Source organism: Chiloscyllium punctatum, chromosome 32 (assembly GCF_047496795.1).
Source record: "Chiloscyllium punctatum isolate Juve2018m chromosome 32, sChiPun1.3, whole genome shotgun sequence".
Lineage (NCBI taxonomy): Eukaryota > Metazoa > Chordata > Chondrichthyes > Orectolobiformes > Hemiscylliidae > Chiloscyllium > Chiloscyllium punctatum.
In genome coordinates, this window is record NC_092770.1 from 31,503,897 (window position 1) to 31,792,254 (window position 288,358).

Consider the following 288,358-nt stretch of genomic DNA (forward strand, 5'->3'; position numbering starts at 1 on the left):
AGGAACCTAAGGGCAACATTTTCACATTAGAGAGTGATGTGTGGATGGAATGAGCTGCCAGAGGAAGTGATAGAGACTGGTACAATTACAACATCTGGATGGGCATATGAATAGGAAGGATTTAGAGGGATGTGGGCCAAATGCTGACACATGGAACTAGATTAATTTAAAATATCTGGTCAGCATTGATGATTTGGACTGAAGGGTCTGTTCCTGTGCTGTTCATCTCTATGACTCTATCTCCCTCCTTTAAAATCTCCCAATACAACTGCTGCCTTCACCTCCAGTCTTAGTTATCATAAAACAGGAGGAAAGAGGTCCCATCCCCAACTCCCTGAGTTTTGGACTCCCCTTCCATTCTACACATTGATCCATTTTTATCTGGGGATTGTACATTTTCTCCTCCTGCCTTCCCTAGAAGTTGGAACAGTTCTATATTTCCAGCCCTCATTCTCCCCCTTCATCACCCAGTCATCATCTCCTATCACAAGGTGCCCTCAGTCCATTTAATTAAATCCACTGTCTGGGAATTTGATGACTCATTGGAGTCTTTTTCTTTCTAATTGTGAACTCCTCAAAGTGCCTTGAATTTCCTTCACTTCTCTTTCAGCATACACATTGTATTGTGCCCTGCAAACCTGCACTTCAAACATTACAGCTCTTTTTTATATTTTATATTCTTTTTTATATTCGTTCATGGGATATAGGCATCGCTGGCTGGAATAGCATTTATTGCCCAGAGGGCAGTTATGAGTCACACATGTTAGGATAGGTTACTTCTAGTGTGGAAACAGGCCCTTCGGCCAAACAAGTCCACACCGACCTGCCACCCAGACCCATTCCCCTACTCCTAACACTATGGGCAATTTAGCGTGGCCAATCCACCTAACCTGCACATTTTTGGATTGTGGGAGGAAGCTAGAGCACCCGGAGGAAACCCACGCAGACACGGGAGAATGTGCAAACTCCACACAGAGAGTCGCCTGAGGCAGGAATTGAACCCGGGTCTCTGGTGCTGTGAGGCAGCAGTGCTAACCACTGTGCCACCGTGCATCCAGGGTTGCGTGTAGGCCAGACTTGGTAAAGATGGCAGATTTCCTTCCCAAAAAGGGATAATGAGCCAATTGGGTTTTACAACAATTGATACAATTAGGCCAGCATTTTCATTCCAAAATATTTTGCTCAAATTCAAATTTCACTAGTTGTCATGGAGAGACAGTGAGTCTCTCAGTCAGTGAGTCCCACCCCAACCACATAACCTGCATCCATCAGATACCATTCAATATTCTTCTGGAGGAGGACACAACTGAGTTCAGGAACGGATTGTTCCTGTGTCTCAGGGATTCTAACCTTTTCCCTGAGTGTAAGGAGAAAGTAAGTACTGCAGATGCTGGAGATCAGAGTCTTGCTGGAAAAGCACAGCTGGTCATTCCTAGTGAAGGGCTTGTGCCCAAAACGTTGATTCTTCTGCTCCTCAAATGCTGCCTGACCTGCTGTGCTTTTCCAGCACCACACTCTCGACTCTTTTCCTTGAGTGTCATAGCCCCATGGTTGGGGAGGACTATGGCAACTTTGCCTTTTACTGAGACAAAGGGTGATTCTCATTGTTAATGACACTCCAGTTTCATCAACATGCTTTGAGAAAAGATCTCCTAAGTACCCTTTCCTACTGGTCTATAGATCCCAACACTCTTATAGAGTTTACTTTCCTATAACAACCACATCAGGTGAAACATCCAAAAAGATAGCAATCTCAACGAGAACCACATAGCAGAGTTTCATGACCGTAGGATCTACTCAAATTAAATTTAATTTCTGAGGTTGTATAATTATGTAACTTTTTCCGCCATTGTGTCTACAATGTTCCTTCCAATTCAACGCATCGTCTACTTTGACACCTGGACACTAGTAACCTCTTCAATGTCCCACATCATGAATTTTCAGTGCAACAATGTCATTTAACTGGCTTTTTTCTTAAAGGAGAAAGTGAGGACTGCAGATGCTGGAGATCAGAGATGATAATGTGTTGCTGGAAAAGTGCAGCAGGTCAGGCAGCATCCAAGGAGCAGGACTTTTCTTAAAGTCTATCATGCCTTCTTTCATCTGGTTTTCATTCAGTTTACAGAATTATGGGAAGGGGATGGCCTTGTGGTATTGTTACTAGAGTAGTAATCCAGAGACTTAAATAGTGTTCTGAGGAACTGGATTCAAATTCTCCACGGCAGATGGTGAAATTTGAAATCAAGAATAATCTGGAATTAAGTCTAATGATGACAATGTTGGAAAAATCCATCTTTTTCAGTAATATCCTTAAGGGAAGGAAACTGCAGTCCTTAACCCACTTAAGGCCTACATGGGATTCCAGACCCTCAACAATTACAGCAGGAGGTTGACTCTTAACTGCCCTCTGGGTAATTAGGGATGGACAATAAATGCTGCTGAGATAGTGGCGATCATTCCCATAGAGGATGAAAAGCTGGAGGTTAAGCGGTGACCTTATAAAGGTTTATATAGTTATGAGGGGTATAGATAAGGTGAATAGCAGGTGTTTTCTCATCAAGGGTGGGCATTTCATGGCTAGGGGGCCTATTTGTAAGGTGTGAGGAGAAAGATTTTAAAAAGACTGAGGGGCAATTATATTACACAGAGAGTGGTTTGTGTGTGTAATGAACTTCCAGAGGAAGTGGTGGATGGGAGTACAGTTACAATGTTATAAGACAATTAGATAAGGACATGAATAAGAAATGTTTGGAGGGATATGGGCCAAACACAGGCAGGTGGGACTAGTTTCATTAGGGATTATGGTCGGCATGAACTGGTGGGACCGAAGGGTCTGTTTCTGTGCTGTATGACTCTATGACACTACAGTTGACAGTGCCAAGTCCTGAGGAGATCCAGCATTTGTTAATATGTACCCTGAGTCAATTTCAGAAACGTAGAACATTAAACTAATACCAGTTGGGTCTTGTTGTGAAGGACATCACTGACTAGGGTGGCATTGTGGCTCAGTGGTTAGCAGTGCTGCTTCACAGCGCCAGGGACCCGGGTTCAATTATGGCTTTGGCAACTGTATGTGTTGAGTTTGCACATTCTCCCTGTGTCTGTGTGGGTTTCCTCTGGGTGCTGCAGTTCCCTCTAATAGTCTGAAGATGTATAGGATAGGTGGATTGGCCATGCTAAATTGCCCATTGTATCCAGGGGTGTGCAGGCTAGGTAGGTTAGCCATGGACAATGCAGGGTTACAGGGAAAGGGAGGGTCACTGTGGACTTGATGGGCCAAATGGCCTACTTCCACACTGTAGGGATTCTATTCTATGGGAAAGACCCAAAGTAAGGGAGTAGGTTGTTCAATTTTTCAAAGACTTCAAATATTTGCATGGTACCTCAAGCCGCAGACTTGTGCTAACGTAATTCCCATGTGCTGCTGCATCAGCTGGACAAGATGGAACAGCATCATTCGCTGTCTCAAGAGGTAATTTAACAACCTTTAACCTATTGATATGTGGAACGAGGGGATCAAGGAGGCTCTGTGACACAATCTAATTAAAACAATATCAATGTTAGGGCAGCTGTTCGGTAATCATTCAGCTCAGCAGGCCATGACTGCTTAGCAACAAGCAAAATGATAGATGATTACGAACAGTGAGGATCAGTTTGGCTACTAAACAAGCACTGAACAACCAAAGACAAGTTCGGAAACGGAAAACAAAGTTTGGAATAACTCAAGTTTATGAAGGGTGTAATGTGTGACATTAATGTTCAGTAAAATGGGGTCGAGTTCATGAATCCTGCACAACATTACCATAAATGGGAATAAAGCAAATTAAAATTGACCATGGCCCTGTCTTTATTCTTTATCCCCTCAAATTTCTCAGGTCTGCTCAATCAGGCAGAAACAGACATGAAAATTGATCTATGGCTGCCACCTTGTGGTCAAATCAGGAACAATTAAGCATGCCAGCATCGAAATCTATCAATGGAGAAATCAATATATATTTTAAAAAGTAATAAAAACAAGTATAACATCTCGACAGCACCTCAAGACATCACAACAGGCTTCATAGCAACTGAAGCACTTTAGAAGTGTTATTATAGAGTGTAGTATAGCAGCAATGTAAAACACAGTCAGTTCCCACAATCAGAAAAGCGTTAGCACCTGATACATCTAATGATTTTAATGATGTTGAATAAATATTTGGCAAGACTATAGAGAGAACACCAGTTCTCTTTTGGAAATACTGCCATGGAATCTTTTACCTGATAGGTCACAGGGTGCAGAGGAATCTAGGTGTTCAAGTCTGTGAGTCACAAGAAGTTAATTTGCAGATACAGCATGGAACTAAGAAAGCAATTAATATTCCATATTTTCAGAAGACTGTAAGACGTAGGCACAGAAGTATGGCATTCAGCCTGTTAGGTCCTCTGTGCACTCAATGAGATCATGATCTGATAATCCTCAACTCCACTTTCCTGTCATTTCCCATGACCCTTGGTTCCTTAGAGATTAATAATCTGTCTATCTAATCCATTACAAGAGGAATTGACACAAAAGTAAGGAGGTTATGCTTTGGGCGTTGGTGTGACCACATCTTTAATACCATGTACAGTTCTAGTTTCCTTATATAAGGCAAGATGTAAATGCATTGGAGGCAATTTAAAGTAAGTTTACTTGAATTATACTTGGAATGAGTGGGTTGTGTGATGAGGAAAGGTTGGACAGACTGGGTTTGTTTCCCCTGGAGTTTAGAGAGTGAGGGAGTGAGTTGATTGAAGTGTATCAGATCCTGAATGGGCTTAACAAGGTGGATGGGGAAAGGATGTTTCCTCTTGTGGGGCAGTCACACAGGAAATGAAAGGAATTTATTTCTTTCAGAAGATTGTGCAGCTTTGAAACTTTCTGTCTCAGAAGGTAGTGGAGACGGGTCATTGAGTATTTTTAAGGAATAGATTCTTGTTTGGCAGGGAAAGGCGAGGTGATTGGGGGAAGGTGGGAATATAGAATTTAGAAAAAAAAGATCATTCATATTGAATGTAGCAGGGGCTTAAGGGGCCGAATGGCTTACTTCTGCTCCTATTTTATATGTTTACATGAATCGTAGAAATTTATGGCATTGACAATGATCATTGGTTCTGACAGTCAAAAAACTGCATCAAATCCTAACTTTTGATCCACAGGCCTGTAGGTTATAGCTTTTCAAATCTGCAACCACATAGCTCCTAAACGGAATAAAGGTTCTGCCTCTAACATTGTGAGTGATGAGTACTCCCTCTACCTACACCTGCAGTGTGAAAATAACCTGTCTCCTCATTCCTCCTGATCCTTTAACCAATTGTTTTAAGTTTATATTCTGAATTGATTTGACTTATTATTGTCAACATACTGAAGTACAGTGAAAAGCTTTGTTTTGCGTGCAGTACAGGCAGATCATAGCAAACAAGGATATACAGATCATAGGGTGCTTAGACAGAATGAGGCACCCAAGCTTACAGCTGCACAGGAGATTCACAAAACAAGATCAACATGTGCAAGATCAACATTATTTTAAGTTAGAGACGTTTATTCAGCAGTCTAATTACGGCACGGAAGAAGCTGTTTTTGAACCTGTTGCTACATGTGTTCACACTTTTGTATCCTCTGGAAGAAGTTGGAAGAGATTATAACCACGGTGGGAGGGGTCTTTGATGATGTTTTCTGCCTTTCTGCAGCAACAAGAAGTGTATATGGAGTCAACGGATGGGTGGTTGATTTCTGTGAGGGACTGGGCTCTGTAGTTTCTTACAGTCCTGGGCAGAGAAGTTGCTGTTCCGAATAGAATGTTTTCTATGATGCATCGGCAAATGTTGTGAAGGTCCTTATGGACATGCTGAGTTTCCTTAGCTCCTGAGGAAGAAGAGGCGTTGTTGTACTTTCTTGACCATCAAATCAATGTGAGTGGACCGGGATTGATTGTTGGTTATTGTCATGCCCAGGAACTTGACGCTTTTTTTTAATTGACCTCTTTATTAAGTGAATGGGTCTTTCCTCTCCACTCCATCAGGACCCCTCATCATTTGTTGCAGCTCAGCTAAAACACCCCTCAGCCTCTTGTGCGCCAAAGGAACAACGATAGAGTATCGAATCTTACCTCATTGTTAATATTTCCCATTCCAGGTAACATTTTTCCTGTAAAACGGTGACCAAAACTGAATGCACTTGCCTAAGCCACAGTCTAATGAGTGTTTTATACAGTTCCAGCATTATCTCCTCACTTTTATAATCTAAACCTCACTCAATAATTTAAAGAATCTTGTAATAAAAGTAAAAGTTGCTGGAGAAACTCAGCAGCATTGTGGAGAGAGAAGCAGCGTCAACATTTCAAGTCCGGAATAATTCTTTTATCTCTGAAGGTTGCATTGTTAACTCTCTTCCTCCCTTCACAAATGGTACCAGACCTGCTGAGCTTCCCCAGCACATTCTGTTTTATTTCTGATGTCTAGCGGCTGCAGTACCTTCTATTAAAGTATCCTGGAGGGATTCTTAACTTACCTACCTTATCTGCCAACTTCTACGATCGGTGGACATTCACTCCAATGTTCCTCATTTCCTCTCCACCTCGGTATCTCCCCCTTTACCATGTATGCATTTGATGTGTTTGCCCTACTCTCATGCATCACCTCACATCTCTCCATTTGCCACAGTGATATCCTCCTGCAGCCGACAGCCTCCTTCTTCACTGTCATGGACCAGGCCAGACCCCCTACAAAATATTTCCAGAAGGTGGTCTAGACACTAGCTTTTTCTTATTTTAAAGGCAGATGAGATGTGGATATTCCAGGTGTGACGCAGCTGGTCAAACCACTCGGCTTTAAGCAAAACAGAATTTATTTACACACTACAGCTGAAACACAAATAAAAAAAACAGAATTTAGAATAACTTAACTATTGGAAATCAACCCAACACAGTAACAACTTAGCAGGAGGCACTGGCCTAATGGCTTTATCACTGGGCTGTTAATCCAGTGACCCAGGTAATGTTCTGGGAACCTGGATTCAAATCCTGCCATGGGAGATGGTGGAATTTGAATTCAATAAAAAAAATCTGGAATTAGGGGTCTAATGATTATCATGAATCCATTGCTGATTGTACAGGAAAACCTGTCTGGTTCACTAATATTCTTTAGATAAGGAAACTGCTATCCCTACCTGAACTGACCTACATGTGACTCCAGACCCACAGCAATGTGGTGGACTCTTAATTTAGGGCTGAGCAATGAATGCTCCCTAGCCAGTGATGCCCTCATCCTGTGAATGAATAAAGAAAAACACGAATTAACCACTCCAATACAGTAACATCCCATAAACATACCCCTTGGCAAAAAGCCAAATTCAAAGACAGATTCTTACAGGCGGGAGGGAACAACATCCAGAGAGAGATTTCAGAGAGTGAGAGCAATCCTTTAGTGAAGCTTGCAACTCCCTTGGACTCTCACATGTTATGACTGCTACAGCTAAAAAAACAACTAGAAAAAACCTGAACTGGGAGAACTGGCCACTCCCCTTCCATTGTATAACTGGCCACTCCCCTTCCATAGTTAAACTAGACTCCATGGTACCTCGGCCTTTACCCCCTCTTAAAAAAAACAAGGATAGAATAACCTTTTAAAAACGACAGAATTGTTGCATTGCTGCCAATCACACAGTCAATTCTTAAATGTGGCCCGTATTTTTGAATCTGAAACATTGATATTTACCATGACCAGTAAGGGACCCAGCACTGAGCTCTGAGGAACCCTACTGGAGATTGTCTTCCAATGACAAAAACATCCATCGATTATCAATCTTTGATCCCAGCCTTGAACCCATTTTGGATTTAACATGTTACTTGTGAGACCATCAGACCATAAAACATAGGAGCAGAAATTAGGCCATGAAGCCCATTCAGTCTGCTCCACCATTCAATCCTGGCTGATAAGTTTCTCAATCCCATTTTCCCGCTTTCTCCCTGTAACACTTGATCCCCTTGATACTCAGGAGCCAATCTATCTTAGTTTACATATACCCAATGACCTGGTCTCCACAGCCTTCTGTGACAATGAATTCCACAGATTCCCCACTCTCTGGCTGAAGAAGTTTCTCCTTATCTCCATTCTAAAAGACCTTCCCTTTACTCTAAGGCTATGCCCTTGGGTCCTAGTCTTTCCTACCAATTGAAACATCTTCCCAATATCTACTCTGGATTTCAAGAGCTTTAACTTTTTTAGCCACCCTTGAAGATATCCACGTGTGACCATAAGATGCAAGAGCATAAATAGGCCATTCAGCCCATCAATTCTGCTCTGCAATTTGTCACAAAGCTAGTTCCTTTTTTTTCTAAAAGCTGTTCCTTGGCTCAAGGAGACTCTGTCCTTGATTTTTTTCAGAGGGACAATAAACCAGACTGGTTTGGTACAGACATAAAAGGATTTGGAGAGGCCTTTTGTTTATATGTAAACAGATGAGACTTTAGGCTAAAGTGGTCATGTTTTAGATGTGACCTGTATAATGAAAGGGGAGTGGTCAGCTCTCTAGCTGAGCTGAGCAGTTTTAGTTCACCTTGAGCTGGTCAGAAGTTCAACAGGGAGCTGTGTGGAAACTCTTTCTCTCTCTCTCTTTCTGCCCTTAAACTTCAACCTGTAAGCATGTATTCCATTTATACTGGTTTTTAAAGGGAGATTGCTTATTGGGATTGTTGTGTATATTGGGAAAAGCATAACTAAGTCTAATTGGACAGGCTGAGTTCTGTAGGGGTTCTTTATTCTATTCTTTGTGTTTCATAGTGTAATTTTGTGAATAAATTTTTGTTTGTTTTAAAATTTAGTAGTCAACCTAGCTAACTTATTCCGGGTAATTTTCACTGTACATTGACTGAAACAAATTGCAAAGTTATGGACTGTGGCTTCCTACTTAAGGATATTTTAAGTGGCCTGGCCTAGTCCATAACACATTCAATGAGATCATAGCTGATCTTATAATCCTCAACTCCACTTTCCTGCCTTTTCCCCATGATCTTTCACAGAGTAAAAATCTCTTTATCTCAGCAGTGAATATACAAATGACCCTGCCTCCACAACCATCTGGGTTAAAGCCACAGTTTAACCACATTGTCATCTCCACAAAGTTCTCACTGAGTCAGGCATGACCTTGCCTTACAACTCCGTGTGTGATTGATCTTTGCCTTTCTAGATAATGATTTATTTGGTTCCTCTGAATTTTTATCAATGATATATCCAAAGCTGGGATAAGTCTCTCTGGGGACCTTCCTCCCCTCTGAAACAATGGTGTAATGTTAAATGTCTCCTCCAGTTCTCTATCACCATCTCAAGGGGTAGTGTATCTGTCAAATTCTTTACAATAGAGAGCTGTTGAGGCTGGTTTGTTAAGTATATTCAAGGCTGAGATAGATTTTTAATTAGTAAGGGTATCAACAGTGATGGGGAAAAGGCAGGAAAGTAGAGTTGAGGATGCACAGATCAGTCATGATTTCACAATAGACCAGTTTACAGACAACTCCCATTGATGTTTTCCAGCCCTTGTTCTTTCTCAGCTCTATCTAGGCTGATTTCATATCTCACTTTCTGACAACAATAGCTTTATTCTACTACTCTCATTTAATCTTTCACTAACAAAGCTCCCCTACCTCCTGTTCCTTTCTACTTCCTGAATGTTGAATTCCTACTGTTATTCAATTCCCAGTTCTGGTCACCCTGCAACCATGTCTCCATAATGGCAAACGGTGATTAAAGGCCATCCATGATCTTCTTGAATGGCAGAGCAGACTTAAAGGATCAAATGGCCTGCTCCTCATCCTATATCACATTTTCATGTGTTAATTCACTCTAGAAAGTCTGGAATCTAATTTTTCGGGCAATATTTGCTCAGCCGAGAGACCCCAGGGCTAGATTTTTTTCTCATTGCTCACTCTACAATTTGTCCAACAGTTAATGTCTGGTTATTTCCTCTGTATTTGAACTCCAAGTCCCTCTCCAAGACACATACCATCCCAGCTGAGACATATAAATTTATTGTCACTAGCTCAAAGTTCAAGGACTCATACCCCAACAGCATTGTGGGTCTGGCTACACAATATGGACTACAGAGGTTCAAGAAGGAAGCTCACCAACACCCTCTTCAGGGCAACTAGGGATCAGCAATAAATTTATTACAATATATCAATCACATTCATGTGGTGAAATAAATTGAAGCAACAGATTGTTATTGTTGATGATATTTATTATAATTGCAATAGCCAATGAAGATTTTCCAATGGTGAAATAATTACTGAAGCAAACTTGAAATAGGAAAGGACTCATTCGCAGGTCAGTAAGCAACAGCAGAGAAAGAAAAAACAATGATCCTTTTTCAGAATACATTCACCCTCCAGTTCTTATCAAGCTGAAATGTTAACTCTGTTTCTCTCTCCACAGCCAGTGGAGTAGCACAGAGATAATCAGGCTCCAACATTTTCAAATTCATCACAAAAAGTTAAAGATTTTAAAATAAGGACACAAAATTCTCCAAATTCAGACCAGGTTGAAAGAATGCACGGACCAGATCTTATGGTTAATTAGACTCTAGCTACAAGTAAACAGTTACAAAACCATCAGAATTTCACTGCAATTTCCTTCCAGACACACACACACACACACGCTATGGACAAGAACAGACCCCCTCAAAACATTTTAAGTAAGTAACCTAAATCCTAATGTTTTCTTATTTTAAAGGCTAATGTAAAGTGCTGTGTTCCAGATGTAATTCAATTGGCAAACTACTAAACTTTAAGCAAAACATAATTCATTTCAACACTACGGTTAGAGCATATTAAAAGAAAGAAGAGCTTAGAATAACGTAGCTCTACAGAATAACAGGTACAGTAACTATTACTAATTAACTGTTCCAATATAGTAACATCCTATAAACAAAACAGACAAATTCAGAAAAAACAGATTTTGTCTCTAGCAGCCTAGAAAGTGAACCTCCAGCTTTTGGCTATGATTGAGAAAGGGAAAAATAGTTTCCACTTCTTCAAGCTGACAAAAGCAGCAGCTGAATCTCAAAGTTAAAAGAACTAAAGCTAGAATTCCTGGTCTATGGGAGTTGGCCAAACCCATTCAGGCTGCTTCTATTGTTCCAACTTGAACAAAAGCCCAAGGCCTCACAAGCTTGTTTACCTCTGAGGTCTGGAAGGCAGGGCATCTCTGCCTTAAAACCTGTCCTTCAATAAAAGGACAAAATACACCTTTTAAAGCCACAGCATTGTCACAATAGACACATACAGACAGGGAAACAACAAATGGATGGAGAGGAAAAACTGATTAGACAGTTACATAGTCTTTTAGGAGAAAGTGAGGACTGCAGATGCTGGAGATCAGAGTCGAAAAGTGTGGTGCTGGAAAAACACAGCCAGTCAGGCAGCATCCGAGGAGCAGGAGAGTCAACATTTCAAGCATAAGCTCTTCATTCAGGAATGTGGAGTGGGCCCAAGGGGGCTGAGAGATAAATGGGAGGGGGTTGGGGTTCTGGGGAAGGGAGCTGGGAGCTAGTCCTCAGTAAAACCCTCGCCTTCATCCCACTACACTCCCACATCAATGAATTCAACATGCGTTGTAACATCAAATTTTTCTTGCTCTGCCTCTGTTCTTACTTTTTCCATCAGGACTCCCACCAACCCTCCAAGGACCCCTTCTCCCACCACCAACACACCCCATCCACTTGGATACATGGTGCTGGTCTATTACTTGCCTTCAATCACTTCATCTCCAACTGCCACCATGATATTGACCGCCTCATGAAGAGATTGAACAGGTCATTAACTTCATGAACACCTTCCACCCTGATCACAAGGGTTGGGTGGGGGAGTGGGAGTGGAGGGTATAGTGCTGTTGTAGTTTGGCACACCGACCTGTACACCGCTGAAACCAGGTGGCAACTTGCCGACCCCATCTCCTATTACCCCTTGACCAGACCTCACTTCTCATCACCAAATCATTATCTCATGGACCATCCACAACCTCATCACCTCAGGAGACCTCCTGTTCACAGCCTCCAACCTCATCATCCAAGAACCCCGCACCGCCTGGTTCTATATCGTACCCAAAATTCACAAAAGCTGACTGTCCCAGTTGACCCAGCATCCCAGCCTGCTCCTGCCCCAACAGACCTATCTCTGCATACCTTGACACCGCCCTATCCCCCTTGGTTCAGGATCTCCCCACATACGTTCAGGACACCACCCACGGCCTCTACTTCCTCCAAGAGTTTTGCTTCCCCGGCACCCAACTCCTCATCTTCACCATGGTCATCCAATCCGTGTACACATCCATCCACCATAATGAAAGCCTCCAAGTTCTCCATTTCTTCCTCTCCAGCTGACCCAAATGGTACCCTTCCACCAACACACTTATTTGATTTGCTAAACTGGTCCTCACCCTCAACAATGTCTCCTTCAAATCCTCCCACTTTCTTCAGACTAAAGGGGTAGCCATGGGCACCTGCATGGGTCCCAGCTATGCCTTTTGGGTACAGTCTGCACCTTTTCTTCTGCTATTTTGATGACTGCATTGGCGCCACCTCATTCTCCCATGAGGAGGTTGAACTGGTCATTAACTTCATGAACACCTTCCACCCTGACCTCAAGTTCACCTCGACCATCTCGGACACCTCCCTCCCCTTCCTGGATCTTCCACCAAACCTTGGGCACCACTACCCCCTCCCCCTCATCACCCACCCCACCCCAACTCCCCCCACATTCCTAATAAAGAGTTTATGCTCAAAACATTGATTGTTCTGCTCCTCGGATGCTGCCTGACCAGCTGTGCTCTTCCAGCACCACACTTTTTGAGTTTGGTAGTCTTGTTCACAAATACTGTTGAGTCGGTTCTTGATGATCTGAAAGTTTCTTCCTGGCTTCCCTTTCCAAATTCTTCTGCTTATTTATAAAAGGTACAGGGTGGCTTGTTCACTTGCAAGTTCACTCTGATTTATCATTTAAATGTCACAGCTCACAACAACTGCTGAAGCAATGATGAACTAGTCTTCTTCAAGGTTACAGTGGGTTTGATTGCAGAGAACAGAGAGTCTCTCAGTCTCTCTCTCTCTCTCTCTCTCTCTCTCACACACACTCTCACTCTCTCTCTCATTCTCAGTCTCTCACACATTGTCTCTCCTGAGCTGGTGGAGATCAAAACACTTCTCCATGTCTTATTCCTAGTTCCAAGCTGTTGAGTTACTGGACAACAAATCACACAGAAACTAGCAAGCAAAAGACCCTTGTCATCAGTAACTGGTCACTAGTCCATAAACCAATCAGAGCTATATCTGTATACAGAACTCTTTGGCTCCAACTCATCTGCGGCCACTTCAATAATTGTCAAATGGCTGTACAAACAGCTTTTCCAAGACTGTCAGGTTATTTGTTTTCTAACCCTGCAACTGTCTATTTAAACGCTGGTATTTTTAAACAGTTCCTTCTCATTCCAGTGTATGGTTTGAAAAACACAGTGCTTACACTGTCAATGCTGCCAGACCAGATGAGTTTCTCCAATCTTTGCTATTTGTCTTTTAGATTTTCAGCATCCGCAGTATTTTACTCTCATTTTCTCCTAATTATTTGCTCATCTATTCTAATTCTTAACTAATGATTCAGAATGTGTCATCACACACCTGCACAGACTCAGAAACTACTGGAAGTCACTAGAGTTCCAGAGGGTGACAGGCTGTTCTCTCATTAGAGAGGGGTGACTGGTGGTGAGTTTCATTGAGGGTTACTACATCTCAGGTGAGAGGCCGGCCTTCATGTTGACTTCAGTTGGTACAGATATTGAACTAATGCTGTTTAGTATCACTTTGCATCGTGAACCAGCCATCCAGCCAATCGAGCCAACCACCACCCTATAAACACCAGCATGCACACACAGACACAGCAATTTAACAATCATGTTGTACAATTGTAGCTCAACTATTTAGGGTCTAGTTTCAGGATTCTTATTGAGATTGATTGGGATTGAGTTATTCCCAGGTTTCTCCAGATCAACTGCCAACTCTCCAGGTTTTCTGTGGAACTTTCTTCAAGGTCACAGGCCTGTGGGAAACCTTCTGTTTTAAGTTAGCGTGGGGAAGCCTTGTCTAAGAAAGTTTATCCAGAGCAAAACAGAGATTTTTCAGCTCATCGGCGATCTGGGTAAGAGCTTTCTTGATCTTGTGTGGTTTGTCCAACAAATCGACACTGCAGGTCAGTGGGTCATAACGGAGTGAAAAAGGCCTCCTGATTTTACACGCATACATCCTGTTCAGAAAGAAAGAAGAAAACAATCATTACAACCCAAAACGATGTGGTGCATTGAGTAGTGTTCCTGCCTCTGAGCTAGAAGCCCCAGGGTCAGGTCCCACACCAGGACTGGATGGCCAAGGAAAATTGGAAATCAGATAGAGTATCACTTGTAATTTCTTCCAACACACCCCAATGAGAGGTGGTAAGGGAGTGATTAAGATCAAAAGACATAGGAACAGAAGTAGACCATTCAGCCCATTGAGTCAGCACTGCCATTTCATGAGAACATGGCTGATCTGATCATCCTCAACTTCACTTTCTTTTCTTTTTCCCATAACGTTTTGTTCCCTTACTGATTAAAATCTGTCTGTCTCAGCCATGAATATACTTAATGACCCAGCCTCAACAGTCCTCTGTGGTAAAGAATTCCACAGATTCACTCCCCTCCAATAGAAGACATTCCTCCTCGTCTCTGTCTTAAATATGCAACCCTTTATTCTGAGATGATGCTGTCTCTTACAAAGGGAAACAACCTCTCCACATCTCCCCTGTCAAGACCCCGGAGAATCTTGTATGCCTCAACAAGATCACCTCTCATTCTACTAAACTCTAATAACTATAAGCCCAAGATACTTAACTTCTCCACATTGGGCATTCCCTCCCTACCTGAGTGAACCTTCTTTGGACTGTCTCCAAGGCCAGTCTATCTTTCCTTAGACAAAGGTCCCAAAACTGTTCACAGTATTCTGGCTGTGGTCTGATTAGTGCCATGTACAGTTTTTTTTAATATAGTCCCTATTTTATCTCTTTCTGAAATAAAGGCCAACATTCAATTTTCTTTCCCTATTACGCACTGAACTTGGATGTCAGCTTTTTTGTGACTGATGTACAAGGAATCCAAAATCTCTCTGTTCAGTACCTTTCTATAGTTTTTCTCCCATTAAATAATATCCAGTTCCTCCATTCTTCCTGCCAGTAAGGCCCTTGAACTCACAATTACATAAGTTATATTTCATCTGCCAGTTGTCTGTCCATTCACTTAACCTGTCCATATCCCTCTGCAGAGTCTTAGTGCCATCCTCATTACTTGCCTTCCCACCTATTTGTGTATCATCCACAAGCACACGTCTGTCATACATTCAATTTCCCCATTTAAGTTAATAAATGATTATGGCCCCAGCACTGATTCCTGTGGCACTCCACAGGATGCAAATCTGAAAATGCCCCGCTTAGCCCCATTCTGTGTCTTCCATTAGCTATGTGGCACAGTGGTTAGCACTGCTGCCTCACAGCACCAGACACCCAGGTTCAATTCCTGCCTCAGGCGACTGACTGTGTGGAGTTTGTACATTCTCCCCGTGTCTGTGTGGATTTCCCCTGGGTGCTCTGGTTTCCTCCCACAGTCCAAAAATGTGCAGGTTAGGTGAATTGGCCATGCTAGAATTGCCTGTAGTGTTAGGTGAAGGGGTAAATTTAGGGGAATGGGTCTGGGTGAATTGCACTTGTGAGGGTCGATATGGACTTGTTGGGCTGAAGGGCCTGTTTCCACACTGTAAGTAATCTAATCCTCAATCCATGCTCATATACTATCCGCCATTATGGGCTCTGATCTTATTCAGTGACCTAATGTGTGAGACCTTATCGAACACCAACTAAAAATCCAAGGATATTACATTGACTACTTCCCCTACATCTACCCTGTTTGATACCTCCTCAAAGAATCTGTCAGGCATGATTTCCTCTTCATGGAGCCATGTTGGCTGCTTGAACATATTTTACATTTCTAAAAGCTCTGCTATTATAGCCTTTATCATAAACTTTAACATTTTCTCGATAGTAGACTCGCCAACTTTAAGGGCACTTAAATGGTCATTGGATAAACATATGGTTGAAAATGGAATAGTGTAGGATAGATGAGCTTCAGAATAGTTTCAGGTCAGCACAGCATCGAGGGCCAAAGGGCCTGTACTGCGCTGTAATGTTCGATAATCTATCACAGACATTAAGCTGATTGGCCTGTTTTTCTGTCTCCCTCTCGTTTTAGATAGAGGTATTACACTGGCAGTTTTCCAGTTAATTGGGAAATTAATTTTTCAGAATCCAGAGATTCCAGGAAGATTACTACCAGTGCATCCATCATTCCTGTAGCTACCTCCTTTAATATCCTCAGATGCATCTCATCAGGGCCAGCTAGTGACTTTGTGGAATTCTTCAACACAAAGAGCTGGAGATGCTGGGTCATTATTTATATTCAAGGCTGAGATAGATAGATGTTTAATCAGTAAAGGAATCAAGGTTTATGGAGTAAAGGCAGAAGAGTGGAGTTAAAAATGATCAGATCAACCATGATCAAATTGAATGGCAGAGCAGATTTGATGGGCTGAATGGCCTACTTTTCCACCCATGTCTTATGGTCTAATGTCTTCACTGTTCTGGATGGAATGATTGAATAAGACTTAATTAAAGTTAAACTGCCATTGCTTGAAATAAGATAAAAACAGGTAAAAGCAATGACTGCAGATGCTGGAAACCAGAGTCTAGATTAGAGTGCTGCTGGAAAAGCACAGCAGTTCAGGCAGCATCCGAGGTCCATTGCTTGAAATAAAACCAGTCTGACTCCAGGTTAAGACACAGTCAGATTTGAAACAAGGCCTCACACCTAAAATGTATTGTCTAAACTGAGACAAGATAATTACGGTTATCTTAGGGCAGTGATTTGAAAGAAATTCTGGTTTTCCATAGTAATCAAATGAAACCTACATCTCCATTCTAACTGATTAAAGAATTAACAGCTATGGGTGGCACGGTGGCTCAATGGTTAGCACTGCCAGGGACCTCGGGTGACAGTCTGTGTACAGTTTGCACAATCTCCCCATATCTGTTTGGGTTTCCTCAGGTGCTCTGGCTTCCACCCACAGTCCAAAGACGTGCAGGTTAGAGTGAATTGGCCTTGCTAAATTGCCCATAGTGTTCAGGGATGTGTAGGTTAGGTGCATTAGTCTGGGATAAATATAAGGTAGGGGGAATGGGTCTGGGTGGGTTACTCTTTGGAGGGTTGGTGTGGACTTGTTGGGCTGGTGGGCCTGTTTCCACACTGTAGGGATTCTATAAAATCTATCTAGGTTTGATCAATACATTCACATCAGTTCTCTGACCCTTTGATCTTTTACATATAAATTCTATGTATGATGTATTCTGTCTCACTAGCCACCTGAAAAAGGAGCAGGGCTCCGGAAGCTTGTGGTTTCAAATAAACTTGTTGGACTATAACCCTGTGTCGTGTGATTTTTGACTTTTTCCACCCCAGTGCAACATTAGATCATACACATCATGGCTACCATTGTTTGAACATTTAAATGTACTGAGCTAAATGATTTCAAAGGAAATGAATTATCTTTTTTGCTGACATAGAGTCATAGAGTCATAGCGATTTACAGACCATTTAATCCAATCTGTCCATGCCGACCAGATATCCCAACCCAATCTAGTCCCACCTGCCAGCACCCGGCCCATATCCCTCCAAACACTTCCTATTCATATACCCATCCAAATGCCTCTTAAATGTTGTAATTGTACCAGCCTCCACCACTTCCTCTGGCAGCTCATTCCATCCACGTCCCACCCTCTGCGTGAAAAAGTTGCCCCTTAGGTTTCCTTTACATCTTTCCCCTCTCACCCTAAACCTATGCCCTCTAGTTCTGGACTCCCCGACCCCAGGGAAAAGACTTTGCCTATTTACCCTATCCATGCCCCTCATAATTTTGTAAACCTCTATGAGGTCACCCCTTAGCCTCCGACACTCCAGGGAAAACAGCCCCAGCCTGTTCAGCCTCTCCCTATAGCTCAAATCCTCCAACCCTGGCGACATCCTTCAATCTTTTCTGAACTCTTTCAAGTTTCACAATATCCTTCCAATAGGAAGGAGACCAGAATTGCATGCAATATTCCAACAGTGGCCTAACCAATGTCCTGTACAGCCACAACATGACCTCCCAACTCCTGTACTCAATACTCTGACCAATAAAGGAAAGCATACTAAACACCTTCTTCACTATCCTATCTAACTGTGACTCCACTTTCAAGGAGCTATGAACCTGCACTCCAAGGTCTCTTTGTTCAGCAACACTCCCTAGGACCTTACCAATAAGTGTATAAGTCCTGCTACGATTTGCTTTCCCAAAATGGAGCACCTCGCATTTATCTGAATTCTCAGCCCACTTCTCAGCCCATTGGCCCATCTGGTCAAGATCCTGTATCACTTCCCTTATGTTCATGATCATTAGTTCATATGTTTGATTGAGAGATGCAGTACCCTGTATTTGATCTGTGCTCTTACCAGAGTTTGGATTTCGCATCTTCAAAACTCTCAGACACAAAGTAAACTGGTTGGAAGGTCTGGTCTTGATAGGTTTGCATTGCCGTGACCTCAGGATCGAAAGCTTTGTATTGTGGTTCTCCCGATAAGGAATACTATGAATGACAGAAAGTTTCTTTTAGTCACTCTTTCACTGCAAGTTAACTTACATATGGCCTTTTGTAATTAAACTCCAAAGTGTGAAGCCTACTCTTCATCTAATGCTGGCAGACAATGTGTGAAATTCTGTTCGCCTGTTCACATGAGTATGCAAGACTTATTATAGGCCCAGATAGTATTGCAGTGAAGGACTTGCCTTTAATTAGCTGGAAAGCCTGAACAAAGCTTATCTTTATCGAGAATCAATTTCAGACAGGCAAAGCTGACCAAATATAATTAAGTGTTCAACTCTCCCTGGCAGACTATGTTCATTTTCATCCGAATCACCTTCTTCCCATTCTTCTGGGAACTCTTTGTTCCTCAATGTGTGAGACCTTAATCCAGAACAACACGGTTGAGTGCAGTGCTGAAGGATTGCTACATTTGTGGGCAGCAAGGTGGCACAGTGGTTAGCACTGCTGCCTCACAGCGCCAGAGACCTGGGTTCAATTCCTGCCTCAGGCGACTGACTGTGTGGAGTTTGCACATCCTCCCCATGTCTGCGTGGGTTTCCTCCGGGTGCTCCGGTTTCCTCCCACAGTCCAAAGATGTGCAGGTCAGGTGAATTGGCCATGCTAAATTGCCCGTAATGTTAGGTAAGGGGTAGATGTAGGGGTATGGGTGGGTTGCGCTTCGGCGGGGCGGTGTTGGGCCGAAGGGCCTGTTTCCACACTGTAAGTAAACTAATCTAATCTAATCATCAGAGGTGCTGCTTTTCAGATGAGGCGTGAAATTGAGGCCATGCCTCCCTGTTAAGAGGGACATAAAAACTCTCTTGGCACAACCACAAGTGAAATCAAAAACCCAGCAGGTCTGGCAGCATCTGTGGAGAGAAACCAGAGTTAACATTTCAGGTCCAGGGACCCTTCCTCAGAACTGACCCCAAAATGAAGGTTTTGAGGAAGGGTCACTGGACCTGAAATGTTAAACTTGGTTTCTCTCCACAGATACTGCCAGGCCTTCTGAGCTTTTCCAACAATTTCTGTTTTTGTTTCTGATTTACAGCATTCACAGTTCTTTCGGTATCATGAGTGAAATTAGGACAGGTGCCCTCACCAGTATTTAATTTTCAGTAAATATTATTATTGCTGATTAAAGGCATATCTTATAGACCAGAGAACATTACAGCGCAGAACTGGCCCTTCGGCCCTCAATGTTGTGCCGACCTGTGAACTAATCTAAGCCCATCCCACCACTATCCCATCATCATCCATGTGCTTATCTAAGGACAGTATAAATGCCCCTAATGTGGCTGCATTGACTACATTGGCAGGTAGGGCATTCCCTGCCCTTACCACTCTGTGTAAAGAACCTGCCTCCGATATCTGTCTTAAATCTTTGTAAATCATCCTTGTAAATTTTTTCTGAACCCTTTCAAGTTTCACAACATCTTTCCGATAGGAAGGAGACCACTCATATTTATGAAAAGAACGTGTGTAAGTTTAAAGCCCAAATCTGTAGGAAAATCACAACAACTTGAATCTGTATGGCACTTTTCATATTGCAAGATGCCCAAAGTCTCTTAACAGAAACGTTATCAAACAAAACTTAACTCTGTGACACACAAGATAGGGGCTTGGTCAAAGGACAGTGGTCAGATTGAAGATGCTTTCTTTGGGGGTGGAATGAGAGTGAGAGAGAGATGGAGAGTTTTAGGAAAGGAATTCTAGAACTTAGAATCCGTGGAAAGCGGCTGAGAGTGAATTTATAGCTCATTCGATCTCTTCCAATTTTTATTATTATTGAATTCACTGCAGTATGAAACTGTCTGCCAACCCATGGTCATCCCTTTTGCATGAGCAACCAATGACTGTAATTATTTAGAGGCCTCAGCTAATAATCTGCTCATGTTAGTTTGAAAGTCAAGGTTAGAGTGGTGCTGGAAAAGCACAGCAGGTCAGGCAGCATCCGAGGAGCAGGAAAATCGATGTTTCGGGCAAAAGCCCTTCATCAGGAATTGGGCTACCCTAATCTTGGCTCTTCCAGCACTACTCAAATCTTGGCTCTAATCTCCAGCATCTGCAGTATTCACTTTTGCCTATATATTAGTTTGAACCCCATCACAGCATCTGGGGAATTTAAATTGAGTTAATTCAATCCATCTGAAATAAAAAGTTAGTCTCAGTAATGTAAACCACTAGATTGTCATAAAAATCCATCTGTTCTGTATACAACCTCATCAACCCACAGCCTCCAACCTCATAGTCCATGAACCCTGCACTGTCCGGTTCTACCTTCTACCCAAGATCCACAAGCCTGTCTGCCCCGGCCGACCTATCTTCTCAGCCTGCTCCTGACCCACCAAACTCATCTCCACATATCTTGATACTGTCCTATCCCCCCTGTCCAGGAACTCCCCACATACATTCGGGACACTACCCACGCCCTCCACCTCCTCTGAGACTTTCATTTCTCTGGCCCCCAATGCCTCATCTTCACCATGGACATCCAGTCCCTATACATAACTATCCGCCATGACCAGGGCCTCCAAGCCCCTCTGTTTCTTGCTCTCCCGACGTCCCCACCAGTATTCTTTCACTGACACTCTCATTCGATTGGCTGAATTGGTCTTCACCCTCAATAATTTCTCCTTTGAATCCTCACACTTCCTCCAGATGAAGGAGGTAGCCATGGGCACACGCATGGGCCCCAGCTACGCCTGTCTTTTCACCGGGTATGTGGAACAGTCCATCTTCTGCAATTACACCGGTGCCACTCCATACCTTTTCCTTCGCTACATTGATGACTGCATCGGCGCTACCTTGTGCTCCCACGATGAGGTCGAGCAGTTCATCAACTTCACCAACACATTCCACCCCGGCCTCAAGTTCACCTGCACCATCTTGGACACCTCCTTCCCCTTCCTGGGCCTCTCCACTTCCATCTCCATCAATGGTGACCGACTCAACACGGACATTTTGTACAAACACACCGATTGCCACAGCTATCTGGATTATGTCTCCAAATGCCCTGCCTTCTGTAAATATTCTATCCTTTATTCCGAATTCCTTTGCCTCCACCGCATCTGCTCCCAGGAGGACCAGTTCCACCACAAAACACACCAGATGGCCACCTTCTTCAAAGACCGCAATTTTTTCCCTTCCATGTAGTCGATGATGCCCTCCAGCGTATCTCCTCCACTTCCCGCACCTCCACCCTCAAACCCCACCCCTCCAACTGCAACAAGGACAGAACCCCCCGGTCCTCACCTTCCACTTCACCAACCTCCGGATATATCATTTCTGCCAAATACAGTCAGACCCACCACCAGAGATATATTTCCCTCCCCTTATCCGCTTTCCGTAAAAACCATTCCCTCCATGACTCCCTTGTCAGGTCCATTCCCCCCACCAACCCACCCTCTTCTCCTGGCACCTTCCCCTGCCACCGCAGGAATTGCAAAATCTGCACCCACACCTCCCCCCTCACCTCTGTGCAAGGCCCTGAAGGACCTTCCACATCCATCAGAGTTTTACCTACACATCTAACACGTCATTTACTGTATCCGTTGCTCCTGATGCGGTCTCCTCTACATTGGGGAGACAGGACACCTACTTGCAAAATGCTTCTGAGAACATCACTGGGACACCTGCACCAACCAACCCCACCGCCCCGTGGCCAAACACTTCAACTCCCCCTCCCACTCCACCAAGGACATGCAGGTCTAAGGGATTCCTCCATCGCCAATCCCTAGCAACCCGACGCCTGGAGGAAGAATGCCTCATCTTCCGCCTCGGAAAACTTCAAACACACAGCATCAATGTTAATTTCACCAGTTCATGATCTCCCCTTCACCCCCCTTATCCCAGATCCAACCCTCCAACTTGGTACCGCCCGTATGACCTGTCCTACCTGTCCATTTTCCTTCCCATCTATCTTCTCCATCCTCCTCTCTGACCTGTCACCATTACCCCACCTTCATCTACCTATCGCACTCTCAGCTACTCAGCTACATTGCCTCCAGCCCGACACCCCTAACATTTATCTCTCCACCTCCTTAGCCCACAATATTCCTGATGAAGGGCTTTTGCCCAAAATATCAATTCTCCTGCTCCTTTGATGTTGCCTGACTTGCTGTGCTTTTCCAGCACCACACTCTCAACTCTGACCTCCAGTATCTGTAGTCCTCACTTTCTCACTGGTTCACTCATATAATCTCAGTACGGAAATCTGCTGTCCTTATCCAGTCAGGACTGTTTGTAATTCCAGACCCAGAGCAATGGGGTAAACTCTTAACTGCCCTTTGAAAAGCCAAGTTTCTGGTATTGAGACTGGTCTAATGCAACGAGGGGTTCGTCAGGTTCCAAGAGTCCGAGGTACAGATAGACGTTTCTGTGGCAGCAGAGAAAAATCAGAATGGTGTGTTGCCTCCCTGGTGACAGGATCAAGGGTGTCTCAGAGAGGGTGCAGAATATTCTCAAGGGCGAGAGGGACTAGCAGGAGGTCATTGTCCGCATTGGAACCAATGACACAGGAAGGGAAAAGGTTGAGATTCTGAAGGGAGATTACAGAGAGTTAGGCAGGAATTTAGAAAGGAGGTCTTCGAGAGTAATAATTCTGAATTACTCCCGGTGCTACGAGCTAGTGAGGGCAGGAATAGGAGGATAGAGCAGATGAATGCATGGCTGAGGAGCTGGTAAATGGGAGAAGGATTCACATTTTTGGATCATTGGAATCTCTTTTGGGGTTGGAATGACCTGTACAAGGAAGACAGATTGCACCTACATTGGAAGGGGATTACTATACTGGCAGGGAGGTTTGCTAGAGCTGCTCGGGAGAATTTAAACTAGTAAAGTGGGGGGCAGAGGGGGTGGGGATGGGGGGGTGGGGGAGTGGGGGTGGTGGGACTCAGGGAGATAGTGAGGAAAGAGATCAATCTGACACTGATACAGTTGACAACAGAAGCGACTCAAACAGTCAGGGCAGGAAGGGACAAGGTAGGACTAATAAATTAAACTGCATTTATTTCAATGGAAGGGGCCTAACAGGGAAGGCAGATGAACTCAGGGCATGGTTAGGAACATGTGACTGGGATATCATAGCAATTACATAAACATGACTCAGTGGTGGGCAGGACTGGCAGCTTAATATTGCAGGATACAAATGCTACAGGAAGGATAGAAAGGGAGGCAAGAGAGGAGGGGGACTGGCATTTTTGATAAGGGATAGCATTACAGCTGTGCTGAGGGAGGATATTCCCAGAAATACTCCCAGGGAAGTTATTTGGGTGGAACTGAGAAATAAGAAAGGGATGATCACCTTATTGGGATTATATTATAGACCCCCTAATTGTAAGAGGGAAAATGCGAAACAAACTTGTAAGGAGATCTCAGCTATCTGTAAGAATAATAGGGTAGTTATTGTAGGGGATTTTAACTTTCCAAACATAGACTTGGACTGCCATAGTGTTACGGGTATAGGTGGGGAGGAATTTGTTAAGTGTGTACAAGACAATTTTCTGATTCAATATGTAGATGTACCTACTTGAGAAGGTGTAAAACTTGACCTACTCTTGGGAAATAAGGCACGGCAGGTGACTGAGGTGTCAGTGGGGGAGCACTTTGGGGCCAGCGACCATAATTCTATTAGATTTAAAATAGTGATGAAAAAGAATTGACCAGATCTAAAAGTTGAAGTTCTAAATTGGAGAAAGGCCAATTTTAACAGTATGAGGCAAGAACTTTCAAAAACTGACTGGGGGCAGATGTTCGCAGGTAAAGGGACGGCTGGAAAATGGGAAGCCTTCAGAAATGAGATAACGAGAATCCAGAGAAAGTATATTCCTGTCTGGGTTAAAAGAAAGGCTGGTAGGTATAGGGAATATTGGATGACTAAAGAAATTGAGGGTTTGGTTAAGAAAAAGAAGGAAGCATATGTCAGGTATACACAGGATAGATCGAGTGAATCCTTAGAAGAGTATAAAGGCAGTAGGTGTTTACTTAAGAGGGAAATCAGGAGGGCAAAATGGGGACATGAAATAGCTTTGGCAAATAGTGTTAAGGAGAATCCAAAAGGTTTTTACAAATACATTAAGGACAAAAGGGTAACTAGGGAGAGAATAGGGCTCCTCAAATCTCAGCAAGGCGGCATTTGTGCGGAGCCGCAGAAAATGGGGGATATACTAAACGAGTATTTTGCATCAGTATATACTATGGAAGCTATAGAATGTAGGGAAATAGATGGTGACATCTTGAAAAATGTCCATATTACAGAGGAGGAAGTGCTGGATTTCTTGAAATGCATAAAGGTAGATAAATCCCCAGGACCTGATCAGGTGTACCCGCGAACTCTGTGGGAAGCTAGAGAAGTGATTGCTGGACATCTTGCTGAGATATTTGTATCATCAATAGTCACAGGTGAGGTGGCAGAAGACTGGAGGTTGGCTAACGTGGTGCCACTGTTTAAGAAGGGCAGTAAGGACAAGCCAGGGAACTATAGACCAGTGAGCCTGATGTCGGTGGTGGGCAAGTTGTTGGAGGGAATCCTGAGGGACAGGATGTACATGTATTTGGAAAGGCAAGGACTGATTAGGGATAGTCAACATGGTTTTGTGCGTGGGAAATCATGTCTCACAAAACTTGATGGAGATTTTTGAAGCTGTAACAAAGAGGATTGATGAGGGCAGAGCAGTGGACATGATCTACATGGACTTCAGTAAGACTTTCGACAAGGGTCCCCATGGGAGACTGATTAGCAAGGTTAGATCTCACGGAATACAGAGAGAACTAGCCATTTGGATACAGAACTGGCTCAAAGGTAGAAGACAGAGGGTAGTGGTGGTGGGTTGTTTTTCAGACTAGAGGCCTGTGACCAGTGGAGTGTCATAAGGATCAATGTTTGATCCTCTACTTTTTGTCATTTATATGAATGATTTGGATGCGAGCATAAGGGGAACAGTTAGTAAGTTTGCAGGTGACACCAAAATTGGAGGTGTAGTGGACAGCGAAGAGGGTTACCTCAGATTACAACTGGACCTTAACCAGATGGATCAATGGGCTGAGACATGGCAGATGGAGTTTAATTCAGATAAATGCAAAGTGCTCCATTTTGGGAAAGCAAATCTTAGCATAACTTATACACTTAATGTTAAGGTCTGAGGGAGTGTTGCTGAACAAAGAGACCTTGGAAAGCAAGTTCATAGATCCTTGAAAGTGGAGTCGCAGGTAGAAAGGATAATGAAGAAGGCATTTGGTATGCTTTCCTTTATTGGTCAGAGTATTGAGTTGGGAGGTCATGTTGCGGCTGTATAGGTCATTGGTTAGGAGAAAGTGAAGACTGCAGATGCTGGAGATCAGAGTTGAAAAATGTGTTGCTGGAAAAGTGCAGCAGGTCAGGCAGCATCCAAGGAGCAGGAGAATCAACGTTTCGGGCATATGCCTGAAATGTCGATTCTCCTGCTCCTTGGATGCTGCCTGACCTGCTGCGCTTTTCCAGCAACACATTTTTCAGGTCATTGGTTAGGCCACTGTTGGAATATTGCATGCAGTTCTGGTCTCCTTCCTATTGGAAAGATGTTGTGAAACTTGAAAGGGTTCAGAAAAGATTTACAAGGATGTTGCCAGGGTTGGAGGATTTGAGCTATAAGGAGACGCTGAACAGGCTGGGGCTGTTTTCCCTAGAGTGTCGGAGGCTGAGGGGTGACCTCATAGAGGTTTACAAAATTATGAGGGACATGGATAGGCTAAATAGACAAAGTCTTTTCCCTGGGGTGGGGGAATCCAGAACTAGAGGGCATAGGTTTAAGGTGAGGGGGAAAGATATAAAACAGACCTAAGGGGCAATTTTTTCACGCAGAGGATGGTACGTGTATAGAATGAGCTGCCAGAGAAAGTAGTGGAAGCTGGTACAATTGCAATGTTTACAATACATTTGGATGGGTATACGAATAGGAAGGGTTTGGAGGGATATGGGCCATGTGCTGGCAGGTGGGACTAGATTGGGTTGGGATATCTGGTCGGCATGGATGGTTTGAACCGAAGGGTCTGTTTCCATGCTGTACATCTCTTTGACTCTATGACTCTATGACTCCACAAATCAGTCAGATATTAAGAAGAGGGTTCATTGACATCCTCTTGTGGACAATTCAGGATTGGCAGTAAATGGTCTTGCTAGCAACCTCCACACCTTGTAACCAAATTTAAGAAATCAACACACAAGTTGCTTCTGTGAAGTTATTTTACTAGCTTAATGTTTTCTGTTATATACTGTTAATAGCTAGATTAATGTGCCACACCTGTTAGATATTGTAATTTATCAGCTTAATATGTTAACAATGATTTTTTTTCTTTATTCAGTCATGTGATGTGGGTGTCGCTGGCTAGGGCAGCCTTTATTGCCCATCCCTAATTACCCAGAGGGCAGTTAAGAGTCAACCCCATTGCTGTAGGTCTGGAGTCACATGTAGTCCAGACCAGGTCAGGATGGCAGTTTCCTTCCCTAAAGGACATTAGTGAAGCAGGTGGTTTTTCAAACAATCGACAATGAATTCACTCTAAATTCCAGATTTTTAAAAGTTGAATTCAAATTCCACCATGCTGAGCCTCAAACCCAAGTCACCAGAACATTATCCATGTCTCTGGCTTAACTGTCTAGTGATAATACCATCAGGCCATCACCTTGCATACTGTAATTTGCCAGTTTAATATATCAACTCACTGTAATTGTCTCATTAATACTCATTTCAAAGGCAATATAAAATACAAATAGAATATCTGATCTTATTTCCAAACTGTTCATGTCACACACATGGTTAAAAATGTGTTGCTGGAAAAGCGCAGCAGGTCAGGCAGCATCAAAGGAGAAGGAGAATCGACGTTTCGGGCATAAGCCCTTCTTCCTGGAGAAGGGCTTATGCCCGAAACGTCGATTGTCCTTCTCCTTGGATGCTGCCTGACCTGCTGCGTTTTTCCAGCAACACATTTTTAAGCTCTGATCCCCAGCATCTGCAGTCCTCACTTTCTCCTACACACATAGTTAACCCTATATTTACTGATACAGAGACTTTCAGCAAAGTTCATTTCTGTATTGACATGAAAAACTGTCATGTAATCACTCAGCATCATGCCTTAGATAAACAATAAACCCAAGTAAGGCATACTGAAGCAGCCCATATTCAAATGCAACAAGATCTGGACAATATCCAGGCTGACAACTGGCAAGCCACCTTCGTGCCACACAAATTCCAGGCTATGGTCATCTCCAATCAGAGACAATCTAACCCCTGCCCTTTGGCATTCAAAGGTGTTACATCACTGAATCCCCCACTATCAACATCCTGGGGGTTATCAGAATTTCAACTGGATCCACCACATAAACACTGTGGCTGCAAGAACAGGTCAGAGGCTTGGAATATTGTAGTGAGAAACTCACCTCCCGACTCCTCAAAGCATGCCCACCATCTACAAGGCACAAGGCAGCAGTGTGATGGAATACTTCCCACTTGCCTGGATGGGTGCAACTCTAACAACACTCAAAAAACTTGACACCATCCAGGACAAAGCAGCCCACTTGATTGGCACTACATCCACAAGCATCCACTCCCTCCACCACCGACGCTCAGTAGCAGCAGTGTTTACTATCTACAAGATGCACTGCAGACGTTCACCAAAGATCCTGAGGCAGCACCTTCCAAACCCACAGCCGCTTCCATTTGGAACAACAAGGGCAGTAGATACATGGGAACACCACCATCTTCAAGTTCTCCTCCAAGCCACGCACATCCTGACTTGGAAATATACCGCTGTTCCTTCAGTGTTGCTGAATCTAAATCCTGGAATTCCCTCCATAAGGGCATTGTGGGTCGACCCACAGCACATGGACTGCAGCAATTTAAGAAGGTGGCTCACCACCACCTTCTCAAGGGCAACTAGCGACAAGGCAATAAAATGCTCCCCCAGTCAGTGACACCATACCACAAATGAATTTTTAAAAATTGAATGTGTAAAGGGATGGTATGCAGCCACAGGTTACCTGGATTACTGATCCAGTGGTATGATCAGAATGTCATTGTCTCTTCGTGGTTGCCAAGGGGGTCAAAGGTTATGGGGAGAAAGTGGGAAAATGGGGTTGAAAAACCTATCAGCCATGATTGAATGGTAGAGCAGACTTGATGGGTAATTTCGGTTCTTATGTTTTATCGTCTTATGCTCTAGTGATATAGGATAAGACATCATAAAAATGCAACTTTTTACATTTGTTATAGAGAAATTGTGGGGCCAGTTAGCTCAGTTGGTCAGACAGCTAACGTGTAGTTCAGTATAAGGCAATTAGTTTGCTTTTCCAGCTGAGATAGACTTGATAGCTACATCCTCACCCGCCTTTCAAATGGAAGGCAACAGCAAACTGGGCCCAACAAAACCTGTCAAGGAAAGGGTTGAGAATGAAGCATCAGCAGCCAATGGGTGAAGGAGCTATCTTCAGACAGAGCACGTATGAATGAATGGATGAATGAATAGTGAAACTACAGACACGTTTGTGAAGCACTTACTGTAATGCTGCTTCCAACAGCAGAAAGGAATTGCCACTGTTTGTGCATTTGTGCACTATTGGGTTCTTACCATAAGTTCCCCGTATGAGGAAAGTAGACCAGCTCCATAAGCTTTCAAAACTCCATTCTGTTTGCACAACCCGAATTCTATCGTAAACCAGTAAAGCTATAGAAACAAACAGCAAATTATTCAAGGCACATAGATCTGTCTTCTCAGACTGGTTCCATTATTCAATTACACTCTTGAGCTGTTTCTTAACTCACTGTTGCCTCACAGTGCCAGAGACCTGGGTTCACTTCCTGCCTCAGGCGACTGGCTGTGTGGAGTTTGCACATTCTCCCCGTGTCTGTGTGGGTTTCCTCCAGGTGCTCTGGTTTCCTCCCACAGTCCAAAGATGTGCAGGCTAGGTGAATTGGCCATGCTAAATTGCCCGTAGTGTAGGGGAATGGGTTTGGGTGGGTGTGCTTTGGCGGGTTGGCGTGGACTTGTCGGGCCGAAGGACCTGTTTCCACACTGTAAGTAATCTAATCTAATGTAATCTAAAACTCTGATCTACTGAGGGATATAGATAGGGTTAGTGAGAGTTGTCATTTCCCTAGGGTGGGGGATTTCAAGACTAGGGACACATTTTTAAGGTAAAAGGAGAGAGATTTTTAAAAAATATGAGAGGCAAAGATTTTACAGAGTGTGGTTCGCATGTGGAATGAACCTCCTGAGAAAATGGTGGGTGTGGGTACAGTTACACCTTTTAAAAGACATTTGGATAAGTTCATGAATAGGAAAGGTTTGGAGGGATATGGGCTAGAAGCAGGGTAGGTGGGACTAGTTTAGTTTGGGATTATGTTTGGCATGAATTAGTTGGATTGTTTACATGCTGTATGACTCTATAGTCCTTTAGAAATTACACCAAATTATAGATGGTTATAAGTTATATTTCAAAAGGCAAGTGAAAATGTCTGGCTCCCTGTTTGTAACAGGTAGAATTGTATCCAGGAAAGAGATTAAATTAATCCTGTTTGACCAGACAGTCAGCTATATCATGCAGCAGCAGCAGTTTCAATAGTACACAACAATAATGCTGACAACAACAATCTTCATATCTTTCCTGAAATATGGAACTCCCCCAAAATATTCTATCAGAAGCTTTAATGGTATCATACTAAGTTCAAAGCAACCAGAACAATCTAGAATTTTAGAGATTTGGGAATATGTAATAAATGTTCACTGTCCCAGAAACACCCACTGTCAATGAATGAACTTTTAATAAGAAAGTCACTGGTTAGGAGTGAGGTGAACATTTTTACGCCATCCAGTGCATCACATGACAAGAGGAGTGTAAAGGCATTAGAAAAGCTCAGAGGTTTCTGATCCCAGAAACAAATTGGTTTTTTTTTTGCTTTTTTTTTTCTTTATGTTTTCTACTGCTCAATAAAAGTTGATCTTTGCAGCTGTACTTGACCTTGAGCACAGCTAGGTTTGAAATATGGTGGAGATGTCAGAAGTCCCAGAAGGTCTTTGTACTGGGGAGGAATCCCCGAAGGTCCTTGTACTGGGGAACATTTCAGCTGCTGGTGAGTGCTAAATAACATGGGTGTAGTACCAGAGAGGGAAGGTATGTACATAATGAGGTGATCAATGTAAAACTTTGTAAGAAAGGTCACTAAGGGTCATAGAGAGAAATATTCACAAAACCTCCTGAATTGCCACTTAGCCAATTTTTGGTCAAACATAGTCTGTAAGTTTTAACAAGCTCCTTATTATAAAAGTCACCTCAATGGTTATTGCAACAACACTATTATTGTAACAAAAACAATGCCCAACAATACTGATAGTATTAATTGTAGAATAGATCATAGTCTAAATTGTGCCTAAAAATGTGATTAAGGTGTTTAAATGTGATTAAGGTGTTTAAATGTGATTAAGGTGTTTTGGATACACATTTCCAACTATTTAGCATAAGGTCAACAGCAATGTTGAAATAAATTTGGAAACTAGATATTAAAAAATATATATTATACAATACAAACTATATTTTAGTACTATTCATTCAGTATTAGATGGAAATTGAGATTTGTTCTGCTTAGTTAGTCATCTTGATTTTGTCAGAAGATTTAGAGTGTAAACAGGATTGGTGAGCCCAGTTGGCTGGATGGCTGGTTTGTGATGCAGAGTGGGTTCAATTCATGCACTGGCTGTGGTAACCGTGACAGACTCTCCTTCTCACCCTTGTCCCTCTCTTGAGGCGTGGTGGCTCTCAGATTAAACCACCACCAGTCATCTCTCTCTCTCTCTCTCTAATGAAACAGCAGCCCTCTGGTCTGGAAGGACTATGGCAACATTACCTTTACTTTCATTCTTTATGATCAATTCTGTTTCTTAATTACTCACTGTTGATAGTTTTTCAATATCCTCATCTGAAGCTCCTAATGAAGCAAGGCCAAGTTCCTGAAGATATACGAAAAATAAATGATAATCAACATTAATTGCTATAGTCACCATTACTAAGAAAGACTTTTAATTCCAGACTTATTTGTTGGTTTCCTATTTTAGCCGGTATCATGTTGGGATTTGAACCCAGTGTATTAACAGGCCTGAGGCTTGCTAGGCAAAAGTGAGGACTGCAGATGCTGGGGATCAGAGTCAAGATTAGAATGGTGCTGGAAAAGCACTGCAGGTCAGGCAGCATCCGCGGAGCAGGAAAATCTTGTGTTTTGGGCACAAGCCATTCATCAGGAATGAAGGCAGGGAGGCCCCAGGGTGGAGAGATTTATCTCCCCACCCCGAAGGCTCCCTGACTTCATTCCCAATTCTCCTGCTCCTCGGATGGTGCCTGAGGCTTGCTAGTGTAGTGACATTACCATCACACTACCATCACCTGCAGTGGCTTTATAAGTCACTCATTCTAACAAAGCTCTAGAAGGCCAATCGTCACCATCTCCAGTCAACTCGGATAGATAATAAATGATGTTGATTCTCATATCCTGTAAACCTTTATTGCAAACAATGGGACCATTTCTATCAAATACACATTCTACAAACATTGTCAAAAACGAAAAAAAAAACACACGTATCTTGCGTATTCAAACTGTAATGACTGGAACAGAGTTGACCTTCAGGTCAAATGAAAAACAAAATACTCATGTTCAGTTTCCCTCAGGACATTTCATATCATGGTTGGGTTCAGGCAGCCAACTGCTGTGATTGATCCCTGACTGCTGATTCCGACTCCTCAGCAGAGGCAGGAATACTGTGGGAATTCATCCATGTGTATTTAGTTAAAAATCACACAACACCAGGTTATAGTCCAACAGGTTCAATTGGAAGCACACTAGCTTTCGGAGCGACGCTCCTTCATCAGGTGATAGTGATAGAATTGTGTCCTCCACTATCACCTGATGAAGGAGCGTCGCTCCGAAAGCTAGTGTGCTTCCAATTGAACCTGTTGGACTATAACCTGGTGTTGTGTGATTTTTAACTTTGTACACCCCAGTCCAATACTGGCATCTCCGAATCAGGTGTATTTATATTGCTTTGGCAGTGGGACCTTGGCTGGGATCAGCAGGGATCAGCAGGGATCAGCAGGGATCAGCAGGGATCAGCTGGGATCACAGAGACAAGTAGAAGCCCTGTTCTAAAGTAATCCTACTCTCTGTTAGTGAGATCACTTGCTAAAGGGAATGCACTTTGCATCAATCCTAAGGTGGTGAAGCCAGAACTGCCTTACTGCTCATCTCTGCTGATTGAAGAACTATTAATCTTATCGTTCTGATCCTAATTCAAGGGCGGCACGGCACCACAGTGGTTAGCACTGCTGCCTCACAGCGCCAGAGACCCGGGTTCAATTCCCACCTCGGCCGACTGTCTGTGTGGAGTTTGCACGTTCTCCCCGTGTCTGCGTGAGTTTCCTCCGGGTGCTCCGGTTTCCTCCCACAGTCCAAAGATGTGCAGGTCAGGTGAATTGGCCATGCTAAATTGCCCGTAATGTTAGGTAAGGGGTAAATGTATGGGTGGGTTGCGCTTCGGCAGGTCGGTGTGGACTTGTTGGGCCGAAGGGCCTGTTTCCACACTGTTAGTAATCTAATCATCTATAATGAAGTGCAAGGCAGTTAACACATACAGTGTCACATTACTGAACAGGTTCTGAAGAAGGGTCATTGGACTCGAAACATTAACTCTTTTTTTTCTCTGCACAGATGCTGCCAGACCTGCTCACTTTCTCTAATATTTCCTGTTTTTATTTCAGATTTCATCTGCTGTTCTTGTTTTTTATATTAACTCAGAGACCTAGGCTAGGGTGCCATGGTGGAATTTGAATCCAATAAAAATACAGAGTTAAGAGTTTAACAATGACGAAGAAACCGCTGTTGGTTTTGTTGGGGAGGGGGGGGGGGCATCTGCCATCTTTACCCGGTCTGACTTACACGTGACTCCAGACTCACAGCAAAGTCGTTGACGTTGAACTGCCATCTGATCAATTAGTGATGGGCAATAAAGTGCTGATCTGGCCAGTGGCACACACATGACATGAATTAACTTTTTAGAAATGGAGTTATTATACTGTCCATGAAGGTGCATGAAAGCATCTAAACTTGCATTTATATAGCAACATTTACATCTTCGGATAGGTCAAAATCTTCACAACACTTCCTAAGTGAGGTCACTGTTGTACTAAAGGCACCAGTTGACTTCTACACTCTTGCAATTAGCTAAAGGATTATGTGGTTTGCTTCGGTGACTTGGTTGAGATTTAAGTGTTGACATGGAGACGGAGAATGCTTCCTCGCCTTTCCTTGACTAGTGTTTTGGCATCTTTGAGATCTGTCTGAGAGAGCAGACAGGACCTCAGTTCAAGATTTCAGTCCAAACACAGCTCCTGGCAGGCAACTTCACCTGCAATTTTCTTCTCTGCTATGCGACCTACCAAACTCTGTGCCTTTGATTTTGGAGGTAAATGTGTCATTAATGCTGATTGGCATGTCCAGAACCTCTCAGCAGCAATGTTGCTGACAGACCAGCACTCTTGACTTTCTAAAACAGCAGCCTGCATAATACAATTAAATTGTTGGAGCAGGGTTTGAACCAAATATTTCTGGTTCTGAGGCTTGAATGCTAACATTAAGCTACATTAAAGTGGTGCTAGAAAAGCACAGCAGGTCAGCAGCATCCAAGGCTCTCCACCCTGGAGGATCCCTGTCTCCATTCCTGATGAAGGGCTTTTGCCTGAAACGTCGATTTTCCTACTCTTCAGATGCTGCCTGACCTGCTGTGCTTTTCCAGCACCACTCTAATCTAGACTCTAGTTTCCAGAGTCCTCACTTTTGCCTTGCTAATATTAAGCCACAAGCATCATCTAACAGAGATGGAATCACACATTCTTGCAATATCAAAGATTACTTTGTCCAACAGCTCAAAATATTTTCACTCCTTTCTGCTTAAACCTCTTTCTCTCTCTACCTCACTGTCTTTCTTTAAAGCTCCTCTTTGACCAAGCTTTGATCTCCTCCCCCAATGCACTTTTCTTTGATGTGAATTTTAGTTGCTAATCGCTCTATTATACATCATGCAATGTTTTACTGACATAAAGGTGCTATGTAAATGCAAATTGTTGTTTGCAGCACCAAACAGGTTCCTGTCTCCTTCTTACCCACACAAGAAAAAATAAAATAGGTTAATGAATCTGCTCCTAATTATTTAATGTAAAGATCATACAGAAACCACAATCCCAAGGAGAGGAATGGCAGGGTGTGAACATTAAGTAAAATTAAAGATCATTAAAAGCTTAAACAAAATAAAGATACCAGTGAACAGTGAGTCCTTGCCTGTGAAAATTGTGCAAACTGTTTGTCGGCCAACATAGGAATGTGTCCCAATAGCTCATGACAGCAATCCCTGTGAAAAAGGATGACAACACCACTAATCATTTTATGTTCTTTCGTAGGCAGCACCTCGCGTCTAATCACTCACCCCGACTGACCACACACTCCCGATTAATCACACCCTCCCGACTGACCACACGCTCCCGATTAATCACTCACTCCAGACTGACCACACCCTCCCGACTGACCACACACTCCCGATTAATCACTCACTCCAGACTGACCACACCCTCCCGACTGACCACACACTCCCGACTGACCACACACTCCTGATTAACCACTCACTCCAGACTTGCCCACACACTCCCGACTGACCACACACTCCCGATTAACCACACACTCCCGACTGACCACACACTCCCGACTGACCACACACTCCCGATTAATCACTCACTCCCGACTGCCCACACACTCCCGACTGACCACACACTCCTGATTAACCACTCACTCCTGATTAACCACTCACTCCAGACTGCCCACACACTCCCGACTGACCACACACTCCCGACTGACCACACACTCCTGATTAACCACACACTCCCAACTGACCACACACTCCCGACTGACCACACACTCCCAACTGACCACACACTCCCGACTGACCACACACTCCCGACTGACCACACACTCCTGATTAACCACTCACTCCAGACTGACCACACACTTCCGACTGACCACACACTCCCGATTAACCACTCACTCCTGACTGACCACACACTCCAGACTGACTACACACTCCTCTCTGACCACTCACTCCCAACTGACCATACACTCCTAGCTGACCACTGACTCTTGTCTGACCACTCATTCCCAACTGACCACACACTCCTGTCTGACCACTCAAACCTGTCTGGCCACACTCTCCTGACAGACCACACACTCCTGTCTGACCACTCACCCCTGTTCTGACCACTTACTCTTGACTGACCACTCCTATCTGACCATTCACTCTTGACTGACCACTTGCTACTGTTTGACCACTCACTCTTGACTGACCCCTCACTCTCAACTGACCACTCACTCCTATCTGACCACTCACTCTCAACTGACCACACACTACTCTCTGACCATACACTCCTGTCTGACCACTCACTCCTGTCCGACCATTCACTCCTGACTGACCACTCATTCTCGACTGGCCACACACACACACACACACACACACACCTGTCTGACCACTCACTCCTGTCTGACCACTCACTCCCGACTGACCACTCACTCTCGACTGACCACTTACTCCTCTCTGACCACTCACTACTCTCTGACCACTCACTCCTGACTGACCACTCACTCCCGTCTGACCACTCACTCCCGACTGACCACTCACTCCTCTCTGACCACTCACTCCTGACTGACCACTCACTCCTCTCTGACTACTCACTCCTGACTGACCACGCTCTCCTGTCTGACCACACACTCTTTCTGAACACTCACTCCTCACTGACCACTTACTCTCGACTGACCACTCACTCCTGTCTGACCATTCTCTCCTGTCTGACCACTCACTCCTGACTGACCACACACTCTTTCTGAACACTCACTCCTCACTGACCACTCACTCTTTACTGACCATTCACTCCTGTCTGACCACTCACTCCTGTCTGACCATTCTCTCCTGACTGACCACTCACTCCTGTCTGACCACACACTCTTGACTGACCACTCACTCCTGACTGTCCATTCACTCCTGACTGACCATTCACTCTTGACTGTCCACTTGCTCCTGTCTGACCGCTCACTCCTGTCTGACCATACACTCCTGTCTGACCACTCACTCCTGACTGATCAGGTTTTATGAACTTTATGTATAGTAGAAGCAGCACAGGCCATTCAGTCCATTAAGGTTGCTGTTCATTAGGGCACAGTCTTGTGTTGCTGAACCTGAGACAATAGTGTGTATTATTTAAATGGAGCAAACCTGCAGAAAGCTGCAACACAAAGGGACTTAGGGACATTGTCTTATGAGCAAAGGTTAAATAGGCTGAGATTCTCCTCACTGGAGTTTAGAAGAATGAGAGGTGATCTCATTGAAATATATTGAAATCTTAAGGGCTTTAACAGGGTCAACGCTAAGAGGGTGTTTCCCCTCATGGGAGGGTCTAGGATCAGGGGCACAGTCTCAAAACAAAGGGGAACCAATTTAAGGCTGAGATGAAGAGGAATCTCTCCTCTCAGAGAGTTGTGATTCTTTGGAATTCCTTGCCACAAGAGCTGTGGGGGGAAGAGTCCTTGTGTATACATTCAGGCTGAGATCGATAGATTCTTGATCAGTTGGAGAATCAAGAGTTATGGGGAAAGGGCAGGAAGGTGAATGTGAGGAATCCTATTGAATGTTGGAGCAGGCTCGAGGGGCCGAATGGTCTACCCACATGTTCGTATTATGGTCAAAATTTTAAAAAGGCACTTTCAAAAATGATCATTCAATATTCCTCAATTTTGCATTGGGCAATGTATTGTACATTGGACTTGGGGCAAGGCTAGTTTGATTCACCTAAAATTTCTTTATTTGCAGATGTAGAAATGTCAAATCATAAATACGTTAATTTAAAAATCATGGAACATAGAACATAGAACATTACAGCACAGTACAAGCCCTTCAGCTCTAGATGATGCACTGACCTGCAGAACCAATCTGAAGCCCATTTAACCTGCACTATTCCACTTTCATCCATATCGTTATCTAATGCTTATTTAAATGCCCCTAAAGTTGGCAAGTCTGCTACTGTTGAGACAGTGTGATCCACGCCCCCACTTCTCTCTGAGTAAAGAATCTTCCTCTGACACCTGTCCTATATCTATCACCCCTCAATTTAAAGCTATGTCCCCTCGTTCTAGCCATCACCATCTGAGGAAAAAGGCTCTCACTGTCCAACCTTTTTAAACTTCTGATCATCTGTATGTCTCTATTAAGTCACCTCTTAACCTTCTTCTCTCTGATGTCTCAAATCCCTCAGCCTTTCCTCATAAAACCTTCCATCCATACCAGGCAACATCCTAGTTAACCTCCTCTGCACCCTTTCCAATGTTTCCACATCCTTCCTATAATGCGGCAACTTGAACTATATGCAATACTCCAAGTGCTGCCACACCAGAGTTTTGTACAGTTGCAACATGACCTCATGTCTCCGAAACTCAATCCCTCTACCAATAAAAGCTAGCACACTATATGTCTTCTTAACGGACCTATCAACCTGAGTGGCAACTTTCAGGGATCTATGCACATGGACAGTGAGATCTCTCTGCTCATCTACACAACCAAGAATCTTACTATTAGCCCAGTATTCATCAACCACTTAACCCTCATCCACCTATTTGGTCACCTTCTCAAAGAACTCAATAAGATTTGTGAGGCATGACCACTCCTTCGCAAAACTGTGCTGACTATCCCTAATCAATTTCTTCCTTTCTAGATGATTATAGACCCTATCTCTTATAATCCTTTCCAACACTTTACCCACAAACGAAGTAAAGCTCAGTGGTCTATAATTACCAGGGTTGCCTCTACTCCCCCTTTTGAAAAAGGGAACAACATTTGATATTCTCCAGTCTTCTGGCACTATTCCTGTAGAGAGTGATGACATAAAGATCAAAGCCAAAGGCTCTGCAATCTCCTCCCAAAATCCCATCCCAGCCCAGGAGACTTATCAATTTTCATACTTTCCAAAATTGCTATCACCTCCTCCTTATGAATTTCAATCCCATCCAGTCTAATACCCTGCATCTCAATATTCTCCTTGACAACATTGTCTTTTTCCAGTGTGAATACTAATGAAAAATATTCATTTAGCGCCTCTCCTGTCTGTTTGGACTCCATGCACACCTTCCCAATACTGTCCTTGACTGGCCCTAACCTTACTCTAGTCTTTCTTTTATCCCTGACATACCTGACATAGGGTTTTCTTTGACCCTACCTGACAAAGACTTCTCATGTCTCCTCCTGGTTCTTCATAGCTCTCTCTTTAGATCCTTTCTGGCTAACTTGTAACTTTCAAGCACCCTAGCTGAGCCTTCATGTCTCATCTCTACATAAACCTCCTTCTTCCTCTTGACAAGAGATTCAATTTCTTTAGTAAACCACAGTTCCCTCGCTTGACCGCTTCCTCCCTCTCTGACAGGTACATACTTAACAAGGACCCGCAGTAGCTGTTCCTTGAATAAGCTCCACATTTCAGTTGTGCTCATCCCCTACAGTTTCCTTCCCTATCCTATACATCCTAAATCTTGTCTAATCGCCTCATAATTACTTTTCCCCCAGCTATAACTCTTGCCCCTGCAGTATATACTTATCCCTTTCCATCGCTAAATTAACCATAACTGAATTGTGGTGGATATCACCAAAGTGTTCACCTACCTCCAAATCTAACACCTGGCTGGGTTCATTCCCCAGTACCAAATCCAATGTGGCCTCGCCCCTTGTTGGCCTGTCTATATACTGTGTCAGGAAACCCTCCCACACACATTGGACAAAAATGGACCCATCTAAAGTATTCGGACTATGGTATTTCCAATTAATATTTGGAAAGTTAAAGTCCCCCATAACAACTACCCTGCTACTTTCGCTCCTATTGAGAATTATCTTTGCAATCCCTTCCTCCATATCTCTGGAACTTTTCAGAGGCCTAGGGAAAACTCCTAACAGGGTGACCTCTCCTTTCCTGTTTCTAACCTCAACTCATACTACCTCAGTAGGCAAGTCCTCATCAAACATTGTTTCTGCAACCATAATACTGTCCTTGACTAACAGTGCCACACCTCCCTCTCTTTTACCACCTTCCCTGTTCTTACTGAAACATCTAAATCCTGGAACCTGCAACAACTATCCCTGTCCCTGCTCTATCCATGTCTCCAAAATGGCCACAATATCAAAGTCCCAGATACCAACCCATGCTCCAAGTTCACCCACCATAGTCTGGATGCTCCTGGCGTTGAAGTAGACACACTTCAAACCACCTTCCTGCCTGCTGCTACACTCCTGTGGCCTTACAACCTTATTCATAACCTTATCACTCTCAAACCTCCTGGACACTGGAACTACAATTCAGATTCCCATCACCCTGCTGAACTTGTTTAAACCCTCCTGAAGAACGCTAGCAATATTCTCCCCCAGGATATTGGTACCCCTCTGGTTCAGGTGTAGACCATTCTGTTTATTGTGGTCCCACCTACCCAGAATGAGCCCCCATTATCCAGGTATCTGAATTCCTCCCTCCTACACCATCCCTGTAGTCACATGTTCAATTGCTCTCTCTCTCTATGCCTCATCTCGTTAGCACATGGCACAGGTAGCAAACCACTATTTGCTTTAATTTCTGCATTAAAATATCTGGAAATAGCAAAGAACGACCTGTTTTAATTTGAAAAGCCATTTGATAAACGGTAGTACTGGAGTCAACATTTATTCAGTCTTATATTTATTCGCATAGTGAAACTTTGCAAGTGTCCACCTCCTAACAACCACATCACAATGTCGGTAAGTGTAACGCAAGAGAATCCCAATTAATATGCAGCATATACATGCAATTAATGAAAATAAAAGAAAATTAACAAGAATTTGTATTTGTCTTGCTTTTTTTTACCATACTCAATCTCCCATTTGTCATTAATGTCATTCCTTAATTTTCTTAAAACAAATGTTTGAAAGAAATAATTGCGAGGAGTGTGACAATTGCACTCTCTTTCTCTCTCTCTCACACACGGCAAATATGCATGCTCAAATGAAGGCACACACAGACACCCACTAGCACTCACTCACATGAGAACACACACTTTTCTGTTAGGCTTACGGTTCAGGAGAATGCATTGGTGATGAGGAATGACGGATATACTGAGTGCATTGAAAAACTCGGAATGCCAAGCTGGCTAAAAAATCCCTGGGCGACAGGAGACCTGCAGTTGGGTGCAGGCGGAAACCTGTCCTCTCTAGAAAACAGAAAGAATCAAGTCAGGTTGGGACTGGTAATTGGATTAATTTTATTCCTCTGCAGGTGCTGAAAGAACAAGCCTGAAACTCCAATGGGATGGAATACTCACCTTTCAAGAAATTGGAGACATCCTGGAGCTGAGGGATGTTGTCAGCCTGGTAACCACAGTGTTTCTCCAGAATATGAAAGGCATCCAGAAATTGCTTGCAGGCATGGCTTGGGTATAATGTGGACAACTTTGTGTAGACCTCCTTCCTAGCATAACAAGCATACACATTTATACCAATATTTCGATTCATTCCCAGGCTGTGAGCACGGTGGGCAAGGCCAATATTTAATGCTCAGCCCCAATCTCTTTGAGTAGCTTATCAGGATCCGACAGAGGATATTAAGTAGTTAACCAAATCGATGTGCCACTGAAGTCACATATAAATGCAAATCAAGTAAAGAAAGTATGTTTCCTTCCTTCAAAGATATTAATGAAAAGTTTCTGGTGGCACTACCTCACTTTGCATTTCAAGCTTTTAAACTGAATCCAAGTTCTTGAGCTGTCACATGGAGTTTAAACTTATGTTTTCAGAATTTCTCATCTGGCAACGTAACATCTATAATAGCATTGTCCCATTCATTAGTCAAGACAAGAGAAATTCATCACCATATCTCTGTGGAGACTAAAACGAAAAATAGGGTGAACTTGTGGCAATTACATTAGCTGATAAAAAGGTGCATTGAAAAATAAATAAATTGCAATCAAATGGGTAGATTCACATCACTGAAGCTTGATTAAAAGAAGTAAGAAAGTAAGGATTAGGAGATGTAGTTGGTCACTCGATCCCTCCAGCCTACTTTTCAATAGGACCTTAGTTGATCAATGACCTCAACTCCACTTTTCTGTCTGACCCCCTTGATTCCTGTAGACTCCAAAAATCTAGTGCTCTCCAGCCTTTATTATATTCAGTAACTGAACATCTTTACCTATGTAGAGAATTCTACCGACCCATCACTCTCTGACTGAAGACATTTAGTACAAACGGCAAAGAACAATGCAGCACAAGAATAGGCCTTTCAGCCCTCCGAGCCTGTACCAATACATTTTGCCCTTTCATGCTAAAATTGTCTTCACTTACAGGATCCATATACCTCTATCCCCTTCCAATTCAAGTATTCATCCAGGTGCTTCTTGAATGCTGCTACTGTGTCTGCTTCCACCACCTCCATTGGCAGCGCATTCCAGGCACTCACCACCTTCTGTGTGAAAAACTTGCCTCACACAGCATTTCTCCTCAGTTCATTCATAAGTGACAGACCACTTATCCTGAGACTATGATTCCAGTTATAGAGTGCCTCTAGAGGAAGACAGTGAGTACTGCAGATGCTGTAAGCTCAGGGCTAATGAAGGGTCCTGCCTGAAACATCAACTGTCCTGCTCCTCAGATGCTGTCTGACCTGCTGTGCTTTTTCCAGTTCCACACTCTATCTAATCTGACTCTGGAGGGAACCAATGTCTCGACATCTATATTGTCGTCCCCTCTCCGAATCAAATGTTGCAATGAGATCATGTTTCATTCTTCTGTACTGTTTCTGAAGAGTTTTAGCCCATTCTACTCAATCTTTCTTTATGGGACAATCTTCACACCCTAGAAGTCAGTGACATATTGTGACACCTAATCTAAGGCAAGAGTATACTTGCTCAGGTACGGAGACCAAAAACTGCACACAGTGCTCCAGGCTTGGTCTCACCAAAAAACATTGCAGTTGCTGCTCATCACTCTTGTTCTCCAACCCTCTCAAAGTAAAGACCAAAATAATGAAGCCACTTTAATCCAAAATTATATTACAAAAATGAGGTTTATGTTTATATCGCATCTTTCACAACCACTGGATGTCTCAAACATTTTACAAAGAATGAAAACATCTTGAAATTTATTAAGGAAACACAAGGAAATAATACAAAAAGATGAGAAAACTAGAGGGCATAGGTTAAAGGTTGAGAGGGGCAAGAATTAAAAGGGACCTAAGGGGCAACATTTTCACGCAGAGAGTGGTGCATGTATGGAATGAGCTGACAGAGGAAGTGGTGGAGGCTGGTACAATTACAGTTGTAACATTTAAAAGGTATCTGGATGGGTATATGAACAGGAAGGATTTAGAGGGATATGGGCCAAATGCTGGCAAATAGGACTCGATTTATTTCGGTTATCTGGTTAGCATGGACGAGTTGGACCGAAGGGTCTGTTTCCATGCTGTGCATCTGTATGACCCTCAGACTCTAAATGCACAGGGTGTCATCAGTATCTGATTGGAGTGCAGGTTATGATAAGGTCAAAGCCAAAATCCTAGGCATTTCCTCCTAAGATCTATAACCTTTTCAACATTGATGGGGTTGACAAAAAAAACTGCAAGTTATTTTTGTCTCACATTCATCAGGACCAATGCAAGAATGACAGATTTCAAACAATCATAGCAATTTATAAAGTTAAAAAAATCACAACACCAGGTTATAGTCCAACAGGTTTAATTGGAAGCACACTAGCTTTCGGAGCGTCGCTCCTTCATCAGGTGATAGTGGAGGGTTCAATCCTAACACACAGAATTTATAGCAAAAATTTACAGTGTGATGTACCTGTGTGAGCTAACCCGAGAATGCAACTTTTAAAAAAAGGTTTTGTGATTTACACATGAAAGAAGTGAAACTATCATAGTATTCAAACAGTTGAAAGACTTAACAATCAATTTTTCAATGTATAATTTCAGTTACATCACACTGCAAATTTTTGCTATAAATTCTATGTGTTAGGATTGAGCCCTCCACTACCACCCGATGAAGGAACGATGCTCCAAAAGCTAGTGTGCTTCCAATTAAACCTGTTGGACTATAACCTGGTGTTGTGTGATTTTTAACTTTGTACTCCCCAGTCCAACACCGGCATCTCCAAATCAGAGCAATTTATATTCCAGGAGAAAAATCTGCAGATTGGTTGTGACTTCAACTTTGATTGGTCAAAGCATTGACATGAAGAAAATAATGGAAACAATAGGTTTAGCATTATTGTTTCAAACAGTAATAAATCCCATCATTTGCAGAGTTTATTTGAGTGAAATTGAGAGCAGATCATCTGAGTTCGATTTGAGAACCTGTCTGAGCAGCTTTTGTGCAAATTCTGGATTCATGTTTCTACATCACCATAGGATCTAAACAAAATTATTTTGCCCTTGGGGAATAGATAATATTGGAAAGGTTGACATGTATTACCCATCTCCTTCCATTCTGGTAGGTTTCTGAGTTCTTTTATTAAACCGGCTACATTACTTTTACCGTGTCTGCGTGGGTTTCCTCCGGGTGCCACGGTTTCCTCCCACAGTCCAAAAATGTGCAGGTCAGGTGAATTGGCCATGCTAAATTGCCTGTAGTGTTAGGTAAGGGGTAGATATAGATGTAGATGTAGGGGTATGGGTGGGTTACGCTTCGGCGGGGCGGTGTGGACTTGTTGGGCCGAAGGGCCTGTTTCTACACTGTAAGTAGTCTAATCTAATCTAATATTACTGGAAGCCAGACATTGTGTGTAACTGTACAGAAAAGTGCCTCAGAAACTCTCTCCCACAAAATGTTAGATTATCATTTGAAGGCTGAGAACAGCAGATTTTTGTCTGTTAAGAGTGTATTTTATTTATTTATTTAGCCACTGCAAATGTCGAGAACTTTGGGTAAGTACAAAGTGGATCAATGGAGTTGAGGCTCAGATCAAAGGTGATTTCGTTGAGTGGAGGGAATAGACTCCAATTCCTTTTTAATTTCCTTTGATAAGCAGGTCCAAACACAGTAAGGACTGCAGATTCTTGGACAATATGACTGAGATTATTGGAAGTGATAGGATCTCAGACTTGTTGGTCATTTGGCCCATCATACATGCACTACTCTAATGAGCATTCAGCAGCTTTTTACAAGTATCTTTCTGGCATCAATCAAACTATTGCCCAGATCTATTGACTTTCTCGTGGTTTATTTGAATAGACAACTGTCTATTTGCTATCTCTGTAACACTGTTGTCATAATCTCATATCCAGCTGTAACCCTCTCGTACAAAAGCCCCGATGGGAATGATAGCACACCACAAATTTAAAGGTTCTTACCAGGTGGCTCTCTCTTCGGTTGTGTAATCCACCCTTGGTAACGACTCCCCCCTACCACAAAAGACAGGACAAATTTTACCTTAAAATATCACCTTACAATCCGTAATTAAAGATTCATTCATTGTGTCCACTTTACTGTAACACATTTAGAGCTCATAAAGCTTCATCAAGTAAAACTAAAATGCACTGTGTATTTTTTATTTTGGACAACTTTCTATTTCTATCTGTTTCAAATCACCAACCACTCCAAGTCAGAAGGAGACTTACTGTTTATAATGAAATGCGAGCCTGGCAACATTTGACCTGCGTTCCCTGTACTCCAGATCCTGGTAACCCTTAAAGTGGAAGAGGAAAAGACACAATCAGTACCATGACCCCAGCAGTAGAGGTTTATATTCATGCTGGAATCTGATTCTTCAGTACACATGGCTCCATATCACTAACCCACTCACAGGATGAGCTTGGTCCAGATCTGGTTCAAATTTGGTAATCAGGTGGTGACATCTGTCAAGGTCCTGTATCTTTCTGGGAAACCAAGGGACTGGAAGAGAGAGATATGACATTTATAAACATATTTAGAATTAGGCTGATTTAATTGTGATGAAGTTCTTTGTAGTTTTTTTTCCTGACCTGGACATTCTTCCTGGATAGTCTGAATGAAATCCAAAGGTAAAACAAAGTACTATGGATGTGGAGATCTAAAATAAACACAGAAAGTGCTGGAGAAACTCAGCAGGTCTGGCAGCATCTTTAACGTTTCTAGTCTAGTGACCTTTCTTCAGTCACTAAAGTTCTCCAGTTTGGAAGAAGGATCTCTAGACCTGAAATACCTCTCTCTCTCTCTCTCTTTCTCTCCCTCTCTCTCTCTCCCTCTCTCTCTTTCTCTCTCTCCCTCTCATTCTCTCTCTACCTCTCTCTTTCCCCCTCTCCCTCCCTCTCTCTCTCTCTCCCTCTCTCTCTCTCTCCCTCTCCCTCTCCCTCTCCCTCTCCCTCTCCCTCTCTCTCTCTCCCTCTCTCTCCCTCTCTCTCCCTCTCTCTCTTTCTCTCCCTCTCCCTCTCTCTCTGCCTTTCTGTCTCTCTCTGTCTCCCTGCCTCTCTCTCTCCCGCTCTCTCTCTCCCTCTCCCTCTCTCTCCCACTCCCTTTCTCTCTCTCCCTCTCCCTCTCCCTCTCTCTCTCTCCCACTCTCTCTCCCTCACTCCCTCTCTCTCTCCCTCTCTCTCCCTCTCTCTCAATCTCCCTCTCTCTCCCTCTCCCTATCTTTCTCTCTTTGTCTCTCTCTCCCCGTCTCTCTGCCCCCCCCACCCTCTCTCTCCCTCTCTCTCTGTCTCCCTCCCTCTCTCTCTCCCTCTCCCTCTCTCTCCCTCTCTCTCTCCCTATCCCTCTCTCTCCCTCTCCCCCTCTCCCCCTCTCTCTCTCCCTCCCTCTTTCTCTCTCTCTCTCCATCTCTCCCTCTCCCTCTCTCTCCCTCTCTCTCTTTCTCTCTCGATCTCTCTCTCTCTTGCGCCCGCACAGCTGCTGCCAGACTTGCCGGGTTGCTCCACCAATGTCTGAATAAAACATCTTGACTCAGCAAAACGTGAGGTGGAGGTCATTCTGTCCTGTCTACAAACCTCGTCTAGATCTGATTCCCTAGTTTGGAGTGGTCCATTTTAAATCTATTGCCCACTATATCTAGAATCAGGGTCTTGCCCACCCCTGGTGTCAACTACAGCTTTGTCAAGTTTTCCAGGAGTGGAGTAGACTGCCGACGAGCAGGTTACTGGCTGGAGGATGAATCCAGAGGCTGCCTACAACTATCCCTCATGTGCTCACCCAGTCCCATATCATTTCTCTGGGTAACAACTCCACTCTATCTCAGAAATGTTAAGGTAGGGAAGGAGGCCATTCAGTCCATCCCATTGACACTGGCTCTCCTAATGACGATCATGACTTACTGCCATTCTTCTGCCTTCTCCAAGTACTTCAACACATAGCTTCCACTCAAAGAATCATCCAATGGCCTCTTCATTGAACCTGCCTCTCCCTGAGTCAGATTAGGCTATTATTCCAGAATGAATGAATGGATGTATCAGGAGCAGAAGCAGGCCCTTCAGACCCTTGGACTTCTTCGGCTGTTTCGTAAGATCATAGCTGATCTATTTACTCCATCTACCCCCGAGTGTTTCACCATCTTGTTGATCAAAACTCTCCCTCTCTCAGCCTTGAAGATATTCAAAGACTTTGCTTCCCCTGCATTTTGATAGAGAATTCTAATGACACAGGATATGTGATTAATGAAAACCTGATGTCTGTCTGAAATAGGGCACCCCTTATTTTGACCACTGTCCTAGAATGAAGCTAAACAGCTCTCAGCAATGCTGATGTTGCAATATAAATCCAGCTTTATCACACACCATAATAATAATAAAAAACACAATTGTCAGATAGCTTCATTCTTAGTTTAGAAATTTAGAAGGACTTGGGGTGGTCTCATTGAAACTCACAGAATACTAAGGGCCTGAATAGAGTGGACATAGAGAAGATGTTTTCACTAATAGGAGAGACTAGGACCTGAGGGCAGAACCTCAGAGTGAAGCGATGACCCTTTAGAATTGATATAAGAAGGAATTTCTACAGCCAGAGGATGGTGAATCTGTGGAACTCATTGTCACAGAAGGCTCTGGAGGCCAAATTATTAAGTTTTTTTGGATAGAGATAGATAGGTTATTGATTAGAATGGGGATTGAAGATTATCAATAGGAATCAGGAGAACGGTGTTGAGAAGCAGATAGCCATAATCGAAAGGCAGTTTAGACATGATGGGCCAAATGGCCCAATTATGCTCCTGTATCCTATGGTCTTGTTATGATAGATTGTGGAGCAGTGAGTGACCCATGATAGAGGAAGCTTACCTTTCTCTTCCTTATTGGCACAAACATCTTCAGCCACTCTTCTTAAAGAGTTTAGCAGTGAATTCACAGCGGAATTGTTGATCTCACACCTGATGAAGAAATCCAGGTCATCTATCCCAACCTTGCCCTTTCGGCTTGGCCTGCTTTCCACATGATGGATTTGAGCTTCGAATGCCTACAAAACCAAATCAGCAAGTTGGCCATTTCAGGCTGGATAGAGGCCATTTGAAATCCGAAGCAGTCACCACAGAAACGTTCCCAGTTCTGTTCAAACATAATTCTGGAGGGTTTTTTTTAATCATCTGGAGCATTTATAGAAGCATAAAAAGATCAAAAACAGGAGCAGGAGTAGGTCATTCAGCCCTTCGAGCCTGCTCCACCATCCACTATGATAATGGCTAATCACCCAACTCAGTCCCCTGTTTCCACTTTCCCCCTAATACCCTTTGATCCTGTTAGCCCTAAGAACTATACCTAATCCCTTCTTGAAAACATCTTGGGTCTTCGCCACTGTTTGTAGCAGAGAATTCCATAGTGTCATCACTCTCTGCGAGAAGAAATCTCCCCTCATCTCAGTCCTAAATGGCCCACACCATATCCTCTGACTGTGATCCTTGGTTCTAGGAATATTGTATAGGTTTCTATGAGATGCCTCTCATTCTTCTAAATTTCAGTGAATTGGTCCTAACTGATCCAGTCTCTCTTCATGCATCCGTTGTACTATTCCAGGGATCAGTTTGGTGAACCTCTGTTGCACTCCCTTCATAGAGGAGCAGCGCTCTGAAAGCCAGTGTTTCCAATTAAACCTGGTGTCGTGTGATTTTTAACTTTGACCAGCCCAGTCCAACACCGGCATCTCCAATTCACAGTCAGAACATCCATCCTCAGATAAGGAGACCAAACCTGCACACAATACTCCGGATGTGGTCTCACCAAGGCCTTGTATCATTGCAGCAAGACATCCCTGCTGTTGTGCTCAAATCCTCTCGTAGGAAGCCAACATACCATTTACCTCCTTCACCGCCTACTATTCCACATGCTTACTTTCAGAGACTGGTGTACAAGGGCCCCGAGCTGTCAACGCACCTCTTCCTTTCCCGATCTATTGCTATTTAGATAATAATCTACACCCTGCTGTGCTCCATGTCGACTTTTTGAATGCAAAGAATAAGATAAATAATTAAAAGCAAATCGAAATAACGTATTTTTAAAAATGTTGTTTATTTATTCCAGTGATTCGGTTAGTTTATGTTTTGGGAGAGTCCAGGATGGCCGGGAGAGTTACAGCTCAGGGGAAACACGGACAGATTGGGAGGCGCGGTGGATGAGAAGACAAACAGGAAATTGGAGTTAATCCTGTCCCTGTGGGACACAGTCAACATTATCCTGATTTGACCTCGACATCCTGATGGGACGGTTGCATTTTTTGGAAATCCCTGATTTCGTTTCTTCTTTTTACTGATTTATTGACGTGACGAATTTCAAAACGTCGGCAATAGAACCCACTGGGAGGGAGATTGAAAACAATGAGTGAATATTCAGCAATGTGTTCACTACCACAGCAGTGGGTTGAGTGTGTGTGTATGTGTGTGTGGGGGGGGGGGGGGGGGGGGGGGGAGGATTGCGGTGATACATGTTGAGATCGAACTGCCATTACATTTTTACATGTTGCCTGACCCGCTGTGATTTCCAGCGTTAGTTTTACCATTCAACATTTACATCCAACCCCTTCAGTCACATGTTTTAAAAAAATCCCCCGCTCAGACCAGTATAAGTTGCCCATCCCTAATTGTCTTAGCACCACTATTATCCCGGGGTGTCGTGCTGTTAGGAAGAGGTTGCACAATTTTGATCCAGCCACATTTCCAATGACCACCCCCCCCCCCCCCCCAAAAAAAAATGAGTGTCAGTTCCTCAGAGCGCAGAGAGAACCTCCAGGCTGGGACCATCTCGTTTCAGAGTGGGACTGAACCCCAGTGTTCACCTGGGGACTTTCTGGAGAAAGTGAGGACTGCAGATGCTGGAGATCAGAGCTGAAAATGTGTTGCCGGAAAAGCGCAGCAGGTCAGGAAGCATCAAAAGAGCAGGAGAATCGACGTTTCGGGCAGAAGCCCTGAATAAGGGTTTTCCCAATATGCACAAGAACGATATGGTCTTATGGTCTAACTAAACTCAAAACCTGGGGATTGCTCAACGGCTTGGACAGCATCTGCCGAGAGAGAGAGAGAGAGAGAGAGACGCTTCAGTGGAGAGAAGATAGGAACAAGTTTCTGTAAGATGCTGGAATCTGTTCTGAAGACAACAAATGCTGGAAATCACAGCGGGTCGGGCAGCATCTATAGAGACAGAGTAAGCTAATGTTCCGGATCTGGATGACCCTTCCTCAGAGCTGGTGGAGAGAACTTTATCCAGTTCAGATTCGGGATTTGAATGTGACACATTAAACTTTTTCTCTCTCTCTGTGGATGTAGGATCTGTCTTTTGTGTTGGTGCCTTTTTTTTCGGTCGGAGCTGCCCGACACCTTTCCGAATCTTTCTGTGTCTATTTAATTTTCCATTTTCTCAAGAGTACTAAATTGCAATAAAACAGAACCTCAGATTTCCCATTGAGGGGCGAGGAATTCTGCTCCTCTATACGGCTCAGTGGATCTCAGAGACCGGTGAACTCGTTAGAAATACATTTCCCGGAAATCCCTTCTTAAAAATCAAAGTAAACCAGCCTACCTCGAAGATCTTGAGTGCGCGTGAGAGTCCGGAATTCTTGGTGTTTCGAAGGGAGAAAGTGACGGTCACCAGGTCTCTGTCTCCGTCCCGGTCCGGAATGAAATGCTCAGACAACTCCGGCACCGAGCTGTCCCGCTCCCCATCCGCCTGAGCACCGTCCACCAGGCTGTCTCTCTTCCCCGGCCCAGCCTGGGAACACACCTCGGTCTTCATTCAGGCCGCTTTCCAAACCGAACGATCCGGGAGAACTTAGTGAGAGCCCATGGATTAGCCCGATAGCCCGAGCTGGATTTGTCTAGGGTGCGGGGGACGCGCTATTTAATGGCCTTGGGTGAATTAATTCGGGAAATTTGCTAATTTACGCAAGTGTGTGGGTGGATTCAGATATCCGGAACAGGATAAGCCCCAATGCGTCAACTGCGGTAAGATAATAAGCTGGTGAATATTCAAGAGGTGCCTGATTCATTAGGACTTTTCGATCAGAAAGTAAAATACCAGAATAAACAATGCAATTTCAAAGTTAGCACCCACCTGTTTCTATGCTGTTGCTTTGAGCCAGTGTCACAGTGACAGTGGCTGCATTTCCAAAGGAACGTACAGGTTCAGAATCATTATGGGAAGGTGCTTTGTAACGACAGTCTCTTTTAGAAAAGTGTTGGGTTTCACGAGGGTGCTCGCTGCCTTGTGTCTGACTGATTCCCTCTCCCCTCCTCATTCTCCTCAGTCCTAGTTCCGGTTTGAAGGAATCGCCTTCAGCTCGGTTTCAGCACCAAGGCCAGAGCCGGTGTCTGGGAGCGGCCGTGGGTCCGCCCCAGCTCCCGCTGAAGGAAGGCGCCAGGGATTCATTGAGAGGGACGGCGAGCGGTTAAACGGTAACCACAACAGATTAATTAATAAATTACAACCAAAACGAAATATAAATTGGACATGTCACTAATATGCAATTTGTGTAAAAAAATCGAGTTCAGGATGTTTGTGCTATTCGGCCGCAAACGTTTAAAACAAACAATAAAAGCAAAACACTGCGAATGCTGGCAATCTGAAACAAAAACAGACAATGCTGGAGAAACTCAGCGGGTTTGACAGCATCTGTGGAGAGAGGAACAGGGTTACTGTTTCGAGAGGAATTTGACTTCTGAACGGTTCCAAGGTAACGTCAGCCTGGAATTGAAACAGTCACGCTGGCGCTGGCCCTGGTGCTGAAACCGAGATGAAGGGCTTTTGCCCGAAACGTCGATTTCGCTGCTCCTTGGATGCTGCCTGAACTGCTGTGCTCTTCCAGCACCACTCTAATCCAGAATCTGGTTTCCAGCATCTGCAGTCATTGTTTTTACCACGAAGGTGATCCGGTCAAATCGGAACTGGGACTGAGGAGGGGGAGGTGAGCGTGAGGAGGGGGAGAGGGAGAGCTCCATCACTTAAACACACACACTCCGGCAGGTTTAAGAACAGCTTCTTCTGCTTATTTAGGTTGCTGAATGGACCTCTCTAATTTCAAATCTAATGCTGCTCTTGTTTTGCACCCCTCCTGTTTAGTGTTACCTATGCCTCGCTCTGTCTAAACACCCTATGATTTCTATGTCTTTGCTCTGATCTGCCTTTAATGCTCGCAAAACGAAGCTTTTCACTGTACTTGGCTACATGTGACAACAATAATTCAAATCAGACACACGGAGGCTGAGACCTTAGTTGAAAACTGGTATCCTGTCCTTTGGACATTTAGCCTGGGTGGGAGTGAGAGGCATTGTGTGGAATCAGGAATCTGATACCTTCCATTTATTTTGGACATCGAGTTTTAATTTTGTTTCCATATTTGGAGCATTTGCAATTCAGATTTTCATTTCACTTGCTGTTGAAAGCTGTTGATAGAGCCGGAGGATTTTAATCAGTGAATTTTTTTACTAGAAATAAATGAGAAATAGCAAACAGAACCCAGAACAATTGAAATTCTCGATTGAGGTAGAGCCAGAGACATTTTTTGATCTGTATCTGGATTTAAAAATCAGATCAAGTCCGGTTGATAGGATTATGTTTACATCCGTTTCAAAATTTCAGAAGAAAGTATTACTGTTTAGAAATCATAACTCAAACACTTTAATCTAACGAAATGGTTAAGATCGACCAATAACAGAGATGCAATATATATTTCTACACCTTTCGTCTGAAGGTGTTTACTATATTCGGATGCAGCTTTAAACTTGAACACCAGTGGGGATACGGATATTTTCTGACCCCCTCCCCTGTTCAGAGATGTTATTACGTACCTCTAGAGCAGATAGGACTTGAATGCTCGTCTCCTGGCTCTGAGTGAGGGGCACTACTTGTTCAGTACAACCGACCCTCACGCTCACAGACACACCATGAAAGAAAACTCTAAACATACTCTTGGCGTGTTCCACTGTCATTTCAGCACCTGCAACTGATTGAAAACGGAGACAGAGGGAGGTGAACTGCCGCGAGAATCAGACTGAGCTGTGTCCTACACAGGTCTACATAGCCCACACAAGAGAAAACACCCTCTCCACATTTTCCCTGACAATGTCGCCCAGGATCTTCTATGTTTCAACCTTTTATGTTGACCCCTCACTTTCTAAACTCCAGTGGATACAAGCCCAGTCTGTCCAACCTTTCCCGCGTAAAACAATCCACTCATTCCAGGGATTGGTCTGGTAAATCTTGATTGAGCCGATTTCAATGCATTTATATCGAATAAAGTGAATAATACTGTACAGTTTTCTTTTCTAACGTATGAACAGCTAAAAGTATTCAAGCTGAAAATGGTCACCCTGATTTTCTAAGCACTGTGCGTCTATATATAATAAAGGATGATTATAAATGGCCTCTTACTCGCTATATTGTTCTACAATTTTATACAGTTCTGCATTCAACACTGTATGTATTCTTTTTTCATTTGCAAATTATTTAAATTAGAAATTAATTTTACATCGAACCAATCGATATAAATGCATCTAATATCTAATCTAATATTTTAATGCGGTTAAGGGGGTCAGTATGCAATAACAGGCTATGTCTCATGAAGTTTTTATTATTAATTAAAGGGAAAAGATTGTCGCTGGTTGGACCAGCATTTCCTGCCCTTCCCTAAATTGCCCTGGAAAAGGTGATTCCTGACGAAGGGCTTTTGCACGAAACGTCGATTCTCCTGCTCCTCGGATGCTGCCTGACCTGCTGTGCTTTTCCAGCACCACTCTAATCTAGACTCTGATCTCCAGCATCTGCAGTCCTCACTTTCTTCTGTTCGCAGCAGGAGAACAGACAGATCGTAAATCCAACAACAAAAATCACACAAGCTGTTTGCAACTCCCCGCTAAGCGTCAGGTAAAAGGTTTCCCTTGTAACATATGTAAACAAAATAAAACCAGTTTGATCTTGCGAGAGTAAATTCTTTACACGGGAGCGGAAGCTTTTGCTTGCTGATGTTTGGTCATGTGTTTACATTCGGGCGGGAGCGCCAGGCTCTTACAGAACCGTTTGTACATTTTAGTTACGATTTGTTCAAAAAGATATACCTTTCGGCGGAACCGAAACCAGAAATTGCTGGAGAAACTCAGCAGGTCTGGCAGCATCAGTGGAGAGAGAGAGAGAGAAACAGAGTTAACGTTTCGAGTTCAATGACTCTTATTTGTTTTTGTTTTTGTTCAGAGTGGCAGCTCCTTGTTTTAGTTTAATACGTTTCACGACATGTTCAGACACCAATGTATCTCACCCGCCTGAATCCCCGTTTACCGGGGCCGGCGACAGAATCTATCCGATCAAAATGAAAGAAGACCGTTCGAACACGCTAGTGTCTCAAATCCTCTCCAAAATTCGTTAAACTCAAACGTATATCCAATACTCATTGATTCAAACTCCAAGAATATTCGGATGTAATACGTGTCAGAGGCTTCAGCACAATTACTTTTTAAATTATTTTACAAAATCCAGGATCCCTGCGTGTGAGGAAAAAATACCCAGGAAATCCTGAACGCGTGTCTTTGAAGATGCTGTCGGAAGCTTAATCGCAACCTTCATCGCTTTCCGAGCAAGTTGCGCCTAGAATCAACTAGAATCGCTTCGGACACCCGTCCACCCGCCGCCCACCCAAACAAAAAGCTGTCCATTCGGACCTTCAAGTAATAAACTATAAAGCTAAGAGTAATGCAGTTTATTGTCACTGCGCATTTAAATAGTCAACCGAAATATTAACCCGCAGTTTAATAAATTCAGGGGTGTTCGTGCGGAGGAACAGAGCGAGAGTAAAGATTTTAAAAAATATAAATCGAAAGGGAAATATTTGATTTGGGTCGCAGCGAGTGGGGATATCAGGGCGGGACACAGAACAAAGCGCTAAGACCCAGGGACAACATGGTCCGCGAAATACAGCCCGGTTAATTTTTTTTCTTCCTAAGTGCGGTAGTGCTTAAGCCCGGTTACTTTACATTTCCGTTGGTCATCTCCTGATTGGGTGGATGTTGAGTAACCACAGTAACAAACAAGAGATGGTTTCATGTTTTTTTAAAAGTTTAAATCTTTATTTATATACCACCACCAGGAAGAAAAGGAAACACCCGAGTGGCCATTGACAAGCAGCGCCCTTCACATCAAAGGGTAATGTTGCTGATCAACAAAAGTGAGGGGGAGGGCAGGGATTAAATCACAATAGAGTTGGAGGGGGAAATAACACAACCCCATGCAGTGCCCACCTCTCCCTGAAAATCTCGAGGGTGTTGGTGGACACCAAGTGCTCCTACTCCAGGGACACAGGAGATAGTTTTAACTTACATAGTGAGTAAATAAACTCACGTGGTCTATGTGCTGTGTTAAGGGAGGAATTGAGGGTCTGTGTAATTTTGCAGCAACCTCAGTCAGACATCACACAAGGGTGGGTCAGAAATAAATCCAGGAGGGAATTCAGGAGATAATTCTTCCCCCGATTCAGGTCAGAATGTGGAATAAAAGCAATATGGTGTGTCTGAAACAAATGCATACATAGCTGGAGAAACTCAACAGACCTGGCAGCATCTGTGGCCAGAGAAATAGAGTTCTCCAGACTGGTATGACTCTGCTTCAGAATGAGAATATGGGATTGATAGAACATACAGTTTGAGGGGAGGCTGGATGAACATTTGGGGAGAAAAGGGGCCTATGAGAAGCAGAGGATGGATGGGGGATCATGGGACCTGCATGAAGCTGCAGGGCTGAGTGGCCTGTTTCTGTGATGGAGATTCTGTTGTTACGTGTAACGTGTTGAACATTTTAGAGAGTGAGTTTTGTTGTATTAGGTCTTGCTCCAGCCACTGGACATTATGTTAGATCCAAAGCTGGATACATTCATTGAGCAAAGGCTGACCCAGCTGGGGGCTGTTCATCCTGGTGCATTGGAGGCTGAGGAGTGACCTAATTGAGGTCTATAAAATCATGAGGAGCAGAGATAGGATAAATAGGTAAGATCTTTTTCCTGGGGTGGGGGAGTCCAGAACTAGAGGGCATAGGTTTAGAATAAGATGGGAAAAATATGAAAAAGACCTAAGGGGCAACATTTTCACACAGAGGGTGGTGCGTGTATGGAATGAGCTGCCAGAGGAAGTGGTGGAGGCTGGTACAATTGCAACATTTAAGAGGCATTTGGATGGGTATATGAATAGGAGGGTTTGGACGGATATGGGCCCAAGAGCTGGCAAATGGGTCTAAATTATTTGAGGACATCTGGTTGGCATGGGTGATTTGGACCAAAGGGTCTTTTCTGTGCTGCACATCTCTATGACTCTTGGACTCTAAACAAACTGTGTAGCAACTGAGTTAGTTCAGGGATTGGGGTGAGGTTGGGAGGTATATATGAAGGAAACTGTAGGATACATTGCCAAAAGACAGGAGACCAGGTGAGAGACTGGGATTTAATCTGACCTTGTGGGCAAGTGATTCTCATTATAACCCATGATGCTTGCACATTACCTTTGAGTAGAAAGATCAGAATGATAAAAATCAGCAAAAGACCTTACTGCCTTTTGTACTATAGCAATCCAGCCAATCTCAAAGCTGGTCAATTGAATCACAATAATTTGATTAGGTAGTGAAGCACATTAATATGAACCAAGGGTCATTTAGGCAGAGATTTCTCCTAGAGAGTGGTGAGCCTGTGGAACTCTCCGCCACAGAAAGTAGTTGAGGCCAAAACATTAAATATTCTCAAGAAATTGTTAAATATAGTTCTTAGGGCAAAATGGATTGAAGAGTATAGGGAGAAAACAAGAACAGGGGATTGAGCTTGATGATCAGCCATGATCCTATTGAATGGTGTAGCAGACTTGATGGGCTGAATGGTCTAAATCTGCCCCTATTTTCTCTATTTCTATGTACTCTAAAATAAATTTCAAAATACTCATAATCCAGACAATCATTGCTGCAAGTTATGGAATTTCTTTGCTCCAAACTCAGGATGCTTTCTTGTCTCTTGCATTTTTTTTAAGCTTCACAATTCATTCAAGCCTCGTGTTATAAATCTGAGATCCTGTGCATTGCCCCCCTCAAAGGGATCCCACTCCAATGTGCTTAAATTTGATTTGTATTTGGTAATTGTAGGGTTCAGTGCGGATTGGCCACATGTTTACAGCTCTATATGTCAGCACAGACACATGGAGTTGGTGCCAACATATAGATTTCAACACAAACTTCTGCTAATGATGGTTCTGTTTTTCCAGGCATATTTTTTTTTCTGATCATTACAAGGGATGCCCAACTGGGGAGAAACAGTCTGATGTCTTCAGCACCTGATTGAACAGCTCATTCCTTCATGTGTAAAAGGTCATAGGTTATTTAATGAAAATCTTTGTGGAAGGCCTTTCCCACACTGGACTACAATGTTTCATGAAGAACACTCATGATCACATTGTTAAAGGTTACTAGGTTGATTAATATTGTTCACTCAACCAACACAACACTCTAGAATCCTTTATTGCAGAGGCTGGTTAAGGTTGAGTCATTAAGTATATTCAAGGCTGAGATAGACAGGTTTTTAATAAATAAGGAGAACAAGGGCTATGAGGAAAAGACAGCAAAGTGGAGTTGAAGATCAGCTATGACCTCATTGAATGGTGGAGCAGATTTAATGGGCGGAATAGCCTATTTCTCCTTCTGTGTCTTACCATCAAACTGATCATTCAGCTCACCTGCTGTTTGTGACGTCTTAGAACATTACAGCGCAGTCCAGGCTCTTTGGCCCTCGACGTTCTGTTGGTCTGTGGAACCAAAGTCTTGTGTGAACTAATTGTTTAGTTCCATGTCCTCAGTTGTCAATGGATTCCAAAATGCCATTCCGATATTGGAACACAAATACTGCGTACCATCATTGAACTAACTAACCCATTGAACATGAGTTTACAAAAATTTATCAGCGTCCATGTTTTCTCTTTTAAAAAACATATTATTATCTGACAGGTAAATTAGTACCTTTAGTTTAGAGATCAAAAGACTATTGTTGACCAAAACTGTAAAATGATGCCAAGGTCGGTGGTTGGAATTAGGATACAAATCAGCTGTGAATGAATTGAGTGCTTGACAAGAATCAAGTGGCTGAATGGCCTCCTCTACACACATTGTTCTTTAGAACCTTGAAATAGTGTTAGAATTGCCCTTGTTGCATTATGTGGCATATGCACGTGTATATTTTGCAGAATAGATTTCTTGATAGTGATTCAGTTACTTGTGAACCTGAGATGTTCTTACACTTTCATTTTGACACAACACTGCTTTGCTAAGTTTGTGTCCTCCTCAGATGGGGTGCAATTCTTTTGAGATGAAAGGATGGGAATTTACAAATGTTATTAATTGAATTAACCATTTTGAAGCCCTGGCAGCTCTTTGTGGTATAGTTTATTAGGGTATATCACAGTACAGGCAGTGCAAATGAGACATACTTTAAAAATGAGAGTCATTGTTTAACATGACTTGATTTAGTATAACATTATTTTTAAGATACTGACAGATTTAGCATGCACTTCACTTTGACATTACATCTTAGTGGTCAGTTTATGATATGATATTTTCTGATAGCTTTACAGTGAGGCCATTGGTATGTTGAATTGTATCTTTAAAGAGAAAATATTGATGCAAGTCTCTTCAATTCTTTGCCATTTTGTGTAGTATGGATGTGTAACGTTGGTCACCACTTCTGGTGGACAGCATCAGAAGTCACATGACACCTGGTTATAGTCAACATCACCTGATGAAGGAGCAGCGCTCCAAAAACTTGTGGTTTCATATCAACCTGTTGGACAAAACTGGTATCATGTGACTTCTGACTTTTTCCATCCCAATCCAACACTGGCACCTCCACATCACACCTTCTGGTGGTGCACACAATTACATGGGCCAGTGAAATTAATTTTGCAAAATGACCTCTTATAAATTCTGATAATTTGAATAGTTAAATTACACAGTCAAATTTTATAAATATGCCAATAACCAGGAAACAGGGTGCATTATATCATCAAGAAATTATATTCTGCTGTAAATTTCAAAAAAAGCAAAATAATGCTTGATAACATTCTTTTAAAATATTATTCTCCGATAAATAAAATAAATTGAAAAGCAACTTCCTTCTGTTTCAGAACTCCTGCAGTTGCTGGGCAGAAAGATCCTTAAGTAGTTTATATTAAGTTCTCAGCTCTTATATATATTAGCTCGAAGAGTTCAATCTGGAAAGAAATTTATTAAATCAAAATTAATTCTGCATGATATAGTTATAATACCTATTAGCAAAGGAGATGGTATATAACCTCAGCCCACAGGTCATGTCCAAACCTTACATTCTGAAATTCCACTCCTTGAATCCGAAGTAACACAGTCCTAATTGAAATTGTACCATTTCTGTCTAGAAAATGCTGGGAATACTCAGCAGGTCAGGCAACATCAATACTGGGAGAAAGAAAGTTAACATTTCAACTTGATAACCTTTCATCAGACCTGAGAGGTAGAATGAACAAGTTTTGATAAAATTAACAATAAAGACCTACTTACAAAATAAGAATTAGGAGCCAGTGTAGCCCATACACATCCTCGATAGTTCTGCCATTCAAATGATCATGACTAAATTTCTCATTATCTCAGTTCTATATGATTGATCTTATCCTGAAGTTAATTATCATTAGTCAGAGGGAAACAATCTCATAGTGTCTACCCTCTTGAGAGTCTGTAGAATCATATATGTTTCAATGAGACCATTTCCAGAGAGCATTGACCCAATCTGCTCAGCCTGTCATCATAGGACAATCTTCTCATCCCAGGAATCATTCGAATGAACATTTGCTCTGTAGCCTGTATTGCAAATGTATCCTTCTTTAAATATTGTGATAAAAACTGTGCTTGAAAGCTGCTAAATCTCTATATCTTCCACTTCTAATGAAAGATTTTGGATCTGAAATGTTAACATGTCTTCCACAGATGCTACCAGACCATTTGAGTTTCCAATACCCTTTTGGTTTTATTTCAGATTTCCAGCATCCACAGTATTCTGCTTATATTTCCTGTCAGCTGGTTTGTTCTGTTTGAACTTTTCTTAGATCTGCAGATTTGAGAAAGGTTATTAGTGACATTTCCTCAATGCTAATTGGAATAACTTTATTGGATTATATTATGGATATTAGTTGAAATAATAAATACCTCATTTTAACATCTATAGATGCATTCTCATTATGAATCTAAGATGTGTTAGTATCAGATAGAAGCAATTGAAGTTAATTTTAACATTACATATGGTCCTTGATGATCTATACTAACTTCTACATGGTTGATAACAAACAAAGTTTGCATAAACCTAATCTTTTGCATCAATCTTAACTTTGTATTTCAATGGGAATAATAAAAGAGACAAACTATATACAAAAAGGTGCCTGTTTAACAAGAAGCTGATAGATGAACAAAACAAAAGGGGAAAAAATAAAGAGCAAAAATGATTTGTTCAAAGCATTCAAACATAACCATTTTGCATAAATAGGCTTCTACTCAGAAGGGTCTCAGGTGTTGCCTTCAAATTAGTTGCATTGCCTGTATTATAACTGACAGCACCTCTCCTGACTGTAACCCAGATGCTGAGCATCATAAAGAGCCAGAAACACTGTAGATGAAGGCTCAGTCTGGACAGCTCACTCTTTTAAGAGAATCAGAATCACATTTGGCCTGAAGAAAAAGAAAGCCACCCCAGCAAAACAATTCATTATATCTGCATTTTCCAAATTACTTTTGCAGAATGAACCTGTGGTGCATTGAATGATTGAACAGATTTTAAGTATAGCAGTGTTCATTAAAGCTTTGCAGGGTCTGACCTGGGACATACACTGTTTATATAAACAACGTGGCAGAATGAACGCTAGCATTTACTAATGGTAACAAATAAGATGGCTGTTGACTAGTGTATGGATCGCTATTGGCACTGTCAGAGATACAGATCCATGATCACATGGTTGTCAGACATCTTGTGACCAAGCGTTTTCAGTGTTTCAAATTGCTTGGTTCAACACTGAAAATTCCCCAGCCACCCCCACCCACCTCCCATCACCAATTTCAAAGTGAACAAGTTTAACACAAAGGCAAAGAGTAGTGTGCTTCCCCCACCCAGCAAACCCCTCTGATCCAGATTTGATTAAGATCAAGAGTAGTACCAACTGATTGGAGGGAGGTGAATGTTGTTCCTCTGTTCAAGAAAGGGAATAGGGAAATACCTGGGAATTACAGACCAGTCAGTCTTACGTCTGTGGTAAGCAAAGTACTGGAAAGGATTCTGAGAGATAGGATTTGGAAAAACATAGTTTGATTAAGGATAGTCAGCATGTCTTTGTCAGGGGCAGATCATGCCTCACAAGCCTTATTGAATTCTTTAATGAGGTGATAAGACAAGTTGATGAAGGTTGAGCAGTGGAGGTGGTGTATATGGATTTCAGTAAGGCATTTGATAAGGTTCCCCATGATAGGCTCATTGAGAAGGTTAGAAGGTATGGGATACAGGGACATTTGGCTGTCTGGATACAGAATTGGCTGTCCAAAAGAAGACAGCAAGTGATAGTGGATGGAAAGTATTCTGCCTGGAGGTCGGTGACTAGTGGTGTCCTGCAGGGATCTGTTCTTGGACCTCTGCTCTTTGTAGTTTTTATAAATGAGCTGGACAAAGAAGTGGAAGGGTGAATCAGTAAGTTTACCAATGACACAAAGGTTGGTGGTGTTGTAGATAGTGTCAAGGGCTGTTGCAGGTTACAATAAGACATTGACAGGATGCAGAGCTGGGCTGAGAAGTGGCAGATGGAGTTCAACCTTTGTGGGCGGCATGGTGGCAAAGTGGTTAGCACAGCGCCAGAGACCCAGGTTCACTTCCCACCTCAGGCGACTGACTGTGTGGAGTTTGCACATTCTCCCCGTGTTTGCGTGGGTTTCCTCTGGGTGCTCTGGTTTCCTCCCACAGTCCAAAAATATGCAGGTTAGGTGAATTGGCCGTGCTAAATTGCCCGTAGTGTTAGGTGTAGGGGTAAATGTAGGGGAATGGGTCTGGGTGGGTTGCGCTTCGGTGGGTCGGTGTGGACTTGATGGGCCGAAGGGCCTGTTTCCACACTGTAAGTAATCTAATCTAAAAAAAAGTGAAGTGATTCATTTTGGAAGGTCAAATGTGAATGCTGAACACAGGGTTAAAGGCAGGATTCTTGGCAGTGTGGAGGAACAGTAGGATTTTTGTGTCCATGTACATAGATCCCTCAAATTTGCCACCCAAGTTGATAGGGTTGTTAAGAAAGCATATGGTGTTTTGGCTTTCATTAACAGGGGGATTGAGTTTAAGAGCTGTGAGTTTTGCTGCAGCTCTATAAAACCCTGGTTAGACCACACTTGGAATATTGTGTCCAGTTCTGGTTGCCTCATTATAGGAAGGGTGCAGATGCTTTAAAGAGGGTGCAAAGGAAATTTACCAGGATGCTGCCTGGATGAGAGGGCTTGTCTTATGCAGAGAGGTTGAGTGAGGTAGGGCTTTTCACACTGGAGAGAAGAAGGAAGAGAGGTCACAACATCGTGGGCCAAAGGGCCTATACTACTCTATGTTCTATTTTTGACATTCTATGTACTATGATTAACACATTTAGTGCTGCTCTGCTCTGTCCTAAGGGGCCTTAAATGCCACAATGTTATAGCGCAGCTAATGATGAGCTCAACTAAACTGGCTGGACTTAAAGTCATAGAGTTATAGAGATGTACAGCATGGAAACAGGCCCTTCGGTCCAACTTATCCATGCCAACCAGATATCCCAACTCAATCTAGTCCCACCTGCCAACAACTGGCCCATATCCCTCCAAACCCTTCCTGTTCATATACTCATCCAGATGCCTTTTAAATGTTGCAATTGTGCTAGCCTCCATTACTTCCTCTGGCAGCCCATTCCACACACGCACCACCCTCTGTGTGAGAAAGTTGCCCCTTAGGTCTCTTTTGTATATTTCCCCTCTCACCCTAAACCTATGCCCTCTAGTTCTGGACTCCCCCATCCCAGGAAAAGACCTTGTCTATTTACCCTATCCATGTCCTTCATGACTGTATGAACCTCTATAAGGTCTCCCCTCAGCCTTCGAAGCTCCAGGGAAAACAGTCCCAGCTTTTTCAACCTCTGCCTATAGCTTAAATCCTCCAACCCAGACCATATTCCTGTAAATCTTTTTCTGAACCCTTTCAAGTTTCACAGCATCCTTCCAATAGGATGGAGACCAGAATTGCATGCAATATTCCAAAAGTGGCTTAAACAAAGTCCTGTACAAACTCAACATGACCTCCCAACTCCTGTACTCATTATTCTGACCAATAAAAGAAAGCATACCAAATGCCTTCTTCACTATCCTATCTACCTGCGACTCTATTTTCAAGGAGCTATGAACCTGCACTCCAAGGTCTCTTTGTTCAGCAACACACCCGAAGACATAGAACATAGATAGAACATAGAAAAGTACAGTACAGAACAGGCCCTTTGACCCACGATGTTGTGCCGAGGTTTAATCCTAATGTAAAATATAAGAACTTAACCTACACACCCCTCAACTCATTGCTATCCTTGTGCATGTCCAGCAGTCACTTAAATGTCCCTAATGACTCTGCTTCCACCACCACCACTGGCAACGCATTCCATGCATTCACAACTCTCTGCATAAAGAACCTACCTCTGATGTCTCCTCTATACCTTTCTCCTAATATCTTAAAACTATGACCCCTCGTACCAGTCAATCCTGCCCTGGGGAAAAGTCTCTGGCTATTGACTCTGTCTATTCCTCTCATTACCTTGTATACCTTGACTAGGTCTCCTCTCTTCTTCCTTCTCTCCAGAGAGAAAAGTTCGAGCTTATTCAACCTTTCTTCATAAGGCAAGCCCTCCAGTCCAGGCAGCATCCTGGTAAACCTTCTTTGCACCCTCTCCAAAGCCTCTATATCTTTCCTATAGTAGGGCGATCAGAACTGGATGCAATATTCCATTAAGTGTATAAGTCCTGATAAGATTTGAAATCCCACAATGCAACACCGCACATTTATCTGAATTAAACTCCATCTGCCTCTCCTCAGCCCATTGGCCCATCTGATCAAGATCCCGCTGTAATCTGAGGTCACCTTCTTCGCTGTCCACTATACCTCCAATTTTGGTGTCATCTGCCAACTTACTATCTATACCTCTTATGTTCACATCCAAATCATTCATATACATGATGAAATATCCAACTTTTACTGCATCTTCCTGATGATTAGAAACAGTGAATTTGGCACAATTACATTAGAATTAGTACTCACTGTTCAAGATCTGTATCATTTCCAACACCACGACTATATTAAATAGGACGGATACACATTTTCTGAAGATTGATTATAGTTTCTGATGCAGTAAATGTAGAAAAATGCTTGCTTTGGCAGGAGGGTTTGTACCAGAGGGTGCAGATTGGGAAAATAACTAATGGAGAAGATGAAGATACGTTTTATTTGACACATTGAGTTGCTGTGATCTAGGCCGAAGGGCCTGTGTCCACACTGTAGGGAATCTAATTGAACCTAATATAATCTAGAATGTATTGCCTGAACAAATAGTGGAAATTGATTTCAATTTTGAATTCGATAAACCTTTGAAAAATTTTTAAAAAAGCATCATGTCTATGAGGGCTCCTACTACTGGGGTAAAAATAATTAAGCATCTCTTTCAACAAAGCAGCAATGATATGACACCTGAATAATCGCCTTCAATGCTATATAAGCAAATGAATAAAATGCAAGTTACAAAGAATTAGAATGGTTGTCAATAAAGATGTAATACCTCCAACATGCCTTTTTATACCTCAGGACTGTGGATGTATCACCCCTGGAATATTATTAGTCAACTTGAAAGAATTGGGGATGCAAGGTTGGATTGATATCCCTACAATCACCTTTTGAATTGGAAATAAATGTCACAGGACTCTAACTTCTTAAAAGTTTTCCCTAAAATGGGCTACCTCACTTGGAAAATTGAGTGGGTTGAATGTGGCAAATTGCACACAATGTATATGAGATGGGTAGGCATAAGTGATCAGGTTGGTGGCTGAATACACTGTTCTCATTCTGTACAATTTTAAAGAATTCCCGCACACTTATTGATAACTTGGCTTTTACAGGAAGTCATTATGATTTGCCGTTTTCACTGAAGTTTCCTGAGGGCATGGTAGAGAGTTCCCATTTCACCTGCAAATTTCAAACAGCAACAGTCAAAGATTATTCACTTTCTGTTCAAACAGTTGTAATATCTTAAGATTCCAGTTACTAACATTTAACTTATTGTGTGTTTTTTCTATGACTCATCTGCCCTATCTCTGCAAACTCTTTCAGACTCTCTGAGACCTCTACACGCCTCCAATTATTGTCACCTACTCACCGTCGATTTTAATTGCTCTTCCATTTGTAGCTCTGTAATCCCTCCTTAAACCTCCTCACCTCTCTATCTTTCTTTCCTCCTTTAAGATGTTCTTTGAAACTCACTGCTATCGTCAAGCTTTTTCTCACTTATTCCATCATCTCCTTGTGTGGCTCAGTATCAGGTTTGTTTGATACCTATGCTCTGAAGCATCTTGGAGGATTTTACTATATTAATGGCATCATATAAATAAAGGTTGCTTTTGCTGTGTTTGCTCATTATTGGATTCATACAGCTTCCAACCCAATGATAAACATTCCATTATTCCATAGCATTTATAGCACAGAAATAAACTAGTTCTTCCAAGTCTCCTCTCACCTCTCTTCATTTAATTGGAGTCTAAAGCCTTCATTCTTTTCTTCCTCACGTGTTTACACATGTTATCCTTAAATGTATCTGTGTTATTTGCCTCATCTCCTCCCTGTGTTCCACATTCACAACACTATTTGGGTAAAGACATTTCTCCTGAATTTCTGATTGGATTTATTAGTACCTCTTACATTTATGATACTTAACTTTGGACTCTGTGTAAATGGAATCATCTCCTTTATACCATTGAACTGCATCTTCCACCTGTCTGTCCATCCTTTAATCTTTCCCAATCCCAAACACAATTTGTCACACCAATTAAAAAATTACAATACTAATTCCTTGAAATCCTATACTACGATTATTAGTGGTTATTGAGGGTCTTCTTGAGAAAGGTGTCTCTTCCCTTGCCAAAGCCAGTTGATGGACTGACCAGGCACAGGTCAGGAATATGATGGGATACCCTCTATATGCTTGGATAAGTACCAATCCAATATCACTCAAGTAACTTGACACCATTCAGAACAGAGCAATCCGCTTGACTTGCATCTCTTCTGACACCTTAAACATCGATTCCGTCCACCACCAGTGTGCAGTGGACTCAATTTGTACCACTTATGAGTTACACAGCAGCAACTCAACAATAGGCATTCAGTAGCACCTTCCAAACCCACATCCACTTCCACCTGGAAGGATATAGGAGCAGATACACAGAAACACCATCATCCACAAGTTCCTCCTCCAAGCCATTCACCATCCGGACTTGAGAAGATCTGTTTTTTTTAGTCAATATCCTGGAATTCCCTTGCTAGTGGCATTGTTTGTGTCCCTACAGTATATAAACTACAGTGGTTCAAAAAGGCAGCTCACGATTACCCTCTCAGAGGCAAATAGGGACAGGCAATAAATACTGGCCTAGCCAGTGACACAGAGATCCCACAGAATGAATAAAAAAAAGTCCCTACAATTTCCTAATCCAAAGTAATTTAATGCAGGTTGAATAATGCCTACATAAAAATGGGTCAGAGGCACAAATGTGGTTAGTTATCATTGGATATTCAAAACTGGTAAGAGCGCCTGAGCACTCAGAGAAAAACACTTACTGCTGATGTTGTCAACCAGGTTCTTTAGCTGTTCAATGTTGTCCAGAACTTCAATACTTTGGGTGTAAGAGTTATAACGGACAGAGAAGGGTCGAGGGATTGTTTCAGCAAATTTCCTTTGAAGGAGAAAGAAAGATGATTAGATTAGATTACTTACAGTGTGGAAACAGGCCCTTCAGCCCAACAAGTCCACACCGCCCCACCGAAGCGCAACCCACCCATACCCTTACATCTACCCCTTACCTAACACTATGGGCAATTCACCTGACCTGCACATCTTTGGACTGTGGGAGGAAACCGGAGCACCCGGAGGAAACCCACGCAGACACGGGGAGAATGTGCAAACTCCACACAGTCAGTTGCCTGAGGCGGGAATTGAACCCCAGTCTCTGGCGCTGTGAGGCAGCAGTGCTAACCACTGTGCCACCGTGCCACCCTGAGTATCAATTGGATTGGTTTGGTTCCCAGGTAAAATCAGGAGGGTGCTTTTGCTGCTTAAATATTGTCGTCACTTGTCAGGAAGTATTCTGACGTGGGCTCTCATCAAGCTCTGACAATGCAAAATCAGCAATGCCATGGAAACAAGCAAAATAAAACTTCCTGAGAGATTTGATTGTTCAGTTTTCAATTACTTATTGGGTGATGATTGAAAGAAAGAACTTGAATTTGTTTAGCACCTTTTACAATTTCAGGTCATTCCACAGTGGTTTACAAATAATGATGCACTTTTAGAAGTGCAGTTACTATTCCAGGAAACAGGAGTGAGAGTCTGCATGCGAAAAGTTCCAGGAACGAGCAACAAGATAATCTGCAGAAATTGCTGGAAATGCTCAGCAGATTGGGCAACATCTGTAAAGAGAGAAACCAAGTTCACAGGTGGAATTCTCCCATTTTCCATTAAAGTAGCTGGAGGGACTTTTCTCACCAATCACCTACTCTTCATCTTAATTAGTCATGTAACTGGGCTCTCGGGCACCTTCCCTGTGAGATCATATGGCTGGAGACGTGTCTAGTTTAGACATATTTAACGCCCAGGTGCACACCATTTCAGATATTTCAGTCCAGTCCCACCTCCCCTGTGGTGCTGGAGTCTCTACATGGCCCAGAGCAAAGGAAAGCTCACTCCCTGCTTCATGGACAGTGACCTGGAGGCAAAGGTGGAGAGGAGGGTAGTCCTGGTTTCAGCTGACCACCACAAATTTCAGCCCAGATCAGTGCTGTGTCCTGGGGTTAAGGAACGGTCAGCAGTGCAAGAAGAAGGTCAATAATCATCTGCATTCCAAAAGGGTAAGTGCTATAATCATCTCTCTGTTGCCTCACATTCATAGGGCCACCACTTACTCTAAATCTGCCGCTGTACACTCCTCTCCAGGGCTACGACTCTCACTATTATATGTATCATGTCCACTTCAGCATGGTCTCCCACACTATCCTCCTGAACTATTAACATTTTCTGTGCTCTTTGCTTTCTATTCCCTCATTGGGACACTTCAGCATCTTTCATATCCTGCATCCCCCACTAACTGCTCTTCCATTCACTCTCATCAAACTCAATCTTTCCCTTTATGCCTTTGCAGGAAGGAAAACTGGCCCACCCCTCTGATTGATGTCTTCACAGCAGCCCCGATCTACAAGGCCATACCAAAGTCAAAGGTCATATCGAAGGCAAAGGTCATATCAAAGTCAAAAAACATGGGCAGAACTATGGGGGTCATAAATAGAGTAGATAGGAAGAAACCTTTTCCCCTTGCAGAGAATTCAATAACCAGATTTAACGTTTGGGGCAGAAGGTTTAGAAGAAATTTGAGGAAAATGTTTTTCACCCAGAGGTGGGTGCATCTTGAACTCACTGCCAGAAAGGCTGATAGAGATGAGATCCCTCACAACATTGAAGAATTATTAATCAGAATAACTGAAACATCACAGCATATATGCCAATTGCTGGAAAATGAGATTAGAATAGACAAGTTCTTGATGGCTGGCCCTGGACATGATGGGCTGAAAAACGTCTTGATGTGCAGTAAAAACCGTATAACTACTACTATGACTTTGACATGGATCCCCTGACTCTGTGGCCTTTTTGACCATGGCCAACTGCCTTAACTGGAATTGTGACTGACTGTGGCAATGGGCACTGACTGACTGGCTGATTGTAATTGCCCTTCAACACACTAAGGACCGCTCCCCTTTTACTTTCACAAATGACCATTTGCTTGTAGCACTTGCAGTATATTTGCAGTGTAAATTGCTGATACATGCTACAAATGTGACATTGATACTGTACCATACCACATATCCACCCCCCTTGTCTGTTTAGTGCTCCACACTGTCACAAACTGCCATCTCTCCTCTGACATTAGGTAGCAATGAAAGTCGTACAGACTGTCAACCTGTAACTGAACACCGAACACAGGCTGCCAGCCTGTAACTGAGTAGTGAAGACACAGAATGTCAGCCTGTAATTAAGCACCGAACACACAGCCTGTCAGCCTGTAACTGAGCATTGAACACACAGAATGTCAACCTGTAACTGAGCACTGAACACACAGACTGTCAACCTATAACTGAGCACTGAACACAGACTGTCAGCCTGTAACTGAACACCGAAAATAGACTGTCAGCCTGTAACTGAGCACTGAACACACAGAATATCAGCCTGTAACTGAGCACTGAACACATAGCCTGTCAGCCTGTAACTGAGCTCTCACCACACAGAATGTCAGCCTGTAACTGAGCATTGAACACACAGACTGTCAACCTGTAACTAAGCACTGAACAGACTGTCAACCTGTAACTGAGCATTGAACACACTGACTGGTTTCCAGCATCTGTTTTTACCTAGATGATTTTAACCCTACTGTGAATCCTCTTGCAAGGATGCCTGCCTTGAAGAAGTTTTCCTCCTCTCTCTACAAGAATCTCTGGGAGTCTCCCTCTCTCACTGCAACCCCCAGGTCATACTTCACCAGTTTCCTCATTTCCCCTCCCCTCACCTTACCCCAGCTCAACCTTCCAGCTCAACACTGCCCTCATGCCCTGTCCTACCTGCCTATCTTCCTTTCCACCTATCCACTCCACCCTCCTCTCTGACCTACCACCTCCATCCCCATCCCCACTTGCCTATTGTACACTATGCTACTTTCTCCCCACCCCCCCCTCTCATTTATGTCTCCACTCTGCAGGCACCCTGACTCTATTCCTGATGAAGGGCTTTTCCCCGAAACATTGATTTTCCTGCTCCTCAGATGCTGCCTGACCTGCTGTACTTTTCCAGCACCACTCTAGTCTACACACTGACTGTCGGCCTGTAGTTGAGTGCCGAACACAGACTGTCAGCCTGTAAATGAGCACTGAACACCTTGACTGTCAGCCTGTAACTGAGCACCAAACACACAGACTGTTAGCCTGTAATTGAGCACTGAACACACAGCCCGTTAGCCTGTAGTTGAGCACAGAACATAGAGTCATAAAGATGGAAACAGACCTTTCGGTCCAACCCGTCCATGCCGACCAGATATCCCAACCCAATCTAGTCCCACCTGCCAGCACCTGGCCCATATCCCTCCAAACCCTTCCTATTCATATACCCATCCAACTGCCTCTTAAATATTGAAATTGTACCAGCCTCCACCACTTCCTCTGGCAGCTCATTCCATACACGTACCACCCTCTGCGTGAAAAAGTTGCCCCTTAGGTCTCTTTTATATCTTTCCTCTTTCACCCTGAACCTATGCCCTCTAGTTCTGGACTCCCCGACCCCAGGGAAAAGACTTTGCCTGTTTATCCTATCCATGCGCATCATAATTTTGTAAACCTCTACAAGGTCACCCCTCTGCCTCCGACACTCCAGGGAAAACAGCCCCAGCCTGTTCAACCTCTCCCTCTAGCTCAGATCCTCCAACCCTGGCAACATCCTTGTAAATCTTTTCTGAACCCTTTCAAGTTTCACAACATCTTTCCGATAGGAAGGAGACCAGAATTGCGCGCAATATTCCAACACTGGCCTAACCAATGTACTGTACAGCCGCAAAATGACCTCCCAACTCCTGTACTCAATACTCTGACCAATAAAGGAAAGCATACCAAATGCCTTCTTCATTATCCTTTCTACCTGCAACTCCACTTTCAAGGAGCTATGAACCTGCACTCCAAGGTCTCTTTGTTCAGCAACCCTCCCTAGGACCTTACCATTAAGTGTATAAGTCCTGCTAAGATTTGTTTTCCCAAAATGCAGCACCTCACATTTATCTGAATTAAACTCCATCTGCCACTTCTCAGCCCATTGGCCCATCTGATCAAGATCTTGTTGTAATCTGAGGTAACCCTCTTCGCTATCCACCACCTCCAATTTTGGTGTCTTCTGCAAACCTACTAACTGTACCTCTTATGCTCGCATCCAAATCTTTTATATAAATGACAAAAAGTAGAGGGTCCAGCACCGATCCTTGTGGCACTCCACTGGTCACAGGCCTCCAGTCTGAAAAACAACCCTCCACCACCACCCTCTGTCTTCTACCTTTGAGCCAGTTCTGTATCCAAATGGCTAGTTCTCCCTGTATTCCATGAGATCTAACCTTGCTAATCGGTTTCCCATGGGGAACCTTGTCGAACGCCTTACTGACGTCCATATAGATCACATCTACTGCTCTGCCCTCATCAACCTTCTTTGTTACTTCTTCAAAAAACTCAATCAAGTTTTTGAGACATGATTTCCCACACACAAAGCCATGTTGACTATCCTGAATCAGTCCTTGCCTTTCCAAATACATGTACATCCTGTCCCTTAGGATTCCCTCCAACAACTTGCCCACCACCGAGGTCAGGCTCACCAGTCTATAGTTCCCTGGCTTGTGTTTACCACCCTTCTTAAACAGTGGCACCACATTTGCCAACCTCCAGTCTTCCAGCACCTCACCTGTGAGTATCGGTGATACTAATATCTCAGCAGGAGGCCAAGCAATCACTTCTCTAGCTTCCCACAGAGTTCTCAGGTACACCTGATCAGGTCTTGTCAGCCTGTGACCAAGCACCGAACACAGACTGTCAGTCTGTAACTAAGCACCAAACATACAGACTGTCAGCCTGTAACTATGCACTGAACACAGGCTGTCAGACTGTAACTGAGCACTGAACACACAGACTGTCAGCCTATAACTAGGCACTAAGCACACAGACTGTCAGCTTGTAACTGAGCACTGAACACCCAGAATGTCAGCCTGTAACTGAGCATTGAACACAGGCTGTTAGCCTGTAACTGAGCACGGAACACACAGACAATCAGCCTGTAACTAAGCACTGAACACACAGACTGTCAGCCTTTAGCTTAGCACTGAACCCACAGACTGCCAGCTTGTAACTGAGCACTGAACGCACAATCCATTAGTCTGTAACTGGACACTGAACACACTGACTGTTAACCTGTAATTGAGCACTGAACTCGATGTCTATCAGCAAGTAAATGAGCTCTGAACACACAGCATGTCAGCTTGTAACTGATCACCAATCACACAGCCTGTCAACTTGTAACTGAGCAATGAACACACAGAATGTCAGCCTGTAACTGAGCACCGAAAATAGGCTGTCATCCTGTAATGAGGCACTGAGCACACAGACTGTCAGCTGGAAATGAGCATGGAACACACTGACTGTCAGCCTGTAACTGAGCACCAAACACACAGCCTGGCAGCCTGTAACTGAGCACCAAACACACAGCCTGGCAGCCTGTAACTGAGCACCAAACACCCAGCCTGTCAGTCTGTAACTGAGTACTGAACACACAGACTTCCAGCCTGTAACTGAGCACTGATCACACTGTCAGCCTGTAACTGAGCACCGAACACACAGCCTGTCAGCATGTAACTGAGCACTGAACACACAGACTGCCAGCCTGAAATTGAGCACAGAACACACAGCTGTCAGCCTGTAACTGATTACTGAACACAGACTGTCGGCCTGTAACTGAGCACTGAACACCCAGCCTGTAACTAAGCACTGAACACACAGACTGCTAGCCTGGAATTGAGCACAGAATGCACAGCTGTCAGCCTGTAACTGAGCAATGAACACTCTGTCAGCCTGTAACTGATTACCGAACACAGACTGTCAGCCTGTAACTGAGTACCAAACACAGGCTCTCATCCTGCAACTGAGCATTGAACTCACAGCCCGTCAGCCTGTGACTGAGCACTGAACACACTGACTGTCAGACTGTAACTGAGCATCAAACACAGGCTGTCATCCTGTAAATGAGCACTGAACACACAGCCTGTCAGCCTGTAACTGAGCACTGAACACACAAGCTGTCAGCCTGTATCAGTGCACTGAACACACTGACTGTCAGCCTGTATCTGCGCACTTCACACACAGCCTGTCAGCCTGTAACTGAGCACTGAACACACAAGCTGTCAGCCTGTATCAGTGCACTGAACACACTGACTGTCAGCCTGTATCTGCGCACTGAACACCCAGCCTGTCAGCATGTAACTGAATACTGAACACACAGAATGCCAGCCTGAAATTGAGCACAGAAAACACTGACTGTTAGCCTGTAACTGAGCACTGAACTAACTGTCAGCCTGTAACGGATTACCGAACACAGATTGTCAGCCTGTAACTGAGCACCAAACACCCAGCCTGTCAGCCTGTAACTGAGCACAGAACACAGTGTCAGCCTGCAACTGATTACCAAACACAGACTGTCAGCCTGTAACTGAGCACTGAACACACAGTTAACCTGTAACGTAGCACTGAACACACAGCCTGTCAGCCTGTAACTAAGCATCGAACACACAGAGTGCCAGCCTGTAACTGAGCACTGGACACACAGACTGTCAGCCTGTAACTAAGCACCAAACATACAGACTGTCAGCCTGTAACTATGCACTGAACACACAGACTGTCAGTCTGTAACTGAGCACTGAACACACAGACTGTCAGCCTGTAACTAGGCACTAGCCACACAGACTGTCAGCTTGTAACTGAGCGCTGAACACCTAGAATGTCAGCCTGTAACTGAGCATTGAACACAAGCTATTAGCCTGTAACTAAGCACAGAACACACAGACTATCAGACTGCAATTAAGCACTGAACACACAGACTGTCAGCCTTTAACTGAGCACTGAACACTGACTGTCAGCCTATAACTGAGCACTGAACACACAGCCTGTCAACCTGTAACTGAGCACTGAACACGCAGACTGTCAGCCTGTAACTAAGCACCAAAAACACAGATTGTCAGCCTGTAACTGAGCACTGGGCACACAGACTATCAGCCTGTAACTGAGCATTGAACAAACAGAATGTCAGCCTGTAACTAAGCACCGAACACACAGACTGACAGCCTGTAACTGAGCACTAAACACGCTGCCTGTTAGACTGTAATTGAGCACCAAACACCCAGCCTGCCAGCCTGTAACTGAGTACTGAACACACAGCCCATTAGCTTGTAATGGAGCACTGAACACACTGCCTGTCAGCCTGTAACTGAGCACAGAACACACAGCCTGTCAGTCTCTAACTGAGCACTGAACACCCAGCCTGTCAGCCTGTAACTGAATACTGAACACACTGGCTGTTAGCCTGTAACTGAGCACTGAACACACAGCCAATCAGCCTGTAACTGAGCACTGAATATGTAGAATGTCAGCCTGTAACTAAGCACCAAAAAATACAGATTATCATCCTGTAACTGAGCACTGGACACACAGACCCTCAGCCTGGAACTGAGCACTGAACACACAGACTCTCAGCCTATGACTGAGCACTGAACACACTGACAGTAAGCCTGTAACTGAGCACTGAACACAGACTGTCTACCTGTATCTGAGCACCAAACATAGACTGCCAGCCTGTAACTGAGCACCGAACATGCAGCCTGGCATCCTGTAACTGAGCACTGAACACACAGCCTGTCAGCCTGTAACTGAGCACTGAACACACTGACTGTCAGCCTGTAACTGAGCACTGAACACACAGAATGTCAGCCTGTAACTGAACACTGAACACCCAGCCTGTCAGCCTGTAAATGAGTACCAAACACAGCCTGTCAGACTGAAACTGAGCACTGAATGCTCAGAATGTCAGCCTGTAACTAAGCACCAAAAACACAGATTGTCAGCCTGTAACTGAGCACTGGACACACAGACTGTCAGCCCATAACTGAATACTGAACACCCAGCCTGTCAGCCTGCAACTGAGCACTGAACACCCAGCCTGTAAGCCTGTAACTGTGCACTGAACACCCAGCCTGTCAGCCTGCAACTGAGCACTGAACACCCAGCCTGTAAGCCTGTAACTGTGCACTGAACACACAGGATGTCAGCCTCTAACTGAGCACTGAACACACAGCCCATCAGCCTGTAATTGAACACAAAACATAATGACAGTCAGCCTATAACTGAGCACTGAACACACAGCCTGTCAGCCTGTAACTGAGCACTGAACACACAGCCTGTCAGCCTGTAACTGAGCACTGAACACACAGCCTGTCAGCCTGTAAATGAGTACCAAACACAGCCTGTCAGACTGAAACTGAGCACTGAATGCTCAGAATGTCAGCCTGTAACTAAGCACCAAAAACACAGATTGTCAGCCTGTAACTGAGCACTGGACACACAGACTGTCAGCCCATAACTGAATACTGAACACCCAGCCTGTCAGCGTGTAACTGAGCACTGAACACCCAGCCTGTAAGCCTGTAACTGTGCACTGAACACACAGGATGTCAGCCTCTAACTGAGCACTGAACACCCAGCCTGTCAGCCTGTAACTGAGCACTGAAGACACTGACTGTTAGTCTGTAAATGAGCACTGAACACACAGCCCATCAGCCTGTAATTGAACACAAAACATAATGACAGTCAGCCTATAACTGAGCACTGAACTCACAGCCTGTCAGCCTGTAACTGAGCACTGAACACACAGCCTGTCAGCCTGTAACTGAGCACTGAACACACAGCCTGTCAGCCTGTAACTGAGCACTGAACACACTGACCTTTAGCCTAGAAATGAGCACTGAACACACATCCTGTCAGCCTGTAACTGTGCACTGAACACACAGAATGTCAGCCTGTAACTGTGCACTGAACACACAGACTGTCAGCCTGAAAAAGAGCACCGAACACTCAGTCTGTTAGTCTGTAACTGAGCACTGAACACATAGACTGTCAGCCTGTAACTAAGCACTAGATACACAGACTGTTAGCCTGTAACTAAGCACTGAACACAGAGGCTGTCAGCCTGTAACTGAGCACTGAACACAGGCTGTCATCGTGTAATGGAGCACTGAGCAAACAGACTGTCAGCCAGTGACTGACCAAAGAACACACAGCCTGTCAGCCTGAAACAGAGCACCGAACACTCAGCCTGTTAGTCTGTAACTGAGCACTGAACACATAGACTGTCAGCCTGTAACTGAGCACTAGATACACAGGCTGTTAGCCTGTAACTAAGCACGGAACACAGAGGCTGTCAGTCTGTAATGAAGCACTGAGCAAACAGACTGTAAGCCAGTAACTGACCAAAGAACACACAGCCTGTCAGTCTCTAACAGTGCAATGAACACACTGACTGTCAGCCTGTAAGTGAGCACAGAACACACACCCTGCAGCCTGTAACTGAGCATTGAACACACGGGCACTCAGCTTGTATCTGCGCACTTAACACACAGCCTGTCAGACTGCAACTGAGCACTGAACACACAGCCCATCAGCCTGTAATGGAGCACTGAATACACAGACTGTTAGCCTGTAGCTGATCACTGACAACACTGACTGTCAGCTTAAAACTGAGCACTAAACACACAGACTCTCATCCTGCAACAGAGCATTGAACACACAGATTGTCAGCCTGTAAATGAGCAAAGAACACCCAGCCTGTAACTGATCACTGAACACACTGACTGTCAGCTTGTAACTGAGCACTGAACACACAGACTGTCAGCCTGTAACTAAGCACCAAACACAGGCTCACATCCTGTAACTGACCATTGAAATCACAGCCCGTCAGCCTGCAACCAAGCACTGAACATGCAGCCTGTCAGCCTGTAACTGAGCACTGAACACACTGAATGTCAGCTTGTAACTGAGCACTGAACACACAGCCTGTCAGCCTGTAGCTGAGCACTAAACACACAGACTGTCAGCCTGTAACTGAACACCAAACACACAGACTGTCAGCCTGTAACTGAGCACTGAACACACAGCCTGTCAGCCTGTAACTGAGCACTGAACACACAGCCCATCAGCCTGCAACTGAACACCAAACACACAGACTGTCAGCCTGTAACTGAGCACTGAACACACTGACTGTAAGCCTGTAACTGAGCACTGAACACAGACTTACGGCTTGTATCTGAACACCAAACATAGAATGTCATCCTGTAACTGAGCACCGACCGTACAGCCTGGCAGCCTGTAACTGAGCAATGAACACACAGCCTGTCAGTCACTAACTGAGCACCGAACACACCGCCCATCCACATGTAACTGAGTACCGAACACAGACTGTCCGCCTGTAACTGAGCACCAGACACACAGTCTAGCAGTCTGTAACTGAGAACTGAACACACAGCCTGTAACCCTCTAACTGAGCACCGAACACAGCCTGTTTGTGTGTAACTAAGCACTGAACACAGGCTGTCATCCTGTAATGGAGCAGTGAGCAAACAGACTGTCAGCCTGTAACTGACCAAAGAACACACAGACTCTCAGCCTGTAACAGAGTAATGAACACACAGCCCATCAGCCTGTAACAGAACAATGAACACATAGCCCATCAGCCTGTAACAGAGCACTGAAGACACAGCCTATCAGCGTGTAACTGACCAAACAACACACAGCCTGTCAGCCTGTAAATTAGCACTGATCATACAGCCTGTCAGCCTCTAACTGAGCACTGAACACCCAGCCTGTCAACCTGTAACTGAGCACTGAGCACACTGACTGTTAGCCTATAACTGTGCACTGAACATACAGCCCATTAGCCTGTAACTGAACACCAAACACACAGACTGTCAGCCTGAAACTGAGCACTGAAGACACTGACTGTCAGCCTGTAACTGAGCACAGAACACCCAGCCTGTCAGCCTGCAACTGAGCACTGAACACACTGACTTTCAGCATGTAACTGAGCACTCAACACACAGAATGTCAGCCTGTAACTGAGCACTGGGCATAAAGACTGTCAGCCGGTAACTGAGCACTGAACACCCAGCCTGTCAGCCTGTAACATGAGCACTGGTCACACAGCCTATCAGCCAGTAACTGAGCAATGAACACACCGGCTCTCATCCAGTAACTGAACACACAGCCTGTCAGCCTGTAACTGAGCACTGAATACACAGGCTCTCAGCCTGTAACTGAGCATTGAACACACAGAATGTCAGCCTGTAACTAAGCAGTGAACACACAGACTGTCAGACTGTAACTGAGCACTAGATACACAGTCTGTTAGCCTGTAACTAAGCACCGACCAAACAGAATGTCAGCCTGTAACTGATGAAAGAACATGCAGAATGTCAGCCACTAACTGAGCAATGAACACACAGCCCATCTGCCTGTAACTGAGTACCAAACACAGACTGTCAGCCTGTAACTGAGCACCAGACACACAGTCTGGCAGCCTGTAACTGAGCACTGAACACACAGCCTGTCAGCCTGCAACTGGGCAGTGAACACTCAGCCTGTTAGTCTGTAACTGAGCACTGAACACATAGACTGTCAGCCTGTAACTGAGCACTAGATACACAGACTGTTAGCCTGTAACTAAGCACTGAACACAGAGGCTGTCAGCCTGTAACTGAGCACTGAACACAGGCTGTCATCGTGTAATGGAGCACTGAGCAAACAGACTGTCAGCCAGTAACTGACCAAGAAACACACAGCCTGTCAGCCTGTAACAGTGCAATGAACACACAGAATGTCAGCCTGTAACTGAGCACTGAACACCCAGCCTGTCAGACTGCAACTTAGCACTGAACACACAGCCTGTTAGTCTGTAACTGAGCACTGAACATATAGACTGTCAGCCTGTAACTGAGCACTAGATACACAGACTGTTAGCCTGTAAGTAAGCAGTGAACATAGAGGCTGTCAGCCTGTAACTGAGCACTGAACACAGGCTGTCATCCTGTAATGGAGCACTGAGCAAACAGACTGTCAGCTAGTAACTGAACAAGGAACACACAACCTGTCAGCCTGTAACAGTGCAATGAACATACAGAATGTCAGCCTGTAACTGAACACTGAACACACTGACTGTAAGCCTGTAACTGAGTACCGAACACAGACTGTCAGCCTGTAACTGAGCACCAGACACACCGTCTGGCAGCCTGTAACTGAGCACTGAACACACAGACTGTCAGCCTCTAACTGAGCACTGAACACACAGACTGCCAGGCTCTAACTGAGCACCGAACCCACAGCCTGTCAGCCTGCAACTGAGCAGTGAACACTCAGCCTCTTAGTCTGTAACTGAGCACTGAACACATAGACTGTCAGCCTGTAACTGAGCACGAGATATACAGACTGTTAGACTGTAACTAAGCACTGAACACAGAGGCTGTCAGCATGCAACTGAGCTCTGAACACAGACTGTCATCCTGTAATGGAGCAGTGAGCAAACAGACTGTCAGCCTGTAACTGAGCAACGAACACACAGCCCATCAGCCTGTAACAGAGCACTGAACACACAGCATATCAGCATGTAACTGAGCTCTGAACACAGACTGTCATCCTGTAACTGAGCGCTGATCACACAGACTGTCAACCTGTAAATGAGCACTGATCACACAGCCTGTCAGCCTGTAACTGAGCACTGAGCACACTGACTGTTAGCCAATAACTGTGCACTGAACACACAGCCCATTAGCCTGTAATTGAACAACAAACACACAGACTGTCAGCCTGAAACTGAGCACTGAACACACTTACTGTCAGCTTGTAACTGAGCACTGAACACACAGCCTGTCAGCCTGTAACTGAGCAGAGAACACGCAGAATGTCAGCCTGTAACTAAGCACCAAAAACACCGATTGTCAGCCTGTAACTGAGCACTGGACACCCAGCTTGTCAGCCTGCAACTGAGCACTGAACACATTGAATGTCGGCCTGTAACTGAGCACAGAACACACAGCCTGTCAGGCTGTAACTGAGCATTGAACACTCAGCCTGTTAGTCTGCACCTGAGCAGTGAACACACAGACTTTCAGCCTGTAACTGAGGACTGAACACCCAGCCTGTCAGCCTGTAACATGCACACTGAACACACAGCCTATCAGCCTGTAACTGAACAATGAACACACAGCCTGTCAGCCTGTAACATGAGCACTGTACACACAGCCTGCCAGTCTCTAACTGAGCATTGAACACACAGAATGTCAGCCTGTAACATGAGCACTGAACACACAGCCTTTCAGCCTGTAACTGAGCACTGAACATCCAGCCTGTCAGCCTGTAACATGAGCACTGTACACACAGCCTGTCAGCTTCTAACTGAGCATTGAACACACAGCCTGTCAGTCTGTAACTAAGCACTGAACACACATCCTATCAGACTGTAAATGAGCAATGAACACACAGCCTGACGGCCTGTAACTGAGCACTGAACACACTGACTGTAAGCCTGTAACTGAGCACTGGGCATACAGACTGTCAGCCTGTAACATGAGCACTGTACACACAGCCTGTCAGCTTCTAACTGAGCATTGAACACACAGACTGTCAGCCTGTAACTGAGCAATGTACACACAGCCCATCAGACTGTAACTGAGCACTGAACACACAGACTGTCAGCCTGTAACTGAGCACTGAACACACTGACTGTAAGCCTATAATTGAGCATGAACACACTGACTGTAAGCCTGTAACTGAGCACTGAACACACAGCCTATCAGCATGTATCTGAGCACCAAATATAGACTGTCAGCCTGTAACTGAGCACCGACCATACAGCCTGTCAGCCTGAAACAGAGCACTGAACACTCAGCCTGTTAGTCCATAACTGAGCATTGAACACACAGCCTATCAGCGTGTAACAGAGCACTAAACACACTGACTGTCAGACAGTAACTGAGCAATGAACACACAGCCTGTCAGCCTGTAACTGAGCACTAAACACACAGAATATCAGCCTGTAACTAAGCAGCAAACACACAGAATGTCAGCCTGTAACTGACCAAAGAACACACAGGCTATCAGCCTGTAACTGACCAAAGAACACACCGCCCATCAGCCTGTAACAGAGCACTGAACACAGTTTGTCAGTCTGTAACTGAGCACTGAACACACAGATTCTCAGCCTGGAATTCAGCACTGAACACACTGACTGTAAGACTGTTACTGAGCACTGAACACAGACTGTCAACCTGTATCTGAGCACCAAACATAGGCTGTCAGCCTGTAACTGAGCATCGACCATACAGCCTGTCAGCCTGTAACTGAGCACTGAACACACAGAATGTCAGCTTGTAATTGAGCACTGAACACATAGACTGTCAGCCTCTGAGCACTGAACACACAGACTGTCAGCCTCTAACTGAGCACCAAACGCAGGCTGTCATCCTGTAACTGAGCATTGAACTCACAGACCATCAGCCTGTAACTGAGCACTGATCACATAGCCTGTCAGCCTGTAACTGAGCACTGAACACACTGACAGTCGGCCTGTAACTAAGCAATGAACACACAGCCCATCAGCCTGTAATGGAACACTGAATACCCAGACTGTCAGCCTGTAATTGAGCATTGAACACCCAGCCTGTAACTGAGCACTGAACACACAGCCCATTCAATTGTAACTGAGTATCAAACACAAACTGTCAGCCTGTAACTGAGCACCGACCACACAGGCTGGTAGTCTGTAACTGAGAACTGAACACACAGCCTGTCAGCCTGTAACTGAGCACTGAACACACTGACTGTCAGCTTGTAACTGAGCACTGAACACACTGACTGTAGGCCTGTAACTGAGCACTAAACACAGACTGTCAACCTCTATCTGAGCACCAAACATAGACTGTCAGTCTGTAACTGAGCACTGACCATACGGTCTGGTAGCCTGTAACTGAGCACTGAACATACAGCCTGCCAGCCACGAACTGAGCACTGAACACACAGCCCATCTGTCTGTAACTGAGTACGGAATACAGACTGTCAGCCTGTAACTGAGCACCAGACACACAGTCTGGCAGCCTGTAACTGAGCACTGAACACACAGCCTGCCAGCCTGAAACGCAGCATCGAACACTCAGCCTGTTAGTCTGTAACTGAGCACTGTACACACAGACTTTCAGCCTGTAACTGAGCACTAGATACACAGACTGTCAGCCTGTAACTAAGCACTGAACACACAGACAGTTAGCCTGTAACTGAGCAATAATCACAAAGCCCATCAACCTGTAACAGAGCACTTAACACACTGACTATAAGCCTGTAACTGAGCACTGAACACACAGCCCATCAGCTTGTAAATGAGCACTGAACACATAGACTCTCAGCCTGGAACTGAGCACTGAACACACTGACTGTAAGCCTGTAACTGAGCACCAAACACACAGTCTGGCAGCCTGTAACTGAGAACTGAACACACAGCCTGCAAGCCTCTAACTGAGCACTGACCTAAGCCTGTTTGTCTGTAACTGAGCACTGAACACATAGACTGTCAGCCTGTAACTGAGCACTAGATACACAGAATGTTAGCCTGTAACTAAGCACTGAACACAGAGGCTGTCAACCTGTAACTGAGCACTGAACACAGGCTGTCATCCTATAATGGAGCACTGAGCAAACAGATTGTCAGCCGGTAACTGACCGAAGAACACACAGACTGTCAGCCTGTAACCGTGCAATGAACACATACCCCATTAGCCTGTAACAGAGCACTGAACACACAGCCCGTCGGCGTGTAACTGGCCAAACAACACCCAGCCTGTCAGCCTATGACTGAGCAGTGAACACACTGACTGTTAGCCTGTAACTGAGCACCAAACACACAGCCCATCAGCCTGTAACTGAACACCAAACACACTGACTGTCAGCCTATAACTGAGCACTGAACACACAACCTGTCAGTCTGTAACTGAGCACTGAACACACAGCCTGTCAGCCTGTAACTGAGCACTGAACACACTGACTGTAATCCTGTAACTGCCAGGCTGTAACTGTAATTGTGCTCTGGACAAACAGACTGTCAGGCTGTAACTGAGCACTGAACACAGCCTATTAACATGTAACTGAGCACTGAACACACAGGCTGTCATCCTGTAACTGAGCTTTGAACTCACAGCCCGTCAGCCTGTAACTGAGCACTGAACACATAGCCTGTTAGCCTGTAACTGAGCAGTGAACACACTGACAGTCAGCTTGTAACAGAGCACTGAACACACAGACTGTGAGCCTGAACTGAGCATTGTACACACAGCCTGTCAGCCTGTAACTGAGCAAAGAACACTCAGCCTGTCAGCCTGTAACCGAACATCAAACACACAGACTGTCAGCCTCTAACTGAGCACCGAACACACAGCCCATCTGCATGTAACTGAGTACCGAACACAGACTGTCAGCCTGTAACTGAGCACCAAACACAGGTTCTCACCCTGCAACTGAGCATTGAACTCACAGACTGTCAGCCTGTAACTGAGCACTGAACACACAGCCTGTCAGCCTGGAATTGAGCACTGAACACACAGGCTGTCAGACCGTATCTGCACACTGAGCACACAGCATATCAGCCTGTAACTGAGCAGTGAATACACTGACCGTCAGCTTGTAACTAACCACGGAACACACAGGTGGTCAGCCTGTAACCGAGTACTGAACACATAGACTGTCAGCCTGTAACTGAGCACTAGATATACAGACTGTTAGCCTGTAACTAAGCACTGAACACATAGGCTGTCAGCCTGTAACTGAGCACTGAACACAGGCTGTCATCCTGTAATGGAGCACTGAGAAAACAGACTGTCAGCCTGTAACTGACCAAAGAACACACAGACTGTCAGCCTTTAACAGTGCAATGAACGCACAGCCCATCAGCCTGTAACTGAGCATTGAACACACAGCCTGTCAGCGTGTAACTGACCAAACAACACACAGACTGTCAGCCTGTAACTGAGCACTGAACGCACTGACTGTTAGCCTGTAACTGAACACCAAACACACAGCCCATCAGCCTGAAATGGAACAGTAAACACAGAGACTGTTAGCCTGTAACTGAACATCAAACACACTGACTGTCAGCCTGTAACTAATCTCAGAACACACAATCTGTCAGCCTGTCACTGAGCACTGAACACACAAAAATGTCAGCCTGTAATTGAGCACTGGACACACAGACTGTCAGTCTGTAACTGAGCACTGAACACACAACCTATTAACATGTAACTGAGCACTGAACACACAGGCTGTCATCCTGTAACTGAGCATTGAACTCACAGCCTGTCAGGCTGTAACTGAGCACTGAACACACAGCCTATCAGCCTGAAATGGAACACTGAACACACTGACTGTCAGTCTGTTACTGAGCACTGAACACACAGACTGTCAGTCTCTAACTGAGCACTGAACACACAGCCTATTAACATGTAACTGAGCACTGAACACACAGACTCTCATCCTGCAACTAAGCATTGAACTCACAGCCCATCAGCCTGTAACTGAGCACTGAGCACACAGCCCATCCAATTGTAACTGAGTACTGAACACAGACTGTCAGCCTGTAACTGAGCACCGAACATACAGGCTGGTAGTCTGTAACTGAGAACTGAACACACAGCCTGTCAGCCTGTAACTAAGCACTGAACACACAGCTTATCAGCCTGTAACTGACCAGTGAACACACTGACTGTTTGCCTGTAACTGAGCACTGAACACACAACCCATCAGCCTGTAACTGAACACCAAACACATTGACTGTCAGCCTGTAACTGATCTCTGAACACACAAAAATGTCAGCCTGTAACTGAGCACTGGACACACAAAAATGTCAGCCTTTAATTGAGCACTGGACACACTGACTGTCAGTTTGTAACTGAGCACTGAACACACAGTCAGCCTGTAACTGAGTACTGAACATACAGCCGATCAGCCTGTAACCGAACACCAAACACGCTGACTGTCAGCCTGTAACTGAGAACTGAACACACTGACTGTCAGCCTGTAACTGAGCGCTGAAGATACAGCCTGTCAGCCTGTAACTGAGCACTGAACACACAGAATGTCAGCTTGTAATTGAGCACTGAACACATAGACTGTCAGTCTCTGAGCACTGAACACACAGACTGTCAGCCTCTAACTGAGCACCAAACACAGGCTGTCATCCTGTAACTGAGCATTGAACTCACACACCATCAGCCTGTAACTGAGCACTGATCACATAGCCTGTCAGCCTGTAACTGAGCACTGAACACACTGACAGTCAGCCTGTAACTAAGCAATGAACACACAGCCCATCAGCCTGTAATGGAACACTGAATACCCAGACTGTCAGCCTGTAATTGAGCATTGAACACCCAGCCTGTAACTGAGCACTGAACACACAGCCTGTCAGCCTGTAACTGAGCACTGAACACACAGCCCATTCAATTGTAACTGAGTATCAAACACAAACTGTCAGCCTGTAACTGAGCACCGACCACACAGGCTGGTAGTCTGTAACTGAGAACTGAACACACAGCCTGTCAGCCTGTAACTGAGCACTGAACACACTGACTGTCAGCTTGTAACTGAGCACTGAACATACAGACTGTCAGCCTGTAACTGAGCACTGAACACACAGACTGTCAACCTGTAACTGAGCACTGAACACACAGACTGTCAACCTGTAACTGAGCAGTGAACACACCGTCTCTTAGTCTGTAACTGAGCACTGAACACACAATCTGCCAGCCTTTAATTTAGCACTGAATACACAGACTGTCAGCCTGTAACTGAGCACCGAACACATAGCCTGAGTCAGCCTGTAATGGAGTAATGAACATATAGCCCATCAGCCTCTAACTGAGCACTGAACACACAGCCTGTCAGCGTGTAACTGAGCAAAGAATACACTGACTGTCAGCCTGTAATGGAGCACCGAACACAGGCTGTCAGCCTGTAATGGAGCACTGAACATACAACCATCAGCCTATAACTGAGCACTGAACACACTGACTGTAAGCCTGTAACTGAGCACTGAACACACAGCCTGTCAGCCTTTACTTACTACTGAACACACAGACTATCAGCCTGTTACTGAGCACCAAACACACAGCCTGTCAGTCTGTAACTGAGCACTTAACACACAGCCTGTCAGTCTGTAACTGAGCACTGAACACACAGCCCATCAGCTTGTAACTGAGCACTGAACACATGACTGTCAGCCTGTAACTGAGTACTGATAATGCAGCCCATCAGCCTGTACCCTAGTGAATGTGTATTAATAAAGCTATGTGTCATGTGCACAGGCTGGTAGTCTCCAAGTAAGTGCAAAGTGAGTGCATACTCAGAAAGCAGGCTAAGAGCCTGAATAATGCTGGCCTTGCCAGAGATGTCCACATTCCATGAGTGAATTACTATGCATCCTCTGTAGTGTGGGTGTGTGCATGTGTGCATTTGTGTGTGTGAGTATGTGTTCAAGTGTGTGTGAGAGAGAGAGAGAAAGAAAGAGAGAAAGCAAAGTGTCCATTATACCACCAATTTTGGTGTCATTCACAAACTTACCAAACGTCCTCCTATATTCTCACCCAAATCATTTATATAATGGCAAATATAAGTGGTCCTAGTACCAATCCCTGCAGAACACCATTGGTCACAGGCCTCCAGTTCAAAAACAACCCTCCACCACCACACTCTGCCTCCTACCATCAAGCCAACTTTGTATCCAATTGGCAAGCTCACATTGAATCCCGTGTGATCTAACTTTACTAGCTGGTCTACCACATGGAATCTCATTAAAGGCTTTATTAAAGTCCAAGTAAAAAACTTCTACCACTCTGCCCTCATCAATCCTTTTGGCTAATTCTGCAAAAGACTCAATCAATTTTGTGTGACATGATTTTCCACACACAAGGCCATTCTGGCTATCCCTAATCATTCTTAGCCTCTCTAATGCATCTAAAAGCTATCTTTCAGAATCACTTCCAACAAACACACCCTCTACTGATGTCAAACTCACAGGTCTATAGTTCCCAGACTTCTCCTTACAGGACAATGTTAGCCCCTTCCAGTCCTCTGGCACTTCACCTGGGGTTATAGACAATACTAATACTTCTGCTAGGGTGTCCACAATTTCCTCTCCAACTTCCTATAATATCCTAGGATACATTTGAGCATGGGGTGTGTTGGATAGAAGTAAAAATGAAGTTCTGTGATGGGGTAGAAAGCAGGAGAGATCAAATGATAGAAGAGTTGGTCCTCCAGGGTCAATGGGATGGGGCAGGAAAAGAAACAAAAGATGTAGATTGAATGGCCACTTTGCAGAAAACCTCAGGTGAGTGGGCAAAGTGTCTTGCTAGGCCATTTGGAGTCAACCACATTGCTGTGGGTTTGGAGTCGGTGAAGAGTGTAGGCCAGAGTGGGTGAAGGCAGCAGATTTCCTTCCCTAAAGTGAACCAAAGGGATTCTCCAACAATTAATAATAGCTTTCTTGGTCACCATGACTGAGACGAGCTTTATATTAAAGAATGTTTTTATGAAACTGAATTTAAATTCCACTAGCTGCCATGTTGGACTTTGAGTTCATGGCCCAAGAGCATTAGCTCGGGTCTCTGGTGGGCTAGTCATGACTACAATACAACCTCCTCCAAGCATTTCAAGGGATAATGTAAAAAAGGCGGGAAAATGGAATTGAGATAAAGCAGAGTCATGAACCAGCTCAAGGGGCTCATTTTATTTGCAATGTGCCAAGTTACCTCACTTTCTCCTTTGCATCTTCAAACGATTCAGCAACAAAGTAGATTGGTTGGAATTTAGTGATTGGATATTTCTGATCAACTGTCTTTACTGGGTCAAAGGGACGCAGTTCTGGTTCATTTGTTAGGCAATACTGGAAAGGAAAATGTCATTCACTTAGACTGGTGCAATGTTCTACTGTAAACATGAGCACAGAAAGACAGATATCTGAGAGGGAAGGGCAATGGAAAACAACTGACCTGCAGCTCTCCAAAGGATGACAGTAGCCCTGCGCCATATGCCTTAATCTCGCTATTCTGCTTACAGAGACCGAACTCCACTGTGAACCAATAAACCTGTGAATCAGAACAGGAGGAGGATCTAGTCAGCAGGATCTGGGCTGGCAAACTACATTATCAAACTGACTCGCTTGGGAACACCTGTAGCCAGAGTTCTTCACTAAGATTGTGTGGGAAAATGCTGAGAGCAAAACTGGATATTTAGAGTTACATTTTCAAAAGAATTATTTCACTGGATGTGGGCAGGCATGCACTTACTTACCCAAAGAGCAGTTGCGAAATAAGCACACTGCTGTCTACCATGCCAGGTGCCCTCCCAACACCAAGATATGCAATAATGTCAGTGCTTGACAATATCTCGCATGTGAATTCCCCAGTTTCAGCCAGACTTCTGAATGAGGCAAACTGTATTCTGAGAGACCTTGGTCCCTCAAGCGTGGCTGAGCCTGCATGAAATCATTTGGCATGTAATCCTGATGCTGACATTCATCCTATTATCTGACAGCCACCATGTGTAAGGTTGAGTTTGGAGATGAGGCAGTTGTTTTTATGAGGAGAGACTGAGTAGACTGGGGTTATATTAGACCGGAGTTCAGAAGAATGGGGGTGGGGGGAATCTAATAGAAACATGTAAAATTATGAAAGGAATAGATAAGGTAGAAGTAGAGAAGATGTTTCCACTGGTGCGTGAAACTTGGACAAGAGGACATAGCCTCAAAATTAGGGGGAGCAGATTTAGGACTGAATTGAGAAGGAACTTCTACACCCACAGGGTTGTTAGTCAATGGAATTTCCTGCCCAGTGAAGTAGTTAAGACATCCTCATAGAATGTTTTTAAAGCTAAGGTAGATAGATTTTTGAACAGTGAAGGAATTAAGTGAAAGAATTAAGGGTTACGGTGAGTGGGTGGGTAAGTTGAGCTGAGTCTACAAAAAGATCTTGATCTTATTGAATGGTGGTGCAGGCTCGAAGGGCTGGATGGCCTACTCCTGCTCCTAGGATTATTAGGGAATTTCATCCCGGTTTATCAAGGTGCTCATGTGCCCCAATGCCACCACTCAAAGAGAAGCAAGCGTGTATTTGTGCTTGGGGTGCAATTGTTTTCAGATTGTTCAAATGAAGATGAATTTGATGCAAATCAATCTGAGATATATATTGCCCATATGTGTCAGATATCTGGTTTGGTGAAAGGATGTGTATTTTTAAAATTCTTATCCAATGTGACAGGTGAAAATGTGAGCCAGGGATCCAATGACAGGACATTTAGGACTGAGATGGGGAGAAATCTCTTCACCCAGAGAGTGGGAAGCCTGTGGGATTCTCTGCCACAGAAAGTGGCTGAGGCCAAAAAAATCAAATGTATTTACAGAAGGAGTTAGATTTTGTTTTTAGGGTAAAAGGGGTCAAACAGTATGGGGGAGAAAGTGGGAATAGGTGATTGAGTTGGATGATCAGCATGATCCTACTGAATAATGGAGAAGGCTTGAAGGGCCTAATGGCCTACTCCTGCTCCCACTTTCTATGTTTTGATGACTCATGCTCATTTCTCCTCAGGATCCTTTGCTCTCCTCTTCGTTACTTGTAAGAACTGCCCTTTTTTAACGTCAAAGTACATTATGATGAGGGAAAAGAGCATAAATTAGTTTGCTGATGCCTTCCTCGTGTCTGCTTAAAGTCATCTTCCTGAAAGGTCATCAACCTGGAAGCAGCTGTCTTCCTTGGAAGTTCTATTCTGGTTCCCTTCATCACTGTAGATTCGTTTGTTCTGCTATTGGATGTCGTTCATAGTCTTGAGCATGGAGTCCTTACCTGGTCCTGGGGCAACTCCAAAGAGTCGAGAGTGTGGTGCTGGAAAAGTAGAGCAGACCAGGCAGCAATCCAAGGAGCAGGAGGATCGACGTTTCGGGCAAAAGCCCTTCATCAGAAACCAAGGTTAGGTGTTTTCCAGCACCACACCCTCGACTCTGATCTCAGCATCTGCAGTCCTTGCAACTCCTAAGAGGTTAGGGTCAACTACCCATGTGGGCTGATATGTTCCCAATAGCATTTCTGCCATACTGGAGTTGACCAGTGTCTGAAAAAGTGATATTACATGGTCCGGAATCTAAAGGAATAGATAAAGCTTTAAATTTATATGGTAACTTTGAGGATGACAGGACATTCCAAAGTACTTTATGGATAACAAGCTAGTTTTGAAGCATACTCACTGTCGTAATGCAAAAACAGTGGAACCAGCCACATCCCTGAAACAGCAATATGACCATTATCAGATATCTGCTTTTTATCAATGTTTCCTGGGAGATAAATATGGGTCAAGGCACAGGAGAGAACTTGCCTGGTTTTCTTTAATTAGTGACCTTGGGACCTTTTACGTCCACTGAAGAAGGAAGGCAGGCCACTCATCCCATTAAGTCTGTGCTTGCTCTCTGTGATACCGTTTGAATTAATCCAACCAACCGCATCACCCTAAAGCCTTTCCCTGCAGCCGACAAATCATCCCTTTCTGGCAATTCTCCAATTCCCTTTTGAAAGCCATGACTGAATGTGTCTCCACCACACTCTCAGGCAGGACATTTCAGATCCTAACCAGAAGATTACAAGGTCATAAGATGTAGGAGCAGAAGCTAGCTGTTGAGTCTGTCTGTTCTGCTGTTCCATGAGGTAATGGCTGATGTGAGAATCCTCAACTCCACTCCCTAATCCTTTTTGAATGAAAATCTATTTATCCCTTGAATACACTTAATGACCCAGTCTCGACAGCCCTATGTGGTAAAGAATTTCACAGACGTAATAGCCTCTGAGACAATAAATTTCTCTTCAGCTTTGTCTTAAACGTGTCTCCCCTTATTCAGAGAGTAGGCCCTCCAGTCCTAGTCTCTCCCATGAGGTACCTACTGCATTGAGGAGGTGCTATCAAGCAGCATCTCCTCAGTAATAGCCTGCTCACTGGTGCCCTGTTTGCGTTCTGACAGGGCCACTTAGCTCCTGACCTCATTATGGCCTTGTTTCAAACATGGACAAAGCAGGAGAATCTGAGAGGTGAGATGAGAGTGACTACCCTTGACATCATTCTTTACCTCGGAGAGTTGTGGAGGCTCAATTATTGAGCAGGGTCAAGACAGAAATCGATGAATGTCTGGAGACTAACAATCACATCAAGGAATATGGCGATAGTACAGGAAATGAGGTAGATGATCAGCCATGATCTAATTGATAGGCAAAGCAGGCTTGATGGACTGAATGGCCCACTCTTGCTCCTATGGGTTTCTAACCTGACATCTGTCACATGCCCCTTTTTTCCTGCTACATCTAACTCCTAACCACTTTTGTCATCTAAGGGGTGGTTCACAGAACAGCCCAGTGCCTCCTGAGATTTGCGATGGCACTCTCTGTGTAGTGATCCCATCCGTCTGGCCCACATTCAGAGCTCAGGAGAACAAACCCACTCTGCTGCTGGTCCCAGCTGCTGCAGTTTAAAGCATTCATCACTTTGAAGCAATTGAAGCTGTTGTTCTCATTATTTAATACCCAGCTCATAATTACCAAGGCTTTAATTCTTTAATTATTTGATTTTGTTTCTACGTCCCATTGAGGCTGAAAGGCATGGGATAATGATACATAATTGCTTAACCTTTAAGATACTGCTTCCAGGCTGTTCCTGGGTTAGATTAGAAAGGCTATAGTCTCATCTTAATGGCAAGTCAACAGATTTCCTTCAGATAACAGGCTGGACACTTAAAATTGATGTTTTATACTCTGCCAGCAAGTGTTACTCTGTTTTAATGCTAATTTTAACTTTATTACAACTTGGAATACACAGGGGCTTCCAATTTACCAATGTCCACCTGACAAATGTTTATATTTACCAACAGGATGCCATGCAGGGGAGCAATTTTAAAGATCCAACATACAAAAGTTCCCTAACTTACAAACGGCTACTTTATATTGTCATGTATTATGTTCTGGCCCACGTACAATTCAAGTTACAAACAGAATGGAACCTGATTGCATCCTGGGAGCTGCCGGGTTTTCTCTTGAGAATTTTACTGAAGGTTGTTTATTTTACCACAAAATACAACTTATCGATATTTCCCTGTGTTTCACCTTAAGAAGTATGGATATTTTAAAAAAATTAATTCATATAGTTTATTCATGTTTGTTCGTGCGAAGTGTCATTATCAAGGTCATCTCTCCTAATTGTCCTTAACCTCAATGGCTTGTGAGACCTTTTCAAAGGAATAGTCCTTTTGTTAATAGTCAACCACATTGCTGTGGGTCTGGAGTCACATGTAGGCCAGACCAGGTAAGGATGGCAAAAATGAGGTAAAAACAGGTAAGGATGGTAGATTTCCTTCCCTAAAGGACATGAGTGAACCAGATGGCTTTTTAAGGAAATTGACAACGATTGCGTAGCTACACTTTATTTATAGATTTTTAAAAATTGAATTCAAATGTCATCGATCATTGGAATTCTTCCTCATTCAGTCCTGAATGGCTTATCCCTTATTCTTAGATTGTGACTCCTAGTTCTGCACTTGCCCAACATTGAGAACATTCTTTCCGCATCCAGCCTGTCCAGTCCCATCAGGATTTTATATGTTTCTATGAGATCCCCCTCATTCATCTAAATTCAGATAGTACAAGCCCAGTCGATCCAGTCTTTCCTCATGTGTCATTTCTGCTATCCCGGGAATCAGTCTGGTGAAGCTTTGCTGGACCCCCTCATGAGCAAGAATATCCTTCCTCAGACTAGAAGACCAAAACTGTACACAATATTCAAGATGTGGCCGTACCAAGGCCCTGGATAAGGCTGTCTTATATTGATAGCCTGTAGTATTGGTCTTTCCCATAAGTGTAAATATCTTTTGTACGTTCTACCTAATCAAACATTAAAGGTATCTTCAGCTCATTCCAAAGACTTTCATCTTCTGGAGAAAACAGCCCAAGCTTGTCCATCCAGCCATTGTTCAATCTTTCCAAATAGACATAAGCTTTCTGTTCTGGCTATTCCAGTAAGTCTTTTTCACCCTTACTTCAGTTCATTTTATAAAATGCAGACCAAAGTGGCTCACAGATCCTGTAAAATAGAACTGCAGAAAGTCGTCAGGAGTGTCCAGACAGTCTCTCCTGCCCAAATGGTTTGTCTCATTGTTCATGCTCCACAAAATTTGTGGCCTCCAGATCTAATTCTCTCAGTGTACCCTCCTATCCATTTCTCCCACATGGGTGCACTCCAGTGATCAGGTAAAATTTACATTACAGACAGACAGACAGAAATGAAATGAGACTTCCTACATACCGTAGCAAGCTTCTCAACATATTCATCCGGAGCACCCAGAGATGCAAGTCCTATTTCCTGCAGGAATAGGGAATGACAAAGAACAGTTATTTAGTAAAAGGCATTGACAAGTTGGACACAAGATGAAATTAGAAGATGGCCATTCACAGGTCCCTGTTAATTGCACATTAAATCATAACAGTGTTTATATCACCCTTCTCCCACCCAACCGCAGAACCTTACATTTTACTTTTGTCCGACAGCAACAGCTTGCAATTATAAAGCAGGTTTAACATTGAGAAACCATGTCATTTCATGTATTCAGGCAAAAAAAAGGCAACAGGGGAGACACTAGGACAGGCAACCAAAAAGAGATCAAAGAGATGGGTTTTACAGAGAATCTTAAAGGAAAGGGGAAAAGAGAATCAGCAAAGTGGTTTAGGGAGAGAATTCCAGAGTTTTAAAGGTTGAGGCATGATTGGGGGAAGGGAATTGAAGCTGTGTTTCTTGACGTGTCATAGTTTAACTTAAAGATCCACACTTGTATAACATTCGAGGCTATGAGGGAAAGTGGGATTAGTGTAGGTATTTTACGCAGTTCAGACCTAATGGGCCAAGGGTCTTTTCTGTACTGACTCTATGATTCATCCCCTGTAAATCCAAGTATCTCTAGGATTCCCTCAGAACTCAGACCCTGACAGCAGTGACAATGTCTGCAGCTCCGCTGGAAGTAGTTTGAATGACTCCCCAACTTCCAGTACCGAACACGACGCTCCAGGTGTGTTCTGACCAGAGAATTGTCCAATCAGCCATTCTGTGGAAGGAGGTACAGGTGGGTAATTCTTTTCTTCAACAACCTTGCTTCTGGGATTTAGCCCATGGGTGATAATTCCCCAGCTAAACCTCTCCCAGTCTGATTTTGACCAACAATCTCCATTACCACCAACATAAACAGCTGGAGCATTGTGCACAGCTTTATTCTCCTTATCTAAACAAGGATGCATCTACCAGGGAGGGAATACCACACAGATTCACCTGAATAATCTTTGTGGTGGTGGGATTGTTTTACGAAGAGATATTTAAGAACCTGGGCCGCATTCTCCAGCGTTTTCAAGAATTAGAGGAGATCTCATTGCAATTTACAAATTCTTTATGTGGTGTGTCATGGTGGATGGGGAAAGCTGTTTTCCCAAATTCTAGAATCTCTCAGAAGAGAAAACATCTTTTCTACAAGCACCTTGTCAAGACCTCACAGGATCTTCTATGTTTCAATCAAGGTACCCCCTCACTCTTCTAAACTCAAGTGGATACTAGCCTACTCTGTCAAGTCTTTCCTTCTAAGACAACTCACCCATTCCAGGTATTAATCTGGTGAACCCTGAACTGAACTGCTTCCTTGACACATACATCTTTCCTTTAAAAAAAGACCAACTCTGTGCACAGTACACCAGCTGTGTCTCATCAATGCCCTATATAGCTGAAGCATAACCTCTGTGCTTGTGTATTGTATTCCCCTTGCATTAAGCTATAACATTCGAGTAGCTTTTCTAATTACTTGCTGTACCTGCACACTAACCTTTAATGATCCATACACAAGGACACAAATATCCCTCTGCATCTCAGGGCTCTGCAATCTTTTAGCATTTAGATAATGCACATTTTTAAATTGTTGTCTTGCCAAAATGGACGATTTCACATTTTACCACGTAATGTAGTCCGTTTGCAAGATCTTTGTCCATTCACATAGTACATATCCTTGCGGCTTCATTACGTCCTTTTCATAAATTACTTTCCTATGTATCCATGCAACATTAAATAAATTTAACATTCGTAACATCGGTTCCTTCATCCACGTCATTTATATAAATTATAAATGGTTGAGGTCCCAACGTTATTCCTTGTGGTACACCACTCGTCACACCTTGCCAACCAGAACATGACCTACTTCTTTGCACGCTCTGCTTTCTGATGGCCAGCCAATCCTCTCTCCATGCCAATATGTAACCCCCCACCCCCCCCACACAATAAGCCTTTATTCTCTAAAATAATATTTGGTGTGGCACTTTATCAAATGCCTCCTGTAAACCAAAGTACAATACCAGTTTCACCAGTTTCATCAGTTTACATTTACCATCAGACCATAAGCAATAGGAACAGCAGTCCACCATTCAGCCCTCGAGCTTTCTCCACCATTCAGTCGGATCTTGGCTGAGCTGACATTCCTCATATCCCATCTTATCATGGCTGCACACTGGACTTCTCCAAAGAACTTCAAGAGATTTATCATACGTATTCTCTATTTCACAAACACGACCAGAAATTGCTGAAAAAAGCTCATCAGGCCTGGTAGCAGCTGTGGAGAAAAATCAGAGTTGACATTTTGGGTCAAGTGACCCTTCCTCAGAACTTGCCCAGTTCTGAAAAAGAGTCACTCAATCCGAAACGTTAACCTTGATTTCTCTCCACAGATGCTGCCAGACCTGCTGAGCTTTTCTAGCAATTTCTGTTTTTGTTTCTAATTTACAGCATCCGCAGTACTTTCAGTCTCATTTCACCAAACCTTTGAAGTTTTAAAACTCTATAGAATTATTTCCTTTTTAAAAGTCTCTAAATAAACATTTACTCTCAATTTTTACATTTCTAGTTAGCCTCCTCTCACACATTAATTTTTCCTCTTTATTAATCTGCACCTTTAGTGACCTATCCGTTAATCTAATTTGCCAATTAATTTCAGCCATTCTACTTTCACATCCACATAAGTTCCTTAATTTAAAATATCAGTCTTGGATCCACTCTTCTCTCTCTTAAACTGAATGTAAAATGCAATCATATTATTGTTACTGCTCCCCAGGAGGGGAGGGATGTACCTGTATTATGACTTTTCCATTAATTAATCCTCCCTCATAGCACAATGTTAGACAATAGACAATAGACAATAGGTGCAGGAGTTGGCCATTCAGCCCTTCTAGCCTGCACTGCCATTCAATATGATCATGGCTGATCATTCCTAATCAGTATCCTCTTCCTGCCTTATCTTCATAACCCTTGATTCCACTATCCTTGAGAGCTCTATCCAACTCTTTCTTAAATGAATCCAGAGACTGGGGCCTCCACTGCCCTCTGGGACAGAGCATTCCACTCAGCCACCACTCTCTGGGTGAAGAAGTTTCTCCTCATCTCTGTCCTAAATGGACTACCCCATATTTTTAAGCTGTGTCCTCTGGTTCGGCACTCACCCATCCGCGGAAACATGTTTCCTGCTGCCAGAGTGTCCAATCCTTTCATAATCTTATATGTCTCAATCAGATCCCCTCTCAGTCTTCTAAACTCAAGGGTATACAAGCCCAGTCACTTCAGTCTTTCAGTGTAAGGTAATCCCGCCATTCCAGGAATTGACCTCGTGAACCTACGCTGCACTCCCTCAATAGCCAGAATGTCTTTCCTCAAATTTGGAGACCAGAACTGCACACAGTACTCCAGGTGTGGTCTTACCAGGGCCCTTTATAGCTGCAGAAGCACCTCTTTGCTTCTATACTCAATTCCTCTTGCTATGAAGGCCAGCATGCTATTAGCCTTCTTCACTACCTGCTGTACCTGCATGCTTGCCTTCATTGACCGGTGTACAAGAACACCCAGATCTCTCTGTACTGCCCCTTTACCTAAATTGATTCCATTGAGGTAGTAATCTGCCTTCCTGTTCTTGCCACCAAAGTGGATAACCATACATTTATCCACATTAAACTGCATCTGCCATGCATCTGACCACTCACCTAACTTGTCCAGGTCACCCTGTAATCTCCTAATGTCCTCATCACATTTCACCCTGCCACCCAGCTTTGTATCATCAGCAAATTTGCTAATGTTATTGCTGATACCATCTTCTATATCATTAACATATATTGTAAAAAGCTGTGGTCCCAGCACGGATCCCTGCGGTACCCCACTGGTCACTGCCTGCCATTCCGAAATGGAGCCGTTTATCACTACTCTTTGTTTTTTTATCAGCCAACCAATTTTCAATCCAATCTAGTACTTTGCCCCCAATACCGTGCGCCCTAATTTTACTCACTAACCTCCTGTGTGGGACTTTATCAAAAGCTTTCTGAAAGTCCAGGTACACTACATCTACTGGATCTCCCTCGTCCATCTTCAGAGTTACATCCTCAAAAAATTCAAGAAGATTAGTCAAGCATGATTTCCCCTTCATAAATCCATGCTGACTCTGACCTATCCTGTTACTACTATCCAGATGTGCCGTAATTTCATTCTTTGTAATAGACTCCAGCATCTTTCCCACCACTGAGGTCAAACTAACTGGTCTATAATTTCCTGCTTTCTCTCTCCCACCTTTCTTGAAAAGTGGTAGAACATTAGCCACCCTCCAATTCTCAGGAACCGACCCTGAATCTATCGTACTCTGGAAAATAATCACCAACGCATCCACGATTTCTCGAGCCACTTCCTTCAGTACCCTGGGATGTAGACCATCAGGCCCCGGAGACTTATCAACCTTCAGACCTAACAGTCTCTCCAACACCAAATCCTGGCAAATATAAATTCCCGTAAGTTCAGGTCCTTCAGCCACTGTTACCTCAGGGATATTGCTTGTGTCTTCCACAGTGAACACAGATCTGAAGTACCCATTTAATTCTTCTGCCACTTCTTTGTTCCCCGTAATATATTCCCCTAATTCTGTCTTCAAGGGCCCTATTTTAGTCCTAACCATTTTTTTGCCTTGCACATACCTAAAAAAGCTTTTACTATCCTCCTTTATATTATTGGCCAGTTTACCTTCGTACCTCATTTTTCCTCTGCGTATTTCCTTCTTAGTAATCCTCTGTTGCTCTTTAAAAGCTTCCCAGACCTCAGTTTTCCCACTTATCTTTGCTATGTTATACTTTTTCTCTTTTAACTTTATATGTTTCTTAACTTCCCTCATCAGCCATGGCCTCCCATGCCTCCTCCTGGGATCTTTCTTCCTTTTAGGAATGAACTGATCCTGCAACTTCTGCATTATACTCAGAAATATCCCCCATTGTTCCTCCACGGTCCTCCCTGCTAAGGTATTGCACCATTGAACTTTGGCCAGCTCCTCCCTCATAGCTCCATAGTTCCCTTTATTCAACAGAAGTACTGTCACTTCCGAATACCCTCTCCCTCTCAAATTGCAAATTGAAGCTTAATGTATTATGATCACTACTTCCCAATGGCTCCTTCACTTTGAGGTCTCTGACCAATTCTGGTTCGTTACACAATACCAGATCCAGAATTGCCTTCTCCCTGCTCGGCTCCAGCACCAGCTGCTCTAAGAATCCATCTCAGAGGCACTCCACAAAGTCTCTTTCTTGAGGTCCAATACCATCCTGATTCTCACAGTCTACCTGCATGTTGAAATCCCCCATAACAACTGTAGTAACATCTTTGTGACAGGCCAATTTCAGCTCCTGATTCAACTTACAACCATGTTAGGTCTAGCACAGCCCGCTCTCTGTTTGGCTCCAGAGTGTAAAGTTCCAGAAACACCGAGAAGATTCTATGAATGCTTTATCTGGGTTACCTTTACTGAAATTTCTATTCAATATGTAAATTAATTCACCCATGATTACAACAGGCCTTTCTCACAAGCTGTTTTTATTTGTTTCCTTTATTCTGCCTCCAGCTTGTTACTCTTGTGGAGCTTGACATTACTACCACAAGAGACATCTTGCCTTTATCATTTCTCAGCACTTCTACATCCTGGTTTCATGAACTTAGGTTATCTGTCTGTCTTGCGTCAATACCATTTTCATGGTGAATCAGTGGAATTCTCAGTCCCAGAGGGTGTGGAAGCTCAATCATTGAGCAGGTTCAAATCAGAAATCGATAGCAAGGTTTGTGAAGGTTTGTAGCTCAGGTTGAGGTTTAGGGTGTAGGTTTGCTCGCTGAGCTGTAGGTTTGATATCCAGACGTTTCATTACCTGGCTAGGTAACATCATCAGTGGCGACCTCCAAGTGAAGGGAAGCTGTTGACTCCTGCTTTCTATTTATATGTTTGTCCTGGATGGGGTTCCTGGGGTTTGTGGTGATGTCATTTCCTGTTTGTTTTCTGAGGGGTTGACAGATGGTATCTAGATCTATGTGTTTGTTTATGGCGTTGTGGTTGGAGTGCCAGGCCTCTAGGAATTCTCTGGCATGTCTTTGCTTAGCCTGTCCCAGGATAGATGTGTTGTCCCAGTCGAAATGGTGTTTTTTTTCATCCGTGTGTAGGGCTATGAGGGAGAGGGGGTCGTGTCTTTTTGTGGCTAACTGGTGTTCATGTATCCTGGTGGCTAACTTTCTTCCTGTTTGTCCTACGTAGTGTTTGTGGCAGTCCTTGCATGGAATTTTGTAGACGACGTTGGTTTTGCCCATGGGTTGCCTGGGTCTTTTAAGTTTGTTAGTTTCTCTCAAACAAAAACTAACAAACTTAAAAGACCCAGTACAATCCATGGACAAAACCAACGTCATCTACAAAATTCTATACAAGAACTGCCACAAACACTACGTAGGACAAACAGGAAGAAAGTTAGCCACCAGGATACACGAACACCAGTTAGCCACAAAAAGACACGACCCTCTCTCCCTCGTAGCCCTACACACGGATGAATAAAAACACCATTTTGACTGGGACAACACATCTATCCTGGGACAGGCTAAGCAAAGACATGCCAGAGAATTCCTAGAGGCCTGGCACTCCAACCACAACGCCATAAACAAACACATAGATCTAGATACCATCTGTCAACCCCTCAGAAAACGAACAGGAAATGACATTACCACAAACCCCAGGAACCCCATCCAGGACAAACATATAAATAGAAAGCAGGAGACAACAGTTTTGCTTCCCTTGGAGGTCGCCACTGATGATGTTACCTAGCCAGGTAATGAAACGTCTGGATATCAAACCTACAGCTCAGTGAGCAAACCTACACCCTAGAAATCGATAGGTCTCTCGATGCTAATGGTCTCAAGGGATATGAGATAGCAGACATAGGTGATTAGCCTTGATCTGCTTGAATAGAGGAGCAAGCTTGATGGGCTGAATGGCCTACCTTTCCTTCTATTTCCTACGTTCTCTTCTGTCATTGTCATTTACTAAAGTAGCACAAGCTCCTTCAGCACAGTTAGATCCCAGTGAACGTATTGAAGAAGGTCTAAAGCCTGCTGAGATCCTTACTGATTGGGGTCTATAAATGTAACAGCAGGATGTATGCCTCCTTTGATGTGGTTGAAGCTCATTTGGCACTGGGAAGTGCTGGAGAAACTCAGTAGATCTAGTATTATCTGTGGAGAGAGAAACAGAGTTAATGTTTCAAATCTGGAATGATTCTTCAGAGTTCAGACTTCTGAAGAAGAGTCATACCTGACTAGAAACATTAACTCTGTTTCTTTCTCCATAGATGCTGCCAGACCTGCTGAGTTTCTCCAGCACTTGTAGTTTTTATTTCAAATTTTCTGCATTTGCAATATTCCAGAGAATTGCACTAAAGTTCCAATTGCCCTGAATTCAAATCCAATTAGTAGATAAATGTGGAATCAAAACACTAATAGTGATGATGATGTAAGTAACTAGATTGTTATAAAACCCCATCTGGTTCATTAATACCCCTTCAGGAAGGAAATCTGCCATCCTTACCTGGTTTGGCCTACACGTGACTCTAGATCAACAGCAATGCAGTTGATTCTAAATAGCCTGAGCTAGTCAATCAGTTCACAGGGACTTAGGGATGGGCCATAATTCTGCCCTTGCCAGTAACGTCTCAAAATATTTTTTTTAAAAATTGATCAGTTAGTCACTTTGTTCAAGGGCAATTGGGGGTAGTCGGTAAAGACTGGCCTTGACATTGTCTCTCACATCACGTGAATGAAAAAATGTGACAGAGAGAGAGAGAGAGAGAAAGAGAGAGTGAGAGAGAGAGAGAGAGAGAGAGATAGAGAAACAACAAAAATCATTATTCTTCAAATCAGTTTTCTTCATGTCAAGACTTTGAAACATTCCAGGATGTAGTTTGAAATATGTTGCACTGACCTGTGAAAATTGGGCAAATTTTGGATCAGCAAAGAGTGGCACATGCCCCAGCAATTCATGACACACATCCCTAAAGATGGGAAGAAACACACACATGAGTAACAGCATTCAAGTCTTCCCAGGAGCAGGGCCTACTGTACTAAATGTCATGACAGATGTGAAGAAGATCACACAAAAATGGAAGCCATGAACTGTGAGCCTTTTCTGGATGGATAAAATTAAAGAGCAGAGAGTTAATGGCAACTTTACAATGAACATGCATTAAGCCCACACTTGGAATAACTGTGAATAGTTCTATTGCAAAAATATTTCGGAGGCATTGGAGAAGGTGCAAACATATATCTATAAGGATGATACCAGTACCAAAGGGTTTTAACCACTGCAGTAAGTTGACTTGCAGGGGGCCTGCCCATAGAGTTATGGTGATAGAAATCTACTGCACAGAAAAGGTCCTTCAGCCCATCAAGCCTGTGCTGGTCAGAAACAATGACCTCACTATCCTAATCTCATTTCCCAGCACTTGGCCCATAGTCTTGTAAGACTTAGCATCACAAGGATATATCTAAACACTTCTTCAATGTGATGAGGGTTTCTGCCTCTCCCACTCTTACAGGCAGTGAACTCTAGATTCCCATCACCCTCTGGGGAGAAAGCTTTTCTTTATAACCCTTTCTCGTACTTAAATATATCCCCCTGGTCATTGGTCCCTTTACCAAGGGGAAACACTTCTTCTTGCCTATCCTATCAATGCCCTCCATAATTTTGTACACCTCAATTGTGTCCCTTCTCAATTTCCTCTGCTCGGTGAAAAACAACCCCAGTCTGTCCAATCTCTCTCCATAACTCCAGCCCAGGTAACATCCCGGTAAATCTGTTCTGAGGAAAGGTCACTGGACCTAAAACATTAACTCTGCTTTCTCTCCACAGGTGCTGCCTGACCTGTTGAAGTTTTCCAGCAATTGCTGTTGCATTTCTGATTTTCAACATTTGTCTTTTTTCCATAGAACCCACATAGTGTGGAAACAGGCCCTTTGGCCCAACAAGTCCACACCGACGCTCTGAAGAGTAACCCACCCAGACCCATTCTCCTACCCAATATTTACCCCTGACTAATGCACCAAATCTACACCCCCCTGAACATTGTGGGCAATTTAGCTTGGCCAACTCACCTTGACCCGGCACATCTTTGGACTGTGGGAGGAAACCGAAGCATCTGGAGGAAACCCACACAAACACGGGGAGAATGTGCAAACTCCACACAGACAGTCGCCCGAGGCTGGAATCGAACCCAGGTCCCTGGTACTGTGAGGCAGCAGTGCTAACCACTGAGCCACCGTGCTGCCCCTTTTTCATTCTGGTAAATCTCCTCTGGATTTTCCGTAGTGCCGTCACATCTCTCCTGTAATGTGGACTCTGAATTGCGCACAATACTCTAGCTGTGGCTGAACTAATGTTTTATACAATTCCAGCATCACCTTCCTGCTCTTAAACTACATGCCTTGGCCAATAAAAGTGAGCGTATGATATGCCTGCCTAACCATTTTACAAATCTGTCAGGATAGGATGTGACTTGGGTGGAACTTACAGGAGTATGTTCCTATGCATCTATCACTTTTGTTTTTCTATCATTTGTTCCTAACACTAACAGTTAATCACTTTGCTTATTTTTATATCTACTTATGGAAAGAATGCAACTTTGACATCACTGGCTCTTTCAAATGTCCAGCTGAATTAATTCCATGCTATGGACCCTTAAGGACTTCCAAGTATGATCTTGTTACGAATTACAAAGTCTTTCCATTAAAAAGGAACACTTACGGTTCTGGTGTGTACATTGGTCTCAATCCATGTCGGATGTACTGTGTAGAATGAAAAACACGGAATGCCAGACCTGCCAGGAAATCCCGGGAAGACAAGAGGCCAGCCACTGGGCGCAGACGGAAGCCTGTGCAAGCTTTCGAACATCAAAGAAAAGGCAGGAGTCAGCTTTTGTTCCTGATGCATTTCCTCTTCAGTCAGAGAGTGACATACATGTCTAAACACCATCAAAGTTACCTCGTCAGGTCATTTACCTTTGGAGGAATCAAGATAAGTGTGTGTGAGTGTGTGAGGGTGAGCGTGTGTGGGTCAGTATGCTTGTGTGTGCATGTGGTTGAGTGTGTGTGTGTGTGTGTGTGTGGTGTATGGATGAGTGTGTGAATGAGTGCATGTGTGTGTGACAGTGAGAGTGTATCTGTGTGCGTTTGTATGGATGTCAGTATGTGGTGCATATGAGTGACTGTGTGAGTGTGGGAACGAGTGTATGTCTGTGTGTGTGTGTGTATGAGTGAGAGTGTTAATGTGTCTGTCTGAGTTGGCGTGTGTGTGAGTGTGGGGTGTCTTGACTGAAAGTCACTGTCTGTTTTGTACTCCTGCTGAAACATGCAATTGGAAATGTCACCTTTTAAGCTCGAGCTTCTATCAGTTTCAGTTTACTCAAATCTGGGCAGCTGCTGGATTTGGACTAAATTCCAGTCACACATTCTCCCTCTGCTTACTGATTGGTGCTGGCTCCCAATGCCCTAATATTTTAATTTTAAACCTCTTATCCTGGTCCTCAAATTCCTCCATGGCTTCACCTTTCCTGATCTCTGTAACCTGCTCCAGGTCTTCTATACTCTAGGATTTCTGTATTCTGATACTCCTGATCTCCTGTGCACCTCTGCATTTAACCACTCCACCACATCGACTGAGCCCTTAGCTCTGACTTACCTCCTTAACCCTCTTTTGTCTCACCTCCTTTAGGATGTTCCCTAAAACCTACATTTCTGACCTGTCTTGAGAATCTTGGATGTAAAATGCTTGTGTATTAATGGTTCCTGGAAAGAATCTTGGGATATTTTACTAAGTTAATGGCGCTATATAAATGCAAATTCTTGCATTTTAAAATAAATTACTTACACTGTAAGAACTTGGAGACATCCTCAAGTTGGGGAATATTATCCTCCCGATAGCCACAGTACTGTTCCAGCAGTGGAAAGACACGATTATGTTCACGACATGCATGAGTTGGGTAGAGGGTCTTCAGCTCTCGATAGACAATACTCCAGGTTCTTATCTCATCCTCTGTGTACTCCACTCTGGGAATCACATTGCCACTGTGACAGGACAGAATGGCACATCGTGTTAGTATTAACCGCACTGTAAAAAAACACTGGAGCGGAGGGAGTATAGCTATCAGTCACTGCAACTCTTACAGGTAAGATTGACATGCTGCTCAGAACAATGGATGAGAAGGAGGCCATTTATCCCTTTGAGCCTGTTCCATCATTTAACCATTGGCTGATTTGAAACTCCATTAACTTGCCTCATGTCCATATTCTTGCCACAAAACTCTCTATTGTTCTTGTTTTAGAAATATCTAATATCAAAAAACTTTTTGGGGCAGTATTGTTCCAGGATTCTACTACCTCAGGTTCTTCCTGGCATCACCACTCCAGTGTTAAGGCAATGGATGTTGTTATGCTGACATATTCAAGACAGTTATTCATTTGTAATTCATCGGCTGAAGATGAATATGAGCATTCTTCAGAAATTCGATTTTTAACCAAAACAAGGATGTTGACCACAAGTAAATAAACAGTGCAACTTTATGTTACTATGCAGTTCGTATTCCACTCCATTGGGATGGAGACACAGGGTCTATGAAGATCCAACAGTTGACAATAAACAGAGTATAAACACCTTCCTTTTGACCTCATCAAAAATGGAGATGCATCTTCCATGCAATCATGGAAGAAGGAAACATTCACAATTTAATTGGTTAAGGTAAAAGATATTGATTTTTTTACAGATGAAAGCTGTGGTTTTGGAATATACAACAGATTTCTGAACTTTTGTTGGCAGCTGTGACAAGTGGTGTGACCAACCAGGCTTTATGGGAAGATATTTTTAATCAACCTGTTCATGACAGACCTCTGGAACAAGTGGGACCTGAAAGCTGGACCTTCTGGCCTGGAGGTGATGTCACTGCCACTGCACTGCATCTTTAAGGGAGGCAATGGCCAAGTGGTGTTATCATTGGACTGTTAGTCCAGGTAATGTTCTGGGAACCTGCGGCTTGAATCTCACCATGACAGAAAGTGAATTTAAGTTCAATAAAAATCTGGAATCTAATGACGACCATGAATCCATTGTTGCTTGTCAGGAAAAACCCACCTGGTTCACTAATGTCCTTTAGGGAAGGAAACTGCCTTCCTTACCTGGTCTGGCCTACATGTGACTCCAGACCCACAACAACCTCATTGACTCTTAACTACCCTCTGGGAAATTATAGATGGGAAATAAATGCTGGCCTAGCCAGTGACATCCACATCCTGTAAATAATTTTTTTAAAAACCACAGAAGTCTAGGCTGTGTGTGTAGTCTTGGACTTGAGTTGGCAAAATGTATCAGCATCAATGAAGAAAAGCTCTTGTTTCTCTCTCTCTCTAAATATAATTATATCTCTCCTACATCAACCATCTGCAGAGTAATTTTATCTATACCCCTGCAGCAGTCCAAGAACTATTAAGGTAAGATATTAACTTGCATAACATTGTTTGCAAAAGCTACCAACAGCTACAACCTTAAACAGTTAGCTGAGGATCAAAGTCTTTGGATAACTACTGCCAGACCAGATAGTCAACTATGATCAGTAAACTTTTACTCATGTCTTTTTCCTCTTTGAAAAGTAACTTGTCTGAAATTGACCTCCTCTACTCTGGTACTTTCATCATTGATGATAGTGCCACACGACATGATGGAGTTTAATCTCAATGTGAAGGTGAGACTTTGTCTCCATGCAGTGGTCACTCTTAGTGATACTGCCATGGACAGATGCATCACAGCCATTGGATTGTAATGATGAGGTCAAGTATGCTTTCTCCTCTTGTTAGTTCCTTCACCACCTGTTGTAAACCCAGTCTAGCAGCTATGTCCTTTCGGACAGAACTGGCTTGATCAGTAGTTCTGCTGTGGAACTACTTTGGTGATGGACCGAATCCTAAACCAGAGAACATTCTGTGACCTTGCCACCCTTCGTGCTTCCCCCAAGTGTTGTTCAACATGGAGGAGTACCGATTCATCAGCCGAGGGAGGATGATATGTAGCAATCAGCAGATTTCCTTGCCCACATCTAACTTGAAGCCCTGAGATTTCATGGGGTCTGGAGTCAATGTTGAGGATTCCCAGGGCAACTCCCTCTTGACTGTATAGCACCGTGCCATCAACTCTGTTGGGTCTTTCCTGCCAGTGGGACCGGACATATCCAAGGATGGTGATGGGAGGGCCTGGAACATTGTCTGTCAGGTATGATTCCGTGAGTATGACTGTGTCAGGCAGATGCTGACTAGTCTGTTGAGACAGTACTCTCAATTTCAGCACTAGCCCCCAGATGTTAGTGAGGGGGGCTTTGCAGGATTGACAGGGCTGTTTCTGCCATTGTCTTTTCTGGTGCCTCGATCAACGCCAGGTGATCCATCTGATTTCATTCCTTTACAACATTTAAGTGATTGATACAACTGATTGGCTTGTTGTGGCATTTCAGAGGGCAGTTAAGAGTCAACTACACTGCTGTGGGTCTGGAGTCACATGTAGGCCAGACCACGTAAGGATGGCAGTTTCCTTCCCTAAAGGGAGAGCATTGTTGAACTTGATGCATTTTTATGAAAAATAACAATGGCTTCATGGTCATCATTAGACTTTTAATTCCAGATTTTTGTCATGGGAATTTGGACTTGGGTCCTGAGAGTGAGCCTGGGAATCTGGATTACTACTCCATCAAGAATCCCACTCCAGCCTCGACTCTCCTGCTCCTTGGATGCTGCCTGACCTGCTGTGTTTTTCCAGAGCCACACATTTTGACTCTGATCTCCAGCATCTGTAGTCCTCACTTTCTCCTAGCCGTTATAACCTCACTGCAAAGCCTCTTCCAAGAATGCCCACCTTGCAGAAGTTCTCCTCCTCCCTCCACAAAGATCTCAGTGAGTCTCTCTCTCACTGCAACCCCAGGTTTTACCAATCGCCTTCCAACCTACCTGTCCCCTGCCCCACCCCCACCTATTTATCTCTCAGCCCACTTTGCCCACCACCACCCAACCCTTCCCCCAACATTCCTAATGAAGAGCTCATGCCTGAAATGTTGACTCTCCTGCTCTTTGGATGCTGCCTGACTGGCTGTGCTTTTCCAGTGCCACACCTTTTCACTCCCCCTCAATTAACAACTAGTTACTGACTTTTTCTGACCATTACCATGATAAGCTCCATTCCCAGTGGGGGAGATTGCTGTCAGCCTTCCTAACTCTAACTGGAGTGGCCAGCTTGAAAATGGGGAGGTGGGGAGATCAGGGTGAACTTAATCTGTGGGTGACTGGGAACCAGGATTGGTGGGGTAGTGGGGAGTAGTGAGGTGGCTGGCTAAAGCCATTCCCTTGCTTTGGACAAATCGCAACACACTCCCCCACCCCCATGCCCACTCCTACTCCCTCCCAACCATGATCAGTCTCCAAAACCTATATCCTGTACCCACTGTTCCTAGACCTCCCCATTGCTGTACGACCAGGAGAGACAGCATCCAATGCAGCTCGACAGCTGTCATTTCCGAATGAGGCAAGATCCCTTTCCCAAGCAGCCAGGCAGGAGACTGGAAGAACACAGCAAGCCAGGCAGCAATAGGAGGTGGAGAAGCTGACGGTTCATCCCGAAGAAGGGATACCTCCGAAACGTTGGCTTCTCCACCTCCTGATGCTGCCTGGCTTGCTGTGTTCTTCCAGCCTCCTGCCTGTCTACTTTGGATTTCAGCACCTGCAGTTTTTTTTTGTCTCTCATCAACATCCCTTTCCCAGGCAGTCCACCGAGTGATCACTTAAGGGGCTTTCCACACAGTCAAGTGAGGGGAGGGGACAGGCAACAGGGTATGGGGAGCGGTACACATCCTGCCAATTCAGACACCCATCCTAGCACACACTCAGAGAAAAGATCGGAAGCATTTGCCCATTATAGAGGGAAACCCAATGTAGCAAATTTCCAGCCAAGCCAGGATACCATCACAAGGACCTTTCTTTTGAAGACACTGTCTGTTGTACTTGTATCTCTTTGGGGTACAATTAATAGTGAAGGTTTGATAGTGGAGGGTGTCAGTGTGTGGAATTAAAACTGCTGAACACAGCTGTGACAGAATAAATGCAGAATAATAAAGGATGAATTACATCAGTCGCTAAAATGACTCTTCATTATCATATTGTGTACAGTCCCCACTTCAATGTGTAAATTCTAACCTCTTCAGCGTTGTGAAGAAGATTGCTTAGAGCAGCTTCATTCAATATTTCGTCCTTTGTAGCTGTGACCAATAAAGCTCAGCAATTAGATAACAAAGACTGCTCGCATAATAAATATATTCATATCGGCACAGCTCTATTCACTTCTGCTACTCAAAGGAGAAAAGAAGCACAATCAATATACTTGGGATGCAGAGTTAGTTATTTGAAAGCATTTTGTTATAGAACAACAGGATCTTACAGCTCAGAAAAAGGCCATTCGGCCCACCATTTCGGTGCCAGCATTTTCAGGGAGTTGCTAATTCATCCGACTTGTACTTCTTGTTCTTTTCCTGCGGACCTGTAAATGTTTTTCCCTTGATCCAATTTACCCTTTTTAAAATATGAAATTCTGAAGAAGGTTCATTGGACCCAAAACATTAAATCTGCTCTCTCTCCACAGATGCTGCAAGAACTGCTGAGATTTTCCATCAATTTCTGATCTTATTCCCCTTTTTAATAGCTATTCTTGATTCGGCTTTTACAGGTCCCCCAGGCAGACCCAAGCCCTTCACATCTCATAGAAACATGAAACATAGAGAAGTAGGAGCAGGAGTAGACCATTCAGTATGACCAAGGCTGATCATCCAACTTAGTCCCTGTTCCTGCTTTCTAATATTCCCTTTAACCCTAAGAACTATATCTAACTCATTGTTGAAAACAGTAAATGCTTTTGATCTCATTCACTTTCTGGCAGAAACTCCCACAGGCTCCCCACTCTCTGGGTGAAGAGATTTCTCCTCATCTCAGTCCTAAATGGCCTACCTCTCATCCTCAGAATCTCCTCTTTGTTCCTTTTGCTTGTTATCTGCAAGTTGTGATCTGGGGTTACCAACCATCCAGTCTGTGGAAACAATTTCTCCCTATTTGCTTGATCCAAGCCACTTTTTGCATCCTATATAAGTTGGCATGTTTGGAGAGGTGTACTCTGTAAACTTTCCGTACTTACTGTCGATAATTATACGCAATGTCTGCAAACTCCTTCCTACGAGCTCGATACACAGCATCTGTAAAACCCTGCAAAGGCAAAAGAACACAGACAGCTCAGACTCACTATCTATCAGTGAAATGGCAGGCTCAGTAACTGAAGGTGGCAGGTTTGAGTGACGTATTTGAAACTACAGGCCAGGATCTATAATCAGTGTGATCAGCCACTGTCCAATTTAGCAAACGCATAATGATTATGTTGTCAATCTGCAAAAGATACTCCTTTTTAAGAACTAATGCATTTTGGTTAAGAAGTGTAATTATATCTTATTATATTACCTCAATTACACTCTAATAACTGCAATTTGTGCTGCACTGGCAAAACTCCACATCTTTAATCATGAAAACCAACTTATCTCAAAATCTACAGCTGCCTGTAATTTACATTTACTTGTGTGCATTGTATATGTTTGCATTTATATTGGTGAGTGTGTATCCTTGTGCCTGTGGACATATCTATCTGTTCCTTTGTGTGTATCTATCTGTACCTCTCTGTGTCAGTTTCATTTTTATGTTTGGTTGAAGAATATAAGATCCAAAGGGGTTTTAACAGGGTGCATGTGAGAAGGATGTTTCCTTTCGAGAGAGAATCTAGAACTAGAGATCTCTGTTTAAAAATAAGGGTCACCTTTTGAGACAGAGATAAGGAGATTTTGTTTTTCTTCACACAGAAAGTTGTGAGCGTTTGGAACGCTGTTCCTCAAAAGATGATGGAAGCAGAGTGTTTTAATCTCTTTAATACAGAGATAGATTAACTCTGGAAAAGTGAGGGGGTGAACAAATTCTTTTTAATTGATTTATGGGATGTGGGTATCACTGGCTAGGCTAGCATTTATTGTCCACATTGCTGTGGGTCTGGAGTCACATGTAGGCCAGACCAGGTAAGGACTGTAGTTTCCTTCCCTAAAGCACATTAGTGAACCAGATGGGTTTTTCCAACTTTTGGCTATGGATTCACAGTCATCATTCAATTCTTAATTACAGATTTGTTTTTATTGAATTGAAATTCCGCCATCAGCCATGGCAGGATTCGAGTCTAGGTCCCCAGAACGTTACCTAGGTCTCTGGACTAACAATGCAGCAATACTACCACTAGGCCATCAGCACCCCTTTTACTGAAAGAGGAAGGTATGTGGAAATGCTGTGTAATTAGATTCATGTTCTTATTCCATAATGGAGCCCATTTAAGGGGCTGAACGGCATGGTGACTGAGTGGTTAGCACTGCTGCCTCCCAGTGCCAGGGACCCAGTTCCAGCCTCAGGTGACTGTCTGTGTGGGTTTCCTCCGGGTGTTCCGGTTTCCTCCCACAATCTGAAGATGCGTCCATTAGATGGATTTGTCATGCTAAATTGCCCCATAGAGTCTATGGATGTGCAGGCTAGGCGGATTAGTCATGGGAAATGCAGGGTTATGGTGGTGGGTTGTTCTTGGGCTGAATGGCCTGCTTCCACACTATAGGGATTCTGTGAATGATCTACTTCTGCTCCTAATTCATGATTTTTGTTATCTTTATTCTTTCCTGGGATGTGGGTGTCACTGACAAGGCCTGGATTTGTTCTCTATCTCTAACTGCTCTTGAACGGAATAGTTCATTTGGCTATTTCAGAGGGCAGTGAAGAGCCAATCACATTACTGTAGGCCTAGAGTTACATATAGGTTAGACCAGGTAAGGATGTCCTAAATATGTGGATTATTATGACAATTAGGTTGGTCACTAAATTCACAGATGAAACATCAGTGGGGCATTAACTAGGCAGGAGGATGGCAGTAGATCACAGGAGGATATAGATGGGCTGAACAGTGGCAAATGGAATTCAATGGAATAAGTATGAGGTGTTGTACATGAGCAGGACAAACAAGGCGAGGGAATATATGAAAAATGGTAGCACCCTGGAAAGCACTGAGGATGAGAAGGAGGTTGGTGTGTATGTACACCAGTCCCTTCAGGTAATGGGACAAGTAGATAAAGTGGTTAAGAAAATGTATGAGATATGAGCCTTTAGTAGAATATTATAGAATCATAAAATAGAATGTGATAGAATCCCTACAGTGCAGAAAGTGGCCATTTGGCCCATCAAGTCTGAATCAATCCTCCAAAGAGCATCCACTCAGGGCCAGCCCCCTATTCTGAATTTATCATGGCTAACCCACCTAGCCTGCACATTGCTGGACACTACGCATAATTTATTATTTGAGGCTTAGAGTTTAAGAGCAGGGAAGTTATGTTGCAACAAATCAAAAATGGCTTGAGAAACTCAGCAAATATGGACATAAAGCAGAATTAATGTTTTGAATCCAATGACACTTCTTCAGAACTGATAGCAGCTTGGAAAACATGGCACTTATGTTCATGACCAAGGTTGGCAGGGGTGTGGGGATGAATGGGGGAGGCAAGAGGGGATAAACTGTAGGACGGCTATTGTTTCAGATCTCCAGTATCTTTGTTTTATTTTAGAGGTTATTCTGGTCTCGTATGAAACATTGGTTAGGACAGTGAGAGTGTTATGTGCAGTTCAGGAGCGATGTGATTTTGTTTTATTTATTAATGGAATGAGGGCATTGTTGGATAGGCCAGTATTTATTGCCCATCCCAGAGGGCAGTTAAGCACCAGCCACATTGCTAAGAGTCTGAAATCACACATAGACCAGACCGGGTAAGGATGGCAGTTTCCTTCCCTCAAAGGCGTTAGTGAACCAGATGGGCTTTTCTAACAATCGACAATGGATTCATGGTCATCATTAGACTCTTACTTCCAGATATTTATTGAATGCAAATTCCATCATCTGCTGTGGTGGAATTCAAACCCAGGTCCCCAGTACATTAGCTGAGTCTCTGGTTTAACCATAGAATCCCTCCACTGTGGAAACAGACCATTTGACCCAACAAGTCCATGCCAACCCACCCAGACCTGTTCCCCTGTCCTTTTACTCTACATTTCCCATGACTAATGCACCTAACCCACACCTCCCTGAATGCTATAGTTAATTTAGCATGGTCCATTCATGTAAGCTGCACATCTTTGGATTGTGGGAGGAACCCACATAGACACAGGGTGAATGTGCAATCTCCACACAGACAGTCGCCCAAGTTTGGAATCGAACCTGGGACCCCTGTGCTGTGAGGCAACAGTGCTAACTGCTGAACCACCGTGCCACCCCAAGGAGTCCAACGATAGTACCATCCACTGCCTGCTCAATAGCGCTGGAGAGGGTACAGAGGAAATTTACCAGGATGTTGCTTTGTTTGGAAAGAGGCTCAGTGGTGAGCACTGCTGCATCACAGCACCAGGGTTCGATTCCAGACTCGGGTGACTGTCTGTGTGGAGTTTGCACATTCTCCCCGTGTGCTCCGGTTTCCTCCCACAGTCCAAAGATGTGCAGGTCAGGTGAATTGGCCATGCTAAATTGCCCGTAGTTTTAGGTGCGTTAGTCAGAGGGGAATGAGCCTGGGTGGGTTACTCTTCGGAGGGTCGGTGTGGACTGGTTGGGCCGAAGGGCCTGTTTCTACACTGTAGGGAACCTAATCTAAAAATTGGACAGACTGGTGTGTATTCCTTGGAGCAGAAGAGATTGAGAGGGGACAGAATTGAGATGGATAAAATTATGCGAAGTATAGACAGGGAATAAGGGAAGAAGCTTTGCACCTTGGTGCAGGGATCAATGACCAGGGGCATAGATTTAAGGAAAGGGGCAGGAGGTTCAGAGGAGATGTGAGGAAAAACCTTTTCACTGAGAGGGTTGTGGGAATCTGGAACTCCCTGCCCTGTAAGGGTGGGAGAAGCAGAAACTCCCATCACATTGAAAAGATAAAAAGAGGGGAGTTTGGAGATGGGCTATTGTACTGTTGGTGAAAGGATTGGGTGGGGGGGGGGGAGGTGCTGTGAGGGGGGTGCAAAGGTAATATGAGGGTGGGGGTTGGGAGCTGACAATGCAAGAAGGTAAATCAAATGAAACCAAGGAGATTGAACTAAGGAACAGGAAAGGACGTTAACACACTTCAAATATACCATTCGACTCCCGGACAGTCAGAGTGAGAAAAGAGCAGATCTGTAATGCTGGGAAATGTTTTAAAAATTAGATTATTCATAGCAAAGGAAATGGGAGGTCTTGTTGTGCAGTGGGTAGTGCCCCTGCTCCTGACCTAGAAGCTTTGGGTTCGAGTCTGACTACAGGACCTAATAAGCATAGAACGTGTTTTTGTAATGTGACCAAACAGTTGATTACCAACTTGTCAGTCACTCTGTTGTGCCTCCAGTGGACAGAAAGGGCAGGAGCCCATGCTTCATGCAGAGACGTGTCCATACCACAATGTCTGGTTAACAACTCATGACCTGTTCCAGGAAAAAAAAACAGATTGGAAGTGTGTGCTTTACCACTGGTTAGGAGGAGAAGGACAGTATGGATTTCAATACTAACTTGGATAAAATCTGTATAGAAAATGCAGATCTTTAAAATGCATTCAGGAAATCTTTCATCTTCAGTTCTTCACCCACTAGAGTGGCCTAGTCTCCACCATGGGTACGGCACAGTGCAGGAGATTATAACCTCTTGGCATTATCACCAGATTGTTAATCCAGAAATCCCAGTAATGTTCTGAGGTCCTGCATTTGAATCCTGCCATAGCACATGGTGAATTTCAAATTCAATTAAAATAGATCTGATATTAAAAGTCTAATGAAATGATTGTTTGGTTGGGGTTGTGGGGGGGATGCCCATCTGCTTTATTAATGTCCTTTAGGGAAAGATCTGCCGTGCTTACCTTGCCTGACCTACATGAAGCACCGGGCCCACAGCAACATGGCTGACACTCTGGGTAATAAATGCTGGGCACACATTCTGAGAATTAAATATTAAAAATCCACCTCTGTCAGAATGAGGATCAAACCTTATGCTGTCAGTGATCCAGACCCCACCAAGGTGTCTGAGTTTCTGTTACAATGTTCACTTTAGTGTTATCTACAACCAAGGACCGTCCCTAAGCGAGGCAGTAACCTTTCCCTGTTGACTCTGTCAACTCAATAATGCCAGTCAATGCTCACACTGAGTGATAGCCATAAATAATGTAGAAGTTGACATTCACTCTGCAAAACCTTGAATGGCAACTTTGGGGGAAAGTCAATTTCTGAGTGGTTGCTGGTTTGCTCCCTCATGTGGTGACTAACAGGAAATGTCATGGTAGTAACAGAGGGAAAAAGAAAACCACAGATCGTGATCTCGTGATGTACCCAGGCACTTTACACAACCAATGAAACAGTTTGGATATATACGCACTGTTGTAATGTAGAAAGCACAATAGCCAATTTGTTCCCAGATAATGACAACTAAATTTGCTTTTAAGTTGCATTGATTAAGAGATGGATATTGGCTGAGACATCATGGACAGCTTCCCTGCTCTCCTAGTGACATGAGATGTTTAACATCCACCTGAGAGAACAAATCTTTTAATGTTTCATCCAAAAGTCAGCACCTCTGTCAATGCAGCACTCTCTCCACATGAATTGCCTCTCATGAATAAAAGCAAAGTACTGAGGATACTGGAAATATGAAATGAAAACTGCAAGTGTTAAAGAAACTCAGCAGATTCGGCAGCCTCTGTGGAGCGAGAAACATAATTAACAGACATGAAACATTATATCTGTTCCTCCCTCCACAGATGCTTTCAAACCCAATGAGTTTTCCTAGCTCTTTTGACATTTATTTTGAGCTGTTTCCTGTTTCCTTATATAATAATGTGCATTATTTTCTCAAAATAAGGTCCTTACAGGATGATCAGCATCAAGTTCTGACCCATAAGATAGGATCTGGTTCGCAAATCTGTCCAAATCTTGAATTGTCCGAGGAAACCATGGAACTAAATAAACACAAAAAGAAAAAAAATGTAGTTTTTGATAAAATTATTCATTGTCAGAGAATAACTTGCTCATTTTGAACAAGATCCTAATACAGTATTTTGGTTCTACATTATCCTTCAGGTTCAATTCACACTCTCAAGATTCTTACAAAGTGCAAATGATGAGTCACCAAAAGAGAAAAATTAATAAGCAATACAAAGCCATTTTAGACATAGGAAGCTCTCACAAACATCAATGTACCTCTGTTATAATCACAGCTGATGTTAAGCTGACTGTACAGGTGGGATCCCAGAATGGCTTCTTAGATCCTAAATTTGTCTTTTCAATTATGGCAGTCAATTATGAAACACATTCCAAAATGGTTGCCAATGTACTTTTAACACAAAAATTAAAATATTTATTACTGAAGAAAACAAGATGTGAATTACATTGCACTAGTCAAAATGAAAGTTTGGAAAGATTTCCTTACAGACATCAGGAAAAGAGCCAATTTTACATGACCTCATTCATTCCAACATTAACCTTAAACCAACTCATTACTCAGTCAGTTACCACTATCTGTACACTAACACTCCTTGCTCAGACTCAGACTGTGACAAGTGCAACCGGTTTCCTTTCAGTGAATATCTATACAGTCAGAGGACTCTTGTGGCACTGCGACAATGTCCCTACCTCTGAGCCAGAAGACCCAGATTCAACTCCAACTTGCTCCAGAATTATCTAATAACATCTCTGAACTTTATTGGTCAGACCATTGCTTATAGGAGTTGGGAAGTCGTGTTGCGGCTGAACAGGTAACTCGTTAGGCCACTTTTGGAATATTTCTTGCACTTCTGATTTTCTTCCTATCAGAAGGACGTTGTGAAACTTGAAAAGGTTCAGAAAAGATTTACAAGGATGTTGCCATGGTCGGAGGAGTTGAACTACAGGGAGAGGCTGAATAGTCTGGAGCTGTTTTCCATGGAGCACCGAAGGCTGAGGGGTGATCTCATAAGAGTTTTATAAAATCATGAGGGGCATGGATAGGATAAATAGATAAAGTTTTTCCCTGGGGTAGGGTGGGGGGGAGTCCAGAACTAGAGAGCATAAGTTTAGAGTAAGAGGGACCTAAGGAGCAACTTCTTCACGCTGAGGGTGGTGTGTGTATGAAATGAGTGCCAGAGGAAGTGCTGGAGGTTGGTACAATTGAATTATTTTTAAAAATATCTGGATGGGTATATGAATGGGAAGGGTTTAAATGGATATGGGCCAAGTGCTGGCAAATGGGACTAGATTAGGTTGGGATCTCTGGTCGGCATGGACAAGTTGGACCGAAGAGTCTGCTTCCGTGGTGTACCTTTCTATGACTCTATGAACAGGTTGATTAAAAAAGAAAGACAAAACTATCTATGCAGTCACAGGGCTATTGCGGCACAGTGGTAGTGCCCCTTCCTTTGAACCAGGAGACCATGGTTCAGAGGTAGATATTAACATCTCTGAACAGGTTGATTAGAAAATAAACATATATCTATGCAGTGGGTAAAAACAATGAATCCTGATGAAGGGCTTTTGCCCGAAACGTTGATTTTACTGCTCCTCGGATGCTGCCTGAACTGCTGTGCTCTTCCAGCACCACTAATCCAGAATATACCTTTGCAGTCACAAGAATCATTTAATGTAGGGGTAGTGTACCTTTGACTGAAGAAGTAGGCATGGGTTCAAGTCTCACTTGCTTCCAGAGGTGGGAGCTCATTCAGAAAGTCTATTCAAATCCTCCTAAAATTGCTTTACATCTTCCTCACAAAACACTTTCCCACTTAAGTTTGTGTCATTCACATGTTTGGAGAAATATTACATTTGGTCTCCAGTTCTAAATCATTGAGATATATTGTGAATAACTGGAACTGAATTCTGATCTGGTGGCACCTTACTTGTTACAGCCTGCCAGTGTGAGAATGACCCATCTATTCCCACTCTCTGTTTCCTATCTGAACATTAGCCCATGCCAATACATCACATCCTGCCACATGAACTTCCAGTGGGGGAATTTATCAGAGGCCTTCCAAAACTCGAAGTATACTAGATCCATTGGCTTTCCTTTTCCATTTCTGTCAGTAGCATCTTCAAAGAAACTCCAACAAGTTTGTCATTTGCACAGCAATGCTGACTATATCCAGTCAGACCATTATTAACCAGGTGTCTATTTAAACCATCCTTTATAATTCTTTAATTTCTCTACTGCTGAGGTAAGGCTAACAGGTCACAATTTCTCTCTTGCTCCTTCTTAAATTGTGGAATGACACTTGGTTCCTTCCAATTTGCAGGAATCATTCCAGAATGTAGAACTTTTGGAAGATAATCACCATCCCTATAGTCACCTCCTTCAATACTCCATTGGTCACGATGAGAGTTTTCCTATCTTGATGGTTCCCTCATCACCTGCTGTAGGCCCAGTCTTGCAGCACTGTCCTTTAGGATGCAATCAATTCAATCAGTAATGCTGCTGCTGAGCCACTCTTGATGGACATTGGAATCCCCCAGAGTATATTATGTTCCCTTGTCATCCTCGATGCTGCCTCCATGTAGTGTTCAACATTGAGGAGCACTGATTCATCAGCATGAGTGCAGCTGTCCATGTGGTCAACACATAGCTTCCTAGTCCAGGTTTGACCTGATGCTGAGAGACTTTATGGGATCCAGGACCAATATTGCAGAATCCCAGGGCAACTCCTTCCTGACTGTATACCAACATGGTGTCACCACAGCTGGGTAGGACGGGACATATCCAGGATCAGTGATGATGGTGTCTGGGACATTGTAAGGGATAATTCTGTGAACTTGACTATGTCAGGCTGTTTTTGGACTAGTCTGTGAGGCAGCTCTCCCAATTTTCACACTAATCCCCAGATGTTAGGAAGAAAGACTTTGTAGAGTCAACAGGGCTGCATTTGCCACATTGCTATAGAGTCACACGTAGACAAGACCAGGTAAGGACAACAAATTTTCCTTCCCTACAGAATATGAGTGAACTAGACACTTTGCAAGACTCATTAATTGTCCCCTGATCATCATCAGACTTTTAATTCCAGGTTCTAATTTTTCTTAAATCCAAATTCCACCCTCTGCCATGGTGAGAACCCAAGTCTCCAAGGCATTACCTAGCTCTCTGTATCACTACTTTAGTAACAACATCATTACATAACATCAACTTCAAAGGACTGTGGAGCCAGTACCAAACTCTTTTCATTCAGGATTGAGTGTTTCTGCTAACAAGAATTCAGTTTTCTCGAAAAGTAACTGACTGGCCTTTAGTTTCCCGTCTCATCCACCGTAATAAGATGCAGCAAACCTAACATCATTCACATCAACAGCCAATTTCAGTGGTTTAGAATTACTTACTGCTGCCAACGCTGATGTGGCAAAAGTTAAAAATCACACAACACCAGGCTATAGTCCAACAGGTTTATTTAGAAATATAAGCTTTCAGAGCAATGCTCCTTCTAGAATAGAATCCCTACAGTGTGGAAAGAGGCCCTTCGGCCCAACAAGTCCACACTGACCCTTCGAAGAGTAACCCACCCAGAAACATTCCCCGACCCGATATTTATCCCTGACTGATGCACCTAATCTACACTTCCCTGAACATTGTGGGGAATTTAGCATGGGCGGCACGGTGGCACAGTGGTTAGCACTGCTGCCTCATAGCGCCGGAGACCCGGGTTCAATTCCCGCCTCAGGCGACTGACTGTGTGGAGTTTGCACGTTCTCCCCGTGTCTGCGTGGGTTTCCTCCGGGTGCTCCGGTTTCCTCCCACAGTCACAAAGATGTGCAGGTCAGGTGAATTGGCCATGCTAAATTGCCTGTAGTGTTAGGTGTAGGTGTAGGGGTATGGGTATGGGTGGGTTACGCTTCGGCGGGGCGGTGTGGACTTGTTGGGCCGAAGGGCCTGTTTCCACACTGTAAGTAATCTAATCTAAGCTGCACATCTTTGGATTGTGGAAGGAAACAGGAGCACCTGGGAGAATCCTACACAGACACAGGAAGAATGTGTAAACTCCACACAGACAGTTGCCCGAGGCTGGAATGGAATCCAGGTCCTAGGCAGTCTGAGGCAGCAGTGCTAACCACCGAACCACTATATCTTCATCAGGTAGCTAGTGGAGCAGAATCATAGGACACAGAATTTACAGCAACAGATCATAGTGTCATATGTTGAACAAACCTAGATTGCTGATAAATCTTTCATCTTTTAAATTGGGTTGCAGATTTGAATTCATTAATATGTAAATTCCAGAACTTGTTTCAAGTCACATTCCTGGGATAATTTAAAGTTTCAGAATAAAAAGGTGACATCTCAGCTCAGACAATGCATTAAAGGTGTGAGGTTAACCCCAGTCCAAAACTCCAACTCCACATCACTGGTGTGGTACTCAGCAGTTTTCAAGATAATAGACAATAGACAATAGACAATAGATGCAGGAGTAGGCCATTCAGCCCTTCGAGCCTGCACCGCCATTCAATATGATCATGGCTGATCATTCCCAATCAGTATCCTGTTCCAGCCTTATCTCCATAACCCTTGACTCCACTATCTTTAAGAGCTCTATCCAATTCTTTCTTAAATGAATCCAGAGACTGGGCCTCCACTGCCCTCTGGGGCAGAGCATTCCACACAGCCACCACTCTCTGGGTGAAGTAGTTTCTCCTCATCTCTGTCCTAAATGGTCAACCCCGTATTGTCAAAGGTACTCTGACAGTCTTCTGTTTAGTCAAATTTCTTGCCCTTCCTTAACAGATTTGTCAGGGCAGCCATTGCAACTCTAAAATTTAGAATCAATTTCTGACAGAATTCATTCACGCTAATATCCTGCAAAATCTCTTGGTTTGGCCTCGGAAAATCCCTTACTTATGCTCCTCGGGATATTACTTGGCCTCAATAAGTCACTTTGGCATTGGCAAATTAATTCCTTGTAATTGATCAAATAATTCATTCAAGTACTAAAAATATTCCTTACGGGTTTAGACAACACAATTGCATAATTCTTCAATGACCTTGTTGGTTAATTTTTGAACAGTTGCTGGCACAATTTTCACTCTGATGTTATGTTGATAAAGTCTACCTGGAGGTTACAAAAGGTTATATTTCTTTTTGTGAATCAGTCATAGAGTCACAGAGTCATAGAGATGTACAGCATGGAAACAGTCCCTTCGGTCCAATCTGTCCATACTGAACAGATATCCCAACCCAATCTAGTCCCACCTGCCAGCGCCCGGCCCACATCCCTCCAAACCCTTCCTATTCATATACCCATCCAAATGCCTTTTAAATGTTGTAATTGTACCAGCCTCCACCACATCTTCTGGCAGCTCATTCCATACACATACCACCCTCTGTGTGAAAAAGTTGCCCCTTAGGTCCCTTTTATATCTTTCCCTTCTTACCCTAAACTTATGCTCTCTAGCACCGGACTTCCCCATTCCAGGGAAAAGACTTTGTCTATTTATCCTATCCATACCCCTCATAATTTTGTAAACCTCTATAAGGTCACCCCTCAGCTTCCGATGCTCCAGGGAAAACAGCCCCAGCCTGTTCAGCCTCTCCCCATAGCTCAATCCTCCAACCCTGGCAACATCCTTGTAAATCTTTTCTGAACCCTTTCAAGTTTCACAACATCTTTCCAATGGGAAGGAGACCAGAATTGCATGCAATATTCCAATAGTGGCCTAACCAATGTCCTGTACCGCAGCAACATGACCTCCCAACTCCTGTACTCAATACTCTGACCAATAAAGGAAAGCACACCAAATGCCTTCTTCACTATCCTATCTACCTGCGATTCCACTTTCAAGGAGCTATGAACCTGCACTCCAAGGTCTCTATGTTCAGCAACATTCCCTGGGACCTTACCATTAAGTGTATATATCCCGCTAAGATTTGCTTTCCCAAAATGCAGCACCTCACATTTATCTGATTAAACTCCATCTGTCACTTCTCAGCCCATTGGCCCATCTGGTCCAGATCCTGTTGTAATCTGAGGTAACCTTCTTTGCTGTCCACTACACCTCCAATTTTGGTGTCATCTGCAAACTTACTAACTGTACCTCTTGTGCTCAATCCAAATCATTTATGTAAATGACAAAAAGTAGTGGACCCAGCACCGATCCTTGTGGCATTCCACTGGTCACAAGCCTCCAGTTTGAAAAACAACCCTCCACCACCACCCTCTGTCTTCTACCTTTGAGCCAGTTTTGTATCCATATGGCTAATTCTCCCTGTATTCCATGAGATCTAACCTTGCTAATCATTTTCTCATGGGGAACTTTGCCGAATGCCTTACTGGAGTCCATATAGATCACATCTACTGCTCTGCCCTCATTAATCTTCTTTGTTACTTTTTCAAAAAACTCAATCAAGTTTGTGAGACATGATTTCCCACGCACACAGTGATGTTGACTATCCCTAATCAGTCCTTGCCTTTCCAAATACATGTACATCCTGTCCCTCAGGATTCCCTCCAACAACTTGCCCATCACCGACATCAGGCTCACTGGTCTATAGTTCCCTGGCTTGTCATTACTACCCTTCTTAAAGAATGACACCACGTTATCCAACCTCCAGTCTTTCAGCACGTCTCCTGTAACTATCGATGATATAAATATCTCAGCAAGAGGAATAGAACTTGCCAATGTCCCTTGAATAAATCAATTTTTGTATTTTCAATTTGGGCCTCCATTCACGTAGTCAGCGTTGTCATCTCATTGATCCTATGGTAATCTATACATAATATGTTGAGACCATCTACCTTTGGCAGTATTGTGTGGAGGCAATGACCTACTGATATTATCATTAGATGATTACCCAGAGATTACTCAGGTAAAGGAAGGAGGTAGATGGGTTACCGCCGGGGGCAGGAAGGGAACCGACAGGCAGTGCAGGGATCTCCAGTGGCCGTTCCCCTCAACAACAAGTATACTGTTTTGGATACTGTTGAGGGGGTAAGCAATGGAGCACAGGTCTCTGGCATACAGTCTGTCCCTATTGCTCAGAAGGGAAGGGGAAGAGGAGCAGAGCATTAGTCATGGGGGACTCCATAGTTAGGAGGACAGATAGGAGGTTTTGTGGGAACGAGAGAGACTCATGTTTGGTGTGTTGCCTCCCAGGTGTCAGGGTTCGTGATGTCTCTGATCATGTTTTTGACATCCTTGTGGGGGAGAGAGAGAAACCCCAAGTTGTAGTCCACATAGGTACCAATGACTTAGGTAGGAAGAGAGATGGAGATTTAAGGCAGAAATTCAGGGATCTAGGGTGGAAGCTTGGAGCTAAAACAAGCAGAGTTGTTATCTCTGGTTTGTTGCCAGTGCCACATGTTAGTGAAGCGTGGAATAGGGAGAGAGTAAGTTGAACACATGGCTACAGGGATGGTGCAGGAGGGAGGGTTTTGGATTCCTGGATAATTGGGACTCTTTCTGGGGTAGGTGGGACCTCTACAAATAGGAACCAGAGGGGTACCAATATCTTGGGGGGAGGGGGAATTTGCTCATGCTCTTTGCGAGGGTTTAAATTAATTCAGCAGGGGGATGGGAATCTGAATTGTAGTTCACGTATATGGAAGGATGAGAGCAGTGAAGTCAGAATAAGATTTCAAGATTGCAAAATGGCACCGGCATGCAAGAGGTTGGTTTGAAGTGTGTGTACTTCAATGCCAGGAGCATTTGGAATAAGGTGGGTGCACTTGCAGCACGGGTTGGTACCTGGGATTTCGATGTTGTGGCCATTTTGGAGATGTGGGTAGAGCAGGGACAGGAACGGTTATTCCAAGTTCCAGGATTTAGATGTTTCAGTAAGAACAGTGAAAATGATAAAGGAGTAGGTGGTGTGGCATTGTTAGTCGAGGACAGTATTATAGTTGCAGAAAGGATGTTGGAGGACTCATCTACTGAGGTTGTATGGGCTGAGGTTTGAAACAGGAAAGGAGAGGTCACCCTGTTGGGAGTTTTCTATAGGCTTCCAAACAGTTCCAGAGACGTAGAGGATAGGATACCAAAGATGATCCTTGATAGAGGAGAGAGTGACAGGGTAGTTGTTATGGGGGACTTCAACTTTCCAAATATTGACTGGGAATACTATAATTCAAGTACTTTAGATGGGTCAGGTTTTCTCCAATGTGGTAAAAACAAGGACTGCAGATGCTGGAAACCAGAGTCTAGATTAGAGTCTTTTCTCCAATGTGTACAGGAGGGTTTCCTGACACAATATGTAGATAGACTAACAAGAGGTGAAGCCACATTGGATTTGGCGCTGGGTAATGAACCCAGCCAGGTGTTAGATTTGGAGGTAGGTGAGCACTTTGGCGATAGTGACCACATTTTGATTATGTTTACTTTAGTGATGGAAAGGGATAGGTATGTATCTCAGGGCAAGAGTTATAGCTGGGGGAAAGGCAAATACGATGCGATTATGCAAGATTTAGGATGCACAGGATGGGGAAAGAAACTGCAGGGAATGGGCACAATTGAAATGTAGAGCTTGTTCAAGGAACAGCTACTGTGTGTTTTTGATAATTGTGTACCGGTCAGGTAGGGAGGAAGCTGTCAAGCGCAGGAGCTGTGGTTTACTCAAGAAGTAGAATCTCTTGTCAAGAGGAAGAAGAAGGCTTATGTTAGGATGAGATGTGAAGGCTCAGTAAGGGCACTTGAGAGTTACAAGTTAGCCAGAAAAGACCTAAAGAGAGAGTTAAGGAGAGCCAGGAGGGGACACGAGAAGTCATTGGTGGATAGGATCAAGGAAAACCCTAAGGCTTTTTATAGCTATATCAGGTATAAAAGATTGACAAGAATAGGATTAGGGCCTATCAAGGACAGTAGTAGGAAGTTTTGTGTGGAGTCAGAGGAGATAGGGGAAGCATTAAATGAATATTTTTTGTCAGTATTCACATGAGAAAAAGACAATGTGGTTGAGGAGAATACTGAGATACAGGCTACTAGACTAGATGGGATTGAGGTGCATAAGGAGGAGGTGTTAGCAATTCTGCAAAGTATAAAAATAGGTAAGTCCTCTGGGCCGGATGGGATTTATCCTAGGATTCTCTGGGAAGCCAGGGAGGAGATTGCCGAACATTTGGCTTTGATTTTTATGTCATCATTGTCTACAGGAATAGTGCCAAAAGACTTCAGGATAGCAAATGTTGTCCTCTTGTTCAAGAAGAGGAGTAGAGACACCCCTGGTAATTATAGACCTGTGACCCTTACTTCGGTTGTGGGTAAAGTGTTGGAAAAGGTTATAAGAGATAGGATTTATAATCATCTGGAGAGGGATAAGTTGATTAGGTATAGTCAACACAGTTTTGTGAAAGGTAGGTCGTGCCTCACAAACCTGATTGAGTTCTTTGAGAAGGTGACCAATCAGGTGGATGAGGGTAAAGCGGTTGATGTGGTGTATATGGATTTCATTAAGGTGTTTGATAAGGTTCCCCACAGGAGGCTATTGTATAAAATATGGAGGCATAGGATTGAAGGTGATTTAACAGTTTGTATCAGAAATTGGCAAGCTGAAGGTGGTGGTTGATGGGAAATATTCATCCTGGAGTTCAGTTAGTAATTGAGTACTACAAGGATCTGCTTTTGGTCCACTGTTATACAGTCATAGAATCATAGAGATGTATATCATGGAAACAGACCCTTCGGTCCAACCCGTCCATGTCGACCAGATATCCCGAAACAATCTAGTCCCACCTGCCAGCACCCGGCTCATATCCCTCCAAACCCTTCCTATTCATATACCCATCCAAATGCCTCTTAAAAGTTGCAATTGTACCAGCCTCCACCAATCCCTCTGGCAGCTCATTCCATACACAAACCACCCTCTGTGTGAAAAAGTTGCCCCTTAGGTCCCTTTTATATCTTTCCCTTCTCACCCTAAACCTATGCCCTCTAGCATCGAACTCCCCGACCCCAGGGAAAAGACTTTGCCTATTTACCCTATTCATGCCCGTCATAATTTTGTAAACCTCTATAAGGTCACCCCTCAGCCTCCGACGCTCCAGGGAAAACAGACCCAGCTTGTTCAGCCTCTCCCTATAGCTCAGATCCTCCAGCCCTGGCAACATCCTTGTAAATCTTTTCTGAACCCTTTCAAGTTTCACAACATCATTCCAATAGGAAGGAGACCAGAATTGCATGCAATATTCCAAAAGTAGCCTAGCCAATGTCCTGCTCAGCCGCAACATGACCTCCCAACTCCTGTACTCAATACTCTGACCAATGAAGGAAAGCATACCAAACGCCTTCTTCACTATCCTATCTACCTGCGACTCCACTTTCAAGGAGCTATGAACCTGCTCTCCAAGGTCTCTATGTTCAGCAACACTCCCTGGGACCTTACCATTAAGTGTATAAGTCCCGCTAAGATTTGCTTTCCCAAAATGCAGCACCCACATTTATCTGAATTAAACTCCATCTGTCACTTCTCAGCCCATTGGCCTATCTGGTCAAGATCCTGTTGTAATCTGAGGTAACCCTCTTCGCTGTCCACTACACCTCCAATTTTGGTGTCTTCTGCAAACTTACTAACTATACCTCTTATGCTCACATCCAAATCATTTATGTAAATAATGAAAAGTAGTGGACCCAGCACCGATCCTTGTGGCACTCAACTGGTCACAGGCCTCCAGTCTGAAAAACAACCCTCCACCACCACCCTCTGTCTTCTACCTTTGAGCCAGTTCTGTATTCAAATGGCTAGTTCTTCCTGCATTCTGTGAGATCTAACCTTGCTCACCAGTCTCCCATGGGGAACCTTGTCGAACGTCTTACTGAAGTTCATACAGATCATATCCACTGCTCTGCCCTCATCAATCCTCTTTGTTACTTCTTCAAAAAACTCAATCAAGTTTATGAGACATGATTTCCCACGCACAAAGCCATGTTGACTATCCCTAACCAGTCTTTGCCTTTCCAAATACATGTACATCCTATCCCTCAGGATTCCCTCCAACAACTTGCCTGATGTCAGGCTCACTGGTCTATAGTTCCCTGGCTTGTCCTTACCACCCTTCTTAAACAGTGGCACCATGTTAGCCAGCCTCAAACTTCTGGCACCTCACCTGTGACTATTGATGATACAAATATCTCAGCAAGAGGCCCAGCAATCACTTCCTTAGCTTCCCACAGAGTTCTTGGTTATACGTGATCAGGTCCTGGGGATTTATCCACCTTCATGCGTTTCAAGACATCCAGCACTTCCCCCTCTGTAATATGGATATTTTTCAAGATGTCACCATTTATTTCCCTACATTCTATATCTTCCATGTCCTTTTCCACAGTAAATACTGATGCAAAATACTCGTTTAGCATTTCTCCCATCTCCAGCGACTCCACACAGAGGCCGCCTTGCTGATCTTTGTGGGGCCCTATTCTCTCCCTAGTTACCCTTTTGTCCTCAATGTATTTGTAAAAACTCTTTAGATTCTCCTTAACTCTATTTGCCAAAGCTAGCTCATGTCCCCTTTTTGCCCTCCTGATTTCCCTCTTAGGTATACTCCTACTGCCTTTATACACTAAGGATTCACTCAATCTATCCTGTGTATACCTGACATATGCTTCCTTCTTTTTCTTAACCAAACCCTCAATTTCTTTAGTCATCCAACATTCCCTATACCTACCAGCCTTTCCTTTCACCCTGACAGGAATATACTTTCTCTGGACTCTCGTTATCTAATTTCTGAAGGCTTCCCATTTTCCAGCTGCCCCTTTACCTGCGAAAATTTGTCCCCAGCCATCTTTTGAAAGTTCTTGCCCAATACTGTCGAAATTGGCTTTTCTCCAACTGAGAACTTCAACTTTTAGATCTGGTCTATCTTCTTCCATCATTATCTTAAATCTAATAGAATTGCGGTCGCTGGCCCCAAAGTGCTCCCCCACTGACACCTCAGTCACCTGCCCTGCCTTATTTCCCAAGAGTAGGTCAAGTTTTGCACTTTCTCCAGTAGGTACATCCACATACTGAATCAGAAAATTTTCTTGTACACACTTAACAAATTCTTCTCCATCTAAACCCTTAACACTATGGCAGTCCCAGTCTATGTTTGGAAAGTTAAAATCCCTTCCCATAACCACACTATTATTCTTACAGATAACTGAGATCTCCTTACAAATGAAGGCAATGTTCTGAAGAGGAGTCATTAACTCTCTCTCTCTCTCTCTGATTTTTTTTCTTTCTCTTCACAGGAGCTGCCAGACTAGACCTGCTGAGTTTCTCCAACACTTTCTGCTTTCAGTCCTATTTCTTCGATCTGTTTCTCATTTCCTCATAGTGATGAGTGCACAATAAAAAGTTTCAACTTCTTCTCACATGTTTGCAATGTATAAGATATAAAGGATTTTTGTCAAAAGGCAAGTTAACTGTCTTTTCTTCAAATTACACAACTCAATCTACAACAATACGAAGGGTAACAGCTTTTGCAGAAACTCTTTTGCTGGAATAGGTTCAGTTTTTTTTTCCATACAGTGCATCAAAAGCCATAATTTAATGATTGGGATAAGTACAGAGTGTGTACCCATTCCTTTGTACTTAAAAGCACTTAAAAATGTGACTTGGTGGCCAGAGCAAGGATAGCAGGAGTTGTTCAGAAAATACCTCAACACAAAGCAGTTTGAGTTCAAAACATTGAGTGCTTTCAAGAAAGATATATATATATTTTTGCAGCTAAAGGGATCAAAGGGTATAGGGAGAAAGCAGGATCAGAATATTGAGTTGGATGATCAGCCACGTTCATAAACAATGGTGGTTCAGGGGTCAAGAGGCCAAATGGCCTACTCCTGATCCTATTTTTCTAAGTTTCTAAGTTTCTATGTTTATGCCTGAGAATGGAATTGACCTATCCGTGAGTAGTAATTTGGCTGAAATGAAGGATATAACTTTGTCTATAATAACAGAAAGTCGATGACAGGATAAAACAATGAAACAGTTATGGGAACAAATTCCAAGAATTTTTCCATTGTGTGACGACCAGGACAATGGTTAAACAAAGTATATCACCGGAGATCATTGTAATACTGCAAACAGGTGTTCTGGTAGATGAAACTTTCTTTAGATAGATTTTCTACAGTGTGGAAGCAGGTCCTTCAGCCCAACAAATCCACACTTACCCTCCAAAGTGTGACCCATTCCCCTCTGACTAATGTGCCTAACACTATGGGCAATTTAGTATGGCCAATTCACTTGGACTGTGGGAGGAATGCACAAACTCCACACAGACAGTTGCCCAAGGCTGGGATTGAACCTGGGTCCCTGGTGCTGTGAGGCAGCAGTGCTAACCACTGAGCCAGTGCTGCCTCAGGCAGATGGGGGTAATGCAAAAGAGGTGCTTGGCATGTCCTCTTTCATTGAGGTTCAGGAAGAAGATCCAGATGGAAACAATTTAACATTGGCAGTTCACACTGAAGCCGAGGTTGAAGGATTTGTAGATTCCTATCATGGAACTCTGATGAGGAAGTGGAGACATCTTCACAAACCCAGAGATGAAGAGTGAACAGTTATTCTTCAGATTGTGGTAGCGTCTAGATATCATAAGGAGCCATTGTGAGTAGAACGTGTCAGGATATTCAGGAATAAACATTGATAGGCGGGCATTTTACATGGCCAAAACTTCATGAAGACCTACTGCAGTACTGTAAAGCATGCCATATAAAACAGGTCATGGGAAAGGCTCAACCTGTAATCAAATTAGCATCTTTAATATCCATGCTGAAAAATGTGTTGCTGAAAAAGCGCAGCAGGTCAGGCAGCATCCAAGGAGCAGGAGAATCGACGTTTCGGGCATAAGCCCTTCGTCAGGAATATCCATGCCAGTCTTTGAAAAACTATTCTCTTGTGCTTTAGTAGACTGTAGGGCCACTATTGTAAATGAAAGTGGGACACAAGTATATCCTTACCATTATGGATATGACAATATGATTTCCAGAAATTATTCCTCTGAGAAAAAAAATACAATTAAAGAAATGGTGGAAATATTAATACTGTTTATGAATTGTTCGGCACTACCAATTGAAAAACACCTGGACCAAGGTTCCAACTTTATGTCTAAATCTTTTCAGAACGTAATAAGCCATTTGGTATAAAACAGTTAGTGTCTCCTGCTTTTCATTCTGAGGAAGGATCATTGAACCCGAAAAGTTAACTCTAATTTCTCACCATAGACACTGCCAGACCTGCTGAGCTTTTCCAGCAATTTCTGTTTTTGTTTCTGATTTCCAGCATCCACAAGTTCTTTTGATCTTTGGAGCGCTATCATTAGACTCTCAACATAATGATTAAGGTATAGTGTTGCAAGTAACCACAGGATTAGGATAAAGGATTGAAATTTTTTTATTGTTTACTACCAGAGATTCCCCCAGTCAATCTACTGGACTTAGTCCATTTAAATTGATCTCTGATTGTGAGATATGACGACAATTAAAATTGATCAAGAAAAGGTTTTAAGACAAAAAGATGAATATTCCTTATTGGATTATGTGCCTATGTTTCTGGAGAGACTCACAGGAGCAGGTAAAGTGGCAGGGAGCAATTAAAAATCTCACAGGGAAGGTTGAAAGAATGAGCAGACAAACATGCTGTAACTAGAACATTTTGTGGTGCAGATGAAGTTTTTAATACTATTCTCTTTACAAAGTGAACATCTGAAAGGAGGATTCAGAGTCCATACAGGGTAATTGAGAGAATTATTAAAGTAACTTATCTGGAAGATAGTCCCGATCACAGGAAGAAGAATCAATAATGTTACATAACATGTTAAATCAATATTATCATAGAGAGGAAGATAAAAAAGTGGTCCAGTGGTAAAAGTGGTGGAGATTGACAGAGAGAGCAGTTAGAGTGAGGAGGAGGAGAATTCACAAAGCAAACCTTCTACAATCCACTATCCAAAACTGAAATACCAGGATAGTTCCTATTCAGAGCCAGGTAAACTTGATGATCCTGTAGAATTACTTAGAAAATTCAAGGAAATCTATAGAGGTACACCAAGTTGTAAAATGTTACCCAGTTACATTGTGGATGTTAGGGAAGTCAGTGTCAATGAACCAAATGCAATCCATGGTAGAAAATCACTTACTGGAACCTAGCAAAAGCAACTAGAGGGCACCAGTGGTACTAGTTCCTAAACTGGACAGGCAGAATAGATCTTGCAGAGATTACACAAATGTAAATGCAGTATTAAAGCAGCTTTATACCGAATTCCTCTGTTTGTAGATTGCATTGATTGGATTGGTAGTGCCTCTTTCCTTTTTAAGTTTAATCTATTGAAGGGGTACCATTAACATCAAGGGCTGAAGAGATATCAGGCTTTGTTACCCCAAATAAGTTGCATCAATATTTTATCATGTTATTTGGGTTTAAAAACACTCCAGCTACATACAGAAGACTAAAGTGTCTAACTGTATGGCTTGTCTCATAAATAATATGATATACAACACACCTAAAGGACATATAAAATAAGTAAGACATTGTAACAGAGGTAACAAGTAACTACATGATAACAAAAAAAAGAAGACATGTTTAAGCAGCTGGTAACAAATCTTTCCCAGAGTGTGTTTGCGAAGTTGAAAGTAACTTTCCAAGGTCACATCCAAGATTATGGGCAATTGTGAAGACTCTAATATATTTCCCCATTCCTAAACCAAACAGGAAATCATGAGATTACTGGAATGTGTGATTTTTGTTGAAAATTAGTGCCTTGTTCCTTTACTAGATAGTGTTCAAAATCATGCAAATCCATCTTTTTGACCGTTACATCGATCATTGTTAAATTTGTGATGGGAACAGTAGGGCTTGATTTTCAGTGCACACTGACAACACACATGTACACACACGGGTACACAAAATCTATGTGCACACAATCGTGGGGGTGTTTGAAACATATACAAATTCATGGGTTGACACAAATACATGTACACACAAGGGTGCACCAACTTACTGAACAAGTTCATCGATAAACGTGTGCCAATGAAAAAATGAATTAGTGACAGTTTCTCAAAATCTAATGAAACAATTCTAACCTATTCATGAGAAATCTGAACTGCTTGGCAGATGGAAATTCACTGGACGGGGGGGGACATCATTAAAATGTAACTCCCTATCTGCCCTTCTACATATAGTAGGGTTCATTGCGTAGGGAAGAACATAACCATGAATAAATTATAATCAAAAAACAAGACAGCAAATGAGTTCTGATGAGGGAATATCAAACAGGAAAAGAAGGGAGAGGAACAGTGGATGAGAACTGGCAGATTTTAAAATTAGACTAGCTAATTTAATTCTCCACAGCCATTTATAACTTTAATTTCTTCCCTCAGATACTGACTGCATTGACAGTTGGGAGGTAACTAGCAGGTCAGCCAAGGAACAGGCAATAAAACAAGTCAGTGAGCAAAGGTTCTGATCAGCCACTTATTCTGACCTGCTCATTTATCAAGCGGTTGTTGTTATGGCTTTGTCCTGTATTCTGGTCACTCTGAATGGGGTTAGATGTCCCAAGATTTGTTAAATTTATGAGAATTCATAACACTCATTAAGCTCTTGTCTAAACAAAGTTAACAACTCAACTCTGCCTCAGGGTAAGGGGAATTTTGGAAAAGAAGCCTCGTTTCTCAGCATCTTGTACTTTCATTCAACTCTGTGAAGAATAATAAATCTCCAGTAGATATAAAGCTTCATTCTGGTATCCCAAGCACCTGTCTGTCTGCAACCCATTAATACATTGCTTTGAAAAAAAAGTACTTGTTAGTAAAACGTTTCACTGTAATTCTGCCAAGCAGAAATTTGGATTGATGATTTGGTCAGTTCTTAATGAATGACAGCATGACAATAAATCCACTGGGAGACCACAGGAGCAGAGATTTTCTATTGGTTGATGCAGCTGGACTGTTACTAATGAGGCTAAGTTAATATTTTTATACATGGAAGTGGAATTATTCATTGAGGACTTACTCAGCCAGACGTTAGATTCAGGTCATGGGAGGGAAATTGTTGCATTTTATATCTATGTCATAATGCACACCAATATCAAGGTGCAGAAATTGCATACATTTTACAAACTTAATGGATACATTGAGCAGTTTGTTCTCTCTGTGTGGCCCCTCACCCACAGGGAGTTGATAACAGAACATGGGCTCATTCATCCACATCTCACACAATTAGAAAGAAACAACTTGCCTTTAGTACCTATCCACCAGCACTCAGGAAGCATAACGATATCCAGGACAACGTAACCAACCTGATGAGCATCACAAACATTCATTCCCTCCCCACTGACACTCGGTAACAGCAGTGCACTACAAGTTTCACTGCAGAGATTCACCAAAAATCCTCAGATAGGACCTTCCAAATCCCTGACCACTTGCATCTAGAAGGACAAGGGCAGCAGATACATGGGAATACCACCACCAGCAAGTTCCCCTCCAAGCCACTTGCCATTCTGACTTGGAAATATATTGCCAATCCTTCACTGTCACTGGGTCAAAATCCTGGAAATCCCTCTCTAATGACATTGTAGGTCAACCTACCAATGGACTCCAATTGTTCAGAAAGGCAGTTCACCACCACTTTCTCAATGGCAATAAATGCTGGCCCAGCCAGCGATGCCCATATTCCGTGAACGAATAAAGGAAAAAAATCAACAAGGTGGCACAGACCTGGGTTCTGGTTGAGGCTACCTTTCTGCAAGGACCATGTCCACACTCCCCATACCTACACACAATCTCCACCTCTTCACTCATAGACAACCCCTCCTCACTGTTGCCTATGCCTACACATAAACCCCCACTCCCTCACTCATAAAAACCTCCACCGCAATGTTGTCTATACCTAGACACAATCCCCACCCCTTCACTCATAAACAACCCCCACCCCACTGTTCCCCATACTTACACACAATTCCCCATCCATAAGCCCTCCTCACTTCCATGCACACTGCATCTCCCATGCACACACCACTCCCCATGTACACTCCACAACGACCTGATGAAGGAGCAGCGCTCCAAAAGCTAGTACTTCCAATTAAACCTGTTGGACTATAACCTGGTGTGGTGTGACTTTTAACTTTGTACACCCCAGTCCAACACCAGCATCTCCAAATCCATATCCCACGCACAATTCATCTCCCCAACACACACTCGGTATCCCACACACACTCCATATCCCACACACCTCTCTCCCGTAATCCCTGGCCATACTCCTGTCGGTGAATAAATCACAGAGAATATGTCGCTGGTACCTGTGTCCTTTTTCTTGTCCCGTGATAATTCATGAATAGTGCCACTGATTTCTTGCTGCAAGCTGTCGAGGATCTCCTCAAGGCTAGTGATATCTTTACAGTCCAGGTCGATGAAGAACTCATATTGTCCCTTTTTGATGCGGGAAGGCCTGGATTCAATGTGAGTGAGATTCACACCCTTTTCCTGCCAAAAGCAAAGAAATAAATGTCTTCCTTTATTTAGGTAAGTATTTTGAAAAGGATTTGTTGAAGGAGAACAAATTCGCTCATTCTGGATGTCCCAAAGTATTTCACCATTATTGCATAGCAAGCTCTCACACACAGTGATGATGACTGGGTAATTTGCTCTTAGTGATGTGAAGTGATGGATGAATATTGGTGCAGTGATTTTCAGGGAAGTGAATGTTCCTGCTCTTGTATCATGGGGTCTTTTACAGAGCTAGCAGATGGGGTCTTGACTTAGTATCTCAACTGAAAAATGACAAATCCATCAATGGAGCATCCTCAGTACTGGATTGGATACGACCAGAAGGAACTGGAGCAGAAGTAAGCCATTCAGCCCACTAGCCTCTTCTGACAATCAACAGGATCATGGCTCAAAATGAGTGTGGCTTTAACTCCACCTCTATCTGCTCTGATGTCCCCGATAACTCTTGATTCCCTTAATGTCTGTATAACTCATCCTTTAGTATATTTAATGATCTAGCCACTGTTAAGCTCTGGAAAAGAGAATTCCAAAGACTAAAAGTCCTCTGAGAGAAGAAATGCTTCCTCATCTCCTTTTCAATGGGAGAGCCTTTCCTTTAAAACTGTACCTCATAATTCTTGACTCCCCAAGAGGGGAAACATCCCTCAGCATCAACCCTGACAATATGTTTCAATAAGATCAGTTTTCAATTTCCTAGCTTCCAGTGAGTATTGGTCCAACCTGGCCAATGTTTCCTCATAAGACAACCCCTTCATCCTGGGAATCAACAGAGTGAACAGTCTCTGAACTATTTGCAAAGGACACCCGTCCTTAAGCGAAGAAACCAAAGCTGAGCACAGTGTTCTCACTATTGCCCTACACAGTTGTTACCCTGACTCGCTGGCAATAAAAGCAAGTATTCCATTTGCCCTCCTAATAACTGGTATCCTTGTGGAGAAGTGGTAGTCCTGGTCAGGTCCAAATTGCGATGGTCTGAATGTAGTCTGGAGACCCCCTCCACATTCCTGATGAAGGGCTTATACCTGAAATGTCGACTGTCCTGCTCTTCAGATGCTGCATGACCTGCTGCGCTTTTCCAGTGCCACACTTTTTGACTCTAATAACTGGCATGCTGAGGTTTAATGATTCATGTACAAAGACACTCAGATCTCTTTTGCATCTGATTTCTGCAAACTAACTTCATTAAAATATATTCTGCTTTACTAATATTTCTGTACAAGCAGACAAGTCCACATTTCCCAGCATTGTCCACTTATCTCACTTGCCTCTGTCCCTTTGCAGACTCTGACACCTTGCGTTCCCACCTATCCTTGTTATATCAGCAATTTGACTGCAAACAGCTTGCTTCATCATCCAAATCAATAGTATAGATTGTAGATAGTTGAGATCACAACACTCATTCCTGCAGCTACTAGTTACAGCTTGCCAGCCTAAAAATACTAACTAATCCCGACTTTGGTTTCCACTCATTAGCCAATCCTCTATCTGTGCTAAAATACCACTCTCAATGATCTCAGCAAGAACTTCTAGGTATCACCGTATCAAGTATCAGTGCTAATTACACCACCCACCATGACGCGCAATACCATTGGGGTTCAAATCCTATCATGCTGTTGGAAAATTTCAACTCCATTTGGGGAATCTGGAAAACATGGAAGAAGCTAGCAATCCCACTCCAGGTATGTATGTGACTCCAGGGTCTCACCAACTTGATTGGCTTTTAACTGCCCTGTGATGGGGCACAACAGGGCATTCAGTTGCACCAAGCCTTCAGGAAGGGGAATAGACCAAGTGCTGTGGGATTCACCAGGAAGACAGGAGCAACGCCAGGAGGTAGACCCCACTCCCACCTTCTCAAGCAGTCATGAGGAATCAGCAATATATATTGACCTTGCAATATTGGCCCACATTCCATAACAAATTAAAAGCTGGAGTTTTTAACAACAAGTTCCAAGAAGAGTCTTTGGACTCAAAGCATTAACTCTGTTTCTTTCCCCACAGATGCTGCCAGAACCATATCTGAGTCTTGCCAACTCACTTCATTAAAATAATATTCTGCTTTACTAATATTTCTCCAGCATCCTTTGTATTTGATTCAGATTTCTAACACCTTCAGTAGTTTGTTCTAATTTGACTTTTTACAATCTCTTCTGTTTGTTGCTATCCCATTTATTGAACTCATACAACTTGCCTGACATGGTGGGTTCTGAAATAAAAGGTGAGGAACCTTGATGGGCTGGATTCATGTATGAATGTTAATATACCACACACAATATTGATATGCTGTGAGGAGCCCTGAGGTAGATCCTTAGGTGAAAATAAGGGAAATCATTTTTTTAAAAATTGTTCATGGGGTATGGGATTTGCTGCCTAGGCCAGCATTTGTTTTCCGTCCCTAGTTACCTCAAGAAGGTGGGGATGTGCTGCCTTTTTGAGCTGCTGCATTCCACGTGCTGTGGGTTGACCCACAATTCCCTTAGGGAGGGAATTCTGGGATTTTGACCCAGTGACAGTGAAAGACCAGTGATATATTTCCAAATCAGGACAAGGACACCCAGATTCCTTTGTATCTGAGTTTTGCAAACTCACTTCATTAAAATAATATTCTACTTTACTAACATTTCTTTACAAGCAGACAAGTCCACATTTTCCTACATTGCCCACTCATCTCACTTGTCTATATCCCTTTGCAAATTTTGAGTGGCTTGGAGGGAATCTTATAGGTGGTGGTGCTCCCATATGTCTGTTGCTCTTGTCCTTCTAGATGGAAGTGGTTGTAGGTTTGGAAGATTGAAAAATTGGAAAAATCTATTCATTGAAACGTTAGATGAGATCATTAAAGAAAGGGTTTTTTAAATTACTAAAGCATGTGAAGCCAATTGTTTCCAGTAGTTAAGGGTCGAAGAAGAAAGAGTGATGGATGGAAGGTTAAACACCAGAGATTTAGAATGGAAGGAAAGAAAAATATCATTACAATGTGTTCCAAGGCTATGGGTCCAAGGGTCAGTCAACCCAAACTGATAACTCTGATTTTTTCTTCACAGATGCTGCTAGACCTGCTGAGTTTTTCCAGCAATTTCTGTTTTTGTTTCCAAGGATATGGGGTTCACTTCTTTAATACTGTCAGGCTGTATCTTGATAACAACCTTTTGCAAAGTCTTGTAGCTGCATATCTTCTGCTCATGATTCAGAGATGCCGGTGTTGGACTGGGATGTACAAAGTTTAAAATCACACAACACTGGTTATAGTCCAACAGGTTTAATTGGAAGCACACTAGCTTTCGGAGCAACACTCCTTCATTAACTCTACCTATACCCCTCATTATTTTATAAACTAATTACCTGATGAAGGAGTGTTGCTCTGAAAGCTAGTGCTTCCCATTAAACCTGTTGGACTATAACCTGGTGTCGTGTGATTTTTAACTTCATATCTTCTGCATTTGGTAATTTTAACTTTTCACATTGGAGAATGCCTTAAGCTTTGTCATCTCGAGCATTCAAGTGTAAAACGTGTGGTTTGGGTAACCTACTCAGCATGGGAGCTATAAGCATCCTGGTACCTGGCTAATACCTCACTTCCAAGTCATATCGGAATACTGTGTCCTGTTCCAGTCATCCGATTATAGGAAGGATATTATCAAGCTGGAGAGGGTTCACAAGAGATTTACCAGGATATTATTGGGTATGGAAGGTTTAAGTTCTAAAGAAAGGTTGAATAGGCTGGGACATTTTTCACTGGAGCGTAGGAGGTCGACAAGTGATCTGATAGAAGTTTACAAAATAATGAGGGGTATAGGTAGAGTTAATGGTAGTTGTCTTTTCCATGGGATGTGGGAATTTCAAGACCGGGGGCATATTTTTAAGATGAGAGGAGAGAGATTTAAAAAAGACATAAGGGACAAATCTTTTACACAAAGGGTTGTTCACATGTGGAATGAACTTTCTGAGAAAGATGGGGGTCCTGTTACAACATTGAAAAGACATTTGGATAGATGGTTGGGTTTGGAGGGATATGGGCCAGAAACAGGCATGTGGCACGAGTTTAGCTTAGGATTATGTTCATAATGGTCTGGTTGCACCGAAGGATCTGTATTCATGCTGTATGACTCTAAGACTCTACAGCCTTCATCTTGATCAGAAGACACCACAAATGTGGTGATGCGCTCAATAGCAATTTGTTAGAAACAACCAAAAACTGCAGATGCTGGAACACAAAGTAGAGAGGCAGAAGGCTGGAACAACACAGCAGTGTGGCAGCATCAGGAGGTGGAGACGTCAGCTGGAAAGGTTACAGCAGTGTTTCAGTTAGAAAGGGGACGGAAGAGGATACAGCCGTGTGGCAGTGAGAAAGGGGACTGAAGAAGTTACAGCTGTGTGGCAGTGAGAAAGGGGACTTAAGAGGTTACAGCTGTGTGGCAGTGAGAAAGGGACTGAAGAAGCTACAACAATGCGGCAGTGAGAAAGGGACTGAAGAGGTTACAGCAGTGTGGCATTGAGAAAGGGGGCTGAAGAGGTTACAGCAGTGTGGCCGTGAGAAAGGGGACTGAAGAAGTTACAGCAGTGTGGCAGTGAGAAAGGGCCTGAAGGGGTTACAGCAGTATGGCTGTGAGAAAGGGGCTGAAGAGGTTACAGCAGTATGGCAGTGAGAAAGGGGACTGAAAAGGTTACAGCAGTGTGGTAGTGAGAAAGGGGCTGAAGATGTTATAGCAGTGTGGGAGTGAGAAAGATGCTGAAGAGATTACAGCAGTATGGCAGTGAGAAAGGGGCTGAAGAGATTACAGCAGTGTGGCAGTGAGAAAGGGGCTGAAGATGTTACAGCAGTGTGGCAGTTAGAAAGGGGACTGAAGAGGTCACAGCAGTGTGGTACTGAGAAAGGGCTGAAGATGTCACAGCAGTGTGGGAGTGAGAAAGGGGCTGAAGATGTCACAGCAGTGTGGCAGTGAAAAATGGAACTGAAGATGTTACAGCAGTGTGTCAGTGAGAAAGGGTCTGATGAGTTTACAGCAGTGTTCCTGTGAGAAAGGGGCAGAAGAGGTTACAGCAGTGTGGGAGTGAGAAAGGGGACTGAAGAAATTACAGCAGTGTGGTCGTGAGAAAGGGCTGAAGATGTCACAGCAGTGTGAAAGTGAGAAAGGTGCTGAAGAGGTCACAGCAGTGTGGCAGTGAGAAAGGGGCTGAAGAGATTACAGGAGCAAGGCCGTGAGAAAGGGGCTGAAGAGATTACAGCAGTATGGCAGTGAGAAAGGGGCTGAAGAGATTACAGCAGTGTGGCTGTGAGAAAGGGGCTGAAGAGATTACAGCAGTGTGGCAGTGAGAAAGGGGCTGAAGAGATTACAGCAGTGTGGCAGTGAGAAAGGGGCTGAAGAGATTACAGCAGTGTGGCAGTGAAAAAGGGGCTGCAAATGTTACAGTAGTGTGGCACTGAGCAAGGGGACTGAAGATGTCACAGCATTATGGCAGTGAGAAAGGGCCTGATGAGTTTACAGCAGTGTGGCAGTGAGAAAGGGGCTTAAGAGGTCACAGCAGTGTAGCAGTGAGTAAGGGGCTGAAGAGGTGCCAGCAGTATTACAGTGTGAAAGGGGCTGAAAAGGTTACAGCAGTGTGGCAGTGAGAAACGGGCTGAAGAGGTCACAGCAGTGTGGCAGTGAGAAAGGGACTGAAGATGTTACAGCAGTGTGGCAGTGAGAAAGGGGCTGAAGATGTTAAAGCAGTGTGGCAGTGAGAAAGGGCTGAAGAGATTACAGCAGTGTAGCAGTGAGAGAGGGGCTGAAGAGGTCACAGCAGTGTGGCAGTGAGAAAGGGGACTGAAGAAGTTACAGCAGTGTGGCATTGAGAAAGGGGACTGAAGAAGTTACAGCAGTGTGGTAGTGAGAAAGGGGCTGAAGATGTTACAGCAGTGTGGCAGTGAGAAAGGGACTGAAGATGTTACAGCAGTGTGGCAGTGAGAAAGGGGACTGAAGAGGTTACAGCAGTGTGGCAGTGAGAAAGGGGCTGAAGAGGTTACAGCTGTGTGGCAGTGAGAAAGGGCTGAAGAGATTACAGCAGTGTGGCAGTGAGAAAGGGGTTGAAGAGGTTACAGCAGTGTGGCAGTGAGTAAGGGGCTGAAGAATTTACAGGAGCATGGCCATGAGAAAGTGGACTGAAGAGGTTACAGCAGTGTGGGAGTGAGAAAGGGGCTGAAGAAGTTACAGCAGTGTGGCAGTGAGAAAGGGGACTGAAGAGGTTACAGCAGTGTGGCAGTGAGAAAGGGGCTGAAGAAGTTACAGCATTATGGCAGTGAAAAAGAGCCTGATGAGGTTACAGCAGTGTGGCAGTGAGAAAGGGGCTGAAGAGGTCGCAGCAATGTGGCTGTGAGAAAGAGTCTGAAGAGGGTACAGTTGTGTGGCAGTGAGAAAGGGGCTGAAGAAATTACACTAGTGTGGCAGTGAGAAAGGGGACTGAAGAGGTTACAGCAGTGTGGCAGTGAGAAAGGGGATGAAGAGGTTACAGCAGTGTGGCAATCAGAAAGGGGCAGAAGAGGTTACAGCAGTGTGGCAATCAGAAAGGGGCAGAAGAGGTTACAGCAGTGTGGCAGTGAGAAAGGTGCTGAAGAGGTTACAGCAGTGTGGGAGTGAGAAAGGGGACTGAAGAAATTACAGCAGTGTGGTCGTGAGAAAGGGCTGAAGATGTCACAGCAGTGTGAAAGTGAGAAAGGTGCTGAAGAGGTCACAGCAGTGTGGCAGTGAGAAAGGGGCTGAAGAGATTACAGGAGCATGGCCGTGAGAAAGGGGCTGAAGAGATTACAGCAGTGTGGCAGTGAGAAAGGGGCTGAAGAGATTACAGCAGTGTGGCTGTGAGAAAGGGGCTGAAGAGATTACAGCAGTGTGGCAGTGAGAAAGGGGCTGAAGAGATTACAGCAGTATGGCAGTGAAAAAGGGGCTGCAGATGTTACAGCAGTGTTGCAGTGAGAAAGGGGTTTGAAGAAGTTACAGCAATGTGGCAGTGAAAAAGGGGCTGAAGAGGTGCCAGCAGTATTGCAGTGAGAATGGGGCTGAAGAGGTTACAGCAGTATTACAGTGTGAAAGGGGCTGAAAAGGTTACAGCAGTGTGGCAGTGAGAAACGGGCTGAAGAGGTCACAGCAGTGTGGCAGTGAGAAAGGGGACAGAAGATGTTAAAGCAGTGTGGCAGTGAGAAAGGGCTGAAGAGATTACAGCAGTGTAGCAGTGAGAGAGGGGCTGAAGAGGTCACAGCAGTGTGGCAGTGAGAAAGGGACTGAAGATGTTAAAGCAGTGTGGTAGTGAGAAAGGGGCTGAAGATGTTAAAGCAGTGTGGCTGTGAGAAAGAGTCTGAAGTGGTTACAGCTGTGTGGCAGTGAGAAAGGAGCTGAAGAGGTCACAGCAGTGTGGCAGTGAGAAAGGGGTTGAAGAGGTTACAGCAGTGTAGCAGTGAGAAAGGTGCTGAAGAGGTTGCAGCAGTATGGCAGTGAGAAAGGGGCTGAAGAATTTACAGGAGCATGGCCATGAGAAAGTGGACTGAAGAGGTTACAGCAGTGTGGCAGTGAGAAAGGGGCTGAAGAGGTTACAGCTGTGTGGCAGTGAGAATAGGCTGAAGATGTCACAGCAGTGTGGGAGTGAGAAGGGGTCTGAAGAGGTTACAGCAGTGTGGCCGTGAGAAAGGTACTGAAGAGGTTACAGCAGTATGGCAGTGAGAAAGGGGCTGAAGAGGTCACAGCAGTGTGGCAGTGAGAAAGAGTCTGAAGACGGTATAGCTGTGTGGCAGTGAGAATGGGGCTGAAGAAGTTACAGCATTATGGCAGTGAAAAAGATCCTGATGAGGTTACAACAGTGTGGCAGTGAGAAAGGGGCTGAAGAGATCACAGCAGTGTGGCAGTGAGAAAGAGTCTGAAGAGGGTATAGCTGTGTGGCAGTGAGAAAGGGGCTGAAGAGGTCTCAGCAGTGTGGCAGTTAGAAAGGAGTTGAAGAGGTTACAGCAGTCTGGCAGTGAGAAAGGGGCTGAAGAGGTCTCAGCAGTATGGCACTGTGGAAGGCGCTGAAGAGGTCACAGCAGTGTGGCAGTGAGAAAGGGGACTGAAGACATCACAGCAGTGTGACAGTGAGAATGCGGCTGAAGAGGTCACAGCAGTGTGGCAGTCAGAAAGGCACTGAAGAGGTTACAGCATTGTGGCAGTGAGGAAGGGGATTGAAGAGGTTACAGCAGTGTGGCAGTGAGGAAGGGGATTGAAGAGGTCACAGCAGTGTGGCTGTGAGAAAGAGTCTGAAGAGGGTACAGCAGTGTAGCAGTGAGAAAGGGGCTGAAGAGGTTACAGCAGTGTGGCAGTGAGAAATGGGGACTGAAGAGGTTACACAGTGTGGTAGTGAGAAAGAGGCTGAAGATGTCACAGCAGTACAGCAGTGAGAAAGGGGCTGAAGAGGTCACAACAGTGTAGCAGTGAGAAAGGGGGTGAAGAGGTCACAGCAGTGTAGCAGTGAGAAAGGGGCTGAAGAGGTGCCAGCAGTATGGCGATGAGAAAGGGGACTGAAGAAGTTACAGCAGTGTGGTCGTGAGAAAGGGCTGAAGGTGTCACAGCAGTATGGCAGTGAGAAAGGTGCTGAAGAGATTACAGCAGTAAGGCAGTGAGAAGGGGTCTGAAGAGATTACAGCAGTGTGGCATTGAGAAAGGGGACTGAAGAAGTTACAGCAGTGTGGCATTGAGAAAGGGGACTGAAGAAGTTACAGCAGTGTGGCATTGAGAAAGGGGACTGAAGAAGTTACAGCAGTGTGGCAGTGAGAAAAGGGCTGAAGAGGTCACAGCAGTGTGGCAGTGAGTAAGGGGCTGAAGAGTTTACAGGAGCATGGCCGTGAGAAAGTGGACAGAAAAGGTTACAGCAGTGTGGCAGTGAGAAAGGTGCTGAAGAGATGCCAGCAATATGGCAGTGAGTAAGGGGCTGAAGAGTTTACAGCAGTATGGCGATGAGAAAGGGGACGGAAGAAGTTACAGCACTGTGGTAGTGAGAAGGGGCTGAAGAAGTTACAGCAGTGTAGCAGTGAGAAAGGGGCTGAAGAGGTCACAACAGTATGCCAGTGAGAAAGGTGCTGAAGAGGTCAAAGCAATGTGGCAGTGAGAAAGGGGACTGAAGACATCACAGCAGTGTGACAGTGAGAAATTAGCTGAAGAGGTTACAGCAGTGTAGCAATGAGAAATGGGCTGAACAGGTCACAGCAGTATGGCAGTGAGAAAGGGGCTGAAGAGTTCACAGCAGTATGGCAGTGAGAAAGGGGCTGAAGAAGTTACAGCAGTGTAGCAGTGAGAAAGGAGACTGAAGAGGTTACAGCAGTGTGGCAGTGAGAAAGGGCTGAAGAGGTTACAGCAGTGTGGCAGTGAAAAAGGGGACTGAAGATATCACAGCAGTATGGCAGTGAGAAAGGGGACTGAAGATATCACAGCAGTGTGGCAGTGAGAAAGGCGCTGAAGAGGTCAAAGCAGTGTGGCAGTGAAAAAGGGGACTGAAGACATCACAGCAGTGTGGCAGTGAGAAAGGTGCTGAAGAGGTTACAGCAGTGTGGCAGTGAGAAAGGGACTGAAGAAATTACATCAGTGTGGCGTTGAGAAAGGTGACTGAAGAGGTTACAGCAGTGTGGCAGTGAGAAAGGGCTGAAGAGGTCACAGCAGTATGGCAGTGAGAAAGTGGCTGAAGAGATTACAGCAGTATGGCAGTGAGAAGGGGTCTGAAGAGATTACAGCAGTGTGGCAGTGAGAAAGGGGACTGAAGAGGTTACAGCAGTGTGGCACTGAGAAAGGGGACTGAAGAAGTTACAGCAGTGTGGCATTGAGAAAGGGGACTGAAGAAGTTACAGCAGTGTGGCAGTGAGAAAGGGGCTGAAGAGGTTACAGCAGTGTGGCAGTGAGAAAGGTGCTGAAGAGGTCACAGCAGTGTGGCAGTGAGAAAGGGGCTGAAGAAGTTACAGCATTATGGCAGTGAAAAAGAGCCTGATGAGGTTACAGCAGTGTGGCAGTGAGAAAGGGGCTGAAGAGATTACAGCAGTGTGGCAGTGAGAAAGGGGCTGAAGAGATTACAGCAGTGTGGCAGTGAGAAAGGGGCTGAAGAGATTACAGCAGTGTGGCATTGAGAAAGGGCTGAAGAGGTTACAGCAGTGTGGCAGTGAAAAAGGGGACTGAAGATATCACAGCAGTATGGCAGTGAGAAAGGGGACTGAAGATATCACAGCAGTGTGGCAGTGAGAAAGGCGCTGAAGAGGTCAAAGCAGTGTGGCAGTGAAAAAGGGGACTGAAGACATCACAGCAGTGTGGCAGTGAGAAAGGTGCTGAAGAGGTTACAGCAGTGTGGCAGTGAGAAAGGGACTGAAGAAATTACATCAGTGTGGCGTTGAGAAAGGTGACTGAAGAGGTTACAGCAGTGTGGCAGTGAGAAAGGGCTGAAGAGGTCACAGCAGTATGGCAGTGAGAAAGTGGCTGAAGAGATTACAGCAGTATGGCAGTGAGAAGGGGTCTGAAGAGATTACAGCAGTGTGGCAGTGAGAAAGGGGACTGAAGAGGTTACAGCAGTGTGGCATTGAGAAAGGGGACTGAAGAAGTTACAGCAGTGTGGCATTGAGAAAGGGGACTGAAGAAGTTACAGCAGTGTGGCAGTGAGAAAGGGGCTGAAGAGGTTACAGCAGTGTGGCAGTGAGAAAGGTGCTGAAGAGGTCACAGCAGTGTGGCAGTGAGAAAGGGGCTGAAGAGGTTACAGCAGTGTGGCAGTGAGAAGGGGGCTGAAGAGGTCACAGCAGTGTGGCATTGAGAAAGGGGACTGAAGAAGTTACAGCAGTGTGGCATTGAGAAAGGGGACTGAAGAAGTTACAGCAGTGTGGCATTGAGAAAGGGGACTGAAGAAGTTACAGCAGTGTGGCAGTGAGAAAAGGGCTGAAGAGGTCACAGCAGTGTGGCAGTGAGTAAGGGGCTGAAGAGTTTACAGGAGCATGGCCGTGAGAAAGTGGACAGAAAAGGTTACAGCAGTGTGGCAGTGAGAAAGGTGCTGAAGAGATGCCAGCAATATGGCAGTGAGAAAGGGGCTGAAGAGGTTACAGCAGTGTGGCAGTGAGAAGGGGTCTGAAGAGATTACAGCAGTGTGGCATTGAGAAAGGGGACTGAAGAAGTTACAGCAGTGTGGCATTGAGAAAGGGGACTGAAGAAGTTACAGCAGTGTGGCATTGAGAAAGGGGACTGAAGAAGTTACAGCAGTGTGGCAGTGAGAAAAGGGCTGAAGAGGTCACAGCAGTGTGGCAGTGAGTAAGGGGCTGAAGAGTTTACAGGAGCATGGCCGTGAGAAAGTGGACAGAAAAGGTTACAGCAGTGTGGCAGTGAGAAAGGTGCTGAAGAGATGCCAGCAATATGGCAGTGAGTAAGGGGCTGAAGAGTTTACAGCAGTATGGCGATGAGAAAGGGGACGGAAGAAGTTACAGCACTGTGGTAGTGAGAAGGGGCTGAAGAAGTTACAGCAGTGTAGCAGTGAGAAAGGGGCTGAAGAGGTCACAACAGTATGCCAGTGAGAAAGGTGCTGAAGAGGTCAAAGCAATGTGGCAGTGAGAAAGGGGACTGAAGACATCACAGCAGTGTGACAGTGAGAAATTAGCTGAAGAGGTTACAGCAGTGTAGCAATGAGAAATGGGCTGAACAGGTCACAGCAGTATGGCAGTGAGAAAGGGGCTGAAGAGTTCACAGCAGTATGGCAGTGAGAAAGGGGCTGAAGAAGTTACAGCAGTGTAGCAGTGAGAAAGGAGACTGAAGAGGTTACAGCAGTGTGGCAGTGAGAAAGGGCTGAAGAGGTTACAGCAGTGTGGCAGTGAAAAAGGGGACTGAAGATATCACAGCAGTATGGCAGTGAGAAAGGGGACTGAAGATATCACAGCAGTGTGGCAGTGAGAAAGGCGCTGAAGAGGTCAAAGCAGTGTGGCAGTGAAAAAGGGGACTGAAGACATCACAGCAGTGTGGCAGTGAGAAAGGTGCTGAAGAGGTTACAGCAGTGTGGCAGTGAGAAAGGGACTGAAGAAATTACATCAGTGTGGCGTTGAGAAAGGTGACTGAAGAGGTTACAGCAGTGTGGCAGTGAGAAAGGGCTGAAGAGGTCACAGCAGTATGGCAGTGAGAAAGTGGCTGAAGAGATTACAGCAGTATGGCAGTGAGAAGGGGTCTGAAGAGATTACAGCAGTGTGGCAGTGAGAAAGGGGACTGAAGAGGTTACAGCAGTGTGGCATTGAGAAAGGGGACTGAAGAAGTTACAGCAGTGTGGCATTGAGAAAGGGGACTGAAGAAGTTACAGCAGTGTGGCAGTGAGAAAGGGGCTGAAGAGGTTACAGCAGTGTGGCAGTGAGAAAGGTGCTGAAGAGGTCACAGCAGTGTGGCAGTGAGAAAGGGGCTGAAGAAGTTACAGCATTATGGCAGTGAAAAAGAGCCTGATGAGGTTACAGCAGTGTGGCAGTGAGAAAGGGGCTGAAGAGATTACAGCAGTGTGGCAGTGAGAAAGGGGCTGAAGAGATTACAGCAGTGTGGCAGTGAGAAAGGGGCTGAAGAGATTACAGCAGTGTGGCATTGAGAAAGGGCTGAAGAGGTTACAGCAGTGTGGCAGTGAAAAAGGGGACTGAAGATATCACAGCAGTATGGCAGTGAGAAAGGGGACTGAAGATATCACAGCAGTGTGGCAGTGAGAAAGGCGCTGAAGAGGTCAAAGCAGTGTGGCAGTGAAAAAGGGGACTGAAGACATCACAGCAGTGTGGCAGTGAGAAAGGTGCTGAAGAGGTTACAGCAGTGTGGCAGTGAGAAAGGGACTGAAGAAATTACATCAGTGTGGCGTTGAGAAAGGTGACTGAAGAGGTTACAGCAGTGTGGCAGTGAGAAAGGGCTGAAGAGGTCACAGCAGTATGGCAGTGAGAAAGTGGCTGAAGAGATTACAGCAGTATGGCAGTGAGAAGGGGTCTGAAGAGATTACAGCGGTGTGGCAGTGAGAAAGGGGACTGAAGAGGTTACAGCAGTGTGGCATTGAGAAAGGGGACTGAAGAAGTTACAGCAGTGTGGCATTGAGAAAGGGGACTGAAGAAGTTACAGCAGTGTGGCAGTGAGAAAGGGGCTGAAGAGGTTACAGCAGTGTGGCAGTGAGAAAGGTGCTGAAGAGGTCACAGCAGTGTGGCAGTGAGAAAGGGGCTGAAGAGGTTACAGCAGTGTGGCAGTGAGAAGGGGGCTGAAGAGGTCACAGCAGTGTGGCAGTGAGAAAGGGGCTGAAGAAGTTACAGCAGTGTGGCAGTGAAAAAGAGCCTGATGAGGTTACAGCAGTGTGGCAGTGAGAAAGGGGCTGAAGAGATTACAGCAGTGTGGCAGTGAGAAAGGGACTGAAGAAATTACATCAGTGTGGCGTTGAGAGAGGTGACTGAAGAGGTTACAGCAGTGTGGCAGTGAGAAAGGGGCTGAAGAGGTCGCAGCAATGTGGCTGTAAGAAAGAGTGTGAAGAGGGTACAGTTGTGTGGCAGTGAGAAAGGGCTGAAGAGGTCACAGCAGTATGGCAGTGAGAAAGTGGCTGAAGAGATTACAGCAGAATGGCAGTGAGAAGGGGTCTGAAGAGATTACAGCAGTGTGGCAGTGAGAAAGGGGACTGAAGAGGTTACAGCAGTGTGGCAGTGAGAAAGGGGCTGAAGAAGTTACAGCAGTGTGACTGTGAGATAGGGGATTGAATACGCTACAGCAGTGTAGCAGTGAGAAAGGGGACTGAAGAGTTTACTGCAGTGTGGCAGTGAGAAAGGGGTTGAAGAGGTTACAGCAGTGTGGCAGTGAAAAAGGGGACTGAAGATATCACAGCAGTATGGCAGTGAGAAAGGGGACTGAAGATATCACAGCAGTGTGGCAGTGAGAAAGGCGCTGAAGAGGTTACAGCAGTGTGGCAGTGAGAAAGGGCTGAAGAGGTCACAGCAGTATGGCAGTGAGAAAGTGGCTGAAGAGATTACAGCAGTATGGCAGTGAGAAGGGGTCTGAAGAGATTACAGCAGTGTGGCAGTGAGAAAGGGGACTGAAGAGGTTACAGCAGTGTGGCAGTGAGAAAGGGGCTGAAGAAGTTACAGCAGTGTGACTGTGAGATAGGGGATTGAATACGCTACAGCAGTGTAGCAGTGAGAAAGGGGACTGAAGAGTTTACTGCAGTGTGGCAGTGAGAAAGGGGTTGAAGAGGTTACAGCAGTGTGGCAGTGAGAAAGGGGACTGAAGAGCTTACAGCAGTGTAGCAGTGAGAAAGGGGCTGAAGAGGTTACAGCAGTGTGGCAGTGAGAAAGGAGAGTGAAGAGGTTACAGCAGTGTGGCAGTGAGAAAGGGGATTGAAGACGCTACAGCAGTGTAGCAATGAGAAAGGGGACTGAAGAGTTTACTGCAGTGTGGCAGTGAGAAAGGGGTTGAAGAGGTTACAGCAGTGTGGCAGTGAGAAAGGGGCTGAAGAGAACACAACAGTATGGCAGTGAGAAGGGGTCTGAAGAGGTTACAGCAGTGTGGCATTGAGAAAGGGGCTGAAGAAGTTACAGCTGTGTGGCAGTGAGAAAGGGGACTGAAGAGGTTACAGCAGTGTGGCAGTGAGAAAGGGGCTGAAGAAGTTACAGCAGTGTGGCTGTGCGAAAGGGGATTGAAGTCGCTACAGCAGTATAGCAATGAGAAAGGGCCAGAAGATGTTACAGCAGTGTGGTAGTGAGAAAGGGGACTGAAGATGTTACAGCCGTGTAGCAGTGAGAAAGGGGCTGAAGAGGTCACAACAGTATAGCAGTGAGAAAGGTGCTGAAAAGATTACAGCAGAGTGGCAGTGAGAAAGGGGCTGAAGAAGTTACAGCTGTGTGGCAGTGAGAAAGGGGACTGAAGAGGTTACAGCAGAGTGGCAGTGAGAAAGGGGCTGAAGAGGTTACAGCAGAGTGGCAGTGAGAAAGGGGCTGAAGAGTTCACAGCAGTGTGGCAATGAGAAAGGGGACTGAAGAGGTTACAGCAGAGTGGCAGTGAGAAAGGGGCTGAAGAGGTCACAGCAGTGTGGCAGTGAGAAAGGGGCTGAAGAGGGCACAGCAGTGTAGCAGTGAGAAAGGCGCTGAGGAGGTTACAGCTTTATGGCAGTGTCAAAGGGGCTGGAGAGGTTACAGCAGTGTGGCAGGGAGAAAGAGCCTGAAGAGGTCTCAGCAGTGTGGCAGTGAGAAAGGAGTTGAAGAGGTTACAGCAGTGTGGCAGTGAGAAAGTTGACTGAAGAAATCACAGCAGTGTTGCAGTGAGAAAGGGGACTGAAGAGATTACAGCAGTGTGGCTGTGAGAATTTGGCTGAAGAGGTCACAACAGTATGGCAGTGAGAAAGGTGCTGAAGAGGTCACAGCAGTATGGCAGTGAGTAAGGGGCTGAAGAGGTTACTGCAGTGTGGCAGTGAGAAAGGGGACTGAAGAGGTTACAGCAGTGTGGCTGTGGGAAAGTGGACTGAAGAGGTCACAACAGTATGGCAGTGAGAAAGGGGCTGAAGAGGTCACAGCAGTGTGGCAGTGAGAAAGTGGCTGAAGAGTTTACAGCAGTGTGGCCGTGACAAAGGGACTGAAGAAGTTACATCAGCGTGTCAGTGAGAAAGGGGCTGAAGAGGTCACAGCAGTGTGGCAGTGAGAAAGGGGCTGAAGAGTTTACAGGAGCATGGCCGTGACAAAGAGACTGAAGAAGTTACATCAGCGTGTCAGTGAGAAAGGGGCTGAAGAGGTCACAGCAGTGTGGCAGTGAGAAAGGGGCTGAAGAGGTTACAGCAATGTTGCAGTGAGAAAGGGGCTGAAGAGGTCACAGCAGTGTGGCAGTGAGAAAGGGGTTGAAGAGGTTACAGCAGAGTGGCAGTGAGAAAGCAGCTGAAGAGGTGCCAGCAGTATGGCAGTGAGAGAGGCGCTAAAGAGGTCGCAGCAGTCTGGCAGTGACAAAGGTGACTGAAGACATCACAGCAGTGTGGCAGTGAGAAAGGTGCTGAAGAGGTCACAGCAGTGTGGCAGTGAGAAAGTGGACTGAAGAGGTTACAGCAGCGTGGCAGTGAGAAAGGGGACTGAAGACATCACAGCAGTATGGCAGTGAGAAAGTGGCTGAAGAGGTCCCAGCAGTGTGGCAGTGAGAAAGGCGCTGAAGAGGTCAGAGCAGTGTGGCAGTGAGAAAGTGGCTGGAGAGGTTACAGCAATGTGGCAGTGAGAAAGAGTCTGAAGAAGGTACAGCTGTGTGGCAGGGAGAAAGGGGACTGAAGAGGTTACAGCAGTGTGGCATTGAGAAAGGGGACTGAAGAAGTTACAGCAGTGTGGCATTGAGAAAGGGGACTGAAGAAGTTACAGCAGTGTGGCAGTGAGAAAGGGGCTGAAGAGGTTACAGCAGTGTGGCAGTGAGAAAGGTGCTGAAGAGGTCACAGCAGTGTGGCAGTGAGAAAGGGGCTGAAGAGGTTACAGCAGTGTGGCAGTGAGAAGGGGGCTGAAGAGGTCACAGCAGTGTGGCATTGAGAAAGGGGACTGAAGAAGTTACAGCAGTGTGGCATTGAGAAAGGGGACTGAAGAAGTTACAGCAGTGTGGCATTGAGAAAGGGGACTGAAGAAGTTACAGCAGTGTGGCAGTGAGAAAAGGGCTGAAGAGGTCACAGCAGTGTGGCAGTGAGTAAGGGGCTGAAGAGTTTACAGGAGCATGGCCGTGAGAAAGTGGACAGAAAAGGTTACAGCAGTGTGGCAGTGAGAAAGGTGCTGAAGAGATGCCAGCAATATGGCAGTGAGAAAGGGGCTGAAGAGGTTACAGCAGTGTGGCAGTGAGAAGGGGTCTGAAGAGATTACAGCAGTGTGGCATTGAGAAAGGGGACTGAAGAAGTTACAGCAGTGTGGCATTGAGAAAGGGGACTGAAGAAGTTACAGCAGTGTGGCATTGAGAAAGGGGACTGAAGAAGTTACAGCAGTGTGGCAGTGAGAAAAGGGCTGAAGAGGTCACAGCAGTGTGGCAGTGAGTAAGGGGCTGAAGAGTTTACAGGAGCATGGCCGTGAGAAAGTGGACAGAAAAGGTTACAGCAGTGTGGCAGTGAGAAAGGTGCTGAAGAGATGCCAGCAATATGGCAGTGAGTAAGGGGCTGAAGAGTTTACAGCAGTATGGCGATGAGAAAGGGGACGGAAGAAGTTACAGCACTGTGGTAGTGAGAAGGGGCTGAAGAAGTTACAGCAGTGTAGCAGTGAGAAAGGGGCTGAAGAGGTCACAACAGTATGCCAGTGAGAAAGGTGCTGAAGAGGTCAAAGCAATGTGGCAGTGAGAAAGGGGACTGAAGACATCACAGCAGTGTGACAGTGAGAAATTAGCTGAAGAGGTTACAGCAGTGTAGCAATGAGAAATGGGCTGAACAGGTCACAGCAGTATGGCAGTGAGAAAGGGGCTGAAGAGTTCACAGCAGTATGGCAGTGAGAAAGGGGCTGAAGAAGTTACAGCAGTGTAGCAGTGAGAAAGGAGACTGAAGAGGTTACAGCAGTGTGGCAGTGAGAAAGGGCTGAAGAGGTTACAGCAGTGTGGCAGTGAAAAAGGGGACTGAAGATATCACAGCAGTATGGCAGTGAGAAAGGGGACTGAAGATATCACAGCAGTGTGGCAGTGAGAAAGGCGCTGAAGAGGTCAAAGCAGTGTGGCAGTGAAAAAGGGGACTGAAGACATCACAGCAGTGTGGCAGTGAGAAAGGTGCTGAAGAGGTTACAGCAGTGTGGCAGTGAGAAAGGGACTGAAGAAATTACATCAGTGTGGCGTTGAGAAAGGTGACTGAAGAGGTTACAGCAGTGTGGCAGTGAGAAAGGGCTGAAGAGGTCACAGCAGTATGGCAGTGAGAAAGTGGCTGAAGAGATTACAGCAGTATGGCAGTGAGAAGGGGTCTGAAGAGATTACAGCAGTGTGGCAGTGAGAAAGGGGACTGAAGAGGTTACAGCAGTGTGGCATTGAGAAAGGGGACTGAAGAAGTTACAGCAGTGTGGCATTGAGAAAGGGGACTGAAGAAGTTACAGCAGTGTGGCAGTGAGAAAGGGGCTGAAGAGGTTACAGCAGTGTGGCAGTGAGAAAGGTGCTGAAGAGGTCACAGCAGTGTGGCAGTGAGAAAGGGGCTGAAGAAGTTACAGCATTATGGCAGTGAAAAAGAGCCTGATGAGGTTACAGCAGTGTGGCAGTGAGAAAGGGGCTGAAGAGATTACAGCAGTGTGGCAGTGAGAAAGGGGCTGAAGAGATTACAGCAGTGTGGCAGTGAGAAAGGGGCTGAAGAGATTACAGCAGTGTGGCATTGAGAAAGGGCTGAAGAGGTTACAGCAGTGTGGCAGTGAAAAAGGGGACTGAAGATATCACAGCAGTATGGCAGTGAGAAAGGGGACTGAAGATATCACAGCAGTGTGGCAGTGAGAAAGGCGCTGAAGAGGTCAAAGCAGTGTGGCAGTGAAAAAGGGGACTGAAGACATCACAGCAGTGTGGCAGTGAGAAAGGTGCTGAAGAGGTTACAGCAGTGTGGCAGTGAGAAAGGGACTGAAGAAATTACATCAGTGTGGCGTTGAGAAAGGTGACTGAAGAGGTTACAGCAGTGTGGCAGTGAGAAAGGGCTGAAGAGGTCACAGCAGTATGGCAGTGAGAAAGTGGCTGAAGAGATTACAGCAGTATGGCAGTGAGAAGGGGTCTGAAGAGATTACAGCGGTGTGGCAGTGAGAAAGGGGACTGAAGAGGTTACAGCAGTGTGGCATTGAGAAAGGGGACTGAAGAAGTTACAGCAGTGTGGCATTGAGAAAGGGGACTGAAGAAGTTACAGCAGTGTGGCAGTGAGAAAGGGGCTGAAGAGGTTACAGCAGTGTGGCAGTGAGAAAGGTGCTGAAGAGGTCACAGCAGTGTGGCAGTGAGAAAGGGGCTGAAGAGGTTACAGCAGTGTGGCAGTGAGAAGGGGGCTGAAGAGGTCACAGCAGTGTGGCAGTGAGAAAGGGGCTGAAGAAGTTACAGCAGTGTGGCAGTGAAAAAGAGCCTGATGAGGTTACAGCAGTGTGGCAGTGAGAAAGGGGCTGAAGAGATTACAGCAGTGTGGCAGTGAGAAAGGGACTGAAGAAATTACATCAGTGTGGCGTTGAGAGAGGTGACTGAAGAGGTTACAGCAGTGTGGCAGTGAGAAAGGGGCTGAAGAGGTCGCAGCAATGTGGCTGTAAGAAGGAGTGTGAAGAGGGTACAGTTGTGTGGCAGTGAGAAAGGGCTGAAGAGGTCACAGCAGTATGGCAGTGAGAAAGTGGCTGAAGAGATTACAGCAGTATGGCAGTGAGAAGGGGTCTGAAGAGATTACAGCAGTGTGGCAGTGAGAAAGGGGACTGAAGAGGTTACAGCAGTGTGGCAGTGAGAAAGGGGCTGAAGAAGTTACAGCAGTGTGACTGTGAGATAGGGGATTGAATACGCTACAGCAGTGTAGCAGTGAGAAAGGGGACTGAAGAGTTTACTGCAGTGTGGCAGTGAGAAAGGGGTTGAAGAGGTTACAGCAGTGTGGCAGTGAAAAAGGGGACTGAAGATATCACAGCAGTATGGCAGTGAGAAAGGGGACTGAAGATATCACAGCAGTGTGGCAGTGAGAAAGGCGCTGAAGAGGTTACAGCAGTGTGGCAGTGAGAAAGGGCTGAAGAGGTCACAGCAGTATGGCAGTGAGAAAGTGGCTGAAGAGATTACAGCAGTATGGCAGTGAGAAGGGGTCTGAAGAGATTACAGCAGTGTGGCAGTGAGAAAGGGGACTGAAGAGGTTACAGCAGTGTGGCAGTGAGAAAGGGGCTGAAGAAGTTACAGCAGTGTGACTGTGAGATAGGGGATTGAATACGCTACAGCAGTGTAGCAGTGAGAAAGGGGACTGAAGAGTTTACTGCAGTGTGGCAGTGAGAAAGGGGTTGAAGAGGTTACAGCAGTGTGGCAGTGAGAAAGGGGACTGAAGAGCTTACAGCAGTGTAGCAGTGAGAAAGGGGCTGAAGAGGTTACAGCAGTGTGGCAGTGAGAAAGGAGAGTGAAGAGGTTACAGCAGTGTGGCAGTGAGAAAGGGGATTGAAGACGCTACAGCAGTGTAGCAATGAGAAAGGGGACTGAAGAGTTTACTGCAGTGTGGCAGTGAGAAAGGGGTTGAAGAGGTTACAGCAGTGTGGCAGTGAGAAAGGGGCTGAAGAGAACACAACAGTATGGCAGTGAGAAGGGGTCTGAAGAGGTTACAGCAGTGTGGCATTGAGAAAGGGGCTGAAGAAGTTACAGCTGTGTGGCAGTGAGAAAGGGGACTGAAGAGGTTACAGCAGTGTGGCAGTGAGAAAGGGGCTGAAGAAGTTACAGCAGTGTGGCTGTGCGAAAGGGGATTGAAGTCGCTACAGCAATATAGCAATGAGAAAGGGCCAGAAGATGTTACAGCAGTGTGGTAGTGAGAAAGGGGACTGAAGATGTTACAGCCGTGTAGCAGTGAGAAAGGGGCTGAAGAGGTCACAACAGTATAGCAGTGAGAAAGGTGCTGAAAAGATTACAGCAGAGTGGCAGTGAGAAAGGGGCTGAAGAAGTTACAGCTGTGTGGCAGTGAGAAAGGGGACTGAAGAGGTTACAGCAGAGTGGCAGTGAGAAAGGGGCTGAAGAGGTTACAGCAGAGTGGCAGTGAGAAAGGGGCTGAAGAGTTCACAGCAGTGTGGCAATGAGAAAGGGGACTGAAGAGGTTACAGCAGAGTGGCAGTGAGAAAGGGGCTGAAGAGGTCACAGCAGTGTGGCAGTGAGAAAGGGGCTGAAGAGGGCACAGCAGTGTAGCAGTGAGAAAGGCGCTGAGGAGGTTACAGCTTTATGGCAGTGTCAAAGGGGCTGGAGAGGTTACAGCAGTGTGGCAGGGAGAAAGAGCCTGAAGAGGTCTCAGCAGTGTGGCAGTGAGAAAGGAGTTGAAGAGGTTACAGCAGTGTGGCAGTGAGAAAGTTGACTGAAGAAATCACAGCAGTGTTGCAGTGAGAAAGGGGACTGAAGAGATTACAGCAGTGTGGCTGTGAGAATTTGGCTGAAGAGGTCACAACAGTATGGCAGTGAGAAAGGTGCTGAAGAGGTCACAGCAGTATGGCAGTGAGTAAGGGGCTGAAGAGGTTACTGCAGTGTGGCAGTGAGAAAGGGGACTGAAGAGGTTACAGCAGTGTGGCTGTGGGAAAGTGGACTGAAGAGGTCACAACAGTATGGCAGTGAGAAAGGGGCTGAAGAGGTCACAGCAGTGTGGCAGTGAGAAAGTGGCTGAAGAGTTTACAGCAGTGTGGCCGTGACAAAGGGACTGAAGAAGTTACATCAGCGTGTCAGTGAGAAAGGGGCTGAAGAGGTCACAGCAGTGTGGCAGTGAGAAAGGGGCTGAAGAGTTTACAGGAGCATGGCCGTGACAAAGAGACTGAAGAAGTTACATCAGCGTGTCAGTGAGAAAGGGGCTGAAGAGGTCACAGCAGTGTGGCAGTGAGAAAGGGGCTGAAGAGGTTACAGCAATGTTGCAGTGAGAAAGGGGCTGAAGAGGTCACAGCAGTGTGGCAGTGAGAAAGGGGTTGAAGAGGTTACAGCAGAGTGGCAGTGAGAAAGCAGCTGAAGAGGTGCCAGCAGTATGGCAGTGAGAAGGGGGCTGAAGAGGTCACAGCAGTGTGGCAGTGAGAAAGGGGCTGAAGAAGTTACAGCAGTGTGGCAGTGAAAAAGAGCCTGATGAGGTTACAGCAGTGTGGCAGTGAGAAAGGGGCTGAAGAGATTACAGCAGTGTGGCAGTGAGAAAGGGACTGAAGAAATTACATCAGTGTGGCGTTGAGAGAGGTGACTGAAGAGGTTACAGCAGTGTGGCAGTGAGAAAGGGGCTGAAGAGGTCGCAGCAATGTGGCTGTAAGAAAGAGTGTGAAGAGGGTACAGTTGTGTGGCAGTGAGAAAGGGCTGAAGAGGTCACAGCAGTATGGCAGTGAGAAAGTGGCTGAAGAGATTACAGCAGTATGGCAGTGAGAAGGGGTCTGAAGAGATTACAGCAGTGTGGCAGTGAGAAAGGGGACTGAAGAGGTTACAGCAGTGTGGCAGTGAGAAAGGGGCTGAAGAAGTTACAGCAGTGTGACTGTGAGATAGGGGATTGAATACGCTACAGCAGTGTAGCAGTGAGAAAGGGGACTGAAGAGTTTACTGCAGTGTGGCAGTGAGAAAGGGGTTGAAGAGGTTACAGCAGTGTGGCAGTGAAAAAGGGGACTGAAGATATCACAGCAGTATGGCAGTGAGAAAGGGGACTGAAGATATCACAGCAGTGTGGCAGTGAGAAAGGCGCTGAAGAGGTTACAGCAGTGTGGCAGTGAGAAAGGGCTGAAGAGGTCACAGCAGTATGGCAGTGAGAAAGTGGCTGAAGAGATTACAGCAGTATGGCAGTGAGAAGGGGTCTGAAGAGATTACAGCAGTGTGGCAGTGAGAAAGGGGACTGAAGAGGTTACAGCAGTGTGGCAGTGAGAAAGGGGCTGAAGAAGTTACAGCAGTGTGACTGTGAGATAGGGGATTGAATACGCTACAGCAGTGTAGCAGTGAGAAAGGGGACTGAAGAGTTTACTGCAGTGTGGCAGTGAGAAAGGGGTTGAAGAGGTTACAGCAGTGTGGCAGTGAGAAAGGGGACTGAAGAGCTTACAGCAGTGTAGCAGTGAGAAAGGGGCTGAAGAGGTTACAGCAGTGTGGCAGTGAGAAAGGAGAGTGAAGAGGTTACAGCAGTGTGGCAGTGAGAAAGGGGATTGAAGACGCTACAGCAGTGTAGCAATGAGAAAGGGGACTGAAGAGTTTACTGCAGTGTGGCAGTGAGAAAGGGGTTGAAGAGGTTACAGCAGTGTGGCAGTGAGAAAGGGGCTGAAGAGAACACAACAGTATGGCAGTGAGAAGGGGTCTGAAGAGGTTACAGCAGTGTGGCATTGAGAAAGGGGCTGAAGAAGTTACAGCTGTGTGGCAGTGAGAAAGGGGACTGAAGAGGTTACAGCAGTGTGGCAGTGAGAAAGGGGCTGAAGAAGTTACAGCAGTGTGGCTGTGCGAAAGGGGATTGAAGTCGCTACAGCAATATAGCAATGAGAAAGGGCCAGAAGATGTTACAGCAGTGTGGTAGTGAGAAAGGGGACTGAAGATGTTACAGCCGTGTAGCAGTGAGAAAGGGGCTGAAGAGGTCACAACAGTATAGCAGTGAGAAAGGTGCTGAAAAGATTACAGCAGAGTGGCAGTGAGAAAGGGGCTGAAGAAGTTACAGCTGTGTGGCAGTGAGAAAGGGGACTGAAGAGGTTACAGCAGAGTGGCAGTGAGAAAGGGGCTGAAGAGGTTACAGCAGAGTGGCAGTGAGAAAGGGGCTGAAGAGTTCACAGCAGTGTGGCAATGAGAAAGGGGACTGAAGAGGTTACAGCAGAGTGGCAGTGAGAAAGGGGCTGAAGAGGTCACAGCAGTGTGGCAGTGAGAAAGGGGCTGAAGAGGGCACAGCAGTGTAGCAGTGAGAAAGGCGCTGAGGAGGTTACAGCTTTATGGCAGTGTCAAAGGGGCTGGAGAGGTTACAGCAGTGTGGCAGGGAGAAAGAGCCTGAAGAGGTCTCAGCAGTGTGGCAGTGAGAAAGGAGTTGAAGAGGTTACAGCAGTGTGGCAGTGAGAAAGTTGACTGAAGAAATCACAGCAGTGTTGCAGTGAGAAAGGGGACTGAAGAGATTACAGCAGTGTGGCTGTGAGAATTTGGCTGAAGAGGTCACAACAGTATGGCAGTGAGAAAGGTGCTGAAGAGGTCACAGCAGTATGGCAGTGAGTAAGGGGCTGAAGAGGTTACTGCAGTGTGGCAGTGAGAAAGGGGACTGAAGAGGTTACAGCAGTGTGGCTGTGGGAAAGTGGACTGAAGAGGTCACAACAGTATGGCAGTGAGAAAGGGGCTGAAGAGGTCACAGCAGTGTGGCAGTGAGAAAGTGGCTGAAGAGTTTACAGCAGTGTGGCCGTGACAAAGGGACTGAAGAAGTTACATCAGCGTGTCAGTGAGAAAGGGGCTGAAGAGGTCACAGCAGTGTGGCAGTGAGAAAGGGGCTGAAGAGTTTACAGGAGCATGGCCGTGACAAAGAGACTGAAGAAGTTACATCAGCGTGTCAGTGAGAAAGGGGCTGAAGAGGTCACAGCAGTGTGGCAGTGAGAAAGGGGCTGAAGAGGTTACAGCAATGTTGCAGTGAGAAAGGGGCTGAAGAGGTCACAGCAGTGTGGCAGTGAGAAAGGGGTTGAAGAGGTTACAGCAGAGTGGCAGTGAGAAAGCAGCTGAAGAGGTGCCAGCAGTATGGCAGTGAGAAGGGGGCTGAAGAGGTCACAGCAGTGTGGCAGTGAGAAAGGGGCTGAAGAAGTTACAGCAGTGTGGCAGTGAAAAAGAGCCTGATGAGGTTACAGCAGTGTGGCAGTGAGAAAGGGGCTGAAGAGATTACAGCAGTGTGGCAGTGAGAAAGGGACTGAAGAAATTACATCAGTGTGGCGTTGAGAGAGGTGACTGAAGAGGTTACAGCAGTGTGGCAGTGAGAAAGGGGCTGAAGAGGTCGCAGCAATGTGGCTGTAAGAAAGAGTGTGAAGAGGGTACAGTTGTGTGGCAGTGAGAAAGGGCTGAAGAGGTCACAGCAGTATGGCAGTGAGAAAGTGGCTGAAGAGATTACAGCAGTATGGCAGTGAGAAGGGGTCTGAAGAGATTACAGCAGTGTGGCAGTGAGAAAGGGGACTGAAGAGGTTACAGCAGTGTGGCAGTGAGAAAGGGGCTGAAGAAGTTACAGCAGTGTGACTGTGAGATAGGGGATTGAATACGCTACAGCAGTGTAGCAGTGAGAAAGGGGACTGAAGAGTTTACTGCAGTGTGGCAGTGAGAAAGGGGTTGAAGAGGTTACAGCAGTGTGGCAGTGAAAAAGGGGACTGAAGATATCACAGCAGTATGGCAGTGAGAAAGGGGACTGAAGATATCACAGCAGTGTGGCAGTGAGAAAGGCGCTGAAGAGGTTACAGCAGTGTGGCAGTGAGAAAGGGCTGAAGAGGTCACAGCAGTATGGCAGTGAGAAAGTGGCTGAAGAGATTACAGCAGTATGGCAGTGAGAAGGGGTCTGAAGAGATTACAGCAGTGTGGCAGTGAGAAAGGGGACTGAAGAGGTTACAGCAGTGTGGCAGTGAGAAAGGGGCTGAAGAAGTTACAGCAGTGTGACTGTGAGATAGGGGATTGAATACGCTACAGCAGTGTAGCAGTGAGAAAGGGGACTGAAGAGTTTACTGCAGTGTGGCAGTGAGAAAGGGGTTGAAGAGGTTACAGCAGTGTGGCAGTGAGAAAGGGGACTGAAGAGCTTACAGCAGTGTAGCAGTGAGAAAGGGGCTGAAGAGGTTACAGCAGTGTGGCAGTGAGAAAGGAGAGTGAAGAGGTTACAGCAGTGTGGCAGTGAGAAAGGGGATTGAAGACGCTACAGCAGTGTAGCAATGAGAAAGGGGACTGAAGAGTTTACTGCAGTGTGGCAGTGAGAAAGGGGTTGAAGAGGTTACAGCAGTGTGGCAGTGAGAAAGGGGCTGAAGAGAACACAACAGTATGGCAGTGAGAAGGGGTCTGAAGAGGTTACAGCAGTGTGGCATTGAGAAAGGGGCTGAAGAAGTTACAGCTGTGTGGCAGTGAGAAAGGGGACTGAAGAGGTTACAGCAGTGTGGCAGTGAGAAAGGGGCTGAAGAAGTTACAGCAGTGTGGCTGTGCGAAAGGGGATTGAAGTCGCTACAGCAATATAGCAATGAGAAAGGGCCAGAAGATGTTACAGCAGTGTGGTAGTGAGAAAGGGGACTGAAGATGTTACAGCCGTGTAGCAGTGAGAAAGGGGCTGAAGAGGTCACAACAGTATAGCAGTGAGAAAGGTGCTGAAAAGATTACAGCAGAGTGGCAGTGAGAAAGGGGCTGAAGAAGTTACAGCTGTGTGGCAGTGAGAAAGGGGACTGAAGAGGTTACAGCAGAGTGGCAGTGAGAAAGGGGCTGAAGAGGTTACAGCAGAGTGGCAGTGAGAAAGGGGCTGAAGAGTTCACAGCAGTGTGGCAATGAGAAAGGGGACTGAAGAGGTTACAGCAGAGTGGCAGTGAGAAAGGGGCTGAAGAGGTCACAGCAGTGTGGCAGTGAGAAAGGGGCTGAAGAGGGCACAGCAGTGTAGCAGTGAGAAAGGCGCTGAGGAGGTTACAGCTTTATGGCAGTGTCAAAGGGGCTGGAGAGGTTACAGCAGTGTGGCAGGGAGAAAGAGCCTGAAGAGGTCTCAGCAGTGTGGCAGTGAGAAAGGAGTTGAAGAGGTTACAGCAGTGTGGCAGTGAGAAAGTTGACTGAAGAAATCACAGCAGTGTTGCAGTGAGAAAGGGGACTGAAGAGATTACAGCAGTGTGGCTGTGAGAATTTGGCTGAAGAGGTCACAACAGTATGGCAGTGAGAAAGGTGCTGAAGAGGTCACAGCAGTATGGCAGTGAGTAAGGGGCTGAAGAGGTTACTGCAGTGTGGCAGTGAGAAAGGGGACTGAAGAGGTTACAGCAGTGTGGCTGTGGGAAAGTGGACTGAAGAGGTCACAACAGTATGGCAGTGAGAAAGGGGCTGAAGAGGTCACAGCAGTGTGGCAGTGAGAAAGTGGCTGAAGAGTTTACAGCAGTGTGGCCGTGACAAAGGGACTGAAGAAGTTACATCAGCGTGTCAGTGAGAAAGGGGCTGAAGAGGTCACAGCAGTGTGGCAGTGAGAAAGGGGCTGAAGAGTTTACAGGAGCATGGCCGTGACAAAGAGACTGAAGAAGTTACATCAGCGTGTCAGTGAGAAAGGGGCTGAAGAGGTCACAGCAGTGTGGCAGTGAGAAAGGGGCTGAAGAGGTTACAGCAATGTTGCAGTGAGAAAGGGGCTGAAGAGGTCACAGCAGTGTGGCAGTGAGAAAGGGGTTGAAGAGGTTACAGCAGAGTGGCAGTGAGAAAGCAGCTGAAGAGGTGCCAGCAGTATGGCAGTGAGAGAGGCGCTAAAGAGGTCGCAGCAGTCTGGCAGTGACAAAGGTGACTGAAGACATCACAGCAGTGTGGCAGTGAGAAAGGTGCTGAAGAGGTCACAGCAGTGTGGCAGTGAGAAAGTGGACTGAAGAGGTTACAGCAGCGTGGCAGTGAGAAAGGGGACTGAAGACATCACAGCAGTATGGCAGTGAGAAAGTGGCTGAAGAGGTCCCAGCAGTGTGGCAGTGAGAAAGGCGCTGAAGAGGTCAGAGCAGTGTGGCAGTGAGAAAGTGGCTGGAGAGGTTACAGCAATGTGGCAGTGAGAAAGAGTCTGAAGAAGGTACAGCTGTGTGGCAGGGAGAAAGGGGGCTGAAGAGGTCTCAGCAGTGTGGCAGTGAGAAAGGGGACTGAAGAAATCACAGCAGTGTGACAGTTAGAATGGGGCTGAAGAGATCACAGCAGTATGGCAGTGAGAAAGGAGCTGAAGAGGTTACGGCAGTGTGGCAGTAAGAAAGACACTGAAGAGGTTACAGCAGTGTGGCCGTGAGAAAGGGGACTGAAGAGGTTATTGCAGTATGGCAGTGAGAAAGTGAACAGAAGAAGTTACAGCAGTGTGGCAGTGAGAAAGACACTGAAGAGGTTACAGCTGTGTGGCAGTGAGAATGGGGCTGAAGATGTTACAGCAGTGTGGTCGTGAGAAAGACACTGAAGAAGTTACACCAGTGTGGCAGTGAGAAAGGGGCTGAAGGGTTTATAGTAGTATGGCAGTGAGAAAGGGGACTGAAGAGGTTATAGCCGTGTGGCAGTGAGAAAGGGGACTGAAGATGTCACAGCAGTGTGGCAGTGAGAAAGGAGACTGAAGATGTTACAGCAGTGTGGTAGTGAGAAAGGGGACTGAAGAGGTTATAGCTCTATGGCAGTGAGAAAGGGACTGAAGAGGTCACAGCAGTTTGACAGTGAGTAAGGGGACTGAAGATGTTACAGCACTGTGGTAGTGAGAAAGGGGCTGAAGAAGTTACAGCAGTGTAGCAGTGAGAAAGGGGCTGAAGAGGTCACAACAGTATGCCAGTGAGAAAGGTGCTGAAGAGGTCACACCCTTCCTGAAGAAGGATTCCACCCAAAACAGCGACTTCTCCTTCTCCTGATCCTGCTTGCCTCACTGTATTCTTCCAACCTCTGGCTTGTCTACGTTAGTAATTTGTGGTAGGTCATTTCAACAGTGAATTTCTTGATGAATTATTATATATAAAACCACATGATGCCAAACAGAACTTGTCCCTGATATTGGAAGAATTGACTTATGCAAACTACGGGCTCTTTAGACGAACATTAAAAGAGACGTTTTTGTCCTTTGACCAAGATGCACACATTGCTTTTCTGATGTATCCATTTTGGAATCATGATATTCCTGTGTTTGTCGCATTGCAGTTAACCAGATCTTGTAGGCAGAACCAGCTTGAGCGAAATGAAGCCTGTAGTTGGTGGTTGCCTTCTGACACACAGGAGAGGTCCTTCGTGAGCCATTCTCTCAAGTGGAGATGCCTTTTCTGAGCCTGATCGATATGCTTGAGTTTGTGCACCTTCTTAATCCTTTCCTTGCTGCCAATGTTGTGGTGCTCTTCAGTTTTATTCACCTGTGTTTTGTTCTGGGGTCTGGCTTGGCCTTGATTGTAGCAATTGTGTTTGTTGTCTGCATTAAGACATGCAATTGTCATTGGCTTGCTGTTTTGGTATCTTCAAGTGATGTGTCAATGGTATTGCCCTTTTTTTGTCCAAAAGACTCTTCCTAAAGGTTTTAGAACCTAGAACATTACAGCACAGTACAGGCCCTTTGGCCCTCGATGTTGCGCTGCCCTGTCATACTAATCTGAAGCCCGTCCCACCTACACTATTCCATGAACGTCCATTTGCCTGTCCAATGATGACTTATATGCACTTAAACTTGGCGAATCTACTACCGATGCAGGCAAAGCATTCCATACCCTTACTACTCTCTGAGTAAAGAAACTACCTCTGACATCTGTCTTATACCTATCCCCCCTCACTTTAAAGTTGTATCCCCTCGTGTTTGCCGTCCCTATACTTGGAAAAAGGCTCTCCCTGTCCACCCTATCTAACCCTCTGATTATCTTGTATGTCCCTATTAAATCACCTCCCAACCTTCTTCTCTTTAACGAGAACAGCCTCAAGGCCCTCAGCCTTTCCTCGTAAGACATTCCTACCATACCAGGCAACATCCTAGTAAATCTCCTCTGCACCCTTTCCAAAACTTCCATATCCTTCTTATAATGTGGTGACCAGAACTGTACACAATACTCCAAGTGTGGCCGTACCAGAGCTTTGTACAGCTGCAGCATAACCTCCTGGTTCTGGAACTCAATCCCTCTATTAATAAAGGCCAAAATACTGTATGCCTTCTTAAAAACCCTGTCAATCTGTGTACATGGACACCGAGATCTCTCTGCTCATCTGCACTCCCAAGAATCTTATCATTAGCCCCGTACTTTGCATTCTGATTACTCCGTCCAAAGTATATCACCTCACCCTTGTCCACATTAAACTCACGATGGCCCAGTGGTTAGCACTGCTGAGACCCGGGTTCAATTCCCCCTTCAGGCGACTCTCTGTGTGGTGTTTGCACATTCTCCCTGTGTCTGCATGGGTTTCCTCCTCCAGTTTCCACCCACAATCCAAAAATGTGCAGGTTAGGTGAATTGGCCATGCTAAATTGCCTGTAGTGTTAGGTGAATGGGTCTGGGTGGGTTGTGCTTCGGCGGGGCGATGTGGACTTGTTGGGCCGAAGGGCCTGTTTCCACACTGTAAGTAATCTAATCTAAACTCCATTTGCCAGCTCTGCATCCTATCTATGTCTCTCTGCAACCTACTACATCCTTTGTCACTATCCACAACTCCACCGACCTTAGTGTCGTCCGCAAATTTACTAACCCACCCTTCTAAGCCCTCATCCAAGTCATTTATAAAAATGACGAACAGCAGTGGACCCAACACTGACCCTTGCGGTACGCCGCTAGTAACCCGACACCAAGATGAACATGTTCCATCAACTACAACCCTCTGTTTTCTTTCAGCAAGCCAATACTGATCCAAACTGCTATGTCTCCCACAATCCCATTCCTCCGTATTTTGTCTAATAGCCTACTGTGGGGAACCTTATCGAACGCCTTGCTGAAATCCATATACACCACATCAACTGGTTTACTCTCATCTACCTGTCTGGTCACTTTGTCAAAAAACTCAATAAGATTCATTAGGTATGACCTACCCTTCACAAAACCGTGCTGACTGTCCCTGATCAGATTATTCTTTTCTAGATGGTTATAAATCCTATCTCTTATAACCTTTTCCAACACTTTACCAACAACTGAAGTGATACTCACTGGTCTATAATTACCAGGGTTGTCTCTACTACCCTTTTTGAACAAGGGAACCACATTTGCTATCCTCCAGTCCTCAGGCACTATTCCTGTAAAGTTTTAATTGGTGTAGAGGTGGGTACTATCTTCAGTGAGTCTCTCTGACAAACTCTCTACAGAGAAATAATTCTCACACTCTTTGATGCATTATATTCCAAGATATTGGCGAATAGATACTAAGGATTACTGTGTGCATGACATAATTGGAGCCTGTTAACCCTGAGGTTCTGACTTATCTTGAGCTGGTCTTCAAGTACCTTCCAGATGATTTTTGGATCTGTTTGATTGCTCATGGAAAGACTGGATGTGTCGATCTTATGAAGTCCTCATAGAGTGCCAATAACAAACAAGATATGGAGCAGCCGGTGTTGGGGTAGAGAAAGTTAAAAATCACACAACACCAGGTTATAGTCCAACAGGTTTATTTGGAAGCAGTAGCTTTCAGAGCGCTGTCCCTTTATCAGGTAGCTGTGGAGCAGGATCATAAGACACAGAACTTATAGCAAAAGATTACGGTGTCATGCAAATTAAATGATACATTGAACAAATATATAATTTCAGTTGCATGACACTGTAATCTTTTGTTATGAATTCTGTGTCTTATGATCCTGTTCCACAACTATCTGATGAAGGAGCAGTGCTCCGAAAGCGAGTGCTTCCAAATAACAAACAAGATTTTTAAAGTGTTTTCCCATGGGATCACCTATCATTTGATCTGTAAAACAGAACTGAAAATGTTGTTTGAAAAGTTGTAACTCAGTAAAGTTGTCACTGAGTGCTGCCTAATCCATAATTACATGTTTGCCTTCTATTGCCTTGTGCAGGTCTTTTTTTTAAGAAGTGAAGTGCTATGCAGTCTTTGTTTGTTTCTTCTGCTGGTTTTGCTTCTCTCCCATTTTATTTGCCTGTTTTTTGCTTCTGTTTCTCTTTATTTTTCCCCTGTTACTGCTCCTTGAAGAATTGCAGGTTCCTAACTTAGAATTTGCAGGCTTATATTATCAGGTTTATGTTTGTAGGTGAGATTCACACCAACTAATGAATGAAAGTATAACATATGCTTTGTTTAGATTTATGCTGATTTGAAGAAAAAGTACAATGGAATTAGTCAAGCTCTGGACACAGTTAAGGCTTCTTAACATTGAAAAATGCTTCATTCGTTTGTTTCAAACTCTATTTTCTGTTTAGGAACAGTCTGTTGTGGTCTTTGAAGATGGAGAAAGATGTCAACTGCTCATGTACAGGCCTGCAGCCACTAGGTTTGACGATGTTTGTAACTTCAGCATTTGTTTTATTCTAAAGCAAGACAATCTTAGATTCTGTATCTGATGTTGCTGTTTGTCTGAATTCTCTGTTGTCCAATCTGTTGTCCAATTGATCTTCAGTCAGTTTTCCAAATATCTACCACCAAATTATTGGAGTGTTTTATGTACAGCCACTGCTGCAAACCATGATGTATGTTTGCCTCTAATGGTATTTTACGTGAGGGGGGAAATGTTTACATTATCTCCCAGAATATAAGAAGCTGAATATTATGGTATTGAAGAATCCAACAGATGCTTATTACAGCTAACAATTATACATCAACATTAAGTTATAACAGAGCAGAATGCTTGCAATAGGGTCGTGAGTGTGGTGCTGGAAAAGCACAGCAGGTCAGGCAGCATCCGAGAAGCAGGAGAATCGGCGTTTCAGGTATAAGCCCTTCATCAGGAATTCTCTCAGTAGGGTGCCATGCTTCAAGTGATCCCAGGGCAGGATGGAGTCTGGGATATTTATACTTTGTATCTTTATCTTCAGACCATTATAGCTTTGTCACATATCCTGTTACACCGACGATATCTAGAACATGTTGCATAAAAATATACTCAATAACCCTAAGTGTATCACAGACGGTTTGTTTTGGACAAGCCTGCCATGCCACTCCCACAATACTGAGTCAGTGTGCATGAGATCAGTACTGATGGGATTCCACAGAATATCTGCCACAGCAATTGATCTACCAGTCCATGCTGGTGTTCATGCTCCAATCAAACATCCTCACTTCGTTTTTCATATAACTCTGCTATTCATTCCCTTCTCCAATCTTATGCTTGTCTAGAGTTTTCAGAAGAACTACATTCTAATGAAATGCCACAAAAATCAGAAGCATTAACTTTCTCTTTCTGTCCATAGATGTGACCTGACCCGCTGAGTATTTTCAGCATTTCTGTTTTGTTTTTCAGATATCTAGCATCTGCATGGTTTTGCTTTTGTTATGGAGAATTGAGTTAAGAATCTTGAAGAGTTACAGATTAATCATCAAATTTTCCCCATATGTTGTCAGAATGACAAAATTCAAATATAAGAAAGTTTAAGGTAAGAAAATTGAAGTTATAGAGTCATACTGTACAGAAATAGACCCTTCGGTCCAACCAGTTCATGCTGAACATAATCCCAACCTAAACTGTCTGACCTGCCTGCTCCTGGCCCATATCCCTCCAAAGCTTTGCTGTTCATGTTCCTATCCAAATGTCTTTTAAACTTTGCAATTGTGTCCGCATTCACCACTTCCTCAACAAATTCAATCCACATGTGAACCAAGTGTCTGGAGAAAAGTTCCTGGTTGCTGATGTAATAGTCTAAGTACTCAGGTTGTCTGTTTGCTAGTTGAGATTCACCAGGGGCTCACTCATAACATTACCTAGCATGGTGACGAAACATCTGAAAACAAGTCCACCAGCTCAGTGAGCAAACAGACAACCTGATCCACAACCTGAGCTACAAATCTTCTCCAAAATCTCAGACTGAGTACTATTGAGAAAGAAATGCTTGTGAGAAGAAAAAAGGTGACTGGAACAATATCTAATGTAATAAAAATCAATAGAAAGAACCATCAATTTTAGCAGGAATGGGTAATAGTTGATTAAGCTTACTCTTCAAAGAATTTGAGAGCAGTTAAGATGGAAAGGCTTGTTTGTGAAAAATATCTTTCAAGTAAGTAACTGCAAGTGCTTGTGCAAGTAGACGGATTTCAAATAGTTTGGGAAGAAGTGCACTTGAAATTCTGTTTGTGACATGTGCTATTGAAGTAAGGCTGCAGAAGATTACAGAGATAGGGAGGAGTGAGACTTGAAAACAAAGATCTAAAATCAGTTTGAAACTGGACTAGAAGGCAGTATGGGTTAGGAAGCACAGGGACGATGGGTAGATGGCACTGGTGCTCGTGCTGGATGATCAAATGGCTGTAGGGATGCAGAGATATTTAGCTTACTGTTCTTGAATAATATTGAATTAATATAGCCAGGTCATGGAGATTAACCAGAACAAGGAGAGGGTTGGGGGTTTAACATGAATGGCAGAAGGGGCAGAAGGGACTTCAGGAAACACCCCATCACCCAAAGGGTGGTGGAGTCTGGAATGCACTACCTGGAAAGCTAATTGAGGTGGGAAACCTCACATTCTTTAAAAAGTACTTGGATAAGTACTTGAAGGGACATAACATTCAAGGCAATAGGACCAGTGCTGAAAAATGGGACTGGTGTGGGTTTAGTCTGTTTTTGGTGGTACAGACTCGATGGGCCGAAGAGTCTTTTCTGTATGATATGAATTTATGACAGCATGCACTATGGTACTCAGCCAAGTTAACATAACAAGGATATTTTGCTTGTCAGTTGATTTGAACTTGTGTTTGCTTTCTCAGATCTGCAATAACCAGTGGACATTTCCAGTGCTGAATGCATTATTTAACTGGGTGACTTCATTCGTTACGTTTGTTTCCCCTTCAGTATTGAGACAACAACATGTCACTGTAACTCGAACTGCAGCAAACACATCGGTTGGGTTGGGTCTCGTGCGTCAGATTTAGATGGTTGTGGGTTAATGTCCTACTCGAAGGATTGTTGGAGTTGCCACTTTTTAGGATGAAACCCATTCTGCCCTTTCAGGTGGGAGATCCTATGGCTACTATTTTAAAGAAATGTTGGGGAGTTCTCCACGGCTTACTGGTTAATATTTATCTCTCAAATAACATAATCAAATAGCCCCATTATCACATTACAGTTTTGGGATCTTGCTGTGTACAAATTGGCTACTATATTTCTTACATTGTAGTACAAGGACATAGGAAATAGAATATTTGCCCTTGGAACCAACTCTGTCTGTGAATATTGTCAAGGTCAATTTACTACTTCAACTGCACTTTCCAGCTCATTGGTTATCTACTAGTTTCATTTGCCCCAAAAAACTCTATTAAACTTTGTCTGGAGCATATTACAGAATGACTTCCCATGGCTGTATGGGGTAGAGAATTCCAAACATTTAAAATCTCTGAACAAAGAAATTTCTCTTCAGCCCAGTCGAGGTGAGTAACTGCTTTTGTTTTTTGTCCTTGGGATGTGGTGGTCCTGTTGGAAGTGCAGATTTGTTATTGCCTGTTTCATGCTAACACTGAAAGCAGCAGCCAATCCTTTTGGGTCCAATCCCATGGTGGCTCAGTGGTTAGCACTTCTGCCTCACAGCACCAGGAACCTGGGCTCGATTCCACCCTTGGATGAGTATTGGTGTGGAATTTGCACATTCTTCTCATGTCTATGTGGGTTTCCTTCCACAGTCCAAAGATAAGCAGCCAGGTGGGTTAGCCATGGCAAATGTGGGGTTATGGGTACAGGGTTGATGGTGGGATGCTTGTTAGTGCAGACTTTATGGTCTGACTGGGCTCTTTCTGCACTGCAGGATTTCTATTTATTCAAAACATGCTCAAACTGTTTGATCTTCAATTTGTGTTCCTGGAATGCTGTGTCTCTAACAGATTCTATTATTGGTACAAATAGCCTTTCACATCGAATCACATTTTAAAGCTTGTCAGATCAACCAAGGAGTCATTTTATCAACTGGCCCACATCTGGGGTCAGTAGCTCAGATATGAGTAACAAATTGCAGGCACTCACATTGATACAACTGCTTTGGAACAGGTGACATTTAATGTTGTCACCATGAGGAGAATGTCTGACCACTAGTGCACCTTGTATTTTGTAAACAACTGTAGTACACGGTGTGTGTTTAGAAAGCAATGTCACAGATCAAAGGAAAGTGTGCAGTGGGAGGATGGGGGAATGGAGATCACTGCAAGCCATAAAAAATGAATCTGTACCAAACGAATTGTTTGGAATGTTAAAGAATGATTGCATAATTTCCAGATCTATAAATTGACTACATGCAAAATGGAAAATGAAGGGCGGAAACTGAACAAGAGATCTGATAGGTTGTTGGAAAATATCCCTCCTAGAACTGTTATTTCCCAATTGTCCCTTTCATAACATTTGACACAAATGAAAGAGTTACTTGTCTAGTCAGATGATCCAGAGAAGGACAAAGGGATTTCTTTTCCCCGAAATGTACATGAAGCAATATGTGTGTTGAATAAGCTGCTCCAAGGCTGAAAGTGGAGAGTTCAGATAATGTACCACATAAGCAAAATTATGAAATGGGCTGAACAAAATCTTCAGGAGAGAGATGGTAGAGGTGGGGGCCTGAAAGAAGATTAGAAGATTATGGAAGTGTTTGTTAGGGAGACAGTGTTTCATATTAATGAGGAGGGAGACCAAAATAACAGCCGTACAACATGACAGACACTAATAAATAGGCAATTCTGGATAAGCTTCTTTACCCAGAGAGTGAAAAGAATGTTGAACTTGCTACCAAGTGAACAGTGCTGGTGCATTTGAGGAGACATTGAATAGATTAACAGGGGAAAAGGGAATAGGAAGTGACAGAGTGAAATGAAGAAAGATGGATGCAGATGCCAACATTGACCAATGGGGTTTGGATAATTATGAAAGGTTGAGCAGGTTGGATGCATAAAGAAGGCTAGATTGGCAATGGGACCAATCCAGAGAAGGTTCACGAGTTGATCTCAGGAGTGGAAGTTCTGTTTTATGAGGAGAGGTTGATAGATTAGGAGCATATTGCTGCAAATGCTGGAGTCTGTACTGAAAACAACTTTTCCTGGAGATCACAGCAGGTTAGACAGCATCCGTGGAGAGAGAGCAAGCTAATGATTCGAGCCCTCGATGAATCTTCCTCAGAGCTGAAGTGAAGTGTGGAAGGAACAGCATTTCTGCTATAGTTGGGGAAGAGTGGGGTATGGGGTGGTGGGGTATAGAATGCTGGGGGAGAAAAGATATTAATAGTTCAGATTAGCAATTAGAGTGTGAGAATGGGAGAACAATGGTGTGTCTAACTGCCAGACTGGGGTTGGGGGAGGGGAGAAAGGACATGGTGACAGATTAGATTGGGTCTGGACTCATTGGAGTTTGGAAGAATGAGAGGCAATCTTATTGAAATATAAAGGATTCTCATTGGTCCTGACAGGGCAGAGGTAGAAAGCTTGTTTCGCCTTTGAGGAGAGTCTCAGACCAGAGGCTATCCCCTCAGAATAAGAGGTTGTCCCTTTAGGACAGAGATGAAAAGGATTGTCTTCTCTCAGAGGATTTTTTTTACCAGAGGGTGTGTCAAGGCTGAGACAGAGATTTTTAATCAGTGAAGGTATCCAGGATTATAGAGAAAAGGCAAGAAGGTGAAGTTGAGGATTATCAGGCCAGTCATGATCATCTCATTGAATGGTAGAGTAGTCACCATGTTGTTAAATGGCCAACTTTGTCAGCTACAATATGGCCTGATGATACATTCATTGGAGTTTCAAAGTATGAGAGGTGAGTTTATTGAAAAGTATAAGTCTCTCAGTGAGCTTGACAGGGTAGATACTAAGAGGATGTTTCTTCCTTGTGGGGGGAGACTAGAACTAGGAAACACCAGTTAAAAGAAAAGGGGGTTAAACCCATTTAAGATGGAGATGGAAAGGAATTATTGTCTCATTATTTTTCAGAATTCTCTTCTGCAGTGAGCATTGGAGCATATTCAAGGCTAAGTGAGACAGATTTTTAATCTTGAGGGAGTCCAGGGATATCGATGGAAGTCAGGAGATTATTGAGTTAAGGGCACAATCAAATCATCCATGATCTTCTCAAATGGCAGAGCAATCTCAAAGTGGCTGAATGGATGACTTTCATTCCTATTGCCTATGAACGTACCATCAGCTTACTGTCCGTGCAGCTCCATGTGAGAGTTATGGAGGTGCCGGTATTGGACAGGGATGGACAAAGTTAAAAATCACATAACACCAGGTTATAGTCCAACAGGTTTATTTGGAAGCACTAGCTTTCGGACCGCTGCTCCTTCATCAGGTGATTGTGGAATATAAGATCGTAAGACACAGAATTTATAGCAAATGTTTACAGTGTGATGTAACTGAAATTACATATGAAAAAGACCTGGATTGTTTGTTAAGTCTCTCATCTTTTAGAATGACCATGTTGGTTTCAGTTCTTTCATATGTAAATCCAAGAACTTTTTTTAAAGTTACATTCTCATTCTCAAGTGAACTTTAACAATTGGCGTCAGGTCAGCTTAGATAACACATTGAAGGTGAGGTGCCCTGTGTGAAACTGCCTGTGTCACAACGTTCAGACTGATTCTAATCTAAAAAACAGATTTACAGAATGTTACATGGATTTATGCAGTTTTTGTGCAAAATAAATGTAATTCGACAAGCACAAATTCACCCCACAAACTGATATGTGTGCGTGTGTGTGCATGTGGGTGCGTGTGTGGGGTGGAGAGGTAGGTTATGAGTGTTTGTGAGAGAGTGTATGTATGTGTGTAAGTGTGAGTGTAAAAGGGTATAAGTCTGTGAGAGGGTGCGTGTTTGTGGGAGTGTATGTGTGACCGTATGAGAGATGGCTTGTGCATGAGAGAGGGTTTGCGTGAGTGTATTGGTCTGTAAGAGTGTGTGTGTTTGTGTGTGTGTCTGTCTGTGAATGTGTCTGTGTGTGTGTGTGTGTGTCTCTGTGTGTGTGTGTGCGCAGTGCAGTGGGGTCACTGTAGTGTGACTTAAACCCAAGATCCCGGTTGAGGCCCTGCTCGTGGGTACCGATTTTGGCTATCAGCCTCTGCTCGAATTAGCTTGGATTCAAGAGTGTGGCGCTGGAAAAGCATAGCAGGTCAGGCAGCCTCCGAGGAGCAGGAGAATTGATGTAGAGTCATAGAGTCATAGAGATGTACAGCACAAAAACAGCCCCTTTGGTCCAACCCGTCCATGCCGACCAGAAATCCCAAGCCAATCTAGTCCCACCTGCCAGCACCCGGCCATATCCCTCCAAACCTTTCCTATTCATATACCCATCCAAATGCCTTTTAAATGTTGCAATTGTGCCAGCCTCCACCACTTCCTCTGGCATCTCATTCCATACACGCACCACCCTCTGTGAAAAAGTTGCCCCTTAGATCTCTTTTATATCTTTCCCCTCTCACCCTAAACCTATGCCCTCTAGTTCTGGGTTCCCCGACCCCAGGGAAAAGACTTTGCCTATTTACCCTATCCATGCCCCTCATAATTTTGTAAACCTCTATAAGGTCACCCCTCAGCCTCTGACGCTCCAGGGAAAACAGCCCCAGCCTATTCAGCCTCTCCCTGTAGCTCAAATCCTCCAACCCTGGCAACAGCTTTGTAAATCTTTTCTGAACCCTTTCAAGTTTCACAACATCTTTCCGATAAAATGGAGACCAGAATTGCACACAATTATCCAACAGTGGCCTAACCAATGTCCTGTACAGCTGCAACATGACCTCCCAACTCCTGTACTCAATACTCTGACCAATAAAAGAAAGCATACCAAATGCCTTCTTCACTATCCTATCTACCTACGACTCCACTTTCAAAGAGCTATGAACCTGCACTCCAAGGTCTCTTTGTTCAGCAACACTCCCTAGGACCTTACCATTAAGTGTATAAGTCCTGCTAAGATTTGTTTTCCCAAAATGCAGCATCTCGCATTTATCTGAATTAAACTCCATCTGCTACTTCTCAGCCCATTGGCCCATCTGGTCAAGATCCTGTTGTAATCTGAGGTAAGCTTCATCGCTGTCCACAACACGTCTAATTTTGGTGTCATCTGCAAATTTACTAACTATACCTCTTATGCTTACATCCAAATCATTTATATAAATGACAAAAAGTAGTCGACCCAGCACCAATCCTTGTGGCACTCCACTGGTCACAGGCCTCCAGTCTGAAAAACAACCCTCCACCACCACCCTCTGTCTTCTACCTTTGAGCCAGTTCTGTATCCAAATGGCTAGCTCTCCCTGTATTCCATAAGACCCAACCTTGCTAACCAGTCTCCCATGGGGAACGTTGTCAAATGCGTTACTGAAGTCCATATAGATCACATCTACTGCTCTTCCCTCATCAATCCTCTTTGTTACTTCTTCAAAAAACTCAATCACGTTTGTGAGACATAATTTCCCAAACACAAAGCCATGTTGACTTTCCCGAATCAGTCCTTGCCTTTCCAAATACATGTACATCCTGTCCCTCAGAATTCCTCCAACAACTTGCCCAGCACTAACATCAGGCTCACAGGTCTATAGTTCCCTGGATTGTCCTTACCACCCTTCTTAAACAGTTTCTTAAACCCTTCTTAAGCAATCGGGCATAAGCCTCATTCCTGATGAAGGGCTTATGCCCGAAATGTCGATTCTCTTGCTCCTTGGATGCTGCCTGACCTGCTGTGCTTTTCCAGCACCACACTCTTGGCTTTGATCTCCAGCATCTGAGGTCTTCATTTTCTCTTAGCTTGGATGGCTGGTTTGCAGAATGACACCAACATCATGGGTTCAAGTCCCACACCTGCTGTGAGGCCTTCCCTCACAATCATATGCCTTACCGGAGGTGTGGTGACCCTCAGGTTAAACCGCCACCACCAGGAATCTCTCTTTCTGGTAATAGAGCAGCCCTAAGGTCTTGTAAGACTATGGTGCCTTTACTTTTATTCAATATAACCTTTATTTAAATGGCATTTTTCATAACCTGAAGTTCTCAAAAGCTGCTGGTCTCTATTTCAAAGCCTAGGTTTAATAACTTACAGGCAGGTCATGTATGCGGTTCTCCTGAAAAAGGAGACTGTTGCATTTATACAGAGCATTTTCTGTTTTCATGATACGTGAAAGTTTTTTATCACAAATGGATACATTTTGAAATTGTCCTGAGGCAAAAGCTGCTGCCAATTTGTACACAGCAGGATTCCACTGATAGAAGACAAGATAACGCCCATCAAAAAATTTTACCCATGGTTAGTAGCAAATATTGGAGATGATTTTATTATGGAGAGAATGCTCAGGGAGCTAGTACAGACACAATGGGCCAAATGTTTGCCCTACAGCTGGAACAATTCTCTGATTCAGTTCAGAGGGGTAAACCTGAAGAACTCTGCAGAGGAATCATCTGACGTTTGCCCCTCCATATCACTTTCTCCAGGTAATGTTCTCAAACTCTACAACCCTTCAAGATCTCTACACCGTTCCATTTCTGATTTCCTGTCCATCCTGATTGTAATTGTCATTTGCTGCCATGCCTTCAGCTACCTGCCTTCGTTATCTCGACGCCAACGGTCTTTTCACAGCAGAGAGCGGAGGGAGCTGGGCGGAAGTGAAGTTGGAGCGCAGAGCTGGTCGGGAAGGTAACTGATTGATATTTGAGTGGGTGTGTTCTAGACCCCAGGCCCTACAAAGTAGGGTCTCCCTCCCATCCTCCTCCTCTAACCTAACTTTAAAGTCCACAGGTAAGCTACTCCGTGTTCTTGTTTTGGAGACTAAGTGTAGAGCAATGGCAGCGCAGGCAGTGGAATGTTCCTCCTGCAGGATGTTTGAGGTAGGGGTGACCACCGATGCTCCTGCCAACTTCACCTGCAGGAAATGCAGTCAGCTCCAGCTCCTCACAGACCGCGTTAGGGAACTGGAGCTGGAGTTGGATGAACTGAGGATTATTCGAGAGGCTGAGAGAAGCTACAGGGACATAGTTACACCAGAGAACAGACGTAGCTGGGTAACAGTTAGAGGTGGGAAGTGGAGGAAGCAGGCAGTGCAGGGATCCCCTGTGGTCGTTCCCCTAAACAATAAGTATACCGCTTTGGATACTGTTGGGGGGGACGGCCTAGCAGGGGTAAACTGCATTGACCGGGTCTCTTGCACAAGGTCCGGCTTTGAGGCTCAGAAGGGAAAGGGAGAGAGGAGGAGAGCGCTAGTTATAGGAGACTCTATAGTTAGAGGGACCGGGAAGGTGGTTCTGTGGACATGGGCGAGACTCTTGGATGGTTTGTTGCCTCCGAGGTGCCAGGGTCCGAAACGTCTCGGACCGTGTCTTCAGAATCCTTAAGGGGGAAGGTGTGCAGCCAGAAGTCATGGTGCACGCTAGCACCAACGACATAGGTAGGAAGAGGGGTGGGGAGGTCATTCAGGAGCTCAGGGAGTTAGGCTGGAAGCTAAAAGCTAGGAAGGACAGAGTCGTCATCTCTGGGTTGTTGCCGGTGCCACGTGACAGAGAGGCAAGGAATAGGGAGAGAGTGCAGTTGAACACGTGGCTGCAAGGATGGTGTAGGAGGGAGGGCTTCAGGTATTTGGACAATTGGACTGCATTCTGGGGAAGGTGGGACCTTTATAAGCAGGATGGGTTGCACCTGAACCAGAAGGGCACCAATATCCTGGGAGGTAGGTTTGCTAGCACTCTTCGGGGGGGTTTAAACTAATTTGGCAGGCGGTTGGGATCCGGACTTGTAGTCCAGCAAGTAGGCTAGCTGTTTGTCTGGATGTCCAAGAATGTAGGGAGGTTGTGGAGAAGGTAGCACTGACTGGGAATACTTGTGGACACAGAGATGGTTCAAGTGTGTATACTTCAACGCAAGGAGTATCAGAAATAAGGTGGGTGAACTTAAGGCGTGGATCGGTACCTGGGACTACGATGTTGTGGCCATCACGGAAACGTGGATAGAAGAGGGGCAGGAATGGTTCTTGGAGGTTCCTGCTTACAGATGTTTCTGTAAGATTAGGGAGGGTGGTAAAAAAGGAGGGGGGGTGGCATTGCTAATTAGAAATGGTATAAAAGTTGCAGAAAGGCAGTTCGAGGGGGATTTGCCTTTGGAGGTAGTATGGGCTGAAGTCAGAAATAGGAAAGGAGCAGTCACCTTGTTGGGTGTTTACAATAGGCCCCCCAATAGCAGCAGAGATGTGGAGAAACAGATTGGGAAACAGATTTTGGAAAGGTGCAGAAGCCACAGGGTAGTAGTCATGGGTGATTTCAACTTCCCAAATATTGATTGGAAGCTCTTTAGATCAAGTAGATTGGACGGGGAGGTGTTTGTGCAGTGTGTCCAGGAAGCTTTTCTAACTCAGTATGTAGATTGTCCGACCAGAGGGGAGGCCATATTGGATTTGGTACTTGGTAACGAACCAGGACAAGTGATGGGCTTGTTAGCGGGTGAACATTTTGGTGATGGTGACCACAATTCTGTGACTTTCACCTTGGTTATGGAGAGAGATAGGTGCGTGCAACAGAGTAGGTTTTACAATTGGGGGAAGGGTAAATACGATGCTGTAAGACAGGATCTGAGGAGCATAAGTTGGGAGCATAGGCTGTCAGGGAAGGATGTCGTGGAAATGTGGAACTTTTTCAAGGAACAGATATGACGTGTCCTTGATATGTATGTACCTGTCAGGCAGGAAAGACATGGTCGTGTGAGGGAACCTTGGTTGACGAGGGAGGTTGAATATCTTGTAAAGAGGAAGAAGGAGGCTTACATAAGGTTGAGGAAACAAGATTCAGACAGAGCATTGGAGGGATACAGGGTAGCCAGGCGGGAGCTGAAGAAAGGGATTAGGAGAGCTAAGAGAGGACATGAAAAATCTTTGGTGGGTAGGATCAAGGATAACCCCAAGGCATTTTATGCATCTGTGAGAAACATGAGAATGACGAGAACGAGGGTAGGTCCGATCAAGGACAGTAGTGGGATACTGTGTATTGAGTCGGAAGAGAGAGGAGAGGTCTTGAATGAGTACTTTTCTTCAGTATTTACAAATGAAAGGGATCGTATTGTTGAAGAGGAGAGTATGAAATGGACTGGTAAGCTAGAGGAGATACTTGTTAGGAAGGAAGATGTGTTGGGCATTTTGAAGAACTTGAGGATAGACAAGTCCCCCATGCCTGACGGGATATATCCTAGGATTATATGGGAAGCAAGAGAGGAAATTGCAGAGCCGTTGGCAATGATCTTTTCGTCTTCACTGTCAACGGGGGTGGTACCAGGGGACTGGAAAGTGGTGAATGTTGTACCCCTGTTCAAAAAAAGGGAAAAGGGATTACCCCAGGAATTACAGGTCAGTTCATCTTACTTTGGTGGTAGGCAAAGTAATGGAAAAGGTACTAAGGGATAGGATTTATGAGTATCTGGATAGACACTGCTTGATTAGGAACAGCCAGCATGGATTTGTGAGGGGTAGGTCTTGCTTTACAAGTCTTATTGAATTCTTTGAGGAGGTGACCAAGCATGTGGATGAGGGTAGAGCAGTGGATGTAGTGTACATGGATTTTAGTAAGGCATTTGATAAGGTTCCCATGGTAGGCTTATGCGGAAAGTCAGGAGGCATGGGATAGAGGGAAATTTGGCCAGTTGGATAGAAAACTGGCTAACTGGTCAAAGTCAGAGAGTGGTGGTAGATGGTAAATATTCAGCCTGGAGCCCATTTACAAGTGGAGTTCCGCAGGGATCAGTTCTGGGTCCTCTGCTGTTTGTAATTTTTATTAAAGACTTGGAAGAGGGAGTCGAAGGGTGGGTCAGTAAATTTGCAGACGATACAAAGATTGGTGGAGTTGTGGATAGTGAGGAGGGCTGTTGTCGGCTGCAAAGGGACTTAGATATGATGCAGAACTGGGCTGAGGAGTGGCAGATGGAGTTGAACCCTGTCAAGTGTGAGGTTGTCCATTTTGGAAGGACAAATAAGAATGCGGAATACAGGGTTAACGGTAGGGTTCTTAGTAAGGTGGAGGAGCAGAGGGATCTTGGGTCTATGTTCATAGATCTTTGAAAGTTGCCACTCAGGTGGATAGAGCTTGTAAGAAGGCCTATGGTGTATTAGCGTTCATTAACAGAGGGATTGAATTCAAGAGTCGTGAAGTGATGTTGCAGCTGATAGGACCCTGGTACGGCCACATTTGGAGTACTGTGTGCAGTTCTGGTCGCCTCACTTTCGGGAAGATGTGGAAGCTTTGGAGAGGGTGCAGAGAAGATTTACCAGGATGTTGCCTGGAATGGAGAATAGGTTGTACAAGGATTGGTTGAGAGTGCCAGGCCTTTTCTCATTGGAACGTCGAAGGATGAGGGGTGACTTGATAGAGGTTTATAAGATGATCAGGGGAATAGATAGAGTAGACAGTCAGAAACTTTTTTCCCAGGTACAACAGAGTGTTACAAGGGGACATAAATTTAAGGTGAAGGGTGGAAGGTTTGGGGGGATGTCAGGGGTAGGTTCTTTACCCAGAGAGTGGTGGGGGCATGGAATACGCTGCCTGTGAGAGTGGCAGAGTCAGAATCATTGGTGACCTCTAAGTGGCAATTCAATATGTACATGGATAGGTGCTTAAGCTAGGACAAATGTTTGTCACAACATCGTGGGCCGAAGGGCCTGTTCTGTGCTGTATTGTTCTATGTTCTATGTTCTATGTACCTCTGTCTTTACCTCCGTGGTTCCCTAGCTAAACCACTCCTCCTGTCAGAGCACTGTCTCTTTCGTTAAGAGGTTCTGTGTGAATTGGAGCAAAGGGTGGGATACGGCAGTGTTCAGCAGCAAGGGATGGGGAATGCAGTGGCCAAAAGCAGGGGCTGGGGATGGCAGAGGGCAATGGCCAATTACAGGGGATGGGGGGAATGGCAGTAACAAGCAGCAGGACGTTGGGGAGGTCAGTGACCAGCAGTAGCGGGTGAGGGAGGGCATTGGGCAGCAGCAGGAAGTGGGGTGGGGGGGGAATAGACTGGCCAAAAGCAGGGGGTGAGGAATTGGCACTATCCAGCACTTTGGGTGAGGGCTATGTCATCTCCAGCATCTGCACATACGTGTGGCTGGCAACCATATTGTCACTGACAGCACACTCCCTACTCCAGAATACCCAGCAAGCTTTTGGTCACCTCTCTTAATGGTCTGGATTTTTGTCAAGTTAGTATCACCAGGGATGTTTTTACAAATAGCTAGTGAGTACTGATTCGGAACCAGGACTTCTTACCCCGATACTTCATACATTTGCCATGTGTAAACTAACATACCTGCTCTTGCTCAAGACACATTCTCGAGCAATCCCTCACCCAGAAGCAAACTCCCAAGAGAGGGAATGCTAGTATGAGAGAACTCAGAAAGAGGCCACTCTGCCCACCTTACTTGTGTCAACTCTTTTGAAGGAGCTTTCTGATTGATCTCCTTCACCCAATGTTTTCCCATGGTCCTACAAATTTTTTCTAAACAACTATTTGTCGAATTCCATCTCAGAAGTTAACATCAAATTTTCTTCCTTTCAGGCATGCATTCCAGATTTTAACAACTCACTGTAAAAATAATTTGCTCATCTCCCCCTCTAGTCTGTTGCCAATGACCTTCAATCTATGTCATCTTGTTATTGACACTCCGAACTCAGAAAATTCTATCAAAGCTTCCTGTTAAAATTGACACTCATCAAGGCTCCTTCAACAGCACCTTCCAAATCCTTGACCTCTACCTCCTAAAAGGACAACTAGGAGAAAGTGAGGACTGCAGCTGCTGAAGACCAGAGTTGGAAAGTGTGGTGCTGGGAAAACTCAGCACGCCAGGCAGCATCCGAAAAGCAGAAGAATCGACGTTTCGGGCATAAGCCCTTCTTCAGGAATGAGGCTGGTGTACCAGGCAGACTGAGATAAAAGGTGGGGGGTTGTGGGGGGTGGGGGGGGGGGGGGGGGGAGTTTGTGGGAGGGGTTCTGGGAATACAATAGGTGGAAGGAGGTGAGGATGAGGGTGATAGGCTGGAGAGGGGGTGGGGGCGGAGAGATTGGGAAGAAATATGCAGGTCAAGAAGGCGGTGCTGAATTTGGGGGTTGGGACTGAGATAAGGTGGGGGGGCGGGGAAATTAGGAAGCTGGAGAAATCTACATTCATCCCATGTGGTCGGAGGGTTCCTAGGTGGAAGATGAGGCACTCTTCCTCCAGGCGTCTTGTGACCAGGGTTTGGCGAAGGAGGAGGCCAAGGACCTGCATATCCTTGGCTGAGTGGGAGGGAAGTTAAAGTGTTCAGCCATGGGGCGGTTGGGTTTGGGTTGATGCGGGTGTCCCAGAGGTGTTCCCTGAAACGTTCCGCAAATAGGCGGCCTGTCTTCCCAATGTAGAGGAGACCACATCGGGTGCAGCGGATATAGTAAATGATGTGTGTGGAGGTGCAGGTGAATTTGCGATGGATATGGAAGGATCCATTGGGGCCTTGGAGGGAGGTGAGGGGGGAGGTGTGGGCACAAGTTTTGCACTTCTTGCGGTTGCAGGGGAAGGTGCCGAGAGTGGAGGTTGGGTTGGTGGGGTGTGTGGACCTGATGAGGGAGTCGCGGAGGGAGTGGTCTCTCCGGAACGCTGATAGGGGTGGGGAGGGAAATATATCCCTGGTGGTGGGGTCTGTTTGGAGGTGGCAGAAATGACAGAGGATGATACGATGTGTCTGGCGGTTGGTGGGGTGGAAGGTGAGGACCAGTGGGGTTCTGTCCTGGTGGCGATTGGAGGGGCGGGGTTCAAGGGCGGAGGTGCAGGAAGTGGAGGAGATGAGGTGAAGAGCATCATCAACCATGTCGGAGGGGAAATTGCGGTCTTTGAAGAAGGAGGCCATTTGGGCTGTTTGGTAGTTGAATTGGTCCTCCTGGGAGCAGATGCAGCGGAGGCAAAGGAATTGGGAATATGGGATGGCATTTTTATAGGGGGCAGGGTGGGAGGAGGTGTAATCTAGGTAGCTGTGGAAGTCGGTCGGTTTGTACTAAATGTCTGTGTTGAGTCGGTCGCCTGACTCAACACAGACTTTTAGTACAAACCGACCGACTCCCACAGCTACCTAGATTACACCTCCTCCCACCCTGCCCCCTATAAAAATGCCATCCCATATTCCCAATTCCTTTGCCTCCGCTGCATCTGCTCCCAGGAGGACCAATTCAACTACCAAACAGCCCAAATGGCCTCCTTCTTTAAAGACCGCAATTCCCCCTCCGACATGGTCGATGATGCTCTTCACCTCATCTCCTCCACTTCCCACACCTCCGCCCTTGAACCCCGCCCCTCCAATCGCCACCAGGACAGAACCCCACTGGTCCTCACCTTCCACCCCACCAACCTCCAGACACATCGTATCATCCTCTGTCATTTCTGCCACCTCCAAACAGACCCCACTACCAGGGATATATTTCCCTCCCCACCCCTATCAGCGTTCCAGAGAGACCACTCCCTCCGCGACTCCCTCGTCAGGTCCAAACCCCCCTACCAACCCAACCTCCACTCTCGGCACCTTCCCCTGCAACCACAAGAAGTACAAATCTTGTGCCCACACCTCCCCCCTCACCTCCCTCCAAGGCCCCAATGGATCCTTCCATATCAGTCGCAAATTCACCTGCACCTCCACACACATCATTTACTGCAACCGATGTGGTCTCCTCTACATTGGGCAGACAGGCCGCCTACTTGCGGAACGTTTCAGGGAATACCTCTGGGACACCCGCACCAAACAACCCAACCGCCCTGTGGCGGAACACTTTAACTGCCCCTCCCACTCCGCCAAGGACATGCAGGTCCTTGGCCGCCTCTATCACCAGACTCTGGCCACACGACACCTGGAGGAAGAGCACCTCATCTTCCGCCTAGGAACCCTCCGACCACACGGGATGAATGTAGATTTCTCCAGCTTCCTCATTTCCCCTCCCCCCACCATTTCTCAGTCCCAACCCCCGAATTCAGCACCGCCCTCTTGGCCTGCAATCTTCTTCCCGACCTCTCCACCCCCACCCCCTCTCCAGCCTATCATCCTCACCCTCACCTCCTTCTACCTATCGTATTCCCAACGCCCCTCCCCCAAAGTCCCCCCCTCCACCCCCCACCTTTTATCTCAACCCGCTTGGCACACCAGCTTCATTCCTGAAGAAGGGCTTATCCCCGAAATCTCGATTCTCCTGCTCCTCAGATGCTGCCTGGCCTGCTGCGCTTTTCCAGCACCACACTTTCCAACTCCTAAAAGGACAAGGCTAGTAGATATATGGGGGAATCACTACTGTAAGTTCCAAGTCACTCACCATCCTGACTTGGAAATGTATCGCATTTCCTTCAGTGTCACTGGGTCAAAACTCTGGAATTCCCTCCCTCAGGACATTGTGGGTCTACCTACAGCACATGGACTGCAACGGTTCACCCCCACTTTCTCAAGGGGCAACTAGGGACAGGCAATAAATTCTGGCCTAGCGAGTATCAGTCACACCCCCTTGCAAATTTAATAAAGGCCTTCTTTCCTTTAATCTCAGCTTCTCCAATCTTTACTCAATAACTCCTTTATCCCTGGTACCGTAGCAAATTTCAGTCGTCACTTTCTCCTGAAATACATTGAAACCTGAAATTTTCACAGGTTATCAAACCATCCTCGAGATCCATTTGTAGATTGTAAACTAATAACATCCATCCATCCTCTGTTCACTTCCCACTCGACCAATGCCCCTAATTCTGATTACATCCTGTTTCTGCACAGACAATGATTTGAGGAAGTTTAGGAGGAAACCCAGTTGCAATTGTGGGATGGCTGGATCTATTTTGGGATGATTCAAAATGAACAGCCTTGCTTATAGCAATCCGCCATTTAAACTTGGTTCTCTGGGCAAGGTGGTTAGCTAATGCATACAGCTCACAACAGAATGTTCCTAGAGGTCAGTATTACCTCAGGTGTGATGTGAATGTCGCTGACTGGGCCAATTACTGCCCATTATTTATTGTCTTTGAACTGAATGGATTTGCTTGGGCTCATTTCATCTCTCTCTAATAACCTTTAGGGCGGCATGTTGGCTCAGTGGTTAGCACAGCTGCCTCACAGCACCAGAGTCCCAGGTTTGATTCCAGCCTCGAGTGACTGTCTGTGTGGAGTTTGCACATTCTCCCTGTGTCCGGGTGCTCTGGTTTCCTCACACAGTCCAAAGATGTGCAGGTCATGCTAAATTGCCCACTAGTGTTAGTGTTAGGAGGGAAATGGTTCTGGATAGGTTATTCTTCAGAGGGTCGGTGTGGACTGGTTGGGCCGAAGAGCCTATTTCCACACTGTAAGGAATCTAACCTTCAGAGGGCAGTTAAGAGTCAACCACAATGCTCTTCTTAGTGTCACATGTAGGCCACACCAAGTACATAGTGTGAAGAGGATCAGTTGACCCATTCTGGTCTTTTATATCGAATGACCAGTGTTGGGGGTAAGGGTCAATTAGCTGGACGGCTGGTTTGTGAAGCAGAGTGATACCAACAGCATGGTTTCTGCACTGACTGAGGTTTACCATGAAGGACTCTCCTTCTTAACCTCTTACCTCACTTAAGATGTGGTGACCCCCAGATTAAACAACCACCAGTCATCCCTCACTCTAATGACAGAGTAGCTGCCTCACAACGGCCAACTGAAAACAGAATATTAATGATCCAATCAGATGTTGCTACCTGTCAGTCAGATATTCTGAATACACTTTTTTATAAGATAAATACATCAGACCATATGACTGAGGAGTAGGAGCAGGCCACTCAGTCCGTTGAGTCTGTTCTAGTATTCAATAAGATTATGGCTGACTTGATTACTTCACATTCCTAGCTATCCCCGATAGACTTTCACACTCTCACTTATCACGAATCTATCTTCATAAAAAGAAATCAAATAAAAAGAAAAAAATGAACAAAGAAAATTTACAGCCCAGGAACAGGCCCTTCGGCCCTCCAAGCTTGAGCCGATCCAAATCCATTGTCTAAATCTGTCGCCCAATTCCTAAACATCTGTATCCCTCTGCTCTCCACCTAATCATGCATTTATCCAGACGCATCTTAAATGAATCTTCTGTGCCTGCCTCTACCACCTCTGCTGGCAACGCGTTCCAAATGCCCACCACCCTCTGTGTGAATTACTTGCTGCGTGTATCCCCCTTAAACATTTCACCTCTCACCTTGAAAGCGTGACCTCGCGTTATTGAATCCTTCACCCTGGGAAAAAGCTTGTGTCTATCTGCTCTGTCTATACCCTTCATGATTTTGTAAACCTCAATGAGGTCCCCCCTCAATCTCCTTTTTTCTAACGAAAATAACCCTAACCTACTCAACCTCTCTTCATAGCTAGCACCTTCCATACCAGGCAACATCCTCGTAAACCTTCTCTGCACCCTCTCCAAAGCGTCCACATCCTTTTGGTAATGTGGCGACCAGAACTGTACACAGTATTCTAAATGCGGCCAAATCAAAGTCTTGTACTATGTTAACATGACTTGCTAGCTCTTATACTCAAATGTTCATTAAATCTGCTTCCATCAGCTTTTGAGCAAGAGTTCACAATTTCAGTGTTCAAAGACTCACAATTTTCTGTGACAAAGATTCGCAATTTTGCTCATTTCTCTCTTTAAAGGGCATCTCCTTATTTATAAACAATTATGCCCAACCAGCTTTTTAAAAAAGCTTCAGAGATCTCTGTAGCTCTAAACTGTGTGCTTTTGTTGTTATATTTGCCTCACGCTGGTGGCTGTACTTTCAGTTACCTGTAACCCAAACTCTGGAATTCCATTGCCGAATCTTTCCGCCTCTCCACCTCCCTCTCTTCCTTTAAGATCCTTCTTAAAACTTTCCTCTTTGACCAAGCAACCGCTTAGTGGTCAATTGACCCTCATAATTCCTTATCTTGGTCAGCGTCATACTTTATAAAGTTAAAAATCACACAACACCAGATTATGGCCCAACAGGTTTATTTGGAAGTACAAGCTTTTGGAGCGTTGCTCCTTCATCGGTTAGCTAATGGAGTAGGATCCTTGCCCCACTAGTTACCTGATAAAGGAGCAGCGCTCTGAAAGCTAGTGCTTCCAATTAAACCTGTTGGACTATAACCTGGTGTTGTGTGACGTTTAACTTTGTCCACCCCTGTCCAACACTGGCACCTCCACATCATATTTTATAAACTTGCTGCAAAATGCCTTGGGATGTTTCATCACATTAAAGGTGCTATATAAATATAAATTGCTGTTGCATTTGTGGTTTCCCTCCTAGGTGTTTTTTTTGCAGCAAAGTTCTGGAGATCACTCTGTAATTGTTGGAGGTTTCAGGTCACGGGTGGAGAGTTGACAATGTCAGAGAATGGTATAACAACATCGAGGTTTCCTTCTCTTCTCTCAGCTGCCCAGGTCAATGGTATTACTGAAACCAATCTCCTAATTGAAAATGGCATCATAAAGTCATTCCTATATCCCAGCGTGATTCATTGTGAGCAATTTTGGGCCCCATACCTCAGCAATAATGTAAAGTCCCTGGAGCAAGACCAGAGGAGATTCATGAGAATTAAAAGCTTAACATATGAGGAACGTTGGAGGATTCTGGGACTATACTCGATGGAGTTTAGAAGGATGAGGAGGGATCTGATTAAAACTTACAGAATACTGAATGGCCTGGATAGAGTGGCCCTCAGGAAGATGCTTCCATTGGCAGGACAGACGAAGACCTGAGGGCATATCCTTAGATTAAAAGGAAGACCCTTTAGAATGGAGATATGGAGCAATATCTTTAGCCAGAGAGTGGTGAAGCTGTGGAATTTATTGCCACAGAAGGCTGTGGAGGCCAAGTCGTTCAGTATATTTAAAACAGAGATAGATAAGTCCTTGATTGCCGAGGGGATCAAAAGTTACAGGGAGGAAGTGGGAAAATTAGGCTGAAAAACATATCGGCCACGATCGAATAGCTTTGCAGACTCGATGGGCTGAATGGTCTAATTTCTGCTCCAATGTCTTATGGGCTTATGGTCATATGATCTGACAAATTCTGCTGGTGTGAGTGGAATGTGAACAGAATCGGCTAAAATGTGGAGAAAGCAGTAAAGGAAAGAAATCAAGAAACAAAAATAGTGAACAAGTAGTGTCAAGATCTTGGTATTTTTCATACCATCAGAGGATGTGAATGTTGCTGCCTCAGCCATCCCAAGTTACCCCTTGAGAAGGTGGAGGTGATCTGCTATCTTGAAATGCTGCAGTCCAGGATTCTGACCCAGTGAAACTGAAGGAATGGCAATATATTTCCAAGTCAGGATGGTGAGTGGCTTGAAGGGGAACTTGCAGGGGGTTTGTGTTCTCATGAGGAGGACACCACTGCCCTTCCAGATGGAAGTGGTCCTGCATTTGGAAAGTGCTGTCTAAGGATCTTTGGTGAATTTCTGCAGAGCATCTTCTATATAGTATGGACTGTTACTACTGAGTATTGGTGGCAGAGGGGATGGATGTGGACTGATTTGTCCTGGATGGAGTCAAGCTTCTTGAATGTTATTCTCAAAGATTCATAATTTTTTTTCTGCTATTATCTACAAGGTTTGCCTGCCTTATATTGAATATTGCAGATCAATGCAGAGTCAGCATTAACCTTGAGTTATTTTAAAGATATAAGTCAATTTTCTGATCCTTTCTCCAACCCATGTTTTGAGAGATGTTGCCACATTTGCCTTATGTATCCTGGTTATACTACATATCTAATATCCTGTTGGGGTGGCATGGTGGCTCAGTGGTTAGCACTGCTGCTTCACGGCACCAGGGAACCCGGTTCGATCCCTTTCTCGGGTGACTGTCTGTGCAGAGTTTGCATATTCTCCCCATGTCTGTGTGGGTTTTCTCCCACAATCCAAAGATATGCAGGTCAGGTGCATTGGCTATGATAAATTGTCCATTTAGGTACATTAGTCAGGGGCAACTATGGGGGATGGATTACTCTTTGGAGAGTCAGTGTGGACATTTTGGGCTTAAGAGCTTGTTTCCATACTGTAGGGCATCTAATCCTAGAGGTTGAGGGTTCAATTCCTAGCATGGCAAGTTATGAAGTGGAGTTGAACCAAAATAAAAAGTTGGCATCATTTTTACTTTAAGTGTTCCAGTTTTGTAAAAGTCCAACTGATTTACCTGGGAAAGGCACCTGTTGGCTTTACTTTGTCTGGGCCTATAGGTGGCTCCAACAACAACAACATCTTATGCCTAGCATCTTTAACAAAACATCCCACAACAGGAGTGATCTGCAAACAAATCACAATACCCAACCACAAAAGGAGATATTGGTGCAAATAACCAAAGGTTTGGTTAGAAAAATACATATTTGCTCTGAAAAATATGCTTCAAAAGAGCAGACAGGAGTAGAGAGGACAGAGAAGGTTATGAGGGAATTCCAAAGCTTAGCCCCCAGGCAGCTGAATGGACAGTGACCAATTTTGGATTAAAATTTGCAGCTGAGCAAAAGGCCAGAATTGGAGTGCAGAGAGAGCTTGGAGGATTGTGGGACTGGAGGAGGCTACAGGAGCAGTGAGATTATGGATAGCTTTGAGAAGGAGCTCTTTCCAGAGGATGCTGTGTATTGAATATCCCAAGTGAATGGTTGACCCTTGCTTACCTCAATGGGACTGATAACATGATGGTTATAACTGACTTTGTCTCTTAGGGAAGGAATTCTGTTGCCCTTTCTTGATCTGGCTTCCATATGATGACAGCAATGTGATTGACTTTTAACTGACCATTAGATGATTACAGATGGATAGTAAGTTCTGGCCCAGCCAGTGATACCCACACACTATGCTAAAATCAATGCAGTTCTATCGGCTCTGATCTCTGTTCCAGATCCAAAATCCGGCAATGCCTATTTGTCTATTGCTGTGGTCATTCTAGCTGGTGTCAGTCGCTGGAACTATATGGGAATGAGCAATGCAGGGTCAGTTGAAATGGTACTGTAGTCAGTAAGTTCATTGATACCCTCATAATGAATATAGCAATGAAAGATATTGCTCAGCCAATTCCTTAGATGGATGTTCTACAACATTTAAGAAATCTGGCACCATCAGTACTTTTGATTGGGGACCAATCTAAAACCTTAGACACTGACTGCCTCCTTCCCCACTGCACAATAACTGCAGTGTGCAGCATCTGCAAGGCACTGCAGTAACTCACCATGGCTCCTTCCAAACCTGTGATCTCCACTAACTAGAATGGCCACAGCAATAGACAAACAGAAACATCGTTAACTCCAAACTTTATTCAAAGTCACACATCATCCTGACCAGTGCAACACCTACATCCAAAGAACAAATAAAATCAAAGACATAAGATTGTTAAAAACAATCTGCAATGACTGCAGGGATGTGAACTTGGGTCTTTTGGCCCATAGGCAATCACACTGCCACAGGCACTCCAAAGCCATCATCAAAAATGTCTAAATATATCCAAATGTGATGTCACTGTCTTTGGAAGAGAATTGATGTGAAGAAAAGTCTAGGAATAAACTTGATTAACACAATGGACTTGGTTTGTTGATCAAGTCCCATGACTGATGTCAACTGATATAGCTAATGGACAATAGTAAAAAAAAACATGCTCCCAGAAACCACTTCTCCCTTCACTTTGGCAGTTGGCACTTAGATACAATGAATTGTAGGTTAGGATTTTATTTGCGAGAGATGATTAGTGGTAACAGCCATTACGACATTCTGCATGGGTTGCTGCAGCTGACTGACACACAAAGTGAACCCTTCCCGTTATCTGATCTGTTAAAGTCCATTTGCACAAGTACAGATGACTTAACTGAGAGTCACTGGCATACAGTCACTGGCCTTGGACAAGTTTGCGTCATTCAGAACTCAAATATTTACAAAGTTTCAGCAAAACAGCAGAAATGAAGTACATAGGGATGTCAATTCCAATGTTGCATGAAGGTGAAAATAGCAAGTTTCACCAAAGGGGCCCAGCAATTCAGGAATGATGCTGGATCTACTGATTCCACCCATTGGTGCCCATCAGTGTGGGGTTTATACATTCACCCCAAACCTGTGTGGGGTTTGTACATTCTCCCCAAGCCTGTGTGGGGTTTGTACATTCTCCCCAAACCTGTGTGGGGTTTGTACATTCTCCCCAAACCTGTGTGGGGTTTGTACATTCACCCCAAGCCTGTGTGGGGTTTGTACATTCTCCCCAAGCCTGTGTGGGGTTTGTACATTCTCCCCAAGCCTGTGTGGGGTTTGTACATTCACCCCATGCCTATGTGGGGTTTGTACATTCTCCCCAAGCCTGTGTGGGGTTTGTACATTCTCCCCAAACCTGTGTGGGGTTTGTACATTCACCCCATGCCTGTGTGGGGTTTGTACATTCTCCCCAAGCCTGTGTGGGGTTTGTACATTCTCCCCAAACCTGTGTGGGGTTTGTACATTCTCCCCAAACCTGTGTGGGGTTTGTACATTCTCCCCAAGCCTGTGTGGGGTTTGTACATTCTCCCCAAGCCTGTGTGGGGTTTGTACATTCTCCCCAAGCCTGTGTGGGGTTTGTACATTCTCCCCAAACCTGTGTGGGGTTTGTACATTCACCCCAAGCCTGTGTGGGGTTTGTACATTCACCCCAAGCCTGTGTGGGGTTTGTACATTCACCCCAAGCCTGTGTAGGGTTTGTACATTCTCCCCATGCCTATGTGGGCTTCCTCCCACAATCCAAAGATGTGCAGTTTAGGTGCATTGGTTAAGCTAAATTGCCCACAGTGCCAGGAGGTGTGCAGATTAGGTGGATTAGTCATGGGAAATGCAGGGTAGGGTAGGGGGCTGGGTCTGGGTGGGACGTTCTTCAAAGGGTCGGTGTGGACTCATGAACCGAATGGCCTGGTTCCACACTGTAGGGATTCTATGATTCCATGATTCTGGTGGCTTCTTGAAACCTGTCAGACATTGTTGTGAAACCAAAGGAAAAGACACAATATGAATATATTTGAAAACTGCTTTGCAAAATTTGCAAAAGTAGAGGATTTGAGCTATAGGGAGAGGTTGGATAGGCTGGGACTTTTTTCCCTGGAGGATCGGGGTTCAGGGCTGACCTTACAGAGGTTTATAAAACCATGAGGAGCATGAGTAGGGTGAATAGCCAAGGTTTGTTTTCTCTCTAGTGTAGGGAAGTCCAAAACTAGAGGGCATAGATTTAAGGTTAGAGGGGAAAGATTTAAAGGGCACAAAAGGGGCAACCTTTTCACACAGAGGGTGATGTGTGTATGGAGTGAGCTGCCAGAGAGTGTAGTTTAAATGAGTACAATTACAACATTTAAAAGGCATTTGGACAAGTGCATGGACAGGAAAGCTTTAGAAGGAAATGGGTCAAATGCAGGCAAATGAGACTAGTTTAGTATGGGAAACCTGGTTAGCATGGATGAGTTGATCTGCTTCCATGCTGTATGACTCCAGGATTCTCTGTTACAGGGAATATTTGCCAGAAGGAGCAGAGGTGAGGGACTTCAGATCTCTAGAGAGATTGTACAAACAGATTGTTCACTAAATGACTCAGATTGATCTGAATCCTCACTTCTATCTCAGTAACATTCTTCTCCCCTACAGCTCTCCACAATTGTTACACACCTCTAAATCTAATCTCTTAACCATGTTTGGTTTTAATCAATGCACTATTGGCAGTCTTGCCTGGATTCTAAATTCCCTGCCTAAACCTCTCCCCCTCTTTCATCCTCTTTTAAAAAGTGCCTTCAAACGATATCAGCAGTCACACAACACCAGGTTATCGTCCAACAGGTTTATTTGAAATCACAAGCTTCAGGAGTGCTGCTGCAGCATCAGGTGAAGTGGAGAGAAGTGCACAGGCGCAAGAACCTATAGGCAGAGGGATCATTGCAAGATAATTCCAAGTAATTAAGAGTGTCAAAGGATAACACAAATTGTGTAAGCCTCAATTATTCAGTCTAATGACAGACTGTGTCAGATAAGTGACAACAACTGAATAACAAGTGAAGGGATGACCTATGATCCAATTAATTGAGGCCTACACCATTTGTATTATCTTTTGACACACTTAATTAGCTGGAATTATCTTGCAATGATCTGTCCATCTACAAATTCTGTGCCCGTGTGCTTCCCTCCACTTCACTTTATGAAGGAGCAGTGCTCCAAAAGCTTGTGACTTCAAATAAACCTGTTGGACTATAACCTGATGTCATGTGAGTTCTGATTTTGTCCACCCCAGTCAAACACCAGCACCTCCACATTCAAACTAGCTCAGTGACTAAGTCACCAAGATCTTCCTATGTAGCGATATATCAAATATTGTTTGATAATGCTCCTGGGAAGTGCCTTGTGACTTCAATGCTCCATATAAATTCAGACTTTTCTGTTCAAACGTTTAGTAGTTTGGCAGAGCAGGGTCAGAATGTCTGTTTCCTTCAGTAAGTGAGTTAGCAACTAGAAGCTATAGATTGAATATAATTGGCAAAAGAATTGAGGGGTTATTAGAATTTTCATCACACAGTGGGTTGGTATAATCTGGATTGCATGACCTGAAAGTATTTTGGAATGGGATTCTAAAGGGATTTTCAAAGAATAATTGAAAGTGCACTCAAAGAAGACAAACTTGCAGGAATTTGGGGAAAAGTCTGAGGTGAAGTGAATTAAAGTGAACAGCTATTACATTCGACAAGAGTTGGCCTTTTCAAGTTTCCACTCTTGTTGGTTAATGAAGTGGAGAGCATGGCTGCAGACAAGCCTGAGATCAAGCTCAATTTGGGAGGAGGAATCCATGATGCAGCTCTCCATCTCACTGGAAACTCAAAGGTTAATTCCTTCTCCGCACCCATGACCCCCCCTCCCACCCCTCCCCTCAGAGTTCCTAAATCCAGCACCCTGTGGGGTTGAATGGGTCAGGTCTTACATCACCTAGCGAAATCCTGACATTGTGATATGATCCATTGACTAATACAGAAAATATTCAGAATGCTACAAGATACATGTAAACTCCACATACCTGTAACACCTCAAGAAGAGTCAAAGCAGATTGCTCTACTGAATTCTAAAAGGTAGTGCGGTCCTTCTCATTAGAAGCAACTTCTGATCAAATATTGACTTCTCTGAATATCTCAAATTACTAATATACTTTAATCTAAAATCTCCATACGCATAAGTGAATTAATTATCTTGTAGCAATCTGCAAAGATTGAAAGTAAGACAGGTTGGAAGGATGTAGGGTGAACTGGTGAGGGATCAGGAGCAGAGGACAGAGCTTTGTTGTTTTAATTTTTAATATGAATCAAAGATATGAGCTATGGAGCTAATGATCACAAGCAGATAGTAAATTATTACCTCAAACAGTCTCAAGGCTTTGGCCAAAGCACCAACTTCTTCCTTTAACGAGAAAATGAGAGTCACTTCATCACCAATAGTAGACTTTTCCTCAATATATATTGATCTCTAGAAAGGGTGAAAAGGAACAACTTGTTACAGATTGGCCAAAAGTATAACATAGTCTCCATGATTCCAATTCTACATCAATCCCTGAAGATGTTATCCTATGCTACTCATCAACATGTTTTCCAAACCTTTGACCTCCACAACCAAAAAGATGGGCCAGAAATTGCCAGTTTATCAGCATCTCCGCATTCCCATCCAATTCACCATTCAATCCTGTCTTGGCAACACATCACTGTTCCTTCAGTGGCTATGCATTGAAATCCTGGAATTCCCTATTAAACCACACTCTGGGTGTAACTACAACAAATGGACAAAAAGGCAGCTCACCATCACCACCTCAACAGCAAGTAGGGATTGGAAGTACATCTTGATCTTGCCAGTTCCATTTTCTCGCTAAACAAAAGTTAGATGGGAACATCTTTTTCCATTAAATGAGAAGGGGCAACCATTTCACACAGAGGGTGGTGTGTGTATGGAGTGTTGGAGGCTGGTACTATTATAGCATTTAAAAGGCATCTGGATGGGTATATGAATAGGAAGGGTTTAGAGGGATAGGAGACAAGTGCTGGCAGGTGGGACTAGATGAGGTTAGGATATCTGATTGGCATGAACACGTTGGAGCAAAGGGTCTGTTTCTGTGCTGCACATCTCTATGAGAGATACACAGAAATGATTTAAGGGAAGTAATGCATTTAACATGCCACTTGTAATGAAGGGCACTGTGGATAGTGAGAGCTCTAAATTTTAAAAACGCTCTCTAAATTAAACTAAATTGCTCCTGTTACTGACTTTTTATTCATGCTCAGGGTTGGCTTTTTGTTCATCTCAATATCAATGATTCCAAGAGATGTTCTAATTAAGGTGCCTAAAATTTTGAGAAGTTCTGATGGAGTTAATGAAAAATAGTTTTCCACTGGTCAGTGAATCAGAGACTGGAATCATAAATTTCAGCTCAATTCCAACTAAACAGATGGAGTAGTGAAGAAATATTTTGTTCCCTGAGAGGACACAGAATACACTACTAGGCATGTTTCTGAATGCACATTAAACAATAGAGAAAAGATAGAGAATATATATCACACACAAGTATGTACAAAATAGGTTATTGGAGAGAGGGACTGAGAGGGGATCCAGTTAAAGAGCTGACACAGGGGTAATCAGCTGAATGGAGTACGAGAAAGGCAGGGAGACCGTGCAGATAGCTTTCACAGAATCAGAATCAGAATCACGGAGTTGTTTTAGCAGAAGAGAAGGCCATTCAGACCATCATATTTGCAGCTCCTCAAATGAGCGTCGTACTGAGTGACATTATCCTACTCATTTGCATTACCATTATCCATATTCTTGCAAATTACATCGATCTAAACAATTATCCAATGTCCTTGTGAATGCGTCAGTTGAACCTGCCTTCATCACATTTCTAGGTGGCACATCTCATACACTAACTGTTCCCCATGGAAAAGGTTTGCCTCACATCACGTTTGCTCAGTTTGCATAACAGTTTAAATCTACGTGCTCTTATCCTTGCTCATTTTTTCCCACTCTGTCCGACCCCCTCATGGTTTTTAAAACCTCGACCAGATCTCTTCCCAGCCTTTTTCTGTCCAAGGAGAACTGTCCAAATTTCTTCAGTCTGTTCTCGAAACTGAGGTTTCTCATTCCTGGAACCATTGTTGCAATCCGCTTCTGCACTCTTTCCAATGGATTCACAACTTTCCTGAAATATCCCACCCATAACTGTACACAATGCTCCAGCTGAGGTCTAACCAGTGTCTTGTACAAGTTCAGCACAACCTCCTTGCTCTTATACATAATGCCCCTATTAACAAAATCAGGGATACTGTGTGCTTTATTAACTACTCTCACCCCTGTCCTGCCACCTTCAACAATCTGTGCATATATAAACCCAGCTCCCTCTGCTCCTGCACCCCTTTTAGGATTGGACCCCCTATTTCTATTGTCTTTCAATGTTCTTCCAACCAAAATGAGTTACCTCACATTTCTCTGCATTGAACCTCATCTGCTAACTATCTACCCACTTCACTATATTTTCCTTTTTAGTTCCACACTGTTGTCTTCACAGTTTACATGTCTTCCAAGTTTTGTGTCATCTGCAAACTTTGAAATTGCCCCCTGCTCACCAAGATCCAGATGATTAATATGTATCATGAAAAGCAGCAGACCCAATACTGTCCGGGGAACTCAATGACAAACCTTCCTGCAGCCTGAAAAATATGTTTCCTATTGCTCACTCGATCCAGTGATCATGAAAGAGCAGCGTTACTACTGAAACTGGGATTGTATGTGTGGTTTGGAAAAGAACTTGCAGACTGTGGTATCCCCATGAACTTTTATCTAATCCTTGGTGGTGAGGTTTTACCTCCAGAGGAGATTCTCAGGGGAACCATGTCGCACATCCTGGACATCCAACACCCCTCAGCCTCACTGCATAATGGTGCAAGGAAAGGTTGGTCAAGGCAGTAGATAGGTTGGACTGCCACAACAACAACTTGCTTATAAATGCATGTCTTTAAAATAATAAACATCAAGTGAACTTGACATTGACAAATCAAGCATTGAAAAGTTTCAGCAGTATTGGATCTTTTCCGGAGATTGTTGAAGGTATGGAGTGAGCAGGAAATTCCATTCTCGGGCTATTTAACAGATAGTTTCTCCAACCATAAATTAGTAGCTAGCACTCTTGCCTTGAGTTAGAAGGCTATGGGCTCAGTCCTATTATGGAGATTTGTGTACAAAGCAGTTAGGCTAGCTTACCGGTGCCAAGGGATGGCTGCACTAACAGATGCGCTCCCATTTGAATGAAAGGTTAAACTGAGGTCTGTCTGCCCTCATGGGTACATGTAAAAGATTCCATTGCACTATTTGAAAGGAGAGCAGGGATACTATCTCCAGACTCCTGGCCAATATTTATCCCACAATCACCAAAACATTAGATGAACATAGAACATACAACATTACAGCGCAGTACAGGCCCTTCAGCCCTCGATGTTGTGCCAAGCTGTGAAACCAAAGTGAAGCCCATCTCACCTTGGTCATTATCGTATTTCTGTTTATGGGGGCTTGTTGTATTTCCTATAGTACGACGTCTTTTTATTTTAATTCCAGTACAATTACAATATCTGAAAGGCATCTGGATGGGTACGTGAATAGGAAATGTTTAGAGGGATATAAGTCAAATGCTGGCAAATAGGACTAGATTAATTTATGATATTGGGTTGGCATGGACAGGTTTAGCTGAAGGATCTGTTTCCGTGCGGTATATCTCTATGACTCTATGACAGTCATGGGATGTGGGGCTCGCTGACTGGGCCGGCATTTATTGCCTCAACCCTAGTTGGACCATATGAAATAGGAGCAGAATAAGGCCATTCAGCCCATTGAGTCTGATCCACCAATTGAACATGGTTGATATGTTTCTCAACCCCATTCTCCTGCCTTCTTCCCATAACCCTTGATCCCCTAAGTAATTTGAAATCTATCTTTGTTTTAAATACATTCAATGATTTGGCCTCCACAGCTCTTTATGGCTAGGACCTGCCCTTGAGAAGGTGGGAGTGAACTACCTTCTTGAACTGCTGCAGTCCAGGTGTTGTAGGTAAACCCACACTTCCCTTAGGGAAGGAATTCCAGGATTTTGACCAAATGGCACTGAAGGAATGGTCACACATTTCCAAGTCAGGATGATGAGTATCTTGGAGGGGAACCTGAAGGTGGTAGTGTTCCCATACAGCTGCTGTCCTTGTTCTTCTAGATGGAAGTAGTCGTGAGTTTGGAAGGTGCTGTCTAAGGATCTTTGATGAATTTCTGCAATGCATTGTGTAGATGTTACACACTGCTGCTACTCAGTGTCAGTGGTGGAGGGAGTGGATGCTTGTGGATGTGGTGCCAATGAAGAGGGCTGCTTTGGCCTGGATGGCATCAAGTTTCTTGAGTGTTGGTGGAGTTGCACCCTCCAGGAAACTGGGGAGTATTTCCATCACATGCCTGGCCTGTTTCTTTCACCCTCTGATCTCTGAAATGCCTACACTTCAAAAGTATTTCAATGACTGGAACATCCCAGGGTCAGTCTGTGGTGTTGTAATACTGTCTTTACCAATAATGTTGAGTAGGTCACTTTGTGCTGCATCATAAAATTATAATTGATAATGAGGACACTTAGTGAAATAAGAGGTATAGGAGACTCAAGCCAGTGAGGAAGCTTTCACAATAAGAGAATCAGTAACTGAGTGCCAGTGAAGCTAGGCTGTGGGCGAGGGGAGAATGGCTGAGGAATGACAGGGAGGGGTGTGTGAGAAAGGGGTCACACCTATAGCTTTGGTGGGAGATGTTATGCTGATGCTCACAGAGATCATAATGTACCTCTATCTAATGATTTCAAATCCTGATCATTAGTGGAGTAAAAAGATTTTCCCTCATGTTACCAATCTCTGCCAATCATCTCAAATCTGGTCATGGGCACCCCAACCAAAAGCAATCACCATTTTGTTTATTGTATCTCAATCCTTTGTGATGTTAAACATCTCCATCACATCTCAACTGAAATAGGAGCTGAAGACAACCATCCAACCCCTTGTACCTGCTCCACCATTCATTAAGGTCAAGGTTAATTTGTTTGTGTTGATGTGAATCATTGCAATAATTGAAGTTGAGGGCTGAACTTATGGAGGTTTATAATTTCATGAGGGGCATAAATAGAGTGAATAGTCAAGGCTTTTTTTCCCAGGGCAGGGGAGTCTCAAACTATAGGGCACAGGTTTAGAGTCATAGAGTCATAGAGATGTACAGCACGGAAACAGACCCTTCAGTCCAACCTGTCCACGTCGACCAGATATCCCAACCCAATCTTGTCCCACCTGCCAGCACCCGGCCCATATCCCTCCAAACCCATCCTATTCATATACCCATCCAAATGCCTTTTAAATGTTGTAATTGTACCAGCCTCCACCACATCCTCTGGCAGCTCATTCCATATATGTGTAAAAAGGTTGTCCTTTAGGTCTCTTTTATATCTTTCCCCTCTCACCCTAAACCTATGCCCTCTCATTCTAGACTCCCCAACCCCAGGGAAAAGACTTTGCCTATTTACCCTATCCATATCTTTGTATTTGGATCAGAAAATGAACCAATTGCAGGTGAGTGGGAAAAGATTTAAAAGGGATAATGTTTTCAGGCAGAGGTTGGTGCTTTAGAGTTGGTGCGTGTGTGGAATGAGCTGCCAGATGAAGTGGTGGAGGCTGGTACAATTACAACATTTAAAAGGCATCTGGATGGATATATGAATAGGAAGGGTTTTGAGGGATGAGGGCCAGTTGCTGGCAAATGGGAGCTCGATTAGTTTAGGATATGTGGTTGGCATGGACGGGTTGGACCAATGGGTCTTTTTCTGTGTTGTACAACTCTGTGGCTCTATGACTCTAATTGTCTTCTGTATCCTCCCCAAAGGTTTCATGTCCTTTAGAAAGTGAAGCTGAGCTAGTAAAATGTTACAGGTGTTTGTTGTTGAACTAAAACTGGGAATTTGAGAAATACATAACAGAAGTGTCATCATCTGTAAGAAGAAAAGGCATTTTAATACTTTATGTTTCAACATTTTCACCAAGGTCACAATTTTCTGAAGGTTTATTCATCTTTACAGAAGTTAATTGCTGTAATGCTGGATCATAGTGTAATGTCTTCTTGTCCAATCCCCATCTGTTTACTCCAGCAGTTGTCCCTGTGTCTTCAGCTATCTGACCTCAAGCTCTGGAAATGTGTTCTCAACCTCTCTGCCTCATTCTCTCTCTTTCACAAAGCAGATTGAAATCTACTTAATTGACCAGGCATTTTAACTTAAAATGCCTTCAAATCCACTTGGACTCAGCATCAACTTGAGTATAGGTTATGGTCCTGTGAGGGACCACTGGAACTGATCAATTGTGGTGTCTGATCATAGGTTCTTGATAAAGTAACTGTTTCGGGGTAGCCATTCAAGCTATCTAGTTCACAGCCACATCATTCCCCTTTTCTCAATTACTAATATCTCTTAGTTCCCACTTGTTGTACTACCCTCATTCAATGTCTAGTTAGCCTGTATTGCTAATTCTTTTTTTGTTTAATTTATTGGGAGTTGGAGGTTCTAAATCAAGAGAGGTTGTGCAAACTCAATGGAGTGAATGACCACATTCTGTGCTATACAATTTATGATTCCATGGTTAAATGCAGGAAATATATTTTTCCTCAACCAAAAGGTTGAAACACAAAAGAATAACTTGAAGAAGTCCCCTCAAACAGAAATTCTACAAGATATTGAGCTTATACAAGACACCTGTTCCTACTTGTAAAAGGAACAAGAACAAGAGGGGTATAGATTTAAAGTGAGATGCAAATGAAGCAAATGCAATGTGAGACAAAACAGTGAGTGGTTAAAGTAGAGAATGCACTGCCTGGAGAAGTGATGGAGGCAGGTTCAGTTGAGGCATTCAAGAGGATATTAGATGATTATTTGGATAGAAATAGTGTGCAAGGGATACAAGGAAAAGACAGGAGATTAGCTGTAGTTAAAAGAACTAATGCAGTCATAATGGGCTGAATGGCCTTTTCTGCGTTTAACAATTCAGTGATTGAATAACTCTGCAAAGTCACTGCTTTTATAACCTACTGCTATTGCTGCCCATTGTTTTAAACAGATGGCAAAATTGGACAGCATGTAAAATGAGCTTTGCATTTAAGCTCTGAGTTTCCAGATGTATAGGTTACATTCATGCTGTCCCAGTGACTTTCTCTCTTCCACATGCACCAATGGTATCTGTCTCTCTATCAAAGAAAGCACAAGGAAGGGAAAGGAGATTAAGATGGTAAGTACACAGCACACTGTTCCACTCAATAAAGACAAGCCCTTGATGGGCTGCCCAGCTGTGTCCATGCCTTATGTCAAACCCGAGTAATCCCTGATATTCAAAAAGCTTTCTGTGTGACAAAGGGTCTGATGAGATGAAAGCGACAGAAAGGTAAAGAAGCTGAATCTACCAGCATACAATTCCATTTCAATTCGAATTACCAGCTCAATGATTACCTTCACATTTTCAGCATTCTTCCTCTGAAAAGCAGCATCCATGGCTGAAGCTTTCGATGCAACACTGCTGCTTGATTTGCCTGAAGTTTGGGAGTTGTTTTGATTCAAGCAAACTGCACTACTCACTCCTACCACCCCAGCAATGCTGATTCTCTGTTAGTAGTTCAGGACAGGGACCTTTGGCCTTGCTTCTTATTGGTGTGTTTAACATGTGTTAGGGACACACCTCTCTCATGTAGTTGATAAGTCGATCACCACAATGATTTGTGCTTTCTCATTCACAGTACTGGGTTAAATATGTCCTTTCTCCTACCTCTAATACTGACAATGCCTTTGTTCCCACACTGATTAGAACAGGATCCTGTTTATTAGATACAGAATTTATATTAATATCCTGATGTTCTTACTTGCAAATTGGTGGGAATAGCCTGATTTTTTTTTCAACAGACTGATGGGACTTTGGCTTTTGCTTCCCAGTTCCTCCATAGATTCACTCCTTCCCATCTCAACGTCTTCCGCCCCCTCCATCTCCGAGCTTACATTTTCCACCAAGATTTCCCCCTGCCCCACCACGTTCCGAGGACCCATTCTCCTGCCTCCACCCACCCTCAACCACTTCATCTCCAACTGGTATTGTGACTTTGATTGCCTCAAACTGTCCACCCCCCTCACTCATTCCAACCACTCACCCTCGCAATGCTTAACCTTCCACTCCCTTCGATCCAACCCCAACCTCATCATCAAACCATTGGACGGGGTGGGGGGGCACAGTAGTAGTTTTAGCACATTGACCCCTACACCGTTGAAGCCAGGGACCAACTCAAAGACACTTCTTCCTACTGCCCCCTTGACCATGACCTCACCGCCCCTTCACCATCACCAAACCATCATCGCCCAGACCATACACAATCTCATCACTTCAGGGGCTCTCCCATCCACAGCTTCCAACCTCATAGTTCGGGAACCCCGCACTGCCCGGTTCTACCTCCTTCCCAAGATTCACAAGTCTGTCTGCCCCAGCTGACATATCGTCTCAGCCTGCTCCTGCCCCACCAAACTCATCTCCACATATCTCAATACTGTCCTATCCCCTTGGTCCAGGGAGTCACCACATACATTCAGGACACCACCCACCCCCTCCATCTTCTCCAAGACTTTCGTTTCCCCCGCCCCAATGCCTCATCTTCACCATGGACATCCAGTCCCTGTGAGCCTCCATCCACTATGAGCAGGGCCCCGATGTCCCCACCAGTATTCTTTCACTGACACTCTCATTCGTTTAGCTGAACTGGTCCTCACCCTCAATAATTTCTCCTTTGAATCCACCCAACTCTTCCAGATGAAGGGGGTAGCCATGGGCACCTGCATGGGCCCCAGGTATACCTGCCTCTTTGTTGGTTACATGGAACAGTCCATCTTCCGCAGTTACACCGGCGCCATTCTCCATCTTTTCCTCCGTTACATTGATGACTGCATCGGCGCCACCATCGATTTAACAAACACATTCCACCCTGACCTCAAGTTCATTTGGACCATCTTGGACTCCTCCCTCCCCTTCCTGGACGTCACCATCTCCTTCAACAGTGACCAACTGAACACAGACATTTTCTACAAAGCCACCGACTCCCACAGCTACCTGAACTACACCTCTTCCCCACCCTGCCTCCTGTAAAAATGCTATCCCATATTCCCAATTCCTCCATCTCTGCTGCATCTGCTCCCAGGAGGATCAGATGATCTCCTTCTTCAAAGACCACAATTTCCCCTCCCATGTGGTCGATGATGCCCTCCAGCGCATCTCATCCAGTTCCTACAACTCTGACCTCGAACCCCACCCCTCCAACCGCAACAAGAACAGAACCCCTACCCCCACCCCACTGCGGTCCTTACCTTCCACCCCACCAATCTTTGTATATATTGCATCATCCTCCGCCATTTCCGCCACCTACAAATGGACCCCACCACCCCAGATGTATTTCCCTCCCCACCCCTATCCACTTTCCATAAAGACAGTTCCCTCTGCGACTACCTAGTTAGTCCACACCCTCTATCAACTCACCCTCCCCTCATGGCACCTTCCCCTGCAACCGCAGGAATTGCAAAACCTGCGCCCACACCTCCTCCCTCACCTCCATCCTAGGCCCCACAGGAACCTTCCACATCCATCAAAGTTTCACCTGCACTTCCACACATCCCATTTATTGTATCCGTTGCTCCCGAAGCAGTCTCCTATACATTGGGGAGACAGGGCGTGTAGTCACAGAGCGCTTCAGAGAACATCTCTGGGACACCTGCACCAACCAACCACACCACCCCATGGCCGAATACTTCAACTCCCCCTCCGACTCTGCCGAGGACATGCAGGTCCTGGGCCTCCTCCAACGCCACTCCCTCACCACCCGACGCCTAGAGAAAGAATGCCTCATCTTCCACTTCGGGACCCTCCAACCACATGGGATCAATCTGGATTTCACCAGTTTCCTCATTTCCCTCCCCTCACCTATCCCAGTTTCAATCTTCCAACTCGGCACCGCCCTCATGATCTGTCCTACCTGTCCATCTTCGTTCCCACCTATCTGCCCCACCCTCCTCTCTGACCTATCATGATTACCCCCAGCTCCATCCACCTATCGCACTCTCAGCTATCTTACTCCCAGTCCCAACCCCCTCCCATTTATCACACCACTCCCTCGGCTCACAGCCTCATTCCTGATAAAGGGCTTTTGCCTGAAACGTTGACTCTCCTGCTCCTTGGATACTGCCTGATCAATAAGAGACAGTCTATCCACTGCTCCTTGACATTCAATGGTGTTACCATCATTGAATCCCACACGATCAACATCACAGGGTTATCATTAACCAAAAAACTCAACTGGACTCATCACATAACCCAGTGGCTACAAGAGCAAGTCAGAGGCTACTTAAGCTGTGGGAGGTACCTCACCTTCTGACCCCCCAAAGCCTGTCCACCATCTACTTTTTGTCATTTACATAAATGATTTGGATTTGAGCATAAGAGGTACAGTTAGTAAGTTTGCAGATGACACCAAAATTGGAGGTGTAGTGGACAGCGAAGAGGGTTACCTCTCAGATTACAACAGGATCTGGACCAGATGGGCCAATGGGCTGAGAATTGGCAGATGGAATTTAATTCAGATAAATGCGAGGTGCTGCATTTTGGGAAAGCAAATCTTAGCAGGACGTATACACTTAACGGTAAGGTCCTAGGGAGTGTTGCTGAACAAAGAGACCTTGGAGTGCAGGTTCATAGCTCCTTAAAAGTGGAGTCGCAGGTAGATAGGATAGTGAAGAAGGCATTTGATATGCTTTCCTTTATTGGTCAGAGTATTAAGTACAGGAGTCGGGAGGTCATGTTGCAGCTGTACAGGACATTGGTTAGGCCACTGTTGGAATATTGCGTGCAATTCTGGTCTCCATTTTATCGGAAAGATGTTGTGAAACCTGAAAGGGTTCAGAAAAGATTTACAAGGATGTTGCCAGGGTTGGAGGATTTGAGATACAGGGAGCGGCTGAACAGGCTGGGGCTGTTTTTCCTGGAGCGTCGAAGGCTGAGGGGTGATTTTATAGAGGTTTACAAAATGATGAGGAGCATGGATAGGATAAATAGACAAAGTCTTTTCCCTGGGGTGGGGGAGTCCAGAACTAGAGGGCATAGGTTTAGGGTGAGAGGGGAAAGGTATAAAAGAGACCTAAGGGGCAACCTTTTCACACAGAGGGTGGTACGTGTATGGAATGAGCTGCCAGAGGATGTGGTGGAGGCTGGTACAATTGCAACATTTAAGAGGCATTTGAATGGGTATATGAATAGGAAGGGTTTGGAGGGATATGGGCCGGGTGCTGGCAGGTGGGACTAGATTGGGTTTGGATATCTGGTCCAAACGGGTTCGACCGAAGGGTCTGTTTCCGTGCTGTACATCTCTATGACTCTATGACTCCAAGTCAGGAGTGTGATGGAATCCTCCCCACTTGCCTGGATGGGTGAAACTCCAACAATACTCGTCCAGGACAAAGCAGCCTGCTTGATTGGCACCACATCCACAAGCATCCATTGCCTCCACCACCAACACTCAATAGCAGCAGTGTGTACTATCTACAAGATACATTGCAGAAATTCACCAAAGATCCTCAGACAGCACCTTCCAAACCATGACCATTTCCATTTAGAAGGACAAGGGCAGCAGATACATGGGAACACCACCACCTTCAAGTTCGCCTCCAAGCCACTCACCATCCTGACTTGTCGCTCCTTCAGTGTCACAGGGTCAAAATCCTGGAATTCCCTCCTTAAGGGCATTGTGGGTCAACCCACAGCACATACACTGCAAAGTTCAAGAAGGCAACTCACCCCCACCTTCTCAAGGGCAACTAGGGATAGGCAATAAACGCTGGCCCAGCCAGTGACACCTACACCTCACAAATGAATAAAAATATATATAATTAGTCAGGACATTGTCTTGAAGAATGAATCATTGAATTACTGTCAACTATTTTATTGAGTTGAACTGTGAGTACATGTTCTTCCTGTCTGCAATAAAAGGGTCCTGTATATTAATACATGTAGCTTCCGGTACACACCAGTGCACCACACCGCAAGTGTGACTGACACTTAATTAGTAGTCATCACAATTCTTTGCACGTTGAGGGTTATCCAGCAACAGATGAAGCTGCTTCACACTGCTACTATGTAACAGCAACATGAGTGATGTTTACCACCAACTGATGGCTCTGTCAAGCCAAAGGACATTCTGCCTATCACCCCAGTGTGTGCCTGTGTGATGCCAGGTATGTAGACTATCCCAAAGACTACTGGATTATGTCAAACTGCTGATCCCTTTGGCTGTTTGTAAGAAGCAACGTAATGACAGTACAGGACTGTGGCTTGTTTTTGCACAATTTACAACATAGCGACCAGAACATGCTGCGATTCTGCAATTAGACAACATTTGCAAGATAATCCCAAATGTGTGAGGAGTTACACTGACAACCAATATAGGACTGTCAGTTGGGTTCACTGTGTGGTGTACCTCTGTGTACTGGAAGCCATGTGTATTAATACACAGGGCCCTGGTTTTCACAAACAAAAAGAAAATGTACATAAACTGTGCCTGGTTGGACTCAACAAAGTAGCTTGTAGTTTTTCTCTGGTTCATTTCTCAGGGCAATGCTCTGAGCAATCAGAGTCAATCAGCCTTGTTTAAAATCTAACAAAGCCTGGGTGTTAACTGTGAACTTGAACTTTGTCAGGTATGATTTGCCCTTCATGAAGCCGTGCTGAATCTGCTTAATCATATCCACTTCTGAGGAAGGGTCACCGGACCTAAAATGTTAACTCTGATTTCTCTGCACAGATGCTGCCAGACCTGCTGAATTTTTCCAGCAACTTCTGTTTTAGTTTCTGATTTCACCATCCACAGTTCTTTCGGTTTCTGCTTAACCATATTGTATTCTTCTAAATGCACTGCTATGACATTCTATTCAGACTGGAGGCCGATGACCAGTGGAGTGCCACAAGGATCAGTGCAGGGTCCTCTACTTTTTGTCATTTACATAAATGATTTGGATGTGAGCATAAGAAGTACAGTTAGTAAGTTTGCAGATGACACCAAAATTGGAGATGTAGTGGACAGCGAAGAGGGTTACCTCAGATTACAACAGGATCTGGACCACATGGGCCAATGGGCTGAGAAGTGGCAGATGGAGTTTAATTCAGATAAATGCGAGGTGCTGCGTTTTGGGAAAGCAAATCTTAGCCGGACTTATACACTTAATGGTAAGGTCCTAGGGAGTGTTGCTGAACAAAGAGACCTTGGAGTGCAGGTTCATAGCTCCTTGAAAGTGGAGTCGCAGTTAGATAGGATAGTGAATTCTGGTCTCCAGAATTCTGGTCTCCTTCCTATTGGAAAGATGTTGTGAAACTTGAAAGGGTTCTGAAAAGATTTACATGGATGTTGCCAGGGTTGGAGGATCTGAGCTACAGGGAGAGGCTGAACAGGCCGGGGCTGTTTTCCCCTGAAGCATTGGAGGGTGAGGTTTACAAAATTATGAGGGTCATGGATACGATAAATAGAGTCAGGGAGTCCAGAATTAGAGGGCATAGGTTTAGGGTGAGAGGAGAAAGACATAAAAGAGACCTAAGAGGCAACTTTTTTACGCAGAGGATGGTACGTGTATGGAATGAGCTGCAGAGAATGTGGTGGAGGCTGGTACAACTGCAACATTTAAGAGGCATTTGGATGGGTATATGAATAGGAAAGGTTTGGAGAGATATGGGCCAGGTGCTGGCAGGTGGGACTAGATTGGGTTGGGATATCTGGTCAGCATGGGTGGGTTGGACCGAAGGGTCTGTGTCCATGCTGTACATCTCTATGACTCTCTTCTCCAACGACAAATGTTAAGCCATCTGACCAATGGTTAACTGTTTTTGGCTCCCACTCTTTTTGACTAAAGGTGTTCCATTGGGAGATTACCAATTCTCTAGGACTTTTCCAGAATCTACGGATCCCTGGGAGATTACTATCAGTACATTAATTGTCTCTGTAATTACTTCCTTTAATATCTTAGGATGCAACCACAATGGGATATATCAACCTTTATCTCTATTAGTTTCCCCGGTAACTTTTATCTAGTCATGGTTATTCTGTTTAATTCCCCTCCACACCTCCCCCCCCCCCCCCCCTCTCCCCCCACCCCCCCCCACTTCCCACCTCCCTTTTACCCACTTGATTATTTAGTATCTTTGGAATGCTATTTGTGTAGTTTACAATAAAGCCTGATGCAAACTACTTACTCACCTCTTCAGCCATTTGCTGGCTCCCATTATTATTTCCCCAACCTCAGCCTGTAAGGGGCCAATGTTCACTGTTACCTCTTTTTTTTCTACATTTAAATAAGCTCTTACTCCATTTTTATGTTACTTGATGGTTTTCCCTCATCAAATTGTCTTCACAATCCATGACAAAGAAACTGTCAGAAATCATTTAAGGAGAATTCTAAAGTATTGAGACAAGGTGTAAATTCTCTGGGATTTTGTCTGAAATGGATAGTGTCAGGAAACATAGTGAAGCTTGGTGTATTTTAGATCTTGATAACTGTCTTCTACATTTATATAGTTTGTTGTTTTCAAGTCCTTCTATTCTCTTCAGTTAAAGACAATCAGCAGGCCCGTGTAAATATGTTCAGTGACTAACCATCCCAAAAACCGACGAAACAAAAAATAACACGTGATCTTTCAGCAAATCTTGAGAAGGTTTGTAGCTCAGGTTGAGGTTCTCGATGTAGTTTTGCTCGCCAAGTTTTCATTTTTTTAAATTTTCAGACTTTTCATCACCATAATAGGTGAGTCCAGAGGCTCACTGAAAATGTTACCTAGTGTGGTGACAAAACATCTGAAAATGAACCTCCCAGCTCAGTGAGCAAACCTACATCCACATGATCTTTCAAGCCAGGATTCACTCTGGAACCTGATTTGTCCATCAGCTGGGATTCTAACAAATGGAAATACTTCACTGGGATTAGAGATGTGTGTCTCCATTAAAGAAATCTGTATGTGGAGGTCTTAGAGAGAAAACAGAAGCATTGTGAGGAAGGTAATTGCATTGGTTGGATTTTTGAAATAGCTTTGAATGTTGCTTGAGTTTTAGGGGAGTAGAAAACACACCAGTGGATTGTTTGAAGTATTTAACTCAAATTAAAATAAGAGAATTCACAGATAAGTTGAAGTGGAAGTAAAAGAAGGATCTCATAAGGATGAGATACTTCAATAGATTACCCAACGTTTTGAATTTAAAACTGAGAAACTTGAAATTGAAATATCGCCACTATTTTAGCTAGAATTTGAATAACAACAAAGAGAAAATCTTGACTTAGAGGAAATTTTAGAGAAAAAAAGGAAACAGAAAGAAAGAATATAGCAGGAAGAGGGCAATGGAAATGAAATTTAAGAAGCTTTAACCTTGAAGTGAAAGGAAACCAAACAACATGACTACAAGGAGAAAAAGTTTAGATTAAAAAAACAGAGGTGGTTGTTCAGAGGATGATTCTGATTTTATGAGGGATCTGATTTAAACCAAATATTTGTGTTTAATGACTAAGTTTAATAATGATAGATTGTCAAAAGATATTTCAACTCACTTGAAAAGGTTGACTATGGGAATACTTTAACAAGTTAGAGGTCACTTGCAAAACAAACAGCAGGTCTTTTCCCATGAAGTATAAATTGTTGTTGTCTTTTTAATTTGATAGTTTTGCACCTGTCCCAATGAGTATGAGATAAAAAGCTGTGACACCATGTCAGTTATTTCAGTGATACTCAGCAAGTTAGTTCAGTATAATTTGTGTTTAATAAACCCATGATGACTTTCCTTAAAGAATCCATGTTTGTCCAAGAGTGTGTTACTCCTGAGCTGGATCATTGTTTTGAAAAGATTCAGCTCCTCTAGTCTTTCTACCAAGTGCATAACATCACATTTTCCCACATCATTATCCAATGACAATGGTACTACAAAGATACAACTGCAAACTGGATTACAATCAGTGTATCCTATTATTATTCTGACCCAGCAATCCTTTACAACAATGTGAAGCCTTTACAGTTATCTAAGTGAGCTCACAACCCAGATAGTAGGAGTTTGAATATCATGGCAGCTCTTTTGTGAATTTGAATTCCATTAAAGTACAATCTGGAAATAAACCAATTTCAGAGGAAAAAAATTATGAAGCTATCAGCATGTAAATCTTTAAAGGACGTGACAAAATAAATGCTGAGAGTGTTTTCCCCCATGGGGATACTGGTACCAGAGGGCATCATCTCAGAATAAAGGGATGCCAATTTAAGACTGAAATTGAGGAATTTCTTTTGGACTACTGTGGATCTTTGGAACTCTTTGCCATAGAGCCGTGGGGTCAGAGACCTTGTGTATATTTAAGGCTGAGTTAGATTCTTTATCAGTTGGAGAATCAAGTGTTACGGAGGAAAGGCAGGAAAGTAGGCTTGAGGAGCTTTAACTCTGATTTCTCTCCACAGATGCTGCCAGACCTGCTGAGCTTTTCCAGCAATTTCTGTTTTTGTTTATGTTTCTGATTTCCAGCAGCTGCAGTTTTTTTTTAAAGTGAGTAATATCGCATTAACCATGATCCTACCGAATGAAGGAGCAGACTCGAGGGGCCGAACGGCCCACTCCTGTTCCTGTTTCGTATGGTTCACTGACGCTCTTTATTGGAGGGACGGGAACCTGATGTTCTTGCCCCAGTCTTGTCTTGTCCCAAACCAAAACTGTTGATTTTTAACTGCTCACTGCAATGGCCCAGGAAGAGGCTAATTGTATCAAAATCAAACGAAAAGCGACCAGCGCCTTTCCAGTGTAACTGACGATACGGAATAAATGCTAGCCTCGCCAGCGCTGTGCAAATGCTGAGAATGGCAATTGGTAAACTTGCAGCTGCAAGACACTGGTCAAGCCGCTCAGCAGATTGCACAGCTCCTGGCTGGGCGGAGTACCGGCCTCCACCAGTAGGTGTCACGATTTACTCGTCTGATTTCTTCATGGCCCCACCGCACTTTTGGAGCTTCTATTCACTGACTTGTTGAAATATTCATTGCCATACATCAGCCCCTGGAAAGCCAATCAATATTTATCCAGCGTGAGGGCACCTGTGCACTCACACCTGCTGCTCTTGTGTACAGTTTTTTTCAAAGGAACAAACACAGAAACTCGCTGTGCAAGGATGAACTTGGCCATAGCAAAGCCTGCAGTTAATTAATGACTTGTGCTGTCCCGCCACAGCGTATACTGTACTTTTTCTCTCTCTTGCTCCGTAGCCAACAGTCTGTCCAAATCTCTCTCTCTCTCTCCCTCCGCACACTCCTGGCAAAATGCACACGGAAAATAGCAGCAAGGTTAAATCCTCATGTTTATAGAAGCCTTTTGGGGGAAATAATCGAAGGTATTTCTCTATACCTGGTTCCGTTTGCGCTCACAAGTTTCAAGAGGATTAAAGAAAACTTAATGCATGGACCGTGTTAGAACGTTCATGAGATTAGAATTGATTTTAAGTGATGCTCGGGTCAACAATTTCTGGTTTGTTTAAAAAATAAGACAGTACAGTGAGTGAGAAATGGTTTTATTGATATGAACAATCCTGGGGATTCCTCGCCCTGAATTAAAGTGAACAGATGCATTCGGAATCCGATTGGATTCTGGTTCAAAACGGCAATTACAGCGTTTAATTACAGGGAGTGGAGGGACAATAAAGCATCCTGGATTTCACAATTATTGTCTAAATGATAGAGTCACATTGCAGAGGAGGCCATTGTGTTGGTGGTGTTTTTGTAAACACTCTTGGCTCTTTCGAACTCGTCCTGCGGTTTTTCTATCTCCGCTGTGTGATCTATTGAAACAGTCTGACAGACTCTGCCTGCTTTACTGAGCACTGAGGGTCAGTATTGCCCCGGGGTTCTGTGAAGGGGAAGCTGAGGTTCCTGTTCTGTTCCAGTTTGGTGTGAAAGATAAACTCGTCTGCAAGCTGAGAGAGAGAGAGAGCCCAGTCCTTGGTCCCACACAATCTGGGGAGGCACCCGCCCATCATTCAGGCCCCTTGCCTCTCCATGAGCATTATCCTCCAGCTTGCATAGGGGATACTAACTCCATCCAGATAACTAAAGCCAACTCCCGGCAAGAGTTGCCCTGGCGCATCTGCAGAGAGAGGTGATCGTTCGGTCCATCGAGACCACACTGGCCCTCCAAAGAGAGCCCCGCCCAGACCATTTCTGTACCCCTGCATTTCCCACGGCCCTGGACACTATGGGTGATTTCTCAATTCACCTAACCTACCCACCGTTGGACTGTGGGAGGAAACCCACGCAGACAATGTGCAAACTCCACACAGTCGCCCAAACGTGGGATCGAACACGGATCCCGAGTGGGGTAACGCAGCAGCGCTACCCCGTGTTAACAGAGCTAATATTTCGAAGTCTTGAAGAAGTCATATTGGATTTGAGACGTTAACTCTGTTTCTCTTTCCACAGTTACTGCCAGGCCTGTTGAGTTTCTCCAGCAGTTCTGTTTGTGAATGCTTCAGACTCCCAACATCCACATGTTTTATTCCCTGTTCTGGTTTGCTGGACCAGTATGTACCAGTTCAAACCCAATACCAGCTCCAAACACCGCGGGCTGGTCAACCCAATACAACCCCCACTGCCTCGGAACGTATTACGTAAACCTCCTTATTTCCACGCTCAGATCTAACTTCCAGAGAGAGATCTACAGGATACTGTTGCACAGGGTTAGGGAGGTACTGGTTTATTGCCACAAACTTCAATCCCATCGGGGCAAATTGTGACATGAAATGGAATCATTTGTGGCTGACCGCAGAACAGGAAAATGCATGAAATATATAGCTTTTCACCGTCCTCGGTACTGAGGGTAATCTAATTCTGTGCCGTCTGGCATTGTGCCAGATTGACTCTTACTCCCCTCACATCAGCTAAAGGTGAGCGACAGATCCTGGGAACCACCGAACAGCGAATTTAAACCTTCCTCCACATCAGTGCCCTGCGCGCCGCGGCTTTGGCATTGGTTTTCCCTGTCGATTGGTTTTCAAGGTTAGATCCTGCGACTGTGCTGAGGCTATCCAGCGGAAGGGCATCGCCTGCAAAATCACCATCCCACCACGCCCCATCCTGATGTGGAACTATGATTGCCCCTTCAGTGTCGCTGGGTCAAAGCCCTCTCTATTAGCATCGTCAGTGCCCATAACCTCCAACAACTGCGGCGGTTCAACAGGGTACCAAGGCTATGGGTCAAGGGCTGGAAATTTGGCGAGCCAAGTTAGGTAATTTTTTTCTCTCTCTCTGTGCTGAAGATCTCACTACGCCTCATTGAGGCCGCTCTCCGCCATCATCTCTCTCCAGGTCAATTCGAAATAGGTCCTAACTGGTGATCGGCCAGTGGTACCCACCCACATCACATGAAAGAATAAACCAAAACCCTCCAGGGTAGGGGTCACCGGACTGGAACGTCAACTCTGATTTCTTTTCTCAGACGGTGCCACACCTGCTGAGCTTTTCCAGCAACTTTTGAAAGCGAAACACAATTTACATTCTCTGCAGAGCAGTATGAACTTCTAGACTTTGTACTCGCTTGTAGTGAACTTTTTTATTTCAAAATATATTTTATTCATAAATATTTTGATGGTCTGTACAGTTGGTCATGCCATACATACCTAAACATTCCATTTCCTTGCTTACAGAGAGAGTAATCATTCACATATACAAGTCTGTACGATTACTATCCACATATTTAGCAGGGGGGGGGGGTCAGCGGAGCCCCCTTACTGCGCGGGCCCCCTGTTCTTCTTTAGGCAGGCAGATGTTACACGGTGGTCTTTCCCCACCGCACCTTGGCAGCAGCCGCCCCAAGATTCAGCGCGTCCCTCAACACGTAGCCCCTGGGCCTTAGAATGTGCCAGTCTGCAACACTCAGTTGGGGTCAACTCCTTCAGCTGGAAGATCAACAGGTTTCGGACAGACCAGAGAGCGTCCTTCACCGAGTTGATGATCCTCCGGGCACAGATGATATTCGTCTCGGTGTGCGTCCCGGTGAACAGGCTGTGGAGCACGGAGTCCCGCGTCACGGTGCTGCTTGGAACGAACCTCGACAAACACACTGCATTCCTCTCCAGACTTCTTCTGCGTAGGCACATTCCAGAAGGAGGTGTGTGACAGTCTCGTCCCCCCCGCAGCCGCTTCGAGGGCAGCGTGCAGTGCGGCTGAGAGTCTGGGCATGCAGTGAACTTTTTTTTTATTTCAAAAATATACTTTATTCATAAAATGATTTGATGGTCTGTACATTTGATCATGCCATACATATGTCCACATTTACAAACACAGATTCGAATTTATCCTTGTCATTTACAATCCTGTGCATTTTTCAATCTTGTACATATATTTGGCTGAGGCATCAGCAGAGCCCAAAAAAAAGGCCGCATGGGCCCCCTGTTCTTCTTTAGGCAGGCCGATCTTACACAGTGGTCTTTCCCCACCGCGCCTTGGCGGCAGCTGCCCCAAGCTTCAGCGCGTCCCTCAACACGTAGTCTTGGACCTTGGAATGTGCCAGTCTGCAACACTCGGTCAGGGTCAACTCCTTCAGCTGGAAGATCAACAGGTTTCGGATCGCCCAGAGAGCGTCCTTCACCGAGTTGATGATCCTCCAGGCGCAGTTAATGTTTGTCTCGGTGTGAGTCCCGGGGAACAGGCCGTACAGCATGGAGTCCCGCGTCACGGCGCTGCTCGGGACGAACCTCGACAAGCACCACTGCATTCCTCTCCAGACTTCCTCTGCATAGGCACATTCCAGAAGGAGGTGTGTGACAGTATCGTCCCCCCCGCAGCCACTTCGAGGGCAGCGTGCGATGATGGCTGGAGGTGGCAACACGAGCCGCGGACCGACAAAGTCCAGCGAGGTACCACGAATCAGCAAAGGAACGGTGCCTGGAGGCACCCAGAAGGAAGGGAAGGTTGCAGAGGAGCAAGCGGCAGACAGCGGGGAGATGCAGCAGCCGACCCAAGCTCCTGCAAGACAGACGGAGGAAATGGAAGAGGAGGGATCAAAGGAGGCAGAGCAGTGGATTATCGTTAAAAACAGGAAAAGGAAACCTCTCGAGGGCCCCAAAGCCACCAAGCGAAGGGGGAAGAGACACCTCCAAGAGGAGGATACAGGCAGCTCCTCCGAGTGTGAGGACGTGCGCAAGAAGGGTCGCCTCCGGTGGAAGAGGCAGAGCGCCGTGGGGAGAAAGGAGGGCAGCACCGCCCAAGAAGGAAAAGACGATCCCTCTGAGGGGATGGGTGAAGGCCTCCCCCTACCCGGTGAGAACCAAGGGGTACCCACCGGCCCACAGCTCCAGGGAACTGGGAGCAGCGTCCCAGTGACAGCCCTGCTGTCAGATGGAGAACGGGACGATGCGGACCTTGGGTCTGACACGATGACACCAGAGCGGGGAAATAACTCCAGCGTGGAGCTGGACAACTACCTCAGCCCTGGGAAGGTCCAGCAGTTTGCCGTCACCACGGGGATGCACGCAGCTACCCCACTGGAGCAAGACCAGAAGAAAATGGACACTGGTAACCCCGTAAACTGGTAAAATGGGGTTTAAAATTGCCAGCATAAATGTGCGTAGCATTAAATCGGCTACGCGATATGTTTCAACGCTGGCCTTCCTGGCCAACGTCAAAGCCGATGTCCTGTTTCTGCAGGAGTGTGGGATACCGCACCTCAGCAGTTACAGGAGATGGTCGAGCTTGTGGGCCCACGGGCCGTCAGTGTGGTCGGGAGGCAACGATAGCCGCGCCTCCGGCCTGGGTATCCTGTTGCGGGGAGGCAACTTCACCATCTCCGAGGTTAAGGAGGTGGTGGGCGGGCGCCTCCTTGTCGCGGACGTTAAATACAGAAACGCTCCCATGAGACTAATCAACGTGTACGCCCCAGTGGGTAAGAGTGAACGGTTGGCCGTCCTGCAGCAGCTTCCACTGCTGCTGGCTACGTCCAGGCCGGTCATTCTGGCCAGAGACTTCACCTGTATCATTGATGCAGATGGACGATCCGGCGGGGGGGACAGTAAACCGGACGCTACGTCCAGGGCCCTGATGGAAACGGTCAAAGACGCCAAGCTGCACGACATCTTCAGCACCCCTGCAGATGGAGCGCAGCGTAGATACACCTGGTCACGGGCAGACGGGTCTATCCGCTCAAGGTAACTGGGTCATCTGGTGTCATCGTGTCAGACCCAGGGTCCACATCGCCCCGTTCTCCATCTGACAGCAGGGCTGTCACTGGGACGCTGCTCCCAGTTACCTGGAGCGTGTCCCGAACGCTCTCGGTCAGATCCACCGACGTCAAGCCGGTGTTCTTCTCTGACCACTGCCTCCTGCTGGCCGACTGTCACCTACAGGACGAACAGCGGGCGGGCAAGGGAACGTGGAAACTGAACACTAAGCTGTTGACCCCGGGAAACATCGAAGAGCTCAAGAGGGATTACGCAGGTTGGAGAACCGTGAAGCCCCTCTTTGAGTCTCCAGCGGACTGGTGGGAAACGGTAAAAGGGAACATCAAGAGGTTCTTTATCCTCAAAGGTGTCCAGGAGGTGAGAGAGAGGCGGGGAAAACTGTCCCAGCTCCAGGAAAGTATGCAGGACGTGCTCCTGCTGCAGATGATGGGGGTCGATGTCACGGAGGACCTCAAGGAGGTGAAGGGCCAGCAAGCCTCGCTCTTTGCCTCGGAGGCCTCCAAGATAATCTTCCGGTCCAGGGTCCGCTCGGTGGAGCAGGACGAGACGTGCTCACGTTTCTTCTTCCAGAAGGTGCACAAAGAGAGCTCCGTGCTCAGCAGCCTGAAGAAAGAAGATGGCTCGGTAACGTCATCTCAGGCTGACGTCATGAGGATCAGCAAATCCTTCTACGCCAGCCTGTATGACTCGAAGCCAACCGACAGCGCGGCCTCCCAGTCGTTCCTGTCCTCTATCACGGAGGTCCTAGATGACGGAACACGAGAGAGGCTGGACCAGCCGCTATCTCTGGATGAACTGACCAAGGCCCTCGAGTCCTTCGAAAAGAATAAAACTCCCGGAAGCGACGGCTTACCGGTCGAGGTTTATTCCGCTCTTTGGGACTTGATCGGCCAGGACCTGCTGGAGGTGTATGTCAGTATGCTTCGGGCAGGTACCATGAGTGAATCCATGAGGAAAGGCATCATCACCCTCGTCTACAAGCGGAAGGGGGAGAGGGAGGAAATTAGAAATTGGAGACCGATCTCACTGTTAAATGCAGACTACAAAATCTTGTCAAAGGTCATCGCCAACCAGGTCAGGTCTGCTCTGGGATCGGTGATCCACCCGGACCAAACCTGTGCTGTACCGGGCAGGAAGATCTCTAAGAGTCTCGTACTCCTCAGGGATACGATCGCCTACGTGCAGGACAGGGGGGTGGACACCTGCCTCATCAGCCTGGACCAGGAGAAAGCCTTTGACAGGATATCACATACATATATGAGGGATGTCCTCTCCAAAATGGGCTTTGGGGATGGAATCGGAAATTGGATCAGACTGCTCTACACCAACATTGTCAGTGCAGTCTCAATCAATGGGTGGGAATCAGATAGCTTCCCTGTAAGATCTGGAGTCAGGCAGGGATGCCCCCTCTCACCCGCCTTGTTTGTGTGTTGCATAGAGCCATTTGCCGAATCCATCAGGAAGGATGCGAGCCTGAGAGGGGTGACTATTCCTGGCAGCGGGGGCCTGCAGGTTAAGGCCTCCCTGTACGTGGATGACGTCGCTGTTTTCTGCTCGGATCCGCTGTCGGTGCACAGACTCGTGTGCATCTGTGACCAGTTCGAACGGGCCTCGGGGGCCAAGGTAAACCGAGGCAAGAGCGAGGCCATGCTCTTCAGGAACTGGGCCGACCAATCCTCTATCCCCTTCACCGTCAGGACTGACCACCTGAAGGTGCTGGGTATTTGGTTCGGGGGGGCTGGGGCGTGCACCAAGACCTGGGAGGAGCGGATCAGGAAGATGAGACAGAAACTAGGCAGATGGGGGCAACGGTCGCTCTCCATCGCGGGAAAAAACCTGGTCATCAGGTGTGAGGTACTCTCAGTATTGCTATATGTGGCACAGGTTTGGCCTATCCCCAGGACCTGTGCCGCCGCAGTCACCCGGGCCATCTTCCAATTCATTTGGAGATCAAAGATGGACCAGGTCCGAAGAGACTCAATGTACAAAGACCGGTGCAATGGGGGAAAAAACACGCCCAATGCCACCCTCACCCTGATGGCCACCTTTGTGTGTGGCTGCATCAAGCTGTGCGTGGATCCCCGGTACGCAAACACCAAGTGTCACTACGTACTGAGGTTCTACCTGTCCCCGGTGTTGCGAAGGATGGGCCTGGCCTCGCTGCCGCGGAACGCTCCGAGTAGTTGGACCGTTCTGTATCACCTGTCCTTCGTAGAGAAATTTATGAGGAAAAACACCTTTGACCACAAGTCCATCAGGAAGTGGTCAGCACGTAGCGTCCTTGAGACCCTTCGGGAAAAGGAGAGGGCGGATCCTGTCGAGCGGTTCCCTGAGCAGACTGTCAAAGCCATTTGGCAGAATGCCTCATCGCCAGAACTTTCCAACAAGCACCAAGACATGGCTTGGCTGGTGGTGAGAAAGGTTCTGCCTGTGAGATCCTTTATGCACGCCTGGGCATGCAGTGAACATGTTAATTTTCACAAAATAGTACAGAGCTCTTCCATGTAACATTAACCTCCATGAAGAGTAGTAATGTCCAGCTAACATTATTACATTGGTGGAGATTAGCCTCTATCATGCAATATTAAATCATCATTAACTCCACGCAGTCAGATTGGGCAATGGATAACATCCATAAACCAAAACATCGCATTCGAAAACCAAATGTTGGCTATCACGATTAATCTCCCCCAGAACATGGTAAATCACAGTAATATTCTCACAGAGGACCACCAATAACAACAAAGACATTTAAATGCTCATAGAGCTGCATGAATCCCAACAGCCCAACCACCATCTGTTACTTAGTCCCACAGAAATCTATGGCTGTAAAACATCGGATAAATTCAATGGCCAAATTTGGAACTGAAAATTTATGTCAGTAATGGTGACCATGAATTTTTTTTTCTCTAAAAACCCATTGGTTCACTAGCGCTGTTTAGAGAAGGGAATTGGCTGTTGTTACCTGGCCCAGCCGACATATGACTTCAGACTGATAGCCACATGTTTGACTCTTAACTGCCTTCTGAAATTGGCTAATGAGCCATTCAGTTTTAACTAAGGAGACAGCTCACCACAGAAAAGTGCAAAATGTTTGGTAAGGGCGTTAGCAGCACATCCCTTGGTATAGGCATTGGCAGCACATCCCTTAGTATGGGCGTTAGCAGCACATCCCTTGGTATAGGTGTTAGCAGCACATCTCTTGGAGCGGGCGTTACCAGCACATCCCTTGGTGCGGGCATTAGTAGCACATCCCTTGGTGGGGGCATTAGCAGCACATCCCTTGGTATGGGCATTAGTAGCACATCCCTTGGTGAAAAGTGAATCGTGGATAGTAGCTCCTAAGTGAAGCTGGTCATTCAGTGGCAATATCACAGGACTCGCAATCTAGTACTCTAGGCTATGATTTTGAATGCATTGAAACATTATGGCATTGAAACATAAATTGAATAAAACATTGAGTTAAAAGCTGGCCTAATGATAACCATGTTACATAAACATGGAAGTTAGAAAGTTACAGCCCTTCAGCCCTCGATGTTGCACTGACCTGTGAATATAATCTGATGCCCAACTAACCTACACCCTTCCATTATTATCCATATGTGTGTCCAATGCTCATTTAAATGTCCTTAATGTCAGGGAGTCTACTACTGTTGCAGACAGGCCATTCCAGGCCCCGACTACTCTCTGAGTAAAGAAACTGCAGCTAATATCTGTCTGAAATCAATCATCCCTCAGTTTACAGCTATGCCCCCTCGTGTTAACCTTCACCATCTGAGGAAAAAGGCTCTCTGTCCACCCTATCTAACCCTCTGATTATCTTATACTCCTCGATTTAGTCACCTCTCAACCTTCTTCTTTCCAATGAAAACAGCCTCAGTTCCCTCAGCCTTTCTTTCTAAGACCTTCCTTCCATACCAGGCAACATCCTAGTAAATCTCCTCTGAACCCTTTCCATCCTTCCTATAATGTGATGACCAGAACTGTATGCAATACTCGAGGTGCGGCCTTACCAGTGTCTTGTACAGCTGAAGAATGACCTCATGGCTCTGAAACTCAATCCCCCTAACAATAAACGCCAATGTACCATATGCCTTCTTAATAATCCTATCAACCTGGGTAGCATCTTTCAGGGATTTGTGCACCAAGGCACCGAGATCTCTCTGTTCATCTACACTGCCAAGAATTTTACCATTAGCCCAGTACTCTACATTCCTGTTACTTCTTTCAAGGTGAACTACCCCACACTTTTCTGCACTAAACTCCACTTGCCACTTCTCAGCCCAGCTCTGCATTTTATCTGTCTCTCTGTAACCCACAACATCCTGCGGCACTATCCACTGTCAGTTGTCACAAAAACACATTGGGTTCACTAAAGTCCTTCAGGGGAATGAACGAAGCCATCCTTAGCTGGTCTGGCCATGTGATTCCAGGGCCGCAGCAATGTGTTTCACTTTAACTACAAACCTAATTGACCTCTAAAGTCAATTTGATTAGTTCAATGGCAACAAATGCTGCCCTAGCCAGTGGCATCCAGATCATGTTTGAGAACAAAGGGAAAATCAGACACTGAAATGGCTTTGTCTTGGATAGGTGCAGCTCCAACAACACTCAAGAAGCTTGACACCATCCAGGACAAAGCAGCCCATTGACTGGCACCACATCCATAAATATCCAGTCACTCCACCACTGACACTCAAGAGCAACAGATAGAAGATACACTCCAGAAATTCACCAAGATTGCTTAGACAGCACCATCCAAATCAGTGAATAACTCCATCTAGAAGGACAAGGACAGCAGCTCCATGGAAACACCACCTGCTGCAGGTTCCCTCCAAGCCACACATCATCCTGACTTAGAAATATGTCACTGATCCTTCAGTGTTGCTGGATCAATATCCTGGAATGCCCTCCCTAAGGGCATTGTGACCTATTTACATTGACCATGGAGGGCTTCCAGCAAATGGGCTCCACACAAAGTCATTTACTGGGTGTCAAGGAGCCTGTTTCTGCTGCTCGACAGTTCTCTGTGATAAGGAATTCCATAGCTTTATTACTCTCTCAGAGAAGGAATTCCTCCACATCTCTGTCTTAAATGTGCGACCCCTTAAATGGCACAATGTGCCTATTCCCCACCTGCACTCACCTCTGGAAAGTGATAAACTGATGTAGACACTATAACTGACAATAAGAATGTGGCTGTAAACTCCACAACTCCCTCACTTCTTAAAAGAAATGCACACACATCTCGACTCAATGTCTATTCAACGACAACAGAATCTTATAGGTAAACAAGAGAGTTCTGCTATCAACTGTTGACCAATTCATTAAACAGAAACAGTCACAGAGTCATACAGCACGAAAACAGACCCTTCGATCCAACCAGTCCATGCTGACCATGTTCCCAACCTAAACTACTCCCACCTGCCTGCTCCTGACTCGTATCCCTCCAAACCTTTCCAATGTTGTTTTTGTACCCCATATCCACCACTTCTTCAGGAAGTTCATTCCACATGTGAACCACTATCTATGTAAAATATTTGCCCCCACCGCCCAATGTCTGGTTTAAATCTCTCTCCTCTCAACTTAAATATATGCCTACCAGTTTTGAACTACCTCACCTTAGTGTTGAAGTAGATAGTTTGAGTTGGCGAGGGCAGTTTGGATGCCAGTGTCACTAGAGCCACATTCAACAGAATTTACCAATTCAACCCTGGGCTGAAATGTCCAGACACACTGGGTAAGTACAAGGTAAAATCACAATCGTCCTTACAGGACCAGAGCGCTATTCTCTCGCTAGAGAGGTGACTGGTGGTGGTTTAACCAGATCGTCACCGTACCTCAGGCGATGGGAGAAGTTGAGAAGGAGAATCCTTCAAGATAGCCTCAGTTGGTGTGGGATTTGAACCATTCAGCAACATTAACAATGTTAGATTTTATGCAGACTATGGAGAATATTAATATTAGAGACGGTGCTGTCGGTGGGCCACCCCTGAATCTGTTCTCCATAACTTTTCAACTTTCTATTTAAAGCAAACCTTGCTAGTAACCGACTCTTTTGGTTTCCCGGTCGGTTTAATGGATTTGAAATAGATCCCAGTAACAGAAGTGCATTCAGACGGCTCGGTTACCCCTTCGCTTGTTAAGCATTACCCGGAGAACCCACTCCAATATTGAAACTCTTCCTTATCATTTCCAATGAGGCTTCACAAAGCACCAATTAGGTTTCAGAAGCCGCTTGGCAAGCCGTGGAAAGGAGTTATTTTGCTGAGGTTGGCGTCATCATGGGGGCTGGGGTTGGAGCGAGGGGCGGGCGGAGGTAGTGGAGGGGGAGAGAGTAAAGGACCAACAACTACGAGCTGCAACAAAAGAAAATGGCTTTTGAATGGAACGCGGGCGACTGGGAAATTGAGAACCTACTCCAGTGTTGAGTGCTACGCGACCAGCAGGGAGGACAAAAGAGAAGGGGGGTGGGAGGCTCCCTTAATTGAGGTGCTTTCTCTGCCTTCTCTCGTGGGTGAAAGAATGTAATTTTCATGCGGGGGTTGGGGGGGGGGGGGGGGGTGGGGGAACACGTGTCTGAAAAGCGACCGGATCGTTGGCCTGTGAGAGAATGAAGCGACAGTTGAGCTGCACTTTGAGAGACGTTTTCTTAAGGTCCGGGCATTAAAGATCAGGCCAATTGCTCTCCCCCTCTCTCGCCGGAGGAACTGGGTAAAAAGGCGGCGGGGGGCGGATGGTGTTGCTGTTTGGGGAAGGTGACGTTAGTTACCAAATAGAACATGACAGCACAGCCCTTCGGCCCTCTAAACTGCTCCGACTTGTGAAACCGATCTGAAGCCCATCAATCCTACGCCATTCCATTTTCCTCCATATGTCAAGTTTCGGTGAAATCCGTGTCGGGCTGGAGTGGGGGTTGAGGGAGGGGGTCGGGGGGTGCAGGTAGAGTGGAGGTGAAGGAGGAATGTTGGAACTTTAAAACTTCAGAAACTGTCCAACACTTTAGGTCACAAACAGCAAGTTATTTCATGGTCAGTTACTGAGATGTCGATCTGGTCACCTTCCTATTGGGGGGAGGGAGGGGGAGGAGGTTGGGGAGGAGGGGGTGATGGGAACGTTGCACTTAACAGCAGCCACATAAGCTACTTACAAACTATATATACACTGCTCCACGCCATACAAACACAACTCAGATAAACGATATATACACTGCTCCATACCATACACAGTCAGAAGTCTCATGACGCCAGGTTACAGTCCCTGAAATCTGATTTCAAATGAACCTGTTGGACTATAACCTGGTGTCCTGTGACTTCTGACATTGTCCACCCCAGTCCAACACCGGCACTTCCACATCATGCCATGCCATACTATACATACCATATGTATTCTCAATATCATGCTTAAAGAACTACTATGAACAATACATACTGTTCCATATCATACATTCACAAGTATCATGTGGTTCCATATCAAACATGCCCCAATGTAAGGTGCATATTGCCCTATACCATACATACGCAACCACTATGTGTGGCATGTACTGCTCCATACGATATATGCAAATCCACTTTTGCCTACATATACCGATCCATACCATAACTACACAACTACTGTCGGCGTAATGTACACCACTGCAAACTAAAATAGGCAACCATTTAAACTGCCCTAAGGGATATTGTATTGATACAACTACGATAATCAACGTGTTGCTGCTACAGAATACATAATAAACTAAATATAATGCATATGATTTGTTATACCACACACACATTGTGTATAAATCCAGGTTATTAAACTCCAGTAGACAGTAAGAGGAATATTAGAATTGTATTATGAAAGTCGAGTTCCCAGTCGCTGGTCAATCTCCAGGTTACCCTAAAGAATGTCGAGGCCATCAGAGAGAGAGAGAAAGAAAAAGGGAGAGAGAGGGAGAGAGAGAGAGAGAGAGCGTGTGCCGGTCGCTGTGCCTGGACCCAGCATATTTTACTGCGCTGGACCCCTGTATTTTTCCCTTTGCAGGTTTGGAGTGGAGTGGTTAGCGGAGAAGTAGGTGGGTTGGGAAGGGGGTAGGAGTGAGCTCTATCCTGATGTTGAGAGAAGGTTGGAGTGGGGCGGGGGGGGGGGCAGGTTGGGCGGGGGATGAGGGAGATTCGCTGCTCCTTGTTTATTCTGGGATTGGGGACGGCACGCGTCCGGCGCACGCCCCGGGGAGAGAGCGGGGATGGGAGTGGGGGTGGGGTGGGGGTGGGGGTTTGAGGGGGTGGGGGGGGGGGGGAGGTGGAGGTGGGAGAGATAGAGCAGGCACATGGGCGGAGCTGCGGCGCAAGCCTGCCGTTTGAAAAGGCAGCGCCTGGGAGTTGGGGGGTTTCAGTGCAGCTCCGAGCAGAGTGTGTGTGTGTGTGTGTGAGAGAGACAGGGAGCGGGGGCTTAGCAAACAGGGGCGTACAAAAAGCACAGGCAGACGCACACACAGGGAGAGAGAGAGAGACCTATCTGCACAGACGCCGCTCCGAGTCAAGATAAAGGGCGCACGGCGCAACACGCGAACGCCACGAGTCGGGCGCACGGCCGCCAGAGTTTGCACGGTCTGCACCGCGGATTCTCCCCTTCCCCCATCCCACCCTCCCCCCATCACTCACCCTCCCCTCACTCTCCCTTCCAGCACTCTCCCCTGCCCCTCAGCAGCTCCTGATGCCCAGAATGGGGAGCAGCGTAAAGAGACTGACCAGTCAGCCGCCTTACCTCCAGGCCGCCTGCCTTTACGCCGCTGCTCCGCCGAATGTGCAGGAGGTCCGCCTGGAGCCGGCCTCCGGTCCCCAGCAGCAACAACAACCCGGCAGCGCCGGCCCGTCCCCCAGCAGCAAGTTCAAGCAGCAGCTGAAAAGGCAGCGCTCCTGTTCGCCCGAGTTACTGCGCTGCAAGCGACGCCTGAATTTCAGCGGCTTCGGTTACAGCCTCCCCCCGCAGCAGCCGGCAGCAGTGGCCCGGCGGAACGAGAGGGAGCGGAACCGGGTGAAGCTGGTCAACCTGGGCTTCGCCACCCTCCGGGAGCACGTCCCCAACGGCAGCGCCAACAAGAAGATGAGCAAGGTGGAGACGCTGCGCTCGGCGGTGGAGTATATCCGGGCGTTACAGCAACTTCTGGATGAACACGATGCAGTGAGCGCGGTTTTCCAAGCCGGCCTGCTCTCCCCCACTCTCTCCACCGAGATCAACTCCATCGCTAGCTCTCCGGTCTCATCCTGCTCCTCCGAGGAGGTATCCAGCGAGCCTCTAAGTCCTGAGGAACAGGAACTCCTAGACTTTGCCAGCTGGTTTTGAGTGGTCTCTCACTCTCTCCATCTATCTCTCTCCATCTATCTCTCTCCATCTATATCTCTCTCTCCCTCTATCTCTCCCCCTGTACCACTCTATCTCTCCCTCCATCTCTCTTTCTCTCCTTCCCCCTACCTCTCTTTCTTTCCCTCTATCTCTTTTTCCCTCCCTCTCTCTCCACCAACCTCTCTCTCCCTCTATCTCTCTCTCTGTATCACTCTCTCTTTCTCTCCATCCCACTACCCCTCTTTCTCTCCCTCTCTCCCTCCCTCCCTCCCTCTATCACTCTCTCTGGGCAGCGGATATGGACTTCAATGGCGCTGCCATCCGGACCGCCGGAGATTCCTCTCCACTTCAAGATACTTGAGGGAGTGCTACCATTTCTGCCCTGGGTTGCACTCCCTGCCCGCCCTGGATGTGACTGTCACCTCTCTTCCCCACCCCATCCCCCACCCAAACACCCCCAGGTGAGGTGGCAGATGGTGGGGGTGCGTATGGAGGGTGTAGTTCCCGAGAGATCGGAGAATCCCCCGTGAACGGAGGAGGTACAGGGTCCCGGGAGCTGGTATCCCCGGCTCGATGGCCCGAATGGCCACCATCTGCACCGTCGCTATTCTGTAAACAAGAATCTGTCTGTCTGATAGCAGTGTGGACACTGGAGATCTGAAACAATCCGATAACTGCTGGAGAAACTCACCAGCAAGTGTGGAGAGAGAGAGTTAATGTTTCAAGCCTGGAGTGGCTTCTTCAGAACTGAAAGATGTTGGTAAAAACAGTATGTTTATGTCTTTTTGACAGAATAAACCGTCAACTGTCTAAAAGAGCTGTCAGAAGTATAGGATAAAATATTCTTCCATCCTTTTAAGTTCTGAAGGAGTTACATTGCATTAGAAACGTTAGCCCTCTCTCTGTCAGTCTTACTGAATTTTTCCTGCATTTTCTGTGTTTCCATCCTATACCTGTGTGGTGGACAAAGTGAACATCGTCAACCATCGTGCCTCGCCTCTCCAAATCAGTCAGGAGGAACAGTTAAGCAAGGTGGGGATTCCCAGGGACCGGAGGTGGCGGCCTTACAAGACTCCCATCCTGTCCTGGCAGGAGCCTTCATTGGCGAAGCCGCCCCGTGGATGCAATCACAGTGAGCTCCGGGACATCCTCGCCCCCTCCCCGTCGTTGTACTGGACAACCTGCAACAATCACCTGAAGCCAGCGGTTAGCACTGCCTGCTCCCAGCTACTGTCCCTCTGCCAACTTCACACCAACTCCGAGAACTCTCATAGACTTCTCAATGTGACCAACAGCACCATGTTGTGGATGAGGTTCTTTCTTTGTCACATTTAATGCTTTACCCAATCAAAGAGCTGTTTTTTTTAAAAAATAATACTTTTATAATATTTTCAATATTGAATGCTTCAGGCCTTGAGTTTTTTTAATTACAAGAAAAAATTCTATTTGTATCTATGCTAACCAGTTCTGAATTATATTAAGCTATTTTTGTATATAAGAGAGATGATTTATAGAGTTTTGTACACGACCTCGTTTTTTTTTAATAAGTATGTGTCGGGCCATCAGCAAAGGGAGTGTGTGATATCCGCACAATTGCCTTTGCATCTTCACCCGGGAGTTGTCGTTCTGCCGATTGGAATGTCACGGATTCGGTTGGTGGATGACATATCCTGCTCTGACCTGCCCAAGAGTTCACCTCGTGTCTTATCCTCGAGTTTGGGAGCGGAACCGAACTGATTTTACTGCCTGAAGCAAACGGAACCATGTCTCCATGCTAAACGGCGGAATACAACTATCTGTTCTCGGCCCTGTTTTTGGTCCTATATATATTTATATATGAAGAGTTTTTGTTTTGTTTTGCAAACTGACAAAAGCGTGTCCCTATGATGTCTTTTTCCTACATATTAGTTTCATAATAAAGCATCTTTATATTTAAAACAAAACTATCCTTGTTCGCTGTAATGTATCTGCTTCACCAATATATCCAGCCACGAACTTTAGTTTCTAAAAAAGAATCGTGGCCTTGGGATCTTCTAGGAAACCCTTGAAGGGTAAGACAGGGCCCTGGTTTAATGTCCCTTTTTGCCGTTCGTGGGATGTGGGCTTATGTTGGCTGAGCCAGCGTTTATTGCACATCCCCAGTTGCCCCGGGGAAGGTGATCGTGAGTTGCCTTATAAAGCAGGTGAGATGTAGGTGCTATTAGGGAGGGAATTGACCCAGGAACGGCGATGTATTTCCAAGTCAGGGTGGTGAGTGGTTTGGAGGGGAACTTGCAGGGGGTGGTGTTCCCATATACCTGTTGCCCTTGCCCTTCGAAGTAATCGTGGGTTTGGAAGATGCTGTCTGGAGAACCTTGGTGAATTTCTGCAGGGCATCTTGTAGATGGCACACACTGCTGCGACTGAGCGTCGGTGGTAGAGGGAGAGGATGGTTGTGGATCTGATACCAATCAAGTGGGGGCTGCTTTGTCCCTGGATGGTGTTATATTCCTGAGTGTTCAGGAAGGCGATCTTGTGGAGCAGCGTCTCTGCCTCTGAGCCAGGAGCCCTGGGCTCAGACCCCACCTCAGGAGTGGTCGGCCAGGGGTGGTTGTTGACCAACCTGCGAATCCGTCCCCTTGCCCCTTTTTCTGACTGAACTTGAAGTTCAGTCCGAACAGCGTGGGAGCTGGAGTGCAACCTCGCCGTGAGCACGTGTCATCCTGGACTGACACGTCCAGGCAGGCGGGGAATATTCCCTCATCCCCCGGACATGTACCACTCACGTTGGCTGTGCACTGCGGCGGAGAGTGTGGAGTTTGAACCCACAACCCTTTGAGATGGGAGTCCCGACCAGACTGAACCCCATAGACTTTAAAGTTTAAATGGGTTGGAGAGGGTCTAGAACGGAACAGGAGAGTGGAGGTAGCGTGTTCAATTCTCTGCACCTCCCACGTATCGATCAACCGTTAACCTCTGTGGCATGTCTCAGGCATTCGGAGGCTCTGCAATTTGATTACCAAATATCCTCCACAGCGCCAGCTGTGATTTTCGTCCATAGCTTTAAGAGACCGCTTTCAAAACGCGCCGCGGTGTTTTGTTGGCTACTCTCTGTCAGTTAGTGGGGACGTGACAGGAATATTAGTTCTGTCTATTCCGGTTGTCCTTACGACTTGTCATCGGAAACAAGATGAACATTCCGCTTGCGTACACGCAGCCAAGCGGAACCGTGAATGGGCCAGCGCTCCGCCGTTAGACAATAGCCCAGGCTCCAGGTCGGAAATGTATTGCTGCTGGATTCTCCTCAGTTTAAGGATTGGCTAGCGGGGATGGGGAGGGGTGGGAGGGGGGGGGGGGGGGGTGGTGGGGATGCGGGAAGGGGGGAGATGTAATTGTGGAACTGAACTGGAAAAATATAAGTAATTGCTGCCAGATTTGCGGGGGGTCGAATAGAGAGGCGTTCCTTTAATGTGGGTCGCCTCTCTCTCTCACACACACTCTCCCTTACACACACACACTCTCTCTCTCACACACTCTCCCTCACACACACACTGTCTCTCTCTCACACACTCTCTCTCACACACACTGTCTCTCTCTCACAGTCTCTCTCATACACACACTCTCTCTCTCACAGTCTCTCTCTCACACTCTCTCACACACACTGTCTCTCTCTCTCACACACTCTCTCACACACAGTCTCTCTCTCACACACAGTCTCTCTCTCTCACACACTGTCTCTTTCTCAGTCTCTCTCTCACACACACTCTCTCACAGTCTCTCTCTCACACACTCTCTCACACACACACTGTCTCTCTCTCTCACACACTCTCTCACACACTCTCTCACACACACAGTGTCTCTCTCACACTCTCATACACACACACTGTCTCTCTCACACACACTCTCACAGTCTCTCTATCTCACGCACACTGTCTCTCTCTCTCTCACATACTCTCTCTCACACACACACTGTCTCACACTCTCTCACACACACACTGTCTCTCTCACACACACTCACACACACACACACTGTCTCTCACACTCTCTCACACACACACTGTCTCTCTCTCTCACACACACAGTCTCTCTCTCACACACAGTCTCTCTCACACACACTGTCTCTCTCTCACACAATGTCTCTCTCACACACTCACACAGTCTCTCTCACACGCACAGTCTCTCTCACACACACACTGTCTCTCTCTCACACACACATACTGTCTCTCACTCTCTCTCTCACACACACACTGTCTCTCTCTCACACACACACAGTCTCTCTCTCACACAGTCTCTCACACACACACAGTCTCTCTCTCTCACACACAGTCTCTCTCACACACAGTCTCTCTCTCTCACACACACACACAGTCTCTCTCTCTCTCTCTCACACACACACACACAGTCTCTCTCTCTCTCTCTCACACACACACACACACTGTCTCTCTCTCTCTGGGACAGTATTCAAGTTGCTTCACCGTTCCTAACGTTCACAGAGTGACTGCTCCAAAGCTCAGAAATGCAATCTCTGGGATGTACTTTGCACCAGGGTATCGGATAAAACGAGGAAAAGACGCCCGTCTAAAATCCACACTTTAATCCCCAGCACACCTGCCTTTGAGCTTGAAGGAGGAGGATGGGGAAGGTGGGGTGGAGCCAGGATGGAGCAGGGGAGGTTTAGCATTGATGCCGATCCAGTTAGCAGATTCCAGAACGTTCGTCATGATTTGGAGACGCCGGTGCTGGGCTGGGGTGGACAAAGTTAAAAACTCACACAGCACCAGGTTATAGTCCAACAGGTTTATTCGGAAGCAGCGCTCCGAAAACTAGTTCTTCCAAATATACCTGTTGGACGATAACCTGGGATTGTGCGACTTTTAACTTTCCACAACGTTCATCAACCACGTGCCTTGGGTCCGAAACAAAAAGTGCTGGAGAAACCCAACAGGTCCGACAGCATCCGTGAAGAGAGAAACAGAGGCCAGTGGCCTTTCTTCAGACACCTGACTAGAGCAGTTTGTTCAGCAGCAGATTTGGGAATTGGCTGAAATTTGGAAACTGTCCCAGAGGAGCCACAGCTGGCAGGGGGTTGGGGGGGGGGGGGATGATGTTTTTACACAGCACGCTGTGATTTGGAGATTTTGTTTTAACACAGGGTGCTGTGGTTGGCAGGGGATTTATTTTTACACAGTGTGCTGTGATTTGAGGATTTTTTTTACACGTGGTGCTGTGATTTGGATAAGTTTTTTTTTACAGTGTGCTGTGATTTGGAGGCGCAGGAAACGGTTTCAAGAGCAGTTTTGAATAAAGAGAGAATTGGAGAAATATTTGGGGGGGAAATGAGGGGATCGGACAAGTAGATCTTCCAAGGGCTAACACACACACATACACGCACTCACACACACAAACACACAAACACACACACACACACCGGGCACACACACTCACACGCGCGCACACACGCACACACACACACACCAGGCACACACCGGGCACGCACACACTCTCGGTCGAATATACTGTAAATGATATACCGCAATCCTGTTCTGAATACAAACCGTTATACATCTCAGAAAATCAGAAACTCAGGCAGAAAATCAAAACTACTTGTCACGGAGCCTCCATAAGTTTTACAAAGTCACAAAGAATGGTTGCCACTGTTTAACTTGGAGAGAGGCTTGAGAAGGGGAACTGATTCAGGTGTACAACGGGCAAACCGCGAGAAAGGTTTATCTCCCCGCCCCCCCAGCAATGGGATGGATAACCAGGGGACACGGGTTTCAAGTAGCGAGCAGGTTTAGAGGGGATTTGAGGAAACAAACAGAGACAGGTGGGGAATCTGGGACTATCTGCCTTTAGAAGCAGAAACCCTCATCACATTGCAGAAATATTTAAATGTTTTTCATGCGCTGGGCCAAATGCTGGAATATGGGATTAGAATAGTTAGAAGCTCGATGACCGGGTTGGACATGACGGGCCGAAGTGCCTCCATCCTCTGACTCTAACTGCAGGAACGCCTCTTCACTGCGACAGCTAGCCTATTTCTGCTAAACTAATATTCTTTCAAGGATTAGTGGTGCTAGAAAAGCATAGTAGTTCTGGCAGCATCCAAAAGCCCTTTTGCCCGAAGCGTCGATTTTACTGCTCCTTGGATGCTGCCTGAACTGCTGTGCTCTTCCAGCACCAATAATCCAGAATCTGGTTTCCAGCATCTGCAGTCATTGTTTTTACCTCGTTGATTTTAATATCCTTTCAAACCCACTCCATCTTCCAGAACCTTGCTTTCAGTTCCTGTCCTATCACCATTCCTGATGAAGGGCTTTCGCCCGAAACGTCGACTCTGCTGCTCCTCGGATACTGCCTGACCTGCTGTGCTTTTCCAGCACCGCTCTCTCAACTCTGTCTCTCCAACATCTGCAGTCCTCACTTTCTCCGAGTTGATTTCAGTTCCTATCCCGAACCCGTGAAGTGTGAACGGGGTGAGCACGGTCTCAGGTCCCTCAGGTGGGGGTCTGATATGAACTCTCTCCATCTCTTGAGTATTTGGTCCTACAGAGTGACCTGGAAAGCATTCACTGCCGCCTCCGCGTTGTCTCCCCAGCGCCTGGACAGAAAAAGAAAACTAGTGATCTCAGAAATATACGGAGAAACCATTTCAACCCACTCCCGGTATTCGGCGTGTCACTCTCACCAATAATCTGCCATGTGGAAAATCACTATTCCTATCAGCAAACACCAATTTTGAAGCGAAATAGTTACAGAACACCGACTCTCCCTACAAGTCATCGCCCGATTTATGATTATTTTGGTAACCAGGGTGTGGAGGTGCTGGTGTTGGACAGGAGTTGAGTTGAATTGAATTGAATTTATTACCACGTGTACCATGACACAGTGAAAAGCTTTGCTCTGCGTGCAATGCAGAGTTAAGTAGCATAGATAGTAAATAATAGGTTAACCCCAGAGGCAAAAACAGAAGTACAGGAGAATGTTAAGAGTTTGTGAGTCCATTCAGTATTCCAACAATATTAGGGTAGAAACTGTTGCGAAACCGGCTGGTGCGTGTGTTCAGGTATCTGTACCATCTCCCCAGTGGTAGAGGTTGTAGAATAGCATTGTCAGGGTGGGATACACCAGGTTATAGTCAAAAAGCAGGCGCCTCAACAATGCAGAGGTACCCGGGCCTGAGGGCGTGGCCTACCGCGACAGGAATTGCACGCTGATTTGCAGAAGGCATGTACCTTCAGTCAGCTCACAGGCTGATGGGAATGGATTGACAGCTCAACTTGCCCCCGTCAGGGGGACTGAAGGAGCTGGTTAGAGAGAGTGCATGACAGAGGGAAGGAGATGGAGAGATAGTAAGAAAGATGGAGAGAGTCTGTGCAAAAGAGGTGGAGGGAGGAGAGATATTGAGAGGGGGAATTTGACGAAGAAATGGAGAGCGTGTGTGAGAGAGAGGATGATGGAGAGATAGGGAGAGATCGAGAGAATGTGAGGGAGAGATGGAAAGAATGTGTACAAAAGAGAGGGACGGAGATGCAGAGACCGTGAGAGAGTTGGAGGGAGTAAAAGACAGAGCAGTGGAGAGATTGAGTGAGAGAAGAGCAAGAGAAAGATGGAGACGGCGAAAGAGAGGGATGGAGATAGAGATAGAGTGAAGGAGACTGCAAGAGAGTTCGAGGTGAAAAGAGTGTGAGAGAGGTGTGGAGAGATAGGGAGCGGCAGAGATTGAGAGAAAGAGTGACGAGGTGGAGAGGCAGAGACGCAGAGACAGAGGGAGGTTTGGAGAGAGTGAGAGAGGCGTTAGACTGTGAAATGCAGGCCATGAGGGGGGCGGCGAAACGAAAGCTGCGTTCCTGTTGTGAGGGCGACGCTCACTTTGTACCAAACCCGCCCCTCTTCCCCCTCCCCGGCGCCTCTCCGCCCCCTCCCCATCCCTATCCCGGCGCCTTTACGCCCCTTCCCGCCCGCTCCCCAGCCCCTCTCCGCCCCCTCCCCAGCCCCTCTCCGCCCCCTCCCCAGCCCCTCTCCGCCCCCTCCCCAGCCCCTCTCCGCCCCCTCCCAGCCCCTCTCCGCCCCCTCCCCAGCCCCTCTCCGCCCCCTCCCCAGCCCCTCTCCGCCCGCTCCCCAGCCCCTCTCCGCCCCCTCCCCAGCCCCTCTCCGCCCCCTCCCCAGCCCCTCTCCGCCCCCTCCCCAGCCCCTCTCCGCCCCCTCCCCAGCCCCTCTCCGCCCCCTCCCCAGCCCCTCTCCGCCCCCTCCCCAGCCCCTCTCCGCCCCCTCCCCAGCCCCTCTCCGCCCCCTCCCCAGCCCCTCTCCGCCCCCTCCCCAGCCCCTCTCCGCCCGCTCCCCAGCCCCTCTCCGCCCCCTCCCCAGCCCCTCTCCGCCCCCTCCCCAGCCCCTCTCCGCCCCCTCCCCAGCCCCTCTCCGCCCCCTCCCCAGCCCCTCTCCGCCCCCTCCCCAGCCCCTCTCCGCCCCCTCCCCCCTCCCGAGCCCCACTCCGCACCCTCCCTTCTCCTTCCGCCCCCTCCCCTCCTCCTCCCCGCCCCCCTCCACCTTTTCCCCATTTCCCTCCTCTCCCTCCCCATCCCTCCCTCCGCTCAGCCCCCGCTCGGGAATCGCTCTCCCTCCCGTAGTTTCTGCATTGATTGATTTTTAGGTCCACTGGGAAGAGAGGGTGGTGAGGTGGGGGGTGTGACTGGGAGCCTTGGAAAGGCTATTTGCAACGGAAAAAAAAAGAACTTTAATGCCCCCGTTTAAATGTGCGTCAAACATTAAATACTCCCGCAATAAACCCTCAGCCAGACATAAAGCTCGGCTGAACACAGTTTGCTCTAACACAGCATTTGGCCGTTACAAGTGTCCCCGAGTGAAATTGGCAGAATCTCGAGTGAAAATCACACTGTGTGTTTTACCCCCCAAAAAAATCCCACCTCCTGCCATCGGTCTGAAAGAACATCAAAATTTCATTCTTTAATAAACATTAATTCCTTTAACAACAAAATGTAAATTGTGTGCAATTGGTATCATTGCTAACCCTCTCTTAGAGATTTTAACAGGATACCAGTGATTGACTCGATACACAGGCCCCCAGTCTGACTGTGAATAGGTATCAAACACTGACACTCCCAATATTGAAAAGCAGTAATTTTACTGGACTTGCTGATTAAACTCAAAAGGTTAGTTAAATTACACAGCATCCCCTCCTTTCCCCCACCTACCCCCCCCCCCCAAACTCATGAATAACACTTGGCTGCGTGTACCCCGAGCGCCGGCTCTCAAATAAAGCAGCACTCTGTTTAGACAGTTCGAATGAATTCCATTCCATCGCCGCGATTAAGAAGATAAAAGCAACACAATTAAGGGTTCGCCTGTCATTAATCATTATCGCTTTTCTCCGCCAGCCTGTCAACCGTGATGAAAATAAAAAATGCCATATCTAATTGCTTTTATTTACTCAACCCCCGGCAAAGAAAAGGGAAGAGAGAGAGAGAGAAAAGTTTGGGAGAATTGAGAGCGAGATAAGCGGCGCACGGATGCTCAATGTCAAACACACTTTGGTTAATCTGTCTTTTCACTCCGCCGAGCATTGATTGGCACTGGACCCGAACCCACGGCGCAGATTGGACGCTATAATCCACTTGCACTCGTTTTAAACGCGGCTGGAATGAGCAATGAGCCCATCTCTGTAAGCCCACAAGCATTCCTGAATCACTGCACTCGCCCAGCCACAAGGCTCAGCAAGGGCAGCTTGAAAGCGTTTTAAAATCCACATTATCAACGGCAAAGTAACAGTCATTGCGCTTCGGCCAGAATCTCGGCAAAACAGACCATTAAAGGCCAGGTTTTTTTTGTTTGGCCGCCCGGGCTGGGGGTGGTGGTGAGGGGGGAGTGTGGGTGTGGATGGTGGAGTCACTTTTATGAAGTTATTTAATTATATTTTGGGGCGAGTGGAGCAATTATATTGCTGTCGTTTTAATTAATTTTGCGGGGGACTGGAGTACTTTTTATGAAGTTATTTTAATCATTTTGCGGGGAGTACAATAACTTTTATGAAGTGATTTTTATCAATTCATTTTTTGGGGAATACAATAACTTTTATGAAATATTTTTTATCAATTCATTTTTGGGGGAATACAATAACTTTTATGAAGTGATTTTTATCGATTCATTTTTGGGGGAATACAATAACTTTTATGAAGTGATTTTTATCAATTCATTTTTTGGGGAATACAATAACTTTTATGAAATATTTTTTATCAATTCATTTTTGGGGGAATACAATAACTTTTATGAAGTGATTTTTATCGATTCATTTTTGGGGGAATACAATAACTTTTATGAAGTGATTTTTATCAATTCATTTTTGGGGAATACAATAACTTTTATGAAGTAATTTTTATCAATTCATTTTTGTGGATTCACTTTTCTGAAATAATTTTAATTAATTTTGGCGTGAAAGTAGAGTAAGTTTTCTAAAGTAATTTTATTAATTTATCTTTGAGGGGCGGGGAGTCACTTTTATGAAGTAATTCGAATTAATTAATTTTTGACGAGGAAGGGGCAAGTTTTAAGAAGTAATTTCAATTCATTGACTTGGGGATATGCGGAGTCATTTTCATGGAATATTTTAATTTTTTTTTTGGAGGGGGGAGGCTTCTCGATCATTCGGAGTAGTCTCTCCTTCTCTGTTCCTGGCGTGAATTTCCATTTGGGGCACAGAGAGTTGCAGTTTATTACAGAGGGAAAGGCAGCATGCTGTTACTGTGAAATGCAGTTTTGATTGATATCCAAAGCACTTCCACCAGGATTAGACCGTGACATGGTAAATGAAAAAAAATGCCATATGGATGTTACATTGAGCAGACAATACAGGAACGATTAAAGGCTACAGGCACCAAGAGAGCAGCGGATCCGAGATGAAATTACGCCAATATGCCTCTGAAAGGGCGGATTAATTGCGAAACAACAGCAAAACCCCAATTTGAAGTTCCATTAATTTAAAACTTTACGCTTTCTTGCAGTAACATCTACTGAAACTGAATTCGTAATTTGCTGTGTCGAAACCGCCCCTTATTTAAGAACTCATTGTACATTTTAACCCAGTTTCATATTTTGACTCCCTCTCGCAAAAAGATTCAAAGAATCACAATGAACCAACCACAATTCAAAATTTTAAAAGTCTACACAAAATAAACCAATTAAAATCGAAACAAAGGCAATGGACACAAAAGCAGAAATTGCTCGAAAAGCTCAGCAGATCTGGCAGCAGCTGTGGAGAGAGAAATCAGGGTTAACGTGTCGGGTCGAGTGACCCTTCTTCAGACCCTCCAAATTTACAGCATCTGCAGTTCTTTGGGATTTTATGAAAGGTCAGCCCAGTAAGACCGGCCAACATTTAGAGAAGCCAAAACAGTAATATGTAAGATCTTGATTTGTAGGGGAATGAAGGGTTACAGGGAGACGGCAGGAGAATGGGATTTCAGCCAGGATCGAGGAGCAGACTCGATGGGCCGAATAGCCTAATCCTGCTCCTATATTTGATGGTCTTATTATGGCCTAAAACAGACTCAGTTATAGACAGGACGAAGTAAACAAGCAAAGTTGCCATGTTGCCGGATTATCCTTATCGGAAAACTACTAATGTTGAAAAAAATGTCTAAATATTTCAGCCAAAGAAATGCAAGGAAAAAGCAATATAAAGCAAAACCAAAGTAAGAGCTCAATCCATAGTCATTCGGTTCATGCTGGCCCTGCCTGCGCCCCCGCCCCCAGGACACTCTTTAAATCCTATTCAACTAAACCCAGGAGTTGCTGGAGAAACTCAGCAGGTCGGACAGCATCTGTCCAGAGAGAAACAAAGTTAATGTCTCGAGTCCAGTGACCCTTCAGAACACTTACAAAAGTCAAACCAGATTATAGTCCAACAGGTCTGCTTGAAATCACGAGCTTCTTCATCAGGACATTCCTAATGAAGGTCTTACGCCTGAAACTTGCTGCTCAGATGCTGCCTGACCTGCTGTGGCTTTTCCAGCGCCGCGCTTTGCGACTATAACCTGGTGTCGTGTGACTCCTGACTCCGTGCACCCCAGTCCAACACCAGCATATCCATATCAGACTCATTTACGATTGTGATTTACGGATATCCCTTTCCAACTTCAGTCATATTTATTATGCGCAATGATTTGGGGAGCGAGGACACTAACTTTGCTTTCCCGCCCAGATGCTGCCAGACCTGCTGGGCTTCTCCAGCAATTTCTGTTTTTGGACCAGGGTTTGTTGAAAGCTGCACAATTAATATGGAGCAGTGCAGCAGTTCAACAGAAAACCACAGACGTCAAAGTGCGGCAGTAAGTATTAGTTTGTCAAAACAGCCTGACTATTTTGGATCCCAGTATCCATTGAGTTAATACTGGCTAAAAGACTATTCACAGTGCTGAATGCAAATCAGCGATAAGCAGTTGTTTTTAACCTGAAAAGGGCGATTTTCGCTTTGCATATCTATATAGCAAGAGCTGCATGTCAAACATAATTCACCATGCCGTATTCTTGGGCTTCGAATTCATCAGGCCTGAAGAGATTACCTCTGCGTTCAGTGATTAACGAGCTGCTGTGTGATTTCAACTGTAATGACTTTCCGATCATCAAGACCCATAGTCGTATTTCTTTTGTGGATTTGCAAAGCTATTACTAAGGGGGCTACAGCCCAAAAAGATTTCTCAGATAGCTAAGTATTTCTGCAAATCTCAGCACCTCTTATCTTGCCCCCAAAGTGCGGTAACCATCGGATAGATCAGCACAACTCAAACCCCTCATCTTCTTCCTGTTCTTTTACAAGTCGCTATTTTGTCCTGCTCGAATCTGGATTGGTAGCGCTGATAGTCCACAAAGTCAAGCTTTGGCTAGTTTAGAAAAGGCCAAGAGTAATTTCTTTGTTTGCTAAATTTGGAGTCTAATTAATTTGGATATAATGCTATTCTGAGCAGAAAGATAACTAACATTTATCTTTATTGCCTCCTGGCCAAAGTGGAATGAGATAGAGCAACATGGATTATCTGTAAGTACACACAGTCCACTATTATTATGCTAATAAAAATGTTGCCTCATTTCTAACAAGGGTCAAAGTTGACAGTGGGTTGGGTATTACCTAACACCAACATGAAGATCTCACACAATTCTGGTAGCATGTAAATAAGTCAACTATGAGCTACTCAAGACGATTTTGAATTCAGAAGTAGGTGTATCATCCCACAATACTTCTGGTAAGATGGTGGCAGAGCTCAGGCTCCTGAACCCAAGGCTCACCTGCTCATTCTTCCATCTGCCTTTTCTTTTCTTTTTCTTTTCTCCTTGCCTGTTACTGGCTGATGGGGAAGTGTGGGTCCAGCATGGTACCCAGCATCCCTACATCGACGGAGAGATGATGGTGAGGTGGGCCCAGCAGAAAAAGAATGTTGCCTGTAGAGTTGTGACTCATTATTGGTGGGTTCAGCACAGATGGCGGTGAGTCAGTGGAAGGAGGAGTGATGGTGCAGGAGGGGTGATGGTGCAGGAGGGGTGATGGTGCAGGAGGAGTGATGGTGAAGAAAGAGTGATGGTGCAGGAGGGGTGATGGTGAAGGAGGGGTGATGGTGAAGAAAGAGTGATGGTGAAGGAGGGGTGATGGTGAAGGAGGGGTGATGGTGAAGGAGGGGTGATGGTGAAGAAAGAGTGATGGTGAAGGAGGGGTGATGGTGAAGAAAGAGTGATGGTGCAGGAGGGGTGATGGTGAAGGAGGGGTGATGGTGAAGAAAGAGTGATGGTGAAGGAGGGGTGATGGTGAAGGAGGGGTGATGGTGAAGGAGGGGTGATGGTGCAGGAGGAGTGATGGTGAAGAAAGAGTGATGGTGAAGGAGGGGTGATGGTGAAGGAGGGGTGATGGTGAAGAAAGAGTGATGATGAAGAAAGAGTGATGGTGCAGGAGGGGTGATGGTGAAGGAGGGGTGATGGTGCAAGAGGGGTGATGGTGCAAGAGGAGTGATGGTGCAGGAGGGGTGATGGTGAAGAAAGAGTGATGGTGAAGAAGGGGTGATGGTGCAGGAGGGGTGATGGTGAAGGAGGGGTGATGGTGCAGGAAGGGTGATGGTGAAGGAGGGGTGATGGTGCAGGAAGGGTGATGGTGAAGGAGGGGTGATGGTGCAAGAGGGGTGATGGTGCAGGAGGGGTGATGGTGAAGAAGGGGTGCTGGTGCAGGAAGGGTGATGGTGAAGAAGGGGTGCTGGTGCAGGAAGGGTGATGGTGAAGGAGGGGTGATGGTGAAGGAGGGGTGATGGTGCAGGAAGGGTGATGGTGAAGGAGGGGTGATGGTGCAGGAGGAGTGATGGTGCAGGAGGGGTGATGGTGCAAGAGGGCTGATGGTGAAGAAGGGGTGCTGGTGCAGGAAGGGTGATGGTGAAGGAGGGGTGATGGTGAAGGAGGGGTGATGGTGCAGGAAGGGTGATGGTGCAGGAGGGGTGATGGTGAAGGAGGAGTGATGGTGCAGGAGGGGTGATGGTGAAGGAGGGGTGATGGTGCAGGAGGAGTGATGGTGCAGGAGGGGTGATGGTGCAGGAGGAGTGATGGTGCAGGAGGGGTGATGGTGAAGAAGGGGTGATGGTTCAGGAGGAGTGATGGTGAAGGAGGGGTGATGGTGAAGGAGGGGTGATGGTGAAGGAGGGGTGATGGTGCAGGAGGGGTGATGGTGCAGGAGGGGTGATGGTGAAGGAGGGGTGATGGTGAAGAAGGGGTGATGGTGAAGGAGGGGTGATGGTGCAGGAAGGGTGATGGTGCAGGAGGGGTGATGGTGCAGGAAGGGTGATGGTGAAGGAGGGGTGATGGTGAAGGAGGGGTGATGGTGCAGGAAGGGTGATGGTGAAGGAGGGGTGATGGTGCAGGAGGAGTGATGGTGCAGGAGGGGTGATGGTGCAAGAGGGGTGATGGTGAAGAAGGGGTGCTGGTGCAGGAAGGGTGATGGTGAAGGAGGGGTGATGGTGCAGGAGGGGTGATGGTGAAGGAGGGGTGATGGTGAAGGAGGGGTGATGGTGCAGGAGGAGTGATGGTGAAGAAAGAGTGATGGTGAAGGAGGGGTGATGGTGAAGGAGGGGTGATGGTGAAGAAAGAGTGATGATGAAGAAAGAGTGATGGTGCAGGAGGGGTGATGGTGAAGGAGGGGTGATGGTGCAAGAGGGGTGATGGTGCAAGAGGAGTGATGGTGCAGGAGGGGTGATGGTGAAGAAAGAGTGATGGTGAAGAAGGGGTGATGGTGCAGGAGGGGTGATGGTGAAGGAGGGGTGATGGTGCAGGAAGGGTGATGGTGAAGGAGGGGTGATGGTGCAGGAAGGGTGATGGTGAAGGAGGGGTGATGGTGCAAGAGGGGTGATGGTGCAGGAGGGGTGATGGTGAAGAAGGGGTGCTGGTGCAGGAAGGGTGATGGTGAAGAAGGGGTGCTGGTGCAGGAAGGGTGATGGTGAAGGAGGGGTGATGGTGAAGGAGGGGTGATGGTGCAGGAAGGGTGATGGTGAAGGAGGGGTGATGGTGCAGGAGGAGTGATGGTGCAGGAGGGGTGATGGTGCAAGAGGGCTGATGGTGAAGAAGGGGTGCTGGTGCAGGAAGGGTGATGGTGAAGGAGGGGTGATGGTGAAGGAGGGGTGATGGTGCAGGAAGGGTGATGGTGCAGGAGGGGTGATGGTGAAGGAGGAGTGATGGTGCAGGAGGGGTGATGGTGAAGGAGGGGTGATGGTGCAGGAGGAGTGATGGTGCAGGAGGGGTGATGGTGCAGGAGGAGTGATGGTGCAGGAGGGGTGATGGTGAAGAAGGGGTGATGGTTCAGGAGGAGTGATGGTGAAGGAGGGGTGATGGTGAAGGAGGGGTGATGGTGAAGGAGGGGTGATGGTGCAGGAGGGGTGATGGTGCAGGAGGGGTGATGGTGAAGGAGGGGTGATGGTGAAGAAGGGGTGATGGTGAAGGAGGGGTGATGGTGCAGGAAGGGTGATGGTGCAGGAGGGGTGATGGTGCAGGAAGGGTGATGGTGAAGGAGGGGTGATGGTGAAGGAGGGGTGATGGTGCAGGAAGGGTGATGGTGAAGGAGGGGTGATGGTGCAGGAGGAGTGATGGTGCAGGAGGGGTGATGGTGCAAGAGGGGTGATGGTGAAGAAGGGGTGCTGGTGCAGGAAGGGTGATGGTGAAGGAGGGGTGATGGTGAAGGAGGGGTGATGGTGCAGGAAGGGTGATGGTGCAGGAGGGGTGATGGTGCAGGAGGAGTGATGGTGCAGGAGGGGTGATGGTGAAGGAGGGGTGATGGTGCAGGAGGAGTGATGGTGCAGGAGGGGTGATGGTGCAGGAGGAGTGATGGTGCAGGAGGGGTGATGGTGAAGAAGGGGTGATGGTTCAGGAGGAGTGATGGTGAAGGAGGGGTGATGGTGAAGGAGGGGTGATGGTGCAGGAGGGGTGATGGTGCAGGAGGAGTGATGGTGAAGGAGGGGTGATGGTGAAGAAGGGGTGATGGTGAAGGAGGGGTGATGGTGCAGGAAGGGTGATGGTGAAGGAGGGGTGATGGTGCAGGAGGGGTGATGGTGCAGGAGGGGTGATGGTGAAGGAGGGGTGATGGTGAAGGAGGGGTGATGGTGCAGGAGGGGTGATGGTGCAGGAGGGGTGATGGTGAAGAAGGGGTGATGGTGAAGAAGGGGTGATGGTGAAGGAGGGGTGATGGTGCAGGAGGGGTGATGGTGAAGGAGGGGTGATGGTGAAGAAGGGGTGATGGTGAAGAAGGGGTGATGGTGAAGGAGGGGTGATGGTGCAGGAGGGGTGATGGTGAAGGAGGGGTGATGGTGAAGAAGGGGTGATGGTGAAGGAGGGGTGATGGTGCAGGAGGGGTGATGGTGAAGGAGGGGTGATGGTGAAGAAGGGGTGATGGTGAAGGAGGGGTGATGGTGAAGAAGGGGTGATGGTGAAGGAGGGGTGATGGTGAAGAAGGGGTGATGGTGAAGAAGGGGTGATGGTGAAGGAGGGGTGATGGTGCAGGAGGGGTGATGGTGAAGGAGGGGTGATGGTGAAGAAGGGGTGATGGTGAAGGAGGGGTGATGGTGCAGGAGGGGTGATGGTGAAGGAGGGGTGATGGTGAAGAAGGGGTGATGGTGAAGGAGGGGTGATGGTGCAGGAGGAGTGATGGTGCAGGAGGGGTGATGGTGAAGGAGGGGTGATGGTGAAGGAGGGGTGATGGTGAAGAAAGAGTGATGGTGAAGGAGGGGTGATGGTGAAGGAGGGGTGATGGTGCAGGAGGGGTGATGGTGCAGGAGGGGTGATGGTGAAGGAGGGGTGATGGTGCAGGAGGGGTGATGGTGAAGGAGGGGTGATGGTGCAGGAGGAGTGATGGTGCCGGAGGGGTGATGGTGAAGGAGGGGTGATGGTGCAGGAGGGGTGATGGTGAAGGAGGGGTGATGGTGAAGGAGGGGTGATGGTGCAGGAGGGGTGATGGTGAAGGAGGGGTGATGGTGCAGGAGGGGTGATGGTGAAGAAGGGGTGATGGTGAAGGAGGGGTGATGGTGCAGGAGGGGTGATGGTGAAGGAGGGGTGATGGTGAAGAAGGGGTGATGGTGAAGAAGGGGTGATGGTGAAGGAGGGGTGATGGTGCAGGAGGGGTGATGGTGAAGGAGGGGTGATGGTGAAGAAGGGGTGATGGTGAAGGAGGGGTGATGGTGCAGGAGGGGTGATGGTGAAGGAGGGGTGATGGTGAAGAAGGGGTGATGGTGAAGGAGGGGTGATGGTGAAGAAGGGGTGATGGTGAAGGAGGGGTGATGGTGAAGAAGGGGTGATGGTGAAGAAGGGGTGATGGTGAAGGAGGGGTGATGGTGCAGGAGGGGTGATGGTGAAGGAGGGGTGATGGTGAAGAAGGGGTGATGGTGAAGGAGGGGTGATGGTGCAGGAGGGGTGATGGTGAAGGAGGGGTGATGGTGAAGAAGGGGTGATGGTGAAGGAGGGGTGATGGTGCAGGAGGAGTGATGGTGCAGGAGGGGTGATGGTGAAGGAGGGGTGATGGTGAAGGAGGGGTGATGGTGAAGAAAGAGTGATGGTGAAGGAGGGGTGATGGTGAAGGAGGGGTGATGGTGCAGGAGGGGTGATGGTGCAGGAGGGGTGATGGTGAAGGAGGGGTGATGGTGCAGGAGGGGTGATGGTGAAGGAGGGGTGATGGTGCAGGAGGAGTGATGGTGCAGGAGGGGTGATGGTGAAGGAGGGGTGATGGTGCAGGAGGGGTGATGGTGAAGGAGGGGTGATGGTGAAGGAGGGGTGATGGTGCAGGAGGGGTGATGGTGAAGGAGGGGTGATGGTGCAGGAGGGGTGATGGTGAAGGAGGGGTGATGGTGCAAGAGGAGTGATGGTGAAGAAGGGGTGCTGGTGCAGGAAGGGTGATGGTGAAGGAGGGGTGATGGTGCAGGAGGGGTGATGGTGCAGGAGGGGTGATGGTGAAGGAGGGGTGATGGTGCAGGAGGAGTGATGGTGAAGGAGGGGTGATGGTGCAGGAGGGGTGATGGTGAAGGAGGGGTGATGGTGAAGGAGGGGTGATGGTGCAGGAGGGGTGATGTTGAAGGAGGGGTGATGGTGCAGGAGGGGTGATGGTGAAGGAGGGGTGATGGTGCAAGAGGAGTGATGGTGAAGAAGGGGTGCTGGTTCAGGAAGGGTGATGGTGAAGGCACTGGAATGAAGATAGACTCTCTTTCAGCTATATCTTTTGAATTTCTTTTTCTTAAGCTATTCAAAATGGTGCCAGATCATGGTGACAGTTGAAGATTTTCACTGCATTTTACTGTATTATTCACTGTAAATACACGTAGCAATAAATCATTTGTTCATTCATTCATTCAATTGTGCGTTGGTTGTGATTACACCTGGATATTTCTGTGCAATTTTGGACTCCCTGTATAAAGAGGATAGACAGTTGTTAATCAATATGTCCAAATGTATTATGACACACCTCTGGAACAGGTGAGACTTAAATGCAGGGCTCCTGGTTCAGAGACAGATACATTACCACTGATTTACTTGCCATGGAGAAAGTGCAGTGAAAAGTTCACTTGGCTGATACTGGGGATGGCAGGATAATTCTGTGAGGAGAGGTTGGTTCAACTGAGCCTATTTTCACTACAGTTTGGAAGGATGAGAGGGGATCTGGTTGAAACACAATAAATTCTTGCAGAGCTGGACAAGACTAGAGCAGGGAGGACATTTGCTCTTGATGGGGAGTCTAAAACCAGAGGACACAGTCACTGGATACAGGGTAGCCCATTTAGGATGGAGATGAGCGAACTCTTCACTCTGAGGTTAGTGACCTGGTTGAATTCTCTACCACTGGAAGCTGTGGATGTTGGTAGGAAAGATAAACAGGAAAGCATTTTGTGAAGAAGACATAATAAAGTTGCACATGGATATGGATAAATTGAGTGAGTGGGGAAAAATCTGGTAGAAGGGGAATGAAAAGGCATTTACTTTAGCAAGAGGAATATAAAAGCAGCAAATCAATTAAGCAGGGAACAATTATGGAAATCCATTGGAATTTAGGTCTTTCAGCACATGAGTCACAAAAGTTATTGTGCAGCTACAGCACTTAATCAAAAAGGCTAATGGGATGTTATCCCTTATTGCAGTAAAAATTGAATTCAAGAGTAAGGATTGTGTTTCAGTTTTACAAGGCATTAGTGAGACTTTGTCTTGAAAATAGTTTGTATTTTTGGTTTCCTTATTTAAGGTAGGACGTAAATACACTGGAGGTGGCTCAGAAGAGGTTTACTGGATTGATCCCTGATGTGAGGGTGCTGGTGTTGGACTAGGGTTGACATCGTCAGGTGAAGTGACTTCACCTGATGAAGGAGCAGTGCTCTGAAAGCTTGTGATTTCAGACAAACCTGTTGGATTCTTGCCTGGTATCTTGTGTCTTCTGGATTGATCCCTGGTTGTCTAATGAGGAAAGGTTGGACAGACTGGGCTTATTTACACTGAAGTTTAGAGAGTGGTACATGATTTGTTTGAAGTGTTTAAGATCCGGAATGGTCTTGATGAGGTAGACATGGAAGTAATGTTTTCTCTTGTGGTGAGTCCAGAACAATAGGATACTGTTTTAAAGTTATGTGTCACATTATCACAACAGACATGTGGAAAAACTTTCATTTTCAGTGGATTGTATGAATTTGAATTGTTCTGTTCCAGGAGCCAATGTAGACAGGGTCATCCAATATGTTTGAAGTGGATACATTCATGTTAGGCTGGAGAATCAATGGTAATTCGGGGTAGACAAAAATGTGAAATTCAAAATACAAACAGATCTTCTATCTTCCTCTCCACCTCCTCTGCAGGAAAGTTGAGAGGCAATCTGCCCATCTTTTAGCCTAGCAATGGTTATAGATTCCTAAGTGCCATTTGTATCCTCAGCTCATGGGTCTTATTCCTTAGGCTCTCTGCATTAAAATATATTCAATTTAGCCTTGCTAAAAGCACTTCTTTCTTATCTAGGTTATATTATCTGGACTCACTCACTTTTGAACTTTTAATTCCAGTTTAGCTTCTCTCTCCCTTGAGCTACTTGGCAGGATCCCATCCTCCTGCCAATCTGGGTAATTGAGTGTGACAACGTGTGGGTAAGGTAATTAGGACTTCTAATTAAACTCGAACATCAGGGAGAATCTGTGTCTGCAGTTCCTGTCACTCAACTGGGTTACCTCAGTGATCCACTACAGCCTAATCATGGGATCATTGTAAAAGAGGCAAATAAATGGTGCCAGCTTTTTTTCTGTAAAAAGGCGACACATAATGGTTCATCAGCTGGGAATGAAAACCTCAGTTAGTTTTGTATTGCAAATGACCTGAACTAGTGTGTCAAATTACAAATCATGAAACTTTTTTAAAAATTAAAATGTTCATTCCCTCCTCATAAAACTGTTATGGACATGGGGGTCTTTTGGGATATAGTCTGAGAGCATTATTCCATGAGTGAATTGTCACATTGTTCCAATACCTAACATATGTGGGTAGGAGTTAACTCTACACCCATGGCCCATGACATTGGGGTTCAATGTTTACTCATGCTAGAGAAATTAAGGACAGCATTAGATTAAATCCAGAAGCTCATGTTGTCGCTGTAAAGAGTTAAAAGTATGAGGATTGGAAGAAATTTAAAAAGCAACAAATGAGGACCAAAACATAAATAAAGTGGCAGAAAATAGAATATGAGAGCAAGTTAGCAAGTTGGTAGGAATAGTTATAAATACATAAAAAGAAAGCTATTTAGTGAAATTTAAGGACAGACAAAAAGGAAATCATAATGGGAATAAGGGAATGGCAAACTGATTGAAAAAAGATTTTGCACCTATTTCCACATTAGAATTGACATAGAGCACAATGGATAGGCTGGAGAACCCAAGGTCAAATGAGAGTAAAGAATGCAAAGTCAATAAAGGCAGAGGATAAAGGAGAAATGAAAGGTGGCAAATTCCCTGGTTTTGAAGGTTTCCATCAAGTACAAAAAGAGCTGGTTGTAGTGATAGGGGATGATGTTCCAGAATTCCTTATACTTTAAAATGGTCCCCATGAATTTCTGGTTTGCAAATGCATCAATATTATCCAAGAAAAGAGGAAGAGAGAAAAGAGAGAGTTAGAAACCAATTAACCTGACAGCAATAAAAGTTAAAATGCTTGAATGTATGGTTAAGGATTTAAATAGGAGGATAAATAAAGGGGAACCAGTAAATGCAGTAGGTTTATATTTTCTGAAAACATCAAAGTAGACACAAAGGGGACACAAAGTAGATTATTACTCAAGATTAGGGATCATGGGATTAGTGGAAATATATGATTCTTAATTGAGGATTAGCTAGTGTAAAGAAAACAAAGTTAGCTTCCAAGTAAGAGGCTGTAACTAGTGGGGTACAACAAGAATTAGACTCAACTATTTGCAAACAACATCAATTACTTAGAAGAGGGGAAGAAATGCATTACATCCAGACTTGGTGATAATGTAAAGCTAAGTGTGAAAGTAGTGTGGATGATATAAAGAGAAAGTAGATAGATGTAACTGTTGAAATGATCAGATGGACTACAGTGAGGGAAAATGTGAAATTTCTGACTTCAGTGCAAAAGCAAAATATGTTTTGAAAGAAATAACATGAGAAATTGAAATGTAAATGTAGAGAGGAATTTGGGTTTCCAGTGCAGGAAATACAGAATGTTAGATGTATGGAGGTACCACAAGCAATTCGGAAGACATATGTTTATGTTAGTCTTTATTACAAAAGAATAGGAGTATAAAAATAACAAGGGGGGGCAGTGGTGTAGTGAAAGTATTGCTGGGTTAGTAATCCAGAACCCAGGCTCATGTGTAGGTTCAAATCCCATCATAGTTTGATTGGAATAAAAGTAAATCTATGAAGGCCTCTCTGATTTGCAATTGTCCTTCAGGGAGTGAAATCTGCTGTGTATACTGACTCTGACCTACAAATGAGTCCAGACCCAAGCCTATAGCAATATAGTTAACTCTGCCCTTGGAAATGGCTTTAGCTAGCCACTCAATTCAAGGGCAAAATGAATTCCAGATCATGAATACATGCTGAGGAAAAGTAAATTCTCATTGCCTTCCCTCCTTCTATTTGTTTTTGCCAACTATCTTAAATTTATTTCCTCTAATCAATGATGCACTTGCAAGGGGAAGAAAAAAAGCTCATTTTTTCCCCTATCAAAACTTCTCCAGATTTTCAGCACCTCAATCAAATTTACTGTTAACCCTTTGCTGCTCTGACAATAGTCCCCATTTCTCTCGTCTCTCCATGTAATATAGAACCTAGGAATTGGAGTAGGGAAATGAGCCTCTGTGCCTGTTCCAGCATTCAATGACAGACGTTACACAACACTAGGTTTATTTGAAATCACAAGCCTTTGGAGCGCTGCTCTTTCATCAGGTGAAGTGATTATAACCTGGTGTCCTGTGATTCTGACTTCGTCCACCCGTCCAACACTGGCACCTCCACATCATGGCTCCCATTCGATGAAATCACGGCTGGTCTGTGGCCCAACTCTGCCTTTGATCCACATCGCTCTATATCTTTCCTTAACAAAAAAATCTGTCTCAGCTTTAAAATTAGCGTATCTGAATTAAAATTAGCCATATCTGAATTAACATTAGCATATCTCAATTCCTTCATTGTGGGAACTCATGTTACTTATCAAGGATACAGTCTGGCATTTTCAAAACACAAAAAAAAGCTTCCCAATTTTGTTCTGCTTACATAAAAAAGTCTAAAACTGTTGGTTTATAATCTGTAAGAAAAAGGTGTCTTTACAGAAAAGAGCAAGACAAAAGTTGAGGCAGTTTAGAAATGTCAACTTGCAATTAAAACCAAAGCATTGGAAAGATACAGAACTTTTCTGCCCCTTAACATATTCTTCTGTTGATAAGCACGTGTTATATTTTAGTGGGGGGTGTGCTGAAACTCTGACAAAGGCCCCCAGTCGAAAGCATTTCAAGCCTTAGCGTAGTATTACGGTTGCTAGGGAATACCTGGCAACGAACTACAATACTTTCTTTTAGAGAGACCACTGCAAACATTAACCATGACAATGGCCTGAGGTTAAGGGCGACCCTTCTTTTTTTTTTTGGCTGCACACACATACATTTCATCCGAGAAAATCGTTTTGTCTGTGTGTGTGTTCCCCAAACTCTTGCTCCAATCAATGGCTGATCTGTGTTGAGAGGAGGGAGGGTGGGTTTTTTTTAGAAGCTTCCTCACGCTTGTTTTTTTTTCCAGGAAGGGTGTTGGTAAAGAAGGCATAAACAGAAATGTGCTAGACAGTGTATAGAACCTCACAAGGCTCGCTACGTGATGAAGTGGTCTTTAAAACACCCATAGAATTTCAAACTTGAAGCTCCCTTGAACAGCGAGAGGCAGCAGAAAAAACTTAGTGTTGCTTTTCTTTGCAATGGTCATCTTTTAAGGCAGAGCAGATAAAGCAGGTTCCCTCACTTACAGTGCACTAGTGGGCACAAGCATAATGGGGAAGATGATAATGCACATTATTTATATTAAAATGATGGAGAGAAACTTTGCAATTTAATTTGAAAATTGTGCAATCATTGCTTTGCTTGATTTCAAAGTTTCTGATCCTTGTTTTTACATTCCTCCATGGTCTCACCACTTGCCTATCTCTGTAACCTCCTACAGGTCTACAACTCACCCAGATATCTGCACTCCTCCAATTTTGGTTTCTTGACCAGCCCCAATTTTAACCACCCTGGCATGACCTGCCTTATGTGCAATTCCCTCCCTAAATCTGTCTGTCTCTCAAACTTGCCTTCCTCCTTTAAGACACTCCATAACACTGACCTCTCCACAGAATCACAGGATTGTTACAGCTAAGAAGGAGGCCATTTGGCCCACTATGTCTGCAAAGATTCTATTACTTACTACCTATTTCCTGCCTTTGCCCAATATCTCTGCATATCATTTCTAGCCATTTAATTATCCAATGCCTCCACCACATTTTCAATCAGTGCAGTCCATATTTGCTGGGAATTTACTCACACCACCATTGCTTCATTTGCACTTTGCTTTAAATCTATGCCCTCTGTTTCTTTTTATATTTTATGAGCAGGATCAACTTCTCATTATCTACTCTGTCTTGCCTGCTTATGATTACGAAAACCCCAATCAGATCTCCTCTCAAATTACTTCTCTCCAAGGACGACACTCCCAACCTCTTCAATCTGTCCTCATCACTGAAGTTTCTCATTCCTGGAACTATTACGGTAAATCACTTCTTCACTCTCTCCAATGCATTGCCATCCTTCTTATAATGTGGCACCCATTGCTGTACACAATACTCCAGCTGAGGTTTCCCATCCATGGACTCGAGTTACACATCTCATTGCCACGGAAGGGCTGCCAATATAATCAAAGCCCTCTCCAAACCTGGTAATGCTCTCCTCCAACTTCTTCTGGTCAAAGATAGAGAAACTTGAACATATGCACCAGCAGGTTCAAGAACTTCTTCCTGGCTGTTATTAGACAGCTGAATGGATTCTCTAACTTCACATAATGTTGATATTGCTTTGTGAACCTCCCGTGCAGTGTAACCCGTGTGCCTCGCTCTGTCTAAGCACCCTCTGATCACTATGTCCTTGTTTGCTATGATCTGTGTATTGCTTGCAAAATGAAGCTTCTCACTGTACTTCAGTACATGTGATTACAATAATCCAAATTAAAGTGTTTTGCACATGTTCAGCATCACCTCCTTGTTCTTGCACTCTATACTCCTACTAATAAAGCCAAGGATGCTGTGGTTTATTAACCATGCTCTCCCGCTGTCCTGCCACCTTCAATGATCTATACACAAAAACACCCAGCTCCATCTGCTTCTGCACCGCTTTTAGAATTGTATCCCCACTTTACACTGTCTCTCAGCATCCTTCTGACCAGTATATCACCTCACACTTCTCTGCATTGAACCATCTGTCTACCCATTCCACCAAATTGTCAACGTCCTTTTGGAAGTCTGCAATGTTCTCCTTACAGTTTAAATCCAACTTGTTGCTGAGTAAGAGAAACTGAACCTTCATTTGGATACTTTCAAAAGTTCCTTTTCCCGATAACAGCTCAGTTATACACTCCTGAACTCCCAAAACCAGGTAGTGCATAGGGATATTTCTCCCTTCTAATAGCATAATACTGAAGATATCTGAAACTGGAAATTAAAAAAAAAGAAAGTATTGGAGGCACTCAGTAGGTCTGGTGGAATCTGTGCATTGAGAAACAGAGTTAACATTTCAAATCCAATCTGACGCTTTGCCAAAGAAGAGTCATATTGCACTCAATGTCAACTGCGTCTCTCTCCACAGATGCTAGCAGACTTGCTGATTTTCTCCAGCATTTTCTATTTTTAGTACATCTCTTGCCCTTCAAAGACTTTCTAACAATGGACCTAATTTCATTGTTTCACTTCTTGTGTAGTAATCTGATGGAACAGATCACTCACTCATTGTCAAGCCTGCTCTGTAAATCAGATGAATTCTGCAGACAATATGTCACTTTTTTGTTTAGGCTTTCATGCGATGTAGGTGCCACTGGCAAGGCCAGCATTTATTACCCATCCACAATTGTTCTTGAACATAGCTTGCTTGGCTATGCCAGAGGGCAGCTAAGAATCAGCCACATTCTTGGGAGTTTGGAGTCACATTTGGACAGAGCAGGTCAGGGCAGCAGATCTCCTTCATTCCACTGAATCAAGTGAGTTTTTACAATGATCCACAACATGGTTATTATTCCTGAGACAGGTTTTCAGTTCCAACCTTAATAATTTATTTTAAATTTCACAATCTGACATATGGGATTTGAACCCATGTCCCCAGGGGATTGAGCCGGGTCTCTGGATTACTGCCAATGACATCATTACGTCACCATCATTGAAAGATAGAGAAAAAAAGCACTGGCCTGAGGCAATTCAGCCCATCATGTTTACGCTAATTGAAAACTTGCCATGCAATAAAATCCAAGCTTTCAGCTCTGGATCTGTAGCTCTCTTACAGCACTTCAGGTATGTACGAGGGGTGGGCATGAATTTAAGATGAGAGGGGGCAAGTTCAAAGGAGATGTGAGACCCAATCTTTTTACACAGAGAGTGGTAGAAGTGTGCTGCCAGGGATGGTGGTGCAGACTGATAGGCTGGGACAATTCAGGGCTTTGAGATAAGTACATGAGTATGTAAGGAATGGAGAGATCTGGACCTAGGGCAGGCAGTAGGGATTAGTTGAATTACGCGTCATGTTCAGCACAGCATCATGGGCTGAAGGGCTCATTTCTGTGCCATACTGTTCTATGTTTTTGTTCTATGTCCAAGTCTTTTTTTAAAAAAAAAATCAATGAGGGTTTCTGCCTACACCAAGTTTTCAAGAAGTTCAAGACTTACACAGTCCTTTGAGTGAAAAAGTTACTTCACAATTCCTCTCTAATCCTTCTGCCAATTATATTAACTATATTGCCCCTGCTTATTGACCTTTCTGCTAATTGAAATAGGTCCTTCTTATCCATTCTGACAGCTTTAAGGTGAAGGTAATTCCCAAAATGCAATATTCTTTATTTTACACTTGCAGTTCAAGTCTTTTCAGATTGAATGAAAATATAAACACAATAAATAAAACTTGTACAATGCTTACTTTGTATTTCTTCACTTACATTTAGAAATAGCTCTTCCACATCTTAAGGTTTATCTGAAATCATTTCACCACTAAATAATTTAATCTAACTCAATCAAAACCGCTTCATAATTTTAATTTCCTTCTCTAAATCCAGCTTCAACCATCATTCCATGGAAGTGAGTTTACTTATCCTTGGTACCATTCTGGTAAACCCCCTCTGCAAGGGCAAAGTATGGTGAACAGCACTGGACAACCCACTTCAGCTGAAATCCAGCTACATTTTAAATAAGCCAAGTGTCCAGTCTAATAAAATCAAAATACTGTAGATGCTGGAAATTTGAAAACAAAAGTACTGAATCAACACAGCAGGTCTGACAACATCTTGGATAGAGAAGCAGAGTTAACAGGATTCCAAATGTTAACTTTATTATCCCATTCTGAAAAAGGACTTGAAATTTAACTCTGTTGCTCTCTCCACTGGTTGCAGACCTGCTGAGTTTCTCCAGCATCCCCTTCAGATTGCTAAGGATCCAGTCTACGTTTGTTAACAGCATGGTCAACTTGCACCTCCACCTTTGAAGATTTAAATGCGCACAACTCTAGATCTAGGAGAAAGTGAGGACTGCAGATGCTGGAGATAAGAGTCGAGAGTGTAGTGCTGGAAAAGCACAGCAGGTCAGGGCAACACCCATGAACAGGAGAATCGACATTTCTGGCGTAAGTTCATCATCAGAAATTCTGACGGAGGGCTGATGCCAGGAACGTCGATTCTCCAGCTCCTCAGATGCTGCCTGACCTGCTGTGCTTTTCCAGCGGTACACTCTCGACAACTCCAGATCTCTCAGTTCCTGCATCCAATTTAAAATCCATTTAGATTAGACTGCCACTTTTCATTCATGCTTACCAAAGTGCATCATCTCTCAAATCTTTGTATAAAATGTTAGCTGCCAGATGTCTGACCACTCCACCAGTCTATGTGCTTCTGAAACTGCCACTACCTTCCTCACTGCTTAATCCATTGCATTTCCAATTTTTGTGTCATTGGCAAACTTTGGAAAGATACCTTGCATATAAATGTCATTGACATTTGTCAAAATCTTCAGCTTACCTCTAATTCTGCAGGTGTTTACTGAATGCAATTGGTAGATGCATTTGTAAAAGCAAAGTATTAAGTTCACTCTCTGCTTTAATTTACAGCAACATTACAGAAACAATTTTTAAAAAATCTTTAATATATAGAAACATAGAAAATAGGAAACAGTTCCAGAGAATACTGAAGAAACTCAACAGGTCTGGCAGCGACTGTGGACAGAAATAAATGCTACCTGACCGGTTGAGTTTCTCCAGCTATCTCTGTATTTGTTTCGGATTTCCAGCATCAATAGTAAGTTGCTTTCATTATAGAAAATAGGATGTTGAGGAAAATGGTAAGGTCATCATTCGTTGGCTGACCCTAAAGAACGCAGTGAACTTAGAGAGGTGATAGTGAGTTGGTTTCTTCATCACTCTGGTGCAGATACAGCCGGAGTGTTGTAAGGACGGCAGTTCCAGGACTTTGATCAATACAAACTTTCAGTACCATGGACAGCACAACTGACCAGCTAACTCCTGAGTATTTCAGAGCATGGGTGCTGAAGACAGTGGGTCACCGTTTTGATTATGATAAATGTTTCAGAATCATAACCTGACAGTTTCTTCTGCAAAAAATATCTTTAATCCCTGTTTCACCCAGGAGAAACAACTTGGGTTTAATATCTAGCAATGACTCTTGGAATCTGCTGAATTTTATTTTAATTTTTAGATTTTTCAAGATGAGTAGTATTTATCTCTAGGTACCCATTGCACACGGCGTAAAGGCAATGCTTGTACACTGAACAATTATATAGCAGTCATCACGGAGATAGGTTTGGGATAAAATCCCTTTCTTGAAGGCCATAGTTAATTATTTCTATTTCCATAAAAATCCACTATTATGTTGTGATTTTCTTTGGTTAATTTTGACTTCTGTGTCACCAATAATAATGTACTAGCCTATCAACTGTCTCTGCAGCAAAGAGGTGGCCCCTGATTTGGAGGCATAGCCTCAGACAACTGAATGTTGTGGCTGTGTGCGTGCAATTCTCTCGGTCAGAGGTTGTAGGTTCAAGTTTCTCTCCAGAGGTTTGAATGCAAATGGAAACTAAGTACTGACAAAGTACTGCTCTGTTGAATGGCCAGTATTGAGGGAATGCTGCACGATCAAAAGGTCAGTACTGAAGGAGTGCTGCACTGTCAGAGGGTCAATACTGAGGGAGTGCTGCACTGTCAGAGGGTCAGTACTGAGGGTGTGCTGCACCATCGGGGGGGGGGGCAGTATGCTGAAAGTGTATTTTCATTATTCATTCACAGCATGTGGACATCATTAGTTAGGCCAGCATTCACTGCCCAGAGGGCAGTTAAGAGTCAACCACGTTGCTGTGGATTTGGAGCCACATGAAGGCCAGACCAGATTAGGATGGCAGTTTCCTTTCCTAAAGATTATTAGTGAACCAAATGGGCTTTCCAAAATGATTGGCAATGGTTTTATGGTTATCATTAGACTCATAATTCCACTAATTTTTAATTAATCAAAATTTCACCATCTTCCATGGCAGGATTCAAACCTGGGTCCCCAGAAAATTACCTGGGTCTCTGGATTAACAGTCCAGTGATAATACCACTGGGTCATCACCTCGCCCTGAGGCACTGCATCATTGGATGGTCAGTATGGAAAGAGTGCCACATTGTCAGAGGGTCAGTGCTGAGGGAGCTCTGCACTGTCAGTCAGTAATGAGGCAGTACTGCATTGTCAGTGGGGTCAGAAGTGGGAGAGTGTTGCCCTGTCAAAGGGTCAGTACTGAGAGAGTACTGCACTGTCAGAGTGTCAGTACTGATGGAGTGTCGCACTGTTGGAGGGTCGGTGCTGAGGGAATGCTACACTGTCCAAGAGTCAATACTGAGAGAGTGCAGCACTATACGAGAGTCAGTACTGAGGGAGCACTGCATTGTCTGAAGGTCAAAGAGCAAAGACCTTTATAGGACAGAAATAGGCCCTTCAGCTGACCAAGACTGCACTAACATACGATTCATTTCTAAACTAAAAACCTTTTCCCTTTTTACGGTCCATATCACCATATTCATATATCTGTCATAATGCCTCTTAATGGTGCTATTGTATCCATCCCTACTGTCTCCTATGGCAGCACAATCCAGACACTTACCTCACCCTCTGTAGAAAAAAATGCCTCTCCCATGTCCTTTAAATGTTCCTCCTTTTACCTTAAACTTATGTCCACGAATGATAGAAATTTCTACCTTGGGAAAAATACTCTGACTATCCATTCTGTCCATGCCTGTCATAATTCTGTAAACTTCTAACACATCTATTTCCTTGCTGTACATCTCTATGAGGTCTCTCCCTCATCTTGACATTCAAGTGAAAACAAACCAAGTTTGTGCAAAATCTCCTCAGAGCTAATGTTCTCCAATCAACAACACTTTGGTAAACAATTTCTCTACCCTCTCCAAAGTCATAGAGTCATAAAGATGTACAGCACGGAAACAGATCTTCAGTTTAACTTCTCTATGCCGACCAGATATCCCAACCCAATTAAGTCCCACCTGCTAGCACCTGGTCCATATCCCTCTAAACCCTCCCTATTCATATACCCATCCAGATGCCTTTTAAATGTTGTAATTGTACCAGCGTCCACCACTTCCTCTGGCAGCTCATTCTATACACGTACCACCCTCTGTGAAAAAGTTGCCCTTTGGGCTCTTTTATATCTCTCCCTTCTCACCCTAAACTTATGCCCTCTAAATCTGGACTCCCCCACCTCAGGGAAAAGACCTTGTCTATTTACCCTATCCATGCCCCTCATAATTTTATAAACTTCTATAAGGTCACCCCTCAGCCTCTGATGCTCCAGGGAAAACAGCCCCAGCCTGTTCAGCCTCTCCCTATAGCTCAAATCCTCCAACCCTGGCAAAATCCTTGTAAGTCTTTTCTGAGCCCTTTCAAGTTTCACAACATCCTTCTGATAGGAAGGAGACTAGAAATGCATGCAATATTCCAAAAGTGCCCAAACCAATGTCCTGTATGCAACATGACCTCTCAACTCCTGTACTCAACAGTCTGACCAATAAAGGAAAGTATACGAAATGCCTTCTTCACTATCCTATCTACCTGCGACTCTACTTTCAAGGAGCTATGAACCTGCACTCAAAGGTGTCTTTGTTCAGCAACACTCCCTAGGACCTTACCTTTGAGTGTATAAGTCCTGTGAAGTTTTGCTTTCCCAAAATGCAGAACCTCACATTTATCTAAATTAAACTCCATCTGCCACTCCTCAGCCCATTGGCCCATCTGATCAAGATCCCATTGTAATCCGAGGTAACCTTCTTTACTGTCCACTAAAGCTCCCATTTAGATGTCATCTGCAAATTTACTAATTATACCTCCTATTCCACAGTAAATACTGATGCAAAATACTCGTTTAGTATCCCCCATCTCCTGCAGCTCCCCACAAAGGCCACTTTGCTGATCTTTGAGGGGCCCTATTTTCTCCCTTAATGTATTTGTAAAAACCCTTTGGATTCTCCTTAATTCTATTTGCCAAAGCTATCTCATGTCCCCTTTTTGCCCTCCTGATTTCCCTCTTAAATATAGTCCAGCTGCCTTTATACTCTTCTCAGAATTCACTCGATCTATCCTGTCTATACCTGACAAATGCTTCCTTCTTTTTCTTAACCAAACCCTCAATTTGTTTAGTCATCCAACATTCCCTAAACCTACCAGCCTTTCCTTTCACCCTGACAGGAATATACTTTCTCTGGACTCATTATCTCATTTCTGAAGGCTTCCCATTTTCCAGCCGTCCCTTTACCTGTGAACATCTGCCTCCAGTCAGCTTTTGAAAGTTCTTGCCTAATACCATCAAAATTGGCCTTTCTCCAATTTAGAATTTCAGCTTTTAGGTCTATCTATCTTTTTCCATTACTGTTTTAAAATGAATAGAATTATGGTCACTGGTCCTAAAGTGCTCCCCCACTGAAATCTCAGTCACCTGCCCTGCCTTATTTCCCAAGAGCAGGTCAAGTTTTGCACCTTCTCTAGTAAGTACATCCACATACTGAATCAGAAAATTGTCTTGTATACACTGAACAAATTCCTCTCCATCTAAACCTTAACATTATGGTAGTCTCAGTCTATGTTTGGAAAGTTAAAATCCCCTACCATAACCACCCTATTATTCTTACAGATAACTGAGATCTCCTTACAAATTTGTTTCTCAATTTCCCTCTGACTATTAGGCGGTCTATAATACAATCCCAACAAGATGATCATCCCTTTCTTATTTCTCAGTTCCACCCAAATAACTTCCCTAGATGTATTTCTGGGAATATCCTCCCTCAGTACAGCTGTAATGCTATCCCTTATCAAAAACACCACTCCCCCTCCTATATGGCCTCCCTTTCTGTCCTTCCTGTAGCATTTGTATCCTGGAACATTAAGCTGCCAGTCCTGCCCATCCCTGAGCCATGTTTCTGTAATTGCTAGGATATCCCAGTCCCATGTTCCTAACCATGTCCTGAGTTTGTCTGCCTTCCCTGTTAGGCCCCTTGCATTGAAATAAATGCAGGTTAATTTATCAGTCTGACCTTGTTCTCTGCTTTGTCCCTGCCTGCCCTGACTGTTTGACTCATTTCTGTTCTCAACTGTACCAGTGTCAGATTGATCTCTTCCCTCACTATCTCCCTGGGGATCCCCCCCCTCCCCCCCCATTCCCCCCCCCCCCCAACCTTACTAGTTTAAATCCTCCTAAGCAGCTCGAGCAAATCTCCCTGCCAATATGAATTCTCCCTGCCAATATGCCACTATGTCCTCTTCCAATTCAGGTGCAATCCGTCCTTCTTGTATAGGTCACTTCTACCCCAAAAGAGATTCCAATGATCCAAAAATGTAAATCCTTCTCCCGTACACCAGTTGCTCAGTCATGCATTCATCTGCTCTATCCTTCTATTCCTGCCCTTGCTAACTTGCAGCACCGGGAGTAATCCAGATATTACTACTCTCAAACACCTCCTTTTTAAATTCCTGCCTAACTCTCTGTAATCTCTTTTCAGAATCTCAATCTTTTTCCCTCCGATGTCATTGGTTCCAATGTGTATGATGACCTCCTGCTGGTCTCTCTCCCCTTCAAGAATATTCTGCACCCTCTCTGAGACATCCTTGATCTTGGCACCAGGGATGCAATACACCATTCTGATTTTTTGCTGCTGTTTGTTTGTACCTCGAACTAAAGAGTGCCCTAATACAATTCATCTCTTAGAACCTGATGTACCCCTCATTGCATTGGAGCCAGTCTCAATGCCAAAAACTTGGCTGTCCATGCTACATCCAAAACAGCATATTTGTTTGAAATGACGATAGCCACAGATGACTTCTGCACTACCTGCCTACGTCTTACATTTCCTGGAGTTAACCCTTCTCTATGACTGTATCTGTGACTTTCCTCCCTTCCTAGGTTGAAAACTTCTGCTCCACCAGACCGACAAAAATAATTCCAGTTAGACCATTTCTACCCCCATTCTCATCAAGATTAGATTAGATTACTTACAGTGTGGAAACAGGCCCTTCGGCCCAACAAGTCCACACCGCCCCGCCGAAGCGCAACCCACCTATACCCCTACATCTACCCCTTACCTAACGCTACGGACAATTTAGCGTGGCCAATTCACCTGCCCTGCACATCTTTGGACTGTGGGAGGAAACCGGAGCACCCGGAGGAAACCCACGCAGACACGGGGAGAATGTGCAAACTCCACACAGTCAGTCGCCTGAGGCGGGAATTGAACCCGGGTCTGTGAGGCAGCAGTGCTAACCACTGTGCCACCGTGCCGCCGACTTGCCATCAGTTGCCTGTCCGGCTGGTTGGAGTGTTTAGTGCTGGCTTCAGCATATTTATCCAGTGACAATGACTGAATAGTGATATTTCGTTTAGTCAGGATGGTGAGTGGCTTGGAGAGCCTTTGCAGGATGTGGTATTCCCATGTATCTGCTGCCCTTGCCCTTCTGGATGATGGAGATTCCGAGGTTGGAAGTTGAGTGCTAGATTGTCAGGGGCTTGTGCTACAGACATGGCATGAGTATCTCAGAATAAACACATTGTAACAAGGAATAAGATGGCTGCTTCAAGGAAAGGATTTGCAACATTGTTATGTATCAGCACTGTCTCCTTAATTTAAAGTCATAGAATTACAGAGATCTACAGCACAGAAAAGGTCCTTTGGCCCTTCAACCACCTGACTATTCTAACCCTATTTTCCTTGCATGCCTTGGCATCACGAGTGCACATCTTAATCCTTCTTCAGTATGGTGAGAGTTTCTGCCTCTCCCACTCTTACAGACATTGACTTCCATAATCCCACTACTCTCTGAATGAAACAATTTTCCGCACATCCACTCGAAACCTTCTGTCCCTTATCTCAAATCTATGTGCCCTGGTCATTGATCTCTCCACTAAGGGGAGAGGTTTCTTCCTGTCCACCCTGGCTCTGCCCCTCATCACCTTATCCATCTCAATCCTGTCCCCTCTCAATCTCCTCTGCTCCAAGGAAAACAAGCCCAGTCTGTCCAATCTCGCTTCATAACTGAAACTCTCCAGCCCAGACAACATCCGAATAAATCTTTTCTGCACCCTTTACAGTGCTATCACATCCTTCCTATAACTTCACACAATAACCTAGCTGGAGCCTAAGTAATGTTCTATACAGTTCCAGCATCATTTCCCTGCCTTGACTAAAAAGGCAAAAATATTATTTGTCTTCCTAACCACCTTATCCACCTGTCCTGTTACCTTAAGGGATTGTTGGACATGCACACCAAAGTCCCTCTGATACTCTGCACTTTCCAGGGTTCTACCATTCAAAATAGAAGAATGAATTCTGACCAACAACATTTGGTGGTTGCTTGCCACAGAGACCAGAATTATAATGAAGAAGGTACAAGGTATTCACACATCTGAACAATGGCAAGGGCATCTGTGATGGCTTTCTGTGGGCTGGTAATCTCCAAGTTTCACTGGGAAATGTTAAGAACGTCAGGCTCTATCAATGGTTATACTTTAAACTGTCCCTGTATTCCAAGATAGAAAGGAATTGGGTATCTGACAGGTAGAAATTAACATTTATATCTGGATACAAGGTCCAAGTGATTCATGTTGCCATGACGATGGGTTTTAAGAGGGGAAAAGTCTTGAACAGACCATTGTACAGAAATGTTTGTAAGGTATTCCTGAAATTCCTGGATAGGAAATTCTGAAAGGAGCTGTTTGAGAGAGGGAGGTGTAAAGAGATAGAAATGGCTGGTGTCTTTTGTGTTCTGCAGGGAATGTGGATGGAAGCTTTCATGCTTATATTGAAGAAGCAAAGTTTGTCAAGATTTAGATGGAGGTGGAAGATTCATCTTGGCTTGAGAGAGTAATCTCTCAGGTAACCATCACTGTGACAGTTGGTTTAGAATTTAGAGGTTACTTGGCTGGAAATAGAAACCAGCCATCAAGAGCTGAGACTAGCTTTGGACTGGTTCCTATCAAATGAAGTCTCCACTTAGGGCACAGTGAACTATAACAATGGAGGAGGTGTTTGGAACATTTTAAAAGTTAAGAGGGAAAATGTTTTTGTAACTTAGGATATGAGTTGCCAACTGAAACAATGTTTAACCAATAACAAAAAAAAGCTGGAAAAACTCAACAGGTCTGGCAGCATCTGTGGAGAGAAAGCAGAGTTAACGTTTTAGGTTCGACGACCCTTTCTCACAACTGAAGTGAACAATAGATCTGATGGGTGACTGGACCTGGGGTGTTAACTCTAATGTCTCTTCACAGATGCTGACAGACCTGCTGAGCATTTCTGACAATTTCTGTTTTTGGTTCTGATTTCCAGCATCTGTAGTTCTTTGGTTTTTCAATGTTTAGCCTATGTTGCTTTAGGTTTGTTTGGTGCCGTGAAAATCTTAAAACTTGTAAATGTCTACTGTGAGCCTTCCAGTCAATCACTGGAAGTTCAGTTACATTTCTAAAGGTTATCAGTCTCCATGGAAGCCACAATGCACACAACTACTGCGTTAATGAAACAACTCAACTGCACATCAAACAAATTTGGCTTGGTGCATGCTTCACAATGTGACTTTACATAGAATTTCTGGTGGTGTTTGTTGCTCACTCTTTATACTGTAGATGGTATTCCCTCAAGTTAACAACAATAGGGTAGAAATTTGAATTGATCCATGTCGTCTAAAAATGTTCAACAGTATTGATATCAAATTTCACCTCAAGCTGCTTTAAGCTGGTGTTAACTAAATCAAAATAAATGTTATACTTTGGTTGGTGTTGAGGTTTAAGGTGGGTTAGCCCCACAGTTAAAGGATCAGAGATGATATCCTGGAATGAGTGTTTGTGCAATAATAACACCAAGCTGGAGTCAAAGGAAAAGGAGCTTGTATTTGTATAACATCTTGCACTGTCTCAGAGAGTTCCAAGCACCTTGCAATTAACAAAATACTTTTTAAAATGTTGGAATTGTTGTGTGTAGCAAAGTGATAGTCAGTTAGGACACAACAAGACCCAACAAACAGTCAGATAATCTGCTAACCATGATGCTGATTGATGGATAAATATTGGTCAAGGTAGACCTTATAATCATAAGATCATAAGATGTAGGAGCAAAATTCAGACACTTCCAGCCTATCAGTCTGCTCTTCTATTCAATGTGATCAAGGCTGATCTTAGCTCCACTGTTCTTCCTCAAATAGTAACAGTTTATGTCAAACTGAGTGAACTGATGAGGCCTTGGTTGGACAGTGCACTTGAAAGTTAGCACCTCAGACACTGCAGTGTGCCATCAGTATCTCAGTGGACATATCAGTTCAAATCTTACGCTCAATTCTCTGAATGCATAGCCTTGTGACTCAGAGCTCACTAACCAAGGCTAATAGCCTTATGCATGGATTAGGGGGATGCATTCTGCAGTGGGCCTCAGCAACAAAGTCAGAACTTCTGAAACTGTGGAACAGGCTTGATGGGCTGAATGGTCTCTCTTCTAGAAATTATGCTTATTTCTCACAAACTAAATAATAAGGAGACCTTTTGGGTTAATGCTTCAGTCAGGTAAAACAAGAAGGTTTACTGATAAACTCAGTGATAGTGTATGTAGATGTCTTATAGAATTTTAATCCAACCCTCACCTTTATAAGCCTGTAAACTTTTGTACATAAATTTCAATCGAGGAACATCAGGGAAGGAGGTTGTGGTTTTCTGATATATGCTGAACTGCCTGTGTGGTTTTGTTGAGAAATTCACACGACAAGTATTAATTGGGGTATTTTAGAATCATAAAAAGAAAGAGTTACACAGTTGATTCCATTTCTCCAATCTTTCTCTGAATCCTTGTAAATCTTTCCAGTTGAATTATTTATTTAATTCCCTTTTGAAAATTACCGCTGAATCATCTTTTTAGGCAGTACATTCCTGATCACAACAATTTGCTGTGTAATCAGTTTTTATGCTCAGCCTTCCTCTGTTTTCTTTTGCCAATATCCTTAAACTTGTAGAGTCTCGTTCCAGACCCTCCTGCCAGAGCTCTTTATGGTTTTGAAAACCTCAATTAATTCACCTCTGACTATTTCTGCTCAAAGGGGAACAGTCTGCCTTAATTGTGTTATCGAAGAGGAGAAACCACACTGACATAATTTGGTAAAGATAATTTTAAATTTTCAGTGGAACTTGCATTTAAAAGGATTAAATGATTAGATTTTCACACCTAATGTGAATTAAGTTTGACAACCTTTCAATGATCTGTATTTATCTACAGTGAACTCACCTACACTTTCTTCTCCTGAGCACTTTCTGAATTACTGAGCAGGAATAGATAAAAAGTCTTTGTTATTTTCTGTAAGAGATTGACACAGATTAGTACCAACTTTCCCTGTGAGTCACATGGTTGTGGGCATTAACATATATACATGGATACATTGCCCAGAACAGTACTGAGGAATGCTATCCTGTCTGAGCTAGTGGATAATGCATAGAGCCTCTTAGCCTGTCCTAGTGGATGTTAAATATTTGCTGGCACTGTTGAAGAAGAACTGGCCAACAGTCCATCCCACCACCCAAAACATTGTTATTAAACCTTGTTGTGTGTTAATTGGCTACTGCCCCTGTGACATTATTTCAAAGTAAATGATAGGAACAGAGTATGACTTTATGGAAATAACAAAGTGGAGATAGCGGGAACCCATCTTACATCACTCCAATCTTTCTTCCTGGTGACATTGCTCAGAGAGAGAAAGGTAAAGCTGATTGTTAACTCATGGCACCCCAGTACACACATTCACACAATGTCACAATCTATTCCCTTGGATATGGCATCTTTTGGGATTCACGATGAGACGTGATGTAGCATTTAACAAACACAAGTTATTTCTCCCTGAGTTTTTCTGAGAAAGATCAGGTCATGCCTATTGCAAAGCTCAGAACTTCTGGGAATCATCCAATGGATTTGAGACAACTGAGTTATGGATGAAGACAAAAAGTGGGCAAGGAAATCCAGCAGGTCCAATCCCTTTGTATGTCAGAGTTCCCTTCTGACCTCCTCCTCGTGGATCCTGCTGAGTCCACCAGCTTTCAACTCCACCAGGAACTGTTGCACGCTGATTGTGGTTGACTCTGTTTCCAAATTACACAGGAAAAGTTGCTGAGAAAAAAAATCAAAAGAGATTCTTTCAAAATCCTCCTTTGAAGAACATCAAAATCTATCACAGTCTGTGGTTTAGCGGAATGGACTAATCTTGATCCCTGAGTTTTAACTAACAATAATTAGATCAAAGAACCTCAGCACCAACAGAGGCCATTTGGTCCATTGTAGTTGTGCTTTGCCTTTGAAAGAGCTATCCAGTTAGACCTAGCCTCTTGCTCTTTCCCCTTACTCCAACAAATGATTCCTTTTCAAGTATTCATTCATCAGCCTTTTCAACAGTTATGATACTGGAGAATGGTAAACATCAATTTGGAGTGAGAAAAATCAATTGGCGGAGAGCTGACTTCAATGAGCCAAGGACAGAGCTGGGTAGGATTGACTGGGAGGTTGGTAGCAAAAACAGTCACTGAACACTGGGCTACCATGAAAGAGGAGATAGTTTGAGTACAGTTGAGCTACAAAAAATGCAAGCAAATCCACAGCTTCCTAGATAATCCAGGAGAGAGGAATTATGATACTGAAGAGAAAGTGTACTTTTGACAGGTATAAGGTAGAAAATACAATTAGGAACAATGAGAAATACTGAAGGTTGAGAGGGGAGGTGAAAGAATAAATAAGAGAAGCAAAAATTGAATTATGAGAAGAGACTGGTCGCCAACATAGTGGTATGTCCCATTAAGAAATATCTTTTATAAGTATATCAGTAGAAAAAGAGTGTTAAAAGGAGGGATACAACTGATTAGATACCAGAAAGTGCACTTATAATGGAGGCAGGGGCATGCCTGAGATGCTAAATGAATGCTTTGCATCTGGCATTACCAAAGAGGAACATGCTACCCAGATTAAAAAAAAAGAACTGCAGGTGCTGATGATCTGAAACAAATTGCTGAAGAAACTCACCAGGTCTGGCAGCACTGTGGGCAAAAGGTGTAATTAACGTTTTTGGTGACCCTTGTTCAGAACCCGGGCCATGGTGACACAGCGGGAGGCTCTGTCACTGGAAGGGCTCAAAATTGATGTGGAAGAATTCTTGTATACACTGTTGGTACTTAGAGTCGATGATGCATTGGGAGCAGTTGAGATGCATCCAAGCATTTTGAAGAAAGGGAAGGTCAAAACTGCAGGGGCATTGAGCATAACCTTTCAGTCTTCCCTGTAATCAAGGGAGGTGCCAGAGGACTGGAGAATTGCGGACCTTACATCTTGCTCAAGAAAGATTATAAGGATAATCCCAGCACTTACAGTTAGTTTAACCTCAGTGATGGGGAAGCTTCGAGAAAGTTATTCAGGATAGACTTATTAGTCACACAGAAAAAAAGATGGGTTGCTTAGAAAGAAGCAGCATGGATTTCTAAAGGGGAAATTAGACTTGGCTAACAATTGACAATGGATTCACAGTCATTATTAGACACTTAACTCCAGATGTTTATTGAATTTAAATATCACCATCTTTCATGGTGGGATTCAAACCCAGGTCTCCAGAACATTACCTGGGTCTCTTGATTAACAGTCCAATAATAATACCACTGGGCCATCTCCTCCCCAAGCATTTCTCTCAAATCGAGTTGTCTTGGGGTAAGGGTGTGTAAGGTAGGGGATGCTGGGGGAGGTATAGTTTAGTTTATATGAGGTCACTTGAATAGTTACTCAGGAGTTGGACAATGTTTTTAATAGTCTAACCTTTCCTGCGTTAACTATTTTACTGAATTTCATCACAACCCTCTGAATTCTCTGATTTTGGTTTATTTTAGTATTATCACATGTCGGGGAAAGTGAGGACTGCAGATGCTGGAGATCAGAGCTGAAAATGTGTTGCTGGAAAAGCGCTGCCTGACCTGCTGCGCTTTTCCAGCAATACATTTTCAGCTATTATCACATGTACCAAGATACAGTGAACAGCATTGTTTTATGTGCTAACTAGATAGATCAATCCTTACAGCAGGGTAACAGAACAGAATGCAGAATATAGTGTTACGGCTACAGAGAAGGTGGAGATAAAGATCAACTCTAATAAATGAGGGCTTCCTGATGAAGGGCTTTTGCCCGAAACGTCGATTTTGCTGCTCCTTGGATGCTGCCTGAACTGCTGTGCTCTTCCAGCACCACTAATCCAGTATTTGGTTTTCAGCATCTGCAGTTATTGTTTTTACCTCTAATAAATGAGGGGTCCATTCATAAGACTGATAACAGTGGGGAAGAAGCGGTTCTTAAATCTATCCGTGCATGTTTTCAAACATTTGTACCTTTTACCCAATGGAAGAGAGTAGAAGAGAGTGTAACCAGAGTGGAGGCGGGGGGATGGTCTTTGATAATGTTGGCTGCACCGGGAAGTGCAGATGGAGGCAATGGAAGGAAGCTTGGGTTCCACGATGGACTAGACTGCATTCACAACTCAAGGGGGATTTCCCAGACAATTTATTTGAATTCTGTTATGATGGTGATTTGCAAGGGCCCTAATGTCCACCTTCCCTCTCTGCTGGAACAATAACTGTTCTGAAAAGGATGAATGTGCAGTGTTATGACTAGAGAGCAGCATGAGATATGTTGCTCCTTCACAGGGCCACCATTGAATTGATGGGCTGAATATAACCACTCTCATACAAAATAGGTCACCAAAAGTTTAGTCAAAGTGGCAAGTTTTAAGGAATCCCTTAAAGAAGTATTGAAATAGTGATGGTTATGGAGAGAATTTCAATGTTTAAGGCCTCAGCAGCTGAACACTGCCTCCAGTGGTGGTGTGAAGAAAGCCAGAGTTGGACAAGAGACTGGAACGAGAGAAAGGCAGAAATGTCAGACAGTTAAGGACTTGAGAGGGTATGGTGACACAGGGACGAGATGGGGCTATGGAACGATTTGAAAATATAGATGAAAGTAAATCTAAACCATGAAACTGAATAGACCATTTGGCATCGACCTAAGCACCAGAAAAGACAACTAGAGAAACAGCCCTGAAGACCCTGCAGAGTCCTCCTTAGTAACACCTGGGGACTAGCACCAACATTGGGAGAGGTGTCTCACACACTAGTCAAGTGACAGCCTAACAGTCATACTCATTGCATGATGACTTAGTGGTTAGCACTGTTGTCTCATAGTGCCAGGGACCTGGGTTCAATTCCACCGTCAGACAACACATTCTCCGTGTCTGCATGAGTTTCTCTGGGTGCTTGAGTTTCCTCCCACAGTCCAAAGATATGCAGATTAAGTGGATTGACCATGGGAAATGTGGGGCTACAGGGATAGGGCTGGGTCTGGGTCTGGGTCTGGGTGGATGCTCTTTAGATGGTTGGTGTGGACGCAATGGGCCAAGTGGCATCTATTCACACCATAGGGATTCTATACCATACAAACAATGTCCTGGGCACCAACATCACCATCCCTGGATATATCCTGTCCCATCAGCAGAGGTGGCAGCACTGTGGTAAACAGTTGCCTGGAAGTCCTCAACATTGACTCTGAACCCCATGAAGTCGCATGGCATCAAGTCAAACATGGGCAAGGAAACGTCCTGCTGATTACCACGTTCACCCTCCCTTGGCTGATGAATCAGTACTCCTCTGTGTTGAACTACACTGGGAGGAAACACTGAGGGTAACAAGGACACAGAATGTACTTTACTGTCTATCATCAAGAGTGGCTTAGCAGCAGTCCTGCTGATTGAGCTGGTCGGGTTCTAAAGGGCATAGCTGCTAGACTGGGTCTGCAGCAGGTGATGAGGGAACCAACAAGAAGGAAAAACATACTTGACTTCATCCTTACCAATTTGCCAGCTGCAGATGCATCTGTCCATGACAGTATCGGTAAGAGTGACCACCGCACAGTCCTTGTGGGGACAAATTCCCACCTTCACATTGAGAATACCCTCCATTATGTTGTGAGGTACTATCACTGTGCTAAATAGAACAGACTTCAAACAGATCTAGCGATTCAAGATTGGAATCTATGAGGTGCTGCCAGAGGAAGTGGCAGGTACAGTTACAACATTTAAAAGCCTTTGGACTGGTTCATGAATAGGAAAGATTTAGAGGGATATGGGCCAAATGCAGACAAATGGGACTATTTTAGTTTGGGAAACTTGGTCGGCCTGAACGAGTTGGACTGAAAAGTCTATTTCCATGCTGTATGATTCTACAACTGGATTCAATCTCAAACTATAACCTAACGGCCCAGCATATTCCCCCACTCTACCATTACCATCGTGCCAGAGATCACCCTGGTTCAATGGAGAGTGCAGGAGGACAACTTGGTGATGCTACAAAACAAAATTATTTTCATGCCAAACAGGATAAGCAGCAGGTGATAGACAGGGCTAAGTGATTTCACGGCCAATAAATGTGGGCGGCACGGTGGCACAGTGGTTAGCACTGCTGCCTCACAGCGCCAGAGACCCGGGTTCAATTCCCGCCTCAGGCGACTGACTGTGTGGAGTTTGCACATTCTCCCCGTGTCTGCGTGGGTTTCCTCCGGGTGCTCCGGTTTCCTCCCACAGTCCAAAGATGTGCAGGTCAGGTGAATTGGCTACCCTAAATTGCCCGTAGTGTAGGGAAGGGGTAGATGTATGGGTGGGTGGCGCTTCGGCGGGGCGGTGTGGACTTGTTGGGCCGAAGGGCCTGTTTCCACACTGTAAGTAATCTAATCTAATCTAAATCAGATCTAAGCTCTGTAGTGCTCCATGCAGGTGGAGCCTCTACAAGTATCCTTGGAAATACATGAGCCGTGAATTGAACAAAGATGGACTTTGCCTTTTTTTTAAAGATATGATTGTTGTTATTAATATAAGTACTAGAGTGTGGCAACTTAAACAAATTTCACTGCATTGTTTGTAAAAGTACAAGTGATGCTAAATTATTATTCTCTGCGATCCCCAACATCAGTGTAAAAGACAACGTTGAAAAATTCACAATAATCTTTAGTTAGAAGTGCTGAGTGAATCAACCATCATGGTCTTCTCCAGAGGTTTCAAATAGAATTCCTCTAATTTTCATTTTGGCTTCACAGGCCTCTGAAGTTCATACGCGGCATGAGGTCAATGCAATGATTGGTGTGTGTGCAGCTTAGATCGAGCATCGGTGCAGAGCATCATAGCTACCAGGCATCATCCAATTCAATCGACTCCATGATTCCCAGTTTGGGTTCTGCCAGGGCCACTCAGCTCTTGACCTCATTACAGTCTTTGTTCAACTCCAGAGGGAGGTGCAAGTGACTGCCCATCAAAGTCACGCTTTGCTTATTATGCTGCCAAGGTGATCAGCTCCAGGACATCTCTGCAGGAGTTCCTCAGAGTAGTGTCCTAGGCTCGACCATTTTCAACAGTTTCATAAACGATCTTCCCGCCATCATAAACTCAGAAGTGGAAATGTTTGCCGAAGATTGCACGATGCTGAGCATCATTTTCAGCTCCTCAGATACTGAAGCAATTGGTCTCTGACCATCGCACCTTGACATTCAATGGCATTACCATTACTAAATTTCCACTTTTAACATCTTGGGGATTACCATTGAAGGAAAATTTAATTGGACTAGCTATATAAATAGTGAGGTTGCACTGCAGGAATCCTGCAGTGAGTAATTCATCTCCTGACTCCCTAAAGCCTGTCCACCATCTACAAGGCAGGAGTGTGATGGAATTCTCCCCATACTTGCCTGGATGGGTGCAGCTCCAACAACACTCAAGAAACTTGACAATATCCAGGACTTTATTAGCACCATACTCAAAAACATTCACTCCCTCCACCACCAACACTCAACAACAACGGTGTGTAGCATCCACAAGAAATTCACCAAGGCTCCTTTGATAGTCCTTTCCAACCCCATGTTAAGGGCCAAGGGCAGCAGATACATGGAACACCATCACTTATAGAATCAAAGAAAATAGGAACAATGATAAACTACTCGGCCCTTCTGGATGTGTCTTTGTTTCTTTCTGTTTCACTTTCTTCACAGGGTCTGTGTTAATCTGCAGCCCAGCCAGAGTATTGCTACTATGCTGAGCCCTCAGACATTATCCATCTAAGACAGAGTTGAGGAAGAAATTCCTCACTCAGAGGATCATGAATCTGTGGAATTCTTTAATGCAGACGACTGTCAAGGCTGGGTCATTAACTACATCCAAGGTAGAGGTAGACAGATTTTTAATCAAAAAGGGAATAAAGTGTTAAGGGAAAAGGATGGAAAGTGAAGTTGAAGATTATTAGATTAGCCATAATCTCATTGAATAGTGGACCAGATGTGATGGGCTGAATGGTCCACCTCTGCTCCAATGTCTTAACGTGTCAAGGGAGAGGCAGATTGGGAGCTGGTGCAAGTTAGGATTTGGAGTAACATGCTGTGGGCAAACTGGTTAAACATTTCAAATCAATAGGCGCAACCTTGTGTTCCCTGATGTTTCAAATAGTCCAAGTATTGGAGGGATACAAATCCTGTAGTGAAGACAGTTTTAGTATGGAAGGGCAAGGCTTGGAGGGACAAATGGCCTGTCCCCTTGCTGTATTGTTCTTTGTAATTCATAATGCTTAATGATCTAGAATGGGAGAAGGAAAAGCCAGCAACAATCCTCAGCAAAGAAGAGCAATGTTAAAAGTTCAGTTCCAACACACGTTGAAAATGAATGACCCATTCCGAATGTTGTAAATGACAGGATGGTGTGAAGGGAACATATTAGCAACCAAGGAGATTTGAATTTATGTTAAGTGCTGAACTAGAAGGACCAGAAGCAACAAGGTATAAAATGGCTGATTAAAGAGTGTTTTCTGGTGACCTCAGGAATCATTCAGTGGCTGCTCACATTATCTGCGCCTTTCAAATGTAATGAATTTTACAATGTCCTCTGTAACTGGAAGACTTCAGACTTTAATGTTCCATTCCACCTCCTCCCCCCCCCCCCCCCCCACTCCTCATTGTTAGTGCACCTGTTTTTATTTTGCACTGATTCCACATCCAATTTAATAACTTTCAGTAATCCCCTGGCACTAACCCGAACACTTCAAAGCTTTCAAGTCGGTCAGTTTAATTATAAAGTAAGTGAAGGGGTAGTACCTTCCTCGCAGTACTGCTTTCTATACCAATGTGTCAAGGTGATTAACATCCACAGTCTCTAATGCCACAGATTTTATCTGAGCATTTTTTTTTCCTTCCTCTCGAATAGAAGCATACAATTCAATTAAGTAATGACAAAGATTTTCCACTCCAGCACTCCATCATGCAGGGAAAAGCAAGGGAGCTTTTCAGCAAACTATAAAATCGATCTGTAATAGTTCATAAGAAAAATTCCTGGAAACCTCATACACCAACACTAACTGGTCTTGTACATTTCAAAATGAAGCTCTTGTGCATGCCTTCCCAAATATTACTGATTTTTATTTTTCTTTCTTGCTGATAAAGACTCCTAGTTGACGATTCTGCAGCCAGAGCCTGTGTGTGTTTGGCTAACATCACTCAACCAGTCAACATTTAAAGTGACTTGTTTCCTATGGAGCTCTTTTTAGATTGTTGATGTACCCTTCCTGTCGCAGCCTCGGCAGTCCACAATGCAGCGTAAGTTCGGGATGAAGTGAAGCTCAGTTCACACGCGCTGGGTCAAAGATGTGTTTATTCCAAATCTTGCCATTCATTTGAGGTTGCTGTGGTAACAGCTTCTTCAGGACAGCAAATTAAGGGAGAATTGCACTTTGGTCATGCACAGAGTAACATAAAAAAAGCCAACTTGATCAGTGAGTCTGAAGGACACTTGTTGCTCATCATTTCTGTTCCCCCTCCCAATATCTCCTCCCTCCACCACCATTCCCTCAGTTAGGACCATGCAGTTTATTGATAATGACAGTCAGCAGCTAGTGAAATCAATGTCCACTCTGAACAATTCCGACAAATGGAGATGAGAGATTGGGTTCTGTGTTCTGATCCAGTCAGATTCTTGAGTTGTGGATACAGATGACAATCCCTCTCCTTTCCTCCTCCACCTTAATATTGTTTTGAAGAGCCCAACTCCAACCCCCCACCCTCCCCACCCCCCATCCCCTCCGGGTGCATGACACTTGTTCATCGAAAAACCATTCATGTTGCAGTCTGATGGATCCATATCAACTATACGCATTTGATGACCACATTTAAAAAGGCAAGACGTTCCGAGTCATCTTATTGGTGAGTAAATGGGGCAGAAATTGACACTGAGACACATCAGAGGCACTGGCTTGGGTTTGAGATGGACACAAGCAATCCCATGATGGTATCTTGAAGGAGCTTAGATGCTCTCCCTCTTGTCCTGGTCAACATTATTCCCTTTACTAAAATCAACAAGTCATGGGTGTGATGGAACACTCCCTCCTTGTCTGGATCGGTACAGCTCCAGCAACACTCAAGAAGCCTGACATCATCCAGGACAAAGCAGCCCACTTGATTGGCACCACATCCACAAACATCCACTCCCTCCACCACCGACGCTTGCAGCAACAGTGTGTACTTCTGATAAATTGCATTGCAGAAATTGATGAAGGGTTCTGAGACAGCACCTTCCAAACCCATGACCACTTCCATCTGGAAGGACAAGGACAGCAGATACATGGAAACACCACCACATGCGAATTCCCCTCCAAGCCCCTCACTATCCTGATAAATCCTGAAATATATCAGGAGAAAGTGAGATCTGCAGATGCTGGAGAATTCCTGATGAAGGGCTGATGCGCGATATGTCGATTTTCTTGCTCCTCGGATGCTGCCTGACCTGCTCTGCTTTCCCAGCACCAAACCCTCAACTCGAAAATATATCACAATTCCTTCACTGTTGCTGGGTCAAACTCCTGGAATTGCCTCCCTAAGGGTACAGCACATGGACTGCAGCAGTCCAAGAAGGCAGCTCACTCTCACTTTCTCAAGGGGCATCTATAGCTGGGCCCAGTCAGCGATGCCCCGGCCCATGGGTGAATAAAACAAAACGAGTATCACATTACTGTTTCTAGGGGTTGACTGTGTACAAATTGGCTGCTTCCTTTCCAGTATTGAAATGGTGACCACACTTCAAGAAATGTTTAGCTGACTCGTTGAAATAGAAAAGCAGGTTTTCCTTTTGTTTATATGGAGCTCCTTTGAGTCATCCTAAATGAAGACTGTGTGCTCATTCAGGTGTTCTCCAATCATGCACTTTGTTGTTTGGGCAAGAACAATAACACTTTAGCACGAGCAAAAGAGTTTACTAACATTACTGCCGAGCCTTGACCAAGCTCCCATCCAAGGTTGTGAAAAGACTGAAGCCTTTTCTTCATTTATCAGTCCAGTGCTTCTTTTGTCTGGTTAATTTCCCATTGGAATCATTCAGCGTTCTAGCCAGGAGTTGATGAGCCCCTTTGCTTGTGTGATTATTTTCACTGGGCTGGTTGCATCTGCAATAAATCCAGGAGGATTTGTGAGCAAATGTAGAAAGATTAAAAAAAAGTAACCGGGTGAACTGATAAGGTGGCCAGTCCCTAGGAACAAAAAAACAAAAGCTTTCTATTCTATGAAAGAAATGGAGTCGGTGACTCTCAATTGATTACAAACATTTTGATCATCTTTCGCCAGCTGTCCCTGAAGCATCAGTAGGTGGTGCAAGTGCATGTGTGTCTTTATATATGGAACTATATCAATGGGATAAGTGAGAAGCAATGCTGTTTTATCAAACTAGATAGCAGCTTGTGAACTATGCAAATGTTGAAAGGACACCTCAACCAAGCTTGGGAATAAAAGGTTTACATAATGCCATGCTCATAAATAAATCACGTCATTGCCCTTCTGTCTACCCTTACCAAGAACAAAACACCTTAACTCGACATTACTGCCAGTGTATGGCTACTGCAGCAAACCTTCCTGTAGTGGAAACTTGGGTGAGTCTTTTGAACAAACCCCCTCATCAGAATTTAGGAAATAGGGTAGGATGATAAATGCCTGTTTATCCTTTCAAACTCACTCAGCAATTTTCTTTTTTCAATAATTATCCTGGTCCTGCTGCCACGGCCAACATTTGTTCCCCATCTCAAACTGCTCTTGAGCTGAGTGGCTTGCTCAGGCCATTGTAGAGGGTGGTTAACAGTCAAGCACATTGCTATAGGTCCAGAGTCACATTAGTTCAGACCAGGTAAGGAGAGCAAATTTCCTTCCTTAAAGGACATTAGTAAACCGATGGGTTTTTAAACAACAATCAACAATCATTTCACGATCACCATTGCGAAGACAAGTTTCTATTCCAGATTTAGTAATCGAATTTAAATTCCATGCTATTCTGTACTTATGGTCAGAGAGCGCTAGGCTGGGCCTCTGGAATATTAATGCAGCAACAGTACCACAATGCCACCATTGCCCCCTTAAAGGTAACGACAACAACACAAGTGGGATTTGACCCCACTCGCATGGAATCTAATGGGTTAGCTGCCCCTGGCCAACTTGTCATATAACATACAGTTATACAACAGCTTTAAAATGTTCAATGGTCCTGGGAGCTTTACAGCATCATAAATCTATCAAAATACTGACACAAATGAGATACTAGAATGAGGGACCACAGCTCAGTGGAAGTAATTGGTTTTAAGGTGGATGATAATGAAACAGAAGGAGATGGCAAGATTTTGGTGGGGGAGCTCCAGAGCTAACAGCCTACATAGCTGAAAACATACAAACATATTAATGATTAGATTCCCAACAGTGTGGAAATAGGCCCTTCAGCCCAACAAGTCCACACCAACCCTCCGAAGAGTAATTCACCCGAACCCATTCACTACCCTGTATTTACCCCTGACTAATGTACATAATGTACTATGGGCAATTTAGCATGGCCAATTCACCTGACCTGCACATCTTTGGATTGTGAGAGGAAACCAGAGCACCCAGAGGAAATCCACACAGACACGGGGAGAATGTGCAAACTCCACACAGACAGTTCCCCAAAGTGGGAATCAAACCTGGGTCCCTGGTGTTGTGAGGCAGTAGTGCTAACCACTGAGCCATCATACCACCCTAATGATATCAAGAGTAGGCTATTCAGTGTCTCAAACTGGCTCTACTATTCATTAGGATCATGGATAATCTCAACTTTAATTGTGTAACCTATCCCAAAAGCCTTTTACCCTTTACTGAACAAAAATCAATCTATGCTCTCCTTAAAAATATTCAATGACTATTTTCCCACTGCCTTTTTAGGAAGAGAGTTCCGATGTCTCACAACCCTCTGTGGGAAAATATTTTACTTCATTTCTGCTTTAAAGGGGCAACACCAGATTTTTAAACAATGATTGCTCCCATATGCCATACAGGGGATATGTTTCAATCAAGTTTCTTACTCTTCTGGGGTCCAGTGGATACAAGCCATGCCTGTCCAATATTTCCTCATATCCTGCCTGTCAATCTAGTAAATGTTCTCTGAACTGCTTCCAATGCATTTCCATCCTTCCTTAAGTTAGGTGTTCAGTACTGGGCACAATACTTGAGATGTATCTCACCAGTTCCCCGTGTAGCTGAAATTAACCTCCCTACTGGTTTATTCAATTGCCCTCATGTTGAAAGATAATATTTTACTTGCTGCAGCTGCAGACTAACCACTGGGAACCCTAGGTTCTTCAACATCTCAGACCACTCACCATTTCAATAATATGCTTCTTTTTTATTCTTCCTGACAAATTGGAAAATTTCACATTTGTCTACATTATGCCACATCTTTGCTCACTTGCTAAACCTTTCTACATCTTTTTGTAATATCCCTGTGTCATCTTTACAACTTACTTTTCTATCTATCTTTGTACCAGAAAGAATAAAGAACAGTACAGCGCAGGAACAGGCCCACTGAGACTGTATTTACACATGACACCTTTCTAAACTAAAATCCTTTTGCCTCTATGTGGTCTGTATCCCTTTATTCCCTGCCTTTTCACCATCTGTCAAGTTGCCTGTTGAATGTTGCTCATTCTATCTGCCTCCAACACCTCCTCTGGTACCACATTCCACACTCTATGTGAAACAAACTTATCTCTCACATCTCCTTTAAACTTCCCCCTTTTACCCTAAACCTATGTCCCTGAGTAATTGACATTTCTACAGTGGGAAAAAGACTCCAAAAATGCGTTCATCATTTTGTAAACTTCTATCAGGTCGCCCTTCAGCCTTCGACATTCAAACGCAAACAAACCTAGTTTGCCCAATCTCTCCTCATAGCTAAAACCCTCCAAAATAGGCAACATCCTGGTAAACCACTTCTGTACCTTCTCCAAAGCTTCTACATCTTTCTGGTAATGTGGTGACTGCACATAATATTTCAGATGTGGTCTCACTAAAGTTCTATACAGCTGTAACATGACTTGTTAATTTTTGTACACTATGCCCCGCCCGATGAAGGCAAGCAGGCCATATGCTTTCTTGACCATCTTATCCACTTGTGCTGGTACTGTCAGGACCTGTGCTCCTACATCCCTCTGTATGTTGATGCTAGTAAGTATTCTGCCATTTGCTGTTTACTTCCTTGCTGCATTAGATTTTCCAAAATGCATCACCTCGCATTTTTCCAGATTAAACTCCATTTGCCATTTCTCCACCCCAGTCTCCAGCCTATCTAAATCCTGTTGGATTCTTTGACAATCCTCCTCACTATCCATAGCTCCCCAGTCTTTGTGTCATCCGCAAACTTACTATTTAGACTGCCTGCATTCTCTTCCTGATCATTTATGTATATTACAAACAACAAGGGTCCCTTAGACTGATCCCTGTGGACACCACTGGTTATAGATTGGCAGTTGGAAAAACTCCCTTCCATTGTTATTCTCTGTCTTCTCTGTAAGCCAGTTCTATTTCCATCTTACCAGTTATAGAGTCATAGAGATGTACAGCATGGAAACAGACCCTTCAGTCCAACCCGTCCATGCTGACCAGATATCCCAACCCAATCTAGTCTCACCTGCCAGCACCCGGCTCATATTCCTCCAAACCCTTCCTATTCATATACCCATCCAAATGCCTTTTAAATATTGCAATTGTACCAGCCTCCACCACATCCTCTGGCAGCTCATTCCAACACGTACCACCCTCTGCGTGAAAAGGTTGCCCCTTAGGTCTCTTTTATATCTTTCCCCTCTCACCCTAAACCTATGCCCTCTACTTCTGGACTCCCCGACCCCAGGGAAAAGATTTTGTCTATTTATCCTATCCATGCCCCTCATAATTTTGTAAACCTCTATAAAGTCATCCCTCAGCCTCCGATGCTCCAGGGAAAACAGCCCCAGCCTGTTCAGCCTCTCCCTGTAGCTCAGATCCTCCAAACCTGGCAACATCCTTGTAAATCTTTTCTGAACCCTTTCAAGTTTCACAACATCTTTCCGATAGAAAGGAGACCAGAATTGCATGCAATATTCCAACAGTGGCCTAACCAATGTCCTGTACAGCCGCAACATGATCTCTCAACTCCTGTACTCAATACTCTCACCAATAAAGGAAAGCATACCAAATGCCTTCTTCACTATCTTATCTACCAAGGTCTCTTTGTTCAGCAACACTCCCTAGGACCTTACCATTAAGGTGTATAAGTCCTGCTAAAATTTGCTTTCCCAAAATGCTGCACCTCACATTTATCTGAATTAAACTCCATCTGCCACTTCTCAGCCCATTGGCCCATCTGGTCCAGATCCTGTTGTAATCTGAGGTAACCTTCTTCGCTGTCCACTACACCTCTAATTTTGGTGTCATCTGCAAACTTACTAACTATACCTCTTATGCTCGCATCCAAATCATTTATGTAAATGACAAAAAGTAGAAGGCCCAGCACCGATCCATGTGGCACTCCACTGGTCACAGGCCTCCAGTCTGAAAAACAACCCTCCACCTACCCCCTCTGTCTTCTACCTTTGAGCTAGTTCTGTATCCAAATGGCTAGTTCCCGCTGTATTCCATGAGATCTAACATTGCCAATCAGTCTCCCATGAGGAACCTTGTTGAAGCCATACTGAAGTCCATGTAGATCACATCTACTGCTCTGCCCACATCAATCTTCTTTGTTACTTCTTCAAAAAACTCAATCAAGTTTGTGAGACATGATTTCCCACGCTCAAAGCCATGTTGACTATCCCGAATCAGTCCTTGCCTTTCCAAATACATATACGTCCTGTCCCTCAGGATTCCCTCCAACAACTTGCCCACCACCGAGGTCAAGCTCACCGGTCTATAGTCCCCTGGCTTGTCTTTACCACCCTTCTTCAACAGTGGCACCACGTTTGCCAACCTCCAGTCTTCCGGCACCTCACCTGCGACTATCGATGATACAAATATCTCGGGTACACCTGATGAGGTCCTGGGGATTTATCCACCTTTAACCGTTTCAAGACATACAGCATTTCCTCCTCTGTAATCTGGACATTTTGCAAGATGTCTCCATTTATTTCCCTACAGTCTATATCTTCCATATCACCATGGAACTCATCTGACTTCATTTTTTGTGTCAGCCTGCCATAAGGGACCTTGCCAGTGGCACACTAACATCCATATAGACAACACCCACAACCCTGCCCTCATCAATCATCTTTGTCACTTCCTCAAAAAACTCAATCAAATTTTTGAGATGTGATCTTTCCTGCACAAAGCCATGCTGCCTACCGTTAATAAATCCATACTTTTCCAAATTTGAGTAAATCCTTCCCCAATAATTTCCCTACATAAGGCTCATGGTCCTGTAATTCCCAGATTATCCCTGTTGCCCTTCTTAAACAAAGAAACAAAGTTGGCCATTCTCCGGTCCTCTGGGACCTCTCCTGTGACGAAAGAGGATACAAAGATTTCCCACAAGGCCCCAGCAATTTCCTTACCTGCCGCCCTCAGCATTCTGGGATGGATCCCATCAGGTCCTGGGGATTTCTCTGTCTTAATGCTTTTCAAAACACCCAACAGCTTTTTTATATCGTCATGTTCTAGAATATCAATATCTCCCAAGATTCACCATCCACCATGTCCTTCTCTTTGGTCAATATAATGCAAAGTATTCATTAAGGGCCTCACCCAGTTCCTCTAGTTCCATGCATAAATTCTCTGTCCTTGAGTGGACCTACCCTTTTCCTAGCTACTCTCTTCCTTCTTATCTATGCATAAAACACCTTGAGATTTTCCTTAATCCTGTGCACCAAAGATATTTCATAAGCGCCTTGATTTCTTTCCTGCCATCTTTATACTCTTTGAAAGACCTGTCTGTCTTCAGTTTCCTAAACTATATAAATGCTTCCTCTTTCTTTTCAACTAAGCTCTCAATTTCTCATGTCACCCAAGGGTCCCAAATCTTGCATCCTTATCCTTAATTTTAGCTGGAATATGCTGGTCCCAAATTCTACTTAACTGACCTTTAAAAGATTCCCAAATGAAAGTATGGATTTGCCCTAAATCAGCTGCCCTCAAACCACATTCCCCAGTTCCTACCTAATATTGTGGTAGTTAGCCTTTCTGCAATTTAATAATTTTGCCTGAGGACTATTATTATCCACAAGTAACTTAAAACTTACTGAATTATGTTTGCTTTTCCTGCAATGCTCCCCCACTGAAAACTTCAATCACCTGACTGGGCTCGCTCCCCAATAACAGGTCAAGTATGGCCACTACCCTAGTTGGATTGTTTACACATTGGTTCAAAAAACTATCCTGGATACACTTAACAAATTCTCCCCCATCCAAGCCTCTGACACTAAGGAAGTCTCCTTCATTATAGGGGAAGTTAAAAACATGCACCACATCAACCCTGTTATTTTTGCATTTTTCTATGATCTGTCCACATATCTGTTCCTCTCTCACCCATTGGCTGTAGGGAGGCCTACAGTACAATTCCATCAAAGTGTTTGCACCTTCGTATTCCTCACCTCTACCCGTATGGTTTTGCTGGACGATCCTTCCAAGATTTTTGTCCTTCAGTACGGCTGTAATATTCTCCCTTATCAGTAACGCAACTCCCCACTTCTTTTACATCCCTCTCCATCTCACAAGAAACATCTAAATCCCGGAACATTAAGCAGCTAATCTTGTCCCTCACTCAACCAAGTCATTGCAATAGTGACAATATCATTTCATATGTACATGAATACAAAAGCTTTGGAGGGATATGGACCAGGAGCAGGAGGTACTAGTTTAGTTGAGATTATGTTCGGCATGGACTGGTTGGACCGATGGGTCTACTTCCATGCTGTATGACTCTATGACTCAAAGTTCATCTGCCTTACCTGTCATACACCTCACCTCTCCCTTTCTATTCTTCAGTCACTGGCCTTACTCCCTGATTCCTCCTTGGTCATTTTACTTGTTGACCTACTGCTCTAGTTCCTGCCACCTACCACACTAGTTTAAAGCCTTCAGTGTGGCACAAGTAAACCTCTCTGCCAATATATTGGTGACCCTCCAGTTAGGTGCAAGCTGTCCCTCTTGTACAGGTCCCACCTGCTGAGAAGAGGTCCCAAAGATCCATCTACCTGAAGCCCTCCCTCCAATTATAAGTCTGTAGCCACCTATATAACTGTAGTGACTTCCTATTCCTAGCCTCACTGGCATGTGGCACAGGGGATAATCTGAGCTAGAGGACCTGTTTTTCCACTCTCTACCTAACTCTCTAAATTCCCTTTATAGGACCTTACCTCCCTTTCTCCTGTGTTGTTACTGCCAATATGGACCACAACCTCTAGCTGCTCACCCTCCCCTTTCAGAATATCCTAGGCCCACTCAGAGACATCTTTGATTCTGGCACCAGGGAGGCAACACACCACCCTGGAGTCTTGCTCATGGCCATGGAAACACCTAACTGTGCCCCTTATTATAGAGGAAAGAGTGAGGACTGCAGATGCTGGAGATCAGAGCTGAAAAATGTGTTGCTGGAAAAGCACAGCAGGTCAGGCAGCATCAAAAGAGCAGGAGAATCGACGTTTCGGGCATAAGCCCTTCTTCTTCTTCCTGAAGAAGGGCTTATGCCCGAAACGTCGATTCTCCTGTTCCTTTGATGCTGCCTGACCTGCTGCGTTTTTCCAGCAACCCATTTTTAACCCCTTATTTTAGAGTCTGACTGAACCCAAACCTTTTCCTTCTGCTTTCTACCAAGAGCAGAAAGTCTGACAGCGATAAGCAGAGGAAACTCACAAAACATAGAAAGAACAAAGAACAACACAGCAAAGGAACAGGCCCTTTGGCCCTCCAAGCCTGTGCTGACACATTTACCCTTCCATACTAAAACTCTCTCCCTTTACAGGATCCGTATCCCTCTAATACCTTCCTATTCATGTATTTGTCCAGGTGCTTCTTGAATGCTGTTGTTGTGTCTGCTTCCACCATCTCCTCTGGCAGTATGTTCCAGACACTCACCACCCTTTGTATGAAAAATCTACCTCACACATCTCTTTTAAACTTCCCCCCCTCCCCCTCACACCTTGAACCTGTGTCCCCATGTAATTGACCACTCCACCCTGGGGAAAAAAAGTTTCATACATTTCACTCTATCCATGCCATTCACAACCTTATAAACATCTATCAGGTCACCCCTCAACCTCCTGTGTTCCAGTGGAAACAGACTCAGACTATCCAACCTTTCTTCATAGCTACAACATCCTGGTAAACCTTTTCTGTATCCTCTCTAAAGCATCCACATCGTTCTGGTATGTGGTGCCCAGAAATGTTTACAATATTCCAAGTGTGGTCTAACTAAAGTTCTATAAAGCTGCAGCATAACTTGTCTATCCTTATACTCAATGCCCCTTCCAATGAAGGTGAGCATGCCATAGGCCTTTTTTATTACCTTATCTACCTGTGCTGTCACCTTCAGTGATCTGTGGACCTGCACACCCAGATCCCTCTACGTATCAATACTCCTAAGGGTTCTGACATTCACCGTATAATTTCCACCTGTACTTGACCTTCCAAAATACATCATCTCATATTTGTCTGGACTAAACTCCATCTGCCATTTCTCTGCCCATGTCTCCAACTGATCCAAATCCTGCTGTATCCGCTAACAGTCCTCCTGACTATCCACAACCCCACCAATCTTTGAATCATCTACAAACTAATTAGACTAGCTACATTTTCCTCCAAAACATTTATATAGACCACAAACAGCAGAGGTCCCAGCACTGATCCCTGTGGAACACCACTAGTCATGGCCTTCCATTCCAAAAAGCATCCTTTGTCTCCTATGATTATGCCAGTTCTCTATCCATCTTGCCAGATCACCCCTGATACCTGTGACTTCACTTTTCGTACCAGTCTGTCATGAGAGACATTGTCAAAGGCTTTACTGAAGTCCATTTTTCCCTCATCACACCTTAAAGGATTTAAACACATTCGAGCATTCGTCATTCTTAGAATGTGAGCATTACTAGTAAGGTCAGAATTGTTGTCCGTCCTTAATTGCCCTACAGAAGGTGATGAAGGGGCACCCACAGTACTGTTAGAGAGGGAGTTTCCAGGATTTTGACTCGGTAATCATGAAGAAATGGTGAAACATTTTCAAAATATCTTTTTGTTGATTCAGGAAAATGTCTCCCTCTCTGGAACTATGTGACAAGCTAAGAGTTAATTTTAAGCAGGACTTTGTCCTATCCTTTGGCTGGTTTCTATTTTGGCTCCGTGTGCAGATGTTAATTATCAGTCAGTCCTCCTCCTTTGATGAATGAGGATTAAGGTTGCAGAGACGTAATTACAGCACGTTTATCAGGAAGCAGTCTCCCGCTGATGCTGGGAGACCTTTGTGGCAGGGATCATCTAAACCTTTGGTGCATCCGCTTAGTGAGAGTATAACTTTCAATCAGTTTTCTAGAGTGAGCTGGCAGCACGTCAAGTTCTGAAAACCATCAACTGCACTGAGGATCACAATGGGACTGGAGAGACAACAGGAGGGAAACGGTGGCAAACAATGGACAGCGCAGTCCAGCACACTCCTGTGGAACCAGAGACTGAACTACACCAATAAAGACCAACAAAGACTTCATGCAGCATAAACATCGTCACTTTTTAAAATTCACTCATGGGGCATGAGCACCTCTGGCTGGATCAGCATTTAATGCCTATTCAGAGTTGCCCTGGGGAGAGTAGTGATGTGTTGCCTTCACAAACCACTGCAGTTCATTGGATACCATTAGGGAGACAATTCCTAGATTTTGACCCAGTGACACTGAAGGAACAATGATTGATTTCCAAGGCAGGATGATGAGAGACTCGGAGGGAAACTTATAGATGATGGTGTTCCCAAGTATCTACTGTCCTTGTTGCTGTAGATAGCAGTGATCGTGGGTACGGAAGGTGTTGTGTTGGGAGTCTTTGGGAATTTCGGCAGTGCATCTTTTAGATGGCACACACAGTTACAATTGAGCATCGGTGGCAGTGGGAGTTTGAGGATATGGTCCCAATCAAGATGGCTGCTTTGTCCTGGTTGGTGTCAAGAGATGTAACTCCACAGAGGCTGGTATCCCATCACTAAATCATCCTTATTTACACGTGGTGAGACCTTGACACTGTTCCACCTCCCTCTGAGTCAGCTCTCAGAGTGACAGGATGTCTGACCCTCCTGTTTTGTTTTGTCAGCCAGGGGTCTCCGATTGGACCAGATCAACAGCGCCAATCAGGGAATTCATATTCTATGAGATCCACTTGGCGGACCTCATTACAATGACTAAATCAACCTTCTTGAGTGTTGTTGGAACTACATTCATCCATTTAACTGGAGAACATTCCACCACACTCTTGACTTGTGTCTTGTAAATGGTGGCATTTGGAGTTAGGAGGTGAGTTACTTGCTGCAGTATTCCTAGCCTCTGACCTGCTCTTGCAGAGATAATATTTATTGATGTTTTCTAATCAACCTGCTAAGTAATGTCGTTGTACACCTCTACAGCAGGTGGGACCTGAACCCTGGTCTCCAGGCTCAGAAGTAGGGACACTGTACCACCAGAGCCTTTCACCGTATTTATCTGGCAAGTCCTGTTCAGCTTCTGGTCCTTGGTCATCCCAGGATGTTGATAGTGGGAGATTCAGTGATGATTATTCTTCTGAACATCAAGAGGCCAAAGGCCAGACTTTCTTATGTTGGAGATGGTCATTGCCTGGCACTTGTGTGACGCGAATATTACTTGCCGCTTGACAGCCTAAACCTGGATATTGTCCAGGTTTGCTGCTCTTGGGTATGGCCTGCTTCAGTATCTGAGGAGTCGCGAATGGTGCTGAACATTGTGTAATCATCATTGTGAACATCCCCACTCCTGACCTTATGATGGAAGTCAGAAAAATTAGGGATGGTCAATAAATGCCGGCCGGTCAGTGACACCCACATCCTGAATAAATGAATCAAATATAGATTAGCCGTATGGATGCAGAACCATTACGTAGCAGAACTGCTCGCTCCTCTGAGTACCTCACTGACCAAGATCCATGGCTGGAGTAGACCTGGGTTTTCTGAAGCATGTGAAGCACATTATGTCCAGACTAAGCTTGTAGTGAGAGAACCAAAGGAAGGAAAAACATCTTGACCATGTCTTCTTCTATCCGTCAGATGCACTTACATGTGACAATATCAGCTCAGTTGGCTGGATGGCTGGTTTGTGATGCAGCGTGACACCAACAGAATGGGTTTAATTCCTGAACAAGCTGAGGTCATCATGAAGGATCTGCCTTCTCACCCTTCCCTGAGGTATGATGAACCTCAGGTTCAGCTCACAGCCTGTAGTCTCTTTCTGTCTCTCTCTTTCTTTCTTTGTTGAGACATCGTAGCCTCTGGGGCTATGGTGACCTTCATTCTTTCATTGGTAGGAGTGACCACTACTCAATATTTGAGAAGACAATGTGTCACCTTTACATTAAAGGAGCTTTCAATCATGCTGTGTGGCATGACCACTGTGCTAAATTGGAGAGTATCAGAACAGAATTAACAGCTTAAACCTAGGCATCAATGAGCTGCTGTGGGCCATCCTCTGTTTGTTATTGTAATCTTCACAATCTTCTGATTACCTAGTGCTCTTGGTCACTTTATAGGCTTTCTATTTTTCTCAGATACATTTTCTGACTTTGTTTGTCAGCCATGGCTGTCTAATCCCTCCCCCCCCCCCTCACCCCCAGGGATGAACCTCTGTACTGTGTCCTCAATTACACCCAGAAACCCCTGCATTATTACTCTACTGTCTTCCCCACTAGGCTCTGCTACCAGTCAATTTTTGTTAGTTCCTCTTTCATGCCTTTGTAATTACCTTTATTTAACTGTAACACCATTTTGTCTTCTCTTATTCAAAATGCAGACTGAACTCTACCATATTATGATCACTGCCTCCTAAGTGTTCCCTTACTTTAAGCTCTTTTATAAAGTCTGGCTCATTACATAGCACTAAGTCCAGAGTAGCCCGCTACCTTTTGGGATCCATCACACGCTGTTCCAAAAAGCCATCCTGCAAGCATTCCATGAATTCCCTTTCTTTGGATCCACTGGAAATATTATTCACCCAGTCCCTTTGCATATTGAAGTCCCCCATGATCACCATGACCTTGACTTTCTGACATGTCCTATGTATTTCCTGGTACATCTTGCGCCCCTGGTCCTGACCACTGCTGGGAGGTCTGTACATAACTCCCATTATGGGTTTTTGTGCCTTTGTGGTTTCTCAACTCCACCCACACAGACTCCACATCATCTGACCCTATGTCATTCACTGCCATAGATTTAATTTCATTCTTAACTAACAAAGCAACCCCGCCCCCCTCCTGCCCACCTGCTTGTCTTTTCGATCTACCCATCTACCATTGCCATCAATCATCAATCATCAATCATCAACCCTGTCTCAACAGCAGGAGGGAATTTCAGGAGCAGCACCAGGCATACCTAAAAATGAGGTGTCAGCCTGGTACGTCTACAAAACAGGACTTGAATATAAATATTAGAAACAGTATGCAATCACAGTTAAACATTGGACAACTAGCAGATGTGTTCTAAGCTCCGAAGGCCTGCCACATCCAGTCATGAATGGTGGTGGACAATTTAACTAACACAAGGTGGCTCCACAAATATCCTCACCTTCAATAGATTTCATTTCATCAGTGCAAAAGATAAGGCTGAAGCATTTGCATCCATCTACAGCTAGAAGTGATGATCCATCTCATCCACCTTCAGATGACTCCAGCATCACAGATGCCAGTCTTTAATCAATATAATTCACTTCACAAGTCTCTAAAATATGTCTGGAGACACTGGATACTGCAAAGACTATGGGCCATGACAACATTCTGGCAATAATACTAAAGAATTATGCTCAGAACTTGCTGTTCCCCTAGCCAAGCTGGTCCAGTACAGTTACAACACTGGCATCTACCGACAATGTGGAAAATTGTCCAGATTGCTCCTGTACATAAAAAGCAAGATAAATCCAATCAGCCAATTACCAACTCATTGATGTATCCTTGATTATTGACAGTGCTATCAAGCCTCACTTACTCAACAACATGCTGCTCATCAATACTCAGTCTGGGTCCCAGCAGGACCATTCCGTTCCTGACGTCATTACATCCTTGATTCAAAATAGGATAAAATTGGATCCACTGTTGCTTGTTAATTATATAAATGATTTGGTTGAGTATATCGGATGCATAGTCCGTAAATTTGTGGATTACACCAAATTGGTGGTACAGTGGACAGTGAAGAAGGTTATCTCAGAGTACAAGTGGATCTTGATCAGATGGGCCATTGGGCCAAGGAGTGGCAGATGGATTTTAATTCATTAATGTGAGGTGTTACATTTTGGTAAGACAAACCAGAGCAGAACTTATACAGTTAATGGTAGTGCCCTGGGGAGTGTTGTTGAACAGAGAGATCCAGGGGTTCAGGTGCATAATTAGTTGAAAGTGGTGTCACAGGTAGACAGGGGGTGAAGAAGGCATTTAGCACACTTCCCTTCATTGGTCAGAGCATTGAGTACAGGAGTTGGGATGTCACATTACGGCTGACATCACATTGATAAGGCCAAATTTGCAGCAGTGTATACAATGCTGGCCGCCCTGCTATAGGGAGGATGTTTATCAAACTGGAAAGAGTGCAAAGAAAATTTACAAGCATGTTACCAAGACTGGAGGGTTTGAGTTATAAGGAGAGGCCGGATAGCCTGGGACCTTTTTCACTGGAGTGTAGGAAGCTGAGAGGTGACCTTATAAAATCAGAAGAGGCATAGATAAGGTGAATAGCCAAGGTTTTTTCCCAGGCTAGGGAATTCCGAAACTAGAGGGCATAATTTTAAGGTGACAGAGGAAAGATTTGAAAGGGATCTGAGGGGCAACTTTTTTCACATAGAGTTGAGTTACATATATGGAACAAACTGACAGAGGAACTTATAGAGGCGGGTACAATTACAACATTTAAAAGACATTTGGACAGGTACATGAATATGAAAAGTTTAGCTGGAAGTTGGCGAAATGCAGGCATATGTGAGTACTCCAGTATAGAAAATCTGGTCAGCATGGTTGAGTTGGGCCGAAGGATCTGTTTCCACGCTGCATTACTGTATGAGTAGGCCGCTTGAGGTGAGGTGCTAGTTAACACCAAGGCAGCGTTTCACTGAGTGTAGTATCAAGGACCCTGGAATAACCTAACTCAATCAGCAAAACATATTCTCCACTTTTGGAGTCATAGTTGTAGAAAGGAAGATATTGTGGTTGTTGAAAGTCAGACATCACAGCTCTAGGACATCTCTGCAGGAGTTCCTCAGGGTTGTGTCCTAGGCCCAACCACCTTCAGCTGCTTCATCAATGACCCTCCCTCCATCATAAGGTCAGAAGTGGGAATATTTTCTGATGAATGTACAATGTTCAGCAACATTTATGACTCATTTCATACTGAAGCAGTACATGTCCATATGTAACAAGATCTGAACAATGTCCAGATATGGGCTGGCAAATAACATTCAAGCAACATGTCATAAATTCCAGGCAATAACTACCTCCAACAAGAGAGAATCAAATGAGTTCTTCATATTCAATGGTATTACCATCACTGAATACCCATCAATCAACATATCAGGGGTTACCATTAACCAAAATCTGAATTGGGCTAGCTATGTAATTACTGTAACTACAAGAGCAGGTCAGAGGTAGGAATCCTGCAGTGAGTAATTCACTTTCTCTCTCTCCAAAACCTGTCTACTGTTTACAAGGCACAAGTCCAGGAGTGTAATGGAATACTCCCCACTTGCCTGGATGAATGCAGCTCCAACAGCACTCAAAAAGTTTGACATCAACTAGGACAAAGCAGCCCACTTGACTGACATCCCATCTACTTCAAAACCTCATCAATGCTCAGTAGCAGCAGTGTGTACTTTCTACAAGATGCACTGCAGACAGTCAGCAAGGCTCCTCAGACAGCACCTTCCAAACCCATGACCACTTCCATCTAGAACAATAAGGACAGCAGATACACAGAAACACCACCCCCTGCAAGTTCCACTCCAAGGCACTCAAAAGCCTGAGTTGCAAAAGTATCTTGCTCGTCCAGAATCATTGTGTCAAAATCCTGAAATTTTCTCCCAAAAAAGCAATGTAGATGTATCTACCCAATTGAAAGACTGTGGCAATTCAAGGAGATGGTTCATCATCACCTTCTCCAGGGCAATGACAAATGGTAATAAATGCTAACCAACCCCATGAAATGAATAAACAATAGAGCTGGCTCACATGGAACTAGACCTGGGTCCATTCAGTTCCAGGCAAGATACTCTCTCTTACCATCCTCTGTACCTAGTTCTGCTGAATAAAGCCTATTGCTTCTCACTCAGTAATGTAGCTCAGACATTACTACAATGTACAATTCCCTGGAGTCTAGAGCTTTCAGTGTCTTGAAATTCCCTCTCTCTTCACCTCTGTCTCATCTTTCAACCTGTGACCTGGTTTGTAGTTACCTTTCTGGGTGTTTCTGTCTGAGGTTTGTTATTAATCTTTGACTGCATACATATCTGTGGTGGTAATTGGTTTGTTTTAAAGGTGCTTTATTAATGTAAGTAGATTGTTGTTGCTGGTAGTGCCATGGTGTGATGACACAGTGGGGAGATGCTCAAAGAGTGGGCTATTCTCATTGTTCCACACACTTACCTTGACTCTGGCTATCCTCAGTTCAAGGGCTTTGAAATCCACATTTCCAATCGGTGACCTCATGAATCCCCTGTGAGAGGGAAGAAAGATGCAAATGGTTCAATATCAGGCTTACGGTAACTGCTAAAGGACAAATCTCACCAAAA

The 288,358-nt window shown here is 44.8% G+C and overlaps 3 protein-coding genes across 3 annotated transcripts; 1 reads left to right on the forward strand and 2 right to left on the reverse strand.

Annotated features, from left to right (window-relative positions):
* Window positions 1–12,810: 12,810 nt before the first annotated feature.
* th2 (tyrosine hydroxylase 2) lies at window positions 12,811–51,174 on the reverse strand. The gene is made up of 12 exons (XM_072552021.1): window positions 50,830–51,174; window positions 48,106–48,280; window positions 45,666–45,754; window positions 45,481–45,548; window positions 45,214–45,264; window positions 41,192–41,337; window positions 40,945–41,080; window positions 35,105–35,174; window positions 31,674–31,730; window positions 29,355–29,450; window positions 18,622–18,755; window positions 12,811–14,300 (listed from the first exon to the last, which is right to left on the reverse strand). Exons 1-12 carry the CDS (start codon window positions 51,040–51,042, stop codon window positions 14,141–14,143), a joined length of 1,395 nt encoding a protein of 464 aa, XP_072408122.1. The 5' UTR covers window positions 51,043–51,174; the 3' UTR covers window positions 12,811–14,140.
* Window positions 51,175–58,683: 7,509 nt separating this feature from the next.
* Window positions 58,684–200,243, reverse strand: pah (phenylalanine hydroxylase). The gene is made up of 13 exons (XM_072552022.1): window positions 200,102–200,243; window positions 192,922–193,029; window positions 134,098–134,281; window positions 115,760–115,848; window positions 109,959–110,026; window positions 104,616–104,812; window positions 103,494–103,629; window positions 101,676–101,745; window positions 93,650–93,706; window positions 88,312–88,407; window positions 88,072–88,205; window positions 67,187–67,302; window positions 58,684–65,545 (listed from the first exon to the last, which is right to left on the reverse strand). The coding sequence occupies exons 1-13, from the start codon at window positions 200,141–200,143 to the stop codon at window positions 65,502–65,504; spliced, it is 1,341 nt and encodes a 446-aa protein (XP_072408123.1). The 5' UTR covers window positions 200,144–200,243; the 3' UTR covers window positions 58,684–65,501.
* Window positions 200,244–223,288: 23,045 nt separating this feature from the next.
* On the forward strand, window positions 223,289–226,160 carry ascl1a (achaete-scute family bHLH transcription factor 1a). The gene has a single exon (XM_072552024.1). It carries the CDS (start codon window positions 223,595–223,597, stop codon window positions 224,222–224,224), a length of 630 nt encoding a protein of 209 aa, XP_072408125.1. The 5' UTR covers window positions 223,289–223,594; the 3' UTR covers window positions 224,225–226,160.
* Window positions 226,161–288,358: the final 62,198 nt, after the last annotated feature.

Bases quoted from the DNA above. Each gene is read 5' to 3' on its own strand.
- th2 (XM_072552021.1), bottom strand. From the start codon at position 51,042: ATGAAGACCGAGGTGTGTTCCCAGGCTGGGCCGGGGAAGAGAGACAGC. The intron at 45,265-45,480 runs GTAAGTCTCCTT...CTTTTGTGGTAG, and splicing joins CTCGCATTTCATTATAAACA to GGGGGAGTCGTTACCAAGGG. The intron at 41,081-41,191 runs GTGAGTATTCCA...TCTGTTTTCTAG, and splicing joins TGTCTCCAATTTCTTGAAAG to AGAGGACAGGTTTCCGCCTG.
- pah (XM_072552022.1), bottom strand. From the start codon at position 200,143: ATGGATGCTGCTTTTCAGAGGAAGAATGCTGAAAATGTGAAG. The intron at 110,027-115,759 runs GTAAGGACCTTA...TTGCCTTTGCAG, and splicing joins AACTTGATGCTGATCATCCT to GGTTTTACAGATGCTGTGTA. The intron at 93,707-101,675 runs GTCAGTGCAACA...CTATTCCTGCAG, and splicing joins AATTTGCCCAATTTTCACAG to GAAATAGGACTTGCATCTCT.
- ascl1a (XM_072552024.1), top strand. From the start codon at position 223,595: ATGCCCAGAATGGGGAGCAGCGTAAAGAGACTGACCAGTCAGCCGCCT.